Raw genomic sequence first — 250,117 nt, forward strand, 5'->3', positions numbered from 1 at the left:
TCGTCCTCCGAGTCACTGATGTCCTCATACTGCTGTTGTCGAAGAGGTTCTCTCCTGGGGGAGTTCAGTGGTTGAATCTTGGCTGGTTTCATCGGTCCTTCTTGCTGGGCTGTCAGTTGCTCTTTCTTGACTTTACCTGCGTTGGGTCCTTTTAGTTCACCGTTACCTCCTTCGATCATGAATTCTTTGACATATCTTGCTGCGTGGAACTCTGGTTCCACAGGTGCTTCCCTCAGTTTTATCTTGAGTGGCTCCACAACCTTGGCTTTACCGGTCTGGGTGGTATATGAAACCTCACTCTGGGGAATCTTTAAGGGATATTTCTTGATCTCCTGTGCTGGGTGGCTGATGCGGCATTGTTCCTCCATCTCAGTTGCCATTTGCACACCTTGCTCCGTGCGGAGTCGATGCAGACGGGGGTCGACCACCACTACCACCTCTTTGAACACAAAGAGATGACTGTTGGTTTTGGCTATATTCACCACGCCGTTTTCTGCAACCGACCTGGCTGTGTCTCCTGGCAGGTCAGCCGATCTCAGCCCCTGCACGCTCACCATCACTCGTCTCATGCTTTCGTTGCTAGCCGCCACTAGGCCCCGCTCGAGTCCGTGCCACATCTTCTTCCGATATTCCTCTAGACTTTCTCCTTTCTGGTAAGCATCAATTGGAACCAGGATCACGGCCCCATAGGGGAGACTGTAGCCTTCCATTAAGACTACGTCTCCTTTGGTTTTTGCACTACAGGTTGCTTCTAGCACCTTTGAATCCCTTTCGTAGTATTTCCCCGCTTGATTCTTAAGGCTGCGTCGGAACCTTCGGTTGTGGATTTTGTATCTGTCATTGGTGAACACAATCAGTCCATCACCCTCAAGATCCCATATTCCTCCAATGACCTGATAAACCTTGAGCCCAGCTTGCAGTTTAACGCTGATGGCCTCTGGTGGTATTCTGGCTAACTCTCGGGCCATCCTCCAGGTGTCCGATTTCTGCGTCTTTTTCTTGGGGCGGCCGGGATCCCATGGTTCCTCCTCTGATTCCTCTTCGTCCTCGTCGGAACTGTTGTCCGCTGGGATCCCCTTGGGTTGCAGTAGCCTCTTCTCCGTGCTGTAGTCTCGGGGATAAAACCCGAGCTCCCGACCCCATCGAGGGGACCAGTCTCTGGCCGCTTGCTCCAACTGCTCCTCAGTGAATCCGCCAACGAGCGCTCCTTCGGGATCCTCCTCATCCGACCGTTCGGGGGGGTTCTCCTCGTGACGTGATGGGCTCGGCGGTGCTGGGTTGTCTCCGTCGTCGTCGCCCGTCAGGTCTATCAGGTCCTTCGGAGCTTGCCTTGGCTGGTTAGTCGGTGTTGTGGCTCTGCTGGGTAGTTGGGATGGAGCCTCAGCCACCTCCGACTCTGCTCGGTCGGGGGCTTGCTCCTTTTCTTTGACCTTTTTGTAGGCCGAAAGTTTCTGCAGGACCTCGGCATGTTCTTTGTATTTGCGCACCCCACTGGCGAGAGGGTTCACCAGGATCCCGTCGATGCCTGATGCCAATGTAGCTGTCTTCACTATGCTGTCATATTTCTCGGAGGGGCTGTAGACAGTTCGCAGCTTACCATCCGTCCATCCTTCAAGAAGCTTAGCGAACCACTCCAGCCACTCTCCAGCCTCCGCCTTCTTAGCAACCTTCACTGGGCATCTGACGACCCCCAGGCGGTGACCATGGTAAAGCTGGGTGCAGTAGTATATGTGATTCCTCACTAGGATCTCCATTAATTCCCGAGCCATGTCCTTACCAGTGGCGTAGTGAGATCCAAAGAACATCTTCTTATTTATCTCAGTCCAGGATTCCAATCCATCACCGAGTAATATTAACTTTGTAGGAATTCGTGTTATAGCAGATTGGGAAAGACGGGATTGATGATTTCCCTCGTCTCGGCTGATGTCGCTTGCCTTTTGTCCCCTTGCTGGCTTTGGCAGGGGATCCAGTTCCCCTCTTTCTTCTTCGTTCATAGTTGTCTTTGTCTTCGAGTTGCCTATCCCCCAAAGCCTCTCTTTGCGCTCTTGAGTAGGGATGGGTCCAGGCTGTGTTGGCTACTGGCTTCACTGTCTGAATACTATCTTTTATCCTCAGTAGAAGCTTTCCCTCACCTGCATGCTATACAGTTACTGCAAGGGTTGTGACTGACGGCCTTATCAGTCACCGTTAACTCTATTCCTTAAGAGTTAACCATCCAAGTGAGCTATTCAGAATCACACATCTGTTTTTACTGACTTGGTGTATAGGGCCCGCCTACTTGGCTCCGCCCACCCAGGGACGCCATGTCTGTTATTACACAATAGCCAGCCCCGCCCTCTTCATCACAACTCCTTTGGGCTGACTACTGACCAGTTCTCCGTCTAACAGGTCCGGAAAATCTCTGAGACTTGGGTATTACCCTAAAAGTGCTCTATGAGAGATAATCTATTTAAACTGGTGGCGAAAGCGATTCGTCTAGCTCTAACTACCTCCGATCCAGAAGTTATGACCCTTTACAGTTAAGAAACAATCAGCTGAGTAGCCCTCGCAGCTGCATAATTCCAATAACCACTTCTGTTAACGGTAGCTCACTTTCTAAATTATAACTCGCTCTTGGAACCGGCTAGATTACGTTTAGTGACTCAGATGTAAGTCCCAGGGTCATTATTTACACTCACCAAAGGAAATTATGAAGCCACCTCTGTTCTGGAACCATGTACATTAGTTTTACATTTATTAAAAGAACTGAAAAATGATTAAACGACTCAATTAATTCCAATGTCCACCAACCTCATTAGAATTTTAGAGTATGAATTTATTAAGCAAGCTTAAGCAGGGATATGTGACATACAAATCAATAATCAATTGTATATAATACGAGAGCAGTATAATAAGATTTACATGTATAACCATACCATGCTGTCTCCTTTCCCTAACTTATGTCGCATGTTCTAAGATGGATTTTTTAGGGGGAAGTTCAACTCACACCCAGTTGCTGATGGATCTTTAGCAGCAGGAACATCCAGAGACCTTGGTCGGAATCTTTGTCCTTATGTGGAAAAATCTTCCTTAGAATAGTAGCAAAGTAGAACGGGTTAAATCCTTTAGAAACCCAGCTCTTTATCCCTCCGGGAACTTTGTCTTTTCTCCAAGTCTGTTGCAATGTATTTGGGTTGAGGTAAGACCGACGGCCGAATCAGGAACCTGGGCTCGGGCGTCCGGAACTTGTCCCTTCTTGGCGGCGCTGAGTCTCAAGTCTCCCGTGGTTCCAGGGTGCGGTCCGTAGCTGTTTCCTCTGCTTCCCCGTTTCGACTCCTTCAGCGCCGTGGACAAAGAACACTTACTTCTCCTTTTTCGTCTGCTTTTATACGTTTCTCCGCCATGTATGTGTACGGGGAGTTTTAGGTTACGGGGTTTCCTGAACATCTGCTGATTTTCACGGAAAAACCCCATCGGCCCCTCCTGTCTGCTGACTAGTGTGGAAAGTTCCGTCCTTCCCCAGCGTGTTGATCTTGGCTAACCACTCCGCACCACCCATCCTGTGCGTCCTGGCCATCTGTTCAGAACTGCTTGCGACAGCAGGAACTCACAAGTTTCCCTTCTCTTTCCACTCAGTATTTTCTCTGTTATTAATCATTAAACACAGTCAACCCGTAACTTATATTAAAAACCATTTGCATCAATTTTCAAATCATCACAACTTTGATATTCATTAAGAATTAATCACCTCTTTTACTTATTATAAATCATCAAACATAATCATTTCTTGTTCTTACTGTTTCAGATCATCATCAGGAATACATTTCAGAATTAATCCAATGAGTACTTATACCCATATCATACATATACAATCAATCATTATTATAATCAAAGCACAAGATTGCTGTATTTTCAGGCCCTCATGCACCTTTTTCTGCGTGTACCTGGAAAGATCTCATAACCCCATGCCAGTTTCCTTGACACCAGAGGGGGAACTTTACCTTTATTCAGTCAAGAAACACGATCTCCGACTTGAAGGAGCTGATTCCCATCCTGGCCACTTTAGTCTTAACTTCGAACAACTCCAGTGTTCACTGAACGACATCATCTGAAGAAGCCCACAGAACCATGTTATCTGCAAAAAGCAAATATGAGATTTTGTTAAATTCCGTTTATTTACATAGCACCAAATCAAAACACATTTAATTTCAAAGCACGCTACAAAAAATGTATTCAATCCAAACAATCCTGGTTATCAAACAGCACAGTCAAAATCAGATTGTTATTCAAATTAAAGGATTTTTGTCTAAGAAAATCCCATAGACTGCATGAAGTCATTCATTCACACTGAGCAAGCACGTGGCGACAGGGAAGAGAAAAAACGTCCTTTTAACAGAAAGTAAACCCCAGCAGAATCTGCCTCAGTCTGACTAGGCAGAACCGATACACAAAAAGAAACTGCAGCACTAATCCAGCAGAACAGTCTACTGAATGTTAGAGAAAAGTAAGAAGATAACGGCAGTAGTAACTCATTTAGCAGCTTCAAACATGTTACACTGCAAAAACAAAAAATCTTACCAAGTATTTTTGGTCCAGGTTTTAGTACACTTGAAATAAGATAAATCTAACTTACAAATAGGTTTTCAGCAACATATTTGATCTTGTTTTAAGTCAATAATTTGTTTAAATTGCACAAAACGTACTGGTTCCATTAGCAGATTAATGTCACTAATAAGACATTTTCTCATGCTATCAGTGACATTATCTGTGTTTTCATCAATATTAAGAAATCATTGATATAAAACAAGCTCCCATAATTTGCTGAAAAGCTGCTTCTGAGTTAGTTTTGTCTTATTTTACATGTAGTTACAATATTTGTACTAGAAACTAGATCAAATATACTTGGTAAGATTTTGTGTTTTTGTAGTGTAAAGTATAAATAAATCCCAAATAAACTTTTTTTTGTCTAAATAGGTAAATAATTTTAGACTGGAGGAAGGAGAAGAACATGGTTAGTTAATGTTCTCATGTTTTTCAGTTTGTTTTTATGCTGACTGATTTGTTGATGTGGTTTGAACTTCAGGGCCACCATACATTACTGCTGTTATTGGCAGTTTTTCAGTTCTTGTAAATCGTTTGTAATTTTTTGTGCACAAATACTCACGCACATCCTGAACATTTTTCATTTTTAGATGGCCTTATTTAAATGTGTATTTCTTTTAACCCAGATATGTTATTTTTGATTACTGTGCAGAATTATTTTCTTTATTTACGTCATAATTCTTTTTAATTTTCTCTCACTAACCTTTCACTTGCTGCGGTTACACCTGACGTTCCCGGTCAATAAATGAAGCCAAAGCTTATTTACAGTATGTAGCACTTTTACAGCAGCGTCAGCTTACCAAATTGCTTCACAATAATCATAACATCACAGATAGATACAATTTAAAAATAACAAAATCTGCAAAAAATACCAAAAACTAATGATATGAATGAAAAACAAGACGTATCACATTTCGGCTGCAGGGATTGTCAAGAAAATCCGAGCTCATCCCACTTCCCCATGCTGGAGATTTTAGTTTAACAGTAATAATAAATAAAGTTATCTTTAAAATGAATCACTCAAGTGATATCAAGGCCCAACAGTAGACTTAAGTGTCAATAAAGTTGGTTTAACAGTAATAATAAATAAAATTATCTTTAAAATGAATCACTTAAGTGACATCAGGGCCCAACAGTAGACTTAAGTGTCAATAAAGTTAGTTTAACAGTAATAATAAATAAAGTTATCTTTAAAATGAATCACTCAAGTGACATCAAGGCCCAACAGTAGACTTAAGTGTCAATAAAATAAATCTAGTTGTGTGTGTTGTTTTTGTCTCATGCAAACTTTGCTTTAATTCTACTTTTTTCTATCTAATCATAAGAAATCATAGTCAGTCAGAGAGAGTCATTAAACAAGAAAAGCAGGTTTCCTGGAAAAAGAGGAAGTTTCCAGCCTGCAGATTTATAAAAATAGCTGAGACTATTTTAAAGCATGAAAGTTTTAAAAAATTAAATCTAAACATTTTGAGTAATTTGATAAGATTCAAAGTAAAATACTTATATTAATATTGATTTACTTGTAATAATACTTACACTTATATTTGTGAGAACACTTACAAGAAAAACAAGCAAATGTAACTTTGGTATCAAATAATTAGAATAATAGATTATTCTTGGTTTCTTTTCAGAAAAACATCTGTAATAACTCACATTAAGATTATAATAAGAGTAACTAATAAGTTATGGTTATAAAATCATAAATGAATGATAGATCAGAGAAGCTGAAGAAAATAAATGTGATATAAGTTATGGTTATAAAATTATAAATGAATGCTAAATCAGAGAAGCTAAAGAAAATAAATGTGATATAAATGTGATTTTGACATTGAACTTGAAATGGTGTAAAAGGTTGTAAAACTGCAATTAAACATCACTGATATGTTGGAGGTAGATGGTAGGTGAAAGGTGACAGGAAGGGAAAAAGGGGAACTAACAGGAGAGCAGAGATGATCAGCACCTTATATGGAAACAGGAGGTTGAGCAGCCCTGAGACATTGGCACAGACATCATGACATGATGTCTCTTAAGACAGTGACGGATATGAGATCATCTGTCTAAGCAGACAGATGAACCCTATATAAGGTGGGTGCAAAAGAGGAACCGTTCGTTGGATCCTCCGGGCAGCTTCGAGCCAAGAGATGGACAAAGAACTCTGCAGCTGAAGAAGAGCCGGGGCCACAGAGCCGAAGACTGTCCTGCACATGGAGACCAACCCGTCTGGCCCACAATCTGTGGCTTCGAATCGCACTTCTCTCATCGGCTGGGTTCTGACCCCAAAGACAAAGATGAAGACAAAGACAAGGAAGAAGAACTGGTGCCTTTTTTCCTGCCAGCACCAAGTCCTGTGTGACCTCAGCATCCATGCGGAGAAGAAGCTCATCGGACCTGCGGAGATCCTGGCCTTCGCCGATCAACATCTTCCTCCTGCTGCCACACCTTCTTCGTCGTCGTGCCAGGTCTGGGGTTCGAGACGCCAAACTCCGTCCGTCTCTCTCAAAGGTTCCCTTTTTTAGTACTCAGTGTCAGCAGTAGGGAAAGATAGACTAGATGATTGATTTTACTTATTTGATTATTTCTGCTACTGAATTAAGCTGTACTGACCCTTGCAAAAATGCCTTACTAATAAAATATTTAGCATAAAGAAAATCTAAAAGATGTTGTGGACATTCAGTTAATGAGTCACCTTAAAGTTCTTTGATGGTTGTAAAATAGCTGTGATGTTTGATTCTGGAGAGGAAAAAGTGGAAAATGTTTTTAGGTTGCTGGTAGCCCATATTTAAAACAACATCCTTGGGACTCGACCGAGTCACTAAAACCTACCTGGTTCAATAACAAATGCAAGTTGTAAAATAGAGAACGAGCGACCGTTAACAGGTGTGCTCTGTGAAACTAGTTGGCTGTAGGCTGCTCAGTCTGGCTAATTCACAGGGGGAAGAAGGGTGGGACACCTGGATGTAGGCCGTCAGATAACCAGGCGAATCGTTTCTCGAAACCAGCTTAAACAGAGTTTACTTCAGTTCTGGACAGGGTAAATCCCAGCAGATTTAGGAAACTCAATTAACCCGTTAGAAGGAGAGCTGGTAGCACATCTCCCCTCTCAGAAGAGGAAGTACGAGAGTGAGAGAGTAGAGACAGAAAGGAGGGGGGGGGTGTTGCGCAACAACAAGTGGCGCCCAACGTGGGGCCCAGTCTAACGGAGTAGGAGGGCCCTATGTGCCAAGTCAGTGAAAACAGATGTGAGGATCTGAATAGCTCACTTGGTTTGTTAACTCTTAAGGAATAGAGTTAATGGTGACTGATAAGGCCGTCAGTCACAACCCTTGCAGTAACTGTATAGCATACAGGTGAGGGAAAGCTTCTACTGAGGATAAATGACCGGATCCAGACAGTGAAGCTAGTAGCCAACATAGTCTAGACCCATCCCTGCTCGAAGGCTAAAGAGAGGCTTTGGGGGATAGACAACTCGAACCGACAGAGAGACGGAGTGATGGATGATCACTTCGAGGAGGAAAATCTGGGGAAGAAACCGGAGGAAGCCGGCCGTCCAGATCCTTTGGAAAATGAGGAGACCTCAACAGAACTGCATCAGCTTTCTGCACAGCTACCCAGGGCACCCAGGGCAGCGGATGGAAGGTTTGTTCATCAAGAGCACAGTCCCATGGGGTTCAGTCTGCATGGATGTAGCAGAACCAATGGGATAACAGGAAAGAGAGGTGAGACGTACCTCTTGGTGCTGATGGACACAGTGACAACTGCTAGAAGAGCAGGTCTTCCCCTGCAGAGGAACTCCGTTCACGTCACAGAAAGCAGGGAGGCGAAGACACTTCTCCTTTTTGCTTAGGAAGGAAAAGGGAAGTTGCAGCTTGAAGTGTCACTGAAAACAGGGCAGAGAGTTTGGATTAAAGCTCAAGATCGGCCTGCAGCTACGGGGATCAAGCTAAGATTCAACGCCCAAGATTTTGTAAAGTAAGTACTGAACTTCAACACAGTACTACTGATGAAGAAAGGGGTCCATGAGGAAGCAGTGCTCAAGCCAGTTCTTAGCTACAGCGAACCAGAACATTACGAGAAGATGGCCAGAGAATCAAGCACCATGCCATCCTACATTAGACTGGCCACTATTACAGGAAGGTTGCCGTTCAAAGAACAACTTCAAGGCTTTGGACTGGGAGGGCCGTGAAGAAATTGGACTATGCTAAAGAAGAACTCCTGTCACAACCTGATGGATTAAAATGGAAAAGGATCATGATTACGGATAAAGCGTCATGATGCTTATGCTTTTTGCTTTGCTCTGCTGAACAGCCAGAAAAGTTTTTTTTTTGAGGCCTTCTGTCTCAGCCCATCTTCCCTAAAGAACCATTCCACATCCTGAAGAACCGACAGTTCATCCAGCGAAGGTTCCTGTAGAAGAATCAGAGCGATCCAAGTTTTCTTCGACATTCATCACCTCATGGGGGAAATCAAAACTCCAAAGAGGGGGTGTCAAGAGAAGTGGAGTTTTGATGACTACACTGAGCCCTCTGTGACAACTGAGGATGAAGAATCTGCATCTTCACATCCCAGACGAACTTCTTCTCTTTCCAGGGGATGAGGACGGCGAACTGCAGGAGGGTGATGGACTCCCAGCATGTGAAAGGTCTGACCTCGTGGAGGGGGTGTCAAGAAAATCCGAGCTCATCCCACTTCCCCATGCTGGAGATTTTAGTTTAACAGTAATAATAAATAAAGTTATCTTTAAAATGAATCACTCAAGTGACATCAAGGCCCAACAGTAGACTTAAGTGTCAATAAAATAAATCTAGTTGTGTGTGTTGTTTTTGTCTCATGCAAACTTTGCTTTAATTCTACTTTTTTCTATCTAATCATAAGAAATCATAGTCAGTCAGAGAGAGTCATTAAACAGGAAAAGCAGGTTTCCTGGAAAAAGAGGAAGTTTCCAGCCTGCAGATTTATAAAAATAGTTGAGACTATTTTAAAGCATGAAAGTTTTAAAAAATTAAATCTAAACATTTTGAGTAATTTGATAAGATTCAAAGTAAAATACTTATATTAATATTGATTTACTTGTAATAATACTTACACTTATATTTGTGAGAACACTTATAAGAAAAACAAGCAAATGTAACTTTGGTATCAAATAATTAGAATAATAGATTATTCTTGGTTTCTTTTCAGAAAACATCTGTAATAACTCACATTAAGATCATAATAAGAGTAACTAATAAGTTATGGTTATAAAATCATAAATGAATGATAGATCAGAGAAGCTGAAGAAAATAAATGTGATATAAGTTATGGTTATAAAATTATAAATGAATGCTAAATCAGAGAAGCTAAAGAAAATAAATGTGATATAAATGTGATTTTGACATTAAACTTGAAATGGTGTAAAAGGTTGTAAAACTGCAATTAAACATCACTGATATGTTGGAGGTAGATGGTAGGTGAAAGGTGACAGGAAGGGAAAAAGGGGAACTAACAGGAGAGCAGAGATGATCAGCACCTTATATGGAAACAGGAGGTTGAGCAGCCCTGAGACATTGGCACAGACATCATGACATGATGTCTCTTAAGACAGTGACGGATATGAGATCATCTGTCTAAGCAGACAGATGAACCCTATAAAAGGTGGGTGCAAAAGAGGAACCGTTCGTTGGATCCTCCGGGCAGCTTCGAGCCAAGATCGAGATGGACAAAGAACTCTGCAGCTGAAGAAGAGCCGGGGCCACGGAGCCGGAGACTGTCCTGCACATGGAGACCAACCCGTCTGGCCCACAATCTGTGGCTTCGAATCGCACTTCTCTCATCGGCTGGGTTCTGACCCCAAAGACAAAGATGAAGACAAAGACAAGGAAGAAGAACTGGTGCCTTTTTTCCTGCCAGCACCAAGTCCTGTGTGACCTCAGCATCCATGCGGAGAAGAAGCTCATCGGACCTGCGGAGATCCTGGCCTTCGCCGATCAACATCTTCCTCCTGTTGCAACACCTTCTTCATCATCAAGCCAGGTCTGGGGTTCGAAACGCCAAACTCCGTCCGTCTCGCTCTAAGGTTCCTTTTTTAGTACTCAGTGTCAGCAGTAGGGAAAGATAGACTAGATGATTGATTTTACTTATTTGATTATTTCTGCTACTGAATTAAGCTGTACTGACCCTTGCAAAAATGCCTTACTAATAAAATATTTAGCATAAAGAAAATCTAAAAGATGTTGTGGACATTCAGTTAATGAGTCACCTTAAAGTTCTTTGATGGTTGTAAAATAGCTGTGATGTTTGATTCTGGAGAGGAAGAGGTGGAAAATGTTTTTAGGTTGCTGGTAGCCCATATTTAAAACCTCATCCTTGGGACTCGCCCGAGTCACTAAAACCTACCTGGTTCAATAACAAATGCAAGTTGTAAAATAGAGAACGAGCGACCGTTAACAGGTGTGCTCTGTGAAACTAGTTGGCTGTAGGCTGCTCAGTCTGGCTAATTCACAGGGGGAAGAAGGGTGGGACACCTGGATGTAGGCCGTCAGATAACCAGGCGAATCGTTTCTCGAAACCAGCTTAAACAGAGTTTACTTCAGTTCTGGACAGGGTAAATCCCAGCAGATTTAGGAAACTCAACGGACCTGTTAGACGGAGAGCTGGTAGCACATCTCCCCTCTCAGAAGAGGAAGTACGAGAGTGAGAGAGTAGAGACAGAAAGGAGGGGGGGGGTGTTGCGCAACAACAGGATTTACCAAAAGAAACCCACAAAGTCTAATCAGTGAGGTGATGATATCCTTTCTTTACTGGTGTTGACGGTCAAATAAAGGATATTTCTATTCTGTTCTCACTGCTGTGGTGTTGAAATCCTGGTTTGCTTTTCTGTTGTTTTGATGTTATTTTTCATGCCAAGGCTAAAATGCCTCATCAGCTTTCTGCTGGGTCAGATGCTGGCAGAGAGAGAGCGACGGACAGATCTGTAAATACAGAGCAGATATGCAGCAGAGCGGACGCACAGCAGATTTCAGCCCAAAAAGCCAACTTTAGTAAACAGGCAGAACTAATGAGGACAGTGAATGCACACACACATACACACACACACACGCAAAGGGAAAAAAACCATCAGTGTCTGAGCATTTGGAGGCCTCAGGGCCCTGAGGCCAGAGCAGCCCAGATACCTGATGGGAGCAGGGACATCAAAGCTGCAGGATTAGAGAGAGGAGAAAGTGCCGCAGGGAGGAAATGCTAACTTATTATCCGCTTCCCAGCTAATCCTGTTATCTACAGAATATAGCTGTGTTTAACCCCCCACCCCCACCCCACTCCCAACACACACACACCTCCCTCCAACAACACACACATACGGTGAACCAGGGTTCTGTATTTTGGGGTTCAGCATCCTCCCACAACGCCCCGCTTCCACACTGGACTTCCTAAAACAAAATCGTCTGCCTCTGCATCTTAGTTGTGAACTTCACCAAATGTCCAACTCCAGCTTTTTTTCCCATCTAGATTATAAGAGGCGGTTTGTAATTTTTTTGTTTGTTTGTTTGTGGGCTTTCAGGTGATGTAACATACCCACAGGATGACATGGGTGCACACAGATCAGGGTCGCTTCTGACTCAGTCAGTCACCAAATTAAAAATTATTTCAGCTTTCTCTTCATTTATTGTTTTTAAAACATATTCTTGTTTTTAACCAAGTCACACAACAGTTAACTAAGCCAGTGTTGAATTTGGGTTAAATCATCAGATTTAAACTAAACTCAATGAAATCCAATTAAAACTAAATCATACTTTACTTTTTCAACCCTAAAATTAAAAGAAAAAAATTATGGCATAAAGCATTTATCATATGTTATATGTAAAATACACAGGTATAAAATGACAATAGTATCCAGTGTCTTCATACAACATAAAGTACATATTTAATGCACATGCACAATTATGTCACATCATGAAATACCCTGCTAGATAGGATTTTATCCTAATTAAATTCAATCTGATTCATTCCAATATAATTCATATTATATTATCATTTATAATATAATACGGTAAGATTCAGCTGATTATTTATTGCCAATTGATAAATAGCCCAGCTGTTTGTGCGAGTCACTGACAAGCATATGGTGACAGTAGAGAGGAATAACTCCCTTCTATTAGGGAGAAACCTCCAGCAGAACCAGATTTACATTAGTATGAGCAGACACTTATCAAAGCTGCTGAATGTAGAAAGGGCATGCATAAAAGACAAAAAATAATAATAAAATAGTAGAAATAGAAAACCGCTGCATCAGCAGAAGTTCTTCTTATGAGAAAGGGGAACCAGACCTGGGTCCAGGTCAGAGACATAGCTAAACACAATAGAACTGGACCAGCAGTACTTTCTACTGGAAAGAAAAACAAACAGTACACAAAAATATTGACAAAAATATCTAAATCAGCAGTTCTAATCTTTTCCTACAAGGGGGGGAAACCAAATAGTGTATCCAAAGTTAAATCCAACAATGACACGATCACTGGCTGCTTCCAAGAAACAGAACCCACTCAGCCAGCTGTACTTTCTACTGGATATCATTTTTTAAAATCTCCTGAGTTAATTTGCAGAAACAGATGCATCTAGAAAAGACACAACAAAACAAAAAACACACTTGACAAGAATCACTATCTATAGGAAGTTCTCCTCAGTGTGTCGTGTTTATCATATCTGCTTTGATTATTTTTGATAATTTTAAATTATGTTACTTTTTACAGCTTGTGTGCTTTTACATTTTGTAAACAGATAAACTGATGCTAACTTACATCATCTTACATGATAGCAGCATCATGTAAGATGATGCTAACATTAACTTACATTAGTCTTAGGGAACAATCACACCAGCCATGTTTGGTCCACTTCAATCAAACTCCGGTTCGTTTGGACCAAAAAAGTGAACTCTGGTGCAGTTTCAATAACTATGTGACTGATCGGAGACGATTCTAAAACCAGGAAGCGGACTACAACGCAGGGCATTCTGGGTAAACAGACACACGAATCCAGCGCCAGGGTCTGAAATGGTTCATGGTCTTTTACCAAAGACAGAAGAGAAATCCTCCAATCGGTCAAATCTGACGCTTCTCCATTGTTTTACATTTCGTGAAGAAGAAAGTTGCGCTCATGTCTTCTTCAGGGTTTTTGTGTCGTTTCCTTCATTAGTTCTTTGTGCAGCGCCTCCACAGGCGAGGAGGGGAACGGCTTTTCCAAAGGGTTTGGTCTGTTTGGCGTGGTGCAGTATAAATGAGAACTTAAGCAGCTGAAAATGTAACAGATGTTGCAATTTGTTCCACAATCGAACCGAGTCTAATGTGAGAACATACTTAATCTGTACCAACCAGATGGCCATGCTCTCTGTGGGTTTAGGTGATTAAAAGTTCCTTCAGACGTCACCTGAAGGAACTTTTCAAGAGATTCTGTTGCATCAGAAACTTGTGGCATTATCTAGCCTTTAAGGGGTACATGTAAACTTCCTCTTTTATTTGATTGCAATTAACAAAACAGCTAATAACTCATCCTTTTAGAAAGTAACATCTTTTACTTGATTCAAACTTCCCAGCATCAGTTGATTTGCATCATTGTTTATTGAATTTTTCACTATAAATCTGTTTTAGCACATACAAAGAGCTAAAACAAATTTACAGTGAACAAAATAGAGAAATTAAACCATATTTCTTGTCACAAATTGTCTTGACGGAGGCCAACATTTGATGCTGAGGTGCTCTGAACGTTAATTTATTGCACCTTCAAGGGTTTACTTCAAGCCACAATTAGCTCATTGTCATCTTTGACCATAACACCTGTAAAATAAAGAGTGGGAGAAATTAAAAAGGGAGAAGATGAAAGAGAGAGCTCCTTGCAGATAATGTTTATTTGAACAGAAGTAGTAAAAGAATATGTACTAATACATGTAGATGAAGTGAAATTGTCATTAGGCTAATCAGCACTAAACTAATTGGGAGTCATGGACCCTCCTATCTACTAATTCTAACCCTAAACCCCAGCCTATATCTGCAAGCAAATGGAGGAGGAGAGAGGATGAAAAGTGGAGGGAAAGAGCTGAAAATGAGAGCGAGGTATAGAGAGGAAGAGGGAGATGAAGCCTAATTAAGAGTGCTGGGATTTATGCAAATGAGACGGTGCTGATATGGTAATCAGAGCCTGCAGGGCCGTAACAGGCTGTGTGCTGTATGTGTGTGAGTGTATCTAAGAGGCTGACAGCTGGCTGTGAGGAAGGTCAGAGCCAATCAGGCTCTTACTCTAATGCACACTGCCCTCTGGCCACCGCAGCATCTCTCCTTCTTTCTCATGAGCTCGCCGCCTCTCTGCCCCTCGCTGCTATCCCGACACTCTCCACACATTCGCTTTCTCCAACTCGCTTTTTCTTTACATTTCACTGCTTTCCTGCCGTGATGCGTCTTGGCACGACACACGAAAACAGGCTTGCTCACACAGCAATCATTTTCACACATCTAGTGACAAAGTTTCACTACGTGATGGCATCCACCTCAAATTCTGGATGTTTTAATTATTTATTTGATAAAGATGTCGCATGTTTAAATAGGGATGATTGCTTGATTGATCAATTTTACTTAAATGAGAGAGTGCGTCTCATTTGTTGTAAATATACCAGATTTAGCAAAATACTAATTTCCATCCAAAGTCCCATAGAAACAAACAACACAAAATACAAACATTCATAGAATTCACACATAAAAATAAGTGAAAACAAAGTAAAATTATATACAGGTAGGAAAACCTATTTTAAGAGGGATATATAAAAATACATATATTTTGAAAAATGTTTACAAAACTGTCACAAAAATAAATGATCATTTATCACAATAAATTTCTTATAGTAAGAGTTTTGATTTAAATTTGTCACAATAAATTCCAATTAATGATGTTTCAGCATCGATAGTTTTACTATTTTCTTCACAGTTTCTTTAAAGAAAGTCTCGTTAAATACCAATACATTTGAAAATATATTTATTGTGTGTAGTTTAATGATAGAAATTACACTTTGTTATGTGACTGATGTCCTAAAGAAGCACATTACAAATGGGAATATTTTTCAAGAGCAGTGTTTGTGTATGTAGGACTGTGATTTCTGTGACACACAGTCCAGTCATTCAGTTATCTAAAAAATAATCTAATCTTATTGTCACTTTCAGTGTTATCACAATAATACTGACAAATATTGTGATAAAACTTTAAAGGGGCTGCATTATGTCTTTTCCAGGTACATGGTGCCTCTTTATAGCACAATCAAGGAACTATATTAACTTCTGTTGTTATACAAAAAAATGTCTTTTAAGTCAAATATGACTAAAAAGAAATTTGACTTTGAAAATTGGCCTGTTTCTTTAAGAAAGTCCTGCTCTTTCTCCGCCTTCAGGAAGTCACCACAACATGGCTCCTCCCTGTAACAGCATTTGTTGCATTGAGAAGTAGCTCCTATAATGAGCTCAGCAGTTCCACCAGGTGTTTGCTAATTGCTGCTGGCTAGTTTGAAGGAGCTGAGTGGGGAGGTGGAAGCTTGGAAACTGCAGCTCTAAGGAGGAGCTGTGTTCTAGAAGGCGGGGCTAGGTCCAACCAGGCATTTCGCACAGCTAAATGTTTGCCATGGAGATTGAAGGATTTCTCAAACATGCAAGAATCAAGGCAACACACCAGGCTTGTTTTTGACGAGGGAATAACAACATAACAAAAAAAAGGTTTAGGATTTTACATAAAACTACCCCTTTAAGTCCATATCCCCTATTTAAAGGCAATGTGAACCGTAGATGTACAGATGTCTCCTTTACAGTTAATTTGATATTTATTGGCTGTTGTTTAAGGCTGTTAGGAAAAACTGATAACAAGTCCAGATTTATAGTCCAGAGTATATAATCCTGCTAATTGTCATCCGAGTAGTGGACAGCAGTCAGAGTAATAAATGTTTGAAAAATGCTAACAGGGAAGTTAAGCTAGCAGCTAGAAGTTGAGCTAGCAGCTAGAAGTTGAGCTAGCAGCTAGAAGTTGAGCTAGCAGCTAGAAGTTGAGCTAGCAGCTAGAACTTAAGCTAGCAGCAGAGGAGAGTCCAACTCTTCTGCTCCCTGGGAACATTCGGAGCGTTTCACCTTCGTATCTGAAGACAAATTTCAGGTAGCTTCAAACAGCTCTATTCATCAAGATAAGTTAATGAAATATGTCATTCTGTTTACGGAAAAAGGTATTTATTGTTCAACTTTTCTAAAAAAAAAAACAAACAAAAAACAGTAGTACAATGCAAAAACACAAAATCTAACCAAGTATTTCTGGAATAGCTTCTAGTGCAAATTATCTTAATACACTTAAAATAAGTTAAGACCAAGTCATAAGTAACTTTTTATCAAGATACAGGAGATTGTTTTAAGTTAATAATTCCTTAATATTGATTTTTAAAAAGTTCTAGTTCAGTTGGCAGATAAATTAACTTACAACAGGGTAAAATGTCTTGTTATAAATGAAACAATCTTCCAATAAAACTAGCACTTATTCATCAATATTAATGAATTATTGATTAAAATAAGCTCCTATATCTTGGTGAAACATTATTTGTAGGTTAGTTTTATCTTATTTCAAGTATACTAAGATATTTGTGATAGAAACGAGACCAAAATCACTTGGTACGCTTTTGTGATTTTGCAGTGTTTTACTTTAATTATTGATGACTCTATTAATGCTGTAACACTTTAGTTGCTTTGCAGCACAGCTGCACTTCGAACCGTCTGCCATTACGTCATTAGAGGCTTTCTGGACCTCACAAGTGGAAAGCAAAACAGAGCTTCTTGATCATTTTTAAAACCGTGCCGTATCTGCATGCGCAACACACACAGACACAACCCACGGCCATGTGGTCATATCAACACATCTGAGCGTAATCCAGTTAACACAGTATCCCAAATGACTAAATTAATCAGAGAAAAACTATCTAGCTCATCTCCCTGCACTACTTTGATGTGTTCACACAAAAAGCACACGCACTCATTTTCACACATGCATGCACATGAATAGGAATCACTGTGATACATTGGTCTAACTGAGAAATTACTTTACCTGCTCTGGTAATAAGGCCTTAAACCCATGGAGGAGCCTTTGAGATAAAATCAGTTTTCTGCCTGAAGGGCAGAAAAACACCCGCAGTGACCAAACACAGTCACATGTTCAGCGCCATGAAAAACTGCTTCATTAAATCGCTTTATTAACACTTACATGTTCAAATCTGCCAACAAATTGTAATATGAGACAAAGATAATTACAGTGAGGCAGTTTTAAAATGAGGTAAAAAAGCTAACCAAAGCAAATCAAACCTGTTTGATTAAAGGTTTATTTTTTTGTTGTATAAAATTCTGGTTCCAATAACTCTAAAAACTTTGGATGTTCTGGATTATTTTGTCACTTCCTGGATGAAGCATTGGTGTGCCCCTCGGCTAATTTTTGTAAATTTCAGCTTTTAAGGGGATTATTATGCAAAATTCACTTTTATGTATATTTTTATTCTTCCATTTGGGTTTTTATTGCTCCTAAGAACAACCAAAGCATTTCAAAACAAAACAAAACAAAAAAACACAAAGCCAGTTTTAGCAACAAGCTAATGTTTTTTGGTGACTGGAAAAGAGCAGTTTCAAAATCCTCCTACTGTTACTTAGCAACCCTGGGTGAGCTCAGCCTGTCACCTACCAACCCAAGTGGAACTCCAGCACATCTGGTGAGCTGGTTTTACAGCTGTATAATGGCTGCTAGAGAAGACAAGTGTTTTATTGTTGACTCACCATCCAGAAACCTCTTGCTGCATTCTTGCTGGTTGTGCAGGAGGCTCCACTTCTGCTTTTCAAACATGTGTGGTTACATAATTGCGCATCTGACTGCAGACATTTTCACATGCGAGTGTAAACATTGAGTTGGGGGGCGTGGCCAGTAGCAGCTTATTCTGAAAGCAGCTTGAAATAGACTGAAATTTTATTATCTATGATTATTTTGTGCAAATAAATGTGATGAACATGTTTTTTATAGCACATAGTCATATTCTAACCTGTACATGGGAGCATAAAGGTCACCTTTAGTGCTGCCGTTAGCCTAATCTAGTTTATTCAACTTGGTCGTTTTTACCAGAGTAAAAACAAAGTTAAGGTTTTGTACAGTTCCTTTAAATTTTAATGTACTTTATAGGGATTATATGTGACAGGTTGACACAAAGTCGCACATTCCTGACATGGAAGCAGATGAATACATGATTTTTGCAGATTGTTTTACTAACTGAAATCTGAAAAGTGTGGTGTGTGTCTATGGATTCAGCCCCTGAGCTAATTGTTTTAACTCCATCGTTTGGTGATTGACTCACTACCAACTTTGTGCATCTGCAGAGTCAAATTTCTCCCAGTTGCTCAGTCAAATAGGATGGAGAGCGTCTTCAAACATCTGGTTTTCCAGTGCTGACACACATTTTCAGATAGATGATTCTAGACTTTAACTAGGCCACCCTAACACATAAATAACCATTGCACTGTAGCTCTGGCTGTGTGTTTGAGCTGACGTCCTGCTCGAAGGTGAATCTTGATCCTAGATTTTAGTAGATCTTCTCACCGTCTCTGAATGGTTTCCCTGTCTCTTTTAGAGAGTTATCATCCCCACAGCTTGATGCTGCCAACGCCCATTTCAGTTTACATTTGGGATTATTGAAATATTTTTGAACCAAATGTAACTGAAATGTGTCAAAAAAAATTCTTATTGCTTCTTTTTTTGCTACTTAACTATAAAAAATAGATTTGTGGCCTAGTTGCAAAGTTACCCACCAGAGCTGTGGATCTCTGCAGCTCCTCCAGAGTTACCATGGAAATATTTGCTGCTTCTCTGATTAGTACAGAGCAATGCATTTTAAATGTTGGGAAACCTAATTATAACAAAACTGTACAACTTTATCCCTGATCTTGTATCAACACTGAGAATAAATATTCTGTGTAGAGAAAAATCTGAACGTTCATAGTTTTAAGTATGTGTTTGTTTTTAAATCATGCTAGTATAGCATGATTAACCGAACTTAAACTGCAAAAATACACATTGAGGTTTTTCAAAAACTTTTTCTCTGTATAAAATCTGTTGCACAATATACATAAGTGGATTACAACAGGCAGGAAAAGCTGCATCTCCTCATTTCTCTTCATATTTCTAAAATGACTGCTCACTTTATACAGACAAAAACGTCAGTAAGGGTGAAAGTTATAATTACATGAAATAGTTTCCGTGTTCCTTTATTTCAGCTAAATTCAGTTTATTTCGGAAGGCTTTTTCTCATGTGAAGAAAATTGGGTTAGTGCTCAGATCTGCAGGCTGACTAACAGTATGACAGTCACTGTATTCACATGTGAGCCAACATCTCTGAACTGTTTCTTGCATTGATTAAAAATAAAAATAAAAAAAAAGTATGTTAGCCGAACCAGGCGGCTGTGAGCTAAACCAACACTCATGAGTCGAAACCTCCATTAAAATAATGAAAGCAATAAAAAGCAACAACAACAACAACAATAATAAAACCTTTGGAAAACATTTCATAAACCATCAGCAGCCAATTAGAGGAGGCTGCACAGGCGGTTCTTCCTATTTGTGTGTGTGTGTGTGTGTGTGTGTGTGGGTGTGTGTGTGTGTGTGTGTGTGTGTGTTGGGTATTAGAGCGTTACAGCGCCCAGACCGGCTCTGCCCTGCAGGCCCGACCTTCTAATCATTATCTGTCTGTCTTATTACGCTCCAAACCGGGCCACTCTTAAATAAAATATGCAAAGGTTTCTTAAATGATGACCCGAGGCTGCGCGCGCCGCCGCTGCTCTACATGCTGTTAATCTGAGAAATGCAAATTCCCTTCATCTCGCACTCGCCTTTATTAACTTTTTTGAATTTAAAATTCCACGAACAATGAGTTCTGTCAGCTTCTGAAATGATATTTTCTCTCCTCTTTTTATGTGCGCACGGAAGCGAGTTTAGAGCATGAAATTACCAGGGGAAATATGAGCGGTTTCATCTCTCCCGCACAATTTAATTGGCTGCTTTGCAATTATTAGTTTTTGCTGCTAAAGTTTTTTTTTTTTTTAACACTTCACTGTTACTGTTTCCTTAAAGTGGCAGCTCACAACACAGTTTTATTTTTGCCTCCATGTTTGCGTGTAATTCCTCCAGTAACCAGCTGCTGTTCTGATTGGACAGCTGATTCCATGTGATTTGGTTTTCAGATTTCAAATTCAGTGATTCTGACAATAAATCTGGTTTTCCTCTGCTCAACTTTATTTTGGAAAATATAATTTAGCGCATGGATTTACATTTGTAGAGTCGCCTCCTGATTTTTTTGTCACCATGGACCTTTTTGCTGCTCCCTGCTGTGTCTAAATTGGACTTTTTCTCCATTTCTCCTCTTTCATCTTCAGCCTGTTTCTCCAAAGGATCACAGAAAACCATGTTCCTCACTACTTACCACCAAGCTAAAGTCTTGATGTGTTCATCTCTGTTTTTTTAAAACAATTTTTAAATACAAATACAAAAAAAATAATGAAGAAAAGTAACAGCTTTTTGTTGATAGCATTTGCTGAGATAAATTTAATCTCAATTGAATTGAGCATTAAAAATATTTTTACATCATTCCAAGCATCATAATGAATTTGTAGAGAGTATGTAATGCTTTAGTACATTTAATTTAAAAAAAAAAGTTTTCAATAATACTGTGGATTAAATCTAATAAAGACGTATTAAAAGTATCATAAACATTTAAAGAGAGACAGTTACAATCACATTTTGGTGACTTACAGTGAAATAAATTCACAATTGTTTAATGCATTGTTAAATTTATTGTTTTCATTGGTTTTTACAAATAAAATTCTAAAAAGTGTGGCGTGCGTTTGTACTTACTTCCTCTGGATTAATACTTAGTCGAACCAAATTTCCTGCAATTACAACTACAAGTCTTTTGCTGTATTTTTCTACCAGCTTTGCACATCCAGAAACTAAAATCTTCATTCATTTGCATCTTTGCAAAGTAGCTCAGAACAGAAAAGCTTCACCAGAGCTTCTTGCTGCCGGCACCATGTTTTCTTGCCACTTTTCCATAAAGACTGGATTTGTTTAGTGTGTTGTCCTGTCAACCGACTCTTCCACCTGAGCTATACAACTCTGCAACTCCACCTGAGCTACCATAGGTCACAAGGATATTTCTTTGATTGATGTTCTCCTTGCATAACCAGATTAGGGTAACAGCAGCCTTAAAAGTGACCAATTTTGCTTCCTTGATTAGAATACCAACCATGTTCATAACATTTTTTGCACAAAACTCATTCTTAGACAACGAGATTCTGTTGAATTTGAGCTCCTACTGTATGTCCTCCTGTCACTTTAAATCCAAATAAGCTGCTGCTGGCTGCGTCCCCCAACTCACCATTTATACTTGCACGTGAAAATGGCTGCAAAAACATGCACAATTATACAACCGTACATCTTCTACTTGAAAAGCAGAAGTGGAGCCTCCTGAGCAAATAACAAGAATGCAGCAAGTGGTTTCTGCTAAGTCAACAACAAAACCCTTGTTTTTTCCAGCAGTCATTGTACAGCACATAGAGCAGTAAAACCAGCTGACCAAACATGCTGGAGCTCAGCGTGGGTTGCTAGGTGATGGGCTGGGCTGAGGTTGCTAGGTAACGGATCAGCGCACATCAAGTGTGACTCAACAATCAGGAGGTTTTTGAAACGGTTAATTTTCCATACACCAAAAAACATGAACTTATTGCCAAAAAATGGCCGGGTGGTTCTAGAGGCCGTTCCAAATGGAAGTATAAAAATGTGCAAAAAGAGAATTTAGAGAATAATATGGCCCCTTTAGGAAAACCTTCAAGATTGTCAGAAAGTCTGGAGAACTGTCAGAACTGTTAGATGATAGTCTGACTGCTTGGAAGTAAAACAGAAATAACCTGAGCTACACAGAAATCAAAGAAATTTATAATGTTTCTCTTCTTAATTTAGAAAGTTTCGTCAGCTCTCCAGGAGCATTTTTTCAACTAAACAACTGAAACTTTACAAGTGTTTTACCAGGGTTGTCTTTGTTTCTGCCTCAACTCCTCATTATTGAGCTTTTCTTAAAGATCATCTCTATATTTACGCAAACTCACAATATGATTTAATGTTTTTTTTTAATTCTCACTAGGAGAGTAAATAAAAGAGCAACATCATTTGCAATGCTGTTGAATTTTTAAAATATTTTTTACATTTAATAAAAATCCCTAACAACATTCTTTAAACTGGGTATAAATGTATAAAGAAAATCTAATTTCAGCTAGTTTGTTCGCTGATATATATAAATCTTTAAAATAATCACATGAATTTGTTTTTAGTTTGCACCACAACTTAATTTGTCTGCTCTGTCCGCCCCCTCCTTAGCAGCAGACTAATGAGTGATGCCAGGAACGTGTGCTAACACACAATTGCTTCTGAGAAATAATGACTCTGAACTAATGTTGATTAGAAAGACGCAAAAATAACAAGGGCTCGCGCTTCATTCCCCTAATCACCCTGGTTATTTACCTCTCTGGCGGAGTGCTCACTATGAACTTTAAATGAGAAAACCTCAACATCAGACATAAGAGTCATGTACAAAATTATGATTTTAGACACCAACAGAGCAGCAGCGTGTGATGATGATAGGTTTTTACCAATCAACATCTTTGCATATTACTATATTTGCTACTAATTGTGTTTTTGTTGAATACAGAACTGAAAATATTTAAATAATAATCATATTTAAGCATTGTAGATGAGGGCTAAATGGTGAGTTCTTTCAATGCAGAACGTTTAAAGAATAAAACCACCTAGTTAATTAATTTTGTACAAAAATGTGGCAGAGGCTTGCTAATTAACTGTGTATTAGGTTGGGTATGCTTTATGAACTAGTTAAAAATGAATTACCTCTTTAAACCATTGTTTGTTTGTTTGGTGGGGGTTACCGTACAGCTATAAACTTAATTGTAATTTATTGGGATTTTACATTAAAAGTCAACACAATTTAGTAACATTATAAAGTAGAAGAAAAATACTAATGGTTCTTGATAACTTTGGTGATTTCACTCATCAAAATATACTATTTTATTGGTTTTCTCAATAGTTGACTATATACATTTTTTATGACTTTGTGTTTTTGGAGTTTTTATGATGTAAAGCAGTTTGAACTGCATTGTTGCCTAAATATGCTTTATAAATAAACTTCATTGATTGACTTTTTATTAAGTTAATGTTTGTCTATATTTCCATTTACTCTGATGCAACTCAATTAAATCAAATATAACCAAATGCTTATGCAAAGTTTCCTAATTGGTGAGTTAATTTAGCTTCAGCATAAATATCTGTGAAGATATTAGAGAGTTTTTGGAGAGCAAGTTTGAGCTTTTTGACCTTCACATAATCCTGAACGTCCTGTTGCCAAAGTGTAACATGGCAGAGGCAGCATCATTGCATGGGAATGCTTTCCTTTAGCAGAGATAGGGAAGCTGGTCAGAGTTGATGGGAGAAACCTGAAAAAGACTTGAAACTAACCACCCTAAACATGCAGTCAGAGCTACAACGGAGTGGTTCAGATTAAAGAATAGTCATGTTTGGATCGCCAAGACAAAGTTCAGATTTAAATCTGAGAATGTGGTAAGGGTGCATTTACATCAGCCCTGTTTGGTCCACTTTCATCTAACTCAGAAACTCTGATTTGTTTGGGCAGGTGTGAACTCTGATGTGAACCAAAAAAGTGAAAAACCTCGGCCTTGGTTCGGTTGAAGTGAACTCTGATGTGGTTTGAATGCAGATGTGAACGGCAGGCAGACCAGAGGTCCCAGCGCTAGCGGGAGAAATGGCTCCTGGTCTTTTACCGAAAACAAAAGTGAAAAACTAACCTCTGAAATCTGACGCCACACCATTTTTGCTTGCATTTCATTAAGGACGAGGTTTTCATGTTGTTTCCTTCAGTGGTTCTTAGTGCAGCGCCACCACAGGCGAGGAGGGGAACAGGTTTTTCAAAAGATTTGGTTTCACACAGTGGAGTCAAAGCGAACTGCACTAACTGAAAATGAAACAAATGTTGCAAAAACGGCGTAATATTGATTTTAAGACGTACTAGTTCCACTGGTTGATCTTTTTCACTTATAAACAAAATTTTTTCCCCATAAGTGAAATAATCTGCCAGTGGAAACTAGAACGTTTTCATCAATACTAAGAATTTTTTGACTTAAAACAAGCTCCGATATCTTACTGAAGAGTTACTTGTAAGTTAGTTTTGTTTTATTTGAAGTGTAATAAAATATTTGGACTAAAAACTATACCAAAAAAATACTTGGTAAGATTTTGTTTTTGCAGTGCTCCTGCTAAGTTTTCGTCTTCAGAAACAAATATGACGCAGGTATATTAATTCTACCTTTGAGAAAATCTGTGGAGCATCTGGAGTTGATCAACTGATGGCTACAATGGTGTTACTACGGAAACCACTTCATGTTTACTGGGATATGATGCTAAGGTTTGTGCAGGTGACGCATTGATGTGATCCTGGGAAGAGCAACGTTTGATTAGCCCATGTCGCTGCAGCGATGCGTGGGTGATGGAAAGGTGGTGCATGGGTGAGAAACCTGCACACATCAGGACAAACATTTACACACAGATTTATCTGCTCTGGGTATTGGCATTGAATAATTCAGTGATTTTTATCACCCTCAACCACAACAAATGACTTAATTATGTTAATCTGAGCCAGAAACTTGCAAAGACGCGCGTGTGTCAGCGGGATTGACAGCAGCCTACAGGCCTTCAGCACTGAAACGCTGATCTGGAATTTCACATCCTTATCCTGAAACCCTCAGGAAACCTACACATGCATGTCACCAGTTCTCTTACACACACACACACACACACACACACACACACACACACGCCCACACACACCTACCTAAAAAAATAAAAATAAAAAAGCTTCTGGGCAATTAGCACTACCCCACCTAGAGCCTTCTGATTTGCATCCCAAGTCAGACAGGATTCACATCAGCGTGCAGCGAGTGTGACACAGTATACACAAGCGAGGAAAAACACTCACACACAGGCGGTGTGTGAAACAAAAACAGAGATGTGCATCTCTGGCTCCACAGCGTGGTTATAATTCATCCTGATGGACTGCCTGCGTCTGTGCGGTGTATCACCGTGGGGCTCAACATGCACAGCGACACACACACACACACACACACACACACACACACACACACACGCACACTTGTGGCCTCTGCACTTTGACAGCATGAGTCAAACACCTGTCTGCTTCACACTGATAAAAATAAAAACCTAACCCATACACCGCTGCTCTAACACACACAGGGAAGTTAACTGTACCAGCATAAGATTAAATGTGTCAATAAATATCACAGAATAATGCAAAGTTTTGATTGTTTTATAATCCTGCTAAGCGCAGATTTTTATTTTGTGTCATCTTCTGCATGAAGAGGAAATCATCAATCCACCCTCAGTGCAGATAAAAATGCTGAATGTATAAGGATCAATAAAGTTTTATAGCTATTGTGTGTATCCATTATAGATAATCCAAAACTTTAGAGATTGCCTTGAAATTATTCAACTTCTCAACTTCTGTTAAGACTAACACTAAGGAATTAACTTGCTTTTACAGAATGGAAAACTATATCAGAATATTGTAAAGTTTCAAATATTGGAAATTTCAATGGAGTTTCCTAAAGGATTCTGATTTAAACAAATCCAATTTGTTTAATCATCAGTTTATTTGAACTTTTGATGGTTAGTTTTCCACTAAATCAATAATGAGGTGATAAATGTCACCTCAAAAGATCAGTGACATTTTGCAGTGAGTTTGCCGTTTACAGTCTGCTTCGACGTGTTTTCAAACTGCGTACAACTTTTAATGTCTCAGCCAGATCTAGAGAAACTCATCCATGCCTTCATCTTCAGTCGTATTGATTATTGCAACAGCGTCTTCACAGGTCTGTCCAACAAATCAATCAAACAGCTGCAGCTGATCCAGATGCTGCTGCTGGCGTTCTGACTAAAACCAGGAAGATAGAGCACATAACACCAGTTTTAAAGTCCCTCCACTGGCTCCCTGTAGCTCAAAGAATAGACTTTAAAATACTGTTGTTAGTTTATAAATCACTGAACAGCTTAGCACCACAATACATTAAAGATCTGCTGTTGTTGTATCAACCTTCCAGACCTCTCAGGTTCTGGTTCTGGTTCTGCTCTGCATCCCCAGAACCAGAACCAAACAAGGAGAAGCAGCTTTCAGCATCTATGCACCACAAATCTGGAACAAACTTCCAGAAAACTGTAAAACAGCTGAAACACTGACTTCTTTTAAATCTCGACTAAAAACCCACCTGTTTAGAATTGTATTTGAAACATAATTAATTATGAATTTAATGATGGAACTTGACTTAATGTAATGTTTTGATTGTTGATTCTGTGTTGCTTGACTTTGTGTTTTTGTGTTTGTAATGATGTAAAGCACTTTGAAATGCCTGCTGCTGAAATGTGCTGTACAAATAAAATTTGATTTGATTGATATATTTAGTCCTTAGTGGATTTATTGGTTCAGTTTTGGATCATTGTTGAGCTGTAAACTCAGTTCTGCCTTATTTTTATTTGTATTAAACATTTTGTATAATTTTTCTTAAACACCTGTTCATATCTGGTAGAATTGCAAACCACGACACGTCCAGTTCTGAGCTTCACATTTTCTTTCCCTTGAAAGTTGCTTTTGGTTTTTTAAAAAAAACGTATTTTCTTCAGTTTTTAGAACCTTTCATATTACTCAAAGCTTTCACTTTTGTTTTTATTCATAAAATGGATACCAAACGTCTGTCTGTCTAACTACACACTGCTGCAGGTTGTCCAATATTTTCCAAATAACTAAGTTTGTATCTTTTAAATCAATTTGTAAAGGTTGAAATAGATCATCTTGTTCTAAAGGAAGCTTTGTGCAACCATTTAGAATAAAAAGGATGTTTTTATTATTATTATTTTTCTCAGAGTAAAGATCCTGCACAGTTAGTTGACTGAATCCATCAGCAGTCTAACAGCACAAACTCCCCACGTTTGATTTGGGCCATGAACCGTTTTATGGCAAACAGCTGCACTGATTTGGTTCCAGCTCCTTTTTTTCCTCCACCTCATGAATGAAATTTCCCGTGCTGCACTGCTCCGGGGTCTGGCACATCTTGGCAGTGCGCTCTCTTCCCCCCCCCCCTTTGTCTCCTCCTTTAATGCCTTCACACACCTTACAGCCGTTTGTCAATTACCGACAAGAATTTTGGCAACAAACACCATTAATTGAAACATTTAATTAGCATTAAAACCAGCAGTAATTAACGCCTTTTCTCCAGAGCTCTCCCAGCTACGGCTCAAATTCTATTAGGGCTTTAAGCAGCTCACCATTTCTGTGCTCTCCACTGATTTTCTGTATCATTCGCACATGTGTGGGTTTTGTGTGCACACACTCAGGGCCTCAGGTAAAGGAGCCTCTGCGAGGAGTCGAGCACCAAGGCCAGGCCTGCTGGGCGCCCAGGGGACAAGAAGAAGAAAGGCGGCTGAGGAGGGAGGCAAAGACGAAGAGAAAAAACGAGGGAGGAGGTCAAGAATGAAGGTGAGGGGAGCACTTGAAAGGGGGACGAGGGGAGAAATGAAGCGGGAGGCAAAGGAGAGGCGTGAATGGTAAAGAGAAGGAGTGACAGACGGAGAAAAGCAGGAGGACGATTTTGATTGAGAGAAGAAAAGGTGGAGCATGTGAACAGACAGGAAGAAAAAAGAAGCAGAGCAACTAAAAATCCACAGTCTGAGGATTAACTAATGCTCTCATGTGTGTGTGGCAGTGGGTTTTACATTCAGTACGTGTTTACTCATACGTGTGTGTGTGTGTGTTGGTGTGTGAGGCCTACTTGGAGCCAAAGCAGGGGCCTGGATTAGCTGCGTTTGCCAGGGCTGCGGGGCAGGATTAGCAGGCCCGGCTGCTGTCTGACGCCGCTCTGCCGCCACTAATGGCATTATTAATAGGCAGCTAAAAAATTCATTAAAAAATCCATTAAAAATAAATGTGTTTTACATAAGACTTTGCCCCAGGTAGAAGGGATGGGGGGGAGGCAGAGGGAGGAAGGGTGCGGAGGGGGGGAAGACGAAATGGGTGACTGTTAGCTTCGAGGTCAGCTGAACGTTACAGTTCAGATGGCAGAGAGAGAGAAAAGCAGCGAGGAGTAAATAAGCACTCTGCAGCAAATAATGTTGGATTTGAAATAATGAGACTAAATCAACAATAGTGACATCCACAGTGCTTGGAGAAATCTGCAGAGCTGATGTCAAACACACACATGCCTCAAAGTGTGTGTTACACGCAGGTCTGCAGCTGCTACCAAACAGAGGCAGATTGTAACCGGATCCTTTCTGCATTGTGCTGGTTTATTAAGTGATCAGGCCGTGACACGGTTTGTCTTCAAAAAGAGTGATTTCTCAAATTATTCTGACGAGAACAAACAGAAAACAACCGTGTTATAGGCCGCCTGCCCCAAGTACACAAAACAAAAGTACATAACAGAAATTAACTTAATACGTCTATAAATAAACTGGATGTATTTAGATGAAAAATAAACAGCACACACCAAAAGTAGAAAATAATGACAAAGCATATTCATCCCAGCCAAATGAATTAAAATCCATTTGATGCAAAAGGAAAATCCTGACCTTATGTAGAAATACTGTTCCAGATTATTATCTATATCTTTATCAAAAGTTTTTAAAGTGATTAGACTCATCAAATCAGCAGAACAGCTTTTGACTGTTCTATGTATCAGAGAGAGAAAGCAAACAGGATGAGGGTTAGAGGTGAAGAGGTTCTGCTTTGTGTGCGCCCTGGGGATATTTAGCCAAATCACATTAACAATAAAGCGTTTCTACCCGTTCACACCACACATAAAACATATATGAAAGAGTGGGTGTGGGGCCTCACCAAGTGCCCAGGGGCTTTTGCTGTAGCTTCAGGGAGCCACATTTGTAGAGCGAGACGGAAGATTGTGATGATTAACACAGAATGCTACCAGCTTTAGCCTAAACATATGCAGATATCCAGGTGTAGAGCTGCTTTCTGCTGAAATTCGGACAGAAATTCTGCAATTAGAAATATTTGCTAATTATCTGTAAAAAAAATTTTTTAAAAGTTTAAAGGACACCACCATCTGTGTTTTTTTTTTTTTTTTAATATGTCTAAAACATATATGATATTACATTTATGATCAGTTTTGGTTAATAGATCAAGTTATGATTGATTAGGAAAGACAATCTTTCATAAAAACAGCTAGTTTGCAAAAAAGCTGAAAAGTGTGGATGCAGAAAAGTCAGTGATTTTTCTCCTGAAGCATCTGAAGCAGGATTTTAAATGATCAACAATCCTAACTTACAAAGATTTTGTGCTTCTACCCAAGGCTACCCCACGCCCACTGCATCATCACCCACCATCATCAGATGTTGTTGGTGTTGAGTAGACATCAAGAGGTGATTAGGAAGATGTCAGCAAAGAGACTCTGAATGAGAGTTGGTAAAAAGTCAGATGCAGTTTACCACATTTAGGTGAGGACGGGTATAAAGTAAGAGGCAGAAACGAGAACCTCCCGCTGTGCCCAGAAAAAGACAGCAAAAAAAGTCAGCAACATTCACACTCAAAGCAAACATCAAACATCATCAAACACACAGAATGAGACACTTTGATCTCCATGACTCCACAGGAAGCCAGCATCTTTAGAAAATCCTCCAAATGTAAATTAATTTACTACAGAAAAAGATCCTGAGGCTCTGGAGCATCAGAGGGTTAAACCCAAACTCTGCAGCTCAGCCCACAGAGACTCCTTATGCCTGCTGAATGCCTTTAAACCATCAGCTATGCATTGGGTCCTCACCAACAGCTAACATGCATGGCTGATTTTACATTAGTCCTGAGTCGATTGCCAACACACTGGAAATCTGTTTGCGTTAGCATCACAGCTCGTCTTTACTGACATCAGTCAAAATCGCAGCAGATCTGTTTCCAGCTGAGGCCTTTCAGATTGCTAAACGTTGGTTAGGAATCCAGGACCTTGTAAACCAACAGAGGACTTTCCTGCAGGCACTTCACTTCAACACAAAGATGAAGACTCTCCTCCTTGACATGGGTCTGTATCTCATGCCAAGTTGGGGTTGAGCTTGGAAAATATTTGTCAGTGCAGTCAAAGACAAAGTGCTGCCTGGACTCTAGAAACTCAGATGAGTTTACTGCCACCTATAGTGAACATAGAGTAGTTTTCTTTGTTGATTACACTCAGTTATTTAAAGGGAACCTATTATGCTTCCTTGAAAAGGTTAGGATAGATCTATGGCCTATACAAGACATTCTCAATACATTTTATGCACAAAATCCTTCATAGATAATAAAATTTCAGTGTGGTCTAAAATCTGCTCCTTTCAGAATGAGCCTGTCACTTTAAATTCAAATAAGATGCTTCTGGCCACGCCCCCGACTCAACGTTTACACTGGCATGAGAAACAGATGTGCAATTATACAGCTGTACATATCTGAAAAGCAAAAGTGGAGCTTCCAGCACAACCAACAAAAATGGAGCAAGTGATTTCTGGATGGCAAGTCAACAACAAAACACTTTCCTTTTTCAGCAGCCATTGTACAGCCCATACAGCAGTAAAACCAGCTGACCAAACATGCTGGAGCTCTGATTGTTAGCTAGGTAATAGCACAGGGCCAGTCAATTGTGGCTCAACAACCTGGATGTTTTTAATGTTGTTCTTCACATCCACCTTAACTCTATGAGACATGAAGCTAATAACAGAGGTGCCAAAACATTTTTAATTTGACTCATGTGGATGAACTGCCATTCTTCTTCTTTTTTTTATCCAATATAACTGGCGAGTTATAGATTGGTTGGCAAATCTATATAAAAATATCACTCATATTTTTGTCCCATGTTTGTTCGACTTTGCGGAGAGTACTGGCGACTATTTCTTTGCACTGAAACTGTCCACATTGTCAGGATCTGTGTTTTTCTGTGTTTATTTAGAGTTTTCTGTGTCCTTGAGTCTCTTCGTTGTCCTGTCCTCCCCTTGATTGTTCCCAGGTGTGTCTCGTTTCTGTGATTACCCTCCCATGTATTTAACTCCACCTGTGTTCCTTGTTCCTCGTCGGGTCCTTGTCGTTGTATGTCGTTGTCAATGTCTAGTCGTCGTGTCCATCTGCCTGCTGCTCGTTGTTTGGACTGTGTTCCCGTCATTAAAATCATCATTTTCATTTCTACCTGGGTCTCAAGCGTCTGCCTCACCACCTCACACCGCACCGCTTCATGACAGAAGGACCCGACCAGACCGAACGGTGAGGCACGCTATTTTTACTTTTCATCATGGACCCAGAGGAGTTAAAGGAGCTGACTGAAACGATCAGGGAGTACGAGGAGGCAATGGCCAAGCCGTACGCTGCCATCCGACGCCTCGGTTTCGCCATCCGCTTGGGACTGCTGCTGGACTACTGGGTTCCTCGCTTTCCGCACCCGGGGTTTGTGGAGTTGCAGAGGGAGGCAGAGTGGGAGCGTAAGGCGGCCCTAGCCGTCATGGCTGGCGAACCTCTGCCTCCCAAGCCGCACAGTTTCTCCGCCAGCCCAGATCCCGCTCCAGTTCCGGGACCAGCAACTCCAGCCGGCGTTCCGGTCGGCGCACCCGAGGCCGAATCAGCCGGCGTTCCAGCCGGCGCACCCGAGGCCGTTCCAGCCGGCGCACCCGAGGCCGTTCCAGCCGGCGCACCCGAGGCCGTTCCAGCCGGCGTTCCTGCCGGCGCACCCGAGGCCGTTCCAGCCGGCGTTCCTGCCGGCGCACCGGAGGCCGTTCCAGCCGGCGCACCCGAGGCCGAATCAGCCGGCGTTCCAGCCGGCGCACCCGAGGCCGAATCAGCCGGCGTTCCTGCCGGCGCACCGGAGGCCGTTCCAGCCGGCGTTCCTGCCGGCGCACCGGAGGCCGTTCCAGCCGGCGTTCCTGCCGGCGCACCGGAGGCCGTTCCAGCCGGCGTTCCTGCCGGCGTTCCTGCCGGCGCACCCGAGACCGAGACCCCCTGCGTTCCTCCCGAGACCCCCTGCGTTCCTCCCGAGACCCCCTGCGTTCCTCCCGAGACTCCCAGCGTTCCACCCGAGACTCCCAGCGTTCCACCCGAGACCCCCAGCGTTCCACCCGAGACCCTGACCTCCAGCGTTCCACCCGAGACCCTGACCTCCATCGTTCCGACCGAGACCCCTTGTGCTCCGACCGAGACCCTACCTCGGGGGGCTCGTCATCGCCGTCTGTGGGCGGCCCCCGGGACTCCCCATTGCCACCTCCAGCGCCGTGGACGGCCGCTGGACCGCCTCCGGGGGTCCCGCCTCCGTGGTTCCCGCCTCCAGCGCCGCGGACGGCCGCCGGACCGCCTCCGTGGTTCCCGCCTCCAGCGCCGCGGACGGCCGCCGGACCGCCTCCGTGGTTCCCGCGGACGACCGCAGGACCACCTCTGTGGTTCCCGCCTCCTTTGCCTCCGCCCACCCTGTGGGTAGTTTTTTGTTTGTTTATGGACTCTTGGCCCTTCTTGTGTTTCCGCCCACGATGGTGGGTTGTTTTTTGTTTTTCTGGACTCTGGCCCCCCGTCCAGCGCCCCTCCGCCCACCCTTGTTGTGTTTTTTTTTTTTTGTGGGCGTCTGGTAGCCGCCCTTGAGGGGGGGGTACTGTCAGGATCTGTGTTTTTCTGTGTTTATTTAGAGTTTTCTGTGTCCTTGAGTCTCTTCCTTGTCCTGTCCTCCCCTTGATTGTTCCCAGGTGTGTCTCGTTTCTGTGATTACCCTCCCATGTATTTAACTCCACCTGTGTTCCTTGTTCCTCGTCGGGTCCTTGTCGTTGTATGTCGTTGTCAATGTCTAGTCGTCGTGTCCATCTGCCTGCTGCTCGTTGTTTGGACTGTGTTCCCGTCATTAAAATCATCATTTTCATTTCTACCTGGGTCTCAAGCGTCTGCCTCACCACCTCACACCGCACCGCTTCATGACACACATAACATATGGAAACACTTCTGTCTTTGTAGGTGACTGTAGGCAACAAACTACTTTTAAGCTGCAGTATGTAACATTTTAGTGCTGCCAGTTATATCTAGAAACAACCAATCAGAGCCAGGAGGAGGGAGTGAGCGCTGTCAATCATGCCTGTGTACTCCCACGTATTCCCCCCTTGCTGGTGAACAACTGGTTCACCACATCACAAATGCTAAGACCCTCCTCCTGGCTCGGATTGGTTGTTTTTGACCAGGAGCGAAGCATTTTTTTCAGACTGCAGTAGTAGCACTGGGAAAAGGTGAAAGAGTGATCTTTTCACAAATTATCTGCCAAGACAGTTTTAAGAAATGTGTTTAAAACATTTTTTTTATAAAAGACACAAAATGCAGTTTTGAGGTGAAATTTGAAATGGGTTCTCTCAAACCCAAATACGGTTTGTGCGGCAAACCGTATTCTGTTTTGTTTTCATAAACTAAGATTTCGACACTGACATATCTTCCATGTTCAAATATATTCTCACCGTTCAGAAACAAAACGAGGATGATTTGTTATTTGTTCGGTCTGTGGATAAATTCCTCAGAGTTAACATGATTCTGTTTCTGGTTGCCTGTTTTTCTCAAGAGCCACTGCATCACACACAACTAGTAAAAATCAGTGACATGACAGCTTAAAGCAGGTGAACGGCGTTACAGACAACATCAGTCCACATCACGTCACCTCCAGCAGAGCTTCGTCACGGCAGGCTGTCTAAACATCCGTCCTCCGGGTTACGGTCAGACGCGAACTTATCCTCTGCTGACTGACATGCTTGTCTTTGCCGTGTCAGAGTAGAATAGCTGCTAAATGCGAGTGCAAGGACTCTTTTTCTCTCCCCTTCACACCGAGAGACACACTGCCGCCCCTCTGCCCCTCCAACCTGCCTCCAGGTCCTATAATCTTTTTACAATGTGTTGAAACACAGCAATAAATCTGTTAGCTTACAATCTAATTTCCATGGCCTTTTCCAGAAATCCTCATAAACTTTTGGCGCCCCCATTAACAGCCCTATTGAATCAGAGCGCTTAATCTGCTTCCAGGTGAGGGGTCAGAAAATGAATGCTTTGAGATCCATCACGCTGATGGGAGCAGAGAAAACTGGGCGAGGGAGAGCGCTGGGGAAAAGGGCAGCGTCTCCTCCTCATAGGTCAATAGCAGCCAAGAGAGTCAGTCATTCACTTTTTCCCTCAGCGTCGCTCTCATTTCCCATTTAATATAGACATCCAATTAATGTGAGCATGTCTGGGGCGGCCCAGATCCCCGTGAATTATGGCCCATCATCCCCCCAGTTATGGCTCGGCAAGAGAGTTGTGGGAAAAAGGAGAGGACACAAGGAGACAAAGACAGAAACAGAGGGAGGATGTAAGATGGAAAGAAAATGAACAACTGGGGGAAGAGGAAAAGGGAATAGTTTGGAGAATCAATAAATAAAACAAGCGAAGGGGAGACAGAGCAAAAGGAAATAACTCTTGGAGAAGAGGAAAAAGGATCAGAGAGACGTGAAACAAATTAAACCGGCAAGATGAGAAGCAAAAAATAAGAAAAACAAAGGATCAGGGAACCGGACAGCAAATGCAAAGAAGAGAGGAGAGGAAACCTTTACAAGAATTAGAGATAATTGATTGGCTGTTGGGGCAGCTGTGGCCTCCAATGATTGGCTGCCAGGAGAAAGAGCAAGATTAGTTTCCAAAGTGGTGCTACCGACACCTGAGCTGTGTTTGTGAGCGCGTGCACAAACAGCATTACATCCACGCCTGTGATATTAAACCTGGACAGCAGCTCCTTATTGTCGCAGCAACAGGGATTTGTCATTGTACCTCATTATCCAATTAACACCATGTGGTCCTGCAGCCAAACATACACACTCCTCCACACCCCAACACACACACACACACACACACACACACACACACACACACACACACACACACACACACACTGTGTGGTATTATGTCTGGGCTTCAACAAAATTCAAACAGAAACGTTACAGCAAACTGCTGCAAACACTAAAATTTCTCTCTCAAATATTTGCTATTAGCCTGCATAGGGTGTCTTCACACCTGGTAGTCTGGTGGATTCGGTTCAATTTGGGACCAAAATTGCAACATTTATGACCTTTTCAGGTTGTGTGGTTTGCTTTCTAATTGTGCTGTGTTTTTGTTTTTGACTTCAGTTGAACTTATTAGTGGTTCTGAGAGCTTCTTTCTTTCTGTCCAAACAATAATCCAGCAGAGTTTATGAATAAACAGTCTGTCCCAACACAGTAGCTAAATTGTTGGGCTCTCAATTTGAATCCTACAGACAAAACAGGCATTTTCTTTCCATGTATATATGTGTGTTTAATATGTATGTAATAAACGTGACAATAAAAACTATTTATTACTACTTTTTAGGCAATTCTAGGGCTATGACTGCTCTTGAAAAACACCATGAAACTAATATATATATATATATATATATATATATATATATATATATATATATATATATATATATTACACATTAATTACATTGATAGTTGATCATATATATTTAAAAAAATATTTAAAAATCTATAATGGAGAAGGCTTTAATATTGACTTGATGGAATGTTTAAATTAATATTTTTTTGTTGTACTTATCTTTCAGCTTAACTTCTGATTTGGTTTAAATACTTTGTGTATTAAGGTTTTTTCTTATGTCTTTTCGCATGTTTTTAAGTTGTTGAAGCAGTTGATTTGAATTTGTGTTTAATTTAATCTTGTTTGTGTCTTAAGACATACCTTTATGTCTTTTTAGGAATGTTTGTAAAGGATTATTGTCTGACGCAGAATCCAAATAAACAATTAAAGAAAGTAATTGGAATTTATTGTAACAACAAAATAAAAAGTTATCACGGTAAATGATAAACAATACGATAAATGCCTACCCATACTTCCTACATATTATTTGCTGAAAAGCCTCTGCAATTAAAAACAATTCTCCTAGTGAAAAGATCAATTTTCAAACAATTTTTTCCACAAATATTTGTCAGATGATGAAATGTTAAAAAAGTCTGAATCTTTCTGCATCAACAATCCAGAGATTCCCAGTAAAATGCTACGAGTCTTCTTTGCACGCAGAGCTCAAAGTAGACAAATTGAAACCATAAGCGGGGTAAAAAGAATGTTTGAAAACAAAACAAGCTAATAAAGAGTATCTCTAATAAAGAGATGGTAATATCTACCATCCTTTTATTTTGCTAGAATTCAAAACATATCAAACTAAATGGAAAAAATGTGCATCTGATTAAACGTTAATATCTGAGAAGAGCTCCAGACTTCCTGCACTATTGTGTCGCCGCTCACAGAGGGATCTTTTTCTGATTTTAAAGGAAAAAACAGCTGTTATTACTAGGATAGGGGAAGTATTCCAGCACAAATCCCACTAAATCCTGATGTCAGAAGTTTTATTATTAAAACTGGCTCCACTCTTTGCAGTTCTCAGAGTCTCAAAGCATGAGAGGAAAAGATGGGACAGGTTGGAGTTTTTCATAAACGACTAAGAATGAAACGACCAATAAAAGAATGGACATTTTAACTCAGTGAAATGGTTGGTTTCTTACAGATTTTAATGTTTTTGCTTCTGTATGAAACAACGAAATGGAAAAAGAAGGCACCTTGTTGACTCTTAAGACAATCCTACAAAGTGTGACCTCAAGATTGCAAAATATAAAGCAGCAAGAATTCAAGTGATTTATCATCTTTGCTCTAGAAAATCATTGTATATTCTTTAGTGCTCTGGGGATATTTTTTTATTATTTTAGTAGCACCAAAAAAAAAATCTAAATATAGATTTTAAAAATATTTTTTTTGCTTCCATTAATTAGTGTATGCTGATTGTGTTCTAGCTTTGCACCACGGTTGCCTGGCAACCAACAGGCTTCTCATTTGGGACCAACATGAGTTGACTAAACACAAACCCATAAAAAAGTTGGGCTCCCAGTGCAGGCCTAAGCTTTTATTTAAAATGAAATGAATTGGTTTAGAGAGGCTTTTTGTAACCAATAGTTGTTCTGTATGAAACCTACTGTATATTATAATGAGGCATCATGCTGTATGTTGCTGTTCAGCTGAAGTCATGTCTATAAAGTCTTTCTTCCTGGACTGGTTTACTTCAGATTTAAGAACTGTGGGATTTTTTAAAACTTTATTTTCTGATCTACAAATCAGTACAAAAGACGCCTCTGTTCTCCAACAAGGACTTTAACAAGCTTCTGCAGACATGAAGCTCGACGTCAGGCAGACTATTATTGACGTCCACACTCCAGTCCAGTAGGTGGCAGTAAATGAACCTTGAGTTGGTTTTCCATCCGCCAATAAAATTCTCCAAAGAGTCCTACATCAGGAACAAACAACGGAGAAATCAGCATCTTTCGCAACCAGAGGAAGAATGAGGGGCGCGAAGTCTCCTTGGAGGTGAGAGTGATCACTGCGTAGGAAGCATTTTGCACGTACAAAACTGGTAAGTAATGACTTAAATAACACCGACTTGTAAAAATCTCCCTTCAGGAAAATGCCTAAAAATAAACATTGGCATAAAAAGGTGCTTAAATGTAAATATCGCGATATACCTGCTGCCATCGAGCTAACATTGTGATTTACACACATAAACTCAAACATAACTACCTTCACTTATTGATCAATAAGTGTGAGTGTAACAAACATTGGATGTTTACAACCAGTTACCTTGAACATGTGGTAGCTGCCGTCCATCACGGTTTCATTCAACCGGACATGACGTCACCTGCCGGCCTTAATGCAGTTCTTGCTTTATTACAGATTCTGTTTGAGTTTTGAGAAATGAAAAATGAAAAAAAATTGCTTTCCGCCGCTAAGCATTCTGGGTAACGGCTGTTCGGACTGTATGTTTCCCCATTGACAACGTTGGACCAGTATTTCAGCAATGATGAACTCCAATGGGGCTGCACAGTGGCGCAGTTGGTAGCACTGTTGCCTTGCAGCAAGAAGGTCCTGGGTTCGATTCCCGGCCGGGGTCTTTCTGCATGGAGTTTGCATGTTCTCCCTGTGTATGCGTGGGTTCTCTCCGGGTACTCCGGCTTCCTCCCACAGTCCAAAAACATGACTGTCAGGTTAATTGGTCTATCTAAATTCTCCCTAGGTGTGTGTGTGTGTGTGAATGGTTGTTTGTCCTGTATGTCTCTGTGTTGCCCTGCGACAGACTGGCGACCTGTCCAGGGTGAACCCCGCCTCCCGCCTGGCACGTAGCTGGAGATGGGCACCAGCAACCCTCCCGACCCCATTAGGGACAAGGGTGAACAGACAATGGATGGTTGGATGGATGAACTCCAATGTTTTCGGAAGTTCAGTTCCTCCAGCTAAGGGGCGTGTACTTCGGGACAAATCGCGATCGCTGATTGGTCAGTTGATCCTAGAATGATTGACATGCGGCGTCACGTGATTCATTGACTTGACAGAAATGTTTGAAATGTATGTAAACTTCTGAATTTAAAGAAAGTTACCAAAAAATATCTTTAAAAAATATTTTATCTAAGTTTTCTCACATTTAGCAAATAGAATAAATATTGGTTAATCTAACTAATCTAAAACAACAGTTTGGTCGGATTTATACGATGAAGTAATAAGAAATACTAAGAAAGAATAAAGAAAATGCAAAACAAAATTATGAGAATAAAGTAATAATATAAAGTCATTATGACAATAAAGTTGCAGTATTATGACTTCATTCTTATTACGACTATTCATGGTTGTAAACAGTTTTTAAGAAATTATATGGTGTTTATTTTCTGAAAATGGCAGAAGTTTGTGGCAAAGTTCATTGAGTGTTTGGCAAGGGTTAGATACCGCGACTTGCAGTCACAGATCAACTTTTCATCAGTTAGAGAGGAGCAAGGCAAGTTTAAGTAGTCTCACTAAAATCTTATTCAGAAAAAAGATGTTTGGTCTTCAAAGTCTAAGATACGCAAAGTTTCTTGTTCCTCATTTGGTTAAATAAGAAATAAACAGACAGGAAACGGAAAAATCAATGTAGTTTGAATGAAGCAAAAGGATCAAAAGTATTTTGGTCTTTGAGAAAAGCAGATTGGACTACAGTTGATAAAGTGTGTGTGTGTGTGTGTGTGTGTGTGTTGTCAGTGTCTGCTTTACTTTGTACAGTAGTTGTGTTTTTTTGGAAACCTAATGTTTCCTGACATCCCACAGTTAAAGTATCATAGAGGCAGAGTGATTGCCTCTGGCTAGCAGGAAAGAGACTGCCTGGGGCCTTTCGCTTTGGGCAAGAGTGTGTGACTGTGTGTGTTGTGAGCCTGTGTGTGTTTAAGTGTGGCGCAAACGGCCTTTCAACTCGCAATATTCTCTGTGTCATCAGCTTAAGCGGCTAAACAGAGTGTTCAGGAGAGGAAGGAGGAAAGGAAAGGAACGGAGACAGATAGAGGAAGAAAAGCTCTCACGCGGCATTACCGCCTGGCTCTGCGCCGAACTCCCTTTAATGAAGGAGGAAATGAAGACGGAGGACGAGGGATGAAGAAAAAGGAGGAGGAAAATTCTTTTTTATCTCTTCTTGCTTCCGTCTCACACTCTGAGCATATGTATGCCCACAAAGCATGGCGCAATCTCCATTAGAGAAAGAGCTGTAATTTCAGAACTCTTTTGTCGCCGCCGCTTTAAAAAAGTCGGGCAGATTGGTAATAGTTGCTGTTAAATTATTCAAGTGTTTGAGCCTTAGAAGTTTGGAAAAACTGCAGCTTTTTTTTAAGATTAGGATTAATGATGAGCACCTCCAAGCATAGTACGTCCTCACTCTAGGCCTGAGCTTCAAGTTTTTATTTTTACTCATGAGCATTGCCTGTTTTATTCACATTTTGCACATTTTTGTTTTTCCATTTGTGTCTGATCTGCTTCTAAAAACAACCCAAGTGTTAAAGAAATCACCCAGATTGTTTTTTGGTTTTTGTTCTTGGTGTCTAGAAAATTAGCAGTTTCAAAACCCTGCACATTCAATGTGCCGTTGCCTAGCAACCCCAGTCAAGTCCAGCCTGTCACCTAGCAACCCAAGTGGAAGTCCAGCACATTTGGTCAGCTGATTTTTCACTTCAGGCTGCTGAAAAAGACAAGTGTTTTGTTGTTGACTTACCATCAAGAAACCAGAAAAAACTCACAACACCGGCCAGGAATGATCCTTTTTGCATAGATCTATTGATTTATACCTCAGTTTTTTTGTTCAGAAATGACAAAAAACAAAAGAACAAAGCCAGTTCTATATCAAATCCTCATGAGTCACAGTCAAAGTGTCTTAAAGTCACTTTTATTAATGATAAGCCTCTCGGCGTTAATGTGGACATGAAGGATAATCTTGAAAAAGCCCTACTTTCATTTTAGTCTTTAAAAAACTCAACTTGTATTTGCTTTTCGTTGTCTGGTGCTTCTAAAAACAACCCAAGAGATTAAATGAATCACCCAGCCACATTTTGGCAACAAGTTAATGGTTTTTGTTGTCTTGAAAACAAGCCACTTGAAATGCTTCCTAGTTGGTAAGTCACTCATCGGGCAGTGCTGTTACCTAGCAACCCCAGCACGTCACCTAGCAACCTACGATGAGTTCCAACACCTTTTGTGTTTTGTTGTTGACTTACAAGCCAGAAACCACTTCCTGCATTCTTGTTGGTTGTGCAGGAGGCTCCACTTCTGCTTTTCATAGATGTACGGTTGAATAATTGTGCATCTGTTTGCAGCCATTTTTATGTGCAAGTATAAATGGCCAGCAGTAGCTTATTTGGATTTAAAGTGACAGAGACCCTAAAGCAACTCATTCTCTAAGAATGATTTGTGTAAAAAAGTTAAACAGACCTTTCCTAACTTGTTGAAGGAAACATAGTACCAACTGGAGAGATTCTCACAATGCTATTACTGTACTGATAAATAATTCGCTTATGTAGATAAAAGCTACCAATGTGGCTGACTGATACACAAAGCAATACCTTGGAGATATAACATTAGGACCAAAGTGCAGGAGGGTTTGACCTGTAGGTGCTAGCTTACAGGAAGGAGTGAGGAAGGAAGGGAGGGTCACTGTACAGTAGTTTATAATGGTGTCTAGTGTGAGTCCACGCAACAGATGAAGTCATTTCACACTTGTCTATGAATGAAATGAGAACCTGACGATAACATCTCCCTCCGCGCCCGCTCTATGCCAGCCGGGCTTTTGATCTTCCCGAGCGGCGCTGAAATGATCTTCTGTCCGAGTTTTTTAAAGCAAATCAGTGCCGGACAATTCTCTCCCTCTGCTCCCATTTTGCTGTCTTGTACCGAAAAGCTGTCAAGCCGAGAGTTCAAAGCGTAGGTCCGTGATGAGATGAGAAACCACTTGGGAGGAATCACATTAGCGCCTGGCTTTCCCATGTGCCGGCGTGTAAAACATCAGAAAGAGGAGGAAATAATTTCATGACTTGACGACAACCTTATATTGTTGAGGAGCCAGCAACGCTGCTCCTGCAGACTGTAAATTCCTGTGGCACAGATCTGCATCCAGCTCAGCTAGCATTTCATTCTGTGTGGTGCAGCAGGAAACAAATACAAAACGCACCAAGCATTCAAGTAATCCTTGTACAGAAAGTGACATATCAAAGCTTTCAGGAAACCTGAATCCACTTATTTCCTAAACCAATCAGCTGGCTGCAGATTCTTCATGAAATACACTGCAAAAACATAAAATCTTACCAAGTATTTTTGTGTAATTTCTACTGAAAATATCTCAGTACACTTGAAATAAGACAAAACTAACTTACAAGTACCTTTCCAGCAAAATATAGGAGTTTCTTTTAAATCTATAATTCCTTAATATTGATTATAAACAATACAGCCTTGACATTTTAATGTGAAATATTTTGTCAAGATGACAAACTGAGAAAATTAGTTACTTTCCTGAATAATTTAAACATTTTAAAACAAGAAGAAGCCCACCATATGCAAAGGAGTCAAAGCTCAAGTTTATTTATTTATTTATTTTTAACCTTTTCATACACAAATGATAACAAACTTAAGGCTAAAAAAAAATAGAAAACAAGACAAAACTAATACAGAAATAGATACACAATATTTAAATTCCTGTCAACCACAGTGTTGGCTAGAAAAGTGTAGATGGATACACAGATCAAAAAATCTAAAGAGCAGAATCTTCCCTGTAATTCCAGCTGCATATACAAGAAAATAAACAGTCATGATTAAACCTTATTGTATCTGTTTAGCAAATTATTTAATGCATTTTTTTTTACCTAAAGAGTGAAATATGCAGTTTTAACTATTATTCAATTATTCAGTACCTGAATCCCTTTAACTGTGTAACATTTGGTTTTAATATTCGTCCTGAACTTTAGTTTTTTAAACAAATCCTTCTTTCTTAATTCAGTTTGTGTTTTGTAGTTTTGAAGTTTATTGAATGTTATAAATTACAAATAAAATGACAATAATACGATAAATAATAAATGTTCAAAGGAGGGTGTAGAAGTATAAACTTACTGAAATTCACCCCATCCTCCAATTATAACCTCATCATATTTATAGGTGTAGTACCAGTGACGTGCGGTGAGGTTCATAGCTGGTGAGGCACTGACGTCATCAGAATCAGATTTGCAAATAGATGCATAGATTGACAGCAGTTTACAGGTTATGTTTCACTTCTGCATCCTTACACATACAAACCTTTCAGCTCCGGCGTTGGTCTTCCTTTGGTTATTATCTCCTGCTTCGATTGAAAGTCCACTTGAGAAAACTTTTTTAGTGTTGTAATGTAGTCATCCATGTCGAAAGTCGGGATAAGCGAGAGGAAAAAAATCACTATCTCTATTATAATCTATCGCTGCACTTGACTTGCTTCCCGAATCGTTTAGCCTAGCTCGCTGTCACTTACTCGGCAGTTGAGGAGTGAACAAGACGAACGTCTGGGATCTTGAGCGCCCCCTGCCATGAGGCAAGAGAACTGCCTGCCTCACCTTGAACCTGTTCTCTGCCGTTTATAATCGCTCATTACACGAAACACGTTACACAAACACAGTTGGTGACAAAAAGCACTGTACATTATATACATAAGCTAAATTATTGGAAATAAGTTCACATATTAAATTTGTTTAAACCATTTTATTGACGCCGTACAGCAACATGCTCTCTCCGCTTAGCAGCCAGCGCAGAGCCAGGGGTTGCGCAATCCAAGGTGAGGCAGAGCTCGCTGCTGCCTCACCGGCATCGCTTCCAAGCATTTCAATGGGAAAATAAGAAAATTCAGCGATTTTGAACAAATAAAAATCGAAATTGGTGAAGCTACATGAAAAATAAATATTTTTTAGTACAAACCACCGGATGAATATAACAATTTAAATTACTTTATGATTATATATTTTCTTTCTTTCCATGATGGCAGGTGAGGCACTGCCTCACCTGCCTCCCCTGACCGCACGTCACTGGTAGAGACATACCTTTATTTTACTCTCTGATTCCTGATTAATGCAATACATTCAATTAAATACTTGCACTATTCCCATAAGTAAAAGTATATAGTGTTATTCACAACAATAAGTTTGTTTCTTTGTGTCCAAACCACTTCTGTTTACACTTTGAAATTAGTTTATTATAAGATTTCTACATAGTTAATGCTGTTCTGGGCTCTACTAAGTTCTACATTCTTAAGGTTTGCAGTGTAAAAAAATAGTTTATGTTAACTTGTAAAGTGAAAAAATACTAATTAAAGACATTTTTTGGTATCTTTCTCACACACACACACACGCCCACGCACACACAAATCCAGTGTTCACGTGGAGGGAAGCAACATGCAGGGAGGGAGAGGTGAGCCATGAATCATGACTATTATCATTAGGTTAAGCACCAACCAACCCCAAAGGCAGAGGAAGCCTCTGTGGAGAATCGACACTCTAAATGAGCCTGATTATTATTATTGTCCTCCAAATGAGAGTGATTAGTATTGATGTCTAAATGAGCACTGAGGTTATTATTGCCATGATTATCAGTATTATTATTATTATTGTGGCGGCGTTATGAGCAGCCCTGCTCATTTTTGCTTCGTTCACTTTTAATTCCACATGCTGCCTTTTTAACTGACAGCAGCACGGCGGCGCAGCTGTGACGTCCGTGCACACACACACACGCCCACCCACACACACACGCCCACACACACACACACACACACACACACAAGCGATTATTCATTCACACTAATCTTATCAAACATTAACACAGCAGTTGTAGATGCGAATTCATATCCAGATGTATGTGCATAACGGCTAAAAGGTGTCAAAACCCAAACCAACCCTGACAGGCTAACATGTATGAATGTAAATTCTGCAGATTTCTGCAGTCACCTGGAGGAAAGCCGCTGCGTCGCTGTCTGATGAACCAGATGGCGGCAATTCCCTCAAACAAATAAATAAATAATCTTTACATCTGGATAGATTATGAATGCTAACACATATGCTAACAGAATAAGCATGACGTGACGTCACGCTCTCCAGAATTCCGCCATGACGGACAAAAAAAACAACAATGGTTCCTGCAAAACTAGTCTAAAAACATCTGTAGCCTAATAACTCTTCTGTTTAGTTGATTTCACTTTAAAAACGCTCACAGGATGCAAACCAAACATGGCGTTTTATTGTGTAACTTTTAATAAGGAACAATATGGCGGCGATGGATAGCAGCTGTTAATCATAATGACGGTCAGTGTCAATGTAACCACGGATTTGCAGCGAACACTTTTTAAAGGGTAAGAGACTAATGTTCATCTACTTTATCAGTAATTATGATTAGAAAGTTATCAAATATTGCATTATGGAGAATGTATTGGTAATGCCGCACCGTCATGTAGCCTAGCATGTATGGAAAAAGCTGGTTAGCATCTCGTCTTCAGTACGTTTTCAGTGCTGCTCGGGCTTAAGGGGGAAATGCTGTTTCTAGTGGTCTGTGTGGATGTTCATGTGGTGTGAATTCAGGCAAAGTCCGTCAACATGCCAGGAGGGAGGAGGTACGGGTCGGTTTCTAAGCTAGCTGCTAACGACTTTTGTCAAGGTATGAGCCCCAACCAGGTGTGTGACGTTCACAGACAAACTAGCTTGACTCGAACAAGTAGAAGCCATGAATAAACTGGCAAAAACGACCATGGAAACAATACTCCCGTCTCTCACGTCCTACATCCGTCATGGCGCCTCAATGATTTAGTGACGTAGTTGAATAAGATCAACACTGAAAGCTACAGGTGCTAAACTCGAGGCCCTGGGGCCAAATCTGATCCGCTGCAGCTTTTTATGTGGGCCACATAAATGGAAGCTTCAAGATAACAGTTGTGTGATTAAATATTGTTTTATCAATCAAATCACAGCAGTTTTTATCTGTATAATGCCAAATTACTTATATTACTTAATTCCTGTAGTTTTTTGCGATTCTCTTAAATTTACGCAAACTCAACAGATCTTTGCGTTAATGCATAATTGTCAGTTTATTGCAAATTTTCTGCAAAATTGGTCAGACCCACAGGCTTACGTGATGCTAACTATCAACTGAAGGCGTCAGTATTTCCTTCTACTACAATTATCCCTCAACCTCACTTGATTTAAATGTTTGTGTATGGGATTAATATGGCGAGTAACAAAAAGTAACATTTAATGTCATGCGTAAATGCAAATCTCTTGCAAAATATTTCTAAATTAGCACCACTAAATCTTTGATTTTTTTTCTGCAAAAACAAACAAACAATTGCAAAATCCAGGAAGGACTGATTAATGTGAAAAGAAGTTCAGTATTATTTATTTCAAGAAGTACTTCTCGAATGCAGAAACAACTATCTATTAATATTTAAAAAATTTAATCGGATTTATTACTGTATTCTGGCGTAACTGACCTTTGATAACATTTATGATCTTGGTATGGCCCAAAATGAAAATGAACTCGACACTCCTGCTGTAAACAATTGAATATCTCTGTTACCATCCGATTTAAACATTTAATATTGTTGAAATGTGAATATTTCCTCTGTTATTTGTTGTTAAACTGTGAGTCAGAGCTCATAGCTGGGTTAGGATTAAAATTCAATCTGTGCAAGTCCCCCAGAACTCTGTGAATTTGAGTGGTTGTTGTGTGCATCAGGACAGCTGTCAGATCACCTCACTGATTGGTCAATGTGACAGGCATCCAAAAGCGCCGTGGGAGGCGAAGGGAGGAGGCAGGCTGCCTGGCTGTCAGTCACTTTCCTTCTCTAGTAGGAAAGCATCACCTGGGCGCGCGCACACACACACACACACAGATTTATATAATCCATAAATCTCCATGCTTACAACCCCAAACACACAAATGCACATTCCCATAAACAGCTTGCATTACTCTGCATGCATGCAGTCTGATTCCAGCTGTTTCCCTTGATCACACACTTGTGCAATTTGACATTTCAGAAATAATTTTGCTTAATGGAAACATGCAGATTTAAAAAACAAATTCTCATTTTTCCAGGTTTTGTCTGTAGAATGAGGTGGGTTTTTTTGCCCGTATTGTAATTGGTTTATTTTGCGAAACTGCATCACAAGCCACATGATCAACAATTGGACGTTTCCACTGGCGCAAACCACGAAGAAGATGACAGGAAGTCGGATCATGGCGTGAAATTATCGTGTGAACAAACATAGTCACGTGATTTTAATTAAGTTTTTTTATTTAATGGAAACAAAGCAATGGTGAAATTATGTTTTTTGACATAAGTGGAATATCGACAAAGGTTTGAATGGATTCACCGCTTCTGTAGCGTATATAATTTGCATATGCTGGAACACAAAATCTTACCAAGTATTTTTATCTAGTTTCTCGTGGAAATATCTTAGTACATTTGAAACTAGACAAAAACAACTTACAAGTAACTTTTCAGCAAGATATAGGAACTTGTTTTAAGTAAATAATTCCTTAATATTGATGACAAAGTACAAGTTCCACAGACAGATTATTTCACTTATTACATGACACTTTCTCCATTTTGTAAATCAAATAATCTGCCAATGGGACGTTTACTTATCAATATTAAGGAATTATTTACTTAGAACAAACTCCTAAATCTTGCTCAATCTTGTAAGTTTTGTCATATTTCAAGTGCACTAAAAAAAAATTGCAGTAGAAACTAGACAAAAATACTTAGTAAGATTTAGTTTTTTTGCAGTGTAGTGTATCATTTAAACCAAACACACGAACACACACTCAGTCGTCAGTCTTAACACAGACAGGCATTCACTTTGACAGAGTAATTATGACGTCCTGCTCTGAAGGGGCCGTCGGCTGAAAGGTGAGAGTTATCGATCGCACTCAGGAGGAAATTTATCAATGTCCAGCCGCTCGGCTCTGACAGGAACCCGATCCACTTAGAGCTCGATGTTCAAACTGTTCAGGTCTGCTCCGAAAACACATTTTAATGCAGGAGCATCCAGCTGGGGGAAGAAAACTCACAGAAAGGTCAGAAAGGTCATACTGTAGCAGTACACTAGACGTTCCTTCTATAAAGCTGCTTCTGCTTCTTCTTCTTCTTCTTTTAAAGTGAGTTTATGTTGTTACTGAATCGACTCGAATTGACTCTTGGGCTGCATGTTGGCTGCTGTTTCAAACTAAAGACATGTGTTCTGGTTGTAGTGCATTCCAGCTATTATTACTGTTTTTTTTTTGTTCAAAAGGAAATTGTCATGTTTTTGATGTTTCTCTTTGTGTCTGATTATTCAATGAAAGAATCTTAATCTGAAAAATACAACTTTATTTTTTAAAGGGACAGTATTGCGTATTTTCTAGGTACATAGTGCCATTTTATAGCAGTCAAGCAACTATATTACCTTATAAAAACGCTATAAATACATATCAAATTTGACTTTGTAATTTAACGCCTGTGTCATAATTTAATGTCTCTCTCTTTAAAAAACTCCTGCTAATTCCAAAGCTTCGCCTTCATCACAACAGCGCTCCTCTATTAACCCTTTCACAATGTTTTTACCAGCATTGCACCGAGAAGGTACACCAGGTGTTTGCTAATTGCAGCTAGCAGCTTAGGACCAAAGTGCACCAGCAGCTTATTTAAGGCTGTTTTTTTGAAAGATGCAATTAGACAGATAATTCAGTTCCTTTTTTACATAAGAAAATAAACATTTTATTGTCTTGTATGTGAATGCTTCATCATTTGCATCAAAGGATGCACCTGCTGTGGAAAAAACAACCTAATCAACCTTTCTGGTTGATTAATAATTGGAACCGAAAGGTTCTTAATAGATTTTTTTTTACAGAATTTGAACCAGGTGAAGCTAAAACTATGAAGACAAAGTTTTTTTTAATCTTTAATGCAAAATGTATGAATGTTTTTAACAGTTTTAGTTTAATTGCTGCTGTAACTGTGTTGTTCTTCCAATAAATTACTTTTTTTTAGTCATTATCTTCTTGTTAATGATTAATCGATTATTAAATTAACTGATGATTCATTCAATAATCAATTAATCGCGATGAATCCAATTAATTGTTCCACTCTTTGGCATCTTTCATGTCAGACGTTGGACTGTTGAAAACTTTTACAAACCCAGCTTTGTTTTGTTAAATCATCCGGTTCTGTTAATATCTTGATTTGCAACAATTTCTAAAACTTATTTTAGATATTCAAACTACTCAAAAAAAATATATATATATATATAAAAAATAGATATTTGACATAGAAGCCTTCCTCGTTATAACGCAACAACAGAAAAGCACCAAGATGAGCTGTTTATTTCCTCGAAACCATTTTCTGGATTATTAAATCATTTCTCCCTTCATTTATTGTAGTTTAGTCAATAATTCTGTCAGACTCTGATTGTCATGAGAATGGCCTGTTGACTGAATGTGGAAAAAAAAGGGGTGAAAAATACATCCATTAGGGACATGCATGCCAACGCCGTGGGAAAACAAATGGCGAGTGTTGCGTTTGTCGGGGTGTGTTTGTGTGTGTCATTCGTCCGTCCAGTCATCGAGCACCTGTGGACATCCTCCTGCTGCCGGAGGTGAAGTCCACACCTCTATTTTTTAATCAGACAATGAGTGGAATCATTTCTCCTCCTGCAGACCTCTCCATCATTATTGACAGGGAGTTATTGATCAAAACCTCGGCCGGTAAATTACAACCTATTAGTCAAACTTTTTCCCTCAGATTTTCAGAGCGTAGCAGGAAGACGGAGCGAGATTACGGATAAGTTTGACAGTCTGTAAAAGGGTTTACAGAGTGAACTCTTTGTTTCTTTTTACCTGAGATTTATTATTAGGATGCAGATTAAGCCGCAGACAGAAACAAACGCGCTGGTCTGTTCCTCAAGGTGCTTTTGATGGTGAATCAACATTAGTTTAAGGAAGCCGAGGTTGCAGGTGAAATCCGTAACACAGAAGTTAGAGAGCAACCCAGCCACACTTAATTTTTTTTCCACTCTCGTTTTTTTGATGTTTTGCCAGAGGCCTATTCTACTAAAGAGAAGTAATTTGGCTTATCTTATCCCAGAGACCTAGCAGCTGCTTTTTATTCTTTTTTTTGTGAGGTCTTTTTTCTCATTTAGTCCAACAAAGATTGTCCTCATAGATTGACCTTCTCTGTGCCTGCAGGCCGTTGCCCTCATGCCAGTAACTAGATAACACACTCTATCAGAGATTTGAGAAAATCATTGGGAAAGCAGTGGGGCTGATAGTGGCATCAATCCTAACCTGACACCAGGCTGGGTCAACCATTTATCTCTCTACACCGCCTCTGGTCACAACAGCGGCCATCTTGCTCTGCTACATCCTTCTTTAATAACCTTGGCCATGTCTCTTTGCAGACTGAGAGGATAAGGCGGCGTGGCGCTCGTTCGCCGCTGTTTTGTTTGCATTTCGCCCGTGAAAAATCACATTTGAGCACATTTACGGCGTGCAGCTCAAATTGAAAAGAGCAAAAGCACTCAGAGGACCAAAGCTCGCAAACTCGTTAGCATAGGATTTAATGGTGGCTTCACCGTCATTAATTCCCCACGGTGGTTGACTTAAATGCTTCTATATTGGTGGAGTGAGATCTTCCCAGAGGCCTCCTGGTGCTGAGATCATTGTTTTTCACTTACTAACAATGAACTTATGATCGGAGCGCCGCGAGGCTCTTAAAAAATGCCCCACAGGATCATTACAGACCCGGTGTGTATCTGTGGGATTGTGTGTGTTTGATGCCAATGAGGCCGGCGGAGCAGCAGTGTGTCCGAGGCTCATCTCGGTGCTCTGCAGCGCAGTCAGGATGAGTGGGGAGGTTAAATGGGGCGTCATCAATCTCAATGAAGTGCAATTATTTTCTCACTTATTAATCATTGCCGGCTAATAGCTGGTGGCAAAGCTGGGTCCGCCATTTGTCAAACTTAGCAGATTTCTGTAATTTTGTTTCCCCATTTCCACTCTAATGTTTGTGTAGACTTTGGCAGATATCTATGGAGGGCTGCAATAAGTCTGTGCCTCCAAGTATCTATCGCCTACCTGCACTGCAGAACTAACTGAACTTCTCGCCGTTTCTCTCTGTGAGTGATTCCCTCCATTTCAAACACGAGTGGCTATTTTATGGTCTGTGGCAGAGCAGAATGGGAAGCTTTATTTGGAGAGTGCACCATATAAAAGCCTTTAGATGCTTAACTTTTGTTGGTCCATACATTACTTCATCCTGCAAGTTGTTGGTTTCTACTTCTGCCATTGCAGATGCATAAAGAAACTAACACTGGTACACTGCGCAACGGTAATGTCCCAGATGACATTTCTAGAAAGGTCATCTGGTGCATTTTTAGAATAAGGTCATGATTACGAAGTAACGCTTCGTTTTAATTGGCATCAGGTCAAACTGACTTCGAAACACTTTGGAGCGCATACTGAAAAAAAACCCAAAACTGGAAGTCTGCAGTTTGATTTCTCCTGTAAAATATCAAACTAATTTAGAATACAGTTGAGCTGCATGATATATTGAATCCCAGTCGTCTTGAAAAATCTGTACAATATCACAATTGCAGAGTAATGCTTAAATAGAGTATTTTGCCAAATGTTACAGCAGCGTCAGGGGTGTCAAACTGATTTTCATTTTGGGTCGTATCAAAAATCTGAATGTTCTTAAACAGCTGATTGTGCCAGAATACATTGATAAAACCAATTAAATTGATAAAATATTAATAACTAGCTGTTCCTCCAGGATTCTGTGATTGTTTTTGTGTTGTTGTTTTTTTTTGCATTCAAACTTACAGATTTGGTGGTGCCAATTTATAAATGTTTGTAAGAAATGTTTACAATATTTGGATGATGTTAAATGTGAATTTTTATTACTCACTGTAATTAGCGACTATAACTTGACATCCAGTAAGGCTAAGGCAGCAGTCACTTAAACTCAATGGTTTTGACCAATTTTGAGAAAATCTGCAGTAAACTCTGAAAGAAATTTGGAGATTTGCTGATTTTGTGTGAATTTAGCAGATTTGTGAAAAACTGGAGGGACTTATTGATGTAATTTGGAGTTTAAAAGGCCACATAAAAAGTTACAGCAGGCCAGATGTGGCCCCCAGGCCTTGAGTTTGACACATGTGCTATATAGCTCAACTCTCATGCATCTCCACCCTGCATATTAATAATATATTTGGATGGAAGCTAATTTTCCTAATGCTCTCTCACCTCTGAATATGTTTAGACGCTAAACTTACAACAATAGGAACTTTATGTAATTTCAGATAAAGATAAGTTTTCAGCCACAGTATGCCTCCTAAAAGGGATCTATTATACAAAATTCCCATTTTGCATGTTTTTGTACCTCCAACTGCTTCTAAAAATAGTGCTTAAAAAACTCACTGGCCATTTTTTGGCAGCAAGTAAATGTCTTTTACTATCTGCGAAATAAGCTGTTTTAAAAACCTCTCAAATAAGCAGGCACTGCCTCGTTACCTAGCAACCTGAGTGAAGCTCAGCCCTGTTTCCTAGCAACTTGAGCTGAGGTCATGCTAGGTAAAGTGCTCTGTACAATGGATGCTATAAAAGATAAGTGTTTTGTTGTTGACTTACCATCCAGAAACCACTTTCTGCTTTCTTGTTGGTTGTGCAGGAGGCTCCACTTCTGCTTTTCAAAGATGTACAGTTCTATAACTGTGCGTCTGTTTGCAGCTATTTTAATGAGCGAGTGTAAACGTTGAGTTGTGTGTGGCCAGCAGCAGCTTATTTGGATTTAAAGTGACAAGGTGCCCTAAACCAGCTCATTTTTAAAGCAGGAAGAACTGAGCAGACTAAAATCTCATTATCTAAGAATTATTTTGCACATAACAAATTTATAAACATGTTTTGTATGGCCCTTAGACTCATCTTAATCTGTTCAAGGACACATAATAGTTCACCAGACATCTTGTAGCGTCTTAATAGCTCTTTCTGAATAATCCCTCTGAGCAAAGTTGTGTTTTAAAAATAGAATAATACAAATTTGGAGCCTCTTAATGCATCTGTCCAAGCTAAATACAAACATTGACTGGGCACATTGAAAAAGCCATGAAAAGAAAGATCCATAAAGGTATTTAGTTGTAGCATTACTGAAAAACGTATACCTAATTGATCAAAATTACCCTGCAAAAATTTTTTTGTCAAGTTAGATTGTACTCTCCATGGTAATAGAAGAAGTTACATTTAACCATTACCATAAAAATGCACAACTGACAGACAAAACCAGAGTGTCTTGTTAGACAGCCATCACCATGTCTTCTGCTTGTGTCTTTATGTCCTAGAGGACTTTTGTCCTGCCATTTTCCACGACTCTGTCATCCATCCTAAGTTGACTTTTGGAGTTTCTCTGGACTCTGAATGTTCCTGTGCACCAGAAGTCTCAAACTTTGGTCTTTGGTGTTTCGGTTTCAGCAAATCCGAATCAAATAATTAATTAGCACTCTGCATAGTCAGGAGGTAATTGAACCATTTGATTCAGGAGTTCTGGACCAAAGACAAATCTAAAAGTTGCTGAATATTGTAGAGAGAAGGAGACCTGTTCATCTGGAAATAAACAAATTACTAACAAATTTAACAACAAAGTCAAATTATACGTACAAATTATTAAAGGATAAATATGATTAAGTGAAAATTTGTGTCACCCTAATGTACACTTTGGTTAGAGATGAACTATTCTGTTTCAATGTCAGCTATTGAACTGGCCTTCTTTATTTTATATTTAATTCATGTCTAATCTAAAGAGAAATAATTTTTACCAAATACTATTTTACTCTTAGAAGTTTTTTTACTGGACGATTGCTTTATTTCTACTTGAATGGTGCTTACGCTACCCATCTCCACAAACCTTCCTCCAAGAACTATGAATAAAAACATGATTATCATCTTACTACACAAACACATCATGCTTAATTTATAATGTTACTTTAAAGTTGAGAACTTTGGGGCAAACAACCTGCCGTTCAACCTCTCTGCAGTGTCCAAAACAAGACATATCCAGCAGGCAAACATTTATGTTTGCTTTCTTTTATCTGTAACTCTGTATTCAAGGTTAGTGTTCTTTTACTTTTAAATGAAATGCTACAACTCATCTACTGACAGCTTTTGCTGTAATTATATTTTATTGTGTACATTAACTTGGATGTACTTTAAGCTGGTTTTATTAGACATTATTGACAAAAAAAACACATGTTCATCTTATTAATTGCTCATTTTTAACTTCATTGTAAATGTAGATGGTGTTGTGAAGGATTTGCACTCATGTTAATAAATAAAAAACTGATTTATTTTAGGAAATAACGAACCCATGTGGTGGCGGGTATTTTCGCACTGCTGAAGTCGGCTAATGAAAATTCAACAATGGTCACTCTGGGACACCTAGTGGCAAAACAACGGAACAACACCCAGATAGACTTTGTTTTGTTTTTAATTGTCTTAAAATGTTTAATGGAGAAAGTAGTTTTTAGGAAACACAGCTGATATATTTATACATACATGTTGCCATTAAGTAAATCTTTTATTAATTAATACTGTGTGCTTTTCAGTGTTTTTGTTGTTATATGCTGTTGGTCGTTGAGGTTTCTGTTTTGTTTTTTTCTCTTTCTGCAGGTGAAGGAGGCTTCTAGTGCATTTTCTTCTTTTCTCCCTCTTTTCCTTTTAACCCTTTGCCCTGCTTTTCTTACTTTCTTTTTAAGGCCTCCTTTTGATGTCAGTCATGAGGTTTAAGGTGTTATTTTCACTCCAGTGAACAAGCTCTTCCATTTCTCGCAATACCATGACTTGTCACTCTTACCAAAGTTGTCATCATCTTCAAACTGTTGTGTACAACTTTGTACATTTTTTTAGCATTAAAGGTTTTGGTTTTTGCCAGTAGGTGGAACTAGTGTTGTTGTAGATTTTGTGAAACAAAACCAGGCAGACATTTTGTTGAAACTCGTTCAAACTCGTGGACATAAACATGCAGTGAAAAAGTATTTGCCATTTGTAATATTTGCCTTTTCATTAAAGCTGTTTTCAAATTATTTCATTTAAAAAGGAAACAAAACTTTCCAAACTGAGTAGGGCCATGCTAAGAAAATAAAATAAAATTACAAGAATAAAGTCATAATATTATAACTTTATACCCATGCCACGGTATTAAAAGTAATTACCCACCTTTTAAAACCATGTATCAACTGTGATTAACCTTAACCCTGATTACAGTCTGACCTGTAGAAATGAGATTATGTATAAACTGACAACACAGAGTAAGACAAAATATCTCAAAACATAATGACCATAACTACATAAGAAGCAAATACTGCAAAAACACAAAGTCTTACCAAGTAATTTTGGATAGTTTTAAATAAGACAAAACTAACTTATAAGTAACTTTTCAGCAACTTTTTAAATTTTTCAGCAACAAAGCTTGTTTTAAGTAAATAATTCCATAATATTGATGAAAAAGTTCTTCCATAGTTTCATTGGCAGATTTTGTTCACTTTTTCATACCGTGTGTTTTGGATAGATTATTTCCCCATAATAAATTAAATTATCAATTGAAAATAGGGGTGCACTGATTGCAGTTTTCTGATTACCAAAAACTGCAATCGGTAATCGGACCTGCCAATCGCTAGGCTTTCCAAAAGCCTGACCTGCCAATTCGGATTTTGGCCGATACCATTTTTTTTTTGCCTGAAATGTTGCTCAATATAGTAACAAAGTTGCTGAATTAGCAACAGTGCAGCGGTAAACATGCAGACCTGACCTGGTGGGCCGGTCTATCCGTCAAACCTTCCTCACGGAGAGCAGAGGACACTGGTGGAATTTTAGACCTTTGCTGAGGTAGATGAGATCGGTGGATAAGTTCGGCTTCACATGTAAAACTCAGCCAATCGCAAATCTCTGAAAATGAAGGAAATCGACACCAATAAATCGGCTGGCCAATAAATTGAACCCCTAATTAAAAACAGCTTTTATGTAGCTGCTCAGGTTATTTTTGTCGCTGAAACATTTATGTGTAACCCATAAAAGCAAAAACAGAAGGAAATTGTATGGGAACAAATAATTGTTTATTTCCCTTTCATTATATCCATTTGCAATAAATATTCGTCCATAAAAATCACGGTTTGTGTTTATGGTTCTTCCTTTTTCTCATTTGAAGCAACATTGATTTCTTTGTTTTGTGCTGTAATGTTTCTCAGTAAAAGTTGCCCTGGATGCTTGCAGACGTTTCCCTGCTTTCATCCAGCTGATTATCAAGTTCTGCAGGAACCAGATCCAGTTTAAATCCGTTGCTCTGAAACAGGGAAGAATCCAAAACATGCGGAACAGATTTTACATGAGAAGTATTTTCAAACTTGCCTCAAGCCTCAAATGCTACAAGCCTTTGTGAACCTTTGCCAACCCAGTGCAGAACATCTGCACCTTGTAGGACTGCTGCTTCCTTGAACAGATTAGGACAGGATTTTCCACAAAATCATTCTTAAATAATGAGATTTTAGTGTGGTCAGTTTTGCCTATTTTGAGCTCGTTTTAGGAGTTGTTGTAGGGCTCTGTCACTTTAAATCCAAGTAGCACGCTGCTGGCCACGCCCCCCAAACTTCAACATTTACACACGTGACAATGGCTGAAAACAGATACACAATTACAAAACGGTACATTTTGAAAAAGATTAGCAGAGCCTGCTGCACAACCAACAAGAATGCAGCAAGTGGTTTCTGAATAAGTAAACAACAAAACACTTGTCTTTTCCAGCAGCCATTGTACAGCGCATACAGCGGTAAAACAAGCTGAAGAAAGTGCTGGAGCTCTGCTTGGGTTGATGGGTAACGGGGCTAAATGGCTTATTTTCCAGACACCAAAAAACATTAGTTTATTGCCAAATAACAGCTGAAAGGGTTTTAAGTTGTTTACAGAGGGAGTAGAAACCCACATGGAAGTATAAAAACATGCAAAATGTGATTTATTTTGCATAATAGGTCACATTTAAGGTAGCATCACCAGATATCCTGCAACTAATCTGGTGGTACTTCTTATTAGAGGACATGCAGATATCCACAGATCAATGAGATTATCAACATATGACAACAAATTTAAACATCTCTGTTCACAGATTTGATTTTAAAAAAACACTACATCAACAAAATGTGAAAAGGCTCAAGAGATAGGGATTTTTTTATAGGTTACTGTATATTTTTGATGAAGTTTTGTAAAAATATAGACACTTCCAGGGGCTGCAGTGGTGCCGCTAGTAGCACTGGCACTTTGTAGCAAAAAGTCCTGGGTCTAAAACTGTGCATGTGTGTTTACTCCCACAGTCCATAAACATAACTGCTATTTAGTCTCTATAAATTGTGCTTGTGCATGATTGTTGTTTTAACTTCCTGTAATATTTACTTTTGACCACCAGAGGTCCGCCTTTCACAGGAAAAGCTTTGAGATGGCGCCAAGCAGTATCTGTTTGAATCAATTACATCATTCCTAAATACTAATCCCAAGCAAAGTGAGGTCCTACATTTGTTTAGCCGAATTTATAACCCCGTTGTTGCTCTGGTTGCATTTCTACATATGTTTTATAACATTGGTTTAGCATTAAAGATGATCGACGTGGTGTCATCTTCTCTCTTTCTGAAAAGAAAAGAAACTTAGTGCGTATCAGAAAGCTTAGGGAAACAGTTTCTTATTTCGATTAATCGATCTGAGGAATAGCGTCACTATTTACTTTGCTGCTCCTGTCCTGGAGTGCACAATGTTTTGCCTCCACCCAGTTACTCCAAGCTGGCCCAGTTGTTTCTCCGCCCAGTCGGCGGGGCTGTGCGGGGAGATAAGAGTTCAGGGTGTGCCTGCCTGTCTGCCTGCCTGCCTCTCTCCGTCTGCGCGGCGCAGTTTCTCTTTTGAAAGATGACGAGCCGCTGCGCAGAAGCGAAGCCGCGCTGCGCCTAACGTCCACTCAGAGTGACATTTGTAATTCCTGTGGGCGTTGCTGCTGCCGCTGCACTGGCACACAGGGCATTGTTGCTCAACTTTGAGAAGTACAGTGGATGGATTTCTTTTCTCGAGCTGAGACGGAATGTGCAGATTCCGCGACAGATTCCTCGCCTGTTTTCCCAGCGGAACATCGTCGTGACTCCGGTCAATCTACAGCGGCTCACAGCGTCACCAGCGACAAGCATGCAGCATGACGTGGAGTTGCACTTGTGCGTCTAACAGGCTGTTTACCTGCGTGGAGACGGGGCAAGGTTCCACGTCGTGTCCGTGCAGGAGCTTCATGAGCTGCGGCCGTGGGTAACGCTAGCTCTCCATGGAGGACCGCTGCACCGGCAAACAACACTTTAAGTGACACTTGAAAGATGATGAACCAAGACCAAGAAGGGATTTCCTTCCCGGTGCCGTCCTTCGGTGCTGGTCCCGACAGGGAGGCTGTCAGCGGGGAACATTCCAGCAGCAACAGCGGTGGAGGTGGTGGAGGAATTCCAGCAGCCGGGACTTTCTGGCAGGATCCGCTGGTTGGAGGCAGCGGACACAGCCCGACCTCCGGGGACAGTCCGGTGGAAACCGGAGGCTTGCTGTCCGCCGGCAAGTCGTGCAAAAGCAGGCCGGTGACGGTGGCTTATGTGGTGAACGGCGAGGCGAGCCAGCAGAATAACGCGGAAAGCATGGCTCTCCAGTGTCTGAAGGACGCCTGCGACAGGGTGGGCAGCAAGCTGGACACGGTGAACTTCAGTAAACTGGACTTTGGGGAGACCACCGTTCTGGACCGCTTTTACAACGCAGGTGAGTCAAATGAAATCCAATTATTCTACAGCCTGTCCCTTTAAAACTCCCCTAACTTCCTCTAACAAGTATCAGATACACTCCCAAAACAAACTCTTAGAGTCTAACGAGTATTAAATAGTGACTGTAAGGATAAAACAACTCGCATACATTCTGCGGGTGGAAATGATGTAAATTTAGCAAAAACAAACAAATCAAAATATGATTTCTTGGAATATACATTCTTATAACCATGAACTTTATTTAATCCCTTTGAGTCCTATTTGCCTGAAAATGAGTAATTATTTTAAATCAACCAGTTGCTAACAAGTCCTGGAAAACAAAATGATATTCTGTGTATGTTTACATTATGAAATTTCAACCTGCACTATAACATTTAAGGTGATGGAGCAGTCAGTACTGTAATCACCAGACAATTGATACTAACATACCTACTAAAACATAGTGAAATAAATTGGTTAAATTCAAACCAATTGGATTTATGTTACTTTGACTCGTCTTTCCATGTTAAAACAGAACAACATTTCTAATCATGTTGTAATAAAGCTTTAAACATTGATGAAATAATCAACTTTTAAATTGTTTTCTACTGAGGAGGTAGGGAAACCTTTTCCCAAATAATGTAACTTAGCATACAAGCTGGTTTAATTTTTAGCATTAGCGCAGTTGCTAAACTAAGTAAAGCTGGTTGGAAACTCAAAATCTTACTCCAACTCAACTGTTTCAACCTCAAGTGTTGAAAACTACATGGAAAAACTAACATTGATGATTCAAATTTAAATCCTTTTAACCGCTAGTATTCGGAATCCATTTTTACAGTGTACTCATTCCAAATTAGTGTAAAACCTTTAATCAAGCCTCTAAAATGATTTTTGTCACATTCATCTCTGCCCTCCATTAATGTGACTGTGGATCCATAAGGAGATTTAATAACCCTAACCCCTAACCCTAACATCCCCCTCTGAAGAGTGATTGCACCATGAGGGACACGAGGAATTTCTGGTTTTGATCTCAACTTTTCTAATTATTCAAAAGTGACGTAATGCATCAGCGCTCTTCTTAGAAATGGTTTTTGCATAAGGAAGCATTACTCCGCTCTCCTGGAACCCAACTCAGATCCCTGCATGTCAGGGCTTGATGCTGCAACATGCAGCCATAGTTTCTTCCATGTTGAACTGAGTGAAACTCAAAACATCGATTTGGGTTTTTATATTTTGCACCGCAAGTGTCAGGGTTACATTTCCTCTTTCCCTCCTTTTAGCCATGATGTTGCTTTGCTCTGCCGTTTTATCTGTGCAGCTATTAGTCTTCTGTACGTAGCATTACAAACCTCTTATATTGAAGCCGGTATCTTGGGTGAACTGAAAATCCCTCGTTGACTGGAACACAGCAACCAGTGTTTGCATTTTTCACATTTCTGTGTCAGGACTCCTTCTGCAGACACAACAAAGATTAAAAAACAAAGAATGTTTGATTGTGACAGCTTCTTCAACCCACTCAAATTGTTTGTTCTTACAAAAAAAAACCCAGAAATATTCAGGAGCAACCTTGTGTGAATCAAAAAATATGCATTCCTTTTCTCTTTGTTAGAGTAACAAAAAATGTCAGCAATTTCTTCTGGTTGGTTTTTACCTGAATGGTATTTTATTGCATTTCTGGAAGCCATAACTTAACGTTATCTTACCATAAGACAGTTGTTGTTGTTTTTAACTTGTATGTAACGAAAAGAAATGAAAATGGCACTAGTGTGATGTGTACAGTCAAAGGCAGGAGTTCAATTAGGTCATTTCTAAGAAATGTTGGACACAAGCTGGAAATGTTACTGTTTCAGCCAGTAGTTTGAAGACTTTATCTCAAAACTGCGAGAAGTGGAAGAAAATAATCTGCATGTAGAAAAAACAATAAGTTGGAACTGGAAGTTTAGCATTTATGAGAGATAAACGAAGGACTGCTTCTCAGAGAATCATCAGTGTGAAAGATAAAGAAAGCAGGTCTTATTAGAGAGGACGCAAATTCATTCACTGCTTTACAAACTGTCTAATTTCACCAAGACATTTCGGGATGATCATTAGTGGTTCAATGTTAATGTGCGATAGAATGAAAAGTTTTATGTTTTGAATGTGGTTTACATTCTGTTTGTCTAAATTCGACATTAGTAGACCTGTCAGGAGAACAAATTCTTCTGTATGATAAATTGTCCCAGACGTTATTGGAAAAAATTATAATATTGTTGTTTTGAGGACATTAACAAGTAATATGATGGTAATAATGACATAATAATGCAAGACCACATTCTCAAAGAGAAATAAACTTTGAATTCCAATTAATTTAACACTGGAATTGGAAATAAATATAAAAAATAAATAAACAAAACAACAAATAAAATGAATTGTGAAGTCTCTGCAAACAAAATTGTTCGTCAAAAGAGGCTAGTTGAGACTAAAGCACCAGACTGCAGACTTTAGTCATCCAGTTGTTGCCAGAAAGAGAGAGAGAAGAGAAAAAGGATAATTTGTGCAAATGATTAATTAATTGATTAATCGATTTATTACTCATTAAAACAGGCTTACAGGTTATCACTGTTACCTCTGAACAAGACGGCTGTGACTTTTAAAGTCTTTTCTCTTTACCGTTTTTGTGTTTTTCTCTCTGGGTACTCCAGCCTGCTCCCACCATCCAAAAACACGTCAGATTATCTACCTGGTTGTTTGTTCTGTGTCTTTGTGTTGCCCTGTGATGGACAGCTCATGAAATGCACGATTTTCTTCTAAGAGAGTTCAGTGAAATGAGAGGTTTTGCTTCTGTTTCATGTAACAGACCTGTTGCTTCTTGTACTGTTATTTGCAAAAACATAGTAAGTTCCCTCTCTCATGTTTTGTCTCCCTTCTGGGAACTACAGTGGGACATTCTCACGACAGAAAACAATGAGGGCAGGGCCGTTTTCCCAGAAAAATACTGCTGTGCTCAAACACACTTCTTCATCCTCTTTCTGCTGGTACAAGAGAGTTCAGAGGATAACAAAGAAACAAAAGAAGTTTAGAGGCAGAGCTCAGCAGATTGAGCCAGAATGATTATGTGTAGTGTGTTTGTGAATGGCCTCCTCACATGATGCCGTCCAACAAAGAGTTTATTTGACGGAAAGATGCCAGAGTTTTGTTGCAGGAGCTCCAGGCTTCAAAAAAGAAAAAAAAACAAACAACAAACAAAAAAAAAACCAGACTAGCAATAATCACAAAATATTAAAATCTGACCAGTTCTGGTCAAATTACCTACAACCCAACAGACAAACAGTCAGAACAGTCAGCATTCAGTTTGCTTTAAGTGTAATAGTTGTATTACTGTAGGGCTGCAACTAATTTAATTATTGATTAATCTATCTATCAGTTATTCTGACGATTAATCGATTGATCGATATTTGTCAATAAAAAACTGTCTTATAATAGTTACATTATGGCAATGCTGCAACTAATGATTCTGGCGATTGGACAAGAATTGCCACATTTTGCGTACTTTTGAACAACTTAAGCCTTTTTTATGTTAGAAATACATTAAAAGGTGCAAATAAACACGTCTGTTTCTTTTTAGATAAGAAAATAAACATTTTGTTGCCTAAAATGTAATAATATAGCACAACTTTTGCGTATGGTTGATCATTTGTAGCAAAGGATGCATCTACATCTAAAAAATACTTCTAACATCAACATGGACGGGAAAAGCTCTGCCCTTTCTGCTTGACTTTGTATCAGTATGGTGTTGATTAAGCTTTGGATTCAATCTTAAATAAAGATTATTGCTCTTTCAGTAAATTAGCTTTTTTTTGAGTCTGTACTCCAGTTAACAATTAATCGATTACTAAATTAGTTGACTATTATTTCAGTAATTGATTTATCGTGATTAATCCGATTAATCGTTTCAGTCTTATTCCATATCCTGTCTAATCTCTAGCTTTCCTGAAACCGCTGTTGTCCCTGTTAGTATTGTGTTTCCTTTATTTGCAGTTGTGAGTTTCTAAGGTGTGGTTGAGTTGGGAGCACCCGCAGTACCTTTATTTGTATTTACTGTGACCTTTGGAAGTGGAGGATTTAATTTGCATGTTTGCTGGTGTGTGTGCTGTGAAAACAATGGCATCAGTTTGGTATGCTTGTCTGCTTTTCCTTCATTTGGGTCTCCTTGGGCTCTCGCTGTGTTTTTAATTAATCCCCCTGATGGATGATCCTGTGAAAGTGAAAAGCTGCTGAGGCGGCAGCACTGCAGGAATTAGAAAGCAAAATGGTCAGAATATTAGAAAAGATATTTCTTCAAAGTGTAATTACCATCAGTCTCATTGCTATCTGAAATAAGTTTAATCAGAACTTGAAAATAACATAAAAAATTAACATTGAGGCCAAAGATTTAAGAAAACAACCTCCTTAGGAATCAGAAGTGTGTTGCTTCACTTCATCCCTTTTTCTTTTCTTAAGCTAATCAGCTGATTTTAGTTATTCTCCCAAAGACAGGACAAACACACCACCTACTTTATCAGGAATGCTTTGGTTTATCACTCTTATTGATCATTGGAGAACAGACTGGATAATGATTACATTAATCATTTACAGGAATTACAGGAACTTGGAGAGATTTCACAGTTGTTACTGTAAGACAAACTCAAGAAACCAAATAATTTGACCTTGAATATTCAGCAGGCTGAGAACACTGTAACTCATTGACCACCGATCTGGGTCAGTTTATGTCTTTGCTAAATTACCAAAAGCAATAAAAAAAAATTAAAGCTCAAATTATGAGTCCCTTTTTAAAATCTCAATTATGTGCAATGTTGTTCAAGTTTGGCAGAAATGAGATATTTGTTAAAGTTGTGGTTTTGATGAAAAATATTACGTGATTCTGGATATTAAAGAATATGCATCATTAATAAATTGGCTACAGATCGGGGTCAGGCAGCAGCTTGTAGTTTGATGCTTTACTTTTGATTTGAATCGAATCAGATCAAGCTTAGGATCAGATGCTATTTTCTGCTGAGTACATTCACTGGTCAGCTGTCGATGTACTCAGTGAACCAGCTGATTCACTGGTCAGCTGGTTTCCAAGCTGACCAGTGAATCTTTAACACCCTTTAACGTTATAGCACAGAAGTTAAAGATTAAAGGTGAACAAGTTAGGAATGCACCTTAAGCCTAACAAAACATATTCACCACATTTCTTCTTTTGCTTAAAATCACTCTTGGATGATGAGATTTTATTATGATCAGTTCTGCCTATTTTGAGCAAACAGATGTGCAATTATACAACATCTTTGAAAAGCAGAAGTGGAGTCTCCTGCACAACCAGCAAGAATGCTGTAGAAGTGGTTTCTACCAACAACAAAACACTTGTTTTTTCCAGCAGCCATTGTATAGCAGATACAGCGGTAAAACCAGCTGACCAAACATGCTGGAGCTCAGTTTTGGGTTGCTAGGCAATGGTGTAATACTCATTGAATGTGACCTAGCAACCTAAGGACATTAACTTATTACCAAAACGGGATTCTTTTTTAAGAGCTTTGACTGTTTTTAGAAGCAGTTGAGACCCAAATGGAAACACAAAACTAGCCAAATGTGAATTTTGCAAAATAGGTCCCCTTTAATCTCTCAGTGGGTGAGATCCTCGGTTGGCATTATTTCATGTCGGTAGACGACTCTTGTTGTGGGCTTACCTCAGGACTCTCCAGCAGCAGTCTGTGCACTCAGCTTCCAGACAGTGCTGCTCTGAAATCCCTTCAGCTAGCCCTCTGCTAAGTTGCTTATCCTCCCTTCTACTTGTTCGGTTTGCTTGGCTGCATTTCAGGGTTTAGAGCGCGAAGGGTCAGTAAGAATTAGCCCAGGAGCCGCTCACCGGCATCTGGGGGAAACTGCATCCATCTCAGCGGGACAGGCTGGCTGCAGGCAGGAACCCCTGTGAATTTTATTCATGCTGGTTCTCAACAGGAACGGTGGTGCAGAGTCCAAATCACAGGCTGACAACAGGATGTGCAACGTCTGTTGACAACAGAAAGACAAAATATCTGTGACAAAACTCTTTATGTTGTTGTTTAAATGCTTTTATATTAGAGCTACAACTGATTACTTTAGTTATTTATCAATTATTATGACAATTAATCGATTAGTCAATAAAAATTGGCACATTTTAAGCCATTTATGTAATATTAGATATACATCAGAAGATGCTAATAAGCAAATACATTTTTAAATAAGAAAATAAAAGCAATAACAACATTTCTTTACCGTACACTTGATCATTTGTAGCAAAGGATGAATCTGCAGCTAAAAAATACTTCCAACATTAACATTTGAAAAGCTCATCCATTTCTGCTCGTCTTTGCACCAATACAGTGAAGGGCTAATCTTTTTTTGATTAACTGATTAATAATTGGATAGGAATTATGCTTTTTCACTGAACTTGAACCGGGTGAAGCTAAAACAAGGCTGCTTGTGTAGTTCTGGGTAGAAGATATTTACAAACAGGTTGTTTTTTTTTTATTTTAAAATCAAACTTATTATATTTTTGAATAGTTTGGGCTTAATTACTGCTCTGAATATGTTGTTCTTTCAGTTGATTACTTTTTTTGAGTCTGCATACACTATATAACGATTAATTGTTTTACTAAGTTAGTTGACGATCATTTCAATAACCGATTAATCGTGATTAATCATTTCAGCCCTGCTTCCTGAGCTTGCTTTAGTATATTCAGGTCTCAAGGTAGCATTCTTCATTTGTTATAAACATTCCTTCTTTTTTAAAGCCTCCTAAGGAAAAAGAAAAATGACTGGTTGGTGAAGTGGTGCATTAAAACTCTCTGGACTTAGGAGGTGGGCTGTCAGCTTCTTTAGAAAAAAACAAGTGGTGAGTGAACAAGACCTGACTCATCAAGTTTAGTATCTTGTTAGGGCTCACCCATGTTTTGAATACCTCTAAGATCTGTAAGATTTCTCTTTTCGCATGAAGTATTTGTGATTTGTTGTGGAGACCACGGTGAGGTACATCTACAGAGTAAAAGCTGTTTGCTTTTCAACAGCTGTCACTGCATTGTCATTTTCTAGCCTGGAAGATGTTAAGCTGCACGCAGCAGGTCCACAAAGGCACAGAAATGTCCTATTGTAACTGTGTTCAGGCTCCAGTAGAGGTGTGCTGGCACATTTGTGTTTCTTTCTCACACAATGTGCAGCTTTTGTCTTCTTTGTTTGTGTGCTGGGTCACAGAAAGAGGTGACAAAAAAGAAAAATATGCTACAAAGAGAAAAGGAGTTTTCATTTAAACCATATGTTTAATGTTTGTTAAATTCTATTATTCAAAAGTGACCACAGAGTCTGAATTATATAAGAATAGCATGTCAGTAAGATGCTATTCTGTCTCTCAGCTGCACAATTACACATTTATTTCTTATGTCTACTTTATATTAGATTACTTACCAGGAATGCGCCACATACCATTTCTAAATCAGAATAAATTGTTAACTGGAACCACAATAGTCCTTAGTGTTAAATGCAAATGTGTTCTTGATTTATGCTTCTGCGCTGATTAGTTTGTGCAAGTTTAACATTTTGACCTTACTGAGTTATGTCTCTTTATTGTTTTAAACTTGTAAAATATTTATTTTTATTATTAAGGAAATTCTCACATGATTGAAATGACCCAGAAGAATCTCAGTGGCAGCTGTGATAATAGTCTGAATTCTTTAAATTCCTGGAGCCGTTGGCTTTTTCTGCTGCTGCCAAAAGTGGAAAAACTGGCAGAAACGTCTGTTACACTTTTACAGTTTTTCTGATACACAAGTGAAACATCTTGAATATAAGTATATATCCAGTTACTTTCATTTGAAACTCTAAAGATCTAAAAAAAAGTGGATTTTTTTGTTCCTACTAAAAGTCTAAGGTGCTAACGGGTTTTTATATCAAAATATGGATTTATTGCAGGTGATATTGTTGTTGCAATTTAAAAAAAATATATTGCCAAATATATGTCGCTGCATTAAAATGGATACAAAATTGTCTTGAATGTTATTGATGAAGCAAGGAAGGTGCAATACAATCACAATACTGATGTAAACCACGTTTCTCTGAGCTTCACATAAATTTTAACGTCGATTTAATATCATGTTGTGCCTTTTTTAGGCGAACACTTGATCCAAAAAGACTATAAAATGACACAACTAGGGTTGTTGTAAACTATTATTTTAGTAATCGAGTATTCTTTCAATTATTCTTAGTCGATTAATTGACTAAGTTCTACCATAACAGCAGTATTAATACTATAATACTATAATATATCAACACCCGCACAAATTTTTATATTTTTGCATCCCTACATTTACTTTTCTGTAGTTTAGAAAATTAACCTGTATCATCAGTAGCTCACTTTTTAAGTTAACCTAGACAAAAATTATACACACATCAGAATTTATATTCAATTTAATAATAGAGGCAGGCTCACAGACATTTGTAAAAAGGGTTCGGTACTTCAGTTCTTAGTTCATGTATTTATTTTCAGTCAAGATGAACTCTCGCATTCCCCATTCATTCATAGCTTTTATGTCTATGTGAACGACTGGATTTGGTTCCTTCGTCTCTCACACAGAAACGCATCTACCAGCTCTGTACCGCTGCTATGTGCTCCTCCACCCATTTGTTGAGACTGGGGTGATATGAAATTTATTTACTGGTTCGTCCGTAAAGCTACACTTACGTTGAGCGTAAACTACAGCGCAGCCGCCCGCAGGGTTCAGTCTATCCCCTCACCTTTATGAATGCACCCGCCGCGCTCTTCACTGCCACCAGGCAGCAACTCCGGGAGAAGAGAGGCTGCCGTACTCAATTTAAGGATGCTTATTGGTCCCCCAAGAAATGATAGAAACCCGACATTATTATCAATCCGCCCGGGCTTGAAAATTGGATGTCATGCTGCTAACACTTAGCTTTCATCAACAACTCATAGGGCGGCAGTGAGAGCGTAGCGCAACATAATCACCCAACCTGAGTATGGTACGCTAAGTAATTAAACATAATTTAACGAAGCTTCGAGGCAGATAATTTTCCTCGAGGAATTTTAATAATCGAGGTACTCGAATCATTCGAGGAATCGTTACAGCCCTAGACAAAACACATGAGGAAAACCCACAGATGCATCTGCAGCAGCTGAGTCAGTGAAGTAGCTAACTATGCTAGTCCGGGTTGTTTGCGGCCATTTCTTCAAGTCGCCATCCCTCCCCTCAACAGCTACAGGTTGCGGTAAAACAATATTGCCACATGTAAGATGTGATGACTGGAGTTCCCACATATTTTATAGCCTAAAGCCTCTGTTAAAAGCCGGTTAGCGAGTTGCTAACATGTAAATAAATGACGGTTCCGGTTAGCGGCGGAAGTTGCGCCCATAAATCACGCAAAGCCTCATGGGGGATAGGAATAAGGTGGATAAAGTTCCTCATTTTGCTTTTCATAGACCAGTTTTTTAAAATGGCTCTACTTTGTTTTCTTCAAGAACTTCCACTGTGTGATTTCTTGAGTTTGTTTTTAGATCTCTCTTTTTTTATATCTAGGTGGATTTCTGTTTTCTTTCCTCAAGAAAAGTCAAGGACAAGAGTCAGATTTTTGTACTTCTGTGCATTTTCCAATTTATCTCACAAATGGAGGATAGTTCAGTTTTGAGTGCAAGCAAAGTTCAAGTTGCAGCAAATAAACACTGCTTAGAAAAAGTCAAAAAGGTCATAAAGCTGAAGTTTCATGTTTGAATGGAACGTTGGCAGAAGTGCTGAACCGAATGATCATTTACCTTTTTAACTGCAACTGTGATTTATTTATTTTATATACTTTAACTTACCAATCATCCAATTTTTTTTCTGTATTTGTTGTTTTATTTTTCTATTTTTGTATCCTTGCTTGTTTTCTTTCATGCTTTTATTCCTCTGCCAAGTTGAAATAATTCAATTGAGCAATGAAGATAATAAAATTGAATAGAACGTAATAAATTTAATTTATAAAGTTATTACCTACACTTGCAAGTCAGTGTGACTATAATATTATCTGTCTATTGCATTATCATTCTCACAAAATCCTTAATTTATTTCACAAAACACATAAAAGTCCTGGATAAAAACTGTATCCATAACATACATGATATGTGCCATTATATCGTGTATGACAAAAAAAATAATATATTGCACATATTGTTAAATCAAGTAAAAATAAAAAGTATGATGTGTTAAAACTACTGAAAGTATTTTTGTTCCATCCAAAGTTGCATTAAAAGTCCAATAAAAGTGTCATTAATGGACTTTTAATGCAGCTTTGCTTTAAAAGTGCCGTTATTTACCAAATGACACTTCATGCCAACATTCATGAAGACTCCTTCATGTTTATAACAGATGTTGTCATGTTTATGTCTTATGCAACCTTTCAAATAAAGTGTTCCTGTTCGTTTTTACTTCTTGCTGTCTGCAACTGTTCCCAGTCCAAATTGCAAAAGCTTTTTTAGTCGAAGTAACTGAGACACACTGAAACAATATTTATTACACGCTGCCACAAACGTGAATTCAGATTCCCTGAAAAGCAGGCAGGAAGTGAATGAAGTAGGGATGTCAAAGCGTCTTGAACAGCAGCGCATGTTTTTCCTTCGCTGTTTGTCAGGAATGGATGAATTCATATTCTGTTCTCTGCCATTTCCCCCCTGGGGGCTGAGGCATGGTACCGCTGTTTGCTGCCTCTCCACTCCTGGAGGTTTTACAAAGTGGAGCAGAGGTGAAAGGGAGCTAGGCTGGACTCACTTCCTGCAACATATTTTATTCTATTTTCTGGGTCAGTTTTTTTCCAACACACTTGTATCTAAAAATAAAGATTGCATTTAGCTCTCTGCAGGGCAGGACACTGAAACTACAGAACAGTGGTCGTCTTGAATTCCCCCACACAGTCCTGAGGGAAAAGGGATTAATTTGCTTAGACTGGAAGATCTATGAGAGCTATTTTTTTCTTTTTCTACTTTGGTTTTGTTTTTTTTATAGTTTCTTTGTATAAAACATTGATTTAAAGCTCAGTGTAGACCTGGAGAAAATGTCCTCCCAACATTTTCACATAAAGCCTGCACAGTTTTCAAACAAAGCTTTCCTGGTGACGAATTGGCAAACGTGAAAAGATCAATAAAAATTCCAGTCCACGTGAGTTATGGTGACGCAACCGGCCTGAAACACTCTTTTGTTTCTAAAATGAACAATTAACAAAGCAAGTAAAAAGTTAACACAATTAAGTTCCAAAGAAGAAGAAAAAAATCAAATAAATGTCCGTATTGCTGGATAAAAGAAGGAGCTTAAAGTTGGTTTCCTTCCAGAAAGGAAACCATCGGGTGCATAGCGTTCCTAATCTGCGCCAAATTTCCAGGAACAGCAGGCACAGGAAAAATTTGGTTGGAGTATTTCTGCATGTTTCTGCAGGTTAAAGGGATTTTGCCACAGCTGTTACCAAAACACCTGCTGGATTTGAACTGCAGACACAAGCTTTATAGTGAATGTTTTGCATAAAAATATACAAAAGTGGTTTTCTTTCACTCTGATTAAAAACTAAGGGCATCAAACGAGATGAAATCCAGTATTTTTCCTGCAAAAACACCAAATCATACCAAGTATTTTTAATCTCTTTTTTAGTGCAAATATCTTGAAATGAGTCAAAACTAACTCACAAGTATCTCTTCAGCAAGATCTAGAAGCTTGTTTTAAGTAAATAATTCCTTAATATTGATGAAAAAGTTCCACTGGCAGATAAATTGACTTCTAACACAACAATTTCCCCAGGTTATAAGTTAATTTATCTGCGAATACAACAAGTACTTTATCAATAAAAAGAAATTATTTACTTAAAGCAAGTCTCTATATCTTGTTGATAAGTTACTTTTATATTAGTTTTGTCTTAATTCAAGTTTCTTAAGCTATTTGCACTAGAAACTAGATAAGAAATACTTTTTAAGATTTGGTGTTCTTGCTGTGAAACTCTCCCACTTTTATAATTGGATAAGTAAAAACGATCACATTATGTTGCAGAATTTCTGCTGTATTTGCTGTTCCTGGACGTTTTGCAGCGATCTTGAAGGTTAGGCTCTCGAAGGTTTCCTTTTTGGGTAAGAGAAACTTCCCTTCGGTGGGAAAGGATTTGAGGTGGAGCACGGGGACGTTTCTTCGTCACCATCTTTCTTCTTCTCTGTGTGGGAAAAACTCTCTCTGCTAACACAAACCTCGCTTCGCTCCCTCTCCAATAGCGACGAGGGAGAAATCACACACTGACGGCTTCACTCACATCATTTACAGCAGTTTCCGTACTCCGTCTCCATGGTTACAACATCTTATGTAATTGATTGTAGCAAGGGCTTTATTTACCTATTGTACCTCGAGTCAAGCCCAGGTTTCCCCGGTAAAAAAAAAAAAGCAGGCCTACACACCTGAGTAAAATGTAAACACTGTAGAGTCTAATGTAATTGCAAGAGCTTTTAGCATCATGTATTGACATTTTGATAAACATAAAAGGTTGTTAGGGTGCGATAGGGGCACATAGCAACACATGAAATGGTTTTGTAACTCCGTCTCTTGGCAAATCCAGCATGTTTTATGAAAAATCACAGCATCTGCCACTCTGAATACTTTTCTTTTTCTTAAAATATTTCGCCAGCCACCAATTGTGCAAGTTAAAACGATGAGAGGCCTCAACTATGTGAGACAAAATGAGAAAGTAGACGACGTTGCAGGTCTGTGAGAGCCAGAAATGTTGCTCCCACCAAAGTTTCCAAATAAATAATCAGACAATGTGATTTTTCTGGATATGTTTTCTCATTTTGTGTCTCATAGTTGAGTTCTCCCTATGACGTTAATTACAGGCCTCTCATCTTTATAAGTGGGACAACTTGCACAATTGGTGGCTGACTAAATACTTTTGTTCCCCCACTGTATATCTATTTTAAATTCTGTTTCTACATTTGTTAGATTAACACCAAAGCATTTTTCCAGTCTGTGAATCTGTTTACTGGCACAAGGAGTAAAATGATTCTGATTGTGAACTACATGCTCAGTTTAAGCAAATCCTACAAATGTTTTGAAATTGTTTGGGGGGGAAAAGGCAAATTTTATTGTTTCATCTTGTAGGTTCGGCTTTCTAAATTTCAAAATTCAGCCGAGTTGCAGTGATTGGTCAGAAAGGAAGAAATTACTGAAAACATTAAGGTGATTGGCTAGAGTTTTGCAATAAGCAGCAAATCAATTAATCACAAAATTAAAATTGTTTGTCTCTTTTCTCTCTCATCCTACCAAAAACTGGATGGTAAAAATCTTGAATTTGGTTCTTTGGTCTCAACTTTTTTCAAAGGAAAATGTTGTTTGCAGAGAGTTCATAATTAATTTTTGTGCGTTTATTCTAGATATTTAAAATGTCTTCTAGCTGCGGTGTTAAATGTTCGTTAGAATTTAAAGTTTATTGATAGGTGTGTTCTTGCGTTATTATACAGTTATCATTATTTTACTTAAAAAAGGTCTCAAAACAACAATATTATTGATTATCAATTCATCATCCAGCAACATCTGTTATTGTGACAGGCCTAGTGATTGGTCAGATTTGGGAAAATTACCTGTCTAGGAAAAATGTGCAAATAATGCAACATTTCAACTTCCTACAGTGACTGATGCATCAGGCAGTTTCACAAAATATCAGATTTTATTGCTTTAAGAAAGTTTGAGCTTCTTCATAAACACCAGTCTGTGTTTGTCATTTATGCGTCTGGATAAAAATGAATCGCAGGAGGTGACCAAGCAGATATTCAATCAGTTTCCAGCTTGGTGTTGTGTGACCAGAATATGAATCACCAGCTCTGAATCTGAGTTCAAATCCCTCCTTCTGTCCCAGAAAGGAATGTAATCCTCCTTTCAGGGGAAAAGAGTGAGTCACTTCTGGGTGAAAAGGTTAAGTAGCCCAGAGACTTCCTCACTAGTGTCTGGAAACTTTAAACGATGAAAATGTAGCTCAGCCAGAAAGTGAAATACTTCTTAATTTTCAACAATCAAGTCTATTTTTATAGCTGTGTTCAGCTGATAAGTATTAAAATTGTCAATATTACCAATTGGATTAATATTCCTCACACCTCCTTTGGTCGTAACCTCAAATCAGAGCAAACTATTCGTTAAAAAAAACCATTGAGGACTTTTAAAGTATCTCCAGTAAATAACCGTAACAACTCCCATTAGTGGCATATTTAGCTTTTAGGCAGATTTAGCTTTTCAACAGCTGCATTTTATTAATAAATATGTACAATCTCTCTTTCCTTGAGGGACTCATAAAGCTCATTAAATTGTTTAGAAACTAGTTGGCAGAACCCTACAGGTGTGAAAATCCATTTTGAAGAGATGAAAGTCTTTTTTATGAGGCTTAAAGCAAAACCTTTTTATTTTAATCTGTGTCCAACAAATGCAGATTTAATAATTTTTGCTGATCTTTTGGGAAAAACTTTTGTTCTCAGATCTGTTTTTTTTAATAAAAATTTTAAAATTGATTCATCGCCCTGGTGACAGGAGATGATATTTTAATACACTCCTAAATATGTAGCTGTAAGGTAAAAGGTTGAGAATTTTACTGCAATGCTTGAATATGATCTAATTTATGCTTTAAGTTTTCTGCTGCAGAATTTAGGTCGTCAGCGGTTCAGCAGAAACCTTTGAACGGTGACCATGAACTTTTCACCACAACATGCAAATTCAAACAGGAAGCAGGTTCTCGTTTTGGCCTCTGATGATCAGTTCCTCATCATCAGCCTCATCTTTCTCCCCAGCTCTACAAAAAACTGCCTCCATTTCCATTTCCAGCTACAGTAAGTGGGCAGAGGACTGGATAGAAAGGACTTTTAAGGTCTGCGGTTCAGTGCAGTGATGTGTGATATCAAGAGGCTTGCGTTTTCTCTGAGTGATCAGATCTGCATATCAGGATGCACATTCGCTGATTAAAACCAAGGTAGCTTCGACCTTAATCCTCTCTGGGAACAATTAATGATTAACATCTTCTTTTGGCTCAAAGCAATCACAATCAGAACTGGACTGGAGAGAGGATTTCATCAGAAATGCTCAAAGGTGAAACAGTTTCCCCCCATATCTTCCTCAAAACCTCGATAATCCTGAACAAACACGTAAAAAAGGTCGTTTATCTTCACCCGTAAGCCGCCTTATGCAGACAAGATGCGACTGAATGCCAACAAGCAGCACAGGTTGTCTACTGAATAAAAGATAAGCTTGTCTCACTTCTCGGCTGGCAGCTAACCCCATCAATATTGCATCTGAAGGGGAGTATTGCAAACAAGCTATTGAGACAGAAACGATGCAATAAACTTTGCTTTATTTTCACTCAGAAAACAAAATGCAGCATAAACTGAGGGAGGAAACTCAGCAGGAAAATGTTTCCTGTTGAGACAGAAGGAATACAAATGATGAAAATCCAAATTTCTCAGCCAGAACTACAACAAATGTGATGTAATAACGCTGCTAATGCATTTTTAATAAGGAGAAAACCAATGGAAAAACACAAACTGACATCATGTCTCTTAAACACACATTTTTGAGTCTTGTATCATTTGTAACTTTCTAACATCTGTTTAAAAAGATGCTATACAAATAAGTTATTTACAATAACATAATTCTAACGGGGTGCATTTGTTGTATCGTTTATTATTTATTGTGATACATTTCAATTTATCGTTGTCTCAATAAAATCCAATTAGAGATGTTGGAAAATCTTTAAAACTGTCTGCATTGTTGAGCTGAATCATGTGTAAATCCTCCAAAACAAGTTTTATCATGTCTGTTTTTCAATCAAAAATAACTGCTGCTAATTGGTTTTACACAAAGATCAAGTTAAATCAGACCCACTGCCAGGAACCTGAACCACTGCAGTTTTTAATGATTTTAAAGAAAAATAATTGAGAGGCACCTCAAACATAAGCCATGTGATTTTCTTTCCCCACCGTCAACTGATCTGTATTCAGCTTTTCACAATTTATAAGAGAATATTCTTGATTTCAAGGAGAAGAACTGAAGATTTCTCACACAGTGGCTGATTTGGTTGCACAGCCTCTAATTATTCCTGGAGAGCAGCCGTGATTGCTCAGCAGAGCTGAACTCATGCCAGTAAAACATCAGAACCACCAACATAATGTTGACAGAAGGCTGCATAAGGCCTTCAGCAGTTACTAACGGGTCACATGTCCTCCTCTCAGCTGATGCTGGAGTCAAAAACAGACGAGCAATGTGACATATTTTGGTAATTTCCAATCACTGTTATGTCTCTCTGCAGGAATTGTTGAAGGTTTTTCTTGGGAATAGAAAAATGAAGAGATTAAATGTAGAAAAGGCAAAAAAAAGACAGAGAGAGAAATGGATTTATTTTAGACTTCTCTGGAGACTATTAACTCCTTCAGCCTTCACCTAGAAGCCAGTAATACTAGATGGTACTTGATTATTTTGACGATTAATCGGATAAAAAAATGGGCACATTCTACATATTTGTCATTTAGCAACTTAAGCCTTTTTTGCACAATATTAGAAATGCATAAAAAGATGCAAATAAGCAAATAATTCAGTTCATTAACAAGAAAATAATCATTTTATTTCCTAAAATGCAATTAAATAACATTCCTTTAGTAATTTGTAGCAAAGATGCATCTGTAGCTAATCTACTGTATTTGTTTTTGGATTAATAATTGAATAGCAAAAAGTGCTAATAGTAACAAAAGGCCCTAAATCAGCTTTTTCTGAAAGGAGCTCAAAACTGAAATCTAATGATCTAATAATGTAATAAACATGTTTTGTATAGGCCATAAATCTAACCTAACCTGTTAAGCTGTTTACATTAAACAGCTTAATTCTAATCATAAAAAGTTGCATCCATCCATGTTGATTCTCTAAAACTATGGAAAAAATGGCAAAAGTGCTAGAAATCACTAAACATTTTTCAACTGAAGGAATTTTGACCTTCGTATTTTAGGTTTTTTATGCTTTGTTTTTTTTTATGAACACTTTTCAGTATTTATTTTAGACAAACTCAATATTTTCAGTGTTACTATTAGCCGGTAGCTTGTCAAGTAGCGTTGCGGCTACTTTCTACGCAGACGTGTAGATGTCAGTCATACTAGGCCGCAGCGCCTGCAGCTGTACGGCTGTACACACCGTGCGTACCTTGAAATTTTAAGTTAAAAAAAATAGTGTTGGGGTTGCTTTGAGCTTTTGTTGGGATTTCGCGAACTGAAGAGCTGATGGGTCGCCCGGTTGGCCGACCGTGACATCTGCTGCACTCTTCCTGAGCGTCAAGCTAAAACTGCGGGTAAAACAGTTAAATCTAGTTGAAACATTACCAAATGAGTAGGAATGAAGCAAACATTGTTGCTTCATCTTCTCCTTCTCTGGACGTCTCAGACATAGGAATAGGTCTGCTGTTTTTGTGGGCCATGCGCGTTATGTGCAAGTAGCCTATATTTATGTGGTTTAGGTTTGTGCAGGCACATGTTGCGCGTTGCAGATGTGGTTGTGTTCGTGTGCAGTGACGATGTTGCGCCTAGCCTCCGATAATATCCTGCAGGCGCTCCTGATACTATGTGTCTGCTTTTCAGAAATTATGGAAGCCATTTTGATAACAGAAAACATTGACAGACTCCTGATGTGTCCCGGAGTTGTGAAAAGCTAACTTTACATTTCCATTGAACTGACAAGGCAGTCTGGCTGTTTGGCTCTTTTTCTACACAGTTACAGGTTGTAGTCTGACTTAAATTGACCTGAAGTGGGTCTGCTCTGAAAATATGAGCTGAACTTTTGCCAGAAGGAGCTGGAGAGTTGGAAACTGGCTCCTTTGACTTTGCAGGAGCGTAACCATGTGAGTTTGGTGACATCATCCACCTCTCTGCTTTATGGATGCAACTAATGACCACCAGCATGCCTGTTTTACAAGTTAGTAGGCATTTAATCTCTAATATGTGCACATGTTTAATTAAAGAAGAGAGTCAAACTGTTCTGTGTGTTTTTATTTACGACCTCATTAACTCCATCTTCCTAATCCGATGCTTTTTCCAAAGGAGACTGCTTTGCTGACAATGGATCTTTGGTTTTTTCCCCCAGAGTGAGAACTCTCTGTTGGTGACACGTGGCAATAATTAGGGAAATCTCACTGCACTATATGCATTTATAGACCAAACTGATCAACATTGGTATTACAGTCGATTAGAAAATTGCATCGACTCCTAACATTACACTTGCACCTGTTTTTCATCATTAGACATAGCTGTTGTGGAGATGACAGATGCTTTCCGCCAGCCCTCGCTCTTCTACCATCTGGGAGTCAGAGAGAGCTTCAGCATGGCCAACAACATCATCCTGTACTGCGACACTAACGCCGAGTCTCTCCAGTCTCTGCAGGTAAGCCGGCCTGTCTGCAACGCTCCACTGCCGATTAAAAGCTATGTGCAGGTCGAGGCTGGAGGTTGATAACGATGTAGTTTGGTGCATGTGGCATAGATACGATGAAAAACGTCACAGATCACTCGTTATTTCACTTTTTTATTTATTGTAGGGCTGAAACTAACAATTATTTTTGTATTCTGGTGATTAATCAGATTTTTAAATAATTGGTAAATTCTGCAAATTCTTAATTCAAGCCTTTTTTATGCAATATTAGAAATACATTAAAAGATGCAAATACACAAATAATTAAATTCCTTTTTTAAATATGAAAATAAACACTTCATTGCCTAAAATGCAATAATGTGTCTGTAGCAAACGATGCATTTGCAGCTAAAAAATTAAAGTTGTGCTTGACTTGGCAGCAATACATTGTCGGGCTGATCTGTTGATCAATTTTTGGATTAACCAGTTAATAATCGGGTAGGAAATATGATTATTAGGAAATTTTTAACAGCATTTGAAACAGGTGAAGCTAAACAATGCAACATGTTTACAGTCAATTTGTTTTTTAAATCTTAAACACAAAAAGTGCATATTTTTAACTGTTTTGCCTTAATTACTGCTGTCAAATATAATTTTTTTGAATATGTCGAGTCAGAGATTAATTAATTAATAATGATGATTTATCCAGTGAATCGTTTCAGGCGTAGCTAAGCTGCGATTCTGGACATGCTAAATAGAAAGTACAGTTGATTAACAATATTACACACGTTATCAAAAAAGATGTGTCCCGACACAATAAAGTGTTTTTTACAATCTCAGCTCCATTAAGTCTGTTTTTTATGCGTTTCTCTCAGCTCAAATGCAAACTGCTTCCTGATGGAAGCAGTAACTCTCATCATCTCATCTGATGAGAGTTACTGCTTCCTGATGGAAGCAGTAACTCTCATCATCTCATCTGATGAGAGTTACTGCTTCACACCATGAAATCTAGATCTTCCTCTGATCTCAGTTCTTTAAATAATGAAACTTTGTTAAGATAAATTTCCTTGGAGCAAAAGGTCTTTAAGTAGGTATAAATATTAGCATGTTTATTTCTGGTGAAACATTTTTAAAATAAGAGTTTTATACCAGTTTTCTGTGGATGGGATTTTAAAAAATCACCCAACGTGAGTGAAACATCTTTTATTAAGTTTGTGACACATTCAGAAAAATTTTTTCTTAGGGCCATACTAAGAAAAAATAAAAAGATAAAATTATGAGAATAAAATCACAGTATTACAATTTTATTCTCATAATATTATGATTTAATTTTTGAAATATCATTACTCTATTCTCACATTATGATGACTTTATTGTTGTAATATTATAACTTTATTCTCATTTTCTTTTGACTTCATTCTTGTACAAGTGTATTCTGATATTTTTTTTGTACATATATGGTTTTAAAGTGAAATAATTCCACTTTCATTTTGCTGATCAGCCACTAATCTCACCCACATATTAATATGTTAAATTTTCTGCAGCTTCTGCTGTGATTTTTATTATTTTCATTTAACCTGGACAGGTTCCAACCTGAAGTTTATATTCAGAGAGAATCTGGTCATTTGCATTAAGTTAGAATTTTTTTTCCTCACATTTCGTCACATTAGAACCACAAACTTCAATAGTTCTTGTTGTAACCGACAAAAAGAAGGAAATAATTGTGAAAACGGAGGAAAATTATTCACATTTTTGTATTTCTGTTCATAATAACCTCCCAGAAAAACAGTGCTAGCTTCATTAACCTTCCAACTATAAACAAACAACCAAAACTACGATGAAATAGTTTAGCTCTAAGTGTATTTTTGTGGCCTAGTCAAAGTCCAAACCTAATTCCAACTGAATATCTGTGTTAAGACCCAAAAACTGCTCAGCACAGATGCTGTCTTTTTTTTTTTTTTGCTCGTATTTCAGGAGACGATTTGCCAGTTTGACTGAGATTAAGTTATTTCTGCACATGTTTGGTCCCGAAGACTTAAATATCTCTTTTGTTTTTTGGTTTGAATAGAATAAAAGTGAAAAAAGGTGAGCCACTCTGGTGTCTTTTTGAATCTCTGATTAGTTGTGTTTTTAGCAGTGCAAAGAGGATGATAAAATTAGCTGTTTTCAAACATTACTTGAACTTGTTAACACAAGAGATGATACATTTGTGCCAAAATTATCTTTGTACATGAAGATGGCACAATGCTGATATTTAATGTTCAAAATTACTGGAAAAATAATTCAGAATAGTAATTTTTCCAAAGGGAAAACTCAAATATGCATGCTACAGGGATCCGTTTTAACATTTCATGCTAGAGAACGGTTTAGTTCAGCATTTCGTTTAACATATGGGGCCACTATTTGTTATATTTTTAAACTAACAGCTTTGATTGGTTTAACCCAGCAGGTGTGTTGGCAATAAATTTTCCCTGGGAGAAAATGTTCCTGTCCAGCCTCTAAACATATTTTCTTTGCTCTTATTTCAGGAGATAATTTGCCAGAAGAACACTGTAAGTGCACAAAGCTTTTTTTCCCCTCCGTCTCCTTCGTTTTTCACACATTACTCACCCGTTTCACACACATCACACACATTGTGTCGTGTAAAGAACATGCTGGTTTATGAACGGAGCATCGAAAGCCTTATGCTTCTGTTCTCGGCGTTATAAAGGTTTGCACTCATGCAGCAAACTGTGGTTGAGGAGCTGTGATAATTGTTTGGTTAAATATAAAAAAAAAAAGTCTCTTCTTTCACTTTCAAGATGCGCCTTCCCCACATGACAGCTGCTTCGTGTGATTCACCACACACACTGCATGAAAAAGCTCAGGCACTTTGAGAATTTGGTTTGCAAGAAACGCCAGCAGCATTCAAATACGGCGGTTCTTTAAAACTGAGGAAATCCTGTTTTTTACTGGCAGATTGGACTGTAACCTCTGCACAAAAATCTCATTTGTATACAGATTCTGATGCAGATGTATCTAATTCTTAACTTGTACTACTGTTTACAAAAACTAATGCAACAGATAAAGCTTCCTACTTTTCCACAGTAACACACTTTGCCTGATAAATGTTGGCTGATGTGAGATATAAAGGCTCTGGTTTTCAGTGGACAGAGTTGAGCCTGCGCTGCATGAGATGCTCTATTCTCCGACTCCTGTAGAGTGAAAAGTGCTGAATATCACAGAATCAGAGTGTGAACTCATACATGTCACTCGTATGCACCCACTGTGATTTGTTCTCCCTGCTTCCTGTAAGATGCCGGTCTCTGAACTCCAGCAGCCCCTCTTATCTCATCCTGCATGCTCATAAAAACACAGTTAAAATGCAATACTGTAATAGCAGACATTGATGCTTTCACTGCAGAAAAACTAAATGATACCAAGTGTTGTTGGTGTAGTTTCTAGTGCAGATATCTTGGTACACTTGAAATAAGACAAAACTAACTTATAAGTAACTTACAAGTTACTTATAAAAATATCTTGTTAAAATTAATCTACCAGTGGGATATTAATGAATTATTTATTTAAAACAAGCTCCTATTTCTGACTGAAACGTTACTTGTAAGTTAGTTTTGTCTTATTTTAAGTGGACTAAGATATTTGCACCAGAAACTAGACCAAAATATTTGGTAAAATTTAGTTTTTGCAGTGTTATTTTTACATTTTTTATGCACACTCATCACATATAACATCAACACTGACACAAGTGTTTCATAACTTTTAATTTTATTTTTGTTATATTTTTCCTCAAGCATAAAAACATTTTTTATTCCTTTTATACCTTTATTAGAAAAGTGATCCATCCTTGTCTGAGTGCAACCAGCCACAAAACACAGCTGTATAATTTTACAGTGATTTATTTTCAAGATGTGTTTTTATTTTCAAACTCAATCTTTAGACGTTTTCACACCTGATGGTTCAGTTCACTCAGTTCGATGGGGGACCAGAATCGCAAAATTTGTTAAATTTTCACACTGCACTGTCAGATCCAAACAAACTGTAAAACCTATGTATTAATATAAATGGGATCAATCTGAAATGTCAGTATAAATGCTGAAATCACACAAAAAACATTGTTTTTAATATTGTCTGAGTGCACAAAATATTCTGTAGATGATGTTTCACTGGATTTATATCTAAAACATGAGTCACAAACTGTTTGAAATGTGATATTTTTAACTGCCTGCCATAACTTAATAAAATTAATTTAATTTTGTTGATCCATTTACAGTGATTTCCAACAGCTTTATTTCCAAGTACACTCACTGTGTTTTTACAAACTACCAAAGATTTAATGAGAATAAATATAAAGAATAAACAAGGGCTTCATTGAGTTAACAAACTGTTATAAACTCAATAAAACATCCTTAAATAGTCATAAAATATATTTAATGCATGTATCTAAAATTAATGAATTCATTAGAAAATATGTAAGTTGATCTTAACTATGTTAAATTGCGTTGATAGAACAATGAAATTGTATATATTTTATGTAATTTATTTTTCTTGTGGGACAAATGAACCATTGCTAGCTAGCTTGGTAACGTTTATCCATCTATCGTTGGTAGATGCATAAAAAAGTCTTAAAGGTGGCCTATTGAACAGGTTAGAATAAGTTTATGCACAATACAAAACGGTCTCATTTAGTCTCATTCCTTTCAGAATTAGCTTTTTTAGTGCCTTTTATCACTTTAAATCCTAATAAGCTGCTTCTGGCCAGGTCCCCTAACTCAACGTTTAGACTCACATGTGAAAATAACTCCAGAGATGCACAATTATACAACTGTACATCTTTGAAAAGCAGAAGTAGAGCTTCCTGCACAACTAACAAAAATGCAGCAAGTTGTTTCTAGATTGGAAGTCAACAATAAAACACTTGTCTTTTCCAGCAGCCATTGTACAGCACATACAGCGGTAAAACCAGCTGACCAAACATGCTGGAGCTCAGCTTGGGTTGCTAGGTAACATAGGTATATTCCCTTTTGGTGAAGCTGCAGAAGCACTGGTTAACAACAGAATCTGTTATGTTTAATTACGCTGCAACAGCAGGTTTCAACCTGGCTGTTCAGGATGAGCTGCTAATGTGGCGAGCTAACACAGTGACGTGCGGTCAGGGGAGGCAGGTGAGGCAGTGCCTCACCAGCCATCATGGAAAGAAAGAAAATATATAATCATAAAGTAATTTAAATTGTTATATTCATCCGGTGGTTTGTACTAAAAAATATTTATTTTTCATGTAGCTTCACCAATTTCGATTTTTATTTGTTCAAAATCGCTGAATTTTCTTATTTTCCCATTCAAATGCTTGGAAGCGATGCCGGTGAGGCAGCAGCGAGCTCTGCCTCACCTTGGATTGCGCAACCCCTGGCTCTGCGCTGGCTGCTAAGCGGAGAGAGCATGTTGCTGTACGGCGTCAATAAAATGGTTTAAACAAATTTAATATGTGAACTTATTTCCAATAATTTAGCTTATGTATATAATGTACAGTGCTTTTTGTCACCAACTGTGTTTGTGTAACGTGTTTCGTGTAATGAGCGATTATAAACGGCAGAGAACAGGTTCAAGGTGAGGCAGGCAGTTCTCTTGCCTCATGGCAGGGGGCGCTCAAGATCCCAGACGTTCGTCTTGTTCACTCCTCAACTGCCGAGTAAGTGACAGCGAGCTAGGCTAAACGATTCGGGAAGCAAGTCAAGTGCAGCGATAGATTATAATAGAGATAGTGATTTTTTTCCTCTCGCTTATCCCGACTTTCGACATGGATGACTACATTACAACACTAAAAAAGTTTTCTCAAGTGGACTTTCAATCGAAGCAGGAGATAATAACCAAAGGAAGACCAACGCCGGAGCTGAAAGGTTTGTATGTGTAAGGATGCAGAAGTGAAACATAACCTGTAAACTGCTGTCAATCTATGCATCTATTTGCAAATCTGATTCTGATGACGTCAGTGCCTCACCAGCTATGAACCTCACCGCACGTCACTGCAAATAGAAGAACTCCTCGTCAGTCCCAGGCCTCACATTCCCCTGGAGCCAAAGTCTGTTTCACCTCGGTAAACCTTTACCTGTAAACGACTTGTTCAAGTTCCCGTCAGACGAGCTGCAGCTGTTCTGAAACATTCAGGTTCTCCTGGAAACAAACCTGCCATGTGATTCCTGTGACGGCATGAATCACACACAGACAGTAAAGCTAAATATAGCAGCAGTGTTTCGCAGCACACTTTAGTTAAAAGAACCAGGGGTCAGGGTGTTATTTTTTCCCCCCGGAGTTGATGTCATTATCCTCTGTTGCACAGGAGGAAGTTGTTATCAGTTGATAGATTTCATCGCTGCACCATGCCGTCTTTCACTTCCTTTTCAGTGGCAGTGAAGGCATCAGCTGTGGCATCGGTGCTTCTGCAAGGCTGAAAACATGATAGATTGTTAGTCAGGAAGCAGCTGCGCTTCAGCTTCTGATGCTCATCTAACAGGTTTCTTTTTTCTTTTTGAAAACATTGCAAGGTTTTCTTTTTGTGCTTCAGCTGTGTGCACACACCACCCGTTTCCTCTTTCTTTAATTAGCAGCAAAAAGGCCACCAGAGCTTTATCATTACAGTCAAACCACAGATGTCTAAAAATGAGATGTAAATAAATAGCCCTATTGGTGCTGCAGCAGAAATAAGACATAAAGCAAAATAAAAGCCAACGATGGAGGAAAATGATGGTGTATGGAAAGGTTTGCACCAGGTCAGCAGATCAGCATTAAATTTCATTTTAATTTGTTCAGTGCACTGGAGGAAAATGCTAAATTTATCTAAGTGCATAGCTGTCAGTGTTTGTAGAATAAGAAATCAGCTTTTAATGGTGTAGTTATCGCTGTTCTCCCACAGTAACATTTTGTGAAGTAAAAAAGCTTTAAGCAGAGGAAGCAGCTTAAACTTCCTCTGAAACTCTGCTTCCCATCTATTTACAGTAAAAAGGTATACAGTTTATTCTCTATAAAGTTAGTTTGATGGGAATTTAGCAATAAAATGTATTTGTTCATATATGAATGAAACAAAATATTGTAACTGAAGTTTAGAACATTTCCAGATTTCAGAGCAGATAAGGAATATTAAGCGCAAAAGAGCAGCTTTTTGATGAGCCAAAACTCAGTCATTATTATCATGTATGAGTATTAATTTAGCATTTAGCAACACTAGCAAATATTCTGAACAGAAAACAGATTGGTTCTTTAATAGAAAACTCTTTCTAACCAGAATATGTTGATTAGTATTAGCCAGACATAAAATGATGGAGTGAGCGCTTTTACTTTTCTCACTAAGCTAAAACAAGGTGGTTAAAATATTTACTTTTACTCCATTTGTTACTTTTTGTGGGCCGTTTGTCGGTACAACATGGCTGCTGATGTGTGCAGATTTCTTGATTAAATAAAACTGGTTTCTCCAAATGTTGCTAACACATGTTTATAAAACATGTTTTATGATAAATTTCTCTGTTTCTCAATTTATTTGAGATTAGTTAATTTCCTATACAAGTTGCTTTTGTGTAGCATTAAAATAAAAGTTACTTTTCTATCAGAAAATTACCTCAACATAGATATAATAAGCTTAAGATTGTAACATTTTGATAGCTACATTACTGTAAATGGCACACAGACTGATGGTTATGCCATAAAATATGAAATATTTGGTGACACAGCTATTGGGAGAAATGGGAGTGCAACAATGTGTCACAAATTCTGTCCAATGAAGGCTGCAAATCGGACGTTTAGTGATTTGAACAATTTAAAATTGACATTTTTTGTTCAGGTGTTCATGGATCTTAGCTATTGATGGATAACTGTGGTCACAAACGGCTATAAATACCAAGAACCACTGTAATTTGTTTGTTTCCTTTTGGAATTTTTGTCAAGCCATTTTTCACAACTTCAGAAAAAGTAGTGAAAAACTGAGCTTGGCAAAAAGTGCTTTCAAAGCCTCAGTTAGGGTACCGGTTTGTAGGGTCTCCAAACTTTTGCTCCTCAGTGGATAAATTTGCTGTCAGTACTTTTTTCCTGGATGACCGCTGTCGTATACTGGATTTAGCGTCTTTTTGTCCCATAAATTCATCACTTTTTCCAAATATCATGTATGATTTCTCATTTAAATGACTATAAGTATAAGATACAGGCCCAAACATGAATGAAAAGGAAAAGTTGTAATGACGATTAGATATTTACTTTAATAGACATAATTAGCCTAACTGTCATAAAAAAAGTCCAAGCAAAGTTTCACATTATGTGCATTTAAAATTAATATTTAAATGTGTAAATTTCTTTGAAGAAAGAGAATATTTTGTGACTGAAACTAAGGATCCATTCACACCAGTCCTGTTTAGTCCACTTTAATCCAACTCTATAGTTTGTTTGTCTTGAAAACCTTTGGGGAGACGTGAATACTCAAACTCTGGTATTGACCAAAAGAACCAAACTCTGGTCCGCCTACAAACTCACAACTTGTTTCAGTTGGTTTCAGTGAAATCTGCTGCGGTTTGAATCTGTTGCATATGTGAACGCCAAGCAGACCGGAGACCGCTCCGAAAGCAGGAAGTGAACTATAGTGCAGGGTTTCTGGGTAAATACAACCAAAACAAAGGCGCCTCTAGCGCTAGCAGGACAAAACGACTCATTTTACTTTTACCAAAGAGAAAACCTACAACTGCTTAAATCTGACATCACCCCATTTTTGTTTACATTGTGTAAAGAAAATTTGCGCTCGGTGTCTTCTTCTGAGGTTTTCATGTCATTTCCTCTAGTAGTTCTTAATGTAGCGCCCCCACAGGTGAGGAGGGAACAGGGTTTTCAAAGGGTTTGGATCGTTTAATGCAGTGCAGTGTGAAAGAGAACCGGACCAGCTGAAAATAAAACAAAAGTTGCGATTTTGGTTCCCAGTTGTACCAAAGCTACCAGACTGTCAGATGTAAAAACACGGAAATGAAAAACAGCACGTCTCAACTGTTTCTAATCTGAAGTGAGACGTAAATAAATAAATGATTACACTGCTTCACTGGTTATTCCAGCAACGTTTAATGTTTGTGTTTTCCGTCCACAGACATGTTCGGCCAACTACACCTTCATCCCGTACATGGTCACACCTCACAACAAAGTGTACTGCTGCGAGAGCAGCCTCATGAAGGGCCTGACGGAGCTGATGCAGCCCAGCTTCGAGATGCTGCTGGGGCCCATCTGCATGCCGCTGCTGGACCGCTTCATTCAGCTGCTCAAAGTGTCACAGGCCAACTCTCAGTGAGTGCTTTCCTGCAGTGTGTGTGTCATCAGCTACCATCCTTTAGCTGTGAATCTTTCATTTTGGTCATGTTACAAAGATTTTGTAACCTAATAAAAAGTCTTTTGCCACTGCAGCTCATAAGAAGGGATGTTGAATGAACAAACATCCTGTTTTTGGCTCTTCTGCAGAGGAAGAACTCTGTTTACTGCTCATTTTTACTGACACAGCGAAGGATCTAAGCAGAAATGGCAAAGCTGTAAAATGCACCAGTTGCGTGTTGAACATTTAGATGAAAATGTTTTCATATTCCAGGAAAAAATTATGATTGTAGATGCAGACCATTTTAAAGTTTGGATTAGGCTTGTCTCAAATGCTATGAAGTCGTAATGTAAATCATTTTAAAGTGTGCTATGTCTCTGTAATTTGTCAGTACTTTGCTGAACCAGATTTTTGACATGAGGTTACCAGTTTTAGACATTATATCTCAAGTTGGATCAATCAGATCAATGTTGAGTTTATGCCACAGATTCCTAGTAAAAATGAATTTAGGTCTTTGTCTTAACTGGCCCGTTCTAATGTTTAATTAAAACCAGGTGTGTCCAACTACATGCATGAGTGCTGGTGTTCTTCATTTTTGAGATCTGCTCCTAATATTTATCTGTATCTAAAAAGCTGAAGGAATGCCAATACTTTTGCTGTCAGTTAAATTTATCATGTTTTTCTCCTGCCAACTTTAATAGATTTACCTTAGGAGGAGGATGGCCATACATTTATTAACTTTCTGCCCAGTTTGAGGAAACCTTGCGATTGTTTGAGTAAAAGGAAGTTAAAGTTCTCTACCGATGTGGACTTTCGCTGAAGGTTATATAGCATAATTATAGCTAAAAAAAAGGGATTTTTGAAATTGAAAATGTTTCACCATTCCTTTTAGTAAATTTAAGTGTTTAAAAATGTCATTTTTGTCTTTTAAATGGGACCTATTATTCAAAATTCACGTTTTTATGGTTCTAAAAAAGCCAAAGCACTTAAAAATAAAAATCACCCAGTAATACGTAAATGTACTTAGTAAATGTTTTTATGTGTTTCGAAAACGCCCCAATTGTTAAGTCATAATCCACCAGCACTGCCCGTCACCTAGCAACCTCAGCAGAGCCCAGCCCGTCACCTAGCAACCCCAGCAGAATTCCAGCACAGTTTAGGAGGGAGTTTATATGTATTTAAAGTGACAGAGACCCTAAAACAGCTCGTTGTGAAAGGAATTCAAAACCAGACTAAAATCTCATTATCTAAAAATGATTTTGTAAAAAATGTGAAGACCTATCATAAGCATTCACTGGTCACTTTGGCTTTAATAAATGAAATTATATATTTTTTTATTTACTCATATTATCTCAGTCTGATATAAAAAATGTGTATCAAGGTTGGAAATATATATAAAAAAAAGCCAAAACAACATAAATCTGATTGGTTTTTCTAACTAAATGTATGGTTTTTGTCTTGCAGCCAGTATTTCAGAGAGACCATTCTGAACGAGATCCGTAAAGCTCGGGAACTTTACACCGGCGTGGAGCTGTCAGCCGAACTGAGCCGAATTCAGCAGAGGCTGGACAACGTGGAGTGTCTTTCAGTGGACGTGGTCATCAACCTGCTGCTGACATACAGGGACATCCAGGTGAGCTTTAAAAAACGACACAGGAGCATGTTGTTCTGAGCAGCAAGTAGCAAAAAGGACAAGATATTTGCCTCCTACCTCAGGACAGACGCCGCACTAAGTTAGAAAATGTTTAATGCTCTGTGTCAGACTTGTCTCCATGTTGTATTGTTGCCATGTTTACCCATATCTCTGTGACAGTCGAGCTGTGCTTGACTAAAACATTCAGTGACTGGATGGCAGCAGTCAAAAATGTCTCCAAGTGTTAAAACTCAAGTTCTTAACAAAAAAAATAGTGAAACGTATTTTGTCTGGCACAGTGTATGAACAAGTAAAATGTTTATTTGCTGCACCTGTTGAGGTTTTAGAAACTCTCTCCAGACAAGTTAGTTGTTTTTCAGGTACACAATGAAAAATAAGCACCAGGAATTTACTGAAAGTCAGATTCAGTTTTATACAAAATAAATGATGAGTCAATAAGATACCAGATAAAGTTGTTTATGACAGATTATATGTTAAATACAATCCATGACATAATTGGTGCGCGTCCCAATTAAATACTCCACTGAAACACTTCATTATTTATAGACGGTTCCCACAAGACCGGGCCAGAAGTAAGTTATCCCGGAAATCCGCCATCTTGGTAGGCAAACGTTAAACAGTGCTACATAGGAGCAGCATTAGCAAGACTTAAATTAGTTTCTTTAACTGTTTTCTGCTCTTTAGTAGAAACAGTTCAGTATCTAGAAATAGCGCTTATGAAAATAATCGAGTCAGTTGTATTTTTATTGTTGGTAAATGTCTGAATGTTTGTTTGCAATTTAATCGTTTCAGCCCGATTAATTGATTATTGAAATGATCATAATCGAACTATAGTAATAAATTAATTGTTTTCTGGAGTATACCGACTCAAAAAAAGTGTATTTCCTGAAAGAACAACGTACTCAGAACAGTAATTAATCCAAAACTGTACCAAAATATACACATTTTGTATTTATATTTAAAAATAAACCTTCATCTGTTCTACTCAGAACTCCTTAAGTGGCCTCGTTCTGTCTTCACCTGGTTGAAATAATAAAATAACAATCTCATATTAAGCAACTTTTTCTATCAAATTATTAATCAGTTATTAAAAAAAAAATCAATATACATAATATTGATTTATCCTTTGCTACCATTGCTACAAAGATTTTTATTTTCTTATTTAAAAAATGATTTTAATTATTTGTGTTTTTAATGCATTTCTAGTATTGTATAAGAAATGCTCAAGTGGTTAAATACATTAGTGGTATAGTCAATTACTAAAACAATCATTAGCTGCATCCACATTTAGCAGAAAATCAACAAGAAAAACCTCAAAGATGATCTTAACGTCCCATTTAAGAGGAAAGTAAACTCGTCTGAACTTGGATGTTTGGTGGAGGTCACCTCAGCCGTTTTCATCCCTTCAGAGAATCGTTTCTCCTCAAACACAAGTCGTCCCAAACCACCTGCAGAGAGCTTGTGGCGCATCTTTTGTACCGCTCATTTTAAAACTTCCATCCTTCCCCATCTTTCATCTCTGCTTTGTGGTGCATTCATTGTCCACATCCTGCTGCTCACCAAAAGCATCGCACAGCCTCATGAATCTTTCATTAGGACAACAAGCATACAGGATGTCGTGAATTATTCAGCAGGCAGTGGCTGTAGTGAATATGTAGGCAAATATAAGGAACACAAATATGATGAAGAGCCCACTCAATTACCGGCATGCGTTCGCTGCTCTAGAGCGTCTGAATGAATAAGGTGGCATGAGAAGATTAATATCTTGCTGAAATCAGAGTTTGCAGGAGCTTGTTCTGTTCCCACAATCTTTATGTCAACAATGTGAAGCATAAGGTTGCAGCAGAAACTGAACTGCATTTTTTTTATTTACCTTCCAGGATTATGAGTCCATTGTGAAGCTGGTTGAAACTCTCGAGAAGCTGCCAACCTTTGACCCCATGGCTCATCCACACGTGAAGTTTCACTATGCCTTTGCACTGAACCGGTAAGACAGAAAACATGCAAGTAGCACTCATGCTTTACAGCCTGCTGATCTGTCAAACCTGTAGGCTTTAATTATTAAATATTACAGACAGGAAACTATTTACCACTTGAAAACGTTTTTAGAAGAAAGCATTTTGGTTTATTTTGTACGATGACCTCGGAGGGACATTGCAATTAAAAAAATAAAAATTAAAAAATTAAAAGTAAGGGTAAACTCAGAACATTTTTGAGTAATCTAAGACATTTTCAGATTGGTTTTTTTTTAGCAAATTTTAGACTTATGAAACTGAAATTTTCAAGTTTTTTTCTAGAAAAAAAATTATCATGTTTTTCTAGAAATTATATGAGATTAACCTCAAACTTTCTGAGGTTTTCCTAGCAAATTTTAACTAAAAGTTTCACTTTTTTAGTTTTTTATCTAGAAACATTTTGAGATTAATCTCAAAATTTCTGAGTGTTTTTCTGGCAAATTCTAGACTTTTGAAGCTAAAGAAGTTTTTTTTCTAGAATTTTCTTTAGATTAATCTCAAAAATTCTGAGTTTTTTCTAGCAAATTATTGACTTTTTAAACTCAGAAATTTCCAAGTTACTTCTTGAAAAACTCAGATTAATCTTGAAATTCCAGATTTTTTTTTTCTGTCAAATTTTCAACTCAAGATCAGTAATTTTGTTCTAGAAAATTTCTGAAGTAAAGTTCAAACTTTCTTGTGGTTTTAGCAGAAATTTACTACTCTTTTTTTCTTTTTTGTAGATTTTTATATGTGAATATAAATATGTGAAGACAGAGTATTGACACTTAAATCTGACTTCAATCGTTTGTTTCTAAATGTCAATCCAGAAATTAACTTTCCAATTAGTAAACGACATTATTTGGCTTGCTTTGTTTTTTTTTTAAAGATGTCATAACTTCAACTTGAAGACTGTTTACCAATTACCTCTGTTCTGCACCCAGAATGCATTGCTGCAGGACTACCCTGTAGTTCTATCTTGATCCATACATGAACTCTATTGGGAGATTTTTATAATTTATATTTTTTTATGTCTATGTCAGGCTGTTGTAAACTATTTTTGCTTAAATTTATCAGTATACTGAAGTTCACATATGTAGGTTTTAAGTGGCTGTTTATTATTTTCCAAACAGAAAATCCTCAATATGTTGCAGATGTTTCACACAGTTGGGTTTTGGCTGCTTCTTTCACACCAGCTGCTTTTCTTGTAAAACCTTCCTGCAGTTTTTATGGTGCATCTGCCTCATTCAGCAAATAAAGGATGATGGTCATTAATCTGGCAGCAGTTGTTAGCACCGAATGTGAGCGACTTTTCGGTTTACATTTGCAACCTGGACCATTTCTATTTGGTTACACAGTCAAATAGAATAAATGCTAGACAGAAAATCTATTGTTCAGCTTGAGCAGAATGTGGTGCAGATATTTTGTTCCAGTTCGCCTCACAAAAGCTGAGATGAGTCACTATACCTGCAGTTAAAGTAAAGGAGATGTGTGGTCTGATTTATTTTTGCTGAGAGAAAAAATATGCAGCAGAGAAACTGTGTTTCAGTTGCATGCAGTAAAGAAGTCGAATGTCTTATGTAAGTAGAAAATATGGAAATACATTTATAAAAGTTGCATTTTAAGGTTTCTGACACAAAAACCCCAAATTTAAAAGTAGCTGTGTAGAAAAGCAAGAGCAATAAAACAATAATAGGTGATGCTTTCTTTGTTGCAGATGTTAAATGGCTGCTTTTTGTATCAATGACTAGTGGAATCTGTCAAGAAAATCTGGAAATTTAACACAATGTAAGTGAAATTATTAAATCACGATGTGAGATGTGCAAACCAGACGCTTTCATCAGCGAACGCTGAAATCTTTTCTGAATTTGTAGCACAATTTTGAACAATTGCTACATATTTTGCATCAAAACAAAAAAAAAATTAAATTAATTTTTTAAAGATTAAATTAGAAATTCCATTAAAAAAAAGTCAGAAGGAATAAAAAAAAAATTGGAAAAAATATATTCACAATAAAGTAAAAATCAACAGTCGGACCTGCAACAGGCAAGCCGCTAAATGTGCCGATGCGTAAAACCAGACTTAACAGCTAAAGATTTCAGTATTTTGCCACTTCTTTTAACATGCTATATTCACTTTCTTAATATTTTGATTTAAATCACAACAAAATTATATATTTTTTCTCAAATCAAATTCCAACCTTATTGTTTTAATTTAATTTTGTGACAGGAGAAGAAAACTTTCCAATTCCTTTTTCTGCCTAGTGATTAAAACTCCTCTTGTTAGAAACAGATCTTCAGATATAAAACACACCAGTAGCTGTCAAATTAAGTATAAAATAGACACACTGGCACATTATAAAGCATGAGGAGAACCTGGAATGAAATTGTGTGGTAAGGCAACACCAGAAATAAATATTAAAAATGATTTTATCCTGGCCTGATTTCAATCAGCGGGTCGTTAAAAAGCCTTAGCAAAATTTTTAGCAGATAATTCCATTTAAATCAGATCTGATGACAAAGACATGAACTTAGCTGTTCTTCTTAAAGATTTCTGTAGCTTCCTAATTATTTCTAATTTACCAAAGTTTAACGTGAAGTGCAGTCAGGCTGTTTGACAGAATGAGGATGCAACAGACCTCTGCCGTACAACAGAGACGCCGCTCCATAATGCCTGAGAGCTTTAATTACAATGACATCATCGTGTAGAAACCCAGATGATGATCTTTTTGGCTCGTTCAGAAAGCTTTTACATTCCTCTGGTGGAAGGTTAATGCATGATTTATATTGCCAAAAACTGTACAGCTACTATGTGCACAGCTAAAACCAGATGTTTACATACCACAGCTAAAAATACACAAAACTTTCCTCACTGTCTGAGATTAAAGCAGACTAAACCTTCCCTGTCTGCGGTTGTATTAGAACATTTTTATTTTCTCAGTACCAGGACAATGAGGGGAGAATATTTTTTAAAGTATTTTCAATGCTTGCTTTCTTAAATGTCAGACTTCCTGCTTTCTTTTGTGAGATCTTGTAAAAATCGAGATACTGGACCTCCACAAGTTGGTCTTTAAAGCCATAATATGATTTTAAATCCTTCATTTTCACATTTTAATCATTCAGTTGTGCTCTTTTTAAAGATTCCTCACATAAATTCAGAAATGCACCAATGAGAGCCTCGGTAGGGTCTTAATGCTGCCAATCATCCTCATGTATGTGCCCTCCTTTCTCTCTACTATGCTACAGCTAAGGATAAACAGTTTTCCTTTAATAGTAAGTCTTTTCTCCACCATTTAGCAGCGCATACACAAGTATTATTGACAGCACTAAGACCCTCCTCCTCGCTCTGATTGGTTGTTTTTGGCCGTTTGGATTTCTGTAGATGGAAAAAGCAGCACTGTGAGAAGCTTGATTAATTTCTTTATTTTTCAGATTATTTGTCTCTGATAGTTTTAACAAATATGGAAAAAAACCTATCATTTATAAAAGTTACATATTGCACCAAAATCCAACGCAAATGTATGGGGGAAAAAAATCCCTTTAAAATCCTCTCATGTTTCTGGCACTTAGCAGATAGAAATAATTTTTATAATCTTAACTGACCTGAAACTGGAAAAATTGCATCTGATGTCATGTTAGAAAATATACCATTATCTTTTAATTCAGTGTGTTTAAACTTCAGGTTTAGGCTCTGTCCAGTTAAAAACATTTTATTGCTTTGTTATGTAATTTGGTTAAATAAAACTGCTCTATTTAAAGCAAAACTAACTGAATTCTTTTGCTGAAGTGTTATATAATTGCCTTTACTTTGGTTATTTCACTGTGTTCTGACTCAGCACGGTGCGGCCCACTCAAAGCCCTTAAATTAACAATATGTGGCCTAAATAAAAGCCGAGTGATTAATTTGAAGCTGTTGCTATGCTTCCCTAATGAATCTGTCGGGTTTTTAGCGGCTCCTGTCTCAGTTATGTGGGTGTTGAACAATGAGCCAGTTGCTCAGGTTGGCGCCTGACAGGAGCAGGAAGAGGATGCCCTCTATGCAAATACGCATCAATAGTGTGGAGAGGAGAAAGGCAGGAAACGGAGAACAGGACGAGGAAAGTGCAGGTCTGTGTGGACCGTCGTCATGACGATAGCCGTCAGGCCTCGTGCGGTATTTAACCTTCACACCCTGGAGAACTCAAATCTTTTTTGTTAATTTTCAAAGCGTGTCCAGAATAAGTCTTCTTAATCTGAACTAAAAGATTTATTGAAAGGGGAAAAATGTTGGTAGGAAACAAAGTGAAGTTACATCCATTTCCTTCAAAGTATTTGAAATAAAAATAAAAACAAAAATGAGTTTTTACTCACATTTTGCTGTCATTCCAGCTGCTTTTTGGGGGGTAAACCTCTACTTAGGGGCGAGTATTTATCGTATCATTTATCATGATAAATTTCTTATCATGATAAGAATTTTGATTTAATATTGTCTCGTTAATTTCCAATTAATGATGTTTAAGACATCATTAATAATTAAGACCGTCCAAAAGTGTCTGAACTGTTGGGATTGTTAGTTTTACTGTTTTCTTTCTACTGTTTGTTCAAAAAGACAATCAATACATATCAATAACTTTGAAGATATGATTAAATTCAGGCATTATGTGTCACTCCATACGCTTACCTAAAAATAATAAATAGTTCTTATTGTCACTTTTACTGTTTTTATATTAGTACCACAAAATATCGTGATAAAAATTTGAGTCCATATCGCCTAACTTTTCTAGTTCTACACATTTGGAGACTAACATTTTTACAAGCTCAGACAGACTGGATGAGAAGCATATGTGAAACTTAAATTTCAAGTTCTCCATCTGAACTTTGACTAGACCATACTAATGGATGCATATGGTTTGATCAAAGCTACTCTGTTGTAGCTCTGATCATAAAACAGAAGAAATCTATTTTAGGTTGGTATCTTACATAAAATCTTCATAAAATAACTGCAGCTGTAGTTTGACAAATAAGGAGAAGTTCAGTATATATGACTTTATTTGGAAGAGAAATTATTATTTATTGTGTACAGAACTGTGCAAAAGTCTCAACTAATGCCACATTTCTTTGCATTTTGTTTCTAAGCAACCAAACTTTCTGCTGAGGTGGTTTTGTTTATAACTTATTTAAATTACCTGAAAATCTTTCTTTAGACTTTAAAAGCTGCTTTACTTCAAAGTTGCACCCAACAATTATTTGAGTTATTGATTAATCTCATGGTTATTCTGACGATTAATCGTTTAATCTGATTTTAAAAACTCACATTCTGAAGATTTTTCTTTTAAGCATTTATTAGAAATACATTAGAAAATCCAAAAATAGACATTTTATTTACTTACATGCAATAACATGGAATCAGTTTAGTGAATTTGAACCTTGTGAAGCTAAATCTGAACAACTTAAAGAGTTTTGGGTAAAACATATTTACAGTCAAATGTTTTTGTTGATCTTAACTCCAAAATGTATAAAAATCTTTTAACAGTTTTGGCCTTAATTATTGATCTTAGTATGTTGTTCTTTCAGCAAATTAGATTTTTTGGGGGTCTGTGCTCCAGTTAACGATTAATCGATCAATCACTACTAACATGATTAATCGTTTCAGTCCAATTTTACCTAGTTTGTGGCAGAAATGGAACAAAACCTAAGTTTTGAGAAGCTACTTTTTTCTCATTTCAAGTTTGTTTGTAGGAGACATCATGAAGACAGTTTAAAGAGAAGAAAAATAAACTTATCAGAACATAATTACCCTCCTTGTCCCGTAATGCAGCTCATTGCATGAATATGAGAATGTTGTAATGACACTTCAACATTAAGACAATCTATTTACGAGAGATATTCCCAATTTTCAACCAACATGTCTGGATCTGTGGTCCAAGCCAATTAATTAGCTGCTTTGTTATTCCCAAATGTCTCACACAAGTTGGAAAGTGTGTGAAATTAGATTTCTGTCTGACTCGTTGTTTTTGGTTTCTGCTTTTTGTGTGTTTTGACACTCGTGCGTGTGTGACTGCAGGAGGAACCTGCCTGGTGACAGGCAGAAAGCGCTGGACATCATGCTGCCCCTGGTGGAAGGGGAGGAGCAGGTAGCGTCGGACATCTACTGCATGGTGGGACGGATCTATAAGGACATGTTCCTGGAGTCTCACTTCACCGACACTCAGAGCAGAGACAAAGGCACCCTGTGGTGAGAAAATCTGCCGGGATTTCTGCGTGTATCTGTGTATCGGTTACATTTCTGCTCATTTGCCTCTTCCAGACACTGAGTCACCAATAGATATTGTTAAAATAAGCTTTTTGAGGGACAAGATGTGTAATAGCTGTGGTGACTCACTGTGGTTCATCATGGCAAGATGTTTTAATCCAACATTTCCAATTAGCAGGAAAGCAAAACAATTTGTCGGTAATAAGATTTATGGTTTTTATTTTCTGCAAATTGCATCTCATTACAGCAACAGGATGCAAAGCATCCTTTTACATTAATCAGTTTGTCACACTTTGCTGCAAATATGCACAAAAATGTGAGACGGAACAGAAAGGGTGTCAGTCATGTTAGGATATTAAATTTTTATGGCATATAAAAGGAGAGAAATGTTTAAAGTTTCATCAAATTTGAATACCACATTGGGTACAATAAATTTATATTAGTTTTACTGCATTGCAAAAAAATTTATAAGTTTTGCTTATGTTTCAGGGAAACCCAAAGATTCATTATTTAAAAAAAGAACATGGGGAAAAATATTTAAAAAAAAGGAAAACAGGAAGAGTGGGGAAATTAAAAAAGCTAAATGAGAAAAAAGAGAAAAAATTGAAAGAAAAAGTAGAAGGAAAACAGAAAAGAGAGAAAAGTGAAATTATGAAATCTTCCAACTTGAAAGTTTTTCAAGTTTTATTGCAATGAAGTTGTTAATCCTGCAGAGCATTTAATGTCAGTTCAAACAGGAAATTTGAACATTAAAACTACCGTATTTTCCGGACTATAGAGCGCACCACACTATAAGCCGCACCCACAAAGTAAAAAAAAAAAAAACTGAAAACGTACTAAGCCGCTGGTATCTCCGCTGCTCTCGGTTGTCCACAAGGACGCAGCGGAGTGCTGGGTCCGTTATAAATCTGCTATCAAGGACGCAGCCCTGCGTCTCCAAAGCCGAACCTTGGATTGGTTCACCCCCAGTTTACGTGCAGCGGCTCTATTTCCATCCTGTACTGCCAGATCGATACTCTAAAAGCTGCATCATATGAGTTTGAAAACATTCCTCCATGGTGCCTGCTGCTAGCATGTGCTTGTTCTAAATTAAAATTAGCACTTTCTTCTTTGATTTCCAATTTTGACTTCCAGTGATTCACTTCCTGCTAAAGAGCCCCCTGGTGGTTGAAGAAAAATCCACAGAAAAACTTGGGGAAAACGTAGCGGCTTATAGTCAGAAAAATACGGTAAATGAAAAAAAAAAACAGGAATAATGGGTGAAGATTTTGCATAATTTTTCCTTTTTTTACTATTCATAGTAGTTTATTGAAGTGTTAACACTTCAACGCAACACAGTTCTATTCCTGTATTCTCATAAACCTTATTATGAGGGGAGAAAAAAGGTTATTTTAATTTAAGCTGCATCATAATAAAAAACAATCCTCAACAGCATGAATTCAGATGTGATTGTAAACAGTTTCTTTCCTTTGGAGAACAACCCAACACTCGGAACCAGTCAGAGCAAACTGAAACTTGCCCAACAACACAAGCCGTCTGATTATCGTCTAACAGAAAATGGCAATTAAGACCTCATATATTTGTTCACTGAACATGCAGCAGAGATAATCAACCTCCCATCTGGCTGGCATTTTCAGTTTCCATCTATAAAAAAGAAGCTTGTATGAGGCTCTAATAAGTTTCGCACATCATTCTGCAGCAGAGCAGATTGTCATTAAATGAATGAAATCTCTCGTTATTTGGAAGCACTCATGATTGCTGGTTGGCAGTTTGTGGCCCCAGCTCAATAAGTCTAATTGTTTTTATCCTCCATCCTCAACTATCTCTGAAAGCCCTGTGAATTTTTTATGATGCCTCCTAGAGGCCTGGGCTTTGGGATGACGCATTTCTTGGAGGAACAGCGTTTATTGGACTTTTTGTTCTGCTCTCAGGTTTAGAAAGGGGTTTGAGTCTGAGCCAACACTACACTCTGGGATCAACTATGCGGTTCTCCTGCTGGCAGCTGGACACCAGTTTGACTCTTCGTTCGAACTCCGAAAAGTCGGTAAGTAGACCAGTCCATTAACTTGTGGCTGATTAAAATTATATCTGCCTTTGTGCAGGAAATTCTTCATTACATTAAAACATTTTTATATACTCACATCAATCTTCTATGTATTTTAAAGTGAAAAATTGTTTTTATTAGGTAAATCTGTTAAGTGCCTGTCATAAATGGTGCTTTAGCTTTGATTGTTTCCTCAATAACAATATAAAGGTTGATGGCTCCCTCTCTGTCAGGGTGTGTACTCATTATGTGTTCAATAAAGACTAATGAGCCCAGGAAGGCTTGTTTGTCACTGAACTGGGTTTTCCTGGTTGACTGGAAGTCTGTACTCCTCCTTAAGAAGATTGCTCCATTATTCATTTCATTTATTATTACAGCTCATTTGTTGAATGTTTTTTCTTTAGCGTTTAAAATCTTTTACTTCTAAACATCTTCAGCTTTAAGGAGCCTTACATAAAACAGTTACTCCATTTACCTGGTAATGATGGGAAAATTTAAATCTCTTGGGGAAAAATGCATTGTTATGAGTAAGATATACTTTTTCCATCATTTTTAAGGAATTATTTACTTAAAATTAGCTCCTATGCTGCAAAAACACTAAATCTTATCAAGTATTTTTGGTCTAGTTTCTAGTGAAAATATCTTATTACACTTGAAATGAGACAAATGAACTTAAAAGTAACATTTCAACAAGATACAGGAGCTTGTTTTAAGTAAATAATTCCTTAATATTAATGAAATAGTAATAGTTCCATTGATTGATAAATAAACTTATAACATGGGGAAATGTCTTGGTACAAGTTAAATAATTTGCCAGTGGAACTTGTCTTCTTCTTCATCAATATTAAGGAATTATTTACTTAAAACAAGCTATATCTTCTTGAAATGTTACTGTTAATTTCATTTGTCTCATTTCAAGTGTAATAAGTTATTTGGACTAGAAACTAGACCAAAAATACTTGGTAAGATTTTGTGTTTTTGCAGTGTTGAAGCTTTTAGTGACTGAAACCTCCAGTCTATCTGCAGCTAAATCCTTTATGAGCAACAAAAAGAGCAAAAAATGATCAACTTTCCTTAACAGTTCTCTGAAGCTAAACATGCAAAAACTAAAATCCAAACTATATAACATCCAAGCAGAGCATTGAAGTACCTTGGTGTTTGTTTAAGTTTGGTCTGACTTGTCCGCAGCCTAAGAAGTCAATGTTTCCTTTTTTGGATGAAATGCTCATGTGTGATGACTGGATTCTGCTTTCCAGGAGTTAAACTGAGCAGCCTGCTGGGGAAGAAGGGCAGCCTGGACAAGCTGCAGAGTTACTGGGATGTGGGCTTCTTCCTGGGCGCCAGCATACTGGCCTGCGACAACACCAGGGTCATCCAGGCCTCCGAGAAGCTCTTCAAGCTCAAGGCTCCCATCTGGTGCGAACATGGACAAGCCTTTCTCAGATCAACATGCTAAAAAAAAGCACATTTTGGTCCAACTCCTTCACCAACTGCTCCCAGTGTCGTTTTGATCTGGAGTGTGCTCGACTTTCCCTTGAAGGCGCAGCAGCCATATGTGGCCATTGTGAAAACATTTGGTACATTTTGCATTAAGAGGAGAAAAGATCACAGGAGAGTGTGTTTGCAGGGATGTGAAAGAAAAGCCTCAGGAAAAAATGTATCAGTTAAATTAGCATCTCTGTGTCTCTAAAATGTTTCTATTTGTTAGTCTGGTTAGTTTTATTGACCTTTTGATCAAAATAGGGATGAATTTGTCCCATGTTGTGTCGATTTGAAGGAGAATGTGAGACTGTCGTCAACCTTGAGTTGAATTTCTTTCAGCTAACAGCTCTTTGGAGGAAAACCTTGCCAGATCTAGAAAACCTTTTTTTATTCTTTTGGTATTTTTCCTCAATTATTTTAAGTTCAGTTACTAAAACGTTTCTTTGTAAGTCAACAAAAGTTTCTAAGAATCCCATTTACAGCTGCCTCTCTGCTTTTCATCTTTGATTTTAAACCTTTCACTCTTCCTTACAAATATATTCAGCTATAAGTAGTGAAAACTATTTGTAGTAGTAGTATTCACTAGGCAGCTTTATATTTTTATAACTATTATAAATGTAGTATTACATTTTACAGTTATAAAATGTAATACTACCTATATGTAGTGAGTACTATAAGTAGTATTCACTAATATATGTAGTAGTACATTAACAGATATAAAAGTGCCTGATAAGTAGAATTTATTTTGACTCTCATTTTCTCTGTGCCGTTTCCTAGCAACCCCACTGGAGTCCAGCCCCATCACCTAGCAACCCAGTCAGAGTTTGGGTTTGGATTTAAAGTGACGGAGGCCCTAAAATGGCTCATTCTGAAAGAAGCTTAAAATAGGCAGAAGTGACCAGACTAAAATCAAGAATAATAAGAATAGTTTTGTGTGAAAAATGTAACTTTTTAGGCCTGTTGTAACTTGTTCAAGGAAGTACAACAGGTTTTTTTTAGATGTTACTCAAGACTTTTGCACAGTTTCTTAATCCCATTGTGTTTTTGTCTTGCTGTGTGGGAAAAAACCCTCCTGTTTTGTTTAGATGGTTTTTCACTGGGTTTGTTTGGTTGTGTTCAGGTATTTGCGCTCTCTAGTGGAAACCATCTTGATCTACCAGCACTTTAAGAAGCCCGGCAGCGAGCCGCCGGCACCCAAACAGGAGCTGGTAGACTTCTGGATGGACTTCTTAGTGGAATCGACCAAAAAAGACGTCTCCTCTGTTCGATTTCCTGTGAGTAACAAACTCAGTTCTGCCCCACAAAAGAAAAACACTACAGCATTGAGCTCATTCATAAAAAATGAAATAATAAATTTTTCCCTCAAGGTGTTGATACTGGAGCCGACGAAAGTGTACCAGCCTTCGTATTTGTCCATAAACAAAGATGTGGAAGATAACACCGTGTCCATCTGGCACGTTGCTCCAGACGATAAGGTGTGTATCCAACTACTCTATCGTTCACGTAAATGTAACTTTTTCCAGTAGTTCTTTATGTTCTTCACATTTTTCAGACAAAAGGATTAGTATTGAAGGATACATGATAATGTCATCATGGCATTACTTATAGTTACTGCTTGATTCTTTTTAATTTCACACTATCTGAGGCAACAAAAAGAAAGTGATGTTATAACTAACGCACAGTAATAAAACTTTCCAGTTGTGTTTCTTCAATTTTGAGTTGTTGCTTTAATATTTGTTCTCATCATTATTTATTATTGGGAGTTTGCTGTTTGCAGACCAAACAGCAAACTCTGTCTGGTCCTCCTAAAAACTGAGGTTTTGGTTCTGTTCAAGTGAACACCGGTTTGGTTCGAATTCATATGTGAACATCAAGTGAACCAAAGTATATGGACTATAGTGCAGGGCATTCTGGGTAAATCCAACCAAAACAACCCTGCAAGTCGAACGCTAGCGGGAGAAACAGCTTGTGGTCTTTAACAACAACAAAAGAGAAATTCTACAACTGCTAGCATCTGACGCCATTTTGGTTTACATTTTACAAAAACGAAGTTGCGCTTAGTGTCTTCTTCAGAGGTTTTTGTGTCAGTTTTTCAAAGAGTGTGAAAGCGAACCGCACCAACCTAAAATATAACAATGTTGCAACTTTGGTGAGTTTATCTAACCGAGTCTACTGGAGATTCAAAAACACATAAAAAACTTTGTAAAGTAAAAAATAAGTCATTGCAATGAGTTTAACACCAAGAGGGATATGCTGTTGTTTATTTGTACTTGTAAGAATCGTAAAGCTGCATTTTGACCTGGTTAATTTTTCTCATAAAAGAGATGCAATGATCCAAATCTAACTTGGAGGGTCCAAAAGCATGAATGCATGTTTCCAGATCTCACCTAGAAAGAAGAGCAGAAAGCTTGAAAAGATCCCTGAGACAAGAGGAGGAGGATTTTCAAACCAAAGAGCAGCATCTGTTTCTTAGACGGCTATGGTTTACTTGTGCAGGATGTTGGGAATGTGGCTTCTTGTTCAAAATTGTTTCAAGAAAAGAAACTACAGTATATTGGCCACATTATCTGAATATTTATTCCAAGTTCAGTCCAGAACGTTTTAAGTATTAGTTCTTGAATTTCACTCCAGCTAGAAATCAAAATACGATTAAAAAATGTTTTTGTACAAACTGTTGACAGGCTGAAGAGCAGCAAGTATGTTGACAACATAAACAAAATGAAATGGTTGTAATTTGATGTTATTCATAAAATGCATTTAACTCCCAATTAAGGAAATACAAGTGTATAAAAATACTTCACGATAATAATGTTCCTGAAGCTTGAGCAGCCTCAATTTGAGTTTTATTACTTTTAAATCGTCCCCTCAGACTAATATTCCTGTAATGATTTAATTTCAGCAAAACAGTAATTATACTGTTTTGATGTATTATTATTTTCTCACAGAACAAGGGGATACACGAGTGGAACTTCGTTGCCACATCTGTTCGAGGCGTCAGGTAAGTGTTTGCTGCCGTAATTTGAAATTTCAGTTTTAGAATCAGTCGTGTCAGACCAAGGCTGTGTCACCTGTCACGATTTTTTTATGCTCTGCAGGCTTTTCAAAACAGATCAAAGGCTCTACAATAAGTTCTTAGCAGAGACCTTGTTGCGTCAACGTCTGCATGACGCCTCAAAAGTTGCAGTGACAGCTTGTGTTTGTGTGTCAAAGTAAATTAGAATGTATAAGTATTCAATACAAGATGATTAATTTTGGCATAATGCTAAAAATCTGGGATTTCATGGTCAGTTCTGTAGGATTCTCTAAAACCAGAGGATGCTTAAATATAGTTATGGATGAGAAGAACAGCATGCTCTGAATCATTGACAGTATTTACATTATGAAACCTGGATGGGAATTCATGCTTCCATAAGTTTGCCTATCAATCAGTCGACTCTTGGGAGCCTCTGCTTCCCTCTCAGCTCTACAGGGACGCTATGGTCCCGAAATGCTGAGCAGCTTCTGCAGAAAAGGAAGCTAGTTTTTCTGCTTTGTGTGGATATTTTTTATGCATATTTTGGTTCCCAGGATTTGTTTCTGTTCAAACTTCTAAATTTCTTTAAACTGAAATCTACAAGCATTGGTTGTAATGTTTTGCTATATGTATAAATCTACTGCTAACAAATGCGAGGCGGCTCTAGATATTTGATGCATGAACTCTTGAAAACTTCCAGCTTGCATGTTTTCATGAAAACATGGCGATCACGTCAGCAGACTCCATCAGAGTCTCCGATCTAGCTTAGACTGTTTTTATAATGGCTTGCTTTGCACCTATTTTCCGCAGCCCTCAGAGGAGTTCAGTGTCAGATCTCAGAGAAGTGGAGGGCCGTCCTCACATGTTGCTAGGGAACAACTCCTTCTCCGTGCCCACTCTGCCTGCAGACAGCAGCAGGACACAAAAATGGCTCTGCAGGCTACAATACAACCACACATGCAGACACTGGCTCAGCATATCCGGCCTTGGCTCGCTTAGAAACGAACAAGCAATCATCTCATGGGACAAAACTTTGAGCTGATTTGGAGTATTTGTGCAAAAACTAGCAGCATCCTGCAGCACATGTCTGAGCAGTGCTTGGGTTTATTTAATTTAACAGATGTGCACATTTTGAATCTTGATATTTAATGTCCAAGAGTGCCAACTAGCTAATCTTCATTTGATATGAGTCACATCTCTGTGCATGTGATTAGGTTTCAACTAACTCTGGTTTGTTCCTCCTCAGCATCTCCAAGTTTGATGAACGCAGTGCCTTTCTCTACGTCCTGCATAATGCAGAGGACTTCCAGATCTATTTCTGCACAGAGATGCACTGTAAAAGGTTGGTCTGCCTCTTCGGCTCCTCCGCTGCGTCAGACAGGCTTGCAGTCATTACTTGGCTTAATGCAGCTGCCAGAAAACACAATAATGCTTCCCTAAACATGGTTACAGCGGCTTGGCAGGGCCGTACTATTAGTTTTGAAGTACAGTACTGTTGTCAGCGTTATTAAAGGCAGTTCTGTGTATTAAAAGAACTTTGTAAGAGGTTTAATCCAAAACTTGGACTTTGTGACAAAAAAAGTGAAAATATTGAAGTTTATCATTTTTAAAAATGTACTTCTTCAATTTGTGTTTTTGTATTTAAATTAAGACTTTACTTCTGTGAAACAAAATAATAAATATAATTTTCTGTATTCCTGAAAACTGATAGATAACTATTTAAAGTTAGCTAAAAATGTGTGTCAGTGCATGTGAGCTGTTGCACAGTATATTTCTAATTTTGGCAGGATGAAATACCGAAATTATAGAAACCCATTTAATATGGGATTTAAATTACATATCCTGGTCAACAATAACAGAGATTTTTTTTACATTAAGGCCAATTTAATGCCATCCAGATTAATGGTTGACTAAGCGGTTTCTTTTTCAGAGTTTCACATTCAAAGACGACCAATTCTGTCTCATCAGGGTTTAAAAGCAACAATTTTAGCATAATTCAGGTTTTTATGCTTTCCAGACATGCCTGTAATCTACCTAACTGATATAATTCATGAGGATTTATGGATAAATGTAGCTGAATTTCATCAGCGCACGAGAAGAACGTTACCCCATGTTGTCTGATTATTTTAGCAATTGGAGGCATATAGTAAAGAGAATTGGACCGAGTAGAGAACCCTGTGGTACTCCACAAGTAACCCTGCAGTGTAAAGAAAATTTATTTTTAACATGAATGTGCTGCAAGCCAATCAGTGAGATTTATTTGTGCTTGATGCAGTTTTTTCTGGTTTTATACACGCTCCATTCCAGCGTTAATATCTGGTCTCACCATTTCTAAATTGTTTAGGATTTTTCACCTTCGTTTCACTCCTGACCACCAGGTATCCTGGTGGGAAATATGTCTCAACCATTTTCTTTAATTTCCACACTGTCATGTTCTCCGTTATCAAATATTAGTGACGGACTACACGGTATATTTTGCAGAGGCACGGGTCCAGAAATGACTAATTCAGTCTCCTCAGAATTTAAAAGCTTTGGGTCATTCTGGTTTTTATGTTTTCCAGACGTGGTATATTTCATCAGGATTTCTGGATAAATATAGCTGCATATCATCAGCATTGCAGTGGAAATTTATCCCATGCTGTCTGGTTATTTTAGGAATTGGAATCATAAATTAAAGAGAATTGGGCTGAGAAGAGAACCTTGTGGTACTTTACCTTTAATTTGAGTGTGCTGCAATCAGTAATATATTTCACACATTCTCCACTCCTGCTTTAACCAATGTTAAAAATTTCTACCTTTTAACCGTTTGTTAAATCTCTCTGAATGTCATCTATAGTTTAGACGGTATTCATCTAAATGTTTTAGGGTTTTTTCCCTCCTGTCAGATCTGTATCCTGGTGGGAAATATGTCTCTCTCCTATCAACCATCTTCTTTAATTTCCACACCGTCATGTTCCCCGCCAGCTGCTCTTTGAAGCAGTGCGTTCCGACTTGTGACTCTCACATCTGAGGCTTCCTGTGCCATTATCTGGAGTGTGAGAGTAAGTGAGTCATGCCTGCTGCTGCTATTATGCTGCTCCTGGTTTCTCCGGAGTGACAGCGAGAAAAGAAAGGTAAAAACAGGGGAAATAAAAGGTAGGAGGAAGCCAACAACAGCGCGTCGACGTAGAGCGTTTGTTTTTCTGCGCATTTACAGTATTGCAGGCATGTGTGCACATAAATATAAAAAACAACGCGTGCCACCAAACACCTGCTGGCATGCTGTGCATGACAGCATGATGATCCGATGTGTTAACTCACAGCTTGTGTGCAGTGCAACCGGCAAAGGTTGCTGTATGCATGCGGTGGGAAGTGTGCAAGTAAACAAACTGTAACCCCTTCAGGGACACATCAGCAGCAGTATAACACCCTCTAACATTCAACATTTGGGAAATCTGTTCCAGCATTTGTGGAAGGACCTTTTTAAACTATTTAAAATGTCACCTTATGCCTTTTTCTACAGACGTTTTGGTGTTCATGTTTTTTCGAGGTGTCTGCGAATATTTAAAAGTTTTAAACTAACCCTTATTTCCTGAAAGGTTTCACCGACGACACATTTTTACAAACCGACTAACGGTACCGAAACTCTGTGATACAAATTCCAACAGTTTCTAGAAAGGGAAACGTTGCACTTTTCAGCCAATATCGAGTTATTGCGGTAATTTCACTCTCACGGTTGCAGGAAGCATGTTTTACTTCAGTTTAATCTGATGAAACACTCTTTTAATACGCGGTAAATTGTAAATAACTGCTAGATGTTGAAAGTTTCAGTTGTTATGGAGAAATGGGCAAAAATATTTACTCACAAGACATTTAAAGAACTTTGTAGAGTTAGAATAATCAAAAATATCCAGGTGGAGATTTGAAACTTAGGCTTTAACGGTCTATTAATGGGTCTAAAATCAATTGGAAAAAAATAATAAGTTGGCCTTACATATGTTTAGGTTACAGATTCCTTTAAGTTTATGTTAATATTCAGCATTTCTTGTTTTCGGCAGGTTCTGCGATCTGGTCAACAGTATAACAGAAGAAGCCTTTAAATGCCCTGAAGAAGGAGATTGTGATACTGATGCCTTAGAGGTGAGATGGTTACCAATTTTAAAGCTCTCTGTGGTCTTTAGATTGTATTTTTTTATATTTCACGTCACAGGTTGTTTTTATTATATTGTAACAAGTCATTCACCTTTTCAGTTTTTGTTTTTACTCCCTGTTAATCTCTTTACTTTTCACCACAAACCGTTACTTTCCACATCGTTAAGACAGAAGAAATGTGGTAAAATTGTCTCTGTTTTTGCTACATCCTGTTTTGCTTCAAAAGTACTTTTAAAATGTCACAGGAAGTGTGATAGTTTTATTCAAAGCAACGAGAAAGTCTTTGTATTTCATAGGGAAAATTCTTATTCCCCTTCACTCAAAGCAAATACACCTCGGTTTAAAGCTTAGATTATTTCTCCAGTTTTGGGGGGGATTTTTTGCTCATTAGAGTTTCAGAGTTATGTTCTAATTGAAATCTCTTCCTTTTACATGATAAAAACTGAATTGGAGCACATCTGCCAACAGTTAGAGACCTGCTGCGATTAGGCCTGGATTTCTGCTCCTGCTGTCTGTGTGTTTTAGCACCTGCTGCTAACTTTCACCTGTCTTTGCAGCCGAGGCGATGGAAAAGAAAAGCTCATTACTGCAAAAAATAAAATAAAATAAATAAAAGGAAACACACACTGCTCCCCCTGCTATTATTATTAAAAACCTTTCCAAGGGCTGTTGCAGTACATGTCTAGGATAGACAGATTTTTCTAAGATGGCATAAAGATAAGTAAAAGTGTAATTATATATTTACACCCTTTAAAAATAATTGTATGAAAAAAGGTTGTTTGGAGGATATATGTACCAAAAAAGCAGATATATCAGCAGAATACTGAAAAATTGTACTCAAGTAAAAGTAGCTGTACAAGTCAAAAAATGACTTCAGTAAGAGTGAAAAACAATTTGGTAAAAGACGACTCAAGTACCGAGTAACTGATCAAATTATCAATCATTTAATATTTAAAAATTACATAGTCGAGCAAACCAAAATATAAAGTTATGTCCAAATGTTGGTATTTTACAGAGCAAAGTGAAAATAATTTATATAAATAATTAAATTACTAAATAAAATAAGGCAAAAGAAACAGTTTTCCCAAATCAATTTCTTCCATTATAAAACAGAAACATCTGTGTGTCTGAATGAAGAACAGATTTTGGTTTGTTCCTCATTCAGTGAAGTTACTCAGTGGGTCAAGGAGCCAGAAATTTATCTCAAGTAAGAGAAGCAACTTCATAATAAAGTTACTCAAGTAAAACTACAGTGTAGTAAAAATACTCCTGAAACTACAATTTTACAAAACGTTACTCAAATAAATGTCGTTAGTTACTAACTAACTTTGGTTTTTGATTCATATTTCATGAACTGAGCAGACTCAGATGTTTTAAGTTGACCTGTAATCAAATGGACAATCCTCACAATACTCCTTCAAGCATCAGTGTAACTTCCTACATGATCAACAAACAGACCAGCTGCAAGAAATTGCTCAATTAAATTGGTCTTTGTCTCCAAAGTATCTTACCTATAATATATTTCACTATGTTGCCTTTTTTAAAGGTTTCTTGTTGTACTTCCTTGTACAGGTTAGGATCGGATCGGTCTGTAGTTTATACAAAACATGTTGATTACATTTCTTTGCACAAAATCATTCTTAAATAATGACATTTACGTCTGTTGTGCCTATTTGAGCTCCTTTCAGAATTAGTTGTTTTAGGGCTCTGTCACTTTAAATCCAAATAAGCTGCTCCTGGCCCCGCCCCCAACACACTCTCACATGAAAATGGCTGCAAACTGAAGCGTAATTTTTTTATATAGTATATATAAAACATGTGATCTCACTTGTTGTTGAGTGTCAGTTTTATTCCTCTTGGTTTTTTTTCTGTTTGGTTCTGCAGTACGACTACGAGTACGGCGAACACGGAGAGAGGGTGATCCTGGGAAAAGGCACATTCGGCGTCGTCTACGCAGGCCGGGACCTCAGCAACCAGGTCCGGATCGCCATCAAGGAAATCCCAGAGAGAGACAGCAGGTCAGATGGTCACTCAATGTTTAGAAATCAGTCAAATCAGGAGATTTAGGTATCCTCCTATAAATGGAAAACAACAGTAATTTAGATTTCTGAGCGTTTAAAACAGTTTGGATTGAACCGCATCAAACGCTGCTTGTAGCTTTTTAAAGCACTTTTTACTGTATTGGTAGCACAATATAAGAATGTCCTCAGCATAAAAATGAAAATTACTGTTAGTGTAGATTATAAAAAGAAGGGACCTAGGATAGAACCTTGTGGAACACCATTTTATACTTGAAGACACTTAAACTAAGTGTGTTTCCATTTACCATAAAATTACACAAATTGGATTTACAAAAAACAAATTGCTTAATGGAAACATTTCCAGTTAACATTTTATTTTTACACTATGATGAGGTGGTTTTTCAGCCGAATCGAAGTCAGCGTATTTCGCAAAACCGCCATGGAAACACTGTATTTTTAGAAAATTGGATGTTACTACTGCTGGAAACGATGAAGAAGACGACAGGAAGTGGTTGTAGAAGGATGTTTTTGAAAGACTCATCACATGAAGAAACTTATTCACATGTGATTTTAATTGTGTTTCTTATTTAATGGAAATACTGTGTATCATAAACCTGGCGGGCCACCAGGCTTTACTTGTGCCCCCACCAGGCTTGGCATTGTTAATTTATTTTAGTTTTTCTTTCAATTATTCCCTTTTTAAAGACTTTATAGTTGGTGTTTAGGTATTAATGTTCCAGTCTTCCAATAATGCATTACTATCAAGTGATATTTTAAAACTTCCTATCAACTTTAAACATTTTTTAACGATGACAGCCCTAGCGCCCCGAGCACAGGGTTTAGCAAGTTTCCCGGGAGAAACCCTGTACTGGAATTGTGAACTTGTTTTTTTTGGTATTAGTGGACAGATTTTGTGCACATTTGTCCCTCATGGTGCCTCAAATGATTTAAGTGACGTAGTTGCAAAGTATCAGTATGTAAAATATATTTTGCATGCCGTTTTTACTCCATCAAGGGGTCGGATGTTACCAAACGCCTCATCTGTAAGAGCTTAATTCCGGTCAGTGCTTCTGTTGAGTGCAGATCACATGTCAGCGGTGTCACTTCAGGCTTTCAGCAACTTATTTTTGTCTGAGTGAAGAGCTGGGGAAGCAAATTTTCCCCACCTCTCCTCTGCCTTTTATTCCCGTCTCTGTCTCCTCGGTGAATGCTCGTCTCCTCGCGGTTCCACCTACTCATCTCCAGCCACAAGACTCGTCCCCCAGACGAGACGATCCCGGTGCCACATTTTGCTCCACTAATCACACCAGAAAGTCAGCAGGCTGCTCGGCGGCGGAGAACTCTGTGTGAATAATTTATAGCGGGACAGGAATCTCTAGACGGATGAAGGGGGTGATTCATGTTGGAGGCTGAGTGTGAGGAGAAATAGCTGGCAGGCATTTCTTCAACCTACAGGGATCTTTTGTTCTGCTCAGTTTTCTGGAGTCGCTCTGCAGCTCAGACTCGGTTTTTGGTTTCTGTGTCTGGATCTACCTTTTCTGCTTCTGTCACCTGAAAGAAAATGTGCACTAAGAGAACAGAGGTGCAGAATGTACTTCCTGTGCAGGACAAAAGGCAACAGCAGCCAATATTATATCTAACTGAAAGCCAAAATGCCTGAGCTTCAGGGAAAACCAGTTTTTCTCTAATTGTTCATCTCTCTAAATTTTCTATTCTATATTATTTATCCATCCATCCATCCGTTTTCTGTTCACCCTTGTCCCTAATGGGGTCGGGAGGGTTGCTGCTGCCTCTCCAGCTACGTTCCAGGCGAGAGGCGGGTCACCCTGGACAGGTCGCCAGTCTGTCGCAGGGCAACACAGAGACAGACAGGACAAACAACCAGGCACACAGGGAGAATTTAGAGAGACCAATTAACCTGACAGTCATGTTTTTGGACTGTGGGAGGAAGCCGGAGTACCCGGAGAGAACCCACGCATGCACAGGGAGAACATGCAAACTCCATGCAGAAAGACCCCGGCTGGGAATCGAACCCAGGACCTTCTTGCTGCAAGGCAACAGTGCTACCAACTGCACCACTCTGCAGCCCATATTATTTATTAATATCTAAAAATATATAACTATATTAATTTAAATGCTTACATTTTTATCTACATCTTATTTTTTTTATTTTATTTATTTAATTACATAAATTTTCCTGATTTGTGTTTATATATATATATATATATAAACACAAATATGAAAAATGTGTGACTGAAAAACAAACCAAAAGTTCAGTTTCATAAGTTTTTTTTTACTGAAAGTAACTGACTTGGAAAAATGTTCTTTTATTTGATTTTTAAAAAAAAAACATTTTTTAGTGTCATTTTCATCCTTAAAATACCAAAATATCCACTTAACGTTGTTTAGTTCTGTCTGATTATGTAATTTTTAAATAAATCTTTTTCTCAGTACTTTTTACCAAATACTTTTTTACTCTTACTTGAGTAATTTATTAGATGGTTACTTTTTAATTTAACTTGAGTAAAAATATGTAACTAGTGCTACTCTTATTTGAAAACAGTTTTTGGCTACTCTACCTACTTCTGGAATTATGTCATTTTGTCCTTCCAGTCTTGGAAAAGTCAACACATTTTTCCATTTTTGCCAATCATGTATTGTCCTTTACTTTGCAAATGTGATGCATTTTGTGCAAATTATAAACATTTTTAAACAATACAGGTATTCTCAGCCGCTGCATGAGGAAATTGCTCTGCACAAACACCTGAAGCACAAGAACATCGTCCAGTACCTGGGCTCCATCAGTGAGAACGGCTTCATCAAAATCTTCATGGAGCAGGTGCCTGGAGGTGAGAACAAAACGATTATATTTGAGAACATTTAGAAACGCAAACTCTGAATGTTCTGACGGATCAATCCTCTGCTGCTGATTTTGGGTCAGAGTGATCGTTGATCCTTGTTTTATTTGTGCTCAGGGAGCCTGTCGGCGCTGCTGCGGTCCAAGTGGGGCCCTCTGAAAAACAATGAGCCCACCATCGGTTTTTACACCCGGCAGATCCTGGAGGGGCTCAAATATCTGCACGACAACCTGATAGCTCACAGAGACATTAAGGTGGCTGCTGCCGTCACACACACACACACACACACACACACACACACACACACACACACACACACACACACACACACACACACACACACACACGGCTCAAACCGGACATCCATCCATTTTCTGTTCAATTTTGTCTCTAATGGGGTCGGGAGGAGCTGCTGCCTCTCCAGCTACGTTCCGGGCGAGAGGCGGGGTCACCTGGACAGGTCGCCAGTCTGTCACATCAAACCAGACATTTTATACAAAATTAATATTTTTTTGTACTTCCTCTTTGGTATCTACTGTTTCTAAAAACAAAGTGCTTTAAAAAACACTCAGCAGTTTTTTTGGGGGAAATAAGTTGATGTTTTTTATTGTCTGGAAAACGAGTTGTTTTCAAAAACCTCCACATTCCGTAGGCGCTGCGCCGTTGCCTAGCAACCCCAACCTGTCGCTTAGCAACCCAAGTAAGTTTAGTCAGCTGGTTTTATTACTTGTTGTTGACTTACCATGATAATACCACGTGCTGCGTTCCTGTTGGTTAGCTGTGACTGGAAATCCTTATTTTAAAATATGTTTAATATAAAACAATTATTTTATTATTGCAAATTTTGGGGTAAACGATATTTCAGAAAATAAATTTATATATTTTTAATATATTTCTAATCACTAAATGTAAATAAACCTTTAATTGTATAGACATTTTAAGCAACTTGAGAGAAATTATTTTCAGAAAATGACTAAAATTCATGAGAAAAATTTGTTGTTTTTTTTTCAACGTAATTTTTCCCCTCAGTAAAAAAACATTTGTTCATTTGCAAAGATTTTACTTCAATTTATCCACATTACATTATTCTATGGTTAGAACTTGTGTTCATGTGTTTATTCTATATTCCTTTTATTCTTGTTGGTCTTCAGAAGTTGCTGTTTTCTAGACTGTTTACTAAAAATAATAAGAATTCAACTTTAAAACCCAGAAAAAGACTGAAATAAATATATTTATTTATTTCTGTCAATATTTATTGTTTTATTACAATAAATTATTTTTAATTCAGTCTCTAATATAAGAACATGTGCTTGCCAAGGAAAAAATACCACTTAGCCACTCTTCAAAATGGGGAAGACAAGAGAACATGCCATTCAAGAAAGGCAAGAGAATATGTGTACATTTAAATATATTTGTTTCTTTTAAATTGTTTGTCTTATTAACAAAGGAATATAAAACGAGGAATACATTTTTATTTGTTAGCAATTTGCAAGCATTTATTTTGACTGATATTTTAAATATTATATTCTGGTGTTTTGTTTTTTTTTCTTTTTTCCGCAGGGTGATAATGTCCTCATCAACACCTACAGTGGCGTCCTGAAGATATCAGATTTTGGCACATCTAAAAGATTGGCTGGAATCAACCCCTGCACTGAAACCTTCACAGGTACTGACGCATTTCTTTCTCTCTGTTTTTACAGAGAGACACTTGTAAAATGTAGGTGTCTCAAGATTCCTGCCAAAACAGAAAAAACAGAACCAGCCTCTCTGCACTGCAAAAACACAAAATCCTACCAAGTGTTTTTGTTTTGTTTCTAGTACAGAACTAATAATGTAAAAGAAAAGACAGGTGAGTACCTAAATATTGTACTCAAGTAATAGTGAAAAGTAGTTGTCCAAGAAATTACTCGAGTAAAAATTAAAAAATATTTGGTAATAAGGTAACTCGAGTAACTGATCGATATTTACAATTTTTAACTTACAGCATCAGATAGACAAAAATATAAAGATAAGTGGACAGTTTGATATTTAAGAGACCAATATATATATATTGGTCTCTTATTTATATATATATATATATATAGATATATATATATATATATATATATATCTATATATATATATATATAAAAATTCCCTTCTCACCCACCACGGGTGGTTCTTATCCTCTGAGCTCGGGTCCTCTACCAGAGGCCTGGGAGCTTGAGGGTTCTGCGCAGTATCTTGGCTGTGCCAAGGACTGCACATTTCTGGACTGAGATGTCTGATGTTGTTCCTGGGATCTGTTGTAGCCATTGGTCCAGTTTGGGGGTGACTGCCCCGAGGGCCCCGATGACCACAGGCACCACTGTGGTCTTCACCTTCCAGGCCCTCTCCAGTTCCTCCCTGAGGCCCTGGTGTTTCTCTAGTTTCTCCTGCTCCTTTTTCCTGATGTTGCAGTCGCTTGGTATTGCTACATCTACCACAACGGCTTTCCTCTGTTGTTTATCCACTACGACAATGTCTGGTTGGTTCGCTATTACCATTTTGTCTGTCTGGATCTGGAAGTCCCACAGGATCTTAGCTCTGCCGTTCTCCGCCACCTTTGGGGGTGTTTCCCACTTTGATCTCAGGGTTTCCAGTCCATATTCTGCACAGATGTTTCTGTACACTATGCCTGCAACTTGGTTATGTCGTTCCATGTACGCTTTCCCTGCCAGTATCTTGCACCCTGCTGTTATGTGCTGGACTGTCTCAGGGGCCTCCTTGCACAACCTACACCTTGGGTCTTGTCTGGTGTGGTAGATCTGGGCCTCTATTGCTCTGGTGTTTAGGGCCTGTTCCTGGGCGGCCAGGATGAGGGCCTCTGTGCTGTCCTTGAGTCCAGCTTTTTCCAGCCATTGGTAGGATTTACTGATATCAGCCACTTGGGTTATTTGCTGGTGGTACATCCCATGTAGGGGCTTGTCCTCCCATGATGGTATCTCTGGCACCTCAACCTCCGTTCCCTGTTGTCTGAGATATTCACTGAGCACATTGTCTGTTGAGGCTTTGTCCCTGATGTATTTATGGATCTTAGTTGTTTCGTCCTGGACTGTGGTTCTCACACTCACTAGTCCTCTGCCTCCTTCCTTGCGGCTCGTGTACAGTCTCAGGGTGCTGGATTTGGGATGGAACCCTTCATGCATTGTTAGTAGTTTTCTAGTCTTAATATCCGTGGCTTTTATCTCCTCCTTTGGCCAGCTAATTATTCCAGCAGGGTATCTGATTACTGGCAGGGCATAGCTGTTTATCGCACGGATTTTGTTCTTGCCATTGAGCTGGCTTCTCAGGACTCGCCTTATTCGTTGGAGGTATTTAGCTGTGGCTCCTTTCCTTGTGACCTCATCGAGGTTGCCATTTGCTTGTGGTATACCTAGGTACTTGTAACTGTCCTCTATGTCTGCTATTGTTCCTTCTGGGAGTGAGACCCCTTCTGTGCGGATGATATATATATATATACTGTATATATAAATATAGATATATATATAAAGTATTGAAATCAGTTTTTTTCAATATGAAATTTCTGAAACTTAAAAAAAAACTGCAGCTGCAGTTGAGAAATTTTACTCAAGAAAAAGTAGCGATAGTTATGGAAGAAAATTATGGCCAAAGAAAATAAAAATAGTGAAAAGCTGAAAAGTTAGCTCATAAGCAGAGTTCAGTAGTAACTAGTTACATTTACTCAATTAGATTTACCTGAGTAACATTTAGGAGTATTTTTACTACACTTATACGTTTTACTTTTACTTGAGTAATTTTATTATGAAGGATCTACAGAAGAGGATTAGTGCCACTGAAAAAAAAACCTATTCTGATTTTTAAATTATTTTTTTCTTTTTTGTTGGTTAGAATTCTGACTTTAATCTTCTGTGATCAAAAGTCAGAATAAATTTTTTGTTTAGTTTTTTTCCCCGTGGCACTTATATTCTTCCATAGATAATTCATAATAAAGTTACTGAAGTACAAGTAAGAAATACAGCATAGGGGGCGTGCCGTGGTGGCGTAGCGGTTAGCGCGACCCGTATTTGGAGGCCTTGAGTCCTCGACGCGGCCGTCGCGGGTTCGACTCCCGGACCCGACGACATTTGCCGCATGTCTTCCCTCCTCTCCTTCCCCGTTTCCTGTCAGCCTGCTGTCTTATAAGGGACACTAGAGCCCACAAAAAAAAAACCTGGAGGGGTAAAAAAAAAAAAAAAGAAATATAGCATAGTAGAAATACTCCTAAAAGTAATTTTTTCCCCAAAAAGTTGGTTACTACCCAACTCTGAAAATAAGTCATTTTTAAGCAACATGTAAGAGCTTGTTTATTCTTGTTAATTCCTTAATATTGATTTAATTAAAGGACTAGTACCACTATTTTACTTAACATATGAACGTGAAATAATCTGCCAGTTAAACTAGTGCTTTTTTTGTCAATATTTATTGATTACTCCCTTAAAATAGGCTCATATATCTTGCTGAAAATTGAAACTTGAATTATATTTGCACGAAAAGCTGGATCAAAAATACTTGGTGAGATGTCGTGGCCCTTTCTAAAGAGTTAATCTCATGTTCCTCAGCTGAACTGCCAGTGATGTCCTTAAAAATAGCCACCTGTTACTATTTGGAGACTCTGGGCTTCAGCCTGCGGTCAGATCAAGCAGGATCGTGTCAACACAAAAGCAGCCAAGTGTGGCTCAGTTTGACCTCATAAATTAGACCATCTGGAGCAGACCGGGACTCACCCTGAAAGGTGGGACTCTTTTTAAGAAACTGGGCTTCTCCTTGATGTAGCAGCCCACGCCTTCTATAAATGCGTCAGCGGCTGTTTTTAGCTGAATGCACAGACTGCTTAATGCAGCAAATAAGCACCTAGCAGGTTATTAATAGAACAAAGAGTTCTTTCAGCTGAGATGAGAAAATCTTTCTTTAGAGTCGGGATTAGAGACTCTTAGCTGTTACTTCACACAAGGCTCTGAATGGAGACTTTCAGGAACCGTGTCATCACTTCAGAGCTGAGTTCATTTGTGATTATCTCTAATAGAAGCTATTTTTGGTGTTTACATCAGTTCTTTCACACAGTGATGACGTTTCTTTACCTGATGCGCTGTTAGTTTATTGTTTGTGGCCTTTTGCAGACCAGGAAGTAATACTTTGCTTTGAAAAAGTACTCGCATCCCTTAAACGTTTTCATTTTGCAGAAACAAACCTCAGTGACTGCAACTAACAATCATTTTAGCAACCGATTAATCGATTATTCTGCCGATTAATCGGATAAGAAATTACATGTTCTGCAGATTTTTTATTTAACCATATAAACCTTTTTACATAAAATATTAGAAATACATTAAAGGATGCAAATTAACGATTCAATTCCTTTTTTAATCAGTGAAGTAAAATTTTATTGGATAAAGAGCAATCACTTAGTAGTAAATATGCATCTGCAACTAAAAAATACTTTTAACATCAACATATCTAAAATCTGCTATAATTAACATCAATACAGTGTAGAGCTGATCTGTTGCTTATTTATTTGGACTAACCTTTTAATAAATGGGTAATAAAAGGGGCTTAATGGGAGATTTTTGTATTCATTTGTTTATTTTTTTACTTGTATACATGTTTATGTATTTATAGTCCAAATTTGAAACAAATTATTTATTTGGCTGTTTTGTAAACTTTTAGCTGAATAAAGTTCAACATTTGAAGTTTTGCTTATCGACTGTTAAGAATATAAACTTTACACATTTACATCCATGCTCTTATTTTGAAGGGGGTGAAGACTGTAGTTCCGTTTCCTCTCCTTACATTTTCTACCTCTCTTTTTATTCTCCCAATAACTTTATTTTAAACAAGGAACATGCAGGTACAAAATATAATACAAGCAATGGAGAAAAAGATGTAAAACCTGTAACTTATAATGTCCATATAATTATAATCGAAGTAAGCGCTTTAACCTTAGTTTCTGCTAAATATTGTATTGTTGTCGTGCCTTAGTGGAACTTAAGTTTATGATTAGTTCTTTAGGGTTAGCGCAACTAACTTTTTAGTTTACTAGGTTATTTAAACAGTTTGCACTGGATTTTTTGTTAGGATTATTAAGATACTTTTCAGAGTTTTATTTGTAAAAGTTCACCTTCTACTTCACTTTTTGTTGCGTCATCACTTAAAATCCCAATGAAATACTTAGACGTTTATTGTTGTGGTGTAAAAAAGTTCCAGGGATTTGACTGTTTCGTAAGCTGCTTATTTATTCAGTCTGTACAGTAAAACGGAGCAAAACTTTATCATCTGTGTGGTATTTCTTCTTCAGGCACATTGCAGTATATGGCCCCTGAAATAATAGACAAAGGCCCGAGAGGATACGGCAAACCGGCAGACATCTGGTCGTTGGGCTGCACCATCATAGAGATGGCAACTGGAAAACCGCCGTTTTATGAACTTGGAGAACCACAAGCTGCCATGTTCAAGGTGAGAAACGTTAGCAGCTGAAATAGATTGTAGTGATTGTAGTATAAACAACTGGGACCACACTGAAGTACTGCAGGTCAGTATTTTCTACATTTTTGTAGGATTTTTATCTGAAGTGGAATCAGATTTTGCTCAAAAATCCCCTAAAGCAAAAATAAATCATCCCATGTTGTGCATCTGAGAGCGGTTGAGGTTTGTGAAACCTGCTTTAACTGTCGAGTCTTTGCTTTAAAAAACGTTTTTAACTTTAAGTGAGACCTGGAATGTAGACGAACCGGTAAATTGAGAGGTTTGTATTCAACAAGACACTTAAAGGTGACCTATTCTGCTTCCTTGAACAAGTTTGGATAGGTTTATGGTCTATACAAACCATATTCATGAAATCTTTTACACAAATTCATTCTTAGATAGTCAGATTTTAGACTGGTTAGTTCTGCTTTTTTGAGATTGTTTCAGAATGAGCTGTTCTAGGGCTCTGTCACTTTAAATCTAAACAAGCTGCTGCTGGCCATGCCCACTAACTCAATGTTTACACTCATATGTGAAAATGGCTGCAGACAGATGTGCAATTATGCAACCGCACATCTTTGAAGTGCAGCAGTGGAGCCTCCTGCACAAGCAAAAAAGGTTTCTGGATGGTAAATCAACAACAAAACACCTGTCTTTTCCAGCAGCCATTGTACGGCGCCTGCAGCAATAAAACCAGCTGACCAAACGTGCCGGAGCTCAATATGGGTTGCTAGGTAACGGCACGGTTCCCGTCAAATGAAACTTAAAAATCAGGAGATTTTTGAAACGGCTCGTTTTCCAGGCACCAAAAAGCATCAACTTATTTCCACAAAACGACTGGGGTTTTTTTTTAAGTGCTTGAGCTTTTGTAGAAGCAGTTGAGACCCAAATGTAAGTACAAAAATGTGCAAAACGTAAATTTAGATCCTCCACTTAAAGCTCGAAGAAGCAACCTATCTTTCTCTGGATTTGAACCGTGGCCTCATATTTGCAGTAGAAGACTCTTAAGGCCTGCTATGATAAATTTATACACATACAAGCCATTTATTAATTATTTTGGACTTTTTAATATCTGTCTGTCTTGTACATTCTGGGAATCTAAAACAACTTCCTGAATTAACTTTTTGTTGTTTTTGAAATATTTATCTTATTTGCTGACACATAATCGTCTTGTAGAACATCAAGTAGTTCACACCATTGTATGCAATCCTTTTCATAATCCACGTTGTTGCCTTTGGCTAACGTTACATCGGCACCTTCCTGTTGTCATCATAATCGCTTTAATGCTGGAACCAGTTTGCCCTGTCTGTTGATCTGTAAAATAACTGCACTGAAAGTGAAATACAAGCTCCCAGACTAAAAGCTGCTATTTTTACACTTCAAAAAATCACACTCAGTGTTACCTGAGAAGGTGCAGCATAAACTGACATAAAGCTAGACGATAATTACCAGATCTCAATCGGTCTTTAAATGCAGAAAGGAGCCTATCAATCAAAGAAAAATGTGTTATTTAAGTCTGAAAGTTAAGAAGAAAAGCTAAATCAGATATTCACTTTCATTTTATCAATATGGGAATGTACAGCCATTCAGAAGGAGAGATATTTTGGTGTAAATGTGTACATCAAACCCAGAACAAATACAAAAAACCTTGCGAAGATGCTGGTTGAAAAGTGTAACAAATAATAAGTGAATCAGCTATTTTGCACTTGCATTGTGTTACCACCTGTGGGCTGCAACACGATGGAGCCCACATGTTTGTTTGAACACAGACGGACATGTGGCCTCCAGGGAGGAGCAAGCTGCAGAGCCTTTTTCTTTCTTTGTTTTTTATTTATTCTGAGAGTTTAAATAGCATATCTGCTGTGGATGGAAAGTTAAAACTCACCAAAGCAGCGAATTGTTTTTCCTAACCACGTGTATCCCATTAAGGACAATGGAGGGGACTTGTTGGATGTCTGGAAATCATTATGGTGCTCATGTAAAAGCTCCCAACTGGGGAATTTTCCATATGATGGGATTTAATTGAAGAACAGTGAATCTATAAAGAAGGCATAATGTGTACCTATTGTACCTTTTAAAAATGGGAAAAAATAAATCATTGGGCTCATTTAAAGACTGAAGTCACAACCTCATGTTATTTTTTTCTCTCATCTTCATCTAAGCCTGAATCAACAAACATATGGCTTAATGAAAGGAATAGTTTTTGTAGTACTGACTTTGTTTTCCTCTGAAAGTTTCTCCGTTACTAACTCCCAAAGGGTGGCATGGTTAATTTCTTAACCATACACCATACCGGATTAGATTTCCTGACCTTCTTTTGCAGGTTGGTATGTTCAAGATCCATCCAGAAATCCCAGATACGATGTCACCAGAGGCCAAAGCGTTCATCCTGCGCTGCTTTGAGCCCGACCCAGATCGGCGCTCCACTGCCGTTGACCTGCTGACCGACGAGTTCCTCACCGTCACCAGTCGCAGGAAGAAGAGCAGGACGAGCCTCGCAGGTTTATACGATTCGCCAAGTTCTGGCTGGCTAAAGACTTAGCTTTAAATATGGAGCTTTAGGGTGTTTAAACACCTGATAGTCCGGTAGACTCGGTTCAATTAGGGAACAAACTTGTAACATTTGTTACATATTCAGCTGCTGCGGTGCACTTTCACACTGCACTTCATCAAATGATTCAAAAATTAACACACCTGTTCTCCTCCTCACCTGTGGGGGCGCTGCATCAACAACTACTGAAGGAAACGACACAAAAACATCTGAAGACGACATGAGTACAATGTCCTTTTTCACAAAATGCAAACAAAAATGGAGTGGCATCAGGTTTTAGTAGGATTTCGTTTTTGTCTTTGGTTAAAAAACCACAAGCTATTTCTCACGCTAGTGCTAGAGGAATATGTTTGTCTTGGTTGTATTTACCCAGAATTCCCTGTGCTGTAGACCACTTCCTGCTTTGAAGCGGTATCTGGTCAGCTTACATTCACGTTTGCATTCAAACCACACCAGAGTTCACTTCAACCAAACCAAGACTGAGGTTTTTAGTCAAAGTTTCCACTTTTTTGGTCACATCTCACCAAACGAACCAAACTTTCTAAACAGACAAACTGGAGTTTGATTAAAGCGGACCAAACAGGGCTGGTGCGAGTGGTGCATTCACACCAGCCCTGTTTGGAGTTTGACTTAAGTGGACTAGTTTGTTTGCTTAGAAAGTCTGGTTCGTTCGGGGAGTGAAGTGAACTCTGGTGCGGTTCGAATGCATATGGGAATGCAAGCGGATTGGATACTGTTCCAAAAGCAGGAAGTAACTATATTGCAGGGAATTCTGGGTAAATAAAACCAAACCAAACACATACGTCTAGTGCTAGCAGGAGAAATAGCTCGTTGTCTTTTGCCAATGACAAAAGAAAAATCCTACAGCTGTTAAAATATGACGCCATTAAGGTTTTATTTATATTTTGTGAAGAAGAAAGTCACACTCAGTATCTTCTTCACAGGTTTTTGTGTCATTTCCTTCAGTAGTTCTTGCTGCAGCACCACCACAGGCGACAGAGGGAACAAGTTTTTCAGAGGGTCTGGTTTGTTTGACACAGAGCAATGTAAAAGCAATCTGCAGCAGCTGAAAATGTAACAAATGTTTCCATTTTGTTCCCAAATCTACCAGTGTAAAAACACCGTTATAGGGAGGCTTAGATGTAAAGATTAAGAGAAGGCTTTCAAAATCCATTGCCTAGTAGAAAAAGTTCAATTCTAGAAAAAACTAGAATTGAACCAAACAGAACAATTTTATGCAACTTCAACCTGCAGATGCAGAAAGAAATTCTGCGTTAAGCCCAAAGATGGACCACAGATCAAGTTTATGACAATTGCTCCTCTTGCAGATAACTACTTCTCAAGCAACTGTTTTTCAGATTTGTAGCCACATCCTTCCTCCCTTGTATTTCATGTGAATTTAAGCTCAGTCTAAAATCTCTGGAGGTTTGCATCCAGTGCAGAAGATTAGGAAACGGTTTTAAAGCTGCACTGTGAGCTGCGTGTTTGGAAATATTTAATCCTGTCCTGTTTTCTTCTAATGAAACATCTAACACTAAAATTTCTGCTTCCTCCCTGCAGCTCCTTCATCTGGATCAGGTGAGACACATTTACCACTAAATGTTCTACTTTTAACTGGTTTCAGTTTGGTTTGCATGGAACATCTGCTTAGTCTAAACCAGCGTCTTAACCACAGTTTACATTTCTGTTCCTTCCACTCTCTTCGACTCCCCCACTTTCCAAGAACCTGAAATAGGCTTTAGGCGACTTTTTCCACATTCAAGTGTTTATAAGATGCTTGTAAAGTGAAATCATTTGCTGTAATTTGCTTCAGGATGTGTGAAGATACAACCAGTCTTCATAAACGCGAAGCAAAGTCACAATAGATGTCTGTCTGCTTATCCTTCCTCAATAAATTAATTCTCTTCCCTGCAAAAACAGAAACTCATACCAAGTATTAAACTAACTTACAAGAAACTTTTTATAGGTTGTAGGAGCTTTATTTAAGTCAATAAGTCCTTATCTGAAAAAGTATTTGTTTTATGGGCAGATTATTTCACATATAACATGAAATGTTTCCCATTTTATAAATGAGATAATCTGCCCATGAACTATAATATTTTCATCAATATGAAGGAGTTATTCTCTTAAAATAAGCTCCTATATCTTGCTGAAAAGTTACTTTTAAGTTAGTTTTGTCTTATTTCAAGTGAACTTAGATATTTGCAGCAGAAACTTAGCTAGGGGTGTCCAAACTTTTTGTTACATGGGCCAAAATCATCAACTCAAAACTACCTGTGGGACGAATTTTTCTTCTTTTCAAACTAAAACACTAAAAGTTTTATTGAGAATAAACCGTTCCAGCTCAACAATAAACAAAGCATAAAATATTTTAAAGAAAGAAAATGGTCAGATTTCTTTTGTAGGAAATGAATTTGACCCTAAACTTCAAAAACATTTTGCATGCAACCGCTACACTAATTTATTTGGACTTATTTGATTTAGGTCAATCTTTATTTGATTGAATTTGAATAAAAACTTTTTTTTTAAGTTTCCATCTTCATCATCTACCTGCACCGATGAGACAAATTTGTACATCTGAACTAGACCAAAAATGCTTAATATTAAATTTTTTTGCAGCGTTCAATGCGTTTCTTATACAGAATAACAGATGTTTCCTTAAACTTAATCAGATATTTTTGATTATAGTTCAGAATATTTGTTGTGTGTACGTTTTGGGAGTGTGTTAACCTTCGTTTCGTCCTTCAGAGTACCTGCGCAGCATCTCCCTGCCGGTGCCGGTGGTGGTGGAGGACACCAGCAGCAGCAGCGAGTACGGCTCCGTCTCTCCCGACAACGACCTCAACACGAACCCGTTCAGCTTCAAGCCCAGCGTCAAGTGCTACAGCGAGAGAGACATCAAGGGGCAGAGGCCGCTTTTCCTCAGGTAGAGTAACTAGAACGGGTCAATGGGGTCGGAGCGGCTCATTTCTCCTTTGAAAAGAAATGACCTCTTATGCAGCTTTTAACCTCGTGAGGTTAAAGGTTTGTAATGGCTCAAATGTAAACAGTTTTAACATAAACTCTGCAAAAACACAAAATCTTTCCAAGTATTTTTAGTCTAGTTTCCAGCACAAACATTTCAGCAATCCTGAAATGAGACAAAATTAACTTACTAACCTCCTTAATATTGATGAGAAACTGGTACTTCAACTGGCAGATTAATTAATTTATCAGAAAACATTTTTCGCTTGATATAAATGAAATAATCTGCCAATGGAACTAGTGCTTTTTATCAATATTAAGAATATTTTTGACATGAAACAAGCTGATGTTTCTTGCTGAAAAGTTACTTGTAAGTTTTTTGTTGTTTTTTTTTAAGTGGACTAAAATATTTGCACTTGAAACTAGACCTAAAATACATGAAAAGATTTTCTGTTTTTGCAGTGTATGTCCTATAATAGATTTTTATGAAGCTTTTCATTCAAACTTGATGCAGTCATTACCTTAATATTGATTTCAAAAGTATTAGTAAAGTGGCACATTATTTAAATAAGTGAAATAATCTGCCATAATGGTTTTATCTGCATATAAACACAGAGAGATGTCAGTCACGGATTGTCAGAGTTGTGTGCAGTCTGTGTAAATGTCAGACTGCACACAGCCCGTCCGCTGACGGGCAGGGCCGTAAAACGGGGGGGCCAGTGGTTCCGGCGCCTATGGAGTTCAGTTGCACATTCAAACTTCCCCAAACGAACCGGACTTTCTAGGCAAACAGACTGGAGTTTGATTAAAGGAGATGAAACACCAATTGTTAAGTGTCACAGTCACTTCTTATGTTTTAGAGAGGTATGTGGAGCACCTGTCTAATGAAATTATGATCTTAAAACTACATTTTCAAACGTTATTCTCAGCATTCCAGTGGAAAACTTCGAGGACCACAGCGCACCTCCGTCTCCTGATGAGAAAGACACCGGGTTCTTCATGCTCCGGAAGGACAGCGAGAGGCGGGCCACCCTGAACCGCATCCTGACCGAGGACCAGGACAAGGTCGTAGGAAACCTGATGGAGGCTCTCACGCAGGTGGGTGGTGGACGAAAACCTCAGGAAGTAAATATCAGCATCTGATTTAATGACTCAAATTGACTTTCAGGGCTCTGAGGAAATAAAGCTGAAGGCTCAGCACATCTCCACCCTCGTCGTGAGTTTGGCCGACTTTGTCCGTGTGGCTGACAGGAAAATCATCGCCACCACCTTGTCGCAGCTCAAGCTGGAGCTGGACTTTGACAGCACCGCCATCAGCCAGCTGCAGGTCGTGCTGTTCAGCTTCCAGGATGCTGTGAGTCTGCACAACGCGGCACAGCGCACAAAACATAACGTATATTTCATCTCAGACTTTCCACCCAAACTAAAACAACTCAAACACTTAATTTCTGGGCTGAAATGATTAATTGGATTAATCGTGATTAATCGATTATTGAAATAATCAACAACTGGATTATACAGACTCAATAAAAAAAGCTTTTTAGTGAATAAACAACATATTCAAGAGCAGTAATTAAGGCAAAACTGTGCAAAATATATATATATATCATTTGCATTTAAAATAAAAATGATTCATCAAATCAATCATAATTACTCGATTATTAATATTTTTATTATAAAAAATAATAAAAATTCTTTATTATTACTTTGAAATAAAAATAAATAAAATAATTTGAACTAGATGAAGCTAAAACTGCCATGTAAGAATGATTGTTAATCTTAAATTGAAAATGTATTTATTTGTTTGCACAGTAATGGCTTTTTTAATTGATTACTATATTGTTTGACAATTATTTCAAAAATTGATTAATCACAATTAATCTTTCCAATCCTATTATGCTCTACTTTGTTTTTGTTTACTTTTGCAACATGATCCAAAGAATAAAACACATTGAAGTTAGTGGTTGTAAAATGTAATTTCTATTTATAAGGCCTAAAAACCAGTTTCTTCTGAACCCCAGTCATGTGATTTCCTGCCTATTATCCTTCCCCCTCCGCCTTTCTGTCAACCTCTGAACACTTTGGTGTGAATGTTTCATGCCTTCTACATCTGCTGCATTCAGCAGCAAGCTTGACTCTTTACTCTCCTCCAATTCTGCACAGATTTCAGAAAGAATCCTAAAACTCTTCAGTGAAAAAAGAGGATCTGCCAGCAGTAATTGAGCCTTCAGCAAATAGGCTCATCTGCTCTCCCCTTTAGAAATGTAGATGAAACGACACATGAGGAAATTGTTGTTTTCATATTAGTGAGCGGCATTGCATAACCTAAAGCAGAAATGGAGCTCTGACGCCTCCTGCTGGTCGCCAAGTTTGGATGAAAATATTTTTTTTAATCTATTTTAGAAGATATACACTGCAAAAAACACAAAATCTTTCCAAGTGTTTTTGGTCCAGTTTTTACTGCAGATATATCTTAGTACATTTGAAAGAATTAGCTACTTGCTAAAAAGTTACTTTTCAGCAAGAAATATGAGTTTTAAGTCAATAAATTCCTTAATATTGATGAGAAAGTACTAGGAATAATGGAAGATTATTTCATTTATAATATGAAAATATCTTGTTATATGTGAAATTGATATTAATGAATTATTGACATAAAACAATCTTGTAAGTTAGTTTTGCCTTAACATAGGTGTACTAAGATATTTGCACTAGAAACTAGACCAAAAGATATTATTTTGTGATTTTGCAGTGTTTCATAAACTTAAAGATGATATACACTGAAAAACACAAAATCTTACCAAGTATTTCTGGTCTAGTTTCTACTGCAAATATCCTAATAGATTTAAAATAAGACTAAACAACTTAAAAGTAAGTTTTCAGCAAAATATAGAAGCTTGTTTTAAGTCAGTAATGTGAAAAAGTTATAGTTCCATTGGTACCGTTACCTAGCAACGCCAGCCAAGTCCAGCCCGTCACCTAGCAACCCAGTTCTAGTTCCACTGGCAGATTATTTCACCTGTAACATGACATTGTTCCCATGTTATAAGTGTTATAATATGCCAGTAGAATTAGAACTTTTTCATCAATATTAAAGAATTATTGACTTAAAATTAGCTCCGAAATCTAATTAAAAGTTACTTGTAAGTTAAATGTGCAAAGATATTTGCACCAGAAACTAGACCAGAAATATTAGGTAAGATTTTGAGTTTTTTGCAGTGTGTTCTGAATATGCAAATCTCGACATTTCCAGGTGAACAAAGTGCTGCGAAACCACAACATCAAGCCTCACTGGATGTTCGCTCTGGACAACATCATCCGGAAAGCCGTGCAGACCGCCATCACCATCCTGGTGCCAGGTAGCGTCCGCGGCGTCTCCAGCAGAGCCCCTCTAATCGAGTTAGAGCCAGCCTGCTGCTGGCCACATCCTACCGATGGACATGTGAGCTGTTTGGTCCCAGAGCTCAGCTTTGAGCACAAATAAGAAAAGAGGAGGCTAAAATGCTTTATATTCAGGGAATATATGGAGAAAGACACTCAGATTTCAAATAAATATTTAGCGTTTTTTTTTTTTAAATCTGATTAACAATTTGCTAAAACATTACAGAGTGATATATCAGCAATTAAATTGATCTAAGAAAACTATATCTGCTTTGGCTTTTCCTTTTCAGCTTGCACTGCAAAAACACAAAATCTTACCAAGTAATTTTATAGTGCAAATATCTTAGTTCACTTTAAATAAGACAAAACTAACTTATGAGTAACTTTTTAGCGTAACAGAAACATGTTTTAGGGTTAATCCAATTAATTTTGATTAATTAATTATGGAAATAATTGTCAACTAATTTGGTATCTGATTAATTATTAACTGGGGTTCAGATTCCAGCAGTAATTAAACCAAAACTGTATAAAAATATACACATTTGCATTGAAGATAAAACACTTTTGCCTGTAAATATGTTTTAGTTAAAACTGCTCAAACTGCAAAGTTTTAGCTTCACTTGGTTCAGATTAAGCAATAAAATATTTATTTTCTTAAATTAAAAAGGAGTTTAGTTATTTATTTGCATCTTTTAATATATTTTTAATATAGAAAAAAGTTTTAGGTGGTCAAATGAAAATCTATGCAATATGCCAATTTTTATTTGATTAATTGTCAGAATAATTGATTAATTGATTATTTATTTAGTTGTATTACAGAACTAAAGATGCTGGAACTGAAACTGTTATTTTCTCTACAAATTAATTAATGATTTTATTCACAAACTTGAACAACTTGTTTGCAAAACGTCCAATTTCTAAAAATAAATATGCTGTAATTAGATTTTTTTTTAAACTAGAACTTCTGTCAGCCTTATGAAGGAAGGCTGACAGGAAATGGAAATAAAGTTTTCCATTTTATTTTACAAATAAAAATCTGAAAAGTGTGGGTTGCATTTTGTGTTAAGCCCCATTTCTTCTGTTTCCTCTAAATGAAGTCCAAATTACTTGAAGTTTTTATCTCTACGTCTGAATTCGAGCTTAACAAACCCAGAGCAACCAGAAAAGCAGCAACGTTTCCGTCTCGTTGCTTGTTTAATAAACAGGAGGTTCTGTCTTGCTTTCAGAGCTGAGGCCTCACTTCAGCCTGGCCTCAGAAAGCGACGCGGCCGACCAGGACGACTTTGATGACGACGCGGAGCCCGTCAAAACCTCCACCCACCAGAGCCGCGCACCCGCCGTCGTCGCCCCGGACGACACGGTGGCGACATCCGGCGTGAGCACGCTCAGTTCCACCGTCTCCCACGAGTCCCACAATGCGCAGCGATCCGTGAACATGGAGCTGGGCCGCATGAAGCTGGAGACCAACAGGTAGACACCGATAACTCCTGCATGACTGTTCTGGTCGTTTTCGTCGTCTCCTAAAATAAATCTCCTGTGTGTTTCTGGTTGACTGCAGGCTGCTAGAAGAGCTGCTGCAAAAGGAGAGAGAGTATCGGGCCATCCTGCAACAAGTGCTGGAGGAGAGAGAGCAGGAGATCCGACTGCTGAGGATTCGCTCTGAGCCTGCAGGTCTGCGCTTTAATGAAACCAACACAATCTGGCTGTGGTTCAATGTGCAAAAGATGTGGAGACGGTTTAAAAAGTGTGATTATACACATCCATACACACAAAGATGGCACTTTTTTGTCACCTTCTGGAGGTGCAAATTGGAGGATTTCAGACTACATCACATATTTCCTGACTTTCTATTGAGCTTATTAGTCTCCTCGTTAGTACAGTGGTGAGTATCCCCGCCTGTCACCCTGGAGACCGGGGTTCGATTCCCCGACAGGGAGTGAAGTTTGTTTCAGGTCCTTCTTGAAAATGAGATCTAGGTCTCAACGGGGTTTACCTGATTAAATAAAGAATATTATAAATATTATAAATCAATTGGCTTCCTTCAAACTAACACGTTGCAGATTTTGCACACAGGTTTAAAGGTTTATGCATAAATTTATACAAAATTTAAAGACAAGTGTTTTGTTGTACTTCCTCCATTTGGGTCTCAACTGCTTCTAAAAACAGTCCAAGCGCTAAAAAGGTTTTCAGCAATAAGTTAAAAGTTTTTTGGTGTCTGGAAAATGAGTTGTTTCAAAAACCTTCCGAATGTAACGTCACAAATCAGTAGGAGCTGCCCTGTTACCTAGCAACCCCAGCCGAGCTCTGCCCATCACCTAGCAACACAAGCGAAGTTTTAACACATTTGATCAGCTAGTTTTACCACTGTATGTGCTGTACAATGGCTGCTGGAAAAAGACAATCATTTTGTTGTTGATTTACAATCCAGAAACCACTTGCTGCATTCTTGTTGGTTGTGCAGGAGGCTCCACTTCTGCTTATCAAAGTTGTACAGTTGTATAATTGCACACTTGTTTACAGCCATTTTCACATGCAAGTATAAATGTTGATTTGGGGGCGTGGCCAGCAGCAGCTTATTTGGATTAAAGTGACAGAGGACCTAAAGCAGCTCATTCTGAGAAGAGCTCAAAACTAAAATCTCATTATATTTTGTGGAAAAGATGTAATGAATATTTTTTGTTTCGCCCTTAAACCTATCCAAACCTGTCCAAGGAAGCAGAACAGGTCACCTTTTGAATAGCAAGCTTTATCATTTAGTTTTGGAAACATCTTCTTGGGTACTTTTTTTAAATAAATGCAAAAATTTGCTCTGCTCTAGAACCCCCCACTGTGTCAGAAAGCTTACAGGATTGGAGAGGTGAAGCTGCAGAGAGACATGAAGACCCCGAGCTGACCGGCTGGCTGAGGCTTTCCGGAGCTGACCAGGACGCTATAGACAGAGTAACGACATTCTACTTTTTATTTCATCGCTACAGGAACAGGTGGTTGTTAAATTAATATTCATTTTTTTGTCTTTTTCTTTAGATACTGAACGAGGAGTATACTTTAAATGACATCCTTCATTATGTGACCAGAGACGACTTGAAGAGTTTAAGACTGAGGTAGTTAAACATTCACTCTTTACTGTAACTAAAGCTCAGTTTCACTTCTGTGTTCAGTCACAGAAATACAAGCAGACGATTAAATCTGTTCTGAACAGGAATACAGAAGTGAAGCTGCAGCAGCTGCCTGTTGCGTCATTGTGCATTGTGGGGTTTTACTATGTTGGCACAGAAAAACTTTACACTTCCTTCTCTTCTCTTTGGGACCAGATGCTCAATAGCTTATTGTCTTTATTTACAAATATAAAGGGGAAAGCTTTGAAATTGTGTTTTCTGTGAATTATGAATGATGAAGATCAGCAGACCTGGGACCTGATTTGTCTTTCTCTGCAGTGAAAATATTCATACTGCTCAAACTTTACTGCTTTTTGTCATGTTACAACCACAAACGTCAACATTTTAACACATTTTAACAGGGAGAAGTGAAAGGAAAAGGAAACATGCTTATCTTATCAACAGACTCTCCTGGCTAAGCTGAAGAAAAACAATCAATTAGTAATCAAAGTAATCAATTACAAATTTATTGATGGAACTTGACTTAATGTCGTGTTTTGATTATTGATTCTATGTTGCATTGTGTTTCTGTGTTTGTAATGATGTAAAGCTCTTTCAAATGCCTGCTGCTGAAATGTGCTATACAAATAAAATTAGATTTGATTTTTTTTAATTTAACACCATGTCCTGTTACTTTTTCCTATTAATTTTCTATTGACTCAGCATTTTAAATTGGACTGCGAGTTGTACGTGTTTTAATACTTCTTGAATCTCAAATGTATAATAATCAATTAAAGTAGTTTAAAAAAGCATCATCATAAGGGATTGTTACTAAATTCGGTGTATTAGCTGCGATATCCTTTGAGCTTACAGCTTTTTCTCTTCTTGTTTCTCAACAGAGGTGGAGTTTTGTGTAAACTATGGAAGGCCATAACAGACTTCAGGCAGAAACCAGCCTGACGCCTTTTCTACCAGAAGCCAACCTCGATGTTACCTCAGTATTTATAGGAACAACCAGACGTTTAGGAGGAGAAAACCTGCCTTTATTGGACAGCTTTCCAACCACACAAGAACCTTCTGGAGAATTTTCTCATTTTCAAACCAAGATTCTGGATTTTAGATTTTTAAAACTATTTAAAAAAAGAAGTGCCACTTGTTTTGATAGGACTGTTGGGTAGAAAATGCTGTTTTTGTTACAGATCCACAATGACAAAACTATTGAAATGTTAGGCTTGTTTTTAGCTAAACACTTTCTCCAGACTTGTTGTTACGTTTACAGAAGTGAAGATTGACCACTTTTTAAAACGCCTGAGACACAAAATACTACATCCAACATCATCTATACTAATATTTTTTATCACAAAATCTTATCACTACTTTATTTAAATAAATTTTATTTAATTAAACTGTGGAACATGACAGTGCATGCTCCTTGGTTTTATTTTTATTTTTTATTTAAATATTTTCTTCACATTTCCTTTTAAGGAGCAAATTTACAGTTTTATTGCTAAATATTTTCCTCTTGTAAATAATGTGTTATACTTCATCTGTGAATGACTTTTATGTACTTTATAGAAGATATTCCTAAACATAGCTAAGCCTCCATGTGAATTGGACCAAGCCTACATTATGAAGACAATGGGGAAAATGACGTGTATATTATTATATTTTCTAGTCTCAGCTGTCATAGGAAATAGCACTCAGTTGGTAATTAATTAATATAACATGATCTGATCATTGGCTTTTGTTGTTGTACACTGGCACAGTTGTGTTCATATCCTGCTTGTAATCCTTGAATCTGATGTATTTTGTGGTGAAAATTCTGAAATGAAAACAGATTTCTCTTTTAAGGATCTTTTTTAACTATTTTCTCTGAAATGGCGGAAATAATCATGAACAGTTTGTCGGTTTCATTTTATATTCAAGATGATTCAAGATTTTTGTGTCATTGTTAAAATAAAAATTTTTATGTTGAAGCTGTGAAAAAGGTGTGAAATGTTGTATTTTCATTTCCTGCTTTCACAGACGATCGTACCCTGATGTAAAATTTACATGTTTGCAACTAAAAGCACCAGAAAAGTAACTACAAAATAGTGAATTGTTAGAGATTGCAAAGGTATTGAGTAACTGTACCATAGCGTGAGAACTATGGCCAGTTATGGGCTTGAGAATAATTTCTCAACTTAAATTAACAATTCTAATAGATCTGTAAAAATTAAAAATGTGTATATTTTTAAGTAATACACCAATATTATTTCCAGAGGGGGAATTGTACACTTATATCAAGGGCCGAAAATGGCACAGTTCAGTCAGTAAATAAGGTCATATTTATTGTTTCAATTATTATATTTAATCATTTGTGTACTATTTAATTTATTACATTTAAAAGTTACATTACTTAAATGTAATAATTTCAGTGAAACAAAATATGTAAATGGTATAAAGACACCAACCATTACTTAAATACACTGCTCAAAAAATAAAGGGAACACTCAAATAACACATCCTAGATCTGAATGAAAGAAATATTCTCATTGAATACTTTGTTCTGTACAAAGTTGAATGTGCTGACAACAAAATCACACAAAAATCATCAATGGAAATCAAATTTATTAACCAATGGAGGCCTGGATTTGGAGCCACACACAAAATTAAAGTGAAATAACACTACACGCTGATCCAACTTTAATGTAATGTCCTTAAAACAAGTCAAAATGAGGCTCAGTATTGTGTGTGGCCTCCACGTGCCTGTATGACCTCCCTACAACACCTGGGCATGCTCCTGATGAGGTGGCGGATGGTCTCCTGAGGGATCTCCTCCCAGACCTGGACTAAAGCATCCGCCAACTCCTGGACAGTCTGTGGTGCAACGTGACGTTGGTGGATGGAGCGAGACATGATGTCCCAGATCAATCGGATTCAGGTCTGGGGAACGGGCTGGCCAGTCCATAGCTTCAATGCCTTCATCTTGCAGGAACTGCTGACACACTCCAGCCACATGAGGTCTAGCATTGTCCTGCATTAGGAGGAACCCAGGGCCAACCGCACCAGCATATGGTCTCACAAGGGGTCTGAGGATCTCATCTCGGTACCTAATGGCAGTCAGGCTACCTCTGGTGAGCACATGGAGGGCTGTGCGACCCTCCAAAGAAATGCCACCCCACACCATTACTGACCCACTGCCAAACCGGTCATGCTGAAGGATGTTGCAGGCAGCAGACCGCTCTCCACGGCGTCTCCAGACTCTGTCACGTCTGTCACATGTGCTCAGTGTGAACCTGCTTTCATCTGTGAAGAGCACAAGGCGCCAGTGGCGAATTTGCCAATCCTGGTGTTCTCTGGCAAATGCCAAGCGTCCTGCACGGTGTTGGGCGTAGGTTTGGGTATGGACGGTCGTGACATGTCACGACCAATATTCAAGGGATATAAAATAGTCCCGACCAATTTTTGCCATATTAATAAAAAAAAAAAAAAAAACATATGTATTTTTTAACAAAAACAAAATAAATAAACGAAAATCTACATTGATTAGTTAATATTTCAATATACTACGCAGTGGTAGCATTCATTTTAAAATTCGCTGTTATGAACTATGACGACCCGCCATTGGCTCACAGGACGTGGATCTACGTTCTTTGATTGGCTGCACCAGGCGGCGGCCAGCTGGCCACACGCGGACCGGAAGCTTGGTCCACGGTGCTGACAGTGAACGCGTCTCCTTCTGAGTTTCACATTTATTATGAGTCTCCATGTCGCCACCAAAAAAGAAAAGGACGACAGACATTAGAAGTTATTTCGCTACCTCGGCTGTAAGTACAGTGAGGGGACCCATAAGTTAGATATCTATCACGCAATAATATCTCAACAATTGGATTTTTTTCCTGAAGTGCAAGAAGTCATTTTTTGTTCTTATCTGCAGTTGTGTTTGTTGTATAATCAGTAGATCCAGAGGATATTTCTTTTGATCTGACTTGTAATGTTTGCTGAATTTTGAAAAGGAAAAAGTAAAATGTTCTCGAACTGATCTGCTGAGTATGACTGTATCTGGTTGTATACACAAGATTGTATGATCTGGTTATGGTTATGGTTGGTGGGAGAGGGTTATAAGCCGATGTGACATTTTTACAGTTTTAGGTACCAAAATACGGACTAAATAAATACTGAAATAATTGAAGGATTTAAATGTGCAACTGAAGTTTTAATGAGCATTTACAACTGTAATTTATATATTAAATAATTGCATTATACATTTCCATAAGGACATATTTTAGCTTAAATTAGTTTGATCCAGTTTTACATAAGCTATCGAAGACTAAAATATTAATGTAACTATTTATTTATGTAGATCGCGTCACTTTTGGTTCACTATACTCTACAACTGAGCTTCAACAGGTGAATTGCTCGTCGCCATATTTGTTTATCAATTATCAGTGTATGACGTCAGCGTTCTGCTCTCGCGACCGACCCTCCCTCACCATGACAACGGCAGATGACTTTTAGCATCGTCGGGAGACAGCCGTTTCCTCCGCCGCCGCTGATTTAGAGGCGTTTTTCCCAATAAGTCGTGTTTTAAATCGGCCCGTCTGGTTCTTTTTTCATGCCGGAAGGTCGCTGGAGCCGATAGAGCCCCTCCGGAGCGGGAGGCCAGCCGGAGGCAGAGAGAGACGATGTTTCACCGAGTGAACAACAGCAACAACAACATGGCTCTGCTCCAGCATCCCCGGCTGCTGCTCCCCGGTGTTTTCCTGCTGCTCTTCGCCGGCCGTGTCCAAACCCGCTCCTCTCAGATATCGGATCTGAAATCTAAAATCTCGGGGGTGGAGGAGCTGCTGGAGGAATTCCGGAAGCAGCTCCAGCAGGACCAGGCTTACAGAGCGGCCGACGTGAGTGACTCCTGCGCAGGCGACTTCAGCGCCGCGGAGCAGCGCATCATCCGGACAAAGGCCTCCATCGAGCAGGGAGCCACCTTCCTGCTGGCCCCGGACAGGGTGTACACCTGGAGGGACTGTTTACACGCCTGCTGCTCGCAGCCTCACTGCACGGTGGCGGTGGTCCAGGAGGACCTGCGGCGACCCGCGGACGGCCTCAGCTGTTACCTGTTCAACTGCACCTACAGGAATAAAAACATCTGCTCCTTCGCTCCGCAGGAAGGCTTCACCACCTACAGCCGGACTCCGAACGGCACGCTGGGCCACCTGCCTGGAACCACCGGCGGAACCACCGGCGGAACCACCGGGAGGCCCCGGCAAGCTGGCGAGGAGGACACCCCAGGTGGGAGCTTTCTTAATAAAACTTTGGGATTATAATGCTAATAACAAAACATCATTGTTAAAGGTTAGCTTACAGGTGGTTCAATTATATTTTTAAAAGTACTTTATTTATCCCAAAAGGAAATTAAATATAGCTGACTATCAGGGCTGTTAACATTCAAATATTGTTAAAGTTGGGTAGTAAATAGTTACATTTACTTGAGTAACTTCTTCTTTTTTTAAATGTACTTTTAGGAATATTTTTACTCCGCTGTTTTTACTGTGGAGTAAAACTTCCTGGTTCTCCACTGAATGAAAAACAAACATGTTTTAATAAAAAAAAGAATCAACATTCACACACCTGCAGCTTTTGTTAGTTTCATAAGTTTTATATTAAAAGAAACTGATTTTGGGGGAAAAACCTTTGGCCTGATTTTGTTATTTATATGAATAATTTTGGTTTTTGAAATAATAATCTGAAATAATTTGATCAGTTACTCAATACTTTTTACCATAAACTTTATTACTCTTACTTTAGTCATTTCTTTTTGCCTGATTTTGTTATATTTTGCTACTTACCTGAATTATTATAATTTTTGTCCTTAAAATTTCCACTTAACTTTATATTTTGATCCGTCTGATGACGTAATTTTAAATATTAAATGATTGATAATTTGATCAGTTACTCATTACTTCAGTAAACGTTTTACCAAATATTTTTTTACTCTTGAGTCATTTCTTGGACGGCTACTTTTTACTTGAGTAAAAATATGTGGAAGTAGTGCTACTCTTACTTGAGTAACATTTTTGTGTACTCTGCCCACCTCTGAGTATTGCTAATCCACCTCATTTGCTTTTGCCGCTCGCTTTTTATTTGTGTCTGGTAAAATTTAAAGATGTCGGAGTCTGGGAAGTGATGTTTTCCCATTCTGATTGTTGGAATTAATATTTCCAGCTCCCTCCTTCTCTACACCTGAGGTCGTAGTTCAGTTCTGGTTTTGTTTTCTGCAGCTTATCCCAAAGTTTTGCATAATAGCAAAAGCAAAAAATGCTGTACATCATCCAAAAAAATTATGGAAAAAAAAGTCATTTTTATTTAGAAAAGGTTGTTTTTTTTAAAAGTTTTCTTTCTATTTTGTCTTCAACTATGGTAAAATAAATTATACTGTACTATGCTGTACTATGGTGTGAATATTTTTTTCAAAGCTTTGTAGTTTCTATTTTATTCAGCCGATTAAATTAGTGGTAAAGTTTCTGGTCAACTTAAAATTAAGCTGTAAAGATGCAATTAGGAAGTGAAAAGATATTACATTTTTATGAAAATTACACCAAAGTTGTTTTTTGTATGTTCTCTGGTTCATGTTAGTTACTAGAAAATAGAAACATTTTATTAACCATTTTCTGCAAACAATGCTGTCTGTTTACTGGATTTTGTTTTTTATTTCCTCAAAGGGAAATCAGGTTATTAGACACTGATAGTATTTTTAGCAACATTACCAAATGTTTGCATATTAAATGTTTTATTTTGTCAATGTAAAGCATGGCAGCAGAATGTTGACCTTTTCACTGTAAACTTGGTTTAAATTTGCTATTAATAATAAGAATATGATTTATTCTACAGTAAAGTCTCTTTCTATCAGCCATGCATCTCAGCACTCTGCAACTAAACATTATCAGCTGGTGTTTCACTGATAAGGTGCCACGGTTGGATTAATGATTGTCCACTTGTTGTATGAGATCCGGATGCTGAGAGCAGGACCAGATGTGTAGATTTAGCTGAAAGTCAGTAAATGTAAAACAACTTATTAAATTTTCTTATTTCAGCTTTTGAGTAGCTAATTTTTTTATGCTTTATGTCACTAACGTGAATATATTTAGTTTTTAACTTCCTAAAACAGGCATGCTCACTATTTTTTGTTAATGTAGTTGAAATGTAATTTTTTTCTTTAAAAACTATTTACTTGTGGCTTTTCTTTGTTTGATTAAAAGTAGGGCTGCACCGATTTATCGGCATCAATTTCCTTAATTCTGAGTGATTGATGATTGGCCAATACTTAAATGTGAAGCTGATCTTTTGCACCGATCTTATCGACCTCAGCAAACGTCTAAAAATCAGCCGCTGTCCTCTTCTGCTGTCCCATGAGAGAAGTTTGACTGACAAACCGGCCCACCAGGTCATGTCTGCACGGTTGCAATTAACAATAGTCGCTCCACTGTTTCCAATTCAGCAACTTTATTGTGACTTTTAATGACATTTCAGACAAAAAAAATTGGTATCAGCCAAAATCGGAATCAGGTCAGGCTTTTAAAGAGCCAGAAAACTGCAATTGGTGCACCCATGATTAAAAGTCTAAACTTCTAATATTCTACTCCATAATTTTAGCTTCAAAGCTTAATATTGTAGTATGGTGGCATTAAGTTATGTAGCAAAAGGTGAACAAAAACAGGAGTGTTATTAATACGCTTTATGAAAAGGAACCAAAGTCAATGTTTAGTCAAACTTAATAACCTAAATCAGACACGTAAACATCACAGAACTAACCTCAGGTCAAATTCACAGAAATGGACGAGCCTCCTCGCAGTGATGCGGGCCAGGATGTGGTGATCCAGCTGCCCACCGACTGGGCCGTCCTGGACGGCAGGGACAGCGTGGACGACCACAGAATCACCCACTACGAGTGGACTCTTGTTAAAGGAGATACAGCCATCAACATGAAGGTCTGTTTTCACATTTTATCTGTCACTAAATTCAGCAAAACGGATACAAAAACGTCAAGGAAGGATGCAAAGGTTAAACACTGCAAAAACACAAAATCTGACCAAATATTTCTGGTCGAGCTTCTGGTACAAATATCGTAAAAAGTTGTTTTTTTCAGGAAGATATAGGAGCTTGTTTTAAGTTAATAATTTGCTCATATTTATGAAAAAGTTAAAGTTTTGTTGGCAGATAATTTCACTTTTAGCAAGACATTCTTCACACATAATTGAAAAAATTATTTCACGTACGTTTTCATCAATATTAATGAATTTTTAATTTGAAACCAGCTCCGCTATCTTGCTGAAAAGTTACTTTCAAGTTAGTATTTGCACGAGAAACTGGACAAAAAAAATACTTGATAATGTTCAGTGTTTTTATGGTGTTCATTATAATAACTGCAAAAAGAGTTCTATGTGAAGATATATCTTTAAAAACATTTGTACTTCCACAAAAATACAGTTTTAATCTTGATGAACCAGGTGAGCCACGGAGCTCCTTCTCTTGATCTGCGCTCAGTCAGATGATGCAAATATTTGCTCTTCCACTGAATGATCAGGTTGTTGTTGTGACAGACATGAGGCAATAAAAAGCATGAATGCTCGGTTTACAGTAAACCGGTTCACTTGACTGCACAGCTCCATATTTCCATGCTGTATCAACAGAGATTAGATTTGGTTATGCGTTCACATCGCCCAGAGAAAAGCAGAAACATGAGCCGGTTTCAGTGACCAGAACCTTAGAGATCGTTTCCTGTTGTTCTTTTATTTCTTTACCTTTAACAGAAAAGACATGAGAAAACATTCCAGCAAATTTCTATTTTCCTTTATATCCTTTGTTTTTTTTTCTTTATCTGCTCCACTAACCCGGTTATTTAAAGTTTCAATATAAGAATTTGATGTCTGAACTAGAACTGGGCGATATGGTTTCAAAATAAAGTCTGACATTTTCATACCAGATCCAATTGCTAATTTTAATCAATTTTTCTTTTTGCTCACTTTTTCTTCTAAACAAAGACATTACAAATGACAGAAAATGTTTTCAAAAAGTGGCTTTTATTTAGGCATCCCTTTTGTGAGTTATACGAATATTAGGGACGGGCTTTTTGTTCAATTATGAGAATTTACTCATGGTATTAGCAGAAAAATGAAACAATTTTAACCAGAAAACAGTTGTTTTAAAAAGAAAAAAATGTTTTAATGAGAAAAAGGTTTGAATTATCAGGATTTGACTTGAGCAACTCGTTTCAACGTCCTGCGACTGACAATAATTTGATGCAAATGTGTCAAAAGATCAGCTATTATTTGTAAAACTTAAACGGTGTAATGAATAACGTCACAAGATGCTCAACATTCCTCATTATTGTTTTTGTGTGTGTGTGTGTCTGAGTTCTCATAAAATTACGACTTTATTCTGGTAATTAAAAAAAAAAAAGATCTTACCCCGGCCCTGATATTCCATTGTAGAGTTCACGTAAATTTATAGAAGCTTTAAAATACACTTGTCAAACAAGATGGCCGCCTCAGCGTGATGACATCACTCTGAACTAAACCCAACAACAACTGGAGAAAAAAAAAAATGCCAATTTTCAGCAAATTAAATATTCAAAACCCAAAAGTTGAATTAATCAATAAAATTCCTCGTCTGAAACTTTGCATGCTTTATTTTGGTTGTGCACACTGAAGGCGACCCACCCAGGGCTGCTGAAGGTCAGCGGTCTCCAAGAGGGCGTCTACTCGTTCCAGATGACCGTTACCGACTCGGCGGGGCAGAAGAGCTCCGACAACGTCTCTGTCACCGTGCTGGCACCAAAACACCAGGCGGAAGGTGAAAGGCTCACCAAACATTTCTCCACTGTTGGGGAGGTCGAGTACTTAATCATGTTTGTGTTCACAGTTTGCACTGGTGACTGCTCCAACTACCAGTTCAAGTGTGATGATGGCTGCTGCATCGACATCTCCTACGCCTGTGATGGGAGGCAACACTGTCCCGACCGCTCTGACGAAGACTTCTGCACAAATTGTAGATTTTAATCCTTTACATTAGAGATACAAACAATTAATTGATTTATGATGAATAGTCAGTTAATGTTTTATAAAATTAAAATTAGTTTCAATCAATTAACTTATAACATCTGCTTAGACCTTCTTTTAGTGTTGTAATTTAGCCTCCATCCAGCAGAGGGCCACACTGAAGCTAATATAGGATTAAAGAGGGTGGAGCAATATTAGAACAGGAAAGAGAAACCGTCCAGTTTGGAGTGCTGTTCTGTTTTGAAATATAAACGCTCCACAAACTCAACTTTTACCTTAATGGTGCTCATTAAACCGAGCTGCGACTGAGTGAGTCATTATGGCCGATTTAGAAAAAAAGGAGCAAATTTATGCCAAGAAAACTAAAAAAAATTGTAGAAAATAAAGAAATTTCTGAGCTCCAACAGTCAAAAATGTTCAGATTTGACTAAACTTTTCTAGAAAAAAAACTCTGAAATTTCAGTTCGAAAGTCAAAATTGAAATTTTGTGATTAATCTCAAATTGTCAGAAATGTTAAACTTTTCAAACTTTTAGTCTTTTCAAAATTCAAAAGCCCAAAATGTTTCAACTTTTGAAATTTCCATGTTTTTTCTAGACAATTTCTGAGATTAATCTCAAATTCCAGCTTTTTCTATCAGATGTGTGTCTTTCCAAGCTCAGAAATTTCCACCTTTTCTTCTAGAAAATTTATGAAATGAACCTACCTAATTAACCTTCCGAGTTTTTTGGTGGAAATTTACCCCTATTTTTATCTACATTGGCCCTAATACGCCATCGCAGTGTGGGATGTAAAATGCACTTTATGCAATTTTGTTTTGAAATATAATCACTCGAAAAGCTCCTTAAATTCCTTAAACTCTCAATTGAAGAGAAAGCTCAGGTTTTTAAGAACATGGCCACTTATCAATTAATCCTTAGATCAATCGTATCCTAACTTTATATCAACTCATGAATCAATAACTTCCATCCCTGCTTTGAATAAAAATTATTAAAAAAGCTTTATCTAACACCCAGAACCTGATCCCTGTGGGTTTTCTTTATTAGTTGATGGTGGTCGGAAGTCGGTGACCCACCCGGTGAATCCTCCCAGCCCTCAGAGGCCCGCAGCCCGGACCGAGCAGGCTGACAATGGCGCCGTGCTTCCAGAGGCATCCAGGAAAACAGTCGTATCGGCGGTAGACGGGAGCAGCGCTGTTCCTGCTCTGAGCCTCACTGAGCAGCAGGGCGCGTCTGCTAACCAAGGTAGGAACAAGGCTTATAATCGAGTTAAAGGACATTCATGTGATGAGTCTACTCCGGTTATTTGTTTGCTAAACAGTAGGATGCACTCCTTAGTGCTTTATCTTTTGTGTGTGTGGACATGAGAGCAGATGGAGCCTACAGGCGGCCGCTGAGCCAACAAACCACTCAGCATTCCCTGGGAAAGCAGCTCTTAGCCTGCATCCCTTCTTAGTGCCAGAACAAAGCTCCCCTGTCTCTGATGCCATCTGATCCCTGAATTAGACTGAGACCGGCCAAAAGGCCGCCTGCACCACTGCTGTTTTAACACACTCTGCGTATTATATGCCTGAAGTGTGTTTTCTACAGAATGAAGCTAAAGACGAGGAGAACACATTTTTTGGTCTGATGGTTAAACGTGTCATAATCACTTTGTTCACTGCAAAAAATAAAATCTCACCAAGTATTTATGGTCTAGTTTCTAATGAAAATACCTTGGTACACTTGAAATAAGACTAAACTAACTTCCAGATAACTTTTAAGCAAGGAATGGGAACGTCTTTTCAGTAATAATTTCTTAATATTTATAAAGTACCTCTTATTAGTGAAATAATCTGCCAAAATAAAATGTGTTGTTCCACTGACAGATTATTTCAGTTATACCCAGAACTTTTTCATCAATAATAAGGAATTATTTACTGAAAAGATGTTAATATTTCTCGCTTAAAAGTTACTTGTAAGTTAGTTTTGTCGTATTTCAAGTGTACTAATATATTTGCACCAGAAACTAGACCAAGGATACTTGTTTTAAATAAAAAAATAAAGATTATTATTGAAAGGAAGTCATTTAGAAAAGAAAAATTAGCAAAATGGCAGTTTCTAGATGCACAAACCTGGTCGGGGTTTATTCCAAAGGCCAGCTGGGATTTCAGTGAAAGCTGGTTCTTCAAAGTCTAGATTCAGGGACTGAATACATAAACTAAAAGGAAATACATAAAAAAAGGAAACAGTTTATACTTATCCTTCTTTGTAATAATTTTGCATTACTTGGTGCTGTTCTATCACATAAAGCCCCAGTAAAATGGTGTGAATTTGTGGTTTTAACATGACAAAATGTGAATAAGTTTCAAGGAAATTAATACTTTTGCAGTATTTTGCAAGGTGATGTAAAACAATATTTGAAACGTACGTCGTGTGCGTCTGTTTCTGCAGATCCGTGCGCTGCAGATCCGGTCGTTGGTCCCTGTAAAGGCACCTTCCCTCGGTGGTACTACGACCAAAAGGCCCGAGAATGCAAACACTTCCTGTACGGTGGTTGCCAGGGTAACCACAACAACTTCCTTCAGGAGTCAGACTGTGTCAGCGAATGTTTACAAAAAAGTAAGAAGATGCATCATTTGATTTTTACTCATTTCTTTTAATCTCAAGAATCATTTTCACACTAATGTCGTCTTTTAGGCTCGACCTTCAGCCCAACCAGTGCAGCTGCCCCCGTCACAAAGCCGACTGAAAAAGGTAAAAATATATATTCACTCGTGATTATTTACTCTGACAATTCATTGATTAATCCGATAAAAATGGCTGATTCTTCAGAATTTTCATTTAAACCTTTTTAAATACAATATTAAAGGTACATTAAAAGATGCAAGTAAACAAATAATTCAGTTCTTTTTTAAATAAAAATAAAAATATTTGATTACCTAAAATACATTTCTTTAGTAAACAGGTGAAGCTAAAACGTATTTACAAAGAAATATGTTTGTATCTTAAATGTAAATGTATATATATTTGTACAGTTTAGCTTAATTACTGCTCTGAATATGTTGGTTTTTAAGTAAATGGTGTTTATTTTAGTCTGTATGCTCTAACGATTATATCAATAATCAATTAATCCAATTAATTATTTCAGCCTTACTGTGATCTTGTAATTAGTTCTTTTTTCTGATGGATTTTAAGATGTTTGTTTTATCCAGGACTTTACAGCATATTTTTATAATTCTGCTAAAAAAAACAACTTTAATTGTCACAGAAAAACTGAGAAAAGCCGGATTGTTGCACCTCAAATAACTATGCGAACATTTGAGTCTGTTTACTCCGGTTAAAAATTAGATAATGGAAGTAGTTGCAGATTATTTCAATGATTGATTGATTGCAATTAATCCAATTAATCTGTTAATATGCAGATTATGCAGACTTTCAGACAGAATACAGCTTCATTACTGCTCTGAATTATTTAGTCTGTATGCTCTACGTAATGATTAATATATTAGTTGATGATTAATTCATTATTTGATTAATCATGATTAATCAATTCAACTCTAGTTTACTGGCTAAAGTCTTGTCTGTATTAATTGTTTAAGATGCGCCTAAAGTTTCCAAAACCCAAGCAGAGAGTAGCGACATAATCTCCAAACCATTTCCAGTTAAAGGAGGACAGCCAGGCCCGGAGTCAGGTGAGTCCGATTATCTCTGCTCATATTTGAACTAGAATTTCTCTGCTCTACAGGTGAAGTTCTAGTTTTCTGTCCTTCAGGTGCAATTCTTCCTCTGGCGCTCGGGATCCTCATCACTGCGCTGCTGCTGCTCATGATCGGCTGTCGTCTGAGACTCGTTCGTCACAAGCTAAAGAAAGCGCGACCTCTCACCACCGAGGAGTCAGACTACCTCATCAACGGCATGTATCTGTAGCCTAGGAAGCTGTTAGCGCTTCCTCTCAGATTTAAACAACGATACCCCCTGCTGCCCTTAAAAAAATCTAGTCATAAATCAGTAAAGATGTATGTTTGCTGTTTAAAGTCCCCGTGATGAAACCGAACGACTCGCTAAATTACATTTCAGACATTGTTCAGCTTTTCCTCCTGCAAGTCTGGCACAAAACGCCATTTCTGCCACTAGGTGTCACTAATGTGCCATGTTTGTGCTGCACCTGTTAGCACAGCTAGCTTGAATGAAAGACGAGTATTTTGAGTGCCTGGTAACCATGGTTACCATCCGTAAATCCTGTTTGAGTGCGGATCGGTTAAGCCACATCATGTCCTGCGAATCTTCCTGTCGTTACAGCATGTTTGTTTTTATTTGATTTTATTTAATGTTTTAAATAAATAAAATAAAATAAAAGTACCCCAAGGAAAGGAATTTTACAATATTGTGGTTAATTGTATTAATTTGTCTTTTCTTGCTGGAAAATGTATTTACACAGGCATGTGTAAATAAAATACTAAAACGTTAATACATCTGTAAATAAAAAATATATTTCACAAACACAGATATAAATGAACATTTGAATGTTACATAAATATTAAGAATTTTGCATAATTCTAAGTAAACTTTGAGATTTCAGAAAACCAATTTATTTAAGGTTCTGCACATTTTTTGCAAAATCCTACAAACATTTGTCAAACGACTTTTTGAAATAACTTTTTGGAGAAGTATCTACTTTACAAATGAGTAATTTTCTAAAGAACCAGCATTTTATCTCAATTTTTAGGATTTAAAATAAAGATAACATAAGAGGACAGATATCTTTTTTGAAAAGCAGATTGATTCCAGTATATTAAGAAAAACATATAACGACTTATTTTAGTGTAATACTGCAGGGGGAAAAAATGGTTGAAAATGTACTTTTATTATTGATATGTGTTCAAAAATGCTAACTAGCACCTTTTAATTTTTAGCAAAAGTCATTAAGACTGGTTTAGAGAGATTTTATGTTTGTAAAATTGTGCAAGTTGTAACAATGAAATGTTACAAAATTAACTCTGTAAAACCTGCAGTTTGTTCCTACCTGCATTAACTGGGGAAAAACACAAAACAAAGAACTGCAAGAAAAACATAAACATCTCTTTATTTTTATATCCCATTCCAGATATTGTGAAAGCCAAATATAATCAACCACTTCAACCCCTCTAAATAAAATGTGCTTTTTTTGTGTATTATTCTTTTTTTTCTCTCCAAGAAAACAGACATTTGCTTTATATTGTTGAAGTTTATTTTGGCAAAGCAGTGACTCTCCCAGTTAGTGACCGAACACGTCGGAATTGGAGACCAGCGGCAGCAAACGACTCGTCACCCGGTGGGAAGCGCAGCCCTGTACCTGCATGCGTTTTGGTGAGTTAGGTGCTGTTTCTGAAGTTTATCCAGAGAGCTGAGTGTTTCATACGTGACCCAACGGTTCTGCACATCAGTCACGGTGTTGTTCGTGTTTTCTAATACTGCTGGAAGGGGTTTGAGGGGAAAACAAGCTTATATTCTAGCAGAAAAATCTACAGTTAGATGAGCCACACACACACACACACACACACACACACACACACACGCTGTAGCTAGGTGAATTATCTAAAAGTCTCCGGTGTTTTTGTTCTGCTTTCCTCGTACATTCAGCTTTGACCCTGCTGAAATGTAATGCAAAAACACCCGACTGCAATAAAAAAAAACCAAAAAAAAAACAAAAACCCAGCAGTTAAAATTAAATTAACCAAAAGATGGAGGCCTGGAAAAAAAAAGAAACAAAAAGCCCATCTTGAATATTTCTGCATGGAGCTTCAAGCAGTCTTTTCCTTGCAGCCCTTTAAGAGCTGTCAGTGTTATTTCTCCAGTCCCTCTTTTGTCTTGAACAAAAAAAATAAAAATAAAAATAAAGCATGTTTTATAATGCTTGAAACAAAAATATCAAGGCTTGCTGATGCCATCCGAGTTTTCCCCAGGTTTCAAACTTAAAGGTGGATTATGGCTCGTCTTCTTATTCAGAGTTCATCCCTGTGAAAGACAGACCGTGAACGTTAGAGCAGGAACATGAGAGGAAACACCAACCTGTCATGCAAACCGTGAAGAACCGCATGCAGAACGATCAGATTAAGTGTCAAACAGCAGCCGGTCTGAGGCCACATCCCACAGAGAAGATGATTAAATCGGCTTTTATTGGGTAGTAGGCAACCAAATCAACTAACTAATCATGCTTTAAGCACCTCCAGCACCATAACATTTTGGTTCCAAACAGGAAAAAACAAAAATAAAACCAGATTAGTGGGTGAAAAAAGTGTTAAACAAAGAAAGGGGAAACGTGCAGCTAGTTGGCATGGTATGGAAGAAGCAAATAATGTCAACAAGCAGCAAAATGCAGCCTCTTGTGCTCCATTGCCTGCTCCAAGCCACACCATTTCACCTTTGCCACTGTGAGAAGGAGAGAGAGGGAGGAGGGGGAGAAGGAAGTCACTTCCACCTGGACCACTGCTTGTCTCTGTCTGTTAAAGGCACATAAATCACCCCCATCAAGGGCTTCATCTTGGTGCTGCCGTCCTCCATCTTGTCGTATTGCTCCAGCATCTGGTTGCCTCCGGCCGGGCCGACCGGGAGAATCAGACGCCCGCCGGGCTTCAACTGGTCCAAAAGCTGAAGAGGCAGGTGAGAAGAGCGTCAGTGTGTTTATTCTTAAAAAATAATAATGAAAAAGCAGTAACAAGGCATTCTGAAAGTTCAAATCTGCTTTGGTTCGTCCGTTTTGAGACTGTATACGACTAAGTCAGCCAATCAGATTTGAATCCCAGTTCTGAGTCACTGAGAGTGAATCTAAATTATTTAGTGTTTACATCTTTAAAACAGCAGATTGTGCCAAAAAGGAACATTCCCAACCAGAAGTCAAAGGAACTTGAGTAAAAAATTAAACAGACAGTCTAAAATCTAGGCTGTAGCGATACACTAATCTCACAATATAATACGATACACGATATTCTGCTCACAATACGATTCCATACACTTTTAAAGATTTTCTGAAAGAATTTAGGGGACAGAGTGATTTGGTGACATTTTGTGACTGTTAAATAGACTTGGATTAATTGAACTGATGGTGTAAATGGTGTTTTTGTTATACATTTGCTTTGTTTAAATGTTAATTCTGTGGCTTTGTGTATTTGGTTATGCAGAAAATGAACCTTTTTTGTCTTATTCTCTTATACTAGATAATGTAATTTATCTACTTCATTTCATTATTTAATTAATTGTAACTTATTTCATTACATGTCATTGTTAATATACAACTGGATAAAAATATGTGATAGCTGTCATTTAATTTATGTGGATTTGACATAAAACTCAAAGTAGGATTTAAAGTATTGATACTCGCGGATGAAAAATCAATAAATATTGTAGGATCGATAAAATTATGCAGCCCTACTAAAATTCAACCTAAAGATGTCCTTTATGTTACATGTTCGGTCTACGGGCGATACAAAAAAACGTTACATTTTTTGCACAAAGTCATTCTGAGATGATGAGATTTTAGCCAGTTCTGTCTTTTTTAAGCTCCTTTCAATATGAGCCGTTTTAAAGTCTCTCACTTTAAATCCAAATAAGCTGCTGTTGGCCAAGCCGCCAAATCAACGTTTACACCCACAAGTGAAAATAACTGCAAACAAGATGGCGGCATTGAGCGAGCTGACATCACTCTGAACTGAGTGCATTGGTGAAAAGTTTTTTTTGATATTTTCAAAATCTAAAAATTAATTAATCGGTAAAATCGACTTATCACCCAGCTTTAGTATATATATATATATATATATATATATATATATATATATATATATATATGTATATATTTCTTATTGAAACATTTTTTTTATACTGCTGGAGTTTATTGTGGTAAAGCAGTGAATCTACCAAAAAAAACCAACGAGCATGTCATCAAAATTAGATAAACAGAATAAAATCTCTACTTTAAAACAGCAACTCTGCCTTTTGTTTCTTTTTTAGACGGTTTTCATTTGTTTAAACTAAAGTGAGAGCCTGACGTTCAGCAGGATGAAGGAGCCAGAATGACTCACAGCTTGGGGGACGGTGGCAGCTGCTGCACCAACATGGATGGCGTCATACGGCGCCTCCTCTGTGTGACCCATCCTCCCGTCGCCCACTGGAAGAAACGCAGCAGGAAATCAGGCTACCAGACTCACCACAACACCGACAGTCAGTCGCTGACAACACCACATGTTTTACCTTTAATCATCTCACACTTATAAATCATAAACTGGACAAAAAATGTGACTTATTCTTAAAATAATGGTGGAAACATTCAACACAGACAATTAGGGCTGAAAAGATTAATCAAATTAATCGTGATAAATCGATTATTGAAATAATCAGCAGCTAAATTAGTAATCAATTAATTGTTAAATTGAGTATACTTAATAAAAAAGGGGCTATTTAATCACCAAAAAAACCATTAGGGGATATTTTGCATTTAAGATAAAAATAAAAAACAATCCTGTCTGTAAATAGATCCAGAGAGGATGTATTCATATTCTGACAGGATGTGGCATTTTTAGCTTCATGTGGTTCAAATTGACAAAAAATATATTTTATTAATCACCTTTTGTTTTATAATTATTAATCTGTTAATCCAGACATCAGCCGTACACTGTACTGATGTCATAAAAGTCTGAGCTTTTCAAATATTAATGTTAGAAGTATTTTTTTTTAAGATTACTATAAATAAAGTAATGGAATATTACAGTACATTTTTATTTTCTTATTTAAAAGAGGAATAAAATTGATTTTCTGCATCTTTTCTAATAGTGTAAAAAAGGCTTGAGTGGTTCGTAAGGATTCTGCAGAATGGGCCAGTTTTTTCCGATCGTCACAATAAATCGATTAATCGATTACTACAATAATTGTTAGCTTCAACAGAGAATGAAGAAGAAAGAAATACATTCTTTATCTCAACTACAATCGCTCCAGTTTTGATTCCGTTTTATCAAAATTCATTTTAAAATCTAAATTTTATAAATCAGTGTATCAGAAAGATTAAGCAAGTTTATCAAACAATTAAAAATGTTTATTTTTAACTCATTGTATTGTGGTATACATCCTATTTTTTATTTCTATACATGCCACTTGCTGGTATTGCTGAAATCTGATTTGTTTAAGCACTTGAAACCCAAAGGACCCAGCTGCAGCTGCACTTTCACCCTCCTGCAGAGATGGTGAAAGTGCTCACTGCTGAATTATTTAGAGCTGCAGACTCTCTGTTGAGCAAATCCATCCTGCATCGGTGAAGAGCAAGAGCAGCAGAAACGATTCGAGCTGCAACATGACGAAATGAATCCAGAACGTATCTGTCGTCCACCATGTCTCACCTATTAGCTTGACTCGGCCTGATGTAATCAAGTTGGGGTCGTCTTTCTTCACGTTGTTTATAGAATCGTCTACCAGCTCTTTGATGTGATCGATTCCTATAACTTTACCTTTAGGGCCTACCTGGGGAGCACAGAACAGGTTCAGTTCAAACAGGAATCACAAACCACTAAAACCATTTCACACCATTCTACTGTGATTGGTTGGGTTACAAAGCTGCGTGCTAAAAATCACGACGCTACCGGAGAGAAATTGCTTGTGTTTACCCGTCCTGTGTGTGGCTCACCATTCGTGCAAAGCAAACAGACAGGATTCCACTGCCGGAGCCGACGTCCAGAGCTTTGGCTCCCTCATGCAGCTGATCGTGTAGGAGCTCTAGTGCATAGGCATGCTGGGAGGACGAAGCGTCCAGAAAAACAAAACAGAAACAGACAGGGGAGTGGTGAGCTTCAACACTAGACTGACACTAGTTTTCAGCAATATTTAAAAAGCCTGACAGGCCAAAACCGTTTTTTTCTTTTCTCTGACCAGCTGATAAATGTAGCAGAAGAAAAGGGGGACATTAGAGATGCAAATCTTTCAGTGTCTAGAAATTCGATTCCTTCAATTCGATACCAGTTTTACTACACTAGACTCTAATCATATAACTTAAATGACCAGAATCAAGTTAACTTAGCTGCCTGGCTTCTTCTTAAATAAAAAATAATTCAAAATACAACTCTAGAAAAAATTAAGAGACCACTTAAAATTATCAGTTTCTCTGATTTTACTTTTTATATGTGTATGTTTGAGTAAAATGAACATTGTTCTTTTATTCTATGAACTGCTGACAACATGTCTCTGGAATTCAAAGCAAAAACTTCGTATTTATTAACAGAAAATGAGAAATGGTCAAAATAACAAAAAATATGCAGTTATTTCAGACCTCAAATGATGCAAAGAAAACCAGTTTATATTCATTTAGAAACAATAATACTAATGTTTTAACTCAGGAAGAGTTCAGGAACCAATATTTGCTGGAATAAGCAGCAGGTTTGCAATGAGGTTCAGTGCAGTGGGCTCTTAGTTTCACCCAAAATAAACATAATGTACCGACACAAGAAACGTTTCTAGCCTTTGTGTTCAAAGTTGTGGATCAGAGTGTGTGGAAACATCCAGAGCTCGTACCATGTGTGGGGCGCTGATGGTAGCTTGGTAGCCTTCGGATTGAGAGAGAAGCACAGGTTCTGTTAGTTCATCCCTCAGAAACAAGAGTGGACAAAATGATGGCAGGAGAGGACGCACCTATTGACTGCGGCGAGTCCATGTATGGGTTACACCTGGAGTAATGTGCTCTGTCTGTGGACAGCATGACTTCATACACCTTGTCAGATTTAATAATGCCATTTTCTGAGGAAGAGAGAGAGTCTGTGTCCCTGAATTTATCACGATAAACGATATTAATTTGGTTTTCAGACCATTTTCAACTAATATAACAAAAATGGAAGAATAATAATGCAACAACACAAATGTCTTCCAGCTCCCAACTTTCATTGGAGCTGGAAGGCATTTCAAATATCCAAAATTAATAAACAAAATAACAAATGAAATGAATTATGAAGTCTCTGTAAATGTAATTTTCTTTAAAAAAAAGAAAAAAAAGAGAGAGACGAAAGCACCAGACTGAAGACTTTAGTCATCCAGTTTTTGGTAGAAAAAGAAAAATGATAAATTATGCAAATTGATTAACGTGATTGATTGATTTATTACTTATTACAATAGACAAATCTGACACAAACTATCAGAATAGTTAAAGATCTTCTATAAGTAACACGTGGGTAGCAAATCTCCCTGAAGAGATTTCTACAAATGACTCTAGAAATATGTTTGTTTTTCCCCTTCATGTTATAATCCTTCATCACTGGTTCCTGCAGCATCTTGTGCCAGCAGCAGGGAAAGCCAACTGCAGCCAGTTTCTCGTTACTCGCTCTCCTCACCCTCACAGCTACGCGCCACTTCAGGACACAACAACCACAATCTGCACAAGCAGCTACATGGACACCTACGACAAACTGCTCAAACCTAAACTGCAAATAAAGCCACACTTCAAGCTGTTTTTGGCTCATTCTCCATTTCTCTTTATTTATTTAAATCTGCTTTTTTTGTTTGTTTTTTGTTTCCAAAACATCGTGAATTCAACACTGATCTACAGATATATGTTCAGCTTAGGAGCCGTGTATTACATTCGCTGCGGTAAACCGGCTCAATAAAATGACTCCAGTCTGAAAACAACCTTTACAGAGAAAGTAAATTAGTATGCGCTCTACGTGTGACCTGTTTTAAAGCACATTATGCTAATGCTAATTCAGGGTTAAATTTCCCCCTTTGTGCCTAAATAGGTCAGTGTACGACAGAAACGAGCACAAATACCAAGAAAGTCAAAATAAATAGTCATCTTGATTCAATTACTGGGTTTTTATAAAAGTCGAATCCGGCAGACGCTGCTTTTTGTTTACAACTACAGAAAATGCAAACCAAACTTCTATTTACTGTAAGCACAGCCAATTACAAATGAAAAACATTAACATCTCTATCATTTCTATCCCTTCAAAACCTGCAGCTAATGGCAAACAGCTTGAAGTGCAACAATATCCTGGAGAGAGTGGAATATAAATAGACCTGGTGAGATATTAAATAGTGAAAGTAGACTTGCAAACCAAAGTTGGAAGATATCCTGATGTCATTTACTATACGAGTGTGAAAAACATGTCAGGGAAAAGTTTTCTACTGACTTTATTACTGATGACAGCAGACTTGATCACAGTGGACTTAGAACTGCATCAGTCCCAGTTTTATTATAGCTGGAAAAGTAATAAAAGCCACAGGAGCTTGAACGATTTCTTTCTTTCAGATAAAGCTTATTTTCAGTCCAGTTCTTTTACATTAACTTTTTTTAAGCCACTTAACATAGCACTAAAAAATTACTATTTCTTTTGCTCTATGCAGCATGGAGTTGCAGAAAATTGTCCATCCCACATTTGTTGTGACACAGCTGGCTGAAATAAGGTCATCATACTTTCGCTTGCTTAGAAAAATATATATGTACAAAAAAAAAATAAATACAAAAATTGATCTGAAACATGGGCACATACATGTTTACCCAACATAACGTCAGAAATTATAAATAATTTATATCTTTATTTCAGGGTTTAATTAAAAAAGAATCAAGCTGCTTCTTGTTGGGTTTTTTTAAAAATCAAAACAAAACATTTTTTATTTGTTTTTAAAAGTAAATATATAAAGTATAAAGTAAATATAACATGTTTGGCAAGAAATATTTTAACAGAAATATTGTTTCTGTTTGTTTTAAATAAACAAACAGAAATATTTTAAGTCAATCGCAGTCATAGATTTTAACCAAAATAAAGACAGAACATTCACAATATCTCTTGCAACTTAAATTCTGTAAAAGAAAAATGCATATAGTAATTTATGGTTTATTTTTGATTGTGAAATTAATTAAATAGAGTCAAATGTATGTCTATGCTACAGTCTGGGCGTTAAAACATAAAATTGTGGCGGAAAATTGTTGATAAGATCAAGAAAAAGTATTCTACATTTATAAAAACAAACACAAAAAAAGCTAAGCTAAGTAGCGATGAGTGACTCGGTGCCTTTGCATAGTGCTAACCAATTATCTGCCGCAATTTTGAAAGAAAACTGCATTTCCCTTTCTTAAATCGTGCATTAGAAACTCGTGTGACATTCACAGCTGTCACTGTCATTCACATGGATGTGCAGTCAAAGATTCAGACATCAATGAGGGTGGGCAGGGCTGCACAATCCCAAATGACGCACATACGGCTAACCGGCTAAGCTAACGTTTCCCCGAGACTTTAGCTGTGTAAGATCACAATGCACAAAATGAAGGGAATATTTAACATTTTTGGTTTGTTTTCTTGTCCTGCAAAGACATGGGCGCGAATCTGTTCCACACGTGAACGTGGTTCGCGGAAAAGGGGTGGGGAGAGGGGTAACGGTAGGTCAACAAACAGCTTAGCAACCAGCTAGCTTAGCTACGCTGATCCCCGTGCTAACTCCAAGCTCCGAAGTGCGCCGATTTACGGCGACCAGTCGGTAACAAGGTGACGGCGCTGCCGCTCTCACATGCATTCGGACTTACTGCGGAGATTGTTAACGAGCTCTGCGTGGCTGGCTCCTCCTGATTTCCACGCCATTATCAAGCAGACTTTGCGGAGTAAGTAGACAGCAGCTGTCAGTGCCGCGCCTGCGCCAACGGTTTTGCCAATGAAGCTGACAACCTCCAAAGGAGACGGCGGAGCGGCGGATACGTCACCGGACATCCAAATGAGTTTTAGCGCCTTTTCAGAGACACGTCCGAACAGAAAACGGCGTCATTTCTGTTAACGGTTGATTTATGTGAATGTGCATCAAAAGCAGTGTTGGCTGAGAGGCATTAAAGCCACATTGCTCTGTCACAGTGAGATTTGCCGCAGTCACACAACGGTTTACCACTGGGTGGCGTAAAGCTTCATGGACGCATGGGGGGAAAAAAGCTTAGTTTTACGTTTGAACCTCCTGCGCCACCGTAGCTACGTACAAAACAGCGGGCGCGTACGTAAAGCTAAGCTAACTTCAGTAATTAGAATAATAAAAAGATATTTTTAAGTATTAGAAACTGTGTGTTTCAATGGAAAGTGCTAAATACGTGTCTCAGAAAATCAGCAAGACGAGATGGCGTCCAGTCTCGTATTCGTCTTTGCAGCAGCCCGATATATTTGCGACTGGATCGTGGGACAACGAGGTTAGCAGCCGTTTTAATAAAGTCAAATTCAACATTAACCATGTTTGTTCTTTGTTATTTATTCATATTTGCATTTTGTATCGATCAAAGTATCGTTGTATACTTTGTTTGCTGCAAAGTTGCTAGACATCATTTTTGCTACTGTTGCTAGATGTATATTCATACATCTTTGTAATTTCTGATACTGTATGAAAACGTTTCTCTATCTATAAACAATATTACAGTACTAAACATTGCTTGGAATATTGTCTTAGTCCTAATTTGTGTTTTGGTTTGTTTATTTTTGACAGGAGAACAAGGTTTCTGTTTGGTCTATTGGGAATCTGGGCAGTTCTGGTCTGGAAGATGGATTTGAAGGAGACCCGCAGCTCATCTGTGAACAGAAGCACGACGGGGATGTTCTTGACCTCCAGGTTAGACAACTGCAAGAAACATGTTATGATCTTTAAATTGGAGGATTTACGGATTACTTTCCAGTGAAAAGTTACTTCACTTAACTTCAACTTTCTTCTAGTTTTTGGACCAAGAGAGAGTCGTCACAGTATCGTCTACAGGAGCAGTCACCATCTTCCGCCAGGCTCCAAACAGTCAGGTGCAGTCAGATATGCTCACATTTTCAGCAGTGAAACATAATTTGTTGTGTACATTCTCCAAAGGCTGAATTGTCCTGAGACACACGAGGTGTATTTATGAGAACAGCATGTTGGGTGAACCCTTGCAATGAAGTTGTAGCATATTTAATATTCATTTTTTTACATTTGCAGACAATGTCCATTTGTAAGCATTGGGCCAGAGCCCACCGTTACCCGTCTGACAACGCTCCCAGCACTGGAGTCGCCTGCAACAGTCCTGAAATTGTAACGGTCGGTGAGGACGGAAGGATTATTGTGTTCAGAGCTGACCAGGAAGGAGTGGTTCGAGTCATTGGTGAGAACAACATTAAACTCCTACATAGGACTGAGCATTATCGTTCAAAAATAAAATCTCAGATCTTTTTCATACTAGATCCAATAAAAAAAAAAGATTTTTTAAAATTCTTTCTAAAAAAGAAATTATAAATGACAGAAAATGTTTTCAAAAAGTGTCTTTCACTTCCATCGTCCCTTGTGTTGGTTATATGACAGAGTTTTAGGGCCAGACTATGAGGAGTTTTGTTTAATTATAAGAAAAAAGGCATTATGTTGGCAGAAAAAATATGTGATTTCGCTAGAAAATACGTCTTAAAATTACGAGAAAAAAAGTTGTATTAATGAGGACAAAAGCTTTCTTTTAAGGATCTGGCGTAACAGTCGTTGCTCGACCATTTTAAAGTCCTGATACTCATAATAATTTGATGCTGATGTGTTAAAGGATAAAGTCTTTCCTTATTTGTGAAGCCAATTCATTATTATAACTTCACAAAATGCTGAACATCCCTCATTAAAATGTTTTGCTTTGGAGTTCTGATAAAATTACTACTTTATTTTCCTAATATTGTGACTTTATTCGTGTATAATAAAAAAAACTCTTAGCCTGGCCCTAATATTCTGTGATAGAGTTGACCTAAATTCAAAATCCAAATGAACAAAAGCTGTAAAACATGCTTGTCAAGCAAGATGGCCGCCATCAACTTCACTCTGAACTATGGAAACCGAAGGAGGGAATTGGTGGGAAAAAAAAGATCAGAATTTTCCAAAAAATAAAAAATGTAATGAACTGATTAAAATCGATTTATCACCCAGCTCCACTTTCAGTCCCGATGGCTTTTTCTTTTGAAACCCAGCGATGAGTTAGGAGGAAGTGCTAATTATTCTGTTGCTCAACCTGTGTTAGAGAACGCAGACAGCAGCACGCTTCATGCTGTGACTTACCTGAGGACAACAGAGGTTTTGACGGTGAACTCCATCGGCCAGCTCAAGCTGTGGGATTTGAGGCAGCAGAGCAACTCGCCATCACAGATTCTATCTTTGTAAGACAGTTTATGGACTAACTATTTTTTATTCCACTTTATTTGCTTCTGATTAAACATTGTTCTTTTCCTCAACCAGGTCGAGAGATCGAGTGCCTCTATACTGTGTTGACAGACATCCGAACCAGCAGCACATCGTGGCGACGGGAGGCCAGGATGGAATGCTCTGCGTCTGGGATGTGAGACAAGGAAACATGCCCTTCTCTCTCATGGAGGCACACTCAGCTGAAAGTAGGATTCTTTTTCACATTATTTAAAAAATTCAAACACTTGGCATTAAGCTTATTAGGCACTAAGTTTGGCTTATTAGATTAAAATTACTTCCAATTGATTACCTTATAACGGGCGCTTAGATCTTCGTAATTTGGCTGCTAACACAAAATAATGTTAAAATTTAATGATGTTTATTTTTTTATTCAGCATAATGACCAATTATGGTATGGAAAGATGGTTGAGTCTCTTGATTCAATAAAAAGGTCAAGTTTTTAAGAAAATGCCCACTTATCAGTTAATCGTTAGAGTGTAGATAGAATCAATCAACTTAACACATTACTGATGACTTGCATCCCTTCTTGGCATATGTTGCTGATGTTTTCTGTCTTTGTGTTTTGCGAGCAGTGTGGGAGGTTCACTTCCACCCTACCAACCCCGATCACCTGTTCACGTGTTCAGAGGATGGATCACTGCTGCACTGGGAGACTTCCTCCCCGTCCGAAATGCCCTCCTTTTTACAAGGCGAGTGTCTTTTAGGATTGTTATATACGGGGCCAGGAATTAGGGCGTATTCTGTGCTTTTATTTATATGTAGTGAAAATATATGATCACCTGCGTATCCATGTTGGCAATTAATATTGCACAAAAACCTAGAGATAAAAGTGGCTGTTAACCAGAATTTGAAGATTATCAGTGTTGGTGCTGCAGCTAGCAATTATTTGGTATTCTATTTATTGCTCTGATGACAAATTGGCTAATCAGATTTTACACATTCTGCAGATATTTAATCAATCCACTTAAGCTTATCTCATCCAATATTAAAAACAGACCAAAATAAACATTTTATTGCTTGAAATACAATAACATCATTCCTTCAGTGAATGTTTGATTATTTTTAGCAGAGGATTCATCTGCAGCTAAAAATACTTCTAACGTCAACATGTGAAAACCTCAGCGCTTACTGCTCGACTTCGTATTAATACAGCGTATGGCTGATCTGTTTATTTATTTAATAACTGATTATTAATTGTATAGCAAAATGTGCTTAATAGGAGTATTATTTCTTTATTTTTACAGAATTTGAACCAGGTGAAGCTATCCCACATGAGGAATTCTATATAAAACATATCTACAGATGTTTGTTTTTTATCTTTAATGCAAAATCTACATTTTACATTTTTGTATAGTTTTGGCTTAATTACTGCCCTGCCTGTGTTGTTCTTACAGCAAATGACTTTTTTTAAGAGTTTGAATATTAAAATCACCAGACGATTAATTGATTACTAAATTATTTGGCTCTTATTTCAACAATCAATTCATTACGATTAATCGTTTCAGCTCTAATCACAACAAGAAGGACAGGATTTTTCACAAAAAACAAAGCTGGGAAATTTTCATATTAATTAATATATTATTTTATAATGTCTTCTCTTTGAAATATAGTAAACAGAAATCAGAATTGACTCCTGGGTGTTCAAGCTTTTCTAAACACTGTATATTCTTACAACACATTCACTTTCTTAAAGAATGTTTACACATGTAAAAGTAGAGATGCTATTTGACAGTTGAGTTTATCAGACAACATTTTACACTGACTTATATCTGTACTGCAACATCAGCAGTAATCTAGGTCACATTTAAAATTCTTACAGTAAAATGTTGTATTTCTGTTTATCACCAGGTGGCAGGAACAGCAACATGACGTCCCGCAGCGCCATGGCGCCCGCCGGAGGTAACCAGTCCATCATCAGCGCCTGGCTCCATGGAGACTCCAGTAAATCCCGGCTGGAGACGACTCACATGCTGCCCAGCCAGACGCTGTCTGTGAACAGCTTGGACGTGCTCGGCCAGTGTCTGGTCTGTGGGACTGACGGAGAGGCAATTTTTGTAAACAGACAGGTCCCAGTTTAACAGAGCTGTTTGTGTGTGCAAAAAAAAAAAACACATGTTTGCCTCAGATCAGGCACAGCAGAGCCTGGAGTTCATTTATTGTCTCTCTGTTATTGTATTTTCATAATAAAAGTTGCCAAAACACTGGAAGAGACCCTTTTCTTATTTAGTGTGCATGGCAAATTCACCTTGGCCAGTCATTTTCTTTGTCCAAGTCATAGTAGAACCTCGCCACAATACTTTTTTTTTTTTTTTACAGAATATTTGCTATCCACAGATTTTAAGTCAAATTTCTTTTTTACTAAATGATCCCCCAACCCAACAGGAACTGCAAGACATAAATATAAAAATTGAAACATGATTAAATTGTCAGTAAAAGCTGCAGATCTTACCATTTGCTGGTCGAAGCAGAAACTCTCCCGACTCCAGATCAATAAACCTTTTATGGGTTTGTCTCTTTTTATGCAGGTGGATTTCCAAACTCAATATTTAATTCACCAGATAAATATTCATCTAGCTTTATTTAGCTTTCAAATTCAATATGTTGAATTTTGAATAGCTTGAAAATTCAAAGCTAAATTTGAAATTTTGCATCAAATTTAACTAATTTGAAGCTTAAAAATGAGGTAAATTTGAATTGAAAATTTGAAATATTTAATTTCAAATATGTTAAATTCAATATTTGAAAGTTAGGTAGTAGTTAGCTTCCATTTGGGTAGTAGTTGGGAAGCAAATTATTTAGTTTGCAAACTAAATATTCCTGAATAAATCAATTGTCTCCCAAATAAATATTTAATTTGGAGCTAGATTTACCGCCTTGCCCATACATTTTAGACAGAGGTGTCCAAAGTGCTCACTTTCTCTATGGAAATAGATGTACAGGTACTAGTATGAAAAAATATTTTATTAAAAGTAGAGGTTGGACTGTCTTATTCCAGTAAAAGTACTAAAGTACACATTTTGAAATGTATTTAATTAAATAGGTTTAATCTCCGTCAGCTCCCACTTTCTGAGAGACTGCGACACAATTTGCTGCTGCCCGCCTCGCCAGATGCACCAAACTGGACTCAACCCCTCGGATATAAATCGGCTGTAATCGAGAAGTGGGGATTCCTGACGGTGACGTTTTGACAACCTTTTAATCCCTGAAACTCAACGTGAGAGATTAAAGATTAAAGCCATCAGGTGCTCTGCTGCCCCCTTCTGGTTGAGTAGAGAACTGATGTCTGAGAGTTTGTAGAAACTAGTTACATTTACTTGAGTAATTATTTGAAAAAAATTACCTTTAGGAATATTTTTAGTGGCAGTACTTTGAGTAATTATATTTTAAAGTATTTAAACTTTTACTTGAGTAAAATGTCTAGCTTTTCTACCCTTTGAATGAAAAGCAAACACGTTTTAACCAAAAATTCACCACTGCAGCTTTTATTAAAGTTTTATAAGTGTTTTTATTGAAAGAAACTGATTTGGAAAAAAAAAATTGTCTGACTGTTATTTTTGTTATTTATATGAATTATTGTCATTTTAGTCCTTAAAATATTAAAATTTCCTCTTAACTTTGCATTTGGTCTTAAATATTAAATGATTGATAAATTGATCAGTTATTCAGTTATTGAATAGACATTTAACCAAATGCTATTTTACTCTTGAGTCATTTCAATGTTTACTTTTTACCAGAGTAAAATTTTTCGGTACCTTACCCACCTCTGGGTGCAAACAGGTACAAAACACTGGAATGAAATGGCTTAATTACCTCCTCCTGGTGTAGATCAGCTCTCCCTGCCTTGCTCGTGACCTAATTATTCTATTCAGCAGAGGCTCATCTAAAAGTTGCAGGACTGCGGCCCTCCAGGACTGGAGTTTGACACCTGTGATAAAATGAATCTTATTTATTTATGTTTTATCGAGTAAAACAACAATAACGTTAGCGGAACTTTATTTTGAAAACCGGAAGCACTCTGTGGGGTTTGTGTTTAGCTTTGAAGCTTGTACTTGTCATTCGGATAGCCCAGGAATTTTAACACGACTAGGAACCAGCCAGCGGGGCACAACAAGGACGTCCTGGGTTAGAACAACATCGCTCACACAGAGGAACCACCGGAACCACCGCTGGTTGCTGAAATAGGAACAGGCGGTGAGAAAAGCGGCAGCTACGGACAGCGGTAAGTTGCTTGACGGGAGCTAACTGTTAAAAGTCCCGAGCTAACAGGCTAACCTGTTGAATAGAGGCTAATGGACGCCTTTTCCACTCACAGGCCGTGCTGTTAGATTTCACACCGAGTTCAACTCATAATTTTAGTCACTGACAGGTGGTTAGTATATTATTTGAACTATTTAGATATTTGTGACAACCATTATTGGCATAAATGTTTTCCGACGCCTGAGAGTTAACGTTAAAGTCGCCCAAAATTAGCGTGCGATGCTAACAAAGCTAATAAATTAGAAGGGGTATTGGATCTTTAAAGTAAACTATCTGAAATTAGTTTGGTTAAATTTAAGAAAATTAATATACCTTAAATTGTGCTTTATAGATCCCAACTCAAAACAATAGTTTTTCTTTGTTTTTACAGCGTAATATTTGTGTTCTGGTAAATGTTTATCTGTGTTGATTGCTCCTCTGTCTCATTTTGCCCAACCTGTTTGGTAGCATTACATGCATGCTTGCTTATCTTGCATGCATTTGATTTTGGATGTTTCAGCAGCAGCATGCTGATGTGAAGTCAGACATCAGATACCCTGCTCTTCATCTCTGCGGTGGACAGGTGGACGTCTTCTTCATCCATTTTCATCGTTCATATAAATGCTTGTACATGAGGAGAGGGGAGAAACCCGAAGGATACAGACAGATGAGACCCAAAACGTTCCCTGCCAGTAATTACAGTGGTAACAGCCAGCAGATGCTGCAGGAAATACGGAACAGCCTGCGCAACCTGACCAAACCCTCCGATCCTCCAAAAGCAGACCCTGTTGGACAAGCAAAGATGCTCCCTGAAGATCCGAGGCAGCAGGGGCGCACCAGCACCCCAAAACATTCCTACCACAAAGCGCTACAGGAGATCCGCAAGTCCTTGGTGCCTTTTGAAGTTTCACAGAGTAATGATTCTACCACTTCTGGCCCTGATCTTAACAAGCAGATGTTGCTGGAACCATCAATTGCTGGGTTTGAGGAGGTAAGATATCCCTCACAAATGCATAATCTTATAAAGATTTGTGAGATTTCCATTCTGTACATACCTCTGTAATTGGCGAGAAAGACTTGGTACACTTTGTGTAGAAGGAATTATTTTGGAAATGTCAGGTATGCAATGTGAAGTGACAAGTTTGTACAGTTACCAGTACAAAAGAAGTTTTACATCTGACAATCACCTTGTGGTTTGCACGATATCCAAGTATGTAGAGACTCAAAGTGAATTGGAGGTGTAGTAAAGCAAGTTAAGTTTGCTTAAAGCTTATAATAATGGTTAAACAACCTAGGTCAATATCACTGTAAAAGTAAAAACAGACTCTAAGCATGATTGCTTGTTTGAATTGATTTTCTAAACTAAGTTGTGTTTATTTCTGCTTTCCTAGGGCAACAGCAGCCGTCGCGTTCCTTCAGACTACATGGTGAAAGTGAATTACCAGGATTCAATGAGGGAGCAGATAGCTACTGCTAACACCAACTCTACAGGCCTGAAAGCTCCAGGTATTAGATCAGATCCACTGGGAACAGTGCAGGTTTTCATTTCTCTTTTGCCTTTTGATCCAGTGTTCATATTTGTTTGCAGGATTTAGGACAGCTGCTTAAAAAAAGACAATACAACCGGTCGAAGAGTGTGACTAATACCAAGCTCTTTAGTGCTATGCTTTCACTGACGAGTAAAAAGAAAAAAAACTGATGCATTTATTTTGGTATCAATTGGTGTTTTCCATGTTTGAAAAGTTACACATTTCAAAAAATCTAACTTTTAAAATGTATAAACGGGACTATAACATACAAACATGAAAGCACAACAAATTGGAACGACATTTTAGGGAGCAATGACTCCCAACTTTTGTGAAGAAGTCTGTTTGGATGTGAAACCTGAACTGGTGCTGAAACGATTAATCGGATTAATCATGATGAATTTATGATTAATCATTAACTCTATAATAAGTATAAACATTTTGCATTTAAGATTAAAAAAAAGTTTCTGTAAATATATTCTACCCAGAACTCCTCAAGTGGCTTTATTAGCTTCACTTGTATCAAATTCAGTTAAAAAAAAAATTTTAAAAAGCAAATTTTGCAATCCAATAATTAATTGATTAATCAAAGCATAGTAATCAGATCATCCCTGCACTTTATTAATGTTAAATCAAGCAGGAATGACTGAGCTTTTCACATGTTGATGATGAAAGGATGTTTTTAGCTGCAGATGCATCCTCTGCTACAAATCTTTCATTAGAAAAAATGATGATTCATTTACAATATGTTGGTTTTCTTATTTCAAATATTTCATCATTTGTTTCCTTCAACGTTTTTGTAATAAACTGAAAAAGGCTCAAGTCGATTAGTAAAAAATCTGTAGAATGTGCCAAATATCTTATCTGATTGATTAGTTATCAGAACAATCAATTAATCGCTAGAATAACGGATTAATTGTCAGAATGATTGATGGTTTCAACCCTACAGATGAGATGATGTTACCCAGAAAGAGTGGATAAAAATCCAACCAGGTTTATGCCACCAGTGTGCTGAAGGCTACAGAAAGTGTATAATTTTTATCACAGTAAACGTTTTGTGTTTGTGTGCAGGTCCGTCTCACATGCAGCAGGCTGTGCTGCGGAGACCAAGTTGGAAAGGATCCAAAGAGTCCCTCGGTCCTCGAATGGGTCCCCTGGTGGTGGACGGCACGATGTACCACCCTGACAGCCCTGGACCGCCTCCAGTTTACCCACAAGGCCACTCTGCTAGCAACCAGAGGGTGAACCCTCCGCTGCCCCCCCAGGTGCGGAGTGTCACACCGCCTCCGAACCGCAACAGCATGCCTCCCACGTCATCCTGGGAAAGCAACCCATCCACCAAGCGGTACTCTGGGAATCTGGACTACCTTCCCCTGCGGATGTCTCCAGTCCCCCAGGGCGCCTGGCCGGATCTGTATCCAAACCCGGCGCCTCAGAATCAGCGCGCTGCTGCCCATAAATTCACCTTTTCTCCCACTTGGACTCAAAATGACTCCGCTCAGCCGGACTACATGCCGGGAGGCAACCGGCAGCCTCCGCCGCCTTACCCCGTAAACAGCCGCCAGGGTTCCAACGAGCCGCAGCCTGCTTCGTCTCCTTCGTACCTAAACGGAGGAAACATCCCTCAGTCCATGCTGGTTCCCAACCGGAACAGCCACAACCTCGACATGTACAACCTGGCTCCTCCTCTGACGTCCAGTCAGCCGCCATCTGCGTCCGTCACCAACGGCAACCAGGACTTGTCGCCGTTGTGGCAGCACAACATCCCGGTTCGCTCCAACTCCTTCAACAATCGACCTGCTCATTCGTCCAGCTCCCAGCCGTCTGCGACCACCGTCACCACCATCACGCAGACGCCCATCCTGCAGCCGGTGAAAAGCATGCGCGTGCTGAAACCCGAGATGCACACCGCCGTCGCTCCAGCGCATCCACAGCGGATACAGCAGGTTGCACCGTCACCTCCTGCGCCTGCATACCCCGACCCACCACCTGCGGTTTCTCAAGCGCCTGTCGTCATGGAACCCCCCATCTATCAGGGTCCGCCGCCGCCATATCCTAAACACCTCCTCCCTTCGCCCGCCCCTCCTGCGTACGCTGGAGGCAGAGACGAGGCTGCTGACGAGAGCAGCGGCGAGAAGGCTTCGGAAAGCAGCGAAAGCTCGGCCGCAGCCGAAAAGAAGATCACTACGTCGCCCGTCCCGGTCCGCCGCAACAGAGACGAGGAAAGGAGAGGGGAGTCGGGAAGAATCAACCTGTACTCCCCTCAAGCCTTCAAGTTCTTCATGGAGCAGCATGTAGAGAACATCCTGAAGAACCACCAGATGAGGATCCGCAGGAGGAAGCAGCTGGAAAGCGAGATGCAAAGGGTAAGAAGGAAAAAAACACCTCTAAATTAAATTACTTTCTACTTTGAGCTTTTTTTCAAACCTTTTGTGTACTTTTCAGGGTTTGTATGGTTGCTTGAAATCCTTGAAAATGCATTTAGAAAATCATTAGAGTATAGCTGTTAGATATAAATAGTTTTAGCTTCACCTAGTTCAAATTCGTATTGCTGTTTTGGCAATAAAATGTTTTTCTTGTTTAAATAGGAATTTTACTTTGTTTATTTGCATTTTAATGCATTTCTAATAGCTTAAAAAAGGCTAAAGTGGTCAAATGAAAAATCTGTATCATGTGCCATTCTTCTTTTTATCCAGATTTACATGTCTTGGCTAGTCAGACTAAACTTTCCTGGTTTTAAGCTCATTATAATTACCAAAATTATTTCTTTTTGCTAAAAGCCAGAAAAAAACCAAATTTTTAATGGATTTGTTTTGTGTGGTTTTTTTTTAGTACATTGAGTCTCTTTCTTTAGCATTTACTTTGAGCAGGAAGTTATTTTTGTTTGGATTGTTTAGATGGAATTAATAATTATAATACCTAATGACTCAGTGACTTATTGATCTGTGAAATTGCAACAAAAGGTTGGCTTTTATTTTATATGTTAAAGTTATGAAAATTTGGTATTTAAAAAAATGTAATCAGTGTTTTGTGTGAGAGAGGCATTTCAAAACATAAAATCTGCTATATTTTTAGTTCACCTTGTCCCTACTATGCAGAATACTGCCACAAGACATTAGCAAGTAACATCTTTTAGTTAATGTGTGGTGTTTTTAACTCCATGTGGTGCTGGAAAAGTTTGAAAACTTACCTTGAAGAATGCTTGAATTTTCCTGAGAAATTGTACGAACCCTGTCTTTTCTTAGCTGTTCTTTCTCTTTTCTCTCTCTCCTTCCTTGCTGTCATTAACAGCTGATCTGAAAGGTAAACGTATCTTTGCTGTCCTGTATGTACACACATCACTTATTCAGCAAGGTTTGTAATATCTGTGTTTCTACTGGAAGCATGGTGTCCCTTGTGCATGCATGATATCCCACGTCATACAAATCATCAACTGTGATGCTTGAATATTTACATTCTGGGTCGCAATGAGTAAAATTCAGGAAAATACAGTTAATTTAAATAATTTCAGCTGTATTTTTAATGTATTTATTGGTTATTTGCACCAGTAAAATGCACCAATCTGGCTTTTTCCCGTTTGATACTGATCAACAATGTTCTATGAGGTTTGACCTTTTTACCCAGCCTTTTTATTACTGACGTTTTAAGGACTGTAATCATCCAAAATGAGGACAAAATGTACTCCAGCAAGTTCAACAAAATGTTTTTAGTAAACTCAGAAAAAGTACATGCTGATGCATTTATTAAACCACTGAAAAAAATCAGTTTTTTGAATGTTTGATCTGCAAATCAGGGAAACATTAACTAATTGATTGGTGCATCTCTAGTTTGACAGCTGGGTTATATGACTTAAAATAAAATTTTCAATTTATTCACATCAGATCCGATTTCCGATTTTAGTCGATTGTTTTTTTTTTCCCCTTTCTGTGAGTTGGACGACAGAGTATTAGTGCCAAATTACAATAACTTTTAATTTACGAGCATATAGTCATAACAGTAGCAGCGTAAATATACAATTTCATCACAAGAAAATCTTAAAATTGCAAGAAATGTTGGTTTAATCAGACAAAACTAATAGTTATAAAGATTTAATGTGAGTTGCTCAGTTTCTGTTTTTTCTCTTTTCTGAAAATAATTTGTTCCTGATGTGTTAAAAGATGAAGTATTTTCTTATTTGTAAAACCAACAAAAAAAGTATAACTTCACAAGATGCTCAATATTTATCATTTTATCTTTTGTTTCAGATTTGTTGTAAAATTACTTCATTCTCCTAATATTATGATGTTATTCTAGTAATACTGTTTTATTTTTGCATTATTTTGACTTTATTCTTGTTTTACTGCAACTGTATTATTGTAATATTGTGTGAGTAATTCTCACAATTAAAAAATTGTAGCCTGACCCTAATATTCGTAAAAGTCGTAAAGTTGACCTGAATTTAAAGTGTTAACTTTAAATTAAACTTTGAATTTAAAGTGCTTCTAAATAAATAGAAGCTGTAAAACAAGATGGCCGCCCTCAGCATGCTGACATCACTCAGAAGTATAGAAACCCCAAAATCCAGATTTTTAAAAAACTTGACAAATTACTCAGCTCTGGCTAATACATAGATTAATATATTTTAATATACGTTTTAATTTTTTATGCTGTTTTGCGTCTAACAAAATAACACATTCAATGGATTTTTCACTTCCACTGATTCAGATTTTAACGAGTTTGTTTCTTAGGTGGGTTTGAGCTCAGACGCCCAGAAGCAGATGCGAATGATGCTCTCTCAGAAGGAGTCCAACTACATCCGCCTAAAGCGAGCCAAAATGGAGAAGTCTATGTTCAAACGGATCAAAACGCTCGGCATCGGCGCCTTCGGAGAAGTGTCCCTGGCGAGGAAGGAGGACACGGGGGCGCTGTACGCCATGAAGACGCTCCGCAAGAAGGACGTGCTGCTGAGGAACCAGGTGGCTCACGTAAAGGCCGAGCGGGACATCCTGGCCGAAGCCGACAACGAGTGGGTGGTGCGTCTCTACTACTCCTTCCAAGACAAGGACAACTTGTATTTTGTCATGGAGTACATTCCCGGCGGGGACATGATGAGCCTCCTCATCCGGCTTGGCATCTTCAAGGAGGAGCTGGCTCAGTTTTACATCGCGGAGCTCACCTGCGCTTTGGAGAGCGTCCATAAGATGGGCTTCATCCACAGAGACATCAAGCCCGACAACATTCTCATAGACAGAGACGGACACATAAAGCTGACGGACTTCGGGCTCTGCACCGGTTTCCGCTGGACACACGACTCAAAGTATTACCAGAGCGGTGGGTAACATTCCTTTTCACCTGATTTTAAATCCATAAAAATCAATATATTAATCAATATTTATAACATTAATAGGTGATGGTTGAGAGATATTTGGCGTTATAGTTTCTATTACCCTTTAAAAAAACCTGCACAGTTATTAGAAATGCAATAACCTGGCTTTTCATGTCAGTTTTCCCTGTTTTTTTATTATTAAACTCAAAACAAACGTATCAAAGTGCATATTTTTGGTTGATGTATTCATGAAGTTTTTTTTAACTTATGAGTTTTAATTAAAATAGAGGAAAGGGTCACTAAATTGAAGATCCAGTTTAATTCATGTTTACACCTATAAATAATGCAAAACCTTAAAACTTTTTTTAAAAAAATTCATAAATGTAAACTTAAGGAACAAATGAACTCCATTTTATTTCTGCTTTTAGGTATTAAAATACAAAGAAAATATAAAACCTTTGTAGAAAACGAGATGTTTCTTTTTGTGGGTTGTTGAAATTTGTGTTAAATGAAAAAAGAGTTATAAAACTGTATCCAAGTTTTCAACGTGGTGACAAAAATAGATCTAAAATAATATAATTTGCATTTATGGTGTTGTAATGTTATGGAAAATCTATTTATTTTATTTTAAAAAGTTCTGGTGCGCATTTGTGAGTGTAAACATAGTGTAAATCACTCTGACTGGACATTATGACTAGAAAAGTTCTTTATAAATTCAGTTCATTTACCATTTATCAGGAAAACATTTTGGTTCTCTGAAGTAGGACGTAAAATAATAATTTATAATAAGAAGAAAGAAAATAGTCCTGCAAAACCCCTTGGAAAATGTTATATATTTATGTTGCGTTATATATTTGCATTTCTATCTGTACTGTTAAAAACAAAATGGTAACATGAAGCAAAATTTAATCATTACAAAAAGTAAAACTATCTTTACAACTAATTTAAAGTCTTTAGGAATCCCTTTTTTTACTTTTCTTTTTCTTAAAATATCTTTAGATTCAATATTGCCAACAATCACCGTCTGTTTTTCTGTAAGTAAAACGGATTTTAAAAAATTGCCTGAAAATTTCTTCAGTTTGTTGCCTTAGAAATTAAACAGATACTTATCTTTCTTTAAAATACTGCAAAATCCAGTTAGCTGACCTGACCTTCTGATTAATTGTATTAAACAAGTACAACACATTTTTCTTGCTCGTTTAATTAATGATACTTGCCAGAAATTCTCTTAATCAGTAAAATGACAGCAGGATGTGTGACCTCTCCGTAGGGGATCATGTGAGGCAGGACAGCATGGACTTCAGTAAGGAATGGGAAGATCCAGCCAACTGTCGCTGCGCCAACCGACTGAAGCCCCTGGAGAGGAGGAAGGCCCGGCAGCACCAACGCTGCTTGGCCCACTCGCTGGTGGGAACGCCAAACTACATTGCTCCAGAAGTTCTTCTTCGAACAGGTACTGACTAGAATATTCCACAGCAATTAACTTACAATTAATTGTCGATTAATTGTTTATTAGATTCAAATTTGCTCAAGTCGATAAACTTAAAACGGCCACTTAGACTTTCTTTTAGTGTTGTAGTTTGGTTTCCATCCAGCAGAGGGCGCCGCTGGTAATTCTTAAACCGGAGCTGTTGATTCAGGAACTAAAATGGCAGCGGGACTCCAGAAGGGAAAAGAGAAACGGTCGAAACGGAATCCGTTGTGTGATACAAAATGCACTTTATGCGGTTCTGATTTGAAATATAATCACTCGACGATCTCCTTACGTTTCACCTTCAGCGCTCATTCAGACGAGCTGCGTGAAGGAGCAGCTTGTAACGTCTGCTTAGACCTTTTTAGTGTTGTAGATTGGCCGCCATCTGGCTGGTCGATAAACAAATATGGCGGCGGGAATCCAGAAAGGAAAAGAGAAACCTTAGAAACAGTTTGTTGTGGGATGTAAAATGTACTTTCTGCGGCTCTATTTTGAAAAATAAATATTCGACAAGCTCCTTAAGTTTCATCTTGATGGCGCTTATTCAGTCAATCTGCACGACGGGTTAGCATCAACTATTTAGTCAAAATGTCTGACGGAGAAACGGAGGGGATAAAAATTGGAACATGGGGGTTTTCAAGATGGCGGCTTGAAGGACAGTCGGGACGAGGGGCGCTGGCGCTTATTTTACTTATTTCTCCAGTTTATACCCTGCAAAAAGCGACAAGGCAGTCTCTCTTCGTTGGCTAAATCTGCAATGAGTATTAGCGATTACTTTTTAAGGCCGTCTGAGAACATGCCACGAAGGAAAAACACTGTGACGGGGATGACAGAGGAATCGAACGGAGAAGCCAATGAGGCTACTGGTGGTTTGGCTAGCGAAAAGGTTAGCGACTCTGAGAGAATGGATCCGGCTCTTCAGGAGGTGATTCGTGCGGTAACTGAAAACCTTACGAAAGTTTTCGAAGACAAATTAAGGAGCCAGCTTGATCCGATCTCGAGATTTATGCATGATTACCGTGAGCAGCTTCAAGAACACGAGAAGCGCGTCACAGAGACAGAATCCCGCATCTCCACTCTGGAGGACGAAACGGCTCCTATCGTCAACAGGCTCAAGTCACTGGAGCAGCAGGTGAAAGAGCTCACGGATCATATGGACGACATGGAAAATAGGGGCAGGAGATGAAACATACGCATAATTGGGCTCCGAGAGTCTGCGGAATACGCGGAAGGGAATGACCCCGCTTTATTCTTTGAGAAGTGGCTCCCAAAAGTGTTAAACATCCGAACGGAGGCCGGGAAGCTAAAAGTGGACAGAGCTCACCGCACCGGAGGTCCAGTTCCCGCCGCTGACCAGAGGCCGCGCCCAGTCCTGGTCAGGCTGCATAACTACCGCGACAAGGAGAGGATTATGCGCGCGTCTTTGGAGAAGGGCAGGAATGGGCAACCCCTGGAGCACGACGGTGCCTCTGTGATGATCTTTCAGGATTTCTCAGCGGCTGTTGCACAGAAGCGTAAAAGCTTTGATGGCGTTAAGAAGCGTCTGAAAACCGCGGGTGCCAACTACAGGCTCCTTTACCCTGCCAGGCTCAAAGTCACTCACCGTGGTACCACAAGGGTGTATCAGAACCCAGCTGAGGTTGAACGATATCTGGATCAGCTTAAATAAGCCCTGCTGTCAGCGCCATGGGTCACAGAGGTTCTTCGTTCTGCTGTTTAATACGCCTATGTGAACTCAAACTATTGTGATGAATAGTATTCTTATGCAGAGACATTATGCTTGTCGTCATATGTTTTTTTTTTTTTTTTTTTTTTTTTCATTTTTTGAATAAAATGGGTAAATAATGGATCATATTATCCAGGCGCCAGCCCCCTTTTCTTTTCTTTTTTTGTTGTTGTTGCTCTTGATTTAGCTAAACAAGTGACTGTTTGTTGCCAGAAGACCTAAACACTTGCACTTCACCGTTTGGAGGAGAAATAGTGTATCTGTCTTGCCAATGTTAGGCAATGTTTGTTGGCAGTTAGTTAGTTTCACTGCTTGTTATATGTTATTCCAGCTCTTTTTAAAATATAGAGGGAGGGGGAGGAAGAGAGAAAAATGTTCGACTTCATTACACCAAGAAACTACAGTATGTATTATCCATGCGCCTTTTTATGTGTCGCTAAATGCTATTATGTCAGTACTTAATGTTTGTACATGGAATGTTAATGGCATTCACACACCTCTTAAACGGAGAAAGGTCCTAACATATCTTGAAAAGACAAATGTTCAAGTAGCTTTGTTACAAGAAACCCATATGGATGCTAAAGAACATGCAAAATTGCAACAGGGTGTTTTCAATCAGGCCTTCTTCTCCTCCTTTTCATCTAGAAGTAGAGGTGTTATCATTCTGATCCGGAAAAATGTACCATTTAAATGTATAGATTGCATAAAAGATACCGGTGGGAGATATATTATTGTGAAGGGTATTATGTTTGGGGAGGAGATTTCCTTTATGAACGTTTACTTTCCCCCTGGCCAACCAGGTACATTTCTAATGTCTGCTTTTACAAAACTTGTGGAATTGAACATCAAGAATACAATTGTGGGCGGAGATTTTAATTGCCATCTCTCCCCCTTCATTGATAAATCCCCAGCTGGCAAATGTCGTATCTCATCTCAGGCCAAAATGGTCTCGACTCTGTGCGAGGAGTTGGCATATGTTGATGTGTGGAGGACGCAACATATAGCAGATAAGGAATTCACATTTTTCTCCAAAGTACATTCTTGTTATACAAGAATTGATTATTTCTTTGTCCCCAGGCAGTTCCTACCATCAGTCATTTCCAGCTCAATAGGCAACATAATAATATCAGACCATGCGCCTGTGTACATTAAATGTAACATAGGAACTGAAGTCAGTCGATCAAGACGGTGGCACTTTGACTCCTCTATTTTATATGATGGAAAATTTAAAACCTATTTTGCAGAGGAATTCAAACATTTTCTTTCAGTTAATGCAGCATCCACCGATGATCCATCATTACTGTGGGAGACCTCCAAAGCTTATTGCAGAGGCCTCATTACTACTTTTACAAATGGTAAAAGACGCAGGCAAGCAGAACAAAGATTAATTCTGGAATCCAAATTGAAGAAGGCTGAGCAAGTCTATCAAGTTAGACCCACCACGGAGAAACTCAAAGAAATTCAGACTCTCCGCTCAGCACTGAACTGCCTGCTAACAAACGAAGCAGAGAAAAAAATGAGATTTGCAAAACAAAAACTGTACGAACACGGTGACAAGCCTGGGAAATACTTGTCATACGTGATCAAAAAGAAATCAGATTCTCAAAATATATCATTCATTAATGACAGGAATGGCAAACAGCTCTTTGACTCAAATGGTATTAATAATACCTTCAAAAAATTTTACGAGAATCTCTACAAATCCCAGGTCTCTATTGACACTACAGAGCTAATGAACACCTTTTTTTCCAACTTTAACCTTCCTTGTCTGACAGAAATCCAAAAGTTGACACTAGACAGTCCTATAACTATTAAGGAAGTTACGGAGGCCATTAAAGGTCTTCAGCCTGGAAAAACAGCAGGGCCTGACTTTCTTATTGTAGAATTTTACAAAGAGTTCGTCACTCTACTAGCCGAACCACTGTTGCACATGTTTAACGACTCTTTTCGGAAGGGTCATTTGCCCATGTCATTGAGGGAAGCCAATATATCTCTAATACTTAAAAAAAACAAACCACCGGAAGATTGTGCCTCATACAGGCCAATTTCCTTATTAAATGTAGACTTAAAGATCCTTTCAAAAATATTGGCAAAACATTTGGAGGTCCTACTCCCAACACTTATCAATGAAGATCAAACTGGCTTTATTAAGGGACGTAGCTCCTTCAATAACATGCGTAGGTTGCTCAACGTGATCCAATTCTTCAATCAAAGTGCAATGCCTGGTCTAGTTGTCTCCCTAGATGCTGAAAAGGCATTTGATCGTGTTGAGTGGTCATATCTCTTCTACACTCTGAGAAAGTTCGGTTTGGGGGAAAATTTTGTCAATTGGATCAGAATACTTTACAGCGAGCCCTGTTCAGCTGTTATTACTAACGGTTTACGATCGGCAAATTTTCAGGTGCGGAGGGGAACGCGCCAAGGCTGCCCCCTCTCGCCCCCTGCTTTTTGCTCTAGTTATGGAGCCTCTGGCGGAGGCGGTGCGGACCCATGGGGGGATAGGCGGTCTGACCATTGGAGAGAGACAACACAAGATTACTTTATATGCCGACGATGTGCTCATATTTCTGTCTCAGCCTGAGGACTCTATTCCACATCTCATAGAGACCATTAACAGGTTTGGGGATTTTTCGGGCTATAAAATCAATTACAACAAATCAGAGGTTATGCCACTAGGCACATTAAAACACCAACCATCTATACCTGCTCCTTTTCCTTTCACTTGGTCCCCAGAAGGATTTTCATACCTGGGAATAAAAATTACCCCCTCATTCGACAAAATGTATAGGGCCAATTTCACTCCCTTATTTGAACGGATCCGGCTGGACCTCGATAGATGGAGGACACTGCCTCTCTCTTGGTTGGGCCGCGTGTCTCTCCTAAAAATGAATGTCCTGCCCAGACTTTTATATCCCATACAAATGATTCCAGTTCTTTTTCTCCGTAAAACAATTAAGGCTCTAAATGGGTGGCTAAGTTCTTTTATATGGGCAGGAAGGAAACCACGCTTAAAAATGTCCACACTGTGCCTCCCGGCCACGGGTGGAGGCCTTGCTCTCCCAGACATACGAAAGTATCAGATCAGTGCCCATATGCGTGCTGCTGCTGATTGGACAGGGGGTCCTGCCTCTCTGTGGCTCCATATAGAAAGCTCTATGTCCAGGTTCCCTTTAAAAAATTTACTTTTTTTGAAAAAAAAAAATATTATAAAAATGTACTGCAGTAACCCCATTACTATTAACACTGTGAGGGCATGGCAAATGGTTCAAAAACTTGAGGACAGGTCCCAAATTATATCACCTCTTACACCTATCTGTGATAATCCCGTGTTCCTACCAGGCGCTATGGAGTCTGGCTTTAAAATATGGTCAATAAAGGGAATTCATACACTTTCTGACTTGATGGAAGGTGCTACGTTATTATCATTCTCGCAACTAATGGATAAATATGACATTGGGAGACAGGATTTCTTTCGCTATCTACAAATTAGAGATTTCATACAGAAAAAACCACACTCGATGTAGACCAAACAATTTCAGTGTGTGAAAAACAGCTATTTTCCCCTATGGTAAGAACTTCAATTAAAACCTTTTACAATTTACTGAAAGAGCTCCACTTATCAAATACATTACACTTAAAAGAAGTCTGGGAAAGGGAATTGCAGTGGGCAATAGATCAGGAGGGGTGGGACGAGGCTTGGAGGAATGCAAAGTCTTTAAGTATTTGCAATCGGGTTAAGGCCATGCAATTGAAAATCTTACACCGTGCGCACATTTCTCCTTCTCAGCGAAGTAAGTTCAATACAAGCTTCTCGCCATTATGTCTAAAATGTAGAACAGATATTGGTGGTCTTACACATTGTTACTGGTCCTGCAGGGAAATTCAACATTTTTGGTATATAATAAAATGTGAATTAGATAAGATTTTCTCTGTTTGCACACAATTCAATCCATTGTATTTACTACTTGGTTTAACTGACGCCAGCATTACTGGTAAATGTCAGCATCAACTCTACAGAATGCTCACTTTTTGTGCAAGAAAATGTGTGGTACTGAATTGGATTTCTGACAAAGCTCCAAGTAAATCACAATGGCTAAATATAGTACTGGACTATATATCTCTGGACTATTTAACGAGCAAACTGCACGATAAAGAAGATAACTTTCATAAAGTTTGGGAGCCTTTTATTTCTTATGTAGGATTTGAAACTTCTGTGCTTCTCTGGAGAGGATTTGTAATTTGAGGAGGACCGAATTGTAAAGACCTGAAATGTTCTGGTGTAGACCATTTGTCTTTCATTGTTTTTTTTTTGTTGTTTTTTTTTCAATTTTCTTTTTTCCCTTCCTTCTTTTCTTTTCTCCTTGGTGTGTATGTGCATGCATATGTATATACACAGGTATGTAACTATAAGAGCTGGACTGTTCTCTTGTTCTTGTATTGTATTTGTTTATTTGTCAAAACATTGAAAACCAATAAATATAATTATTAAAAAAAAAAAAAATAAAATAAAATAAAATTGGAACATGATTGAAAATGCATGACGCCAAGAAGCACGGTTGACTTTTTACTTCGCTCTGTGGAGCGAAGTAAAAACGGTAGTTATGTATGCTAATGTGAGTGTTTCACATATTGTATTTCTTTACCATCTTTTAATTTTCTATTCATCAACTAAAGAGGTTCCTGTTTTGCTGTATTTTAACACCATCTAAGTTTAATCATGTGAGAACATCAATATTTTGCCGCACTTTGTCTCACTAATGACTATTATCCATCCATTTTCTGTACGCCCTTGTCTCTTAGAGGGGTTGGCCGGGGTGCTGGTCCCCATCTCACATTGATGTACTATTAGTTTATTGCAAATTTTCCATAATAGTGATCAAAAACATTGCTAATTCCTACCTGCAGGTGGCGTTATTTTACTTCTATCCCACTGCTGCTTCAGCTTTACTTGTCAAGCTATTGTCCTTTGTCAGTGTGGAGAGTAATAAAAAATCCCACTTACTGTCATACAAAAGCACAAATATCTTTACATGTCTTAGTTAATCTCCACAGAATCAGTGATTTAGTGATTTTGATTGCAAAACAATCACATAGATAGTCGATGTGAAAAAAACTATTGTAACAGTTTAAGTTTTATCAATACATTCTGCCATAACTGGCCTTTGAGAACATTGATTATCTTGATAAGGCCCAAAATGAAAATAAGGTCGACGTCCCTGCATTAATCAGTAATTTGCATGTGACTGATATCTGCTGCAGGATACACCCAGCTCTGTGACTGGTGGAGTGTTGGTGTCATCCTGTATGAAATGGTTGTGGGACAACCTCCGTTCCTGGCGAACACGCCCCTGGAGACGCAAACCAAGGTATGCCAGTGCTGCTGCGCAGCGTCCTGCAGCCGCAGGGTTTGTTGTCTCTAATGTCTGTGTTGTTGACACCAGGTGATAACCTGGAAGAGCACGCTGCACATCCCCCCTCAGTGCAAGCTCAGCCCTGAGGCGTCGGACCTCATCGTCAAGCTGTGCCGCGGCCCAGAGGACCGCCTGGGCAAGAACGGCGTCGATGAAATCAAAGCTCACCCTTTCTTCAAGAGCGTCAACTTCTCCAGCGACCTCAGGCAGCAGGCGGCACCTTACATGCCCACCATCGCTCATCCGACGGACACGTCCAACTTCGACCCGGTGGAGCCAGAAAAGCTGCGCAAGAGCGATGACGAGAGCAACCACAACGACACGCTGAGCGGTTGGTTCCGCAACGGGAAGCACCCCGAACACGCCTTTTACGAGTTCACCTTTCGCCGCTTCTTCGACGACAACGGCCACCCATACAGCTGCCCCAAGCCCATCGAGTCCGAGGGCAGCGACGAGGACGAGGCAGAGCTGGACGGCGCCGAGCAGGACAACCATGGCCGAGACCTGGTGTATGTATAGTCAGTTGTCATATGCTGCGGAAACATGGGAAAAATTTTTTCTTTTGCATTCCCTCGCGTTAAATTTGCAAATACACCTTATATTATTTATCACAGTCACAGACACATTAGCCATGTTTCCATTACAAATGTGCTCAAACACAATTTTGCAATTACAGCCTTTCCATTTAATAAGAAATGCAATTAAAATCATGTGTGGATAGGTAGGCCTGTCGCGATAAACGATAAATCAATTAATTGTACAATAAATTAAAACTATCGATGTCATTTTAATTATCGGCATTATTGTCTCTTCCGACCTTTTTCTCTTTTGGTTAATGACACTGAATGATAAAAGGCTCCACTCCAGTGCTCTCCACTGACCCTCCTTCCTCATTTCCTCAGTGTAAAGCCCAGCAGGACACTACAGATCTTAGAGCTGTCAGCCGATTGTCGGCCCATTTTCAAACCCTGAGAGATCACAAACTACCGGATAGGAATCCTAGATATATTGGTTCCACCTGGTTTTTGATTGGCTTTGGGATTCCCCTCTGTAATTTCCCCTCAGAAAGCATGGAGGAGAATCCGGGCTTTCTGATTGGCTACCTGTCGCATTCGTTAAGCTGGGGAAACCCCTGATTTAGATCGATCTACCATAACACACCACACACTACAGGATGATCGGTTATGAAATCGCAAGGGGGAAAAATGGGGGCAAAAAAATCATGTAGTGTGAACTATTGCATCATGTAGTCGATGTGCCCTTTTTATCTATTTAAATCTAATTATTACTGAAGGGCAACATAATATACAGACTTCATAATCTGCACTCTTTTGGTTGAATGCAGTATTTATTTCCACTTTGGCTTTATGTTGTTTAATTTTTATTCAAGTACATTTTTTGTTAATAGAGACTGAGAATCCATTTTATTTTTGGTTGTTTTGTTTATTTTGTTTATCAGTTCCAGTGTTAAATATTCTTTTGAAAATAAAGTGTATCTATCTTTGGCAGGAAATCACATCATTATTACATCATTTCCATTAAATCAGTGTAAAAAGGTCTTCAAACAATATTATCGTTTATCGCAATAATTTTTGAGACAATTAATCGCTCAGCAAAATTAGTTATGGTGACAGGCCTTGGATAGGTTTGTTAAGGCAATAAATCAAAAGACACGCCGTGACAACATCCCCCATCACTTCCTGCCTTCGTCTTCATTGTTTCCTTCAGTACTAAAATCCGGTTGTTGATCATGTGACTCATCCTATTGAAAAACTTTAGTTTTTTAAAAATTGCCGTTATTCAGCAAATAAATTTTCATATGCTGAGTTGAAATTCTGCTAATGTTGAAAAAACACAATTTTGTTGTTTCCATTTAATGAGAAACGCATTTGAATTGTCACTGCACATTAAAACGGCTCTTTAAGACACAACTAAAACTGTCAGATGACTGTCACCCTGTAAAAAACTGTAAAAATTACTCCTACTCCAAATAGTTTGCTTTTTTTTTTCTTTCCTTCTTACAGAAACTTTCTGTCATGTTTGTCTTAGTGCGGCTGGAAAACCCAAGTTTGACTTGTTTTGCTCCGTCGTTTTGAACATAAGTTTGTGGTGCATTTATCCAAACGAAGAACATATAAAACCCTAGATAACTCATAAATGAGATATTAACATAGAATTCCTACATGGAAAAAGGCTTATTGTAGGAGAAATACATTCAGTATTCATGACGCCACATAAACTGACTCCATATATTATTACAAGGGAATGCAAAAGAAAATATTTTCCCCATGCCCTCCAGGGGGCGCAGTAGTATACAGCCTCTTAGTAGGGTGTTTGTGTGTGAAAAGGGGGGGTTGCAAGATAAAGCATTTAAAACCTTGAACATAGGAAAAATATGATTGTAAAACCAGATTTAAACGTTAAAATGGAACTGACCTGGAGTCAGTTCATCAATAACTGCTGACCTTATTATCACTGAGATCAAGTAAAAATCAAAATATTTTTACAATTTTCTCCACGAGTACAAATTATCAGTAAATTATAGTTACTGTGTGCAGCTTATTCACCTAAATCCTGATTACTAGAATCACAAAACCTTAGAAAGATTCACAAAGAAATCAGCTGTTGATGATTTTCACTTTCATTGACTTGAACAGGCGACAGACTCTTTCAGATTTATGACTCGGATCGAGACGTGCTTCATAATAGCGAGAGAGAGCAAGACTTTCAGCAGATAACAGGAAGGCTAAACGGAGTATTGCTCCGTTTTATTTTTCTAAGCGTTTAACTTGCAGTTAAGACTTTAATCACAAATATTTTTGGTATTTTTTCACATAAATCCCTGTAAAACAGAGCACTATAATTGTATTTAATCTTATTTTCTTATTTTTATTGATGCTCTTATGAAACAGACAGGAAGTAATGGTAAACGTCACAAACACAACCAAATTCTTAACATTTGTAAGAATCAGTCAGTTTATCGTCATAATGATTTATTAAAAATTTGTTTCCAGATTAATGATAGAATAATTGCCCCGACCTCTGGCACAAAAAGATACAGATCTGTTTTATTAAGGGAAACATACTTTTTAGTAACTTCTAATAGAAATGGTTAAACAGTTTATTATTAAAACAGTAAAATCGCCTCTGTTCCTAGTAAAGTGACAAAATATTTTTTTCTGTAACCCTAAAATCAATATCAGAGAATGAGAAATTTGACTTTTGTAAATTATTTTGATGTTTAAAAGTGATTTTTATTTATTTTTTTATGCCAGTGAGGAGTAATTGATGTCATTCCTAAAGATTTAAACTAAAATCTTTGGGTCCTCACAGTCTTGTTGCCTAATCCAGATTTTTTAATTTGTCACAATTTCTCTAAAGAAAAGGGCATTTTAAGCCTGTTTGTGTGCACATAAATAGTAAATTACTGTTACAGAATCAGATCTGCCTGCATGCAAAACTAATGGCATTATTTCGTAATTCGATTTTTAATGTAAATATTTTAAAGTTTCGACCAGGGTGCCGCTATCTTTGACAACTTATCGCTGCCCCCAGTAAAGCCTTAATTTATTGACGCTAGTGTAGATGCTGCTCAAGTTTATTTTTTTAAGTCTTAATTTATATTTTAGTTTATTGCAAAAGGGATTGTAGAATTGTGGCTCATATAATTCACAGGGATAATCGCTCTAATTAGTATTCATTGCTGTGCCTTTTTGAGTTATTTTTCACCACATATTAAGACTGGCATTTTAAAATGAGTAGCTGTAGCTGATTGTAATACAGTAGGTTTGTTTTATTTTCCTAATTTATATCTAAAATGTATTTATAAATTAAGTTGTACACCATGGATGTAAATATCTTCTCTTCCCTTTAAGCTGCTTTTTTTCTCCTCTTTTTGGGCAGGCCCTCTTCTGTCAATATGTACTTTATTTTTGGCACTAATTTACAGAACACTTTTAACGTTTTTAACGTATATTTTAGGTTTCATGCTTACATCTCAACCAAAGCACTAAGTAAGGGTTTATTTTTCCTTCTACTTTTTACCAACTTCAGAAAGTAACATTCATGATTTTTTTTTACACTTAGGCACCTGATTACTGCAATCTTTGGTCTGAAGTTTTACTTTAGTTAAAAAAAACAACACTAAAGTTACCTTATATTTTGTTTTTCTGCTCCACTGTATTTTTTCTGTGTAGAAAAGAATAACTGAATGTAGTTCTTATTGATTTAATAATGACCACTGACATTCTGCACTGGTTTTAATTGTGAGAGACTTTTATTTTTGTGTACATTTTTGCTCCCAGAGGTTTGGGAAGAGGGTAATAATAAAAAAGGAATAAGAGTTTTCATGCTTGGCTTTCTCATTGAACTGAGTGAAAGATGTTTGAAATGTTAGATATGATTTGTACCGTTTTCAAACGGCTTTTATCTTTTAAAACTGGACATCCAAATGCAAAAAAAGTAATAATAAAAATGACAGTTATCTAAAATGCTAATAACTATGCTGTAAAACTATTGGAATTTATATGGTTCAGAAAATTTGAAATAAACCACGGTAAGAAGTCGATGTATGTTCAGGTTTAAACTAAAATATTTTAAATATTCCCAAAATTCCCTAAGTCTGGCCTCCATCCAGCAGAGGGCGCCGCAGCCATCCTGCCATTGATGCGAAACAAAGATGGCGGACACTTACCAGAACGGCAAAGGCAAACGGTTGAAACAAAGTCCTGTGCGGGATGTAAAATGCACTTTATGCGGGTCTTTTTTAAAAATATAAACACTCGACAAGCTCCTGAAGTTAAGTAATGTGAGGAAACCAAAAAATATTTATTCAGTCAGGATTTAAGTCAGCATATTATGAAAAATGTGCTCTTTGTTATGGGAAAACGGTCGGCCCTCTTGATTCAAGAGAAAACTCACGTCTTTGAGAAATTGACCTCATCAATTTATCGGGAGTCGATGGATAAGCTCGGGGGCGATTCTAGGATCTGACCTTTAGGGTGCTAGGCAACCAGCAGGGGTGACTACAATAATAATAATAATGGAAGTGGGTTGCGGTCTAAGAGAGAAATTCAAATGATTGACTTTGAATCAATCATTTGCCCATTTCGTATTTTACAAGATGAGTGGCAATCCTGTTCATGGTGCTGAGATACAGTTTTAAAACGGGGCTAGAATCGCTGCTGGATAAACTCAATAGATAACATGGATTCAAATTCAAATAATTTTAGTTCAAACAGTAAATCTAAGCTTTATGACACAATGGTATATATTAGTGTTCATTTAAGATTTTTACTTTAAAGCAAGTAAAGCGTTTAACAGACATAATATTTTGGATCAATTTTACAAGCATTTTCACATATTTGGGTTACAGGAAAGTATGTTCATGTACCGTAGACGTGGCTCGACTGTTCTGCCTGTCGTAGGCCAGCAGATGGCGCCACCGACTGGAAACGTCACTCCGACCTCGGATAACTCTCTACTCTTCCTCCAGAGCCGAAAATCCTCATTTCAAAATGAAAGGAAAACTTACCTTCATCTGGAAAAAAGACTGTTTAAACTTGTCCCAATTAATCAATGAATGATTTAATCGCATGATAAATTAAATTAGATTTTTCTTTGATAAAACACCATCTTATGGTGGGTGACATGTTTCTGGGTGACATTTTTCAAATTAAAAACTTTTTTCCAGTAAGATTTGCACCTTATTAAATCAACATCTTAAACTTGTACACCGGTTCTTTTATGTAGCTACACAGGGCAAGATATTAAAAATTTTAAAATGTCAACTTTTTTGAGTTAGTAACCTCAAAGTCATTTATTCATGAATGAAGTTTGGACTAAAACCAGGTATGAAGCTAATTATGTTCTGGTTAGATATGTGTAAACACACTGGAGTCACATGAAGGTGCTGAAAAAGATCAACCTACATTGTTATATCAATGTTTATACTTTTTTACCATGTTATTTAAAATTCCCTGTTTCCAAAAGCAGAAGTCATTTTTTAATTTAAAAAATGTCTTAATTCTGCACCATAATTAAGAAGTGTTACAAATGTATTAGATTGTTTTATTTATCCCACTACATTTCTCTTGGCTGTTAGGTCATTAATTTAAATAATCTCATTTTTAATAGCTTACGTGGTTAAATAAAGGTTGAATGAGAAACATACATCTGAATTTCTGTTCTACTGTCAGAGCTACAAAGAAATCAATAGTTAAATGTATTGACGATTTACAGCTTTTAACTGAAGATTTAATAAATTAGGATATACAGCCCAATTAGATTTATTTGTTGGATTAAAAATAACCTTCAAAAGGGTATTGAAAATACTTTTCATAAAGCCCACATTTCTGTTTTTAAACAGTTAATTGGTTTTATATTCTAAATTTAAACGAGTTTTTCATTAGATGTTAGAAAATCTAATGAAAAGTTACTTTTCAATAATGTTTCTAATTTATTGAAAGGGTCTGCATTTAATTTAAAAAATGTGCTACACAAATGATCTTCATAATTATTGTTTACATTGCACAAGACGTTTTTCTTCCTGACATTTTTAAGATTAGGAGAAAATAAGCTCCGGCCACCAGAGGGCGCCAAGTGACAATTTGTATATTTGCTTCAAAGAACCGTTTTTATTGTCGATGCAGATCAAATGTTTTGTACTATTAAGGATACAATCAATAGAAATTTTTATGAAAAAAGTCATTTTAATTTAATGTGCAACTATGTTGAACGTTTATTAAAAGAAATAACCAGTATTCTTTTCTTAATTTTCCTTTTAATATGACGGTTTTGTTATGCAAAGATGATTTAAATGCATTCATTGATCCAAATATGTAAGAGGAGTTCACTAGAATATAATTTGTGCCAATCGATGTTTAACTGAAAGGTTCAAATAACATTTATGTACAACAAATTACAATATTAGAGAGTATTAGGACCAGGCTAAGAAAAAAATTTTAATTACAAGAATAAAGTCATAAATTTAGAAGAAAAATGTAAAGTCATAATAATACGAGAATAGTTGTACGACAGTAATTCAACGTAATATAAGAGTAAAGTCGTAATAATACTAGAATAAACTCATTGTCGTACGATTAATTTAATAATTGTACTAATACGAGAATAAACTCATTACGATGATAAAGTCGAAATAGTGTCAGAATAAACTCATTACAAAATAGTATGACAATAAGTTGACGTAATACTTGGTAGTATGAAAATAAAAACATAAGACAAGAATAAACATTAGGCGAGTAAAGTTGTACAACATTAAGTCAAAGTAATACGAGAATAAAATATTAGTAGAATGAAGTAATTTTATTATGACTCCAACACTATGTATGTCGAGCATCTTGTGAAGTTATACTTTGGAAATAACTTTATCTTAATTTTATGACTTTCTCCCACTTTATTCCTGTAATATGGCTTTATTCTTATAATTAAAAAGATAAAAATAAGGACCCAATACTCCGTCGTACAACAGTTTTAACCACTGATTTAAATTATTATTGTTGTTTTCATCATCAGCCATATTAAAAGTCACCAGTTCTGAAACCGACTTCAAGTCGCACATGATTGAGGACAAACAAGTTTACTTAAACAAGCTTATTTTTTTAATGGATCTGCAAAACTGTTTGAATTTCCAAAGAGAACTCATGTACCTCCCGCCCAGTTACCCAGTGGCAAACGTTACACAATGTTACAGAAACGTCTCCAACCCAAAGAAACCTGCATGCAAAAAAAAAGAAAAATAGGGGAAAAAATAGAAAGAAAAAACAAACTCAAATATAAAGTAAAATAATCAATACAGATAAAAATAAAATATCAATAAACAGGACATATTGTATGATGCCGTTCTCTTGGCTGAAGGAGAAATTCAAATGCTTTAGATTCAGTTCGGCTTCTTTGTAACTGACAGATTATTGAGCTGTAATTTCATTGGGTAGATGTGGCTCCACCCACCACAAAGCCCCGCCCCTGTCTTCCATATAAGGCACAGGACAAAATAAACTCCCACATACAAAAGGAGCTAGCCACGCCTCTGTCACTTGGTAAAGAAATGTAAATCAACAAATACGGTAAGATGACAGAAAGCCCACTAAAGTGTACAAAATGTTTTTCCTATTTATATATTTTCATTTTTTATAATTTTTTTTTTGCCTGATTTTTTTTTCTTCTTTTTGTTTAGTTTTACTTTGAGTTCCTCTGAAGGTGAGAGCTGTGGGTGGGCAGTGGCGATGGGACAGGAGGAAGTGAGCTCAGGCAAAAAAAAAAAAAAAAAAAAGGAAATATTAAAAATATGAGATAATTTAAAACAAATGACAAGAAACGTGACTGTATTTCTCCTTTTATCAGAAATAAAAATGATCATCAGATGCACGGTGGAGGAACATGAGGTGGAGAAGAACGGGGTGGGTGGGGCGAGTGAAGTGGTTTATTGTTTTATTCTGATCAAGAGACAAAATGGTGGTGTGAGAGAAAACTCATGAGACAGGTTAAGAGGGCGAGACGGTTAGAGTTAGCAGTTAAAGAGATTGTGTGTGTGAGAGAGAAGGGGTGTGTGTGTGTGTGTGTCGGCGTGTGTGCGTTAGTGTGGGTGAAACTGAGTTGTCGTTGTTCAGCTGCAGCACTTGCTCTTCCAGCCTGTTACTCCACCTCCACTGCTGATGTCCACATTTTCACTGTTGGGCTCTTTTACAGGCGTCTGTGCAAGAAAAATAAATACAAATAAACATCATGAATCACACTTTACCCCACAGCAGGTTTAGGTACTCACTAGTTACATTTACTTTAGTAACCTTATGGACAAAATGTACTTCTTGCTTTTACTACAAAGTATTGCTCGTCTTCTGTGAGTAAACTTTCTGGATTTTTACCCACTGAATGAAAAACAAACATTTTTTAACCAAACATTCACCAGATTGGCACCTTCAATTTCTGATAAAGTTTTATATTCAAAGAAACCAATTTGGAAAACTGTTTTTCACCTGATTTTGTCATTTATGTAAATGATTTTGGTCTTTGAAATGCCAGCCCTTCCACTTAACTTCATATTTTGCTTCGGTTGAAGAGGGAATTTTCAGATATGAAAGTCCAGGAAAACTTGCGTCGTCTTGGTGACAAAAGTCACCTGATGCCCTTTATGATCCCCAGACGGTGTTGATCATTTATTTTATCTAAAATATCTTATTTGAAAAGGAATGCTGGAAGACCTCCCTCACTTATCGACTTTCTGACGCAACAAACACAAACTTTGATGTGAAAAGCAACACAAACCTTTCTGAGGATGTCTTCTGCTAACGTGAGGAAAGCCTTCTCGATGTTGATGTTGGCCTTAGCACTCGTCTCAAAAAACCTAATGCCATGCTCCCTTGCAATCTATGAACACAAACAAACAAACAAAACAGACTTAGAAACCACAGATGTTCAGAGAAAGTCCAGTCTAAATATAATGTTGCTGATCTTCTTTGCAGGGCTGAGATCATGTATCGCTGGTTTATTGCACGACACTTTCATCAGGTAAAATGGTGAGTGAGCAGCTGATGTCTCATGGTGTGAAAAGGAAACTCATTGTAATCAAATTGAGTAAAAGTCCAAATTTTAACAAACAGTGCAAACCATCAATGAAAATATCCATGAAACCTCAAAATCCCAGTTGGCACAAGAATAATGTCCTGTTTGTAACATTTAAAACATTTGTTAACATTAATTGATCCATTTTAAATTAACTATTATTTTAGTAATTGATTATTCTGATGACTAATCGGATTTAAAAAATGAAACATTCTATAGATTTTTCATTTAGCCACTTAATATTTTATTTAAAATAAAAAAAAAAAAAAAAGTTTTTTTCTCCTAAGACTTTTTGCGGCTCTAGTGGCTCGTATTTTTTGTACAGTAGGCAGACAGGAAGGAGGGTGAGGAGAGGGGGGGGGGACATGCGGCAAAGGTCGCCGGGACCGGGAGTCGAACCCGCGACGTCCGCGACGAGGACTAAGGCCTCCAAACGTGGGGCGTGCTAACCCGCTGCACCGCCATCGTAGCACGCCTCTACTTCATTTTATACAATATTACAAATACATTAAAATATGCAAGTAAACAATCAATTTCGGCTGCCATTACTGATTACTTTAGTAATCGATTAATCGATTACTCTGATGATTAACTGGGTAATCCAAGGATTTTTCATTTAACCATTTAGGATTATTTTATACATTAAGACATACAGATTCAAGTAAAAAATCTATTATTTTTTAAAATGAGAAAATAAATATGTTGTTGCCTAAAATACAATAAAATCATTTCTTTGGTGAATTTGAATTGGGTGAAGACAAAACTTTGCCACATGAAGAGATTTGGGTAAAATCTTTATAGACAAATGTGTTTAAATCCAAAATGTACATTAGTTTGGACTTAATTAGGCTCTAAATCTATTCATTTTTTTCAGCAAATGGTCTTTTTTTTGAGCGTGCATATTCCAGTTAACGATTACTAAACTAGTAATCAATTGACAATCATTTTATTTAATTGAAATTAATACAATTAATCGGTTCAGGCCTGATTGTAACACAGCAATTCAGAAAGTTACTCCTCAAAAGTGCTGATTGCTTAAGAGGCTTTTTCACCAGAATTACAGCAAAAAATAACCCAGTTTTAGCTGCTGGCAACATAATTAATTACCTGTAAAACCCATTTTTAAGTGGATCCTTGTGGTAGCTATTAGCTCAGCAGTCGGTATAAAATATAAAGTTATTTTTGCAGGATAAACTATGTTGTGCAAAGCTTAATATGATGCAGCAAATTATGTTGTGACAATGTAGCTGTGGATTTTAAGCTGAAGCAACTGAATCAAAATGTGAAAATGTTCTTATAAGATTCTTTAGTTTGTGCTAAAAGACTATAATCGATGTGATAATCTCCAACACATCACATATGAGGAACATTTTCCCAAATTTTCTGCAATAATCTGAGCTTGAAAACTAGCAGCAACAATTCAGCCAAACAACAGAGAATATTGATGATGAACGTCTCAGGTGAGTCGGTCGGCTCACCTGCTCTCCCTTGGCTTTCGGTACAACCCTCTTGTCCTCCATGTCACACTTGTTGCCTAGCAGCATTCTCTCAACATCTTCATTTGCATGCTGAAAACAGAGTAAATAATGGTTATTTTAAATAATTTGGTTAATTTCTTAGGATCCTTTTAATAAGAACAATTCCAAGATTTATTTTGCTAATAAATATCCTAAGCAAAAACAAACCTGAGTGATATTTTGACATGCTGAACATGTTTGATAATTCCCATTTAATAATCTGTCAAGTCTAGACTAAATTATTGAACACTAAACATTTTCAATGCACCAACAGGAATCTGTGATTAGATTTATTAGTTAATCCCAAGTTATTATTAAAGTAACGCAGAAAAGTAAAACACAGTAGGAGTAAGGTAATAAACCTTTATGGATGCAAACTCCATTAAAACCCACCTGTTTAGGATTGTATTTGAAACATAATCAATTACAAATTTATTGCTGGAACCTGAATTAATGTCGTGGTTTTGATTATTGATTCTATGTTGCTTTGTGTTTCTGTGTTTGTTATGATGTAAAGCTCTTTGAAATGCCTGCTGCTGAAATGTGCTATACAAATAACATTTGATTGATTGATTGATAAAAAAAGTGACAATAAATGACATAATTTAAACATATAAAAGCCATTAGCTTTTCAGAAATTCAAATATATATATAAAAATTATAATAATGCTAAATAATAGAAAACAATACAAATGTAATATTGTTTTATCCAAAAAATTAGGTCAAATCATAAACATAGTAATTTAACGGTTAATCATCATTATAAATTAAAATAAAAATAATTTAATGGCAAATAATATCTACCAATAATATTAATACTATCACAAAAAGGTTAAAAAATGTAAATAGTTTTGTGGCGTTTAATTATCAGAAGAAAAAAAAATTAATGGTAAATAAATATCTAAATAATGCAGATACTACCACAAAAAATTAAAATAAGGTTAAATAAAAAAAGTATTAATTTAATGGTTAATCGTCATAAAACATTATCTTAATTTAATTGTAAATAATAATAAAAAAACCAAATATGAATTATACTGAGGCTACCATAAAAAATACAAAAATAAATAGTAAATAATAAAAAATATAGCAATTTAAAAAGTTAATCAACATAAAAACTCTATAAATAACAATTACCAAGAAGTCAAGAGTTTATCATTGAACAATAAAAAAAAACAAACTTGCCCCTACTCTAACAAAATCTTTAACCTATTTTAATATAGTGTCGGAATATAAAAAGTATTTAAAAAAATTATTTGAATTACATTTTTAAATACTTACAGTAAAATTTGGTTTTTAACTGTACAGAATGATTTAGCAATACAGTTAAAATGTCAAATCTATGTTACCTGATTTAAATGTAACGTGTCTGATACACTGTTTTAATCTAAAAATGCCAAAAGTAATCATTTTTTTATAATCTGAAACTACTTGTACATTTACTGATGTTTCAAAGGCATAGTTCATCTTAAAATAAAACAGACTAGTCACACTAAAGAAAGTCACCGTCACGACTTTCCTGCTCAAATTAGTAAAAGTTGGTAAGAAACAGAAGACATTTGTTGCGTTCAATAGTTTATTCAAATAGCTTTTTTCCACTAGATTAGCAACAAAAAAATAGAGAAAACTGGTTTAAAATCTCAGCTTCTTTGGGGTTTAGAGCAACAAATGAAAAGTCAACTTCTCAGCAGGAAATTCAATGTTTCCTTTCCTCTTTAAAAACAGCAATGGTGACACAAATTACAATGACAAGGTCAGATGGCCTCGCCCAGTTTGGCCCGACACTTTCCACTCAAAACGCACCAACTAGTCTTTACTGTCCATGAGCAAAGAGTTCAGGTTTGCCTTTAAAACAAACTACAAACCGTATCTAATCAATACAGATCCACTGAATTATTCCTGTTTTGTCCTGTTGGCTGCATTAGTTTCTGATTCTCACCTCATCAATGTTGCGCAGCCATTTGCTGATGTTTTCGAAGCTCTTGGCGTTAGTGATGTCATAGACCAGCATGATGCCCATAGCGCCTCTGTAGTACGAGGTGGTGATGGTGTGGAACCGTTCCTGGCCTGCTGTGTCCCTACACAGCAAATGTTTCACTTAGAAATGCTAAATTTATCATCAAATAAATCCAGATAACACAAAATAAATAAAATTGTGGGCTGCACAGTGGCGCAGTTAGTAGCACTGTTGCATTGCAGCAGCCACTCCTCTCCCTTAGCGTCTGATTTTAGCCAGTAAGATCTGTAATATCATTGTTATTGTTGGTATAAAAACATTCCCATCTTGTATGGATCCAAATTTCAAGAACATAAACTGAAAACGCTGAGCGTTTTCAGTGTTGATGCATTTAAAAAAAAAAAACACAAATTTTTTCTTTTTATTTTAGCATTTCACCTGCAAAAAGCCAATAAAATAAATAAAAAAATCAATTTCAGTTGCAATTTTCAGCATAATCTTGTCTTCCAACAAGACTGTTGAGGTTTATGTGACGTTTTATGTTTAATGCAACTGGACATAAGGAGTTAAATTAATTTAACTCCAAGAGTCTCCCATTGGTTTAATCCAAAAAGCCAGAAGTCTCAACAGGTAAATTCCTGCAATGTTTACATGCATCCCTGCTGCAACGCAGCTGAATAAAACGGCTAATTATGGCGTCAGCATGCTATCAAGTTTGGTAAAGAGCAGTTAATTAGATTCAGGGGAGTTGTAGCAAAAATGTATATAAAAGCTGAAACAACCCAAAAAAAAAAATAATGGATAATGAAGTCTCTGTAAGCAAAACTGTCCTTCAAAAAGAGGCTGGTTGAGACCAAAACACCAGATTGAAGCTTTTTGTCATCCAGTCTTTGGTAGAAAAAGTGATCCATAAAAAGACAATCATGCAACTTATTGAGCTTATTTTAAATTAGATATTTAATTGATAAATTGCTAAGGCTGTTGCTGTGCACACATCCCTAACCGCGAGACTATTGTTCACCAATTAAAACATCAATGCCAGACGTTTGTCATAAAGAACCAGGATAAGTGGAATAATTTGTATTGAAAGTCTAGATTGGATTTTATGGAAACATTTGGAAATATTAACATTTGGACATAAACAAACCCAACTGTGAAAAAGAGACAGCTCCATGCCTGATGTAATAAGCAATAAATCAATTAAAACAAGAGGAATAATTTCCATTATTGTTTTATTCGTGTCTCTCTGTTTCTACCAAAGACTGGATGGTGAAACGCTTCAGTCTGCTGTGCTGCACTTGGAAAGCAGACGGTTAAACTCCAGATGGTGGAAATTATCCGTAGTGGACCAACAATGATGCAGCAAATGCTGGTGACCATTTCCTGTTCTTACATACTTCAAGGCTTGAGGGAGTTTTGTCAAACAGATGTTGTACTATGATACAAGTGAGAAACTGAAGTAGCCACACAAATAAAAAAGTTGGCAGTCTCCAAATAAAAGTTTAAAACAAGGACTTACCAAATCTGTAGTTTGATCTTCTTTCCTTGTAATTCAACAGTTTTAATCTTGAAGTCTATTCCTGTAAAGAAAAACAGACGTGTCAGACGCATTTTACATATTTGTGCGAGTTTATTTGAGTGACTACACAAAGAAAATTGATTAACTGAAGTAGGGCTGAAACGATTAATCAAATTCATTGTGATTAATTGGTTGAAATCAATTAATCGTCTACTGAAATATACAGACAAAAAATATAAAAGCTTTTTAGTGGGGGAAAAACATATTTAGAGCTGTAATTAAGCCAAAACTGTATAATATATATATATATATATATACATTTTGTATTTGAACATGTTTTATAATTTTATCTCCCTGTTCAGACTTACTAAAGGAATGCTCATTTTCTTATTTAATATGGAACAGAATTATTTGTATATTTGCATCTTTCAATGTATTTCTAATATCTGAAAAAGGCTTGAGTGTTTAAATGAACAATATGTAGAATGTGACATTTTTATCCAATTGTCAGAATAATTGACAGATTAATCGATTACTTGTGTAGTTTTGTGGCAATTACATGAAAACAGACGAGTCAGATGAAAGCCAAAGAAAGACATTAAGGAGAAGATGAACGGAAAAAGAAAGAACGTGTTTCGATTCTGAAGTTGTTTGTTCCTTTAACCCCAACAGTTCAGGCTGAAATCGAGGTAAAAAACAAAAATAAATAAATAATGCAAAAACAAGCCAATTTATTTTATTAGCCCCAATAATAATCAATGCTAATTTAGAGCAGATGCCCAATTTGAATCAAACCTGCTTCAGTCATTTAATCTATTTCGTCATTATCGACCTCATTATCATCAAATTTAATGTGCCAGTAATGTCTGATGTTGAAGTTTTGGGAGATATTTATCTTTCTGAAGTAACAATGCATGATGAGAAATGGACGGAATATCACAAACTTTTAGCCAAATACTAGCAGATGCTCAGAGCAAAAAAAAAACCCCAAAAACATTATCTTAAGATTCTAGTTTTTATTAGAGGATTAAACTCAATACAGATACTAATGAAAATACTGTTTTAAATACATAGAAGTGTTTATATCCCAAGTGAAAGTATATACCCTGCAGTTTTATTTTTATAATTATTGCTCATCTTTAGTATGCATCTATGAACTTCTATTGCCTTTCACTGTGCTTCTGATTAAAATGAATTTATCCACTGAGCCACAAATAAGGCATTATTCTGGTCTATAATGTTTTCTTTTTCACTGCATACAACAAGAGGCTACAGTTTGGACAATAATCCATGCAAAGGTATTCAGCAGCTGTTCAGTTTGTGTTTCTGATCATTTTCCGCCACACTTTCTTTGGTGATCATGTTGCTATGGTATGAGTAGTTTCTGCTCAAATATTCTCTTATTATTGTGCCAAACGTTTTGCATACTTTAAATATAAATTAAAAAGCAAATTAAGTGTTTGTACAGTGGCGCAGTTGGTAGCACTGTTGCCTTGCAGCAAGAAGGTCCTGGGTTCGATTCCCGGCCGGGGTCTTTCTGCATGGAGTTTGCATGTTCTCCCTGTGCATGCGTGGGTTCTCTCCAGGTACTCCGGCTTCCTCCCATAGTCCAAAAACATGACTGTCAGGCTAATTGGTCTCTCTAAATTCTCCCTGTGTGCCTGGTTGTTTGTCCTGTATGTCTCTGTGTTGCCCTGCGACAGACTGGCGACCTGTCCAGGGTGACCCGCCTCTCGCCTGGAACGTAGCTGCAGAGGCAGCAGCAACCCTCCCGACCCCATTAGGGACAAGGGTGAACAGAAAATGGATGGATGGATTTCAAACAATATTTCACATTACAGAAGATCTTTTCTTCCCTCTGGAAGGAGTTTAAACCAAGATTTTTTATTTTTTTAATGATATACAAGTATTTTTGTTTTGAGGTGTTATGATAGAATAGAATACAAATTAATTTATGGCAGCTACTTTGGGAAGAACTGTGACATCGAATTGTGATTTTCAAAAGACATTTAGGTCAAATATTGTAAAATTAAGCGTTTCAAAGCACTAATTTTAAGAAGTCTGAAACCGGTTCACACCAAAGTGAAATTAACCAGCACTAAAACTAGTTAGAAAAGTTTTAATGATTTGGTTGAAGGTCTAGTCTATGCCCTGTGATTCATTGCTTTATGTGAACCTCGTTTTTCTGTCAGTTCTGCTTCAGTAAGGACGTTTTTCTGGTCAAAAAGTTGAAGAAACAGCTGCGTTTTAGGTGGGGTGGAGTCGCACAATAACGAAGGAACTGCCTGCCAAAATGTGACTCACCAGATATTATGGACACCCTTAAGAGGAGAAGGAGTGGGAAAGAAAGTTTTAGTTGCTTCAAAAGACGCATAAATAATATAATCTGGGAAGATGTATAGAGAAAAAGGGACAGTTTTATTGATAACAGCCCATTATTTTTAAACACTGGTCTCAGCACTGGGAAGTTGAGTAAAAGAGAAAAAAAACAACATTCACTGGAAACTAGACATACTTCCCTAAAATAGGACTTCAATGACAATCTAAACTGAAAGATAATCAATTCTTTCCAAACACAAATACAAGGCACTTTCCAGTTGCTGTGGAAATAAAAAAAAACAACCAAAAGGCATTTTTTAAATGACAGATCATCAGTGCAGATATTAAGGAAGAGCCAGGTCGTCCTGAAGAAAAGCAGCCTGAAAAGGATAATGACAGAGGGGATTTCCCAGCCGGGTATTTTGAGAAGCAGCTGTCTCTGAAAAGGTATGAGACCTGGGTCGGAGGAAGACAACATTCCTCTTCCAGGTTTTCAGTTCTGCTCTTTACACAGTTTTGGTCCACTCAAAGTCTGCAGTAAGGGGTAGGAAGATGATTTCCATACACCTATGCTCAATACGCTTCAGCTAAACACAGTTTAAAATAATTTTATATCAAAACAATAACAATCTGGAGTCATTAAACATATGTAGTCATGGTTAATACAGTTAATGAAAGGAGCAACTTCACCCCAAATCTTAACAGAGTCCATTTTTATAAAGTAAAGCTGCAACTAATGATTATTTTAGTGATCGATTAATCGGTTGTTTTGATGATTAATTGGATTTTTTTAAAAGGCACATTCTGTGGATTTTTTATTTTTAATATTTTATATAATATTAAAAATACATACAAGATGCAAATAAGCAATTCAATTCCTATTTTAATTAATAAATAACATTTTATTGCCTAAAATGCAACAAGATGTTGCATTTTATTAGGTGACGTCATATATATAATATATTATACATCCATAAATAAACATTTATTGCCTAAATAAATAAATGTCCTTATTTATAAATAAATATTTATTTATGTATGTAAATAAGTGTTTATTTAGGCAATTAAAGATTTTATTGCCTAAAATGCAATAAAATATGTATTTTATTGCACTAACATTTTATTGCAAAGCATTGCTTCAATATTTGTAGCAACGGATGTATCCGCAGTAAAAAAAAGAAAAAACGTCTGAAATCAAATGTGAAAAGCTCGGCCCTTTCCGCTTATATTGTTTTCCACAGAATTTAAACCAGGTGAAGATAAAACTAAAATTTACAAAAGGTTTTTTATTTTATCTAAAATGTAGATATATATTTTTGGCTTTGTTACTATTCTGAATATGTTGTTCTTTAAGCAAATTGCCTTTTTTGAGTCTATATACATCAGTTAACGATTAGCCGATTACTAAATTAGTTGATCTCAATAAATGATTAATCACAATTAATCATTTCAGCCCCAATTTCAAGCTCACAAAATTTATTTATAAAATTTGGTTTCCATGCTGTTATGTTTTGCAAGTATTTTAAGAGAATGGACTGCGTTTGATTTTGGAACTTTAATATTTTATTTTGGACGTTTTTTTAACGAACGAACAGTAAATAGAAAAGAAATAACTGAAAAAGCAAGTTAAAAAATAACTTGAGGAATCACTAGGGAATACATTTCAAATTGCAATTATTTCCCAGGCAGCAGCACCAAAAAAACGGCACAAAATATTTCGAGTGATTCCGATTATTGCTGGCAACTTTACAAATGTAAATTTAAGGTGAAAGAAAGATAAAAATACAAGTTTCCTAAACTGAAATCAGCACCATGTGGGAGCAGTTTCTGCTAAATCCCAATTTTCATGTTGCAAACAACAATCAGGTCTGAAATGCAGAAAAAACTCGAGCAGCCTTTTAGATTGCACACCAAAAATGACATGAAATATAATCTTACACGATGAAAATGCTGGAATATTTCACACTATTTAAAAGCCAGTGGTTATAGCAGAGTATGTAAGTGTATCCAAGTCATAAAATGTGAATTACTAATCAATTTACCATCGGTAAGTACATAAACCTTTCCCCCAAAGCGCAGCTGAACGTGAATAAAGTTTTCTCCTTTGCACTGATTGGTAATAACTTTGAAAGTTTAGCAGTGGTTATAACTGAGTTTATTTCTGGTTATACAGAGAAAACATTTATTACAACCTGCAAGTTTCTAGTTTTACACCTGAGGTTACGAGAAATGGGCCGTGTCATTGCTTCTGGTTTATTTATGTCTAACAGGTTTCAGATGAGATCTCCATTTAACTTTGCTCTTTTCACAATTTAGACAAGTTTCACCAAACAATCGACTTTAAAAAAATAGTATATGTTACGTTCAATTTAAAAACAAACGACAAAAAAAAACGACAACTAAAACCTGTTCTGCTGACTTTAGGATGTTGAATTCATTTCCACATTTCCATAAATGAAAACAGAAAAACCTGTTGCTGCTGCCAAGACCAGCAGGCCAGGGCCAAAGATCATTCTTCTTCTTTCTTCCTCTCTCTGAAAAGCCTGTTGGTCTACTGTATTTAAGAACTACAACAAAGATCTTAAAGGATTGGGTTTACTCTGCCCTTTTTAAGTCATTTGAGTAAGAAGACTAACTGTATTAAATAAATACAAAAACACAATCCTACCAAGTATTTTTGTTTCTAGTAACTTTCAGTTAAATATACAAGGTTTCCCCCTGAAAACTTGCTAAGCCCGGTGGTTGGGCCGTTGTGTTTGAGTTAAAAAATGTTTAAAGTTGACAGGAAATTTAAAATGTCACTTGATAATTATGTGTTATTGACATATTGGAATATTAATACCTGAACACTAACTATAAACCCTTAAAAAATGCAAACATTTTATAAAGGCTCGGAAAAAAAAGGTGGGGCGCACAAGTAAAGCCTGGTGGCCCGCCAGGCTTATAATACACTGGGTGAAACCTTGATATAGGAGTCAACAAATCCTTAATACCGATGAAAAAGTTCTAGCTTCACTGTTAGGTTTCATCTTTAACTTTGGAAAAATGTCCAGTTATAAGAAAAGTAATCTGCGTGTGGAACTAGAACTTTTTCATCGTTAAGGAATTATTGACTTAAAACAAGCTCATATATGTCGTACAAAGTTACTTGTAAGTGTACAAAGATATTTCTTTAACTAGACCAAAAATACTTGGTAAGAGTTTTTGCAGTGTAGTACAAGTCGAAGCAAAGGTGCAGAATGAAAAGCAGAAGTCTTCATGTATTGGCAAGCTCTGCAACAGCGAAGCAGTTCATGTCTCAACTACGACAAATTAATCCAACTTGGACGCCGCTGGAAACAGCTGCTTATACTCAGGATAACTTAACAAGACATAAGTTATTAAAAAGAAATGTTGAAACAAAAGCCGAGTCCAAAGGATCAGGGACAATAATGTCAGAGCACTCTAATGTTTCATTACTACTCAGCACAGGTCTTAAGCAATAAGAGTAAATGGAGGCCTCGCTTTGGCTGCGCCGGGATTTGACATACTTTGACACTTAACTCATGCAAGTGCGATTTTAGATGCAAGTGTAAAGCAAGGTAGAGAAAAGAGGTTGATGATGCCACCTTGGAGGATTGTTTATGATCTAAGGCAGGGGTCTCCAAAGTCGGTCCTGGAGGTCCGGCATCCTGCATGTTTTAGTTCTCTCCCTGGTTTAACGCACCTGGATCAAATGATGGCTTGTTAGAAGGCCTAAGAAGAGCATTGACTTGCTGTATAGGTTGTTGGTGCCACCAGGAAGAGAACAAAAACATGCAGGATGTCGGCCCTCGAGGACCGACTTTGGGGACCCTTGATCTAAGGCATTCATACACTCACAAATCAAAGCTTCTTTGCTTTTCAGTTGCTAAAAACTGTTTTAACTTGTAATGCTACATAAATGGCTTAAATACACCCAACAGGTTTGTTTGTTTGTTTATCCTTAAGACAACAATCACCGATGTAATTCTACAATTGTTACACAGAGTTTTGTTGACCTTATTTCAATGATCAAGTCATTAAGTCATCTTGTGTCATGTTGTGGCAACAGCTACAAAGTCCTAAAGCCAGAGAACCTGTTTATGGTTAACGTCACCTCGTCTGTAGCCAAAATATTTTAACAAAACCGACTTGTTTCTTTTATCCCCCCAACAAAATCTCCAGTGGTATATCCTGGTTTTTATTATTCAGCTACAGCTGAAAAAAAATCAATGTCACTTACTGGCCATATTTTACAACACCAATGTGAATCTGTGTGCCAGTAATACTCAACCGATTTAGTTTTATCCAAAACAAATACCATGCAAAGTTTAAACTGTTTAGCTTTTTGTATTAGGTACAGTATTTATTGACAATAAAAATGCTAATTTCTGTCTAACTTAACATGTAATAATTATAGAATGCAGGCAGAGTGCAGCTGTATGTTTCTTTCTTTCAGCAGAGAAAATTTGGCTGGTCTGAAATAATTTAAGTCATGGAAACTAAAAGAGCAACTCTATCACTCTATGAAATTTTAAAAAATTAAGTTGCCAAGCTACAAGACACAATAACGTCAAATAGAGACTGCAGGATGGCTACATTAATAATTAGCCCAAGTAATTAACCAGCTACTATCAACTAATTATGTTTGTGTTAATCTATAGAGAGCAAAAGATTTTAAAAAATACATTACAGTTACATTACTGTAACTGCAATAATCATGACGTTATAAAATTTTAGTAGCAGTAGAAAGAACTATTGCTTTTAGGCTGTAAACAAACACAAAAAAAAACCAACAATTTGGACTTTTATTTTACTAGCGATATACAATGACACAATGGTCCTAATGTGAAAATGTCCTACTTCTACTCCCACTTTTGGAAGTTTTGTTTTCTACTCTTGCAACAACAACAAAAAATTATTTCAACATCCTCAATTACATTTCTTTGGATGAGAGGAATCTATTTTGCTACCTAAAATAGGCTACCATTTGTCAGTAATGCTACTTTAATTTATACTTTTCAATTTTGGAAAGGCAATTATTATTTAACCTATTGTTATTATGGAAAGGATACTTATTAAGCCTTAAATCAACTGTAAAAGTAACAAGAAAATCTAATATATGTTTGCAAACCCCCTAAACATTTTGAACTACTTCCCAAAAGTGTTCAGCAACAGGTGGGGCAGGGCAGTGCTGCATTACTCTATGGCAAGAACTTTAAAGGTATAGATAGCTATAACTTTTAAGTATAAAAACTTTACAGTTTAAAACTTGGGTTTGCATTAATACTGATACAAAATATGACTGAAAATAAAGATTGTGAAGGTTTTAGTGGCAGATTTGCAAAACCTTAAACTGTATGTAATGATAGATTTATACCACTTCTATTATTACTGCTAAAAACGCTCTAAAATATGTTGTATTGTATTTTGATATTTTACCTTGACATTGCTCATCCCTTTTTGAAAGCATATTTTTTTATTTGTAACAGGTACATTACTGCTTTTTGCTCTGCAGGTTTCACAATACAATTAAAACAGATTACTTTCTATTGTGAGTCAAGATTGTTTGTTTACTGCCTGGTAGCAACATAGCAAAAATGTTTAGTCCTATAAAACAAGGTTTTTATTTGTCTGAATAGAGGTACAATTATTTTTATAAGCCACATAGTTTATATTTTTATGCTATTTACCAAAATGACTTGATCAAATCAGTTCTCTATTCATTAGCTATTCTAATCCTGACAAAATCTGCATACATCTCAAAAGTGCAACAAATGATAATAATAAATGTGGTTGATCCATTGTTTTCTAATGTTTTTGACACATTTATGTACAATTTTATGCTAAGACCTATGGAACCTGTTAGGAATAACGCTAATTTTGTGATGAATAACAAGTTTTTATGTAAATTAATAACAAAAACCGCTGCAGCTGTTTGTTTTGAAATTAAAGACATTATCTTAGCATTATTTGAATTTTATTATAATGTCCTTTCAATTCGATATATAGTTCTTTTGAGTGTTGCTTGTTTTGAGCTTTTATACTGTGGTGGCTTTTATAAACAAATATACACGAAATATACAAGAGATACTGTCTAATTTGTAAAAGCAAACAAAGAATATTTATTATCTGACTGTATTGGAGAAGCTAATGCTTGTCATTTGGTTTGAGGAATACTTTTCAGAGTTAGTCACAGTATGGCCGCCCTTCACTGCTACCAACACGTCGTTGTTAGCCACTGACATGACAAAACCATTCCTCTACATTAACAAACACTTACAGCCGGTGTGGATGTAAACTATCACAATGTTTTATTCACTTAATTAAGAAGCAACAAAAACAGACGTTATGGATCATCTAGTAGGTTTTTAAAATAATAATCCGAGGCCTGGAGAAACGATGCATGCTAGCAAAGCAGCTAACCAAATATGTCCTGCCTACCATTTCCAGCTGCATGGTGGGGGTCAGACGACTTTCCCAGCTGTCAAAAACCTCCGACAGACAGAGGTCGGAAACTATCAGGAAGACCTCCAACTACAAACCCAGTTGTGTGCGTCACCTGGAGTTCTTACCTATGGTAGAGATGAAGGTTGTGTTGAAGGCGTCGTCAGAGAAGCGGAACAGCACGCAGGTCTTCCCCACACCCGAGTCGCCGATCAGCAGCAGCTTGAACAGCAAGTCGTACGTCTTTTTCGCCATTGAAAAATAAGTATGTGTTCACCCAGATACAAAAAGAAACAAAGGAAAAACTAGCACGGCTACGTGAAGTCTAATTCCAGCTCCGTGGCCAACTTGACCAACCCGCTCCAGCCCTCCTGGCTGTTAACAGTTAACAATCTGGGATTTGTTGATTAGCTTTGGCGAGCTAGTAGTAGGCTAAAATATCACCCAAATAAGGAACCCAAAGACGTGTCCAAGAAGTTGATATATCCCGAACTGTATCTTCTCTTACAACATGAGAACAAAAAGCAAAAAAATGGTATCTCCTCCCGTGTGATTCCTCTTTTCCACTCTCTTTTCTCCCACACAGTCGGGACAAAATGGCTTCTCTCTACGTCTCTGCCCCAACTCACTCTTTCTTCAAACTAACTGCGAGCTAATTCAAATTCTCCGCACACGCCGTCATTCCAGAGCCCCGCCGAGAGCTCGACTGAGAAGAACTGGGAATAAACCAAACATGAAAGTGAATTAAATTCACTGTCTAATTGGTGTAATTTAGCTTTTCAGATGAGATTAGAGCAGAAATACAGACGACCGCCTTCGAATAGGAGCCACAGTGGCGACTCCCTGGACCAATGGACACGCCTTCTCCCAGCCTTTCTGTCAAAATATAAGGTTTTGATTGGTTACTGAATCTGCCACTTAGTGGTATAACTTACTGTGATTGGTTAAAAAGGTAAAGCTCAACCAGTCAAGGGGCGTGCTTTAAGCGTGACCGATAGGCCAAATGTTACTGCGTGAATCACCCGGACATTACGGCGCAGAAGTCCCTTTGCCTCCCAGTGTGAAAACCCCCTATTGAGCCAACATGGACGCCAGTTTCATGCGGATCTCTGGCCGCTCGGGTGTGTTTTCATGGCAAGTTTGCACTTGATGAGGTGACCATCCCAGCTGTGAGTCAGGCAAAGTGATGTCATATAAGTACTTCGGTGCTTTTTTACGGGCGTTTCCCCACGATGAACCTTTGGGGTCACATAAAAAATATCGTCGGAAGACTTTTGTCTTTATTTTACAATTGAATATTATGACTCTGGTGGAAGATTTTGCTTGCATGTCATGCCAATCTCTCTTTTCGGCGTTGAAAGTTAAAGAATAGTTCGTAAAAAGTTGTCTAAAGTAAATTTTAATCTCATATTGTGGTCTCAAACTCATGCACCTGTGAAAGCTTACGGATAAAAAAAAAACTTATATCAGAATCAACCTTATTGGCCAAGGAATTTGATTTAGGTTCTTTTGCTTTCAATAAAGATACACATAAATTTGGTGGTAAATTAAAAATAATTTGTTTGAAGAAGATATGTAAATATACAGCTTAATCAAAAAATGTCAAGCTTAAATTAGTGCAAATGAACGTAACATTGGTTTGAGTGTTCATTATGAAGTAGAAACTGTCTCCATAATGGCTCTTCTTTTTTTTGCAAATACCATCAACTCAGTGGTAAAAGTCTGGATAATTTAAGTCCAGGATGTGTGGGGTCTGCAGTATTTTGTTTAATTTCCTAAAAACCCAACTCTCTATTCACCACTGGCAATGCTGGCCATGCTTCGTTTCCCATGCATCCTTTGCTCTTTCATTGGTATTTGACATAAAACACCAACACAAAGCAGCATATTTTGTGAAGATAAAGGATAACTTAATGCTTCCAGTCTTGCCATTTCTTCTCATTTGGCTTTGGTCCTGGTCATAGCTCCCGCTGTATGTCGGATTCCATTGTAACATGATCATGTTGAAGAATGTAGCACTTGAAATGTTGTTTCATAACTTAATCCTTCTGTAAATGTCTCCACCATTGAAATTAAAAGTTGTGGTTATATGTGTTAAAATGACAAAATGTGCAAATTTGAACCTTAAAGGCATTGTATCCTAAGAGGAAGTGTCAATATACACACCAGTGATGCAAGGGATTTTAGTGTTAACTTCATCTGGCGCTGTCTGAGAGACTTTTCTTCCGCCTGTCCGAGCAGTTTGACTCAGGCCCTCTTAGGAATGCCCAGTATGCTCAGATTCTTACTCCCAAGTACAGACTTGACGCAAACTGAGGAAGGAAGAAGCACATAAATAAAGAAAGAAGAAAATGAAGCAGTTAAACAAGACTGCGTAGATTGAGTCCACCCTGGAAGCCCTGTGTTGTAAAAGAACATGAAAAGAAAACCACACAATGAATAGAAAACCTTTAGTAAACAGCTAAAATATAACCTGATTGTGTTGCTGAATTGAAAGCTACACAATCAGATCTAAAAAAAGAAAAAGAAAACTTGTTTTTATGGTATTCAGGGAAGTAAAATATCCAGGACATTATGACTTTATACTGTGGGAGATCTTTGCAATGTTTCTTTGTATTGGCACTCAGCCAAGTCAAGGTCTCCCAAGCAAAGACGAGCAGAAACAGGAAGTGAATATTATGAATGATGAAAACCCCATAACACATATAAAAGTAAAGAACATTAGATGAAATGTATTCAAGTCCTGAAGAAACTAAAAGGTACTTGCAGTTTAATATATCAAATAGAGGTTAAAAGGTTAAATTGGTATTGTTAGCTCCATATTAGACTGGTTGTCTTCCTACTCATCTGGTAGAACCATCTCTATTAGGGGGAAACACCGTTCCCCTAACCCACCGCAGGACACGTCCTCGGTCCAGTAGCATTCACTTTCCAAAATTTTTATTTTACTTATTCTATTTATGACTGTTAATTCCTAAATAAAGGAGCCATAAGCTTGACGCTCTCCGTCTTTCCCCTTCGGTCCACTTGTTGACGAAAAAACGACAACCAAAAAAGAAAAAGGACTGGATCCTCTTAATATGGTTTACTTCAGAAATAATAATAAAAACGGTACAAAGGTTATCTTTCCATGAAAAATAAAAAATAAAGAAACGACAATTTAAAAGGAAAGAGAGTGAGGTCAAAAAACTGTGTGGCTCTACTCCAACTGCCCAACAGACTCTGGTTAGCCACACCCTAAAAATCCTTAATTCCAATTAGATATGCAAATTTGCAAGACATTAATGTATCCAAATATGGTAAATTACTATGCAATAGATCCAACTAGTTAACATCTTTATCCAAATACACAAATTATAATAAGAAATATGAACATAACTTATCCTAAAGTCTGAATGAACAAAAACTGAATTTAGGCTTCTACAATGACCTTTCTTACCACTTCTATGTTGATAAAGAATGAACTTGTCATGAATGTTAACACAAAGACTGTAAGTGTTCGCTGCACTCAAATTGTAATAAAATAGTCTCTTAAAATAAAATAGTTCCAACTTGCTCAACAACCAAATCTAGAATTTGTATCGTTGGTATAATATTTTAATTTGAATATAAAACCTGTTTCACATTTGTGTTTATTCTCCTATATGGAATATTAGATTGGATTTCCTCCAACTCTTTTGACATAATGGTATGTTAGGGCAAAACTATAAGTTGTGGAGTTCCACATGGCTCAATCATTGGTCCATAAGAAGTTTGCTAACATTTTTATTAGCTAGTTGCAGTGGGTCTTTTTTTTTACATTTCCTATCATTTGTATATGATGACAGTCTTATATAAATCTCATCTAAGTCTTACTTGTTGTCATAATTTTTGGGTAAACATTTAATCTTCCTTGGGGTTTGATTATGGGTAAAATCTAATACTTGTTTTCCTTTCATTAAAGATGCATTTAAAACTTTGGTATATGTTTACCAGGCAAGATAAATAATTATTTTCTCATGTACAAGTTATTCAAAACATGGCCTGGTCAACATGTGTTTTGGAACTTTTGTTGAATTAACTGTATGTCTTTTTGTGCTTTGTGACTGTATGATTTTTGAGCTTTAAATTTATAAATTTGACATAAGGACCAAATATGCAGACACTAATTGCCAAATAAAGCAGCTTTTTATAGATCCCCACTAAGACATTAAGTTCTAACCGGATTAAATAAATGTTCTATTTTGCAATTTGGCAAATAAAAGATAATTTGTTACTTAAATTTCTGTATCTCATCATCACATAACTGTTCCTCCACAGCTGTGCAACCTTTTGTTACAGTAATAAATCATGCGTTTGCACAGAAGTTTTTTTTTTCTTTTCAGACTGAGATACATTCCTGAATTTTTTGCTGCAAGGGGCCCCCAGGATTCATCTGGCATTCCCACAGCTAGTCAGAGACTACCTCTGACATCTCTTCAAGCTTTGGCAAAGACAAGCAGAGAAGTCTGTCTTTACATGCACCTATTTTGCATGCAAACATCTAGTGTTTGAAAGTGAGTTGGACTGCATTTGGTTTTTATTTGACAACTCAGAAAGTGAGGAAGCTGGACGAGTAGGAGGGTTGAAGGGGTGTAACCAAGGAGCAGTGTGTGCTATGCATATAAATTGGCTCTTTCCCTAAACTCTATTTGGTTCAAAGAAAAGCCTTTCAACATTTTCTTTTCCTATTGGAGCTTATTGTATTAACACAAAGTGCCAAACTCTTGAATTCTGCTAATAAAGATCAGATTATTTGGGGGATTTTTGTTGATTGTAAGCTAACCATTATATTTTTTCAGTTACAAAATGTGAGATTTTTAATTTTGATTAAACAAAAGTATTATCATTTGAGTCAAAAAGTAATTATTTATCAGAAAATTATCACATAAACATTTAGCCTCTCTAGGAAATAAGTTAAAAGGGGAACACCTGAGCTACACTGAAAGTACAGGTAATTCTCCATTGTTTGCCAAAAAAGACTTCCTCCTACACACTGGCTTGTAAATGAAGCACACATTTGTGATGAAAAGGAACAGAGTCATTTCAAAATATCAGTTACCTGATGCCAAAAAAATTGTGAGCTGTGGTGGTTTCCCCATGTGGCTGAAGCTTTCCACTCTGATTAGAGAAACCACGTCAGTGCAGATCTTTACAGAATCACTCGCTTATAACACATAGATTATAAATGACGGAGAATCGCTCAAAAATACTCAGGGTCACCTTGAAAATTGCTTTCCAAGCTTGTACCCTCTAAAAGACGACATAGACCATTTGTAGGTCAGATAAAGTCACCATTCCGCATTTATTTCACCAGAGGGCGCTGTTGTGCCAAACTTGGCAAAACTGGGGAAATATTTTCACTTTTTATTTTGGGTTCTGATTTTATACTAATTGGGGAAAAGAACATTGTAATATTTCGGAAGTCAATCACATTATGAATAACAAAAAATACAAATTTAAAAACACAAAATTTTCCATGCATGACTCATCGGTTTCTGTTAAAAATCAGTAGTGGTTGTTATGTGGCGTAAAAATTCCCCCACCGGGGGAATCTTTATTGTTTTTGATAGTAATTCAGAGAATTCCCTTTTCAACTTACCCAGATTATCCACGTTTTATAAACGTTGATGAATAGTTTTTCAGGTGTGCAGACGTCAGTTTGTCACATCAGCCTACTTAAGTGGAAAATTATGACAAGCTTCTGAACAAAAAATTGGCAAAATTAAGTCAAATTTGAAAGAATTCATTCTCGTTTATAAGGATATACTGTGTGTTCACAAGTAACATTATTTTTTGTTAAATTTTTAGCTGAAATTCAGCTTTCCAGTTGTAAGCCAGATTGTTTATCCATAACCGTTTACACATTAAACTAAAGAGGTTCTCCTTTTTCAATAAAAACAGATTTCTGTAGGTTGGGTTTTATTTTATTGATTCAGTGATTCAACTCTTGTAGAACCAGTTGGTTTAAGACATAGCATTCACATTAATCCTTGGGAACTCGACTTAAAATACTAATACATTTGTTCTCTAGGACAAAAAAAATGCTTCCCAAAAACTGCTAAAAATATATTAGCTATTGGTACACTCTAAACAAGACAGTCTTTTAAAATTACTTCAATCTGAATTGTATCAAATATTTCTTACATTCTATGAGTTTTAAACTCTTTAAAGATAAATATATCTCTCTGAAACCCCGAAGAATACTTAAATAAAATCCATGAAACACATATTTGAGTGCTAAAGTGATTAGGCGCTAAGATTATTAGCAGTAACACTGATTTTGATTAATCTTTATTTTCATTTCTTTCATATTGTCATTTGTTTCTTTCTTTCTTTTTGAAATAGTTTGAGTAAATATTTGTGATATCTTATTTTTATATTATCTATTACTCTAAATAGTTTATATTGTTTGATAATGAATAAACTTTAAAGTTGAAATTACTTTATTGTGCGTAGTTGTGAGTATCATAGAGTGAAATAATAGTTGTGGGGACTAAACTCCATTAAACTCCATTTCCCATGATCCTCTGTTGCACGCTGCAGTGATGTAGGGTGTGGTGGTTGAATGGATGTGTGTGAACGCGCGTGTGTGAGTGATTTTTTTATTATTTTTTCTCTCTCATGAAGCTCCGTCTCCGCGCAGACTGAGAGCTGCAGATCCGCTTCAGAGCATCTTTCAGCGGGGGCACTGGAAGATGCAGACGTCGGCATGTCGCGCTGCTCCCGGATCTCTGTAGTCATGACGGCCGGAGGAAGATGTGTGAACTGACTTGTGTCATTCCTGGCGTTGTTGGATCTGTTTTTTCTTTCCACCGAGTGAATCTGTGAATCTGGACGTGTTGCGGGACTGAAATGGAGCGTCAGTCCGAAGCGTGAAAGACACCGACCGACAGTTTGTGTTTGAGGGCTAAAATTGGACAATAAGCAAAGGAAATCAGAAAGAGGGGGGTCTCATCATTTGCAATGGTAATTTTTCTGTTTCTATTTTTAGCCACAATTTCTTTTCTCCATTGTGACATGACCACGAAGCCATATTGAATGCCTTATTAATGATTTTTCATGGAATTTAATTCACAGACACTTGCTGTATTCTCTAATTAGGAGTATATTGACCTAATTCAAAGAAGCCAATCATGTCCAAAAATAAGAGCAGCGAGTCAGTGAAGGTGGTAGTTCGATGCCGTCCGTTGAGCCGGAAAGAGGAGTCTAATGGTCCTGCTGGGGGGATTGTGCAGATGGATCTACGGCTCGGACAGGTGATCCTCAGAAACCCCCGAGCGCCACCAAGCGAGCCCCAAAAAACATTCACATTTGATGCGGTATACGATTCAAGCTCCAAACAGCGAGACCTGTATGACGAAAGCGTCCGTCCACTGATAGATTCAGTTCTTGCAGGCTTCAATGGCACCATCTTTGCCTACGGGCAGACTGGAACTGGAAAGACCTACACCATGCAGGGATTGTGGCTGGACCCAGAGAAGCAAGGTGTGATCCCTAATGCTTTTGACCACATCTTCACGCACATTTCCCGCTCACAGTCCGACAAGCAGTATCTGGTGCGGGCGTCCTACCTTGAGATCTACCTAGAGGAGATCCGTGACCTCCTTGATCCCAATCACGGCAACACCAGAGGACTTGAGCTCAGAGAGAGTCCGGAGACAGGAGTTTATGTTCAAGATCTCACATCTTGCGTGTGCAAAAGTATCAAGGAGATCGAGGAGGTAATGAATGTGGGCAATCAGGCCAGGGCAGTTGGAGCAACGGACATGAATGAACATTCATCAAGGTCCCATGCCTTGTTTCTGATCACTGTGGAATGCAGTCAGCCTGGACCAGATGGGAGGAAACATATTAGAGTGGGACGCCTTAATTTGGTGGACCTGGCTGGCAGTGAGCGGCAAGCTAAGACAGGAGTCCAGGGTGACCGCCTTAAGGAAGCCGCTAAGATCAACCTATCTCTATCAGCTCTGGGAAATGTCATCTCAGCTTTGGCCGATGGACGTAGCAGCCACGTGCCGTACCGGGACTCCAAGCTGACGCGGCTGTTGCAGGACTCTTTGGGTGGCAATGCCAAGACGGTGATGGTTGCAACTCTTGGTCCAGCCCCCCAGCATTACGATGAGACTCTCACCACCCTTCGTTATGCCAATCGTGCAAAGAACATCCAGAACCAGCCCAGAGTCAACGAGGACCCCAAAGATGCTCTTCTCCGTGAGTTCCAGAAGGAGATCGCTCGTCTCAGGGCGCAGCTCAACCACAGGAGGTTTAGGAGCAAACAGAAGAAGGAGCAGGTGGATGGTGAGGCTTGGGAAAGAGATGGGGATGAAGAGGAGGAGGAGGTTGAGGAAGAAGAGGTGGAAAAAGAGGCAGAAGAGTTTGTGAAGCTGGAGGAACAAAGGTTGGAGAAGGAGAATGAAGCCATTAGAGAGGATCAATTCCTGTTGGCAGAGGAGAAGCAGAAGCTCCTGGGGGAGAACGAGAAGATGATGGGGAATCTGAGGAAGAGGCAGGAAGCCACCGAACAGCTGACTGCCAGATACAAGGTGAGTCTCACTAGGAGAAGTTGGTCTTTATTGTTCTCTGTCCAATCATGGACTGGTCATCTTCATACAAGCCCGTCTTATTCTAGTGTTACACTTTAGTTCTTTACAATCTCAGGCATTTACCAAAAATATCGGCGCTCTAAGTTAAATTTCTGGGGTATTTTGGTGTTTTTACATGTAAGATTTGGTTCCATTGGGAGCCAAAATTGCATCTTATGTTACATTTTCAGCTGTTGCTGTTCACTTTCATTTGGCTCTGTATCAAACAAACCAGACCATTTGAAAAACCTGTTCCCCTCAAACACCTGTGGGGGCGCTGCATCAAGAAAATGACAAAAATCTCAGAAACACCTTCATAAAACATAAATAAAAATGGAGTAGCGTCAGATTTTAGCGGTTGTAGGATTTCTCTTTTATTTTTGGTAAAAAACCACCAACCATTTATCCCACTGGTGTTAGACTCCCACATTTGTTTTGGTTGTATTTACCCAGAATGCCCTGTGCCGTAGTCCGCTTTCTGCATTCCTGCATATGTGATCTCTTGGCATATATATTGGACCAGAGTTCACTTCAACCCAACCGAAACTTAGGTTTTAAGGCAAAGTTTTTGCTTTTTTGGTCCTCATCAGAGTTCGACCTCACCAAACGAACCAGACTTTGTAAACAAACAAACTGGAGTTTGATTAAAGCAGACTAAACAGGGCTGGTGTGAATGCACACTATATTTTCCAATCTGGACCTGTGAAGTTGCTTGTATCTTAAGAAGTCAGCTCTTCCTCTGTTAAATTCAGACACAGGTCACAATCACACATAGAAATCAAAGACTGAGCCAGAGCTGCATTAATCACTCGCTCTGATTCATGGGACATATATGGTCAATAAGTCACTGGTGCAGAATGACTGAATCACTGAGCTCTATAATCCTGTAGCTGCAGCCTCAACCGTCCAACATGAAACTTTGCTGGATCAGCGAACTGGAGGTGATGAAAGGAAGGGGAGATTTTTCCTTTCTTCCTTCTGGATTTTTCACATAATGTTAATCAACTTACGATAAAATGCCAATTAATAGTTTATTAGATCAAAAATTGGTTCCAATCTATTACGACAATTTAGACCTTCTTTTACTGTTGTAATTTGGCCTCCATCCAGCAGAGGGCGCTCCTGGTCATCCTCAAGTACAGCCGTTGATACAAGAACCAAGACGGTGGCGCCGTATTTTAAAAGGGGAAACGGTCCAGAGTCCGGTGTGGGATTGGAAATGCACTTTATGCAGTTCTGATTTAAAATATAAACAATCGACAAGCTCGTTAAGTTTCACCTTAATAGTGTTAATTCAGCCGAGGGGCTGAATGACGGAGCAGCGTTAGCATATTGTGAAAACATTTAGTCCTTTATGATATGGAAGTATTAGCTCATTAGCCGATAACTAAAGGCCCTTTTCCAATAGAGAGCCTCTAAATGTGGCTAATTATCAGGTGTTCTCACTTTTTCTTCAGTACCAGAGACATTTTCAGAACCTAGAGATGATTTTGATGCATTTAGCATTGAGGGAACTAGATGAATGCTAGTGGAGAGTGTCCTAGTATCACAAGAACAACATTGGTTTCTCAGCATTTAAAAGGTTAAAGTTACCACCAGTTTCTCAAAAGATGACGTTCATTGTCACTAAATCGGATCCCTGCTTGTATTTGTGAAAAACAGAATTGATAAAATAATATTTCCTTTATATCGTTATGCCCTTTGTTTTATTATTCTAAATTTTTTTTTAGCAATTCCTGTTCGTAAGTGAGGGTCTAAATCATGATCTTGTGCTACTATCATTCATTTCTGTTCACATTTCTTCCTGGCTCGTTATTCCTCAGAGGACGTTGGGGTTAATAGGTTTTAGAGCTAATTTGTTTCAAATGTTCAGAGGATCAGTGTGCATGATTCACCGGCCAGCTGCTGAGCGATAAGGGGAAGAAGTATTTCCTGCCTTTGATGCATCAGTCTTTTTTTTGTTTGGTCAGTTTAGAAGGAAACACGCAAGATCAATCACTTAACGTGAAAAATAACCTATTTTAAGACAATCAGTGATTGATAAAGCTTATTCCTCATGTGTCAGGAAAAATAAATGTTGGTGTTCCTTTGCTGGGCCCGTGCTTTTAAACCCATCTTTTACACCCTGTTTTGTAGCTGTAAATGAATAATTTCATAATTTGCTGTTGAAAATATTCCGCATTACACCTCTGGTAACAGATAGTGGAGATGCCACATTTATGAATGATTGTTTTTTCTATTTTTAAAGATGTAGGTCTGTATCAGGAACAAAACATGCTGGCTTTATTTGGTAAACGTATTCAAATGCATTGTTTGGGTTGTTTTTTAAACAAAAAGTTATTTTTTCCCCTTCCTTTTTGACCAATGAGTCACAGGTTGGTTTGACATGAGGTCAAAATGAACCAATTAGAGATGAGATCAGATGGTAATGTGTCTTTCAGAAACTCGTTAGGCTCACTCACAACAAACATGTAGCTCAGGAACTGTGCAGCTCTGTTGGCTCAGCTGGTGTGTCCATCTGTCTGATACAGTACATGAGGTTGTTGGGCCGGAGGCGTCGTCAGGCAAAGTATATAATCTCCCTTTTACTCTGTGAGATCATCATTCAAGAGGTTTAGACCTGATAATTTGATTTCATGTATACATATTTCCTCTTTTATTAGTATCTCTCTTGCAGAGTTTGGAAGAACAGCCAAAAATTAGCACTACTTTAACATATTTTTACTCATGTAAAAATTAATTACTCAAGTAAGAGTAAATATTTCATCACGTCTACTTAACTACTGAGTAATTGATCTAATCAATCATTTAATATTTAAAAATTACACCATCGGACAGACCAAATTATAAAGTTAAGTGGAAATGTTGGTATTTTAAAGACAAAAAGGAAAATTTTTAATATTAGTCATAAAAAATAACAAAATTAGACAAAAGAACATTTTTCTGAATCAGTTTGTTTCAATAAAAACTTAGAAAACTTTAACAAAAACTGCAAGTGTGTGTTTGGTGAATTTTTACTTTAATCATGTTGGTAAAAAAACCAAAAAAACATAAATTTTACTCAAGTAACAGTAGCAATACATCATAATAAGATTACTCAAGTAAAGGTAAAAAGTACAGTGTGATAAAAATACTCCTAAAAGTTTTTTGTTTCTTTTTTTGCCAAAAAGTTACTCAGGTAAATGTAATTGAGTAAAAGTAACTAGTTACTACCCAACTCTGGTCTCTTGATTCAGACACGGTGCTTCATCATATTTTTGTGGCTCCTTCTTGTTCTGATCACATTAACTTTTCATGCTGTCATATTTCACTTTGTGCAGCAAATTCTTAAAAAGAGAAAAACTTTGAGCTTTCAGGAGTTGCTGAGTCCAAGCTGCACCGATTTGTTTCATGAATTATTCATGCAAGTCAAGTCAAGTTTACTTGTACAGCACGTTTCAGCAACAGCTCCAAGTGCTTTACATCATAAAATCATCATACAGTCATCATTTGTGAAACAAGTGATGACTGTAACAACAACACGTTATTCTATAGCCAAATACTATCATCCACTTATTGCTAATCAAAGGCGAATGATTTAAATAAACTCAGTGTTTCAGCTGTTTTGAAGTTTTCTGGAAGTTTGTTCCAGATTTGTGGTGCACAGAAGCTGAATGCTGCTTCTCCTCGTTTGGTTCTGGTTCTGGACAAGCAGAACCAGAACCAGCAGACCTCAGAGGTCTGGTAGGTTGATACAACAGCAGATCTTTAATGTATTTCTGTGCAAAGCTGTTCAGTGATTTATAAACTAAAAACAGTATTTAAAAGTCTGTTCTCTGATCGATCTGATTGAATTTTTTTATGTGAAGATTCTGTTGCACTAATCAGTGCGACTAAAGATAAACACATGGATGAGTTTCTCTAGCTCTTGCTGAGACATTAGTCCTGTAATTCTGGAAATGTTCTTCAAGTGATAGAAGACCGACTTTGTAACTGTCTTTATGTCTCTGATGGTTCAAATTGCATAAAACCCCACACAGATTTCTTTTTGTAAAATTTTGCACTATTTGCGAAATGGTTATACATTACTTTGCGATTGTCTTTGACAAACAGTCCAATTAAAATAAGTTAAACGAAATGTTAGAAATGATTAGAATACTTTTGAAAGACGAGTTTGCTTGAAAACAGTCAAACATTATCTTAATCTTTCAATAAATCCTGAGCAGCTGTTTACAGAAGAAAGAGAAAGAAAGAAAAAGAATAAATTAAAAATATTCTTCTAGTGATACAAGGCTGATTTTGTAATTGTCTTTATGTGTGTCCATTTACTAAACCCGGATTTTGAGCCTGATCACTAGTTTCTGACCTGAATTTCTCCTGATTTTCTGTTTTTTTTTTTTATTATTATTTTTTAAGGTTTTATTGGCTCTAGTGTCCTTTATTTGAAAGTAGTTTGACAGGAAACAGGGTAATCAGAGAGAGGGAAGACATGCGGCAAACGTCGCCAGGCCGGGAATCGAACCTACGACCACCGCTACAAGGACTAAGGCCTCAATGTGGGTCATGCTTTGCCCCTGCGCCACCACAGCACCCCGTTTCTGTTTGTTTTTTAGTAGCTTATATGTATGATTTTGCATATTTAGGGTTGTCTAGCCTCATTAATAATCCTAATTTCTTTCCTCTGAACTTATCTGTTACATCAGCATTTAACACTCGGTGCAGTGAAACAGTTGTATGTCAGTGCGGCTGCTGTTCGCAGCTTCAGGCCTATCAGGAGGCTCCTGTGAATGACTCTTCAGCGGACTATTCTTAGATCCACTTTCTGGGTCAAAACTGCAAGCATCTCTTTACTTTCTCCCCAGTTCCTCTAATTAACGAATGTTTCTTTCTTCCTTCTGCTTTTTAAATTAATGATGATGTAGGAAATCAGTCCGTTAGTGTTGCTCGTATGGACTGCAGGAGTCACTGAACTTCAAACCTCCTGTAGTTCTCTGGAGCTTTTATACTCTGAAAATGTCAGGATAAATAGCAATAAGAAAGATATATTTTTAAATAATGCATTAACATTAAAACATTCATTAAGAGATGAAATGATTAATCAGATTATTCGTGGTGAATCAATCATTGAAATAATCAACTAATTTAGTAATTGATTAATCGCTAACCAGACTATACAGACTCAAAAAGTGGTATTTGCTAAAAATCTGTCAGCAAACTTAATTAAGCCAAAACTTTACAAAAATTTTACATTTAAAATAAAAAACCTTCTACGTCTGTAAATATATTCTCCTCAGAACTTTGTAAGTGGAAGTTTTAGCTTCACTTGGTTCAAATTCTTTTTGTATTTGCATTTTTGTGTATTCTAATATTGTATCAAAAAGATGAAAGTGGTTAAACGGAAAATCTGCCAATGTTTTATAAGATTAATTGAATAATCATAAGAATAATTCATTACTAAAATAATTGTTAGTTGCAGCCCTTTTTTTTTTTTTTTTACACAGGTTGGCTTTCTACACTTGTTTTTGTCAAGTTAGCCTTTCAAATTTTATACATTTGACTTGCCAAAAGTATGTTATTGCCACCAAATGTCCAGCTTGCTTTTAAAAGTCCAGAGATACTTTTGTCTCTAATAAGAGTGAATGTAATGAAATAAATCTAAAAATAAAAACTCTTTGGTAAACTGCCCAGATGAAGGCGGTGTTGGGAATCATTGAGCTTTTACATGTTTTTTTTTAACTCATGCATTGTGAGGTTTTGCTTCAAACAGAAGCAAAATATTAAATATTAAAATATTTGTGCTGATAGTTTCCAGTTTCATATGTTTTTCACATTAACTCGTTCTCCAGTTTGTGTTTTGCTGTTGAAGGAAATCAGTGTTGACCCGACATTAAGTTCCTGCTCCCTGCAGAACCAACAACAATGACGATGACATCATGGGATTTACCACGAGCAAAGCACATGACACAAGCTATTAATTGTGATTTTATTTGAAAGACCAACATGAGGCGATGCATAATTGTGAAAGTAAATAAAACAGCACAGTGAGAAGTGAGTTAGTAGATTCTAGCTGTGTGTAATTTAATTTCTATATAAATGTATGTAGTTCTGTGAAGGTTTGTTAGAGAAGATCAGTGAACAAAAAGTACCATGAATACTAATGTTAGGCAGGTTGTGTATGAATTTCTAGAAATGTCTGAAGCAGGGTTAGGTTATGAGATGGTTTTCTAAAATTAACATTTTGCACATTTTTATGCCTCCATTTCTTCTAAAAACATCCCAAGAGCTTAAAAAACACTCAGACATTTTTTGGCAAGAAGTTAATGTTTTTTGGTGTCTGGAAAATTAGCCATTGTATAAACCCTCAACGGCTAAGCCAGTCAGTGTCTACTGTGGCGTTACCTAGCAACCCAAGCAGAGCCCTAGCATGTTTGAGCAGCTAGTTTTACTGCTGTACAATGGCTGCTGGAAAAGACAAGTTTTGTTGTTGACTTATCATCCAGAAATCAGATGCTGAATTCTTGTTGGTTGTGCAGGAGGCTCCGCTTCTGCTTTTCAAAGATGTAGGAGATGTAGATGTAGAAGGAGCTCAAAATATCAAGAACTGACCAGACTGAAATCTCACTACCTGAGAATGAGTTTGTACAAAAATATTAAAATGTTTCCTGTAGCACATAGACCGAGCCTAGCTTGTTTAAGGAAGCATAACAGGTCAATTTTAATGGAAACACCTGAAGAGGTGAGCATTAATTGGAGAAGGAGCCAAGAGGCCTGTGGTACAGCTTGGGTGTGAGAAACTGTCTATTAGTTGTGTTTTCCATAAATCTGGCCTTTGCAGAAGAATATCAGTGATTTTTGAATGAAACCATAAGCAGTGAGTCGTACAGGACGTACGTGCACAAGTGTTTAAATGTAAGCTGATAAATTAATGACACTACCATCGCAAATGTGAGCAAAACTTTTAAAATATTTAGCCAATGTTGGGAAAAACACAATTCCGCAACTATGGTTTACCATTAAATAAGAAGTACAATTAAAACCACACTTGACATGAAGGAATAAATATCGAGAATTCTCGATAAATATTGAGAATGAACAAAACAGCAGCCAAACCCCAAAGAAAAATGTGGAAATCCGCTTGAAAAGTCCAGGAAAGTCTGGCTGCTTGGAAGAAAAATATAAGGACACACACTTCTGAACTCACCTTTACCTTTTTTGTTTGTACAAACACAACTGATTAACCATTTTCTTACAGTTAACATACAGTGGAAACATGCAGTCACATGTACAGCTGGATAGAGTAGCAGTTTCCTGTTTATCCGGCTGCCTTCCTGTGAAATTAGAGCGAGAAGAAGGACGGAGACATGGCGGCCTGAATCTGAAGGTTACAGTGTGGGGGAGGCTGATAACGGAGCTCATCTCTGCTCTCCATTTCTCAACATACAGGCCTGCGTATGCTGAAATATTGATGAATCGACTGTGTGTGTGTGTCTGTGTGTGTAGATGAAATCAGTTAACCCAGGTGTTCACTTCATACTAGTAGTACAAGAAACATGCAGATATAAAATATTGAAAGCATGTTTGTTCTACAAGGCAAGCAATCAGAGACGTTTGGTTCTGCAATCTTACATCTAATGACATTTACTTTTTGCATTAAATACCATTTTTAATGATTATTTTATTAATCAATTATTCTGAAAGAACTAAGAAAGCCTTAAAAAAACAAGAAAAAAAGCAATTTTAATGAGAAAAAGCTTTTATAGTTAATGTTTTGTTACTTTTCATAGTGGCTTACTTTTCCTAATATTACAACTTTATTCAACATTAAGACATTATTCTTATATTATTTTGACTTTATTCTTGTAATGTTACTACCCTAAAAAAACAACGTATTTTATTGTTTTGACTTGAGTTTAAAGTCCAAATAAAAATAAAAAACAAGATGGCGGCTTGGTCACTTTGAAATATGAAAATCTGAGGAGTGAATTGGTGAAAATGATTTTTCAAATCATGATTTGATTTTTTAAAATCAAATGATGATCTCAAATCAAACCATTTTTGAAGATTTCAGAAATTAAATCTTCAAAAACTTCAATCAATAAAATCGATTCATCTCCCGGCTTTAATTTGAGGCTTTAAGCTTAAGTGGTTCAGCATCGATCAGGAAAAATGAATTTCGGTAAACGAAACAGATTCTCAGAAATATCCACCTTATTTCTACTCTTTCTCCATTCGTATCGGTCAAATCAATCGATCAGATTTTATTTTTTTGTATAGCACATTTCAGCAACAAAGCAGTTCAAAGAGCTTTAAATCAAAAACAACAAAAATCAACAACTGAAACATTACATTTTTCTGAGTGTCGTCATTATTATTTCATTTATTATGTTACAAAAGCAGCTCTAAACTGGTGGGTTTTTAGTCTTGATTTAAAGGAACTCGGTGTTTAACAGTTTTCTGGGAGTTTGTTCCAGATATGGGGTGCATAGAAGCTGAAAGCTGCTTCTTCCCGTTTGGTTCTGGTTCTGAAAGTGTTTCTTCTTTGTTCCTTCGCTCGCCATCGTCCGTGTCAGAGACCTGTTGTCGTCACATGATATTTATAGGCAGATCGCTCCAGGCGGGATCCAACCTCGCCGGGTCTGGGTGGCTTGATGCGCCATCAGCTCCGTATGCATCGCTTCCCTTTCTCTTTTCTTTCCTCCATCAGGAAATGGATCGGTTACAGCTAAAAGAATCTGAGTGTGCACTTTAGAGCAGATAATATGTCCACAAACAAGTCTGCTGTCTGTGCTTGTTTTCGCACCTTCGGTAAAGTGAAGCACCTTTTTTTCCTCTCACAGTCTCCTAAACATTCATCAACTAGGAATCTGTAGCAACTAATTCTATTTATTAACAAATTAATGTAATAAATAAAAATAGAGCATACTCGAAGTAAGAAAGAGAAAGATTCCTGGTGTTTTATCTTATTTTTAGGTTTGATTTGGCTTCTTAAATTATCCATTAATTTGTGTCGATCAGTAAAAATAAACAAACCACAACAAATCAGGCAAGCAGAGCTGTATCAAGGAACATTTCTCTAATAATGGACTGGAATAAACTATGAAAAGGTTTAGCACCCAGCTACTGAAAACAATTTAACAAGTTGAAAAGATAATTTTAGTATTCTACTATTCTATTGATTATTTGATGATTAATCGGCCAAATAAATTTGGCATATTCTGCCAACTTTTTTATTTAACAACAAATATGCAAATAAATAAATAATTCAGTTCCTTAAATAGACATTTTATTGCCTAAAAGGCAGCAATGTAGCATTCCTTTAGAGAATGTTTGATCATTAGTAGCAAAGGATGGATCTGCAGCTCATCTGTTGATTCATTTTGGAATAACTGATTTAATAATTTAATAGAAATTGTGCTTAATAAGAGATGTTTCCCCCAGAATTTGAACCAGGTGAAGCTAAAAGTGCTACTTGAGGAGTTCTGGGTGTAACATAATTACAATCTATTACATATTTTTTTGTACATTTTTGGCTTAATTATTGTTCTAAGTGTGTTATTCAGTGAAATAATGGCTCTTCTGAGTCTGTATGCTCCAGTTAATGACTCATTGATTAATAAATTAGTTGATGATTATTTCAATAATTGATTAATCACAATTAATACGATTAATCGTTTTAGCCCTACATTGATTTGTACTTATAGATGTAAAATTTTATATTTTCTTCAGGAAAAAAACGTATTATTTCAGAGTAGGCAGTGTTATTTTCATAAAATCTTTTTATCTGCTGAAAGTGACTCTCCTCCTCTCTGCGGTGCTGAAATCTTTGCTTCTCGCATTCAGTGTTTGCACCCTCATTGTTATATTTTAATTGGATGTTGCTGCAAACAGAGCTGCGTGCAACGCAAAAATGCCATTTGCATTATGACACTGTTGCATGACCCCGGTGAGGATCCCACGGGGAATCCTTTCATCCGAATGAATGAAGCTAAAACCTGAAAGTATTCATCTTCTGACGCGCTGAGTTAACCTGTTTCAGTTGTCTGTATTGGAGGAATGCGGCCCGGCTGTTCGGGACGTAAACGGAACATGGGAAGCACAAATGGGGAAAATCCCTGCCATGAATCAGTCCTCTATAATGATGCTGAAAGAATATGTAGCAACACAAAGAGTCACACACACTGAACACAAAGACAGCTTGAAACAAAGAGGCTTTCTGAGCTGCGCCCTCCATGAAGGACCCACTGTACTTCGCAGCAGTTTAAATGTGTTTCTCTTGAAAGAGCAGTGTGCGTGTGTAAATTCAGAGGAACGTTTCGGTAGCACACGTTTGCCAGGGACTCGCTGTCTTTTTGTGTTTAAGTCCTGGAAGGAGGCCAAAACAAAATGTCAGTGGACTGTGTTTGCCATGTTTCTATCTTCTCTGTCTTTCCTTCTTTATGTTGTTTTATTTCTGAATTGTTACTCTGTCAGATTTAACCCTCAGCAGCTAAATATAAGAGTATGTCATTTGGTAAAATGTACAAAATTGTAATCATCATGATGAGAAAGCAGAAATTTTAGACTTAGTGTGGCAACTAAGAGTTATTTTAGTTATCAATTAATCTATCAACAATTATTCTGATGATTAATCGATTAATCAGATGAAAAAATTGGTATATTCTGCAGATTTTTTAATACAATATAAAAGACGGACATATTGAATCTTAGAGATGCAACTAACAATTATTTTAGTTATCAATTAATCTATCAATTATTTGTTGACGATTAATCGATTACTTGAATAAAGAATTGACACAATCAGATGTTTTTGCACAATATTAGAAATGCATTAAAATATGCAAATACAAAATAATTAAAATTCTTTTTAGAATAAGAAAATAAACATTTTATTACCTAAAAGGACATTTGTAGCAAAGGTGCATCTGCAGCTAAATAAATGCTTCTAACATGAAAAGCTCATCCCTTTAGGCTTGACTTAACATCAATACAGCTATTGCCAATTATTAATTGATGAATTTTGGATTAACCAATCAATAATTGGCTAGTAAAAGTAAATTTTATTTACAGAATTTCAACCAGGTGACGAACGGTAAAACTGTACCACTTGAGGAGTTTTTGGTAGAACATATTTACAGACACAGGTGCATTTTATTATTGAAAATGCAAAATGTGTGTACTTTTTGCACAGTTTGGCTTAATTACTGCTCTCAATATGTTTTTCTTTCAGGAAATCACCTTTTTGTGAGCCTATACTCCAGTTAGCAATTAATCGATTACTAAATTAGTTGACTATTATTTCAATAAACGATTAATCTGATTATTCGTTTCAGCGCTAGTGTAGATCAACTGATTGAGAATAAAATATATGGTAATGAGATGAAAGATCAAACTGTTTTAATACAACTCATGAACCTGAGAGCCATTATTGGAGTTTAAATATAAAAAGTTACACAAGATCGATTAAGCAAATTTGAACTGCTGAAATACAAACGTTTCATCCAACTTTGGTTGATTATGTGTTTTCAAATTCAAATCTGAAAAAAACAAACAACAAAATGCTAAATATTTACCAATAAGTTACAGCAAATTCTGTGGGTTTATTTCACTGCCTGTATGTTGAGCATTAACAAGATAAATTATAGTAGACTTACAACACAATAAAGCAAAATTATAGAAAGTAAAACTGAACCAAGCAATGGAATAAATACTAAAATGGTTAAATCCAGTAACAGGGTGATAAATATTTCCTGTGTTGTGTTAAAAAGCCCATCTTTATTTTAATTATTAAATCTTAACTAACATCCACCTCCAGCAGCTTGTGAAATTTGAAATCAGTTGAAAAAATGCTTTCAGATCTCCTTAAGGGTCAAACTGAGGCCATGTAGATGTTTAACGTTGTGAGCGTTTGAAGCTGCCATCAGCGGAAACATTGTGCTGATGGAGCTGGCAGCTCAGCATCGTCATGACGACAACATCACAACAAGCTGAGCTCTGCTTAAACTTTACATCGCTTCAGGCATGCACATGTTTCAGGATGAAGTCACTTTGCAAAATTATTCATATCTTCTGCATTTTGTGGCAACTTCCATGTATTTATTTGTGCTTTTCTTAATATTATAGATCATTTTTTGCATATAAAAATCTTAAAAAGTGTCCATCAGCCCATCTTAATTATTCGCTGGAATTTGAATCTGCACCAATCTCAAGTAGGGCTGAAATGATTAATCGTGATTAATCGACTATTTAAATAATCTTCAACTAATTTAGTAATTGAATAATTGCTAAGTAGAGTATAAAGACTCTAAGACAGGCCATTTTCTGAAGGAACAACAAACTCAGAACTGTAATTAAACTAAAACTGTACAATTAAAATATATACAATTGCATTAAAGATGAAAATCTTTTGTCTGTAAAAATGTTCACTAAGAGAATGCTACATTATTGCATTTTAGGCAATAAAATGTTTATTTTGTTGTACAAAAATAATTAATTATTTGATTTTCACATTTTATCATGGATTTCTGATATTGTAAAAAATACACTTATGTGGTTAAATAAAAAACTTGCAGAATGTGACAATTTGTTATCTGATTAATCAATTAATTGTCAGAATAATTGATAGAAAACTTGATTTCTATACTAATTACTAGCTGCAAATTTAGAATATATGATTTGCACTTTTCTTTCTTGAGATCTGATACACTTTGCCAGATACATTTGACATTTTTTATACTATATTATTTATCCTAATAACATTAAAACTTGCAGCTTTACTCTTCACCCAACTAAATGAATACATCCATATATAAACAGGTGAACTGAAAACATAAAATGGTTAGTTTCTCCTCATCCACAGCTAGATTTGATTTCCTTGTCTATAAATGATCAATGTTAATCCAGTTGTTCTATTATTTTGTGGATTTTTCAGGCAATGGAGAGCAAGCTGCTGGTTGGAGGGAAGAACATAATCGATCACACCAACGAGCAGCAGAAGATGCTGGAGATGAAAAGGCAGGAGATCGCTGAGCAGGTAATTGTCCTTTTAGAGAAATGTTTTTCATAGCTGCATGTTGCACATTAAAGTCATGTATTTGCTGCATAATATGGTAAAATACTTTGGTTGTTTTTCTGCTTTCAGACACGAAGGGAGAGGGAGATGCAGCAGCAGATGTTGATCCAGGATGAGGAGGCGGTGGAGCTGAGGGAGACGTTCACATCCCTTCAACAAGAAGTCGAGGCCAAGACCAAGAAACTCAAGAAGGTGACATTTTAAAGTGTTTTAAAGTATACTTTTTGTGCCTCATACAAATGATGTTCCTTTTGAATATTTCCTACTGTTCTCATCCTTTGTAGACATGAATTAGATTAAATATTAACAATCATAACCTCTCCAGTTCTGACTTTCTCCTGGAAACAATCTGTCGTGTGAGCGTTGATAAAAAAGAAACAAAGGATCCAGTTTGGCGCATAAAGTAATGCAGAACTGCCCCTCCCCCACCTTTTGCTTGTCAACTGCCCTGGTCCCTTATTTGGTGTTTTGGAAAACATTTCCAGTTGTCAAAAAACATAAAAAAGGAATAAAAACTAAAGTTGCTCCAACAAACTGCCAAAATAACCTACCAGAGGAGGTAGTGCTTTTTATTTTAATCAATATTAAGGAATTATTGACTTAAAACAAGCTCCTATTTCTTTCTGAAAGTTAGTTTTGTCTTAATTAAAATGTATTTATATGTTTGCATCAGAAAGAAAACCAAAAATACTTGGTAAGATTTTGTGTTTTTGCAGTGACGACTCGGTTGTTGCGCAACAGATATGAACATCACATAAAACATATTGAAAAACCTAATGAAATGTTCCTGTAAAATGGTGGGTAGGATACCACCAAAGACAATTTATTAATATTTTAGTGTGTAGAAAAAATAGATGGTTTTTCTGCAAAGCATCACTTTGCTAAACGGCAGCAGCTTTATAATTCAGGCCTCCTTGTTTTCAACCTGGAGTCAAATAGTGAACAGCATGTCGGTTCTGCAGTGGAGGAGGAAAGCAGAGGAACGAGAGCTCCCATTGGCTGGCCCGTTCGCTACATGTCGGTGCTCCCAGCGCCGTTGCTACCGGCAACCAGGCAGCAGCAAGCTGGAAATCGACTTCTCTGCGCCGTATCCTCTGTGTTGATCTCTGTTCCCGTTTCCTCCTAGCTGTACGCCAAGCTCCAGTGCACCAAGGCGGAGATCAAGGACGTGAACGACGAGCACGTGAGGAGCCGGCAGGAGCTGGAGCAAACGCAGAACGAGCTCACCAGGGAGCTCAAGTTCAAGTGAGTCCAGCCGGGTTTGTGGGAGCAGAGCACACATGAAGGTGTGTCCGGGCTGTTGGAGGTAGAAAAGAGGAAAAATTTTACACCAAAAAAACGTTGGAAATTTTGAGATTAAACACAGAAAGTTTTGTGAAAAAACAAGGACATTTCTGAGATTTAAAAGTTCACAAAATTGACTGTATAAACTCAGAAATTTTCAGGTTAAACATAGAAGTTTTCTAGAAAAAAACAAGGACATTTCTGAGATTTAAAAGTCAACAATTTGCAGAAAAATCTCAGAAATTTCCTCGTTTTTTTCTAGAAAATGTCTAAGTTAGAAAAGTTGACAAACTTGATTATAAAAACTCATAAATTTTGAGATTAATATCAGAAGTTTTTGAGAATTTTGGGGGGAAATTTTCAAAGTCGAAAATTTTCCACTTTTTAAAAAAATTTTCCACTTTTGAAATTCAGAAATTTTCAAGCTTTTTCAAGAAATTTTTGACACTAATCTCAAAATTTACGAGTTTTTTCCAGCTAATATTTGACTGTTCCAACTCAGAAATTTCCACGCTTTTTCTCAAAAATTTCTGATTTATTGTAAAAATTTCTGAGTTTTGGCTTGCAAATTATCGGCTTTTCAAACTCTAAAAAAATTCTCATTTTAACCTCAAATTGTATGAGATTTTTCTCACAAATTTTCAACTTTTCAAACTCGGAAATTTCCAAGTTTTTTGCTTGAAAATTTCTTAGATTTGTTTGGGTGGAAATTTACCTCTCCTTTTCTCTCTTCTATCAATAACGGCCCTAACATGCCATTATACCTTTGAGCTTCAGTTTTAAAGGTTTTATAAACATTATGAGAAATTCCAATTCACTGGAAAAACAAAACGTTTTCCCCACTAAAAAACACATTTGTTAATATATTTTGCTGCGACAGCCACATGTAATTGGACCTGTGCTGTACTGTGTGTTGTGGACACTCAGGTATCTGATCATAGAGAACTTCATTCCTCCAGAGGAGAAGAATAAAATCATGAACAGGTTGATGTTTGACCCAGACGAGGATGAGTGGAAGTTCAAGCCTCTTGTTCCAGATGAAAGGTTGGTTCCGCTCATCTTCCACCACTTCTGAATCAGAAATATAACACGGTTTTAATCCTATATGAATTGCTTTTTTGTCTCATTGATTGTTACTATGCGTTTGTACAGTAAATCCTCACAGATGAAGAAAAGACCAGCGTCTGCAGTCGGATACAAGCGACCAATCAGTCAATACGCTCGGGTAGCGCTGTCCATGGGAACTCACTCCAGATACAGGGTAGAGTTACCTATAAAGTTACTTTTTATACCTAAAATGATCCAAAAATGAAATGTACAGGTAATTAATCACTTAACCAATCAATAAAAAGATTGGTTCTAGTATTAATCTAGCATTCTATCTAGTAGACCATCTAGTATTAATCTGCTGAAAATTAAGAGTGAATGCAGAGATAATAGGAATGGTGGTGTTTAGTTCTGCTCACATTCACCAATGTGCATTAATGTTATATTAGTTTTAAGTAGTGATGACCCGATACTGATACTCGTATGAAAAATATTGACAAATTATGTGTTTTTAAAACAGATTTTTAAACAGGAAGTGAAGATTTTTGTCTAATATTTATAGGTAATGTATTCCAAAGTTTGGGAGCCAAAACAGAAAATACGTTCCTGGCACATAAAATAAAATTTTACGGTTAAAAAACCATATTGTCAATTTTAGGTTTTAGAACAAAGAATGGAAAAAAATTAAATGTATCCAGTATGAAAGGGGGGAATTATGTTTGTGTGGAAAATCTAGACAGATATTTTGTGTGTAAGCAAAACTTAAAGAAATATTGCATGCATAACATGGAACCTTATTTATTTAAAACCTGCAGTGAAATATGTGATGCAGCTTTGTAATCTGGCTTTGGTGCACATTTCCATGAAGGCTGAGAACATCATGTTGCTGGAGCTGGACATGACTCCTCCAAACACCTCAGCTCTGACGGACGGGGAGCAGAACCAGAGTCCTACACTGAACAACTCTCCCACCAACGACAAAGGAATCTGCTAATCTCGCTCTTGGTGAGCCTGAATATCGTCTTTTACCACTGGCTAACAACTTTATTTAAGTTAAACAGTATTTAATAAAAAAAACAAAAAACATGTTTTCAGCAACTACCTTACAATGCTGGGTCAAGGAGTCTAAAAACATTGAAAGTACAGTATTATACAAATTTCACATTTTGCACATATTTGTACTTCCATTTGGTTCTCTGCTGCTTCTAGAAGAAGTCCAAGTGATTAAAAAAACCACCCAGCTGTTTTCTGACAGTAAGTTAATGTTTTTTAGTGTCTGGAATACGAGCTGTTTCAAAAACATCAATATTATTAAGTCAGAATTGGAGGGCTCTGCCCCGTTACCTAGCAACCCCAGTAGAACCCAGCCCCGTTACCTAGCAACCCTGAAACAACTCCTCATTCAGCTCCTCATTCTGAAAGGAGCCTAAACTAACCAGACTAAAATGTTATTATCTGAGAATGATTTTGAGCAAAAAATGTAATAAACATGTTATTTTGTAGCTAATAGATATATCTGATCTAGGTAAAGGCAGCATAGGTAACCTTTAATTAATGCTATCCAGGTTTTAATGTTATTACACAGACTGTGAGTCTTTTTTGTTGTTGTTTTAAGGAACATAAATCTGACAGTCATCTGCATAAAAGTGAAATGTATCAATGCTCTCCTTTTATGTATTCAGATTTACAGAAGTGAGGCAGGTTTCCCACTAAATGGAGTCAAACAAACCATCTGCAGAGTTTGACACGTTTGAAAAAATACATATTAGTAAAGAAATATGAAGAATAACATTTATTTCACAAAAAAACCAATGATGGTATGTCTAGTAGTTTAGAAAACCTTTCTCAAACTGCTGCCTTTTTTATTTAAGCCACATTTAAGCCTGTTTTAAGATTTGTAGGCTTAATTATTTTAAAATTTCTAACAAGAGTTTGCTTATGCTTTTTTTGTTCTTTTACACAAGGGGGGGGGGGGGTAGATTATTTTGTTACTTTAAAATAATTCACATTTATATCTATGTTTTTTTCTACCTTTTGCTTCAATGGTTTTGTAGGTATTACTGATATTATAATACATTTATAAGGTAAATCTGCATTCAGGCTGACATCTGAGCCCTAAACGGTTTAGAGTCAATACATCTCTAAATGGGATTATCCAGGATTAGCCACACCCTCCTCCAGATATCTTAATCTCCTGGCTTTATCTCTCATTTACCATTTAATCTCAGTATTGTTGGTTAATCTTTACAACCTGTTTGTAAATTTCAAATTAAAAACGCAGATTTTTATCATACCAAGTTAATTTTTTGTGCTTTTTTCAGGTACCAGAGTCAAAAATCCATCACTTCCTCTTCTTCTAATAATTCCTTGGCGGGTTGTCAGACGGCCACGCCTGCAGCGGCAATGTAAAGCTTTGTTACAAATAGTTTTTTTAATTATTATTTATTTGATTTCTTCACTTGTTTTGGCCCGTTTGCGGCTTTAAAGACCTTTAATTGACACCAGGACACAAACACACACCATCACCTCTGCTGCCTCCGAAGAAGGCATAAAACAGGAAGCTAACAGACCGGATGAACCTCAGAGACTCCGTGAGACTTCACTCCTTCAGTTCGTTTCGGTTCAAACTGTCCCTTTCTTCTGCATGTTTGAATCAAAGAGGTTTTGGATCAACATTTTCAAAGAGAAAATATAGTCTCACTGAAGTAACTGGTGAATTTTGGAGAGAAAAATGGAAGACATGGATTAAGATCTCAATAAATACTGAGATATCTATACATATTTCATCTATTCAGGGGATTTCCAGGTTAGGTTTTGTCTGTTTTATGTGTAAAGGGAAGACTTTAACAATTAAGAACATTTTGTCTCTGTTGGCTTTTGGAAGTGACTGCAGTAAAAATAATAATAATGATGTCGTTGGTCAGATGTGGTCCTGAAACCTGAATGATGACCTTTATCATCCCTGTCCATCCGTCTGTCTTTCTGTGTCTAATTCAACTCAAATGTCTTGAAAGAAATATCATTAAAGTGCAGAATGTGATGCTTGATGGACTTATTTACTGCCCTTTTTTGAAATTCAGAACAGGAAAATAAGGTTTTCAATCATGAGTTCCTCTTCTGTGTCAGTTTTGTGAGTTTAAAATCGATAGAAATGTCATTAAATGAAACACATTAAAACAAGGAAAATCCTCTTTCATGGATGCAATACTCAATGGGATAAAGTTTTTTAAAAATAGCAAAAATGTATATTTATTTATCTAATTTATATTGACTTGGTCACAAAAGTAATTAAAAAAAATACTGACTAAAAGACCAAGCTATTGTTTGCTTTTTGTATCTTTAATGTGCAAATATTGAAATTTTTTCAACTTGCACCTCATGTGTCATGTTTTGACAAAAGCTTAGGAACCTCAATGAAAAATGTTCAGACTAGTCAGGCAGTGAAACAGAAATTGAAGGAGCCAGTGAGGGAAAATGCAGATTGAAGGACAGAATGAATAACACTGAAAAATACTGGAAGGGCTAATCAAAGGTAAGTAGAGGCAGCTAACAGAAAAAAATCAGGAGAGAAGAAATAAATGTGAAAGGGCTAGAGCTAAAATAGAGTAAACAAAAGGACACTAAAGAGCTCAATCTAAATGTACAAATGCAAAAGCAGAAAAGAACTAGCATAGAGGCTAGGCTAAAACCAGATCTAAGAAGATAAGAAATGATCAAAACCAGGAACCCAAATGAAACCAAAAGTCTAAAAACCTTTAAAACATGACAGTCACTTGCCACTTGACCTTTTCTTAGTCTGAAATCAATTTTAAAATGGTTAAAATAAAGAAATCAAGCATAAGACAATCAAGCTTGAGGGTGGAATGAAGTTGAATGTGGATTATCAGTGAAGAAAAATGGAGACCTAGAAAACTGGCACATCACCCAGAGATTTAAAAGTACTCTATGCGGTTCCCGATACATGCAAGTCGGCACAGAGATGAATGACGACGATTTTAATTCCAAAAACTGATCATGTTTGCAGTTTTCACCAAATGGGTTGGGTATTTTCTCATAGCAGATGTGCCCCCTGAATGCTTGGGTTAGAAACCCTGGGCTTCTTTTCTGGCTTTAATGTCCACTGAAAACAGTCTCCAAAACATGTATCCTATAAATAATTATTAGGACACTAATTAATTAAACTAAAAAGTCTCTAATACAGTTATTTTAAGTAGAAACATGGAGTACAAATTATTTACTTTCTCTTATTTATTTGGATACATTTAGGCTTTTAAAAACAACTCAAATTTGATCTCCCCCTTATTAGAGCAATCCAAATAGACGGATTCAAATGGATTAGTGACCTTTAAAACAATTTGGGCACATTAGAAAAAGGCAAAGTTAAAGTAGGACAGCTTCCTCAGTGGCTGTCTCTCGTCTGGCATCATGCAGCCGAATCATGTCCAAACCAATAACCTCGACATGAAGCAGACATTTTCTCTTCAAGGAAAAAGCCTGCAAGGAGTTCTGGCTGCAGCTAAAAATGCGACTCTTATCTCTGCGTCCCAGAGCTTCTGTGGTTCATGCAGCAAATGAAAGCTTGCCTGTTAAATTGACCTAATTTGATGTGGAAATCTGACCACAGGAAGTGACGTGGATCAGAATAACCAGCTCGTCTGTTCTGTCAGCAGGGCTGCAGCTAACAATTATTTTAGTTATCAATTAATCTATCAATTATTTTTTACAATTAATTGCTTAATTGGGTAAAGAAGCATGCAGCTTTTTAATTTAAGCCTTTTTATACATCAGAAATACATTTAAAAATGCAAAAAACAATTCAATGTCTTCATTAAATAATAAAATAAAATACCATAACATTCTAATGTGCAGCTAAGGCTGTACCAATTGAGGAGTTTCAGCTTAAACATATTAACAGATAAAGGTATTTTTATCTTAAATGTATATATTGTACAGTTTTGGTTTAATTGCTATTTTCTAAAACGTTATTTTTGCTATCAAATCGCTTGTGTTTGAGTCTGTATAGTCCAGTTGACGATTAATCAGTGACTAAATTAGTTGAATATTATTTTAGTAATGAATTAATCGCAATTAATCCAATTAATCATTTCAACCTTACTTAAATCCATCATCTTTCTTTGTGTAGTGACTCAAATATACTCACAAAAATGTGTCAACTGTATTATATACATATATTTTTCTTTACAAGTATAGACTTCAAGATTAAAACTTTTGAATTGCAAGGAAAGAAGATCAAACTGTAATTTATTTTGTAGTTATGGCTTAATTACTGCACTAAATATGTAGTTTTTTCGCTAAATGTGTTGTTTTTTCATTAAATGGCCTTTAAGTCTTTCTACTTTAGTTAACGATTATTTGATTACTAAATTAGTTGAAAAAAAATTCAGGAATCGATTAATAATGATTAATATGATTAATCGTTTCTTCCTAGTCTGCTGTGGACGGGGTCGATGGGTTTTTCAGTTAAAGGCGAACAAACCAAGCCGGGTCAGGCTGACTAATCGCCACTGTTTTATTAATGCAGCAGATCTGGTTGCAGCTCAGCCCCAGGAGGAGTTTAGCAGCACCTCGTCGTAGTGGAAGGAGCCGTTTTATTTCTATTTTCTGACCCATCATCCAAACCAAAAGATTTTTTCTTTTTTAAATAGAGCAGAAATGTTGATGTTCTGGCACTCCTAATTCCTGGTTATCTTGACTTGTTTCAAGGAAAAATTTATTTAAAAAGGTTTGAAAAGATGCAATGCACATTTTTGAGAGTTTTAAGTCTGGTAACCTACTTTTTCTCCTGCTCTCTGGGCTTTCATCAATATGTCTGCATTGTTGACCCAGTTTGTTAGATTGAACATTTTCAAAGCTCCATAAGTAGCTGGAGCTAAAATAATTTATCTCAAGGATGCTCAATGTAGGGTTCAGGGGCCATTTGCGGCCCCTGGACTGATTTTGTGCGGCCCCCTGACTACAATTCAAGATTAAACAATGACAAAGCTATGACTTATAAATTAAAATATAATTACAAAAATGTCAGATGCAACACAAAGCTATTGTCTTTTCCAACCTTTCTAGTTTCCTTCTACTGTCATGGTAAATTGGACCAAATTGACTTACACTCTAAAGTGAGTCTTCCTATTGCACCCATTGGTGCACCCAAATCTGCTTTCACTTGGCTAAATATTAAAACTTGGCTAAATATTAGTATTTATTTAAGTATTTTCAAATGAAGACTGACCTAATTTCTCTTTTTATTGCTGAGAGCAGAGTAAATATTTTTCCAGTTTTCTTTAATTGAGCCCAAAATAATAAGCAAGCTGAATTCCTTTTGTGTATCAAGCAAACTTTGTTTAATTAAAATAATTCATGTTTAGCTAATTTTTGTTTAGTATGTAAAACAAATTGCAACTTTGTTGGTCATTTTAATAGCACCTTTCCATTTGTATTGTAACTATGGGATTTTTTTTCTCATAATTATGAGAACTTTGACATCCTACCCCATCATTTCTACAAATCTATTACTGTAAATATGAGATATTTTCTTGCAGTTGTGGTATTTTACTGCATAATTATGAGCTCTTTTCTTGCAATTATGAGATTTTTTCTCGTAATTGCAAGATATTTTTTATCTTAATTTAAAAATCCAGCTCTCGTAATTATGAGATAAGGTGCCTATGTTTTGGTTTGTTTGTTTTTTTTTCTTTTTTGAGTGCAATGCACTTCGGTAGATTTTACAGAAGTGATAAAAATTATATTTTTTGGCCCTTGAGTTCTTTTGAGATTACGATTTTGGCCCAGTTGCCTAAATATTTGGACTTTAACTGAAATGTTGTCTTTCAATGAAATGGGAACATTTATTTCAGATGTTGATATTGTATATTGTTTATTATTTAAGGTTGAAAAAGGAGATCAAATCCTCATTTAGTGATTTCTGTTTGCATTTCAACTTTCCCTGTAATGCAGCAACATTACTCATTTGTATTCCTCTACATATCCATAAATTATGAGATGAATTTTAGAAGAGTCTGCAGTGTAAGGAGGACTGGGCTTGTTTTGCATACACAGAAATCAATGAAAACAAAACTAAACATATTTTCAACACATAAACACCTCCTCAATCTGCTCCACTTCATGGTGATTGTTGGGAAATGTTCCTCAAACGTGTTTTTAGGTTGTGGGGGAGCAGAGGAGGACGGCGATGGAGGATGGAGAGGGGGATGGACAGATGTGGGGATTCGAAGACAATCAGGAAGTGAGGGAATAACGGCAGAGGAGGTGGATACTGAGCCTGTTTCCATGGTAACCGGCCGGTGCAGGGTGCTGGAACGTGGATGGGGATGATGTGGGGGTTTTGTGTGTCAATATATATGTGGTTCACTGGTGCTCACGTTTTCCCGGCAGATCATTTTATTTCAGCTTACTGTGGGTTTGTTTGCTCTTTTTCATATGTTATAAGCAAAACAATTTAAATCCATCTTCTAGGATCCACTTATGAACACTTAAACTGAAGTTTAAGCATTAACTAAGGGATAAAAGCAGCAAAAAATGCAACAAAAATATTAGACTGAAGCATTGCTCCTGCAGGGAATTAATTAAACCTAAAAGTTTGATGTTTTCCAGACTTTATTAGGTTATTTATGCTTTAAGCACAAAAATATATGAAATTAAACGATTTTTCTATGATGGAAGTTTGTTTCATTATATTTCCTTTTTTGTTTTGTTTTCGATTTAGTCTTTATTTTTCTTTAATTTCTAAATCGCTTTATCAATATCTGCAAGTATTAACGTGCATTCTACAGATTCAGAGGAAGAAAAATTAACATGTTAGGTTTTAAGATAATTTAATTAGTAAATATCTTATACTTTTACATAACTTACACATGTAGAAAGCATGTAACCTACATAATTTAATCTAACAATAAAAAACTGAAGATGGGGCGTGCTGTGGTGGCGTAGGGGATAGCACAACCCTGGTTTGGAGGCCTTGAGTGCCCATTTACTCCCGGACCCGGCGACATTTGCCGCATGTCTTCCCCGTTTCCTGTCAGCCTACTTTCATATAAGGGACTCTAGAGCCCACAAAAGACCCACTGGAGGGGAGAAAAGCAAACAAAAAAAGACTAAAGATTCTAGTTGGATAAATTATTTTAAAATGTTTTCATCTGTTTAATATGGATTCACAAATTCTAAATAAAATAATGTGTTTTCTTCACTTAAGACTGTTTATTTAAAAGGATAAAATACAAAATTGCCATAAATACAGTTTGTCTTCTTGGAAATCTGATAACCCTCATATTTCTCTTCATAATGATTTTTCTTCTCTATTTAAAGGTGTATTAAACATTTTCTTACATGAAAAGTTTATTTTAGTTAATACTGACTGAAACAAATTCTAGCAAAGGTAAGAAAATAACTGGGCCTCTCGCTCCCCCTACCGGCCATATCTTGTAAATACATATAAACGTTTCCTGGTTCACACATTTTAGCCAGAACTAAAATAATTTTGCTCCATTTTAAATTCCAGAACTCCAACGATAATTAAAACATGCTGTCGTAAGTTGAAAAAATATTTACCTGCTAACATATTTCTTTTGTTTGTTTATAAATAAAATAAAAAAATACCAGTAATATTTATTAATTTGTTTTAAAATAATTTTCTGCAAACATCAAATACCATAAAAGAAAACTAATCAATCCTCTTTCTGTAAATGTTTCTTTTTCTTTCTTTTAAAACCTAATAACAAAAATTAAATGGCCATTCTTTTAAAAATGACCACATGTTTCATATGGTAGATATTCATTAAGAATGCTTAAGCGGTCTTTTCACAAAATATTATGTAGCATTTGAGGCTGAAAACAGCTTTTTGGGTTGTAAAGATTGCAAACAGACCCTAGAAAATAAAACATAATCCATAACTTATAGGGATGCAAACAATTAATCAATTAATTGTAATTAATTAATTAACTACAATCAATTGTTCAGTAATAGTGTATTACATTCAAATTTGTTCCAATCGATTAACTAATAACGTCCGCTTAGTAGACGGAGGAGAATGTTGCAGACTGTGCAGCTAAAAACATTGAACCTGGAAGAAGTGACCAATCCTGAGCATTAAATTTGCTACATGTTGAAGACTGAAGGCTCACAGTCTCCAACAGAAGCCAGAGATATTGACAGCAGGGGCGCCGCCAGGAATCTTGGACCCCATGACAAAAAATTTAATTGGGCGCCCTCTTTGCAACTGGTGTTACAATTTCTTGAGTCTATCTGACCCATCAAAAGTGTCAGAATTTTAAAGGCTTCCAGCTGCTTTGCTTTCGTTGGTCCAATACTGATACAAGCACAATATTCACTAGTGAATTTTACATGCAACAGTCCACATACTGCTTTCAAATAGGGTGCTTAAATTCTTTTATTAGTTTTAGCTTATTGAAATGTTTCTCCCACAGAAAACCAAACCCTCACAAAATAGGAATAATTTGTAGAAGAAGCTGGCTGATAATGTTGCACAGGTTTGTTTATTGTGGTGGTTTAATTGTCTCCAGTTCATGCTAATCCTTCTTCAGGTGGTAAACCATCAAGTTTCTAACAAGAAGCTGCATCCACAAGGGGAACTCATCCAGTAAGCAATAGGTAAAAATTAAGAAGTCAAAGTTTGACATTTGAGCACGTGCTTCCTACAGAGAGAGAGTAAAAAGGTAGGAGTGGTTTTGAGTTGATCACCTGTTCAGGTTATTTTACCTTTGTTTCCCTTTGCTGTGGCTCATTACAGCCGCTGTAGTTTCTAAACGTTGGACTAATTACCTCGTTGTTTGTGAGTTTACGTCATTCACAACAAACATCAAATAGAACAAATACATTTCATAAAATTTTAACAAACAAATGGCTTCTACCGCGGTAATTATGTGAAATTAAATGAATTATATCCCAACTTCAGAAGATTTGCCTTTACCTTTACAGAGCTCTTTGGTTCCTCCTATCAGTCTGTAGCTTCTCATATTGAGGTCAAAGTTCAGATCTACCATAACTGACTGATACTTGCTGGCCTCAGGTTTGCAACCAGCTTGTGACTGAGAAACCAGTAACCTCCTCCCAGTTGATGACATGAACTTGTTAGTTCCTCTGTCCATTTAGTAGCTGATATATTGTGAAAATCCAGTAGAAATGATTCACTGATCCAGTCATGTTTACATAGAAACAATGCGCTGCGAGGCTTTGCTTGTGAGACTTGCGGTCATGTGGGTCGGTTGTGGGCGGAGCTTGGTAAGGTCCATTGGTTTTAGCTGTTAAGTTGTCAACATAATGCGCTAAATCTTAAAAGTAGGCATGATCTAACAATAATTAATAATTAAAACAATAATTACTTGCGGCCAGCCCCGGCTCCAGATGTCTTTAACATGGGGGGGGGGCAAAATGAATCTACATAGCAATAATAATATTACTCAAGTAAAAGAAAAAGGTACAGTGGAGTAAAACTACTCCACTGTAAAACTACAATGGAGTAGTGGAGGTACATTTCTGACGTGACTGCAAGGTGGGCAAGTAACTTCTTATAAAATGATGCCAAAACTGTTCTGCAATCATCTGACTGGCTTCCAGTGTTTACTGGTTAACAGCAGCCATTGGGTTGCGTTCTCGTCCAGTTACGTCACACGAACCGCCGTCTTTTCTAGTAGAGTATTTTTGGTTGATTTAACACTTTAAAATATTCAATAGCTAAGTAGAGACCAAATAGAGCAAGCACATTTACAGTTTGACCTCAGAAAATATTTTTTCTACCATTTAAAAGAACCTTAAAGATACACTTTAAATATTTAAAAATATATATAATAGCTAAAACCCCTCCTGACCCCACAAAGGACAAGGGTGTTAGAAAATGGATGGGTCTATGGATAATAGCTAAATTTAGCAAAAGTGATAGTATAATCACCCTCAGCACTGGCTCGCCACAGGGCTGCATGCTATTATATATATATACAGTATATATATATATATATACAGTATATATATATATATATATATATATATAGTTGTGTTCAGAAGTTTTATCTTCTCAAGTGTTTAGACTGATCATCTGCTTACATGGTAAGGAATAAGGAATAATTTGTAGAAGAAGCTGGCTGATAATGCTGCACAGGTTTGTTTATTATGTTTTTATTGCCTCCAGTTCATGCTCCTCCTTCTTCACGCGGTAAACCATCAAGTTCCTTACAACAAGCTGCATCCACAAGGGGATCTCATCCAGCACGCGATAGGAAAAAATGTTAAACTGAAATCCTGACATTTGAGCACGTGCTTCCTAGACAGAGGAGAAAAACAAATCACCACATGTGTCAGTAGGGAGAGACAGTGCAAGGGAATCATTCTGTGTTTGGGGAATACTTTAAAAAATACTAAATTTTACCCTGTTATGAGTTCAGGTAACATAAGCTGTGGGTTATGTCAACACACTGTAGATTCAGCTGTGAAGATGTCACGTTTTTTTTTTTAACAAATCATATCAGAATGTAATAGTTACAGTGAAGTGAATATGATTATTAGCAATCAATGAAGAGACAAATTGCAAAAGTTTTATATTCATAAATGAAGTAAAATCCTATGATTTAACAGCTTGTAAAACCTTTGTCAGCAGCACTAACTTGAAGACTTTCTGTATAACTTGCAGTCTCAGATCATTGTAGAGGAATCCAGTTTATCTTTCCAGCACGGTTTCAGTTCATTAAGATTAGCAATCATAACTCTTAACAGAGGTCTTGTAATTCAGCCATTTTGTTGCAAATTTCATGGGGTCTCATGTATAAAGTGTGCATATGCACAAATAATGTGCGGCACCATATTATACGCACAAGTCAGCATGTATAGAAATGAATTGGCGTGAATGTTTGCATAAATATACACAAACTTTTTACCTGCCGTGAATATATTAAAGACTCCAAAAAGCTGTGTCTTTTGACAGAAAAATAATAAGAAGAAATCCTGCGATTTCAACAGGCTTCGCTGCTCGGTCCTAACTAGGATGGATGATTTTGGAGACTGTCTGTGACCTGATTTCGATCACACTTGGTTTCACTGGTGAAGGAAAACGGCAAGCTTGGGGTACACTGGTTAATTTCAATTATAAACCTGCTTAAGATCCCTGATGAAGAAATGTACCCAGTCATCTGCTTTAGTCCCCTCCATAAATCGATACCATTTGTTTAAAAAAGAAAAATATAAAGGGACGGTGTCAAAATAAGAGGAATATCTGGCAAGTGTATTGAATTCCAATTAGGATTGTACTGTTTATACTTTACCGAAGTACATTGCTCATGTGGATGTGGAGTCGTGTCCAGATGTGACCCAGGGCCAGCCAACAAGTCTTTGATGTCATAGATCAATTGCTCCATTTGTACTCGGACAAATGATCTGCTCACGCCGATTAAATCTGTCCTCTTGCCATGATCATGCTCATCCTTCTCGATGTAACAGATGAGCAGCCCCAGACAGTGTCGCAAAGCCGTGTGCAACTGTTTCAGGTGATCCTCAACATTCTCTGCAGTGGCAACGGCTCGCACGGATATATCCATAGGCACCAGGGAAGTCTCATCTAAAGGATTTTCATGCAGAGTTGGATTCTCTTTAATCTAATGAAAAAAAACAAAACAAAACAGACATTAGCTGTGTCCAAATTCAGGGTCTGCATCCTTCGAAGAATCAAATCTATGTAGGACGGGTCTTTCAAAGGCTGTGCATAAACTACGACTGGACGAGAAAAGCTGTGAATAGCATAACTCATGTTGTCTACGGCGTGAAGCAGGGAGCAGCGAAGGAAAAAAATCGGAGATGAAGTTTGTTTTTTAGCCATGTATTACTAATGATTTCTGTATTATTCTTCACCTTTGTAGTAAAGGCTGTTTTCCATAGTAAAAATGAAATCTGTTAGTTTAACTCTATGTTCAAACATGTACAGCACATTTCATTTACAGACTGAATACTCTCCAGCTCTCAGAAAAGACATTACAGTTAAATAAAACTATTATGTTTTAAGGCTTAACTTTAATCAGTCAAACCGATTTGCTCATAAATAAATTACTTTGGTAAACCAACCATTAATTATACTGCTAGACTGACTAAATAATATCGATGTTTAACTTCCACTTATTGGAGAAAGCTAGTTTCCGGGAAAGCAGGAGTTTTTAAAACGATGTGCCGGGAGACGGGCGGTAACCGAACCAGGAGCGCATGACCGGCTGGCGGTCTGGCTGTTAATGCAGCGGGAGGAGACAGCTCCGAAAATATCGGAGGAATATCGCAATTACGTGATGTATTGATGAACCGAGCAAATATGTCTATTGACCCACTATTCAAATTTGGGGAAAAGAAGGACGCATTTGGAGGAGCCTTCAAATGCTTGTCGCCTTGTTGCCGCGCTATGACGTAACCAGACGACAAATCCGGCTGGTTAGGAAAAACGCTGCCCCTGAATTTGGACACTGCTATTGTCTTCACTTCCATGATAAATGTATTATTTAAAACATATTATTGTTTTGTTTTAAATAATGTAATATTTTGTATACTGTATATATGTATAATTATATAGTTTTAAATGATGTATTATTTTGGTTTAACTGTAAACACAATGTGGAAATAAACCTGACGGTATTGCCTGATTGATCAAAAGGATTTCTGGTAATGAATGAACCCCCCTCCCCAAATGCAGGAAAATTGTTTCAGGTCAATAAGCTAATGAAAACAATTAGCTAACTGTCCTATAACTGATAATTAACCCATTAGCCAGATATCTATAATACCAATGAAAACCCATGAGAGAGAAGGAGAGAGCGGCAGAAACTCACGAATTCCGTTTTCATTATGTAGCTTTGTCTCAGCACTATCTTGGCCACATATAACGCTTTCCCGATCTTTTCCGTAAATTCGAACATTTTGCCTTGTTCTTGGACGTTCAAAGCCATAATTTGCACTCAGTCCCGGTGGATAAAGGCAGCGATGAAAACAGAGCAAAGGAGGAACGAAGTCGATCACGAAAGAAAAAAAACTACCGAAAAAAACAAAAGACAAACACATACAGAAAGTGCGCTGCTGAACCTGAGCGAAAGGAACAGCTTACGTAGCGGGGAGTTACTCGCCGTTTGTTTCTTATTGCCATGGCAACCCAGAAGTTGGAAAGCCGCGGTTTTCCTGTGTGACCCCACGCGCGTAAAGTCCACGCGCGTGGGGTCCTGCTGGCTGACTGGCGTTGTTTTTAGCTGTTGTCGACATAACGCGCTAAATCTTAAATGTACGCCTGATCTAATAATAATAATAATAATAATTAAAACAATCATTACTTGCAGCTCTACAGTAATGCAACTATTACATAAAACAAGAAAAAGGAAGTGCTATCCAGCTGTGGAGTCCTGTTCATCTCTTCAATATGAGCCTGCACCTCCAGAGGGTAACGGTAATGTGGAAAGCATGCTGCGTTGTTCCGGTGCCGAAGACGCAGCGTTCCTGTGGCTCCAAGGTCTACAGGCCTGTGGAGCTGAGCTCCCACATCATGAAGTCCCTGGAGAGACTTGTCCTGGAACGTTGCTGGCCCCTGGTCCAACCACAATTGGACCCCTTACAGTTTGCCTACCAGCCCAAACTTGGAGTTGAGGATACCATCATCTTCCTGCTCAACCGTGTCTACGCTCACCTGGACCAGCTGGCGAGCTCTGTGAGAAGAATTATATGTTTTGAGCTTTCTAGAGCATTCAACACCATCTGCCCGGTTCTACTGGGTGAGAAACTGACGGCGATGCAGGTGGATCCCCTTTTTGTGTCCTGGATAATGGACTATCTAACTGTCACTGTGTGTCAGACTGTTGTCAGCAACACTAGGGCTCCACAAGAAACTGTCAGAGAGAAGGATCCTGTCCATGAAGCAGGACATCTTGGACAACAAGTCTGATCCACTTCATGACGTGCTGGCCGGATACAGGACCAAAGTCCACCTCAGAAAATCTGCCTGTTAGACTTTACAATGCCCAACTATGAGTAAATTAAATCTAATTTCCTCTGCACTCCTTTATAGATTAGTTATAGATTGACATATTTGCATGTCCTTGCTTTTTATTTATATTCAGTCATATTGAATTACTTACATTACCCTTGGTATAGCTTGTCAACTAATAAGCAATTTCCCTTTGGGGTTCAATAAAGTCTATTCTATTTTGAATCACTCAAGCATAAAAATGCTCCCAATTTTTGTGGAAAGCTGTTTAACCCACATGCAGAATTGGACCAAGACCACAGGATAAACGTAATGAGTTTATTGCTGAAAGTACAAGAAGGAAAATGTTGGAATTCAGGAAACATGGACGGGAACTGGATCAGTGGCTTCTAGAAGGAAGACAGCCTAAGATTTGAAGATCCTCATTTAAGTTTTTTTGGATGATTAATCTTATGTTCTGCTGAAGAAGTAGGAATCTTCAAAGGAGGCGGCAGGTTCTGCTGATTGGTTGGATTGATTGTTGATGAGGTGAGACAGAAGATCTGTAAATTTAAATAAAACATCCAAGGGTAGGTGGTCTGAAGTACCTCTAGTGGCTCATTTAGTGATTTCTGTTTGCATTTCAACTTTCCCTGTAATGCAGCAACATTACTCATTTGTATTCCTCTACATATCCATAAATTATGAGATGAATTTTAGAAGAGTCTGCAGTGTAAGGAGGACTGGGCTTGTTTTGCATACACAGAAATCAATGAAAACAAAACTAAACATATTTTCAACACATAAACACCTCCTCAATCTGCTCCACTTCATGGTGATTGTTGGGAAATGTTCCTCAAACGTGTTTTTAGGTTGTGGGGGAGCAGAGGAGGACGGCGATGGAGGATGGAGAGGGGGATGGACAGATGTGGGGATTCGAAGACAATCAGGAAGTGAGGGAATAACGGCAGAGGAGGTGGATACTGAGCCTGTTTCCATGGTAACCGGCCGGTGCAGGGTGCTGGAACGTGGATGGGGATGATGTGGGGGTTTTGTGTGTCAATATATATGTGGTTCACTGGTGCTCACGTTTTCCCGGCAGATCATTTTATTTCAGCTTACTGTGGGTTTGTTTGCTCTTTTTCATATGTTATAAGCAAAACAATTTAAATCCATCTTCTAGGATCCACTTATGAACACTTAAACTGAAGTTTAAGCATTAACTAAGGGATAAAAGCAGCAAAAAATGCAACAAAAATATTAGACTGAAGCATTGCTCCTGCAGGGAATTAATTAAACCTAAAAGTTTGATGTTTTCCAGACTTTATTAGGTTATTTATGCTTTAAGCACAAAAATATATGAAATTAAACGATTTTTCTATGATGGAAGTTTGTTTCATTATATTTCCTTTTTTGTTTTGTTTTCGATTTAGTCTTTATTTTTCTTTAATTTCTAAATCGCTTTATCAATATCTGCAAGTATTAACGTGCATTCTACAGATTCAGAGGAAGAAAAATTAACATGTTAGGTTTTAAGATAATTTAATTAGTAAATATCTTATACTTTTACATAACTTACACATGTAGAAAGCATGTAACCTACATAATTTAATCTAACAATAAAAAACTGAAGATGGGGCGTGCTGTGGTGGCGTAGGGGATAGCACAACCCTGGTTTGGAGGCCTTGAGTGCCCATTTACTCCCGGACCCGGCGACATTTGCCGCATGTCTTCCCCGTTTCCTGTCAGCCTACTTTCATATAAGGGACTCTAGAGCCCACAAAAGACCCACTGGAGGGGAGAAAAGCAAACAAAAAAAGACTAAAGATTCTAGTTGGATAAATTATTTTAAAATGTTTTCATCTGTTTAATATGGATTCACAAATTCTAAATAAAATAATGTGTTTTCTTCACTTAAGACTGTTTATTTAAAAGGATAAAATACAAAATTGCCATAAATACAGTTTGTCTTCTTGGAAATCTGATAACCCTCATATTTCTCTTCATAATGATTTTTCTTCTCTATTTAAAGGTGTATTAAACATTTTCTTACATGAAAAGTTTATTTTAGTTAATACTGACTGAAACAAATTCTAGCAAAGGTAAGAAAATAACTGGGCCTCTCGCTCCCCCTACCGGCCATATCTTGTAAATACATATAAACGTTTCCTGGTTCACACATTTTAGCCAGAACTAAAATAATTTTGCTCCATTTTAAATTCCAGAACTCCAACGATAATTAAAACATGCTGTCGTAAGTTGAAAAAATATTTACCTGCTAACATATTTCTTTTGTTTGTTTATAAATAAAATAAAAAAATACCAGTAATATTTATTAATTTGTTTTAAAATAATTTTCTGCAAACATCAAATACCATAAAAGAAAACTAATCAATCCTCTTTCTGTAAATGTTTCTTTTTCTTTCTTTTAAAACCTAATAACAAAAATTAAATGGCCATTCTTTTAAAAATGACCACATGTTTCATATGGTAGATATTCATTAAGAATGCTTAAGCGGTCTTTTCACAAAATATTATGTAGCATTTGAGGCTGAAAACAGCTTTTTGGGTTGTAAAGATTGCAAACAGACCCTAGAAAATAAAACATAATCCATAACTTATAGGGATGCAAACAATTAATCAATTAATTGTAATTAATTAATTAACTACAATCAATTGTTCAGTAATAGTGTATTACATTCAAATTTGTTCCAATCGATTAACTAATAACGTCCGCTTAGTAGACGGAGGAGAATGTTGCAGACTGTGCAGCTAAAAACATTGAACCTGGAAGAAGTGACCAATCCTGAGCATTAAATTTGCTACATGTTGAAGACTGAAGGCTCACAGTCTCCAACAGAAGCCAGAGATATTGACAGCAGGGGCGCCGCCAGGAATCTTGGACCCCATGACAAAAAATTTAATTGGGCGCCCTCTTTGCAACTGGTGTTACAATTTCTTGAGTCTATCTGACCCATCAAAAGTGTCAGAATTTTAAAGGCTTCCAGCTGCTTTGCTTTCGTTGGTCCAATACTGATACAAGCACAATATTCACTAGTGAATTTTACATGCAACAGTCCACATACTGCTTTCAAATAGGGTGCTTAAATTCTTTTATTAGTTTTAGCTTATTGAAATGTTTCTCCCACAGAAAACCAAACCCTCACAAAATAGGAATAATTTGTAGAAGAAGCTGGCTGATAATGTTGCACAGGTTTGTTTATTGTGGTGGTTTAATTGTCTCCAGTTCATGCTAATCCTTCTTCAGGTGGTAAACCATCAAGTTTCTAACAAGAAGCTGCATCCACAAGGGGAACTCATCCAGTAAGCAATAGGTAAAAATTAAGAAGTCAAAGTTTGACATTTGAGCACGTGCTTCCTACAGAGAGAGAGTAAAAAGGTAGGAGTGGTTTTGAGTTGATCACCTGTTCAGGTTATTTTACCTTTGTTTCCCTTTGCTGTGGCTCATTACAGCCGCTGTAGTTTCTAAACGTTGGACTAATTACCTCGTTGTTTGTGAGTTTACGTCATTCACAACAAACATCAAATAGAACAAATACATTTCATAAAATTTTAACAAACAAATGGCTTCTACCGCGGTAATTATGTGAAATTAAATGAATTATATCCCAACTTCAGAAGATTTGCCTTTACCTTTACAGAGCTCTTTGGTTCCTCCTATCAGTCTGTAGCTTCTCATATTGAGGTCAAAGTTCAGATCTACCATAACTGACTGATACTTGCTGGCCTCAGGTTTGCAACCAGCTTGTGACTGAGAAACCAGTAACCTCCTCCCAGTTGATGACATGAACTTGTTAGTTCCTCTGTCCATTTAGTAGCTGATATATTGTGAAAATCCAGTAGAAATGATTCACTGATCCAGTCATGTTTACATAGAAACAATGCGCTGCGAGGCTTTGCTTGTGAGACTTGCGGTCATGTGGGTCGGTTGTGGGCGGAGCTTGGTAAGGTCCATTGGTTTTAGCTGTTAAGTTGTCAACATAATGCGCTAAATCTTAAAAGTAGGCATGATCTAACAATAATTAATAATTAAAACAATAATTACTTGCGGCCAGCCCCGGCTCCAGATGTCTTTAACATGGGGGGGGGGCAAAATGAATCTACATAGCAATAATAATATTACTCAAGTAAAAGAAAAAGGTACAGTGGAGTAAAACTACTCCACTGTAAAACTACAATGGAGTAGTGGAGGTACATTTCTGACGTGACTGCAAGGTGGGCAAGTAACTTCTTATAAAATGATGCCAAAACTGTTCTGCAATCATCTGACTGGCTTCCAGTGTTTACTGGTTAACAGCAGCCATTGGGTTGCGTTCTCGTCCAGTTACGTCACACGAACCGCCGTCTTTTCTAGTAGAGTATTTTTGGTTGATTTAACACTTTAAAATATTCAATAGCTAAGTAGAGACCAAATAGAGCAAGCACATTTACAGTTTGACCTCAGAAAATATTTTTTCTACCATTTAAAAGAACCTTAAAGATACACTTTAAATATTTAAAAATATATATAATAGCTAAAACCCCTCCTGACCCCACAAAGGACAAGGGTGTTAGAAAATGGATGGGTCTATGGATAATAGCTAAATTTAGCAAAAGTGATAGTATAATCACCCTCAGCACTGGCTCGCCACAGGGCTGCATGCTATTATATATATATACAGTATATATATATATATATACAGTATATATATATATATATATATATATATAGTTGTGTTCAGAAGTTTTATCTTCTCAAGTGTTTAGACTGATCATCTGCTTACATGGTAAGGAATAAGGAATAATTTGTAGAAGAAGCTGGCTGATAATGCTGCACAGGTTTGTTTATTATGTTTTTATTGCCTCCAGTTCATGCTCCTCCTTCTTCACGCGGTAAACCATCAAGTTCCTTACAACAAGCTGCATCCACAAGGGGATCTCATCCAGCACGCGATAGGAAAAAATGTTAAACTGAAATCCTGACATTTGAGCACGTGCTTCCTAGACAGAGGAGAAAAACAAATCACCACATGTGTCAGTAGGGAGAGACAGTGCAAGGGAATCATTCTGTGTTTGGGGAATACTTTAAAAAATACTAAATTTTACCCTGTTATGAGTTCAGGTAACATAAGCTGTGGGTTATGTCAACACACTGTAGATTCAGCTGTGAAGATGTCACGTTTTTTTTTTTAACAAATCATATCAGAATGTAATAGTTACAGTGAAGTGAATATGATTATTAGCAATCAATGAAGAGACAAATTGCAAAAGTTTTATATTCATAAATGAAGTAAAATCCTATGATTTAACAGCTTGTAAAACCTTTGTCAGCAGCACTAACTTGAAGACTTTCTGTATAACTTGCAGTCTCAGATCATTGTAGAGGAATCCAGTTTATCTTTCCAGCACGGTTTCAGTTCATTAAGATTAGCAATCATAACTCTTAACAGAGGTCTTGTAATTCAGCCATTTTGTTGCAAATTTCATGGGGTCTCATGTATAAAGTGTGCATATGCACAAATAATGTGCGGCACCATATTATACGCACAAGTCAGCATGTATAGAAATGAATTGGCGTGAATGTTTGCATAAATATACACAAACTTTTTACCTGCCGTGAATATATTAAAGACTCCAAAAAGCTGTGTCTTTTGACAGAAAAATAATAAGAAGAAATCCTGCGATTTCAACAGGCTTCGCTGCTCGGTCCTAACTAGGATGGATGATTTTGGAGACTGTCTGTGACCTGATTTCGATCACACTTGGTTTCACTGGTGAAGGAAAACGGCAAGCTTGGGGTACACTGGTTAATTTCAATTATAAACCTGCTTAAGATCCCTGATGAAGAAATGTACCCAGTCATCTGCTTTAGTCCCCTCCATAAATCGATACCATTTGTTTAAAAAAGAAAAATATAAAGGGACGGTGTCAAAATAAGAGGAATATCTGGCAAGTGTATTGAATTCCAATTAGGATTGTACTGTTTATACTTTACCGAAGTACATTGCTCATGTGGATGTGGAGTCGTGTCCAGATGTGACCCAGGGCCAGCCAACAAGTCTTTGATGTCATAGATCAATTGCTCCATTTGTACTCGGACAAATGATCTGCTCACGCCGATTAAATCTGTCCTCTTGCCATGATCATGCTCATCCTTCTCGATGTAACAGATGAGCAGCCCCAGACAGTGTCGCAAAGCCGTGTGCAACTGTTTCAGGTGATCCTCAACATTCTCTGCAGTGGCAACGGCTCGCACGGATATATCCATAGGCACCAGGGAAGTCTCATCTAAAGGATTTTCATGCAGAGTTGGATTCTCTTTAATCTAATGAAAAAAAACAAAACAAAACAGACATTAGCTGTGTCCAAATTCAGGGTCTGCATCCTTCGAAGAATCAAATCTATGTAGGACGGGTCTTTCAAAGGCTGTGCATAAACTACGACTGGACGAGAAAAGCTGTGAATAGCATAACTCATGTTGTCTACGGCGTGAAGCAGGGAGCAGCGAAGGAAAAAAATCGGAGATGAAGTTTGTTTTTTAGCCATGTATTACTAATGATTTCTGTATTATTCTTCACCTTTGTAGTAAAGGCTGTTTTCCATAGTAAAAATGAAATCTGTTAGTTTAACTCTATGTTCAAACATGTACAGCACATTTCATTTACAGACTGAATACTCTCCAGCTCTCAGAAAAGACATTACAGTTAAATAAAACTATTATGTTTTAAGGCTTAACTTTAATCAGTCAAACCGATTTGCTCATAAATAAATTACTTTGGTAAACCAACCATTAATTATACTGCTAGACTGACTAAATAATATCGATGTTTAACTTCCACTTATTGGAGAAAGCTAGTTTCCGGGAAAGCAGGAGTTTTTAAAACGATGTGCCGGGAGACGGGCGGTAACCGAACCAGGAGCGCATGACCGGCTGGCGGTCTGGCTGTTAATGCAGCGGGAGGAGACAGCTCCGAAAATATCGGAGGAATATCGCAATTACGTGATGTATTGATGAACCGAGCAAATATGTCTATTGACCCACTATTCAAATTTGGGGAAAAGAAGGACGCATTTGGAGGAGCCTTCAAATGCTTGTCGCCTTGTTGCCGCGCTATGACGTAACCAGACGACAAATCCGGCTGGTTAGGAAAAACGCTGCCCCTGAATTTGGACACTGCTATTGTCTTCACTTCCATGATAAATGTATTATTTAAAACATATTATTGTTTTGTTTTAAATAATGTAATATTTTGTATACTGTATATATGTATAATTATATAGTTTTAAATGATGTATTATTTTGGTTTAACTGTAAACACAATGTGGAAATAAACCTGACGGTATTGCCTGATTGATCAAAAGGATTTCTGGTAATGAATGAACCCCCCTCCCCAAATGCAGGAAAATTGTTTCAGGTCAATAAGCTAATGAAAACAATTAGCTAACTGTCCTATAACTGATAATTAACCCATTAGCCAGATATCTATAATACCAATGAAAACCCATGAGAGAGAAGGAGAGAGCGGCAGAAACTCACGAATTCCGTTTTCATTATGTAGCTTTGTCTCAGCACTATCTTGGCCACATATAACGCTTTCCCGATCTTTTCCGTAAATTCGAACATTTTGCCTTGTTCTTGGACGTTCAAAGCCATAATTTGCACTCAGTCCCGGTGGATAAAGGCAGCGATGAAAACAGAGCAAAGGAGGAACGAAGTCGATCACGAAAGAAAAAAAACTACCGAAAAAAACAAAAGACAAACACATACAGAAAGTGCGCTGCTGAACCTGAGCGAAAGGAACAGCTTACGTAGCGGGGAGTTACTCGCCGTTTGTTTCTTATTGCCATGGCAACCCAGAAGTTGGAAAGCCGCGGTTTTCCTGTGTGACCCCACGCGCGTAAAGTCCACGCGCGTGGGGTCCTGCTGGCTGACTGGCGTTGTTTTTAGCTGTTGTCGACATAACGCGCTAAATCTTAAATGTACGCCTGATCTAATAATAATAATAATAATAATTAAAACAATCATTACTTGCAGCTCTACAGTAATGCAACTATTACATAAAACAAGAAAAAGGAAGTGCTATCCAGCTGTGGAGTCCTGTTCATCTCTTCAATATGAGCCTGCACCTCCAGAGGGTAACGGTAATGTGGAAAGCATGCTGCGTTGTTCCGGTGCCGAAGACGCAGCGTTCCTGTGGCTCCAAGGTCTACAGGCCTGTGGAGCTGAGCTCCCACATCATGAAGTCCCTGGAGAGACTTGTCCTGGAACGTTGCTGGCCCCTGGTCCAACCACAATTGGACCCCTTACAGTTTGCCTACCAGCCCAAACTTGGAGTTGAGGATACCATCATCTTCCTGCTCAACCGTGTCTACGCTCACCTGGACCAGCTGGCGAGCTCTGTGAGAAGAATTATATGTTTTGAGCTTTCTAGAGCATTCAACACCATCTGCCCGGTTCTACTGGGTGAGAAACTGACGGCGATGCAGGTGGATCCCCTTTTTGTGTCCTGGATAATGGACTATCTAACTGTCACTGTGTGTCAGACTGTTGTCAGCAACACTAGGGCTCCACAAGAAACTGTCAGAGAGAAGGATCCTGTCCATGAAGCAGGACATCTTGGACAACAAGTCTGATCCACTTCATGACGTGCTGGCCGGATACAGGACCAAAGTCCACCTCAGAAAATCTGCCTGTTAGACTTTACAATGCCCAACTATGAGTAAATTAAATCTAATTTCCTCTGCACTCCTTTATAGATTAGTTATAGATTGACATATTTGCATGTCCTTGCTTTTTATTTATATTCAGTCATATTGAATTACTTACATTACCCTTGGTATAGCTTGTCAACTAATAAGCAATTTCCCTTTGGGGTTCAATAAAGTCTATTCTATTTTGAATCACTCAAGCATAAAAATGCTCCCAATTTTTGTGGAAAGCTGTTTAACCCACATGCAGAATTGGACCAAGACCACAGGATAAACGTAATGAGTTTATTGCTGAAAGTACAAGAAGGAAAATGTTGGAATTCAGGAAACATGGACGGGAACTGGATCAGTGGCTTCTAGAAGGAAGACAGCCTAAGATTTGAAGATCCTCATTTAAGTTTTTTTGGATGATTAATCTTATGTTCTGCTGAAGAAGTAGGAATCTTCAAAGGAGGCGGCAGGTTCTGCTGATTGGTTGGATTGATTGTTGATGAGGTGAGACAGAAGATCTGTAAATTTAAATAAAACATCCAAGGGTAGGTGGTCTGAAGTACCTCTAGTGGCTCATTTAGTGATTTCTGTTTGCATTTCAACTTTCCCTGTAATGCAGCAACATTACTCATTTGTATTCCTCTACATATCCATAAATTATGAGATGAATTTTAGAAGAGTCTGCAGTGTAAGGAGGACTGGGCTTGTTTTGCATACACAGAAATCAATGAAAACAAAACTAAACATATTTTCAACACATAAACACCTCCTCAATCTGCTCCACTTCATGGTGATTGTTGGGAAATGTTCCTCAAACGTGTTTTTAGGTTGTGGGGGAGCAGAGGAGGACGGCGATGGAGGATGGAGAGGGGGATGGACAGATGTGGGGATTCGAAGACAATCAGGAAGTGAGGGAATAACGGCAGAGGAGGTGGATACTGAGCCTGTTTCCATGGTAACCGGCCGGTGCAGGGTGCTGGAACGTGGATGGGGATGATGTGGGGGTTTTGTGTGTCAATATATATGTGGTTCACTGGTGCTCACGTTTTCCCGGCAGATCATTTTATTTCAGCTTACTGTGGGTTTGTTTGCTCTTTTTCATATGTTATAAGCAAAACAATTTAAATCCATCTTCTAGGATCCACTTATGAACACTTAAACTGAAGTTTAAGCATTAACTAAGGGATAAAAGCAGCAAAAAATGCAACAAAAATATTAGACTGAAGCATTGCTCCTGCAGGGAATTAATTAAACCTAAAAGTTTGATGTTTTCCAGACTTTATTAGGTTATTTATGCTTTAAGCACAAAAATATATGAAATTAAACGATTTTTCTATGATGGAAGTTTGTTTCATTATATTTCCTTTTTTGTTTTGGATTAATTTCATCTTTACTTTAATCTCTAATTATTTTAATCTTACTTTGTATATATCTGCACGTGCTGGCATGTATTTAAAAGATTCAGAAGAAGTAAAAGAAATATTTTAGGTTTTAAAATCATTTAATTAGTGAATATCTTATACTTTTACAGAACTTATATAGAAAGCATGTAACCTATAATTCAATCTAATAATAAAAAAACTGAAGACTAATTCTAGTTGGATAAATTATTTTAAAATGTTTTCATCTGTTTAATATGGATTCACAAATTCTAAATAAAATAATGTGTTTTCTTCACTTAAGACTGTTTATTTAAAAGGATAAAATACAAAATTGCCATAAATACAGTTTGTCTTCTTGGAAATCTGATAACCCTCATATTTCTCTTCATAATGATTTTTCTTCTCTATTTAAAGGTGTATTAAACATTTTCTTACATGAAAAGTTTATTTTAGTTAATACTGACTGAAACAAATTCTAGCAAAGGTAAGAAAATAACTGGGCCTCTCGCTCCCCCTACCGGCCATATCTTGTAAATACATATAAACGTTTCCTGGTTCACACATTTTAGCCAGAACTAAAATAATTTTGCTCCATTTTAAATTCCAGAACTCCAACGATAATTAAAACAGGCTGTTTTAAGTATTTACCTGCTGACATATTTCTTCAGTTTTTCGTTATTTTGTGACCCTTACAGGGTTCAGATTAGCATAGCAGAAGTGTTGGGGGAAACCAGACATACAGAAGTTCAGTATTGTATGTAAAATACATTTTTGCACAGTAAAAGAAGGTGAGAGTATTCCTTCAACATGTTTTTACTTTTGAGGAGCATCCGGGGAGTAATGTAGATATCCAACAATCTGTTTTGCAGATTTTACAATTCTCTAAAGTGAAAACCTGTTTGCAGCAGTACAGCTGGAAAATTAGAGAAAGCAGTGTTTAAAGAAGAGCAGTTTTATATATGAAATAGCAAAATACCATATAGAAAAATGTATCAACATTCTTTCTGTAAATGTTTATGGTTTTCTTTGTTTTAAAACCTAAGAACATAAATAAATTGGGGATGTTTTTAAAATCCTTAAGCCGCCTTTTCACAAAAGATTAAACATATGAGGCTGAAAATGCCTCTTTGGGTTGTAAAGGTTGCACACGGACCCCAGAAAATAAATAGTTAAACATCGTCCCTGACCTGGACTTAGGGATCATGTTTAGTTAATCAACTTACGATTAATTGTTGAATAATAATTTATTGGATTCAAATCTGTTCCAATCGTTTAA

The 250,117-nt window shown here is 37.5% G+C and overlaps 7 protein-coding genes across 12 annotated transcripts; 5 read left to right on the top strand and 2 right to left on the bottom strand.

The window, feature by feature from the left end:
* Nucleotides 1-58,063: 58,063 nt before the first annotated feature.
* Nucleotides 58,064-132,613, top strand: map3k5 (mitogen-activated protein kinase kinase kinase 5). 2 transcript variants are annotated; one of them, XM_028040255.1, is made up of 30 exons: nt 58,065-58,996; nt 77,296-77,435; nt 79,931-79,954; nt 86,512-86,705; nt 88,192-88,360; nt 90,262-90,368; nt 96,418-96,588; nt 98,538-98,650; nt 99,907-100,066; nt 101,253-101,406; nt 101,500-101,607; nt 103,078-103,130; nt 104,392-104,487; nt 107,183-107,264; nt 109,161-109,294; nt 112,019-112,146; nt 112,273-112,409; nt 113,716-113,821; nt 118,469-118,626; nt 120,959-121,136; nt 122,747-122,764; nt 123,935-124,112; nt 125,080-125,248; nt 125,319-125,504; nt 127,404-127,509; nt 128,758-129,001; nt 129,090-129,202; nt 130,350-130,471; nt 130,556-130,632; nt 131,526-132,613. In XM_028040255.1, the coding sequence occupies exons 1-30, from the start codon at nt 58,573-58,575 to the stop codon at nt 131,584-131,586; spliced, it is 4,110 nt and encodes a 1,369-aa protein (XP_027896056.1). In that variant the 5' UTR covers nt 58,065-58,572; the 3' UTR covers nt 131,587-132,613. The 2 variants fall into 2 exon arrangements, with proteins under 2 accessions (XP_027896057.1, XP_027896056.1); XM_028040256.1 differs by lacking the exon at nt 79,931-79,954 and having other exon boundaries at nt 58,064-58,996.
* Nucleotides 132,614-135,083: 2,470 nt separating this feature from the next.
* lrp11 (low density lipoprotein receptor-related protein 11) lies at nt 135,084-146,341 on the top strand. Its single transcript, XM_028040259.1, has 9 exons — nt 135,084-135,897; nt 138,436-138,593; nt 140,316-140,457; nt 140,527-140,652; nt 141,709-141,906; nt 143,095-143,262; nt 143,341-143,397; nt 144,243-144,335; nt 144,416-146,341. The coding sequence occupies exons 1-9, from the start codon at nt 135,294-135,296 to the stop codon at nt 144,568-144,570; spliced, it is 1,701 nt and encodes a 566-aa protein (XP_027896060.1). The 5' UTR covers nt 135,084-135,293; the 3' UTR covers nt 144,571-146,341.
* Nucleotides 145,709-154,491, bottom strand: pcmt (protein-L-isoaspartate (D-aspartate) O-methyltransferase). 3 transcript variants are annotated; one of them, XM_028040264.1, is made up of 8 exons: nt 154,166-154,491; nt 151,288-151,392; nt 151,171-151,202; nt 150,290-150,394; nt 150,006-150,126; nt 148,698-148,783; nt 147,145-147,270; nt 145,709-146,637 (listed from the first exon to the last, which is right to left on the bottom strand). In XM_028040264.1, the coding sequence occupies exons 1-8, from the start codon at nt 154,344-154,346 to the stop codon at nt 146,632-146,634; spliced, it is 762 nt and encodes a 253-aa protein (XP_027896065.1). In that variant the 5' UTR covers nt 154,347-154,491; the 3' UTR covers nt 145,709-146,631. The 3 variants fall into 3 exon arrangements, with proteins under 3 accessions (XP_027896065.1, XP_027896063.1, XP_027896064.1); XM_028040262.1 differs by having other exon boundaries at nt 147,101-147,270; XM_028040263.1 differs by having other exon boundaries at nt 147,044-147,270; nt 154,166-154,346.
* A 62-nt stretch (nt 154,492-154,553) lies between these two features.
* Nucleotides 154,554-159,005, top strand: nup43 (nucleoporin 43). Its single transcript, XM_028040261.1, has 8 exons — nt 154,554-154,807; nt 155,098-155,220; nt 155,322-155,399; nt 155,572-155,734; nt 156,620-156,755; nt 156,835-156,986; nt 157,374-157,490; nt 158,650-159,005. The coding sequence occupies exons 1-8, from the start codon at nt 154,694-154,696 to the stop codon at nt 158,877-158,879; spliced, it is 1,113 nt and encodes a 370-aa protein (XP_027896062.1). The 5' UTR covers nt 154,554-154,693; the 3' UTR covers nt 158,880-159,005.
* Nucleotides 159,006-160,811: 1,806 nt separating this feature from the next.
* lats1 (large tumor suppressor kinase 1) lies at nt 160,812-177,189 on the top strand. 2 transcript variants are annotated; one of them, XM_028040257.1, is made up of 8 exons: nt 160,812-161,020; nt 161,558-162,028; nt 162,429-162,543; nt 163,635-164,929; nt 167,291-167,873; nt 169,139-169,321; nt 176,328-176,434; nt 176,510-177,189. In XM_028040257.1, the coding sequence occupies exons 2-8, from the start codon at nt 161,669-161,671 to the stop codon at nt 176,996-176,998; spliced, it is 3,132 nt and encodes a 1,043-aa protein (XP_027896058.1). In that variant the 5' UTR covers nt 160,812-161,020; nt 161,558-161,668; the 3' UTR covers nt 176,999-177,189. The 2 variants fall into 2 exon arrangements, with proteins under 2 accessions (XP_027896058.1, XP_027896059.1); XM_028040258.1 differs by having other exon boundaries at nt 161,561-162,028.
* A 6,886-nt stretch (nt 177,190-184,075) lies between these two features.
* Nucleotides 184,076-200,669, bottom strand: rab10 (RAB10, member RAS oncogene family). Its single transcript, XM_028039829.1, has 6 exons — nt 199,946-200,669; nt 191,052-191,112; nt 189,515-189,653; nt 187,537-187,626; nt 185,762-185,863; nt 184,076-185,189 (listed from the first exon to the last, which is right to left on the bottom strand). Exons 1-6 carry the CDS (start codon nt 200,070-200,072, stop codon nt 185,103-185,105), a joined length of 606 nt encoding a protein of 201 aa, XP_027895630.1. The 5' UTR covers nt 200,073-200,669; the 3' UTR covers nt 184,076-185,102.
* kif3ca (kinesin family member 3Ca) lies at nt 192,957-226,846 on the top strand. 2 transcript variants are annotated; one of them, XM_028039827.1, is made up of 9 exons: nt 192,957-193,817; nt 206,466-208,381; nt 221,328-221,429; nt 221,538-221,660; nt 222,595-222,713; nt 223,680-223,796; nt 223,905-224,013; nt 224,668-224,804; nt 226,121-226,846. In XM_028039827.1, the coding sequence occupies exons 2-8, from the start codon at nt 206,972-206,974 to the stop codon at nt 224,791-224,793; spliced, it is 2,106 nt and encodes a 701-aa protein (XP_027895628.1). In that variant the 5' UTR covers nt 192,957-193,817; nt 206,466-206,971; the 3' UTR covers nt 224,794-224,804; nt 226,121-226,846. The 2 variants fall into 2 exon arrangements, with proteins under 2 accessions (XP_027895628.1, XP_027895629.1); XM_028039828.1 differs by lacking the exon at nt 192,957-193,817 and having other exon boundaries at nt 206,385-206,804; nt 206,916-208,381.
* Nucleotides 226,847-250,117: the final 23,271 nt, after the last annotated feature.

The sequence above is a fragment of the Xiphophorus couchianus genome, chromosome 15 (assembly GCF_001444195.1).
Source record: "Xiphophorus couchianus chromosome 15, X_couchianus-1.0, whole genome shotgun sequence".
NCBI classification, from domain to species: Eukaryota; Metazoa; Chordata; class Actinopteri; order Cyprinodontiformes; family Poeciliidae; genus Xiphophorus; species Xiphophorus couchianus.

Coding starts and splice junctions, on each gene's coding strand:
- map3k5 (XM_028040255.1), top strand. CDS start 58,573: ATGATGAACCAAGACCAAGAAGGGATTTCCTTCCCGGTGCCGTCCTTC. Junction 58,997..77,295: donor GGACCGCTTTTACAACGCAG/GTGAGTCAAATG, acceptor TTTCATCATTAG/ACATAGCTGTTGTGGAGATG. Junction 130,633..131,525: donor TTGAAGAGTTTAAGACTGAG/GTAGTTAAACAT, acceptor GTTTCTCAACAG/AGGTGGAGTTTTGTGTAAAC.
- nup43 (XM_028040261.1), top strand. CDS start 154,694: ATGGAAAGTGCTAAATACGTGTCTCAGAAAATCAGCAAGACGAGATGG. Junction 155,735..156,619: donor AGGAGTGGTTCGAGTCATTG/GTGAGAACAACA, acceptor AACCTGTGTTAG/AGAACGCAGACAGCAGCACG. Junction 156,756..156,834: donor CCATCACAGATTCTATCTTT/GTAAGACAGTTT, acceptor TTCCTCAACCAG/GTCGAGAGATCGAGTGCCTC.
- kif3ca (XM_028039827.1), top strand. CDS start 206,972: ATGTCCAAAAATAAGAGCAGCGAGTCAGTGAAGGTGGTAGTTCGATGC. Junction 222,714..223,679: donor ACCAGGGAGCTCAAGTTCAA/GTGAGTCCAGCC, acceptor GTGGACACTCAG/GTATCTGATCATAGAGAACT. Junction 223,797..223,904: donor CCTCTTGTTCCAGATGAAAG/GTTGGTTCCGCT, acceptor GCGTTTGTACAG/TAAATCCTCACAGATGAAGA.
- rab10 (XM_028039829.1), bottom strand. CDS start 200,072: ATGGCGAAAAAGACGTACGACTTGCTGTTCAAGCTGCTGCTGATCGGC. Junction 191,113..199,945: donor AACCTTCATCTCTACCATAG/GTAAGAACTCCA, acceptor TTTTCTTTACAG/GAATAGACTTCAAGATTAAA. Junction 187,627..189,514: donor GGCTGCGCAACATTGATGAG/GTGAGAATCAGA, acceptor CTCTGTTTTCAG/CATGCAAATGAAGATGTTGA.
- pcmt (XM_028040262.1), bottom strand. CDS start 154,346: ATGTCCGGTGACGTATCCGCCGCTCCGCCGTCTCCTTTGGAGGTTGTC. Junction 150,395..151,170: donor CCATCAGCGCCCCACACATG/GTACGAGCTCTG, acceptor TCGTCCTCCCAG/CATGCCTATGCACTAGAGCT. Junction 148,784..150,005: donor AGGCCGAGTCAAGCTAATAG/GTGAGACATGGT, acceptor CGTTTCTTCCAG/TGGGCGACGGGAGGATGGGT.
- lrp11 (XM_028040259.1), top strand. CDS start 135,294: ATGTTTCACCGAGTGAACAACAGCAACAACAACATGGCTCTGCTCCAG. Junction 138,594..140,315: donor ATACAGCCATCAACATGAAG/GTCTGTTTTCAC, acceptor TGCACACTGAAG/GCGACCCACCCAGGGCTGCT. Junction 141,907..143,094: donor GGGCGCGTCTGCTAACCAAG/GTAGGAACAAGG, acceptor CTGTTTCTGCAG/ATCCGTGCGCTGCAGATCCG.
- lats1 (XM_028040257.1), top strand. CDS start 161,669: ATGAGGAGAGGGGAGAAACCCGAAGGATACAGACAGATGAGACCCAAA. Junction 162,544..163,634: donor TACAGGCCTGAAAGCTCCAG/GTATTAGATCAG, acceptor GTTTGTGTGCAG/GTCCGTCTCACATGCAGCAG. Junction 169,322..176,327: donor AGAAGTTCTTCTTCGAACAG/GTACTGACTAGA, acceptor TATCTGCTGCAG/GATACACCCAGCTCTGTGAC.